General features: G+C 47.0%; 7 protein-coding genes and 1 pseudogene across 49 annotated transcripts; 2 read left to right on the top strand and 6 right to left on the bottom strand.

Annotated features, from left to right (window-relative positions):
* Positions 1–32,813: 32,813 nt before the first annotated feature.
* Klf15 (Kruppel-like factor 15) lies at positions 32,814–63,574 on the bottom strand. Of its 9 annotated transcripts, XR_003956248.1 has the most exons (5): positions 59,160–59,627; positions 57,094–58,197; positions 47,852–47,935; positions 38,086–39,399; positions 32,814–32,926 (listed from the first exon to the last, which is right to left on the bottom strand). XR_003956248.1 is itself a non-coding variant. In NM_001355668.1 (3 exons), exons 2-3 carry the CDS (start codon positions 58,170–58,172, stop codon positions 47,929–47,931), a joined length of 1,086 nt encoding a protein of 361 aa, NP_001342597.1. In that variant the 5' UTR covers positions 58,173–58,197; positions 61,892–62,041; the 3' UTR covers positions 44,931–47,928. The 9 variants fall into 9 exon arrangements, 6 of the variants coding, with proteins under 6 accessions (NP_001342597.1, XP_011239727.1, NP_075673.1 ...); XR_003956249.1 differs by lacking the exons at positions 32,814–32,926; positions 38,086–39,399; positions 59,160–59,627 and adding exons at positions 45,447–47,655; positions 61,892–63,574; XR_377485.3 differs by lacking the exons at positions 32,814–32,926; positions 38,086–39,399 and adding an exon at positions 45,447–47,655.
* A 31,274-nt stretch (positions 63,575–94,848) lies between these two features.
* Cfap100 (cilia and flagella associated protein 100) lies at positions 94,849–120,886 on the top strand. Of its 29 annotated transcripts, none has more exons than XM_011241338.3 (18): positions 94,849–94,909; positions 96,040–96,238; positions 97,074–97,179; positions 105,161–105,241; positions 106,907–107,007; positions 108,725–108,917; positions 110,589–110,656; positions 110,742–110,905; positions 111,158–111,238; positions 111,591–111,772; positions 112,223–112,264; positions 112,341–112,470; positions 114,967–115,015; positions 115,124–115,275; positions 117,526–117,661; positions 118,394–118,599; positions 119,174–119,267; positions 120,625–120,881. In XM_011241338.3, exons 3-18 carry the CDS (start codon positions 97,128–97,130, stop codon positions 120,736–120,738), a joined length of 1,845 nt encoding a protein of 614 aa, XP_011239640.1. In that variant the 5' UTR covers positions 94,849–94,909; positions 96,040–96,238; positions 97,074–97,127; the 3' UTR covers positions 120,739–120,881. The 29 variants fall into 29 exon arrangements, 25 of the variants coding, with proteins under 25 accessions (XP_011239640.1, XP_011239643.1, XP_011239645.1 ...); XM_011241341.3 differs by lacking the exon at positions 94,849–94,909 and adding an exon at positions 103,217–103,408 and having other exon boundaries at positions 95,359–96,238; positions 105,164–105,241; positions 120,625–120,886; XM_011241343.3 differs by lacking the exon at positions 94,849–94,909 and adding an exon at positions 103,217–103,408 and having other exon boundaries at positions 95,359–96,238; positions 105,164–105,258; positions 120,625–120,886.
* Positions 120,887–121,126: 240 nt separating this feature from the next.
* On the bottom strand, positions 121,127–155,139 carry Zxdc (ZXD family zinc finger C). 3 transcript variants are annotated; one of them, NM_173002.3, is made up of 10 exons: positions 154,049–155,123; positions 151,923–152,075; positions 151,752–151,830; positions 150,776–150,906; positions 145,663–145,833; positions 142,097–142,785; positions 140,365–140,449; positions 125,686–125,855; positions 123,734–123,835; positions 121,131–122,597 (listed from the first exon to the last, which is right to left on the bottom strand). In NM_173002.3, exons 1-10 carry the CDS (start codon positions 154,956–154,958, stop codon positions 122,511–122,513), a joined length of 2,577 nt encoding a protein of 858 aa, NP_766590.1. In that variant the 5' UTR covers positions 154,959–155,123; the 3' UTR covers positions 121,131–122,510. The 3 variants fall into 3 exon arrangements, 2 of the variants coding, with proteins under 2 accessions (NP_766590.1, NP_084536.2); XR_377502.4 differs by lacking the exon at positions 140,365–140,449 and having other exon boundaries at positions 121,127–122,597; positions 154,049–155,139; NM_030260.3 differs by lacking the exons at positions 121,131–122,597; positions 123,734–123,835; positions 125,686–125,855 and having other exon boundaries at positions 139,223–142,785.
* Positions 155,140–160,065: 4,926 nt separating this feature from the next.
* On the bottom strand, positions 160,066–191,378 carry Uroc1 (urocanase domain containing 1). 4 transcript variants are annotated; one of them, NM_001347329.1, is made up of 20 exons: positions 191,173–191,328; positions 187,628–187,758; positions 186,867–186,960; positions 186,348–186,407; positions 185,939–186,067; positions 185,753–185,814; positions 180,596–180,662; positions 180,361–180,504; positions 179,118–179,308; positions 178,249–178,311; positions 177,798–177,977; positions 177,277–177,374; positions 176,653–176,725; positions 175,413–175,534; positions 173,463–173,533; positions 169,245–169,343; positions 167,000–167,099; positions 165,631–165,712; positions 163,067–163,166; positions 160,066–161,510 (listed from the first exon to the last, which is right to left on the bottom strand). In NM_001347329.1, exons 1-20 carry the CDS (start codon positions 191,296–191,298, stop codon positions 161,370–161,372), a joined length of 2,133 nt encoding a protein of 710 aa, NP_001334258.1. In that variant the 5' UTR covers positions 191,299–191,328; the 3' UTR covers positions 160,066–161,369. The 4 variants fall into 4 exon arrangements, with proteins under 4 accessions (NP_001334258.1, NP_659189.2, XP_006506155.1 ...); NM_144940.2 differs by having other exon boundaries at positions 179,220–179,308; XM_006506092.2 differs by lacking the exons at positions 186,867–186,960; positions 191,173–191,328 and having other exon boundaries at positions 187,628–187,717.
* An 8,053-nt stretch (positions 191,379–199,431) lies between these two features.
* Chst13 (carbohydrate sulfotransferase 13) lies at positions 199,432–216,266 on the top strand. The gene is made up of 3 exons (NM_027928.1): positions 199,432–199,542; positions 206,276–206,358; positions 214,810–216,266. Exons 1-3 carry the CDS (start codon positions 199,455–199,457, stop codon positions 215,647–215,649), a joined length of 1,011 nt encoding a protein of 336 aa, NP_082204.1. The 5' UTR covers positions 199,432–199,454; the 3' UTR covers positions 215,650–216,266.
* Positions 216,267–219,168: 2,902 nt separating this feature from the next.
* On the bottom strand, positions 219,169–223,398 carry BC048671 (cDNA sequence BC048671). Of its 2 annotated transcripts, NM_177738.3 has the most exons (5): positions 223,266–223,398; positions 222,662–223,116; positions 221,732–221,857; positions 221,299–221,424; positions 219,169–219,539 (listed from the first exon to the last, which is right to left on the bottom strand). In NM_177738.3, the coding sequence occupies exons 3-5, from the start codon at positions 221,818–221,820 to the stop codon at positions 219,341–219,343; spliced, it is 414 nt and encodes a 137-aa protein (NP_808406.1). In that variant the 5' UTR covers positions 221,821–221,857; positions 222,662–223,116; positions 223,266–223,398; the 3' UTR covers positions 219,169–219,340. The 2 variants fall into 2 exon arrangements, with proteins under 2 accessions (NP_808406.1, NP_001345227.1); NM_001358298.1 differs by lacking the exons at positions 222,662–223,116; positions 223,266–223,398 and adding an exon at positions 222,236–222,505.
* Positions 223,399–254,563: 31,165 nt separating this feature from the next.
* Positions 254,564–255,511, bottom strand: Vmn1r54 (vomeronasal 1 receptor 54). The gene has a single exon (NM_053224.1). The coding sequence runs from the start codon at positions 255,509–255,511 to the stop codon at positions 254,564–254,566; it is 948 nt and encodes a 315-aa protein (NP_444454.1).
* Positions 281,374–282,299, bottom strand: Vmn1r-ps34 (vomeronasal 1 receptor, pseudogene 34; annotated as a pseudogene).

Below are 285,785 nucleotides of genomic sequence, written 5' to 3'. Positions count from 1 at the left end.
CATGTGTGTGAACCCATATGTGATATGTGGGTATGGTATGTCTACATTGCCCTTAATTATTAGTTGAGAATGAACAAAAATTGCCATTTGTTGTCATAGGTTTTTAACAACTGCAATATGGACCCAGATAGGAAAAGGTCGGAGAGCCAGCAACACATTTTTTTTTATTATTGTTGTTTGTTTGGGTTGTTTTATATTCTCAGGATCCATGCCAAACACTGTATAGGGCAAGCACACTCCACTGTTACCAGTCTTCCAGGCAGAAGCCTAGAGGACAGAGCTGTATGACAGAGGCGGCTCTGGTGACAGGTGTACGCAGCCTGGTTCCTGACTTCAGGATGTGGGATGCTTTACACCCTATAAAAATCCTTTCTGCTCAGAGTCCCTCCTCACTCACCACAGCAATGAGCCCAGAAAGATGCTGTGACTTGCCAGCCAGGCAATGGTGGAGGAGCCTTCTCTCTTTGTTTTATTTCTTTTAAGTGCAACCAAGTGAGAAAAAAGAACAAAAACAAAAACAACTTCCACAAGTTCTAATTCCCTTTATAGGGTCTGGAGAGACGGATCATTAGTTAAGAGCATTGGACACTTTTCCAGAGGATAAGGGTTTGATTCCCAGCACCCACATCACAGCTCATAACCAACCTTACTTAACTCCAGTCCCTGGCTATCTGACACCCTCTTTTGACCTCTGCAGGCACTGTACACATGTGGTACACATACATACATGCATGCATGCAGGCAAAACATTCATACACATAAAATTAAAAAGCAAACATTTAAAATTTACATATAACTTTAAACATGCAGTTTACATTAAGTTCATATTTAATGCATCTTGAGAAATTGATCCCATTTTCCTGACTCGAAACCTGTCTGACTGCATTTCCTTCCAGCACTTTCACCTGAGCGGTTCTAGGTGAATCACCAATCTCTTGGGATCAGAGTGAGGCTCGCCCCTCCTGGCTCCTCCAGCAGAACAATTTGCTGTACTGAATCAATGAGGAGAAAACGCCTTAGAGATTTTGGAACTTAAACCCTTTCCACGGGGGACGCTAAGAAGGGGGTATTGCTGGTGTGGAAAGATAGATACTGTGTTGGTGAAAAAGAAAACAGACAAACGAAAAACACCGGACGGATGCTTAGCGATACGTGCAGAGATATTTTCATTTTCTGCTTATTTCTACAACTTTTAATTGCATAAACACACGCCTTCAGAGTGTCAATGTGGAAATCAGTTGGGCTACTCTCTCCTTTACTATGTATGGTAGAAACAGCAACCCTGCAATCCCTCTTTGTAAAAGACAGTTTGTACCACTGTGTGGACACACGGAGGCAGAGTGACCCCTCACCTTGTCTGTGCAAATAAAAAGTTACCATCTTTCCAGTGAGAATCATGGCCCAGGGTAAGGATGTATGAAAACAACAAAACAAAACCAGCACCACTCAGCAATTACATCAAGTACATGTAGGCACGCTAAACTCTATGGGACAAACCAGGCACATGAACTTACTGAGAGTACCAGACCAAACTCTATGGCCACCTTCCCAGGTCTGTGCAACCCACACACTGTCAGACAGTCAGGTGCCTGTGTCACAGGATCAATCAGGGGATGGTGGACTCTCCACCATGTTTCTTCAGCCCAGCACAAGCCCCCCTTGATGTGGCCACTTGACTGCCACTGCCATGTGGTGTGTCAACCTTATCTGGTCACCTACAGAGAAGGGCACACTTTAATGCCTACAACTGGTCTATCCCCTCCATTGCCATCTTGTGAATATTTATGAGAAATGGCATGCGTGCCCTAAAAGAGGCCATTGTCAGCAGCTACAATATGAAGAGACATCAGGGACCCTTGTTGAATTGCAGCCAATGAGATTAATATAGATTATAACTTACGTGATAAACTCTGCCGGGTGGTGGAAAGACATAAACGTGTCTGTATTAGCTGCTTTTCTGTTGCAATAATAAAGCAGCCATGCTCAGGCAGAGTTATAGAAGGAAGGGTTATTTGGTTTATAGTTTCAGAGGGGTAGAAATCCATCACAGTAGGAGAGTTTGGCAGCAGGTAGCAGACATGGCAGCTGGAGCAGGAGGCTGACAGCTCAGATCTTCAACCTCAATCGTAAAGCAGAGATGGTGAACAGGAGGTGGCATAAAGCTTTCTCAAAGCCCACTCCCAGTGGCACAGGTTTGTATTAGTCAGGGTTCACTAGGTGGACAGAACTTATAAAATTAATATATGTTATGTTATTTTATGTTACATTAGAATGGCTTACAGGCTGTGATCCAGCAAGCTCAACATTGACTGTCTACCAACAGAAGGTCCAAAGATCTAATATTGTTCAGTCCATAAGGCTGGATGTCTCAGCAGGTCTTTAGTATATACCAAAATCATGAAGAAGTGGGTCCTAATGCCAGTAAAGGAATGAACTTGCCAGTGAGAGCAAGCAGGCAGAGAGCAAAAGCCTCCTTCCTCCATGTCCTTTATATAGGCTGAGAGCAGAAGGTGCAGCTCAGATTCAAGGTGGATTTTCCCACCTTGAAGGGTTTAATTAAGAAAAATCCCTCACAAGTGTTCCCAGCCACTTGGGTTTTAGTTAGTTCTAGATGTAGTCATGTTGACAACCAAGAACAGCCAACCCAATCCTCCAGCAAGGCTGTACCACTCAAATCCCCTCACACAGAGCCACCAAACAGGGATGTTTTCAAATGTCCAAGCCTGTGGGGACATCCTCTTTCGAACCACGACAGTGGCCATCTGTGTTCCTGACAGAGCACACTCCTGACAAGTCGACTTATATTTCAGAACCCTATGTGCTACACCATCTCTGCACAGTGGTTTGCGCATGGCTGTAACTGTTTCCTGCTGACCCTCGGGGCTATGTGAACTTCAGATAAAGCCTCACACACACATTCAGTTTGCCTCCCGATGGAGCACTGTGCTATATGCCACCACCACCACAGGTGACAGCAACCCCACCGACAGGTTCCCACACCTCCAATCACCCATCCTTTTAAGCTGCTCCAGTTTTTATAAAAGTATCTGACCCAGCTCTATGTGAAAGCTGTGTTCAAGCTCTGTACTTGACTATTACAGTCTGTCTAGAACAGCCCTCTCTGCCTTTAGAAAAGGAGGAGTTGACTTGAGCAGAGATTAGTTTTCTTATAAAATGTCTCACATTCTCATCTGTTTTTCCAAATGGAAACACACACACCACACACACACACACACACACACACACACACACACACACACACACACGCGCGCGCGCGCGTGCTCTTATAGACTGAAAATTGGCTATTAAGGATTGAGTTCAGGTGAAGGATTTCTGGCAGAGACACTTCACAGGACTCTGATCTTTTCATGTCCTAGCAGAAGTATGCAATATGCCACTCCACTTGATCACACTAAGTGCAGTCACTCAGTTAAGGTGGTGACAGGCAGAACGCTTTCTTCCACAGAGAAGAATACAATACTCCTTTGGTACACATTGGCAAAGGAGATCTGTGTAGGTAACAAGACTGCCTACTATCAACACTCATCAATGCATATTTCCTTAAAAGTGTAGAGTGTCCATGAAGCAACACCACACAGCTGTTAAGAAGGCTTGAGTTGGGGTCTGAGAGCACTTCCTGCTTTGTCAAAGGACCAGAGTTCTGATCCCAGCACCCAGGTCAAGTTGCTAATAAATGCCTATTATTCTAGCTCAAGGGATTTAACGCCCCTTCTGAACTCCGTGGTACCTACACGCACACATGCACAGACACATACATAGGCACACACATAACAAAGTCTGAGCTCACAGGGCCATTTTGTAAAGGCTTTCCTAAGCAGAATAACAAAACCAGAACCCACTAGTGAAAAGATTGGTCGGTTTCACTGTTTGTTCCATTACCCCAGGAAAGCAAGGATTCAACAGAAGAGAAGTAATCAATAATGAAGACACTCTCTGAATAAAGGGTAGGAAACTTGGTGACCATCTTAGCTGACATTGATAAAATATCTGAACAAGCCCAGGTCTCCTCATACTAACACGAGTCACCCAGGACCTATGTACACATAGACAACCATGTCCTCTATACCATAGGGGCATTGGGAGAGCCTCACACTGACATCACACACAAAGGAGAGGGGCTGGAATGGCCTGTCTAAGGACAGGAATAAGCTGGAAGGGGTTATAGAACATTATATTAGAAATTCTAACCAGAGAAAGTAAACAAGAAGAAGAAATAAAAAGTGTCAGGATATAGCAAAGATAGAAGTAAAACAGAAGAAACTGAAAACAAACTAAGGTAGAAGAAAGAGGCAACAACTTCTGGGGAATAGAGCGTGCGTCTTTAATTCCAGCACAGGAGGCAGAGGCAAGAGGATTTCTGTGAGTTCGAGGTCAGCCTGGTCTACAGAGTGAGACTCTGTCTTGGAAGACGGAAAAGAGGAAGAGATGGCAAAATACTGCGTTCACAGGTGACAAGACTTTGCCTGGAAATCCCCCAAATTCACAAAAGCTAATGAACTCACCAATGCTTCAGGATACACAAGATTGACATGTGTTGTGGATTGTTGTCTGTTTTTTCTGCCCCACCCCACCCCCCCAAGGTCGTCTGTATTCAGGTGAGGTCAATTGAAATCTTCATTGGTCAGATAAGATTAAAGCCTGTGTTTGAACAGTGGAAGGAGGGGGCAGAGCTGAAAGTTTTAGAGAGAGGAGAGAGATGGGGACAGGGAGAGATGGAGATGGAGAGAAGATGGAGGAAAAAGATGAATCAGAACCACATGGCCTGAAATAGCCACAGCGGGCAATCGAGTAATGTAGGGCACATTTGCCCCATCTAGGTGTGCAGCTTGTATTTATAGCAATTGAGTTTCGTATTCTTTGTGTGGGCCTTTTGGGGGTTGAGGATTTACTGTTACAAATTTGGCTGGTAAATTACAAGCCTCTAGAGTTTTCGTTTTATGGGACTAAGGGGATCTGAGTGAGTGGTAGCCGAATTTCTGCAGGCTAGCCACCGGGGGTAGGTGATCTGGGAAGTGCTAGTGGCAGCCAGCTAGCTGCAGGAACCTCGGAGCCCTGCTGGTACATAGCTGGACATAATGTGGATTTATTTTGTATAATTACACACCACAGACATGTAAAATGATATTGTATTTCTAAATACCAGAAATGAAAATGTCATTAATCAATTAAGAAAACTCAGGGGAAATCTAACCAAAGAGGAGTGTTGGCAATTTCCTGTTGTGATAAAAGATCTGATAAAACAACTTTAGGAGGAAAGGGTGGGTGGGGAGGGGTGAGGGGGGTGGGGAGCAGTGGGGAGAGAAGTCAGCTCCTAGTAGATGGCAGGCAGCATTCTTCATTCCAGGCAAGAGTCAAAAATGGCCAAAATCCATCCATGGAAGCTGGCCTGGTATCTGTATGGTGGTTACAAGGGCAGGTGAAGACCAAAGCCACAAGTCCCCTTGAGGCTCAAGCCTTGGGACTTGCACAAGGCCCTGCTGGCACTTTCCGTATCACAGGCTGGCCTGACTTCAAACAACAGAGAAATAAATTCCAGCCTGTGACAGGCAGACAGCAAAGTCACATTGTGGATTGGAGCAGGCTCTGTGGGTGTGACTTCTTGGTCCCCATCTGCACCTCAAGCCGCTTCCCCTCTCTCTGGAAAAAAAAAAAAAGCCCTGCTCACTTTCTGTTTTCCACTCTAAGGAAAGCCCACCCGTAGCATCTCTGTGTTTACCTTGATGTCAGACAGGTCCTCAGAAACACTGCTGTTCAGAGACAAGAGTGCTTTAAGGCTGGTGGGTGTTCCTGATTTTGCAGAGGCAGAGGCAGAGGCAGAGGCAGAGGCAGAGGCAGAGGCAGAGGCAGAGGCAGAGGCAGAGGCAGAGGCAGAGGCAGAGGCAGAGGCAGAGGCAGAGGCAGAGGCAGAGGCAGAGGCAGAGGCAGGTGGATCTCTGCAGGTGGATCTTTGTGAACCCAAGGCCAGCCAGGTCTACATAGTGAGTTCCTGGCCAGACAGGGCTACATCCAGAGACCCTGTCTCATTAAAACAAAACAACTTTGTTGACTGCTGGTACAAGTGAGGGCAGCCTCATGCAGTAATATTGCTTCTGCTTCTGCTTCTGCTGCTATAAAATATAATGGTCAGATTGCCCTTTCAAACGTCTCATAAAAAAGGCATTTACGTTTAATCTACCTTAAAAAGACCCTACCTCAAAACAAAAGCCTTTAGAAAGGCACAGTGCACCTCCAAAAGAAGGGGCTTCAGAAGGCAGGTCAGGGCTGGGGAAGCCATGTGTGGCTTCTGGGTGCTAGCTTAGCATGCGCAGGACATGAAACAAACATGGTGAGATGCAAAGTGGCAAGTGTGGGCAACGAGGACATCTTGACTTTCTGGGATAGGAGGCATGGGGGGGGGGCGGGAGGAGCGGGCTGAAGAAAGGGAGGGAATGAGATAGGGGTTGACTCTAAGGCAGTGGGGAGGCGCGGCCTCTGGTTTTTCTTTTGGTTCAGGGGGAGGTCTGTGGGGACCTGTGGGGCAAGAAACTTCTCCCTAGTGGCCGATGTCTTGCTAGTAAGGTGGCTGACACATGGTGGTCTCTCCCCACATAGGAAACGTGGACTCTGAGCCTGGGGAAATATTTGGAGGGCTAAGCGGAGGAGAACAATCAAGACAGTGTCTCTGGGACAAGGAATGCCCACAGTCAGAGGCCAGGGGAAAGGCGCTGCCTTTGGGGCTGCAGATCTAGCACAGTACTCTGGCCTTGCTTCCACAGTTTTACTATAGCTTTTTCCCTCTGCTGCCTAGATCTTGTATTTTTGGGTAGAGCTCCGTACAGGCTGGATCAGTGTTGGAGAAGATGGATTCCTGGTCTGGGGAGGTACTCGGTGGACTGAGTTGAGGACAGCAGACTTCCACATGTTTCTGGCACAAAGAAACTGCACTGGCAGAGGAAACAGGAAGTTCCCAGCCTTTGGGGTCTGTAGGCCTATCTTGAGTCCCACATCCAGGCTTCCCGGGTAGTTTTTGAGCCTTCTTCTGGTACTCTCTAGCACATCAGTTCTGGAACCAGATCTTGATCTTGATCCATCAATCCAAATCCTTGAGGCAGAGGCAGAGGCAGAGGCAGAGGCAGAGGCAGAGGCAGAGGCAGAGGCAGAGGCAGAGGCAGAGGCAGAGGCAGAGGCAGAGGCAGAGGCAGAGGCAGAGGCAGAGGCAGAGGCAGAGGCAGAGGCAGAGGCAGAGGCAGAGGCAGAGGCAGAGGCAGAGGCAGAGGCAGAGGCAGAGGCAGAGGCAGAGGCAGAGGCAGAGGCAGAGGCAGAGGCAGAGGCAGGTGGATCTCTGCAGGTGGATCTTTGTGAACCCAAGGCCAGCCAGGTCTACATAGTGAGTTCCTGGCCAGACAGGGCTACATCCAGAGACCCTGTCTCATTAAAACAAAACAACTTTGTTGACTGCTGGTACAAGTGAGGGCAGCCTCATGCAGTAATATTGCTTCTGCTTCTGCTTCTGCTGCTGCTGCTGCTGCTGCTGCTGCTTCTGCTTCTTCTTCTTCTTCTTCTTCTTCTTCTTCTTCTTCTTCTTCTTCTTCTTCTTCTTCTTCTTCTTCTTCTTCTCCTTCTCCTTCTCCTTCTCCTTCTCCTTCTCCTTCTCCTTCTCCTTCTCCTCCTTCTCCTTTTCCTTCTCCTCTTCCTCCTCCTCCTCTTCTTCTTCTTCCTCCTCCTTCTTCTAGAAGTACATTTTCTTTTAATCTTTTTTTTAAAAGATTTTATTTATTTAAGTTTATGAGTACAGCTGGGCGTGGTGTTGCATGCCTTTAATCCCAGCACTCAGGAGGCAGAGGCAGGAAGATTTCTGAGTTTGAGGCCAGCCTGGTCTATAGAGTGAGTTCCAGGACAGCCAAAGCTACACAGAGAAACCCTGTCTCAAAAAACCAAAAAAAAAAAAAAAAAAAAAAAAAAGTATATGAGCACATTGTAACTATACTGATGGTTGTGAGCCATCATGTGGTTGCTGGGAATGAAGGTTGCTTGCTTGGCTAGCCCTCCTTGCTCCAGCCTAAAGATTTATTATTATATCTAAATACACTGTAGCTGTCTTCAGATCACTGTAGCTACACTAGAAGAAGGTGTCAGATCCCATTACAGATGGTTGTGAGCTACCATGTAGATGCTGGGATTTGAACTCAGGACCTTTGGAAGAGCAGTCAGTGCTCTTAACTGCTGAGCCATCTCTCCAGCCCTGTAATATTTCTTCTATAACTAGTGAAATGCATAAACATGTACACACACACACACACACACCAGAATGTACCCAAAGGCCAGGAGCTATCCTGTGCCTCAACCCCCACACAGTGGGAGGAGAAAAGCCACCACCTGGACATCTTTGCTTTTTTCTTAATCTCAATTTCCAAGACCAACCCACAGCTGGGAGAACACAATCCCTCCTTGCCCAAGAGGTCCACTCTCTGAATGAAGGCCCAGTAGGGACACTGCCAACACATAGTTCAGGACAGTGCCAGCCTCTGCTAGGTCTGCACCAGTCACACACTTCTCATGGAAAGACAGACAGAAGCTAGGGAACAGAGGAAGGGGCTTTTGTCACTGGCCACTGGCTGGCTCCTTCCCTGCCTTACTCAGATGTCCCCACATGACCGGGACAGATAGAGGATGATTCTGTTCTGCAGAGAGTAGCATGAACTCACCTTCCCTGCCTGATCTGTATGCAACATGCTGCTCCTTGGACGTGGCCTTTAGTACTATCAAAACACAGCCAATGGGAGCCACAGGGAGCTGTGCGGACTGCAGCTGACACCTCTACAGTCAACTTAAAAGGGAAAGCTCGGTGGCTCTTGTCGAGGACTCAGGTGTGATTCCATGGGTCCCAGGGGATCCAGTGCCCTCTTTTGACCTCTACTGACACTGCACACGCGTGGTACATAGACATACATGCAGACAAAAGCCAGACACATTAAAATAAAAACAAAAAAAAAAAAGAAAAGAAAAAGAAAAGAAAGAAAAACGAAGCAGACAAACATGAAGAGACGTGACTAGTAGGTAGCCGCTGATCATGACCACCAAATCTTCTGCAGTTCACATGACTGAGTTTCTGCATTCACAGGGCGGGCAGTGCAGGAGACATGGTCACACAAACATGGGAGTAACACACAGTACTATGACATCCATGTCCCCACTTGGGACGAGGACTTCCTAGTTCCACCATAACCTTACAGACCCTCAGTTGTACATGTGAAATGTAACTGGTGCTTCTCTACGCCATCTGCTTAGAGAGGGAGGGTCTCATCCCAGGGCTCTCCAAAGTGGCCTCCTAGTCACCATGTATCAGAGACCTCCCGGGATCCCACAGAACTGACCAGCAGGGGGCAGCATGGTGCCACAGAGGCCCTGAATCTATTGAAACCCTGTAGGGCAGATGGCAGTGCCCCAGGGTTCCAGCCTGAGATCTGAGCAGAGCCCAGGCTAGGCTGCTCAAAAGCCCCACAGAAGAGACCCAAGTGGCCGCACCCAGAGCTGCAGGCCTGCAAAGTCAACAAGGTTTGGTTTTTCTCCATGGCTGGATCAGGTCACTATTTACTTGGCTCCGCTGGGGACTGCAAGACCTTGTCCTATGAGCCACACCTATTTTTACCCAGCAGAGTCAGCCTCAGGGTGAGATCTGGGGCTGAGAGTTTCCATTGTTGCTCCAGGCTGTCTGTCTCTAGGTGAGAGCACTCAACCAGGGACCTCCTGACTCTCCTGCTGCTCCTCTCCTCTCCTCTCCCTCCTCTCCTCTCTATGCCATTCCCCTCCTTTTCTTCTTCTTTCTGTCTGTCTTTTTCCCCCCCTTAATCTGCCCCTCCCTTCCCACTCCTGGCCCCTGGTCCCTAGGACCTGTACTGCCTGGTAAAAATACACCTTCCCTCTGAACCTCAAACTCTCTCCTTTGGGGTGTTTGATTTTGACACAGCTCAATGTGCCAGTGAGGCAAAGCCTCTGTGGGCCCTCCCTGGGACCCTTCATCTCTGTTGCACAATGGAGACTGGCTTGCATCATCAGAGAGGCCTGGCCAGTGCACACTCAGCATATCATGGAGCCAGCCTGATGCCTCTCAAGGACCTGCCCTCTGGCAGGGCTGTGAGGGATATGAAGGGTGCTGACCTGCAGAGACCCCCTGTCAGGAGCAAAGCCTAAGTTATCTGATTGATCCTAACAGGAGGATCAGGTTTTGGCCTCCTCCTCCTCCATTCTCTCCCTCTGTCTATTCAAGCTAGACCACCAGTCTTTGGAAAGCTTTTCAGAGTAGGGGGTTCCCAGGCCTTTTCTCTGCCCTTCCAGAGACCCAAGTTGAGCAACCTCAAATCCAGGACTCCTGGCTGGGCAGAGTAGCTTCGGGGTACTGGGGAACCTTGGCAGCTGACACCGAGGTCCACTCAGGGCTGCATTAGAAGTGAAACAGAGGACAAAGAAAATGAAAATGATCAAATTTAAGATCTCAACCTTTGGGGGCTGGAGAAATGTCTCAGCAGTTGAGAGCCTGGCTGCTCTTCCAGAAGACCTGAGTTTGATTTTCAGCATATACACGGTGGCTTACAACAGTCTATAACTCCAGTTTTAAGGGATCTAAGGCCCTCTTCTGGCATGTTTGAGCTCTGCACACCTGTGGTGTATATCCATACTTGCAGGCAACACATTCATACACATAAAGAATCTAAAAATAAACCTCAAAACAAAACAAAAAAGCCTTAGCCCTTGGGTAGCTGTACAATTCACGGATGAATTTTGAAGTCAAAAAAGTGAACACAAAATTTTAATGAGATTTATTGTCCCCATTAACCTCTTTCCATCTCCCACTTTAAGCAAGGTCTCAGATAGATCTGGGCTTGTCACCCCTTTCCTGGACCTGTGTCTCAGATGGCTTCCCCAGCACCTGGGTGAGCTCCACCAATGTCAGATGACCTCTGGCCCCTGCAGGCTACACCTTCTCTCCACGTGGGTCACCTTGTCAGCCTACCCTCTCTGAACTGTGGCTTTGCTCTTTTGCATGAAAACCACTTCTGACTCCTATGGAAGATAGAAGATAATGTCCTAACCCAACCCAGTGAATAAATTTGCCACATGACAGGAATCCCAAGACTACGAGTTCAGTTAGAGCTAGTCAGGGGACTGGAGGTAAGAGGATTGTCCTGGTTTATCTGGGTGAGCCCTTGTTATGTCACTAGCGTCCTCTCTATGACACAGACTTAGCCAGTCTGTAGGAATGGTCTGGGGTAAGGCTTAACTGGCCACAGCTGGCTGTGAAGATGGAGGGAGGGGCCGAGAAGCTGGGGGAGGACAGGCAATAGATAGTAAACCTTTCAGACAATTTGATTTCAGATGCTGCTGCACACTGCCAAGCCCAGAACTATGTAAGAATTAAGTTTATATTGCTCTAAGACACTGTATTGCTGATAATCTGATTTAATAGTCTGCCAAATGTCTTTTCTGTTACCCTTTTCATTGCTATGACCCAACAAGAAGTAATGGGATGGGGAGGGAGGGTTGTTTTGGTTGGTAGGGGTGGGCTAAAGTGGGCAGAGGTTTAGGCTGTAGGGAGGGTGAGGGGAGCTTGTTTGGGCTGTGAGGAGGGAGAGGCTTATCCTCGATCCTGGTTTTGGAGTTGTCAATGCATGGTTGAGCAGCTGTGCTGTTTTGGGCCTATGCTAAGATGTCACAGCACAGCAGTCCTGTGTGATGAAGCCTATACTCACGTTACAATGGAAGCCTCCACAACCCTCTCCCTCAGTTAGCAGGACATGTGAGGACTGAGAGTTTATAAAGGAGCCCGTGGGGACATTCTAAACCCCAGTGTGGACACGAGCGACTAATATACTCTCAACTTTGCAGAGGAGGAAGCTAAGGCTCAAGAGAGAGTGGGGAAGGTCTGCAGAGTATAGAGCACCGGGGTGGCAGGGTTTCATGGAAACTGTGGCCAGGGTGATGGTGCACAGGTCATCTGAGCACACTAGGTCTGGGTTCAGTCTTGCACCACATGGGCCTGAACTGGAAGAAGTCACAGTTTTACCAATCCCCAGGCAAAACTCAACCCCAGTGGCATAAAGCTCCTATAAATAACAAACTTAACGGATGGGTTCAGGAAGAAACTGCACTTCTTAGTCTGAGATTCCTGAAAAGATCCATGCTCCTGGCAGCCATACTACCACTGGTGCTAGACTTTCCCCAACTTCCTCCCAGAACTTTACCATTCTCTAGCCCACCTCCTGCTGCAATATTTTCATTTACATTTCAAATGTTTTCCATTTTCCCAGTCCCACCCCTCAAACCCCCTATCCCAATCCCCCTCCCCCTGCTTCAATGAGGGTGTGCCTCCATCCACCCACCCACTTGCATCTCCCTGCCCTGGCATTCCCCTACACTGGGGCATTGGGCCTTCACAGGACCAAGGGCCTGGTGCGCAACAAGGCCCTACTCTGCTACATATGCAGCTGGAGCCATGTGTACTCTTTGGTTGGTGGTTTAGTACCTGGGAGTTCTGGGGGGGTCTGATTGGTTGACACTGTTGTTCTTCCTATGGGGTTGCAAACCCTTTTAGCTCCTTCAGTCCTTCCCCTAACTCCTCCATTGGGGATCCCATGCTCAGTCCAATGGTTGGCTGCAAGCATCCATCTCTGTATGTGTTAGGCTCTGGCAGAACCTCTCAGGAGACAGCCATATCAGGCTCATGTCAGCATGTACTTCTTGGCATCCACAATAGCGTCTGGGTTTGGTGACTGTGTATGGGATGAATCCCCAAGTGGGGAGTCTCTGGATGGCCTTTCCTTCAGTCTCTGCTCCACACTTTGTCTCTGTATTTCCTCCCATGAGTATTTTGTTCCTCCTTCTAAGAAGGACTGAAACATTCACACTTAGGTCTTCCTTCTTCTTGAGCTTCATGTGGTCTGTGAATTATATTTTGGGTATATTCTGAGCTTTTGGGCTAACATCCACTTATCAGTGAATGTATACCATGTTTGTTCTTTTGTGATGGGGTTACCTCACTCAGGATGATATTTTCTAGTTCCATCCATTTGCCTAAGAATTTCATGAAGTCACCATTTGTAATAGCTGAGTAGTACTCCATTGTGTATATTTAGGCTCTAGGCTCATAGGATCTACCCTGTGACTTTGGACAGTAGAGAGGAGTCTGTAGCAGTAGGGTCACCTTAGAAGCTGGAGCTGTAGGGACCTGACTCACCTCACAGGGAAGCTACTACTTTTAGGAGGCCCTGTCATTCCCTAGGGTATGAGGTTGCAAAGGGTAGATCCAGAATCTTCAGTCATGGACAGGCTTGGACAAACGGAGCTAGAGGCACTGGGGTTCTTTTGCAGGGAACGGTCACCTTCAAGTGTGCCTTTTGCCCCTGATTCCTGGGAAAAGGAGGTGGTGGTGATAGAAAGAATCTAGAGCTCTTCCTAGGGTCGAAACTGCCTCCTAAGGAGAGCCAATGCCAGTCAACTAGGACTTCATTCATGCTTGGAGGTGGGGGAACATGTCCCAGATAGCCACTCCTACCTTCCAGGATAGCACCCTTCATCTCAGATGTAGGGAGAATAGGGCTTGCTAGATGGCTCTTCTAGTAAAGGTGCTTGCCACCAAGCTTTATGACTTGAGTTCAACCCCATGGACTGATGTAGTGGGAATAGAAAAATCAACCGGAGCCCTGACTCCTGCAACTGCATCAAGGCATGCATGACCTCCCCCCATGTCTATGTAGGAGGGGAAGTAGAGGTAATAGTACTTTAAACTGACATGCTTCTATGTGTGCAGATGATGGATACTGGACATGTGCAATGGCATGACATTTGCTCAGGGTTCCTATGTCTTCCTGTGCACTTTCTGTCATCTCTAGGTAATGTGCATGCTCTATAGACACTTGCTGTGCTAGATTAGGTACAGAATGATGAGAATTTCAAATCAGTTGCAATTTCCCCTAAATATTTTCAATCTCTGGTTCATTGACTGCATGGATATAGAATCTATGAACACAGAGGCCCAACTGTATCCATGACTGTGTTCCTCAGGGACTAGTTAGATGTGAACTTTGGAGCAGAGAGAAGATGACTGGGCAGGGTGAGATTTTGGTTGACACTCAGAAATTCCACAAGGCCTGGACCACAGTGTCTTGTGGAAGATGTGCTGGGTCCTCTCTCACGATTGCTGGGAGTTTCTGAGAGCAGCCTCGGCTTAACTGTGCCCACCTCTCTTAGAACACATTTTAGCCCTTCCACTTAACACTCTGAACTCAGCCTAACATGCTATGACCTTTGACTTTGCTTATGAAAAGACAGACACAAATGCAGAGACAGATGATAGGAGACAATTGTCCTAGCTTAAGCCAGGAGACCCAAGGATAGAGGGCTGAAGGAAGTGTGCCAGGGTCCAACAGGGAGCTGCACCTAAGCCAGCAACTGGATGTCCACTAGAAGAGACAAAGATGATAGTCCTGTTAATGGGAGGCACAGGTGACTCAGGATGGTGTCTAAGTCCTGTGGAGGGTGGGGATTCTGTGCTCTGTGGGAATGTGAGGCTGTGAGCCTTCTTCCATTGTAACTTTGAAGCCTACTGGGCAATCCATCTCATTTAAGAGGAACCCAGGAGGTTTCTTTCCACTCAATCTGCTTCCCTTTCATTCTATTTCAAGCACACATGAAGTTCTGTGTCCAAGAGTAGTTGGTGCAGGTAGGGTAGGCTCCCGGAGGGAATCAATGGCTTTCCTCCGGCAAGGACTTCTAATGTCCCACAGGAAAGACTGTATCATCCTGATGAGGCTGGGAAGGGTGTGGGGCAGAGCCAATGGGAGAGCTTGTGAGAAAGAGGCTCAGCCATATAAACCTCTGAAGAGTTAGAAGGTGTGAACGCAGGTACCAGCCCACTTCTAAAGGAAAAGAGAGGGGGCTGGAGATGCAGCTCAGAGGGAGAAGACAAATTTAATGCACAGAAAACCCCGAGGTTCAAACTCTAGAACAGGCAGGAAGTAAAAAGATGGAAATCAGGATTTGTGTATAAAATAGGAAGTTTTAAAGTTGCTGTAATACCACAATAAAGCTGCAAGCTGGATGCCGAGACACACCAAGTCTTAACTAAATGCAGTACCTGCTATGTCTGATCTGTCAGAGACACTCAGTAAAGAATTCCTAGAGGAATGGATGGATGGATGGATAGATGGATGGATGAGTGAGTGAATGAATGAAAGGCCTGGCAGGACGCCCTGACTCCCGTGGAGCCAGGAGGCCTGTGTTTACTCCATACCCTGCAGGAGAACACAGTGTCCACAGGGAGTATGCTGTAGAGGTGCTGAATTGGCGTGAACACCAGGGCTGGCCAGCAGCCATCCTGGAGCCAGGGTGGAGGAGGTCAGTCCAGCTAGTCAGACCCAGGGGCTGGCTCAGTTGTCATTCCACGACTCTAGGCAACGACTTCTAGTCTATGAAACAAACACACAAACCAAGGACCTGAGGAGGAAGCCTGTGGCCATGCCATCAACACTCTCTGCGCAGCTTTCTCTGCACATACCCTCAGTAAAAGGCTCAGGTCTGAGAAGATAGGCTGGACACCCAATGCTGTGCCAAAGAGAGAAGTCAGTATCCGTCATCCTGGGGGCAGGGTTGTCATTTCAGGACATCAGACCCTCTGTGGACCCACCTATCCACTAAGAAGATACAAGCAGTGGGGTTTGTCTATAGGGGAGTTCCTGTTGTACATGCCTGTGGGTGCCCACTGTGCCTTGGACATACACCCCCCTGTGATGTGGATATACAGCCTGTAGCAGGTGTGAACCCCACCGTACTGTCAGAGGGTCTATGACATGCTTCTAGTTAGTAGGTGCAAGACCCTGAGTATACACCCTGGCATATGCAAATGTTTGTGCAGGATATGGTGTTGGTGGGCCTGAGAGTGTCTATTATATCACCTGCTGTGTTCTTAGACCCTGTATGTGCCCTACTGTAAATGGTCTGTGGCCCAGGCCCATATAGCATACCATGGTGCTATGGGGGCTCCTGGCCTGGCTCACTTCTCTCCCAGGTGTCTGCCCCAAGTATCTGTTACAGACCAGAAGGGCAGAGACTTGTTCTCCAATCCCAGGCTGAAGGGCTGAAGGGCAACCCTGGGTGGGGAGGTCGCCAGGGCCTGCATTCCTGGCCTGGAGCTCTCTGGCTGGAATTTGTACATTCCATTCATAACATTCCCTGAAAGGGAGGGGGCAAAGCCCAAGTTAGTTAATAAGAGGGAATAAGAAAGAAGGGCTTCTTGCGACTCCAGGCTGTGTGTTCTGCTTGCCCTGGCACAGGCCCCAGTGGCTGAAATGCAAGGAGCACGTGAACTGTGTACTGAGCAACCTGGCACTGGCCACCTCTTAAGCCTGCCCCGGGGGCACCTGCTACTGGCTGGCGTTACCTTCTCCTAAGGGCTGGGTGCACAGCCTGAGACTTAGGGACTCTAGAAGGTAAACCTAGGCTCTCTATCTCTCAGGTAGTCCCATAGCAGTGGCTGAGTCCCAGGGTGACCAGGATAGGTAGGGATAGCCAGTGCCACCTCCAGGGTACAGAAATAAGTGGAGCAGGACTGTCACCACTTCTATTACAGACAGACAAGTGCAGGCTCTGGGAGATAAAGTCCAGGTGGCCGTTCTTTTTCCATGCCTGTATAAAAGCAGAAGAGAAGACAGAAGATTAAGGGACACAGGAGGGAAGGAGGCTCTTCACCTTGGGTCCAGTTCGCATTTCCTTTTGGCTGGAAATCAGAAACTTTGACAAAACTGATAAGATCAAATTGCCTACAGATAATGAGTGTTTTCCTAAAGACAGTGCCCACAAAGCTGTTCAAAACAACTGTGCTATGTGCTAACTTAGGGACAGGATGTTGGTGACCTTGAAGCTATGCATATTAGCATTCCCACCATCCCTATTCTAAATGCATGCCACAGACCATTGCTATTGCAAATACACTGGGTACTGACAAGTGTAACTCATATTTAAAAACATTTCACTCACCCCTTAAGCCACTGCACTCAGGAGACAGAGGCAGGCTTATGGATGAGAAGTCAACCAGGTTTACATAGTGAGCTCCAGGCCACCCAGAGTTACAAAGTGAGACCCTGTCCCAAAACAAAACAAACAATGAGGACAGCAAAAAGAAAAGTCATCTCACGCAGTTCCTCAGCGATGCTTAATTAAGAAAGTAAAGGGACCCCGAGATCTATGAGTCTATTCTGGATCCAAACCCAAGTCCTGTCCCTGAAACCTGGAGAAACGACTTTAAGCACATGACACTGCAGCTCTCAAAACCACACCTTTCTCACCGGGCTACGTGATCATAAATGAGATTCCAAAACCACAGCAGGCTGCCAAAGCATGCAGTGAGCAGATCCACACAGCTCCCTGCACGGTGGAGGGCTGTCCCCTGTGGGAAGGCTGGCAGCTGCCCTGACTTGGGCTCTACAGGCCCACAGTGCCTGGAGGCTCTGGAGGGACTCTTAGCAGCTATTCAAAGTCCAGCAAACAACAAACCGAGCCCCTGCCTGTAGCATTCACCCAGCTTGGCACTTTCCCCAGGCGGGCATCCGGCCATCTCCCTAAGCACACATTTTCCTACGTGTCCAAGGTGTGAGAAAAGCAACAGTCTCGAGTCTGGGCTCACGGGAAAGGCTTGGTTTTAAAGGCTGTGTGTTTTTTAACTCGATATGAAGTACATTCTGTAACTCTTGACCAAAATACCAACTGACGTAAAGCAAGCTCCTTCACGAAAAAATATTTTGCTTGGAGATGGATCCCTGAACGCTCGCTCATGGTGGATGAAGTATCCCTTTCCTCCGGCAGGCTGTGGCAGGAAGGCTGGAATGGGGAGGGTCGGTCACCTCTCCTTTCCTGCAACATCCCTGCAAAAAGCTACTGCCTGAGAAGGACACTGAAATAAGACATTCAAGGAAAACCACCAGGGCAAGGAGCCCTTCCAGCTGAAGAGAGAATTCAGTAAGGTGGCCAGCTACAAAGTAAACACACAAACCCTGTGGCTCGCCAAATACCCCAAAATAGTTGTAACAAAATACACTGGGGGTAAAAAAGATCCCATTCACGATTCAGCAAGGGATGAGAAATTCCTGGGAGGAAGCTAGGCAAGGAAACACATATAACCATACTGAAAAAACACAGGATTAGATTATTTGGTAAACAAGAGAGACAGGGCCTGGGGTAGAAAGACACATTAAAGGAAAAGGGGCCCATTTTCCAGCAAAAGTGTTTGACGAGGAAACTAATCCAGAATTATGTTATCAGACATTAAAGCTAAAAGCCTTTGAACATTACGTTCCGGATATGGATAGAAGAGCAGAAGAGGAAATGTGTGTGTCAGCCTGAAGCACAAACATTAGCACGTGAAGACATGACCTTCCGAGTCTGCTGTGGAAGCTCTAGGCTTTTTTCCAATAAACCACTTGGGCTAGGGCTGGGGGTCGGCTCTGTGGTTGAGTGCTTGTCCCGTGCCTGTAGATCCAGACCCAGCACCAAAGAGGGTGGGGGAACAGGCAAATGGCCAGCCCTTGGAATGAAATAAAGTTAGATGCCTATTTTTTGTTCAGATGGATTAAAGATTCAACACAACTTGAAACCACAAAAACAGCCAGAGCATATTTCTGTGAATATTTATATAATCTAGGAGGAAGGAGAAGAGCCCACTGAACACAAGCCAGAGGTTGAAACAGTAAAGGTAAAAGGTGACTGGATCCGTTCAGAAAAACAGTACACACTTCTCTGTGTCAACAAACAGAAGCATTCTCTGCATTAGCCACAGACTCTGTCAGGGCTGAAGCAATGGCTCAGTGGGTAAGAGCACTGGCTGCACTTTAGAGGGCCAGGGTTCAATTCCCAGCACCCACGTGGCTGCTTGTAACCATATACTTCAGTTTCAGGGGATCTGTCACCCTCTCCTGGCATCCACAGGCACTGTACATCTTACATGTAGGTACACATAAAAAAATGGACTCTACTTAGCAGCCCTTGCTGTAGCCCCCTTACTTCAGAAGACAGAACTTGGGTACATCTAGCCCTGAGGATTCAGCTGGTGGCGGAGAACAAAACCAGAACTCCAGCCTTAATGGATTTCACAGTCCATTGGCTCTGGATGTCCCCAGAGGCCATCTGCTAAAGGTCCCCAGAATGGTGCTGGTGGGTGGCAGTAGGACATTTAAAAGGCTGATCATGACGGGAGGTCTTTAGATCCTTGGAGATGAGCCCTGGAAAGGCAGCATCTCTCTGACGTCTGTGGAGTGGGAAGTTTTGCTCCACTAGTTGTCATTGCCATGATGTGCAGCCCTCCCACAAAGCAACAGGACCAGCTGGCCATGGACTGAGCCCTCTGAAAACATGAGCCAAAATGAGCCCTTCTCTACAGCCAACTGTCTGGTATTGGTTATATGATGCAAGGCTTAGTGATAGAGCTGACCTCCAGACAGCTTACAAGAAACATATAGATTATCCGTTGAAAACCTTGGTCCAAGCACAAGTGAGGACCTGGGAAGGCAGCTCAGGGGGCAAAGTGCTGCTATACAAGGGTGGGGACTAGAATTTGGAGCCCCAGCATTCAGGTAAATGTTTAGTGGGCCTGGAGGCTTGCCTGTAATTTTAGCCCTCAGAAGGCAGATACAGGGGGATCCTTGGAGCAAGCTGGCTCGCTAGACTACCTGAATCAGCTCAAAATTCAGTGAGAGATTATGACTCAATGTATAATGAGGAGAGCAGTTATGTAAGATGAACAATGGTTAACCTCTGTAATTTGCATACACACAGAGGAATATGCATATACACACCACGCATACATGCATATGTAAACATGAAAGTGAGCCAGGAATGGGGCTCATTCCTATAACCCCAGCTGAGGTTGGGTGACTGCTCTGAGTTCCAGACCAGCTTGTACAACTGGGCAAGTCCCTGTTTCAAAAAACCAAAACCACCAAAGCAAACAAAAACCTCCACAAATAAGCCGGGCAGTGGTGGCACATGCCTTTAATCCCAGCACTTGGGAGGCAGAGGCAGGTGGATTTCTGAGTTCGAGGACAGCCTGGTCTACAGAGTGAGTTCCAGGACAGCCAGGGCTACACAGAGAAACCCTGTCTCAAAAAACAAACAAACAAATAACAACAAAAAAACCTCCCCAATTGCACAGGGTTGAGGACACAACTAGAGTCACTGCAGGTGGCAAGTGGTAATTAACCTGGAGACTTTTGTTTTAGGAGCTACAATCCATGAGAAGAAGCCTTCTGGAATCTTCTTTGGAACCTGATATGGATCCTTTTTATGGACCTCTTCCATCTCTGTACGTTTAAAGAACAAACAAACAAACAAACAACACCTTTTCAGCATCCCTCCATGATCCAAGTCAATTTTCTTTTGCTTGTACTATCAAGGAACAGTTGTTAAGTTTTTTTTTTTTTTAAAAGAGGACAACACTAAATAGTGTTGTAAAGGAATATTCCTAAATACAGAGATTGGGTGGGGCATGGATAAGCTGTCTACATTTGAACAGATTTTTATTTTAAAGTCAGCTAGAAAGCTATTGGCTCTCCACTTAGGAAGATATACATGATTTTCTTTTATGATTTGTAGAGCGTGGTTAAACACGTTGTACAGGGAATTCAAGGATATGGGGTGATTCATGATCTTGACAAGGGAAATAAGTGGCTAGGAGAAGACTATCCCACCCCTCAATCCCCCCACCCCTTCCCCAACCCCCCACCCCTTGATGGAGGGTGTAGTTCAGGCTGCCCTGGGGATGAGAGACAGGGTGCTGCTGTCTGGATAAAAAGGAAGCAGTGAGCTGAGTCTGAGACAAAGCCTTGTGGGGCTGAGGACAGTCAAGCATGCCCAGGCTGGGCTATGGTCACACCTCTAGGGGTAGGTGGGCCTTGGGTAGGCTAGATGGGGGCAGGGGCTAGAAATACAGACTCTGTTGACAGGCTTCCAAGATCCAACCCAACTTTCTCTCTAGTCTTGTGTTCCCAGGTGCATACCCAACAGTGAGCCACAGCTCAGCTTCCTCCTGTTTGAAATGTGAGAGGAATAACCTAGGGGCATTCAGGCATTGGATCCATGGTACAAGGCACATGAAGCCATGTGTCTCTATTCTTTCCCTCTAGGGCAGCTGTTCTCAAACTGTGGGTCAAGACCCATTGTGGGGAGGTCACGTATCAGATATCCTGTATATCAGATATTTACATTAAGATTCATAACAGTAGCAAAATTACAGTTATGAAATAGCAACAAAAATAATTGTATGGCTGGGGGGGGGGGAACGGGGTTCACCAGAACATGAGGAACTGTACTAAAGGGCTTCTCTAGGGTCTAGGGTTTTCCATCCTTTGATACCAGGGAGCCAGGGGTAAAGAAGTCAGGGGCTGTCTTGTTCCCATCCTCCCTGGGGTATTATCTGAGTGGCTTCTTCTCCCTTGTCCTTTCAGGCCCAGAGGGTGGTAGCTTATATCTTGCTAGCTTGGGACCTCTCTACCTCTTGGCCTTTTGTTTACATTGTGCCCTAATGGCCTTCAGCCCCTTCCCAAAGCTTCCTCCTACTTCTACTGGGCTTTTGACTAACCCAAGTTCCCTGTGAGGTTTCTCTGTATCTAACAGAGCTCTGGTGTGCTTTCTTCTAGAACCTTCTCAGGTGCATCAACCTCTATCTAGTAGTAGATGACCTCAACCCCAGCAATGACCTTTGAACTCTGGAAAAGATGCCTATGTCCTTGGGCTGATCTTCATGGTACTAGCCATCTTGAGCAAGACTATTGGCACTCTTGCATGGGAGACTGTACCCAGTGCTCACTTCCCTTCCCTTCCCATCCTGCCATGGGCAGAGGGGGCCCAGCCCTCAGTGGCCTCACAAAGATTCTTCCATTCATTAAGCAAGAATCTGCTTCACTGGAAACTGATGACCGCTGTCCTCAAGCCTCTGCCATTTGAAGGAGAATAGCTGAAGTACTAGAGACCCTCAACAAGATTCAGCTATTTGGGGCGTCCTCTCCCAGGAGGGGCTAGGCATGGTCATTACACCCTCACCAGAGAGCCCAGTCACTCCCACCTGTATCCCACTCAGCTGTGTGCAGTTCCACCCCAGCTGCAGCTGGTAGATCTAAGGTCCTAGAGAATGGAACCACTATGATTGAAAGGAGCATTCATGCAGCTGTGGGGAAGTTGTCATCCAATTGGGTGGATCATTCTAGTGGTACTGCTGTTTGGGACCACAGATGCCTCTGTAAGTAAAGTAACCCCCCCCCATGCTCCTGCAAGTAAGCCTGGCAACCTTCCCCATGTAGACTCACGTGCCCCCGACTTTGCTCTGCTATCAGCATCCTATGTGGATATGTGGATGATGTCTGTTACATCTTCAGGGAAAGTTAATGGAGCAGAAGCATACAGGTGTCCCAGGCGGTGAGAGTCCAAACATCCCTAGAGGGGGAGAGTCTCAGATCTGTGCCTTGTCCCCCAGCCTTTCTAGTCCTCCATTCCTTCTCTCCTTCCACCTGCCATGTCCCCCTCCCCCATTCCCTTTCCTTCTGTCCTCACCTCCTCTTTCTAACCATCTTTCTCTCCCTTTCTTCCTCCAGTCTTTTTCTTCTTCCTTCCTTCTTCCATCCATCCTCCTTTCTGTCTTTCCTTCCTCTCTCCATTCCTGCCTTATCTTCCCTGGGAGTCTGGGGTGGGGTGAAAAAAAAATAGACAGCTTAACCCTAAAATGTCAAGCAAACATTGTCAGCTCCTGACAGAGTCTCTACTGCTCAGACCTTGCACGGCAACGCTTATGAAATAACAGCAAAGTTTCCATGTTGCAAATGAGAACTATTGCCCAACAGCCCCCGAGAGATTCCCTTCACTGAGTGTGGGGAGGAAGCCAGTGATTTCATGCCTTTTTACTCCCCTGACACCCACATCCACACTCCATCACCACCTTAGGGACGCCATAAGAACCTTCTGAGAAGTGATAAGTGACACTCTGGGACACCCAGGAGCCCCAAGGGCTATGCATTCCTGTGTGTGGTTGTCTTTTGGCAAGAAGTGCCTTCCAGATTGCTATGAGCAGCAGGAATAGTCTCATCCTCCACAGAAGAACAGCAGGAGCAAGGACACAGGACCATAGAGGCTCGGGACACTGAATTCTCCATGCCACCAGGAAGCTGGCAGGACAAGGTGGGCTCAATAACCGTTCTCCAGAAAACAGGAGGAGAGCACACAGCACCTGATGGTCACAGCAGGAGGAACCGCTAGCTCTTGCTGTTCAGATCTGAGGAGCCAGGCAAGGGACCTCAGAAGACATCAAGATCAGAGGAGAGAGAACATGAACAGGTCAACCGTGGCCTGTGGAGGGGCTGGAGGGAAGCACACCGAGGGAAGGTATGCACACCGAGGGAAGGTATGCACACCGAGGGAAGGTATGCACACTGAGGGAAGGTATGCACACTGAGGGAAGCCACTGAAGACCAAACAAAGCACAGACCTCAAAATGCTGCAACGCACTCTCAGAACAGTTCCAGCAAACCAGGGAGTCTACAAAATGAGGTATTAACAAGGTTAAGTGGGAGATGATAAGGCACATAGAGAAATAATGGGGGGGGGAATGGAAGGACTCAGAATAATTTACAGAAAAAAAATGTAAGTGCATAAGTAGTGTAGAGAAGACCCACTGACTCCTTGCCCAGGATCACCTACCTACTCCAAAGCCTATTGCTGCACTTTCTGTGTCCTCTCCACACACACACACACACACACACACACACACACACACAAAGTGCTGGCACGTGCGTGTACACACGCACACACACACACACACACACACACACACGAAAGTACTCACATGCGTGTACACACAGGCAAGCACACACTGGCAAGCATCTTTTCTGCTTCACTCTCTAGCTTCAATTACCTGCAACCAAATGTAGTCTGAAAATATTAGATAGGACCTTTCAGAAATGAAATTTGTGAGTTTCAAGGCATATGCTGTTCTGAACAGCATGATAAAATCTCTCGAGAGAGTTTCACTTCTTCCCACTGGGGACACGGACAATCTCACCGGCTGCCGGTCCTACAGTGTATCTGCTACTGTCTCTTTAGGCACCGTGATGGTCAGCCTTAAATGTCAATTCTCATGAAAGACACCTAGAAAGTTGGTAAAAAAAAAAAAAAAAAACATTGCTGGATATGTGGGATGTTCACAAAGAATGCGTGGGTCATGGAATTTGGGCCACCTGATAGGATGGGGACCTCGATGGCTCACAGAGCTGAAGAGGAAGCACGGGCTGACACTTCTTGGGGTAGGTGCATATGTTTTGATGCTGCCATTGCCTGTGGACATGAGACTCAGAAATCTGCAGACTTTTCTACACCGGCGACTCCCCAGGGAGCTTCCTGACTGACAGCCTCACATAGGGCTGCTTCAAGAGTCTCTCCTTTCTAACAACCTCAGTCTCTGGGACTGAGCAGCTACTGGTCTCGCCAGATTGCAGAGGACCATGGTGGATCATCTAAGCCACTTGCCCCCTTGGTAATTATCTGTACATTCTACTGTTTTTGTTTCTGAAGAGAACCCTGGCCAGTCCTGGCATTCAGTGTCACCAAGGTTATCCGATTAATCCTCTCAGCATCCGAAACTTGTCCTGCTTAGCCTTTCTGCTGCACTGGGCACCCAGCCTCCAGACAGAGTCAATTAGCTCATTTGCCTCAGCACAAGGCCCTGCCTCTTCTCACGCTGTCATCACGAGACAGTACAATGTGGCGTTTTCAGAGGTAGAGTGAGACCATGTTTGTGTGCATTTTGTTATAGAACATTGCTACTTATTATAGTCAGTCTGTTCTAATTGATAAACTTTTGCATAGTCACACACAGGAAAGCATGCTATCTGATTGGCACTAGTCACAATTGGAGAAATCCACTGCAGATCAATTAACTTGCAGGGCACTAATACTTCTGAGGAATCCAGCTCCTTTCTTTGGTCTGATGGAGTGGTCCTCTTGATCTTCAATTCAGACTGTTCATCCCAGAAGGGATGCTCAGAAGCATGCCCTGCCTGGGAACATCTGACCTCTCGGCACAGAAGGTCCAGTCCCCTCTCATTGGGATTCTACCTGTAACTGCATTGACTGTTTGCAAGAGTTCCCACATTAAGAGCTCTCCCTCCTCATGTCTCTCTATGTCCCACCCCTGCTAATTAAAGTGACACAGTCTCCCCTTCACCTCCCATACAGTATCCCAGACCGAGCTCTGTATGTCTCCACTCTCTGAGAACAGAACAGTCCTTAGGGAAAGAGAGGAGGCAAGAGGGAGTGGATGGTAGAAGGTACTTCTGGAAGTGGTCAGGGCGGGTATTCCTAAGACTCTTGGGTCCACTAGGTATCCTTGGGGAACATACCCACATATCTCGTTATGTGCAACACTCTCTCCTGGGCTGGAGACAGCATACCATTCAGTCATTACTGGTCCTTAGGGTAACCATGATGAATATTCATATCAAAAGGGACTCATTAGGGCTGTTACAGCTGTTGTCAGTTTTGTGTGAGTTTTGCCTCTCTGTGAGTTCAACTCAGCTTGGCATTTTTTTTTTTTTGACAGATAGTTATGAGCCAAATGTGCATTTTCAGAGCCTGGTGTAATTGGAGGGGAGATGTTGTTGAAATGCAGGCTGTGTGTGTGTATGCCTGGTTGCTCCACAAACCTGTGTGGTTGCCAAGGGAGACAGAAGTGAAGCTGGAGACTTGGAGCCACACCTGGGTGAGATCGGCATCCAGGGTGGGTGTGGCCTTGCTTCCATTTTGCCCCCACTCTCCCCACTCTTCTCTCAGCCCCAGAAGACTGGTTACCTCACAGTGTATAGGAAGCATGCTGGTGGATAATGAGAGGGACACCAGAGACTTGTATATCACCCTTGGCGGCCTTTGTGGAAACTGGTTTGAACTTAGTGGAGGGGGTGGGTGGTAGCTCCCCTAAGAGCCTGAAGCCATCTAGGAGAGAGGTGAACATGAGCACTCGTGTCTGTCATCAAAGGACAGACAGACCTGGCCTAGAGTCAGGCAAGGAACAGGGGTCCAGAAACACTTAAGACTAATGGATGCAGAACAGGACCGAGGGAGCCCAGATGTGAGAGTGTAAAGGTAGGTTCAAATCCTAACTCTACCATGGACTCCCTGGTTAATGTTTATGAGAACAGATCATCTCCCAGTGTTACGATTTAAGCAGAAGACAAAGTCACACCAGGTAACAGATCTTTTCGGAAAAGGGAGAGGATGCAGAGGTTGCTTCCAAGTCAGGGTGGGAGGCAAAAGAGTGAGGGAAGAGACGGCCCTGGTTTTTTTTATAAATAAGGGGTTACAGCGCATGCGCATGGGGGGGGGGGCTACAGACCTCAAGGAGGCTGTGGAAATGCTGCACCTGTTGAGGATATGTCCTGCCGTCTCTAGGTTGCTGAAGGTGGGATTAGGCGTGGGGTTTTCTAACCCCTGGGTCTTGGGATCTCATCTGTATCTCTGCCTAGATGCTGGTGTTTAAAAATGTGTATGTGTCTCAACTTAAGATGAGATCTGTCTCAACAAAGTCTTTAAAATTGCATTCCACACAACCAACCAGGGTTTCATATTTACTTTTTACACTTGTTTGTCTGTTTGTTTGGGTGTGTATGTGTGTGCTATGTCACATGTGGAAGACAGGGGATAACTTTCAGGAGTCGGCTCTCTCCTTTCATATGGGTTCTGGGGTTTAGACTTGGGTCACAAGGTTTGGTGACCAGCATATTCACCAGCTGCCTCACCTGCCTACGTTCAGTTATTTCTCAGCTCATTTCTGTGCTTTGTTGTCACTGGAGCAGAACTTACATCCCCTCTCCTTTTGTCTTATGTTTATTGGTATTTTAGAAGGAATCTTTTGAACTTACGGAACACTTCTAAGATAATTTAAAATTTTATTTTATGTGTGCTTTGTCTGCACTTATCTCTGTATACCATGCATGTACAGTGGCCATGGAGGTCTGAAGAGAGCATTATATGCCCTAGAACTGAAGTTATAGATGGGTGTGAACTGCCACAGTTGTGCTGGGAACCAAACCCAGGTCCTCTGAAAGAGCAGAAAGCAATCTTAATCACTGAGCCTTCTCTCCCACTCCTGCTGAACATTTCTTAGCTTTAGTAGTTTTCACTAGTTGATCCCTAACTCTGGAAGAAGGAGGAGGAGGAGGAAGAAGAAGAGGAGGAGGAGGAGGAGAAGAGGGAGAAGGAGGAGGAGGAGGAGAAGAGGGAGAAGGAGGAGGAGGAAGAAGGAAAGGAGGAAGAAGAGGAGGAGGAAGGAGAGGAGGAAGGAGAGGAGGAAGAGAAGGGGAAGGAAAGGACGAAGGAGAGGAGGAGGAGGGGGAGGAGGGGGAGGAGGAGGAAGAAGAGGAGGAAAGCATCCCCCTGGAAAAATGATCCTCACCTCTACTGCTAATGTTTATATCTCTGATAGTTTCTAGGCAACATCATTGGTTAGGATCTCTGATACACTATGAAGATTAGACAGGAAATTTTTTCTGTACCAGAAGGAACGTGACTCCATTGAATGCTGACCAATCACTGAGCTGTTTTACAAGGCAAAACCTTTGCACACGTTAAGGTGGTTTGGTCCTCCTGGTAACACTGAAGACCAAGTTCCATCGTGACCCAAGGTTAAAGAAGCTGGAGCATGGTGAGCACTAAAGGAGACTAACCCACAGCTAGGAGACGGGACTGGATCAAGTCCAGAGCTACCTGTACTGTTCTGCGTGTTGTTCTGACCTCCCCCCACCCCATAGTGTAATGGGTGGAAGTATGCTTCAAGCCCCTGCACGATCAAGTTCAAAACTTTGAATGCATGCCCACAAACTTATTTCTGTGGGGTAGGACAGACTCCTAGTTGTCCCAGGCAGGTTTCTATCACGTGACAAAATACCGGGCCTGGGAACATGAAAGAAGAGACCTTGGATTCTACTGTCGGAAGACTGAGCAGCCTCTTGGTTGCACTTTCTGGGGCTGAAGTGAGGTGGGTCTAACCTGGTGGTGTGGATGGGAGCTGACTTCATGGTAGTCAGGGAAGGAGAACAGAGAAGCCAGGACAGGATGCAGCCCAAGGGCATGCCCCCAGTGACCTACTTCCTGCTTTTAGGCCCTGACTCCTAGTATTTCTACCACCTCCCAAAATAGCATCCACAGCTGGAGATCCAGGCTGCAACCCTTGGGCCCACGGGGACTCTTTATATGCAGCGGGAACATGACTGGCTTTGATAAGAATTGTCTTTGTTTCATAAACACAATTGTCTGTTTCTCACTGTGCCTAGTAATCTAGTGAGTTACATTGATCAATTTTGTAATGATTCATGCCACATTCTTTAGTGGTCTTTAATTTTGTCACAGGGGATTATTTTCATATTCTGCTATATTTGTTTTGCTGGGAAGTGAGATTTCTTGGGTTCTACATTATTTACATTTTAAGTATCTTGGGTACTTGACAGTTCTTTAGAAAATTATTTTTCCTTGAGATATTTAAGTGTCCACATTCTCCTTTTGTGAGGAAAATGGGGTAAAATGTTCTTTACCATGCTTTTCCTTCTGGACTCTTGTATGACACCTCTGTCACCAAAACTCTTAGTCCCCTTCCTTTAGTTGGGGCCAGGGTTTCCTCTGTGGCCAGTGAAGCAGTGGGAAGACTTAGGGTAGTATTGGGAGCTGTGGAGAGAGTCCCAGTTTCCCAGCTGGGAGGCTGAGTCACTCGCAGTCTGTGTGAACTTGATAAGTCTGCCTCCCTGTAATGGCCCCTTTGCCTTTTCCCAGAGAAAGAGAGGCTCCAAATGGGTGCCCCCAGCTCACTTACTTCATTATCTTGAGCCTGGCTCTCAACCCCAGGCCTGGGGGGGAGACAGAGCGCCTTTGAGCTCAGGCTGGCGCGAAGGAGGGCCTGAGTCCTGGGCTACCAAAGTGTCAAAGAGAGAATGCTTTGAAGAGGCCCTGCCCTTCCTGAGGCTAAGGCTTAGCTCCTGTCATCCCTCAGGGATTCTGCTGTGGTGGGACAGGGGTGTTCTTGCCAGCTACTTGTTGTGTGTGCTTTCTTCTTTCCTTAGTCCGCCCCCCCCCCCCTGTCTGTTTCCTCTATAGCCCCTTGTATGAGCTTTACTGGGGCTACAGAAAGAGGCACTGTTTGGTGTGGAGCCAACACAAACTCCAGCTTGCTCTGGAGCCTCTGTCCCCCACTTGAGACTCAATCACCACAATCAGTCTGCGCATGGGAACCTCCCTTAAGGGACCCACGGTCCCTGGCTCTAAGATGCTGGTCAACACCCTAACCACTGTTGTGTGCTTAGCTCAGTCTCACAAAAGAAGAACTGGGTCTCAGCACTGAAAGTCCTGATTCATTCCCTCTATATACCAGTGCTTCTTGGCCTTCCTAATTCTGTGATCCTTTGATACAGATCCTCATGTTGTGGTGACCCCAACCATAAAATTATTTTCATTGCTATGTCATCACTGTAATTTTGCGACTCTTATGAATCATCGACAGAGTGTGGCAAAGGGGTCAGCACCTACAGGTTGAGAACTGCTGTTCTATACCCTAAAAACCACATAAAGACTTTACTCTTCCTGCTCCTCTGGGCCTGCTGTCCCCTGCCCCCTAGTCTTCAATTCCACCCAGAAGTTTGACTCTTCTCTCCTGCCCCAGACTGCCCAGCATTCAGAGCAGACTCCATTCTGCCCTGCTGGATCCACATTAGTTAATGGCTCACTGTGCACAGCTACCCAGGATTGCACAGGGCTTTGCTCCCACTTACCCTCATGTATGGGTAGAAGTTCTACTGCTATGGACAAAGCAGGGGTTCCTGTGTGAACCCATCTCAGCCTCTGGGTTACCAAGTTTTATGGCCATCTTCTCACTCCTGGAAACTTCTAGGAAAATCACACATGGAACAGGAAGGAGGTGCGGGGTGGAGCAGCACACAGGGCAATGTGTGAGCGGTCATGCAGGTGGCAGCAGGACGGGAGAGTGGGCCATGGGGAAAGGGCCAGGGCCCACTGGGTTGCAAAGAGTGAGCTAACTTGAGATTTAGGGGCTCAGATGTCTTTTCTCTGTGTGAATAGTTAGTAATGAAGATGATGAGACAGGCCTGCTTGAGAAGAGATTTTGAAGGCAGAGTCAGCAGGAACACTGGAGCAAATACTAAAACGGCTTGTGGGTTCACGGCCTTTTGTTGAGCTGGGGAAAAAAAGAGGAACAGGCTTGGTATGGCCAAGAGAATTTCAGGCAGAAGGTGGCTTAGGCTGCTACTGGTGCAAATCATTACCAAAACAACTCAGGGAGGAGACGGTTTATTTGGCTTATACATCCACATCAGTGTTCATCATCAAAGGAAGTCAGGATAGGAACTCAAACAGGATAGGAGCCTGGAAGCAGGAGCTGATGCAGAGACCGTGGAGGCGTGCTGCTTATGGCCTGTTCCCCATGGCTTGCTCAGCCTGCTTTCTTTTTTTTTTAATTAATTAATTTATTTATTATTAAATATTTTCTTTACATACATTTCAAATGCTATCCCGAACGTACCCTCCCTCTGCCCTGCTCCCCTACCCACCCACTCCTGCTTCTTGGCCCTGGCATTCCCCTGTATTGGGGCATATAAAGTTTGCAATACCAAGGGGCCTCTCTTCCCAGTGATGGCCAACTAGGCCATCTTCTGCTACATATGCAGCTAGAGACACGAGCTCTGGGGTTACTGGTTAGTTCATGGATCAGCCTGCTTTCTTATAGAACACAGGACCACCAGGATGATACCACCCACAATTGGGCTGGGCCCTCCCCCATCAATAACTAATTTAAAAAATGCCCTATACTTCACACTTTTAAATGTCCTTAGTACACTTTCTAGGAGTTTTCTTCAGTGGCTTACTATTTAGGGTATTACTTTTGGGGGTGGCATGGTTAGGGGGGAATAGGAGTTGTTACAGAAGCTTTCTGTTTCCCTCTTTTTCAACTATGCATTTTCTGTTATTGATATCACTGCAAAATCTTTTTTGCTCTTTTTTACAGTGTGGCTTCTGGTGGGGATGCTGGAGGGGAAGGACTTAGTTTTCTTTAGGGGGGAAGCCACTGGGAGCCTGAGCATGTTCTACTGAGTGTATACACAACACAAATTAGACCTTTGTGTGTGTGTGTGGTTTTTGTTTTGTTTATTGTGCTTGGGATGGGGTGGACATGGAAGGACTGAGAAGTGATTGTGATTAAGGTATATGATGTGAATTTCCCAAAGAATCAGTAAAAATACTATGTTGAAGAAGAAGAAGAAGAAGAAGAAGAAGAAGAAGAAGAAGAAGAAGAAGAAGAAGAAATAATAATTCCTTACAGTTGGACTTATGGAGGCATTGTCTCAATTGAGATTTTCTTCCTTTCAATGACTTTCAATGGCTCTAGCTTGGGTCAAATAACATAAAACCTAGCTAACCCAATAGGCTTGGAGGTAGGTGGGATATGGGAATTCATCTGAGCCATAGATGCTTTCCCAGATCCGGGAGGAGATGGAAAGACTTGGCTGTGACTGCACGGTTGAGACATCCTGTCCCTGACTGTCCCTTAGTTCTGGCTTTCCAGGTGACTCTGGTCAGGCTCACTCTCCCCCTTCTGTGCCCCCTGGAAGGTTAGAGAGGTGACCATGCCTCAGTGACAGACCAGTTAGACCACCAGGTAGTCTGCAAGTGCCATCCAGGTCCCCTCACAGCAGCCTCAATACCTGGGTGTGGGGGATCTATAAGCTGACAACTTCTGCTGCCATAGCCTATGAAATAGTGATATAGATTTGTTCTGACCACGTGGCTGCCTGGGCCCCACTCTGCCCAAGACCAGATTAGACTTCCACTCAGGCTCTGTTGTCAGGTCCCTCTGGTCCCCAGTTGGTCATGGCCTCAGCCCTCCCTTGCCTGCCTGACTACCCTTCTCTGCAGGCTGTCCCTCTGTGCCGATCTCCTGATAATTTCTCAGATTAACATCGTGCACTTTCAGCAGGTCTGAGGCAATGTCCTTCTCACCGTATCAAATCAACAGGTACATGTCACCAAGCCTTGAACCCAGTGACATCATCCATGATCTCTCAGTGAAGGTGGGACCAGGCCAAGAGTTGCCATTATAAACGTACTTCATGATTACCAAACATTTAGGGGTGACACTCTGGGACCTGAAAGAGACTCTCCTGCTTATGCTTGTTAGCCCTTCTGTCCACTCTTGGCCTGCAGCTACGAATCTGAAGTCTCCTGTTAGACAGCTCATCTTCACCCCTTCCATATTTATTAATGGGAACTGCTCAGTGTGGAAGAGTTAAATATCAATAATTAAGCCACACACCGGCCGGCCAGCAGAGCACAGAGGAAGAGCAAAGGCTGCTTAGTCACTGTTTAACTGGCACCTCTCTCTGCCCGTGACCTGACCCCTGGTTGCCTTTGCCCTCGCTGGCTCTGCCCCATCTCTGCTGCTGAAGTCAGCATCCTGTCCTAGGCCTTGCAGGACCTTCAGCACAGCTTCTCTAGAAGCAAGATCCAGCCCTTTCTCTCCTCTGAGCCTCTCTGCTCTTTGTCTTGCCTGAGAGGAAACCTCCTCTCAGGGCTCCCTGTCGCAGCACCAAAGTTCCTAGTGGTCCCCAAACACATAGCACAGATTCACACACAAACACCTACACATACTTGTTTACAGATACACACTCACACATTTATACAAGCACAGATACATATGCATTCATTATAGCTATACACATATACATATACCTACTCACATATATATGTATTTCTTTTTTCTTCTGTCCTCAGATGCACCAGAAGAGGGCGTCAGATCTCATTACGGATGGTTGTGAGCCACCATGTGGTTGCTGGGATTTGAACTCAGGACCTTCGGAAGAGCAGTCAGTGCTCTTAACCACTGAGCCATCTCTCTAGCCCCCATATATATGTATTTATGCATACATAAATAGCCATACACACATATATGTAGGCATATACATACATACATACATACATACATACAACATACACAGATTCACTCAGGGCCACATGTATGCTTTTAGGCATACATAGACATACATGCACAGATACACACCTACACAATTGAATCCCAGATGTTTGTTTCTGATAGTAAAAGCTAACAATAATACCCTGGTCTCAGCAGCTCACTTGGTGCTCCGTGCAGCTAGGACAGGTACTGTTGTTGTTGGCCTGGTCCCCCAAGAAGCCCCACCTCCTCCCCAGCTTGCATCCAGGAAGTGGCATGGCTGGAGTCCTTGGCCTATTCACTGTACTTCCACACTCACACAGCATCTGCCCTAGCCCGACCCAGCTGCTTTCTCACCCATCCAGGGAGGTGGCCAGCTTTAGATGTCTGCCAACCATAAGCTGCCTGTACCCTGACAGAGAGACTCTGTTTGGCCAAGCTTTAGCTGGAATTCTGAACTGACTCCAAGACCCATCTGTGCACTTGTGAAAATGCAATTTTAGCAAGATGAAATGAAGCCAGCTTACCCTCAGTGTCTGCTCACCCTCAACGATGTTTTCCTGGGTCCCTCATCCTCCACCCCCAGGTAATGTCTGGCCTCCTGGCCTGGCTTCAGCATTTATCCTAGGTGAGTGTGACCACAATCCCCCTTATTCCTGAAGTCTCTCTGTCATTTCCCATCTGCTGATTCTACCTTGCTGCTTTCAGGATGGGGACGGTGTCTCCCTCATGATGGTCAGGATCCCTATTGCAGTGTCCTTGTAACAGGCCTGGCAGAAATGAAGCTATTCTAGAGAGATACTTGTGTCTCTCAATCTATCTATGAAACAATGGGTTCCCCTAAAATGGGAATTTCCAATGGAATCTCATCTTGGGAGAAGGAAAGGGTCGCAGCTAGAGGGGAGCTTTCTGCCAGAGAGATTTCTCACAGCTCTAACAGCTTGTCAGAGTTCCTTGCAGGATGAGACTCAAGGCCAGACAATGATCATTCAATGGTGTGTGTGTGTGTGTGTGTGTGTGTGTGTGTGTGTTGGGAGGTGGGGACTATACCTTGTCTGGTCTGCTTAGATGTGCACATCCTTGGTCTCTGTTTAAACTTTGATCTCACTTCAGGACCTGGAAGATGGACTTGAAAAGGTTCCTGCCATGGATCTCTGTTCTCTTTCTAATGTAACCACATTTAAAAAAAAAATCTCTATTTCCAGCTTCCCAGTCTTTTAATAGGCTTATTGAGGTCGAGCGGGTGTATCTGATTTTGGGTACAGATTGTGACTCCCATGTTTAATAACACCCTGATGAAGCTTTCTGATGGTGCCTTCAGAAGATCACTGTGTCATTTGGAACACAGCACAGGCCCGGCACTGTGCTGCTCACGGGTTGTGGGCCTCAACCCGAATACACGCCAATGATCCTACTTCTGCTTTTTCTGTATTAAGTTTGTGTGCATTTATATTTACTTCATGTTAAATATTTAAACAATATGGATGTCAGTCCCTGCCTTCCTGAGATGCCTTCTGCTCAGGGGCTGATACCCACCTTTTAGATTACAGGCATGGCCTTGGGACTTTTATTACATTCTCTGGTTTAGTTTGGATGTTGAACATTCAGCCAGAACTTCCTACTTTAAAGACTTGGTTCCAGCTTGGCAGCACAATTAGGAGAGAGTAGAAACTAAGACAGTGGCAGATCTGAATGGCACTGGGGGCGAGTCCTTGAAGGAGACTGAGGGACCCTGGCCTCTTCCCCTCTTTCATTTCCTGGCAAGAGTGCCAGCCCTTGCCATGATGACCTGTTCTGCAATGAGACCAGCTGATCATGGCCTGAAACTTCTGAAATCAAGAGCCAAGTTAAACCCTTTATCAGTTGATTATCTCGGCGTACAGGAAGCCAACAGATTCTCTAATCTTCAAAGTCCTGAAAACACAAGAGATGCCATCTGAAGAGTCTGAACATTGTCTATGAAGGCAGACAGTACTGAACCAGATAATGGATGGACTGGATCTCATTGTTTGATATTGACATGTATAAGGTTTTTAATCCTCTTGGTTCAACTTTGCTATATTGCACATGCCCGGAATTTTGTCCATTTCTTCTAAATTTTATATCTTATTAATATACAACTTTCTAAAATAATCACTAAAAGCTCTTGGAATTTATGTGAACAAAGAAAAGCCCAGACCCAATGTTATCATTGCTGGATTTTGCAGAAAAGCTATCAACAATACTTCTAAAATTATTCTGCAAAAGGAGCCTTCCTTCTGCCCTGTTACCACAACTTGGCAAGGGCATAACAAAACAAGAAAAGTACAGACCACTGGACAGTGATGGCATATGCCTTTAATCCTAGCACTCAGGAGGCAGAGGCAGAGGCAGAGGCAGAGGCAGAGGCAGAGGCAGAGGCAGAGGCAGAGGCAGAGGCAGAGGCAGAGGCAGAGGCAGAGGCAGAGGCAGAGGCAGAGGCAGAGGCAGAGGCAGGTGGACCTGTGGGTTTGAGGCCAGCCTGCTCTACAGAGCAAGTTCTAAGATAACCAGGGATGCACACAGAGAAACCCTATCTCAAAAAAAGACACAAACAAACAAACAAACAAGAAAGAAAGAAAGAAAGAAAGAAAGAAAGGAAAAAAGAGGAGAGAGAGAAAAGTACATATACAAGGCACTGGGGCTGCGGGCTACCCACATGCACAAGGTTGAAATCAGATCCCCATGTCTTACCCTAAGCCAACGTAAACTCAAAATGGAACAAAGACATTAATGTAAGACCCCATTGTCTAAAACTACCAGGGAAAACCAAAGAGAAAAGTCTTCAAAATATTGACATAGCAACAGTTTTCTGAGAAGGGTTTCAAAAACACAGAAAACAAAAACAAGAACTGACAAATCAGATTATATTAAAGAGTTTCTTCAAATCCAAGGAAATAATCAATAAAGAGATAGAACATAGAGAGCTGATGGTTGCAAGATACTCATAGGATGGAGCATTGATATATAGAATATATAAAGAACTACAAAAACTCATTAACAACAAAACAGGTAAGTCAGTTACAAATGGGCAAATTGCCAGGTGCGGTGTAATTCCAGTTCAGGAAGTTGGCACAAGAAGATTGTGAGTTCTAGGCCAGCCTGTGTTACATAGTGAAATTATGTCATACACATATGCACAGAGACAGACACACAGACAGAGAGGTAGTTGTTCTGAGAATATGAAATTCAGGTGGCCAATACATACAAGCAGGCTCAGTATCACTCACCATCAGGAAAACACAAATCAAAATTACCATGAGATTCTGGACCAAAAGGAATCCTTCCTCAATTCATCACTGGCAGGAATGTAAAGTAGAACATAGTTTTTATGAAAAACCATATGGAAACCCCTCAAAAGACTGAAAATAAAACCATCATATGATTTGGCTCTCCCACTTCTGGATATTTATCCAGAGGAAATGAGGTCGGCATATAAGAGATGCCTTTGTATCCATGTGTATTGGTGTTCTACTTATGTAGCTAAGTTATGGAATGAGAAGAGGCACCTGCACAGAGATGGATAAAAATGAAGATAAGCTCTATTTAGACAATGGAGTTCTGTCCAGTGCTATGCTTTCAATATTGTCCTGATTTGCGTTCCATGGCTATGATAAAAACTGACCAAAAGCAACTTGGAGATAAATTTGTTTCAATTCTTCAGTTCAGGCAAAGTTTGTTACCTAGGGAAATCAGGGCAGAGACCTGGAGGCTTGCTCAGCCTGCTTATAGTACCTAGAACCACCTGTCCAGGAACGGCACTGCCCATGGTTGCTCCTCCCACATCAATCAGTAATCAAAAAATGCCCACACAGATGTGTCTGCAGGCAAATCTGGTGAGGGCATTTTCTCATTCCAGGTTCTCTCTTCATCCAGATGACCTTAGCTGCCTCAAGTTGACAAACAAAAAACCTAACCAGCACAAATATGAAACACCTCCCTACAGGCTCATGTTATAAAGACTTAGTCTCCAGCTGGTGGCATTTTCTTGAGGGGCTTTAAGAATTCTGGAACCTAGCTGGAAGATGTGGGTCACTTATGTATGCCTTGCAAGGTCATACCAGGTCTGAAATCCCTTCCTTCCTCTGCTTCCGGTCCACCATGATTTGAGTTGCTTTGTCCCACTTCCCTGCTATGATGGACTGAATCCTCTGAGCCACACAGAACCCTTCATCAGTTAAGTTCCTCTCTTAAGTATTCTGGCTGCTGAGAGCAATCAGTGCAGTCAGCCACAAAAAAGAATGCAATATTCACTTGCAGGAAAAGCAAGAACTGGAAAGGACATGATAAGCAAAATAATCCAGATACAAGGACACATTTGGTATGTTTCCTCTTATGCATGGAAACTTATGAATAAGTAGAATTTCTAGGAACTGGGGGTGGAGGCACAGCTGGGGAGGAAGATGGACAAGGTCATTGTAGGATATGTGAACATATGGAACCAAATCTTTCCCCCAGAAGACGAACAATCAAGGCCATGAAAGACCCACAGAATGAGAGGGGACACTATAATTCATGTCCAGCAAGGGGGTTTAGAAAAGGATAGAGAGATGGCTTGGTGGTTAAGATAGTTAAGAGCCCACACTGCTCCTGTGGAGGACCTGAGCCTGGTCCCCAGACCCCACATTGGATGGCTCAGTCATCGTTAGCTCCAGCTCCAGAGGATCTGATGGGCTCTTCTGGCACCACATGCACAGAGTGGGCATATATAAACTTGGCCAAATACTCAGTAAACAGTTGTGGGAAAGTGGTTTGTACAAAAAATGTTATGGTTTTGGTTATTTGATCATTATTTGAACACACACACACACACACACACACACACAGGACAAATTACCAACAATCAATTGTTTCCAGAACTGATCTCTATCAAGCTTGCATGCAAACATTAACTTTGATCCCCAAACCCAATTTCACAAACCCCAGTACAAAACAAGCTAAGATCCCAAAAGCCCTTGATTCAAAAAGGGCAAATGGGGGTGGGTAAGGGAGGAGCCCTACGGAAGTGGGCGCTCTGCCCCCCTCCCCCCGAGACTACTTACCCAGGCATCTCATGCTGGCATCCTGGACAGCTTCCGGTGTGATCAGAGATCCTCCAGGGCAGCTGAAATTGGGGGCTCCCTCTCCATGTCCTTCTGGCTTTCTCAGTTCTACAACTTGGTTGCACACAGAGAAGCCAAAGGAAGCAGTTGGAAGTGGGCGGTCTCCTCCCGGAGTTTATTTAGGTGCACAAGTGGGCGTGGTCACGAGCAGGACCCTGCAGAATGCAGCTCCTGTGAACCTTAGGTGAGCTCCTCTGGACTCCCGGATGAATGAACTGAGGGCCGCCTGTGATGACTTGGAGGTGACTTGGGGTTCACAGTGGTACGGATATTGGCATTTCGTGCCATGCTCAAAATAAGCTCTGTGACCTCAGTGTTGGCAAAAGCAAAGGTTTCAGGATGAAGACGAAGTTTGCAGTTAAGAGCATCTGTTTTGGATAATTTGGATAGTTACCTGATAGAACACACCCTGAGGGGTTATTAGTGACAGCTGTTCTTCATCACGGCACATCTCTTTACAGAGTCCAGGTGAATTCCGAGGAAGGAGGAGGATGGACACGGATGCCTGTCCTAAGATGCTCAGTGTAACATGCGCCCCCGCCCCGCCACGCCCCCCAAACTCCTCCTGCAGTGGAATTAGGGTGGGCTTGTCATTACTTCCTTTGAACATGGGTGAAGCTTAGTGACCAGAACACAGTAGAAGAGACTGCCCCTGTTTGTCTGAGCTGTCCCAGGTCACCATCCCTGTGCGCTTTCCCTCAGGTGTCTGGCAACACTCAGGGTTGTAACACAACAGAAGCCATGTTAGTCCATGCCAAGCAGCCACTCGGTCGGGTGCTGTGGCGGTGTTGTGGACCTCATGTCAGTGGTCAGAAGTGAATGAGGACACCTTTATTCACAAGATTCCTGCAGCCTCCAATCTTCCGGGCGCTCAGGTGCTGCCGGGCACATGAATGACACCGAGCTGCAGCAGACACAGCCAACCAGCTTCCCGTGATGCCAGTGGATCGATCCTTCAGTGTTCTTGAGATGGTCCAGTGGGTTAAGCTAACCATTACAAAAGCCAGCAGGGGTCCCAGGGGTCACACCTTTGGAGTTTTGGTTGAAGTGTATGTTGAGGCTGTGACCACAGGACCATAGAACATAGAACTTGTCTTATATTTTTAGCTGGGTTCTTTTATAGGGGCCATTAATAGGGGCTGGGGGGGGGCACACCTGATTCAGAGCTTCCTACCTGCTGTAGGATTATCAGACGCTGAAGTTCAAGTCCCCGGGGTGAAGAGCTGGCTGCTGGTAGCTGTCCGTGGGCAGCAGCTGTGGAAGAAACAAAACCCTAGCTTTGGGGAAGCTTCAGCTTTTGACAAGCCCAGCCTCAAGTTTGACCAAGCCTGAAAGATTACCCTAGCAACACAGAACAGCCAGAAACAGACCGTTGTAAGGCTCTTCTCTCCTTGGCCCCATCTTCCACCCTATTTATAAACCCACGTTCAGCCAATCGCAGCTCAACTGCTTCTCAATAAATTTGGCCATCCTGAGGATCCAAGCCATTTTTGCCTAGGAAGGAAGACTTCAGATCTTGCTTCCTGGCTTTGCCAGTTCCCTGATGGTTTCTGCTTCAAGAGTCTTCAGAGACAGACTCAAAGGCTTTCTACACCCGAGGCTTCAGCCCAGGGCAGCAAGCTCACTGGACCCAGTCACTGGGATGCAAATAGAGCTGCAGGCAATTCTCTTACCCCAGCTACCAGAGACTTGCTGGAGATGAGAGACCTGCTTCTGCTATTCCTATGGGTGACCTGCTGATATAATTTCCAAGGAACTGCACTAAGATGGCATCCTGAAGCCTGCCAAGAACACAGGGGAGTGTAGCATCAGCAACCTCTCACCTAGGCACCCCCAAACCTGCCCTGGCCTTAGAGCTGGTACTCATAGAATCTCAGCTGGCATCCTGCTGGCACAAAGGGTCTTAGAATTTTACTCCACTGTCTGTTCACTCCATTAATGGAGGGAGGGTGGACAAGAACCCAGCTAGACATAGAAGGCAGTCTCCACCCACCGACCAACAGGTCAAATTGTGTCATACATACACCCAATCCTAATCCAATCTGACTGGTGTCCTTAGAAGAGGAGATAAGGACAAAGTCACACACAAAGTCCCTGCTTCCACTGTGACGATTTCCAGTGAGGGCTTTATTGCTTCCTTTCTTCAGAGTTCCTCAGACTTCATTTACCACCCCCCCCCCACCCAACCAACACGTTCTTAAGGTGAAAGGTGAGAACATTAATATGAGCCCATTTCTCCAATTCCAGTGTAAGCATTTAACTCTATCAATTTCCTCTACTAACAAGCCATAACGTTTCATGTGGTTTCATTTAGTTGAGTTTAAAAGACTTAATTTTCCCCTTCTTAATGTTTTGCTTGGATCAGAGAATTATTGAAAGTGTATTGTGGGGCTGAAGAGACAGATCAGCCATAAGAGCTATGGGGCTGCTCTTGCAGAGGATTGAGATTCAGCTCTTAGCACCCACATGGTGATCCACAACTGTCAGTAACTCAGGGGATCCGATGCCCTCTTTGCACCTCCACGGGCACTGCACACACGTGGAACACAGACAAATAAAACAGAAGGGGGAAAGAAAATGTGTGATTTATTTCTCAAATGTGTGTGTGCATCTTCTAAGTACCCTATAATTTCAGATTTCTGAGTTGGCTCTATCATGGTCAGTAATCATACTGTGTGAATAAAGTCCCTTTAAATGAGCCAGGTATGGGAGTAAATGCCGTTAGTCCCAGGACTTGGGAGGCAGAGGTAGGTAGATCTGTGTGAGTTCAAAGCCAGCCAAGTTCCAAGCCCGATCACCCAAGTTCAGTCCTTGGTTCCACACGAAGGAAGCAGGGAACTCACTCGCGTACGCTGTCTTCTGACCTCCACCAATGCACAGGGCACATGCTCCAGTCATGCACACTAAAGGGAACAATGTAATAAAATGTGGAAGACTCTAGAAGTAAAGAGAAACGAGCTTACTGCTGAGTCAATGCAGCCAAGGCTTCAGGGCTGTGGGAGTCTGAAGAGATCTCCACGCATGGCTTTAACCCCTGGTGCCTTCCTTCCCTGTGGACAGAAATCTCCCTCTGTGAAAGACTAAGCCCTCCACTTCTTCCGTGTGAAGCTGTCCTCTCCTGGGGCTCACTGACCAGCCTTGGAAGAGTTGGTCTCCTCCTGCTTTATGCTTCGGGCATCAAAAGGGCCTTGGTAGCATCAAAGGAAGCAGAGGTATGCTTCTCTTCCCCAGTGCTACTCTTCCTTTGAAGGCTACCCAGCCTGGGGATCTTTGCTTCCCTTGGCAAAGGAGTGAAAACGAAGAACAACTTAGGGTGAGGGTCCTGATGATCTTGATTAGAGATCATACTGAGGGAAACAAAAACAAAAACAAAACAAAAACCACATCGCGTCTGTGACTCTTCCCACTAAAAGTACTGTTTTAGTGGAAATACAGATGCAACCCACATCTGTTTGGCAGAACTACCCTCCCACCCCAAAGAGGTCCAGGGGCCTCCACGGCAATCCCTGGTTTTGTGGGTCTTATAGTAACTTGGCCTATTGACCGTGGTAGGCAACGACTTTTTTTTTTTGAACAGACAACAGCACACAAGTGCAAACAGTGCATGCACAGCCTGTCCATGCAGCCCAGCACCCGGAAGCTCTGGGAATGGGGAGATGACTGGAGGTTGTCTCTCCCCCACAGCGCTCCTTCCTCAGCTTCCTGCCTGCCCTCAGCAACACTGTCTCCCCAACGCATCTTCCTTTCCTTGTGCTCCCCGTGATAGTGTCTGAGTCTCCCAGACCCCAGGCTACTCTAGACACGTTGCTCCTTCACAGCCCACTGCTTTCTCTGAGAAGGAAGCTCTGGAGTGGGTTTCCTGCCTCCTTACCATAAGCACACACCCAGCTGTACCCCCCGGTTCTGGAGTACAGGAAGCAACACATAGAGCTGAGCCCTGGCATGGCTGGCCAGCTTAGGCCCAACCTCGTCCTTGTTCAGAGACACCTGATGAGCCTAAGTGAGCAGACTCCCAGCCATGAGCAGTATCATAGCTTTGATGCTAAACCACTGTCACTCCTGAGGATAGAGCTAAAGCATGACTACATGGCATGGTGTCACATATGATCTGATCCACCTACCTGCCTCTCCTCTAGCCATTGTCTGGATGTGCACGGAGCCATCCTCTGATCATTTAATCTCTTAGTAGTCTTGCCACATGGACACAAAAGGTCACCTTGCCTCTATCCTATTATTGCCTCTACTATTTTTTATCTTGTATTACATTAGCAAGGTGGCATCATTAGGATACAGCTTTCCTGTGTCATCCAAGGCTTTTTGTGTTGAAATTTAATCCCCATTGTTGGGTTATTAAGAAGGCAGTAATTAAAAAGCACCATCAACTGGTGCTTAGAGGCAGGGACTTGAATGATGTTTAGGACTAGATAGGAGTGGGGGTGGGGTGGGGGCAGCAGGAGAGTTGGCTCAGCAATCTTTCAGCCCCTGTTGCTCTTGCAAAAGACCCAGGCTCAGTTCTCAGCACCCATATGGCAGCTTACAGTCATCTGTAACTCCAGTTCTGGAAGATGCGATGCCCTCTTCTAACGTCCCCAAGCACCAGGCACACATGTGCTACACACACACACACACACACACATTTATATACACATGTAGGTAAAATACTTATGCACATAAAAATTTAAAAAACCTAAGAAAAATTTAGATTAGGGCATGAAGTGCAGCCCTGGTGAGTGGCAATTGAATCTTTACATCTTTATAAAGAGAGAAACACCTCCCCAATCCATGTACACAACTCCCTGTCTCCCAGGTAATGTCACCTTGTCTGTCCTCTGTCAAGTTGGAAGGTCATCATTTTGACCTTGAACTAAAATAATGGAGCAAAATAAACCATTTTTCTTTATAAAGTACTTACCTCCTGTATTTCATTATAGTAATGAAAAATGAACTAAGTCACAAGAGTTTGCAGACAATACAGAGTTGTATTTGTTTATGCGTGTGCTGCTGTTTGAGAATGTGAGTAAGTTTGTGGAACTCAGTGTCTTGAACAGCCTGGGAACATCTCAGAGACATGGCCATTGTGTCCAGAATGCCTCTCAAGTAGGCGGCAGAGAGAGTGTATGTGCAGCCTCCTGCATACCTAGGCTGCATGTGCAGCAAAGCAGGCCTGTGCCGACATGAGTAGGGCTTGAAGAGACAATCTGTCCCTCTCCAGAAGAGCCAGGGTGGTGGCAGGGCAGCTGAGCACAAAGAATGGAGACCAGGAATGTAATATGATTCCCTTATGCACAAGTCTGGGGATCCAAACTTAAGAGTCACCAATTCACACCATGGGTACCCAAGAGAAATGTCCACTGGCCTCTTCAGCTGAGGGATGAATGTCTACTGCTATCTTAGTGTCCAGCGAGGCAGCAGAGAAAGATCTCTGCTCTCAGCTCCCTGGTTCTCCAGGATGGGGATAATAACTTTGAAGTCCATGTAATCACCTCTATATGGAGAAGGAAAGTGGACAGTGAAGGAGAGGTGACAGCCAGCAAGGGAGAGTTGCTAGCTCAGGCGTACGCACAGCCCCCAGGACAAGCATGGGGTGGAGCAGTCAGATGACTAGCCTCCTGTTTAGGAAAATGCAAAGACAGCCCAGGGAGCCCAGGGAGCCATGTAAAGCCCTGCATTTCACACTGCTTACGTATCTCACGTACTGCTTGGTCCTTAGCAGCCGTTGCTTGCACAGTGGCTTTAGGTGTTCTGGCTGTTGGAAAGTTAATGGCCTGTGAGAGAGCACGGAGAAGGAGCCTTTCCAGGCTTTCACTTCTTACAAATGCCCATCTGCGAGGACATTTAGGCTCAGTGACCAGAGAACACTTGTTTCAATGAAACATCAGTGGGAGGGTGCTGGGCTCGCTCCGGACAACTGTCTCACTACAGTCCTTAGGGCAAAAGGGAGACCTGAGAAACACTGCAAGCAGTTATAAGTAGCAAGGAAAAGACCAGCAGTGAGTCTAGTGGGGGAAGGCCAGGAGGGAAGTGTCTACACCACGCTCCAGGTTCTAATTCTAGTGTCACTAACAAACCCCTGAATCTTTCACCATCGGCCAGGATCTGTCTACTGTCTGCTCCGTTCAGCTTCTCTGTGTCCTGTGAGGAAGATGCTAGCATTGTTGGCCTGTTTGGAGATGGCACCTGCCTCTTTGCACTTCCACTGACTTCAAATAGTAGGAATATGAAGCCCCAAGAAAAGTTAGAGGAAGATAGAGTTGGGAAGGAAGAACAACAGAAGCAACTGGCTGGCAGAGAAGGCCATTGTCATAGTCAGGGACTGTTCCGAGTTAGGTTGCATATGATATGCAGAGTACCACACAATGTGTCAGTCAATTGTGGGCCATAGATGATGTCCCCATCAGATGGCAGTACCTACTGAAGTTATCAAAGTAACTCTACTATGGACACTGAGTGACACTTAGCAGGATAATTTCCTATTGTTAAACCACACACGACTGCTGCGCTGGTATTTAAATTAGAAGTGACAGGGCTAGAGAGATGGCTCATCAGTTAAGAGTACTTGCTGCTCTTTCAGGGGACCCAGGTTTGGTTCCCGGCACTAACATGCAGCTCACAACCATCTGTCACTCCAGATCCAGGGGATCTTGGTCTCTGCAGGTACTGTATACGCAATGCACACATATAGACACAAAGGCAAAATACCCAACACAAAAATAAAGTCAATCTAATTTTTTCAATTGGAAATGACATCATATCTATAATTATTTAAACTCTGTACACATATTACTGGATTATGTACTATTTTATTGCAACTATATCATATACATATTATGTATTTCGTGATATATTAATACACAGTTAAATTTTGACATGTGTTATCTTATATTAGTTATGTATTATTAATTATAAACAGAATATAATGACACCATATCTTTCATAATATTGTTTAAATGTGTATACCAAGTGAAGCCATGGGAGCCTGGGACAGTAAAAACTTTGAGTGGTGGCCTCCAGGGAAGTTGATTATTTCAGAAAGAGTAAAGGTGGTGGATTCTACACGCAACCCTTAATGACAGCACATGGATTCTACATGAAACCCTTAATGACAGCACATCGATTCTACATGAAACCCTTAATGACAGCAAAGTCACACTGAAAATATCTTTGAGGGCTGCTGAGATGGCTCAGCAGGTAAGAGTGCTTGCTACCAAGCCTGACTGCCACCAATCCCTGGAACTCACCTGGTAGTTGAGAACTGACTCTCACAAAGTGTTCTCCAACCTCCATATATGCACAATGTCATGTGTGTTACCCGGCCCCATATACATATAATAAGTAAAAGCAAAAATAAACGAATAAAGCACATTTCTAACATAGGGTCTGGGAAAGAGACCCAGCCCACTCTACTTTGGCAACTGCATGGGACATCCTCAGCTCGCAATGTAGTGTTGGGATCTTCAGCCACGCACCCAGACTTCCCATTGAGTCAGGATGGCCAGGAGGGGAAAGAAAAAGGGAAAAGGGCCCAGCTTAGGGATCTGTTAGGCTGGGAGGAACACCATCATCCCCAGTGAGTCAGAGCTACTCTGTTAACCATTGGCAAGAGTGGCCAATGGGAGCCCTGATGAAGGCTATTCCAACCACGCCTTGCTGTGGGGTGCCCCGGGTGGTCCTCCTTCTTCTGTCAAAGTGACATGGCTTCAGTAGTGATCACACCGTGGGGAGCTAACAAACTTTGTTTTGGGCCTGCATTTTGAGTCATTGGCACTGATCTCCACTCTGTCCCAGCTATCCATACTTCCTTCCTCCACCTGTGCTGGGGAAGGGCCAAATAGCCTCCCTCCTATCCCTCCCAATGCACTCACAGGACATGCTCTCTCTCCTCTCCTGCCTCCTATAGCCATTGCACTTCTCACAACCTCCCCTTCTCCTCACACCTCTCCTTCAACCTGTGCTGGCACTCTGACTGTGCTCTGGGTTTCTTTGGGTCTTCCCGGAGCAGGACCATCCCTATCTCTTTTTAGATGCTATTTTTAGTCTATGTGTACTTGTGTGTATGTGTGTATGTGTGTACGTGCGTGTGTGTGTGTGTACGTGTGTGTGTGTCTGTGTGTGTGTGTATAGGCATAGGCTGGAGGGTGTTTGATCCTGTGGGGCTGGAGTTGCAGGTGGTTGTGAGCTATCGTGTGGTTGCTGGGAACTGAACACTGGTCCTGAGAAAGAGCAACAAATGCTGTTAATTGCTTCAGCCCCTCATCTCTTCCTTAGTGAAAGGGTAAAGTTGAGGCACATGCTGGACGTTGCGCACCCGCGGCTTTAGGAAGGGTTCCACACAAGAAGCTCCACCCTGCGTAGCCTCAATTCAAACAGGACCTACCTGCTAACACCTGGGTCCTGAGTCCAACTCCCCTTTCACACCCGTGAAGTTCACAACAGATCTCCCTGCCTGTGCCTTTGACTCCATTAACCAATGCAATATACAGAAAGCTCATTTGATCCTCCTCCCTGTGGCCCCAGCATGGTCTTGGCTCTTTTTGGAGCAGCTCATGGTTGTACATTAGACTCTGCTTCTGTTCAGGATTCCTTTGCCTGTGAGTTCCCATCCCCATCCCTCCAGCTTGTGTGGAAGCTCCTGGCTTCTCTGGTTCCAGTTGTCCCTCCTCACAACCCACTGCTATAGAAGTTGTACCTTTAGCCCCACACTCTTCAGGGATGCCCCTAAATCGCGTGTGCCAGGCAGTGGGAGCCAAACTCAGTCAGTGCCTCACAGATAAGATTCCTGGGAAGGTGAGAGCTCCCTGGGAGACGGAGGCAGGTGGGGGTGGCAAGTTTGAAGCCAGTTTGAGTTACAAAGCAAGTTGGGGAGGTATAGAAGCCAAAGACTCGGGGCTCCAGGTGCCCAAGTTGAAGGCTCTGTTGCCCTGGGCTTTAATGTGCCTCAGCCCTGCCATGGGAAGCCGTGGTAATCCTGTTCCTGTCAAGAGCTTTCAGGCTGGGGCCCGGCTTCTTGAGGCTTCAGAGCTCCTCGGCTCTCCACTTCTGCTTTAGTCTCTCTTGCAGGTCTGGACTAGCATCTCGCTTGCCTCAGTAACAAGGGCATCACTGCAGCTCGCTGACTCAAGAAAGGAGCTGTAAGTCAGACTTCCAGAAATATCCAGAAAGGGGGCGTGGCAAGGCTGCCAGCACCAATCAGAAGCAACGCTTCATGCAAATGAGCTGCGTTGACACTAGCCCCACACAGTCCTTCATTCTCAGTCCAACAAGAGAAGGCTCCTCTCTGGTGTGAGTGAAAATGGTTACAGGGTCATCTAGAGTTCAGAGAGGCTTGTGGTGGGCAAGCTGTTTGAAACCACTGTGTGGGTGGGATATGGCTCCGGAACCAGCATCGTGCTTCTGAAGCCAGCAGCTGATCACAGTTCAGTTCCTCAAGGCGTCCAGGAGAGTTCAAAGTAGCCGGCGGCTATGAGGGCAACTGGCAATTTGCCTGGCTGGCAGTCCACCACATACGGCAGCCTGGCACCAGGGAAAGGTGTGACAGCTGTCAATTGGGGAGTCTAATTACTCCAGCTCCTCACAACTCAGTTTATTTAAAAGGAAAACAACATGAAAAGGGATTGCTTATCATTACCATTAACGTTAAAATTACTACTAGAATTTCACAGTGTTCTGCTCTTAACTAAAACCTTGAGAGAGATTTGGGTCGTTTTACCTGTTTCATAATCTTCCAGATTCTTCTCCTATCACAAATAATTGCAGGGCCACGGGACTATGTCTCCTTCTGCCTTCTCAGCACCTAGAATAGGACAAAGACTTCTCTTCCAGCCACTGAAAGCATTGAGAGCAGTTTCCCAGACTCTATGCCGTTGCAACATAGGCTTGAACCCCTCACTTACCATTAACCATCATGCTACCAGGGGCTTTGTCATCAGCCTCTTGTGCAAGGTCCAGTGGCAATCGGGAGTAGCAGAAACCCACCCAAAGTGGCAGCATTGAGAGGTTGGTTGAGGGAGGCTGCAGTAACCCTAACCCCTCTCTGTCTTGCTGTACCCCACCTCAGCCTCCCCTACAGTGTAGGGGTGAGAATACAGGACCCAGGTGAGGATCCTGGCAGCCCATCCACGCCCCTCCTCTCCCCAAGATGGTTTAGAGCCAAGCTGGATGGAAATACCCAGGTGATGTGCTGATGAGGGGAGGAACATGTCCATCCATTAATCCTCGGCCATGGTGGGCATGGTTTGTCTCTACCTCAATGCCACCAACATGACCATCACCTCCTCTGTCCCTGCAATGTCCCATGTATCTATGGCTGCATTGATTGTTTAATGATGAAGGGAAATTATGCTAACGCAGCTGGAAATCAATGTCTCATTTCCTCAGGGCTTGTTTGTCCTCAGAAGGTACATTCGGTCACAGGCAAAGGGCAGAGGTCACAAGCTGGTCAGATGGGATGTCCATTCTCTAATCAGATGTACTGGTCACACATGAATGCTCAATGACTGCCAGCTTTCACCGGACAGGACAGATTAGCAGGCCTACCCCAGGCCCCCAGAATAGTGGTCTCCACATTGTGAGAATATCCACATGGTATAGGGTCTTTCTGCTGAAAACCTACCTGCCAGCTGCTTCCAGATCTCTTGAGGGGCTCCTGGGAAATCCTGGCCCACACAGCATCCAGCTATTTTAGTGAGGTCAATAGGAAAAGTCCCCTCCTAGAAGGTTCTCACCTTACACTGTGCACAGGTGAACCAGGAAGGTCTTCCTGCAGCTGAGGTGCTGAGGTGGCTAGCCCTGGGCACCTCCCTGGGCTTATTCCCTTCAGACTCACAGCTTCCCTTTGTCCTCTGCTCCTTTTGATCTTAGAGCCCAGCCTGTAGAGGGTGTGTGCCTGGATGCAAACCTCCCAGGGAATTGGGGAGGCAGAGGAAGTGGCCTAAGGCCATCCCCTGCCTGGAGAAGACTCCTTAAATGTCAGAGTCACTGTTCAGGGAGGAAACCGCCCAGCTACTTTCTCCAGGAAGGCCAACAGAATGTATGATGCTAGCCTCACTCAGCACACAAAAGGGCCCAGCAGAGGTTTCAAATGGCAATGACATGCTGGCCTGAGCCACTCTGCATGGGTGACATCGGAGCATGCGCTGGAGAGAGCAAAGTCCACGAAGGGATCTGGAAGAAGCAGAGCCCCAGAATCACCCCCATGTCCCAGGCCAGTGGAGGAATACAGGGCCAAAAAATGGTAGAGTTCTTTTTTTTTTTCCTCTTTTTATTGGCAAAGTAAATATATTTTTTATGAAGGACCAAAGAAAATATACATAATTGTAACATATGTACACCAACTTTATAGAATTTTTTTAAATTTCAAATTTACACAAATGTCAACGTGTTATTAAAAGATATTTTATGTAGATGCGTACCTATGTACAGTTTATTTACATACATTCATAGGATGTGAAATAGACCTGTCAAAACAAGCTAGTTCAATTGGTACTAATTTCTAGTCCTGATGAGGAATGCAAATCTAGGTCAGACTGGGAGGCACTAACTAGTTGCTTGGCATCCACCAGACCTGTTCCCTTCTCCTCTCACCACAACCAGGAGGCTGGTGTCTGGTGTCTGGAGGAGGGTGAGCCAGGCTGGGTACGGCTGGCTATGGCTCCATTTGTCTTGCATTTAAGCACATGCATTACGGCCTAGAGCGAGGGTGGCCATCCTCCTGGACCCTCAAAGGCCTCTTGCATATGGCGGTCCTCACATCACAGTGCAGCCCTACGCTTTTTTGACCCACTTCCTTTTTCCCAGCATGGCTTGCTTCCTCTGGGAGCTACTATTTTGACACAGCCAAAACACTTCTTCCCCAGCAATGATGTTGACTTTGGCCCAGGTAGGGAGCCCAGTGGGAAGAGGGCAAGGGCCCCCCAAACACTGCTTCCAGCTGGCAGGAAGGCACAAAGGCACAAGGGCACAGGCCTGCCTGGGCCACCTGGGCCACCGGGGAACCAGCCCCCAGGGACCATAGGGACTCTAGGTCTTCCCCAGAAAGGCAGCCATGGTGGCTCTGGGTCATACCTCCTAAGATTCAGAAGGGGGAGGGGGCTGGTAATATTGTCACATCCTTCTGAAAAGAGGCAATAAGTTATTGCATTTAAAAACAAAACGTGGAGCTGGGGGAGGGAAGGGCGGCCACTGCGCTCAGTTGATGGCGCGTACTGCGCGGCTGCTTCGTGGGAAGCGATGCACTTTGATGTGTTTGGAGAGGTGGTCACTCCGCGCGAATTTCTTCTCGCACACGGGACACTGGTACGGCTTCACACCCGAGTGAGATCGCCGGTGCCTTGACAACTCATCTGAGCGGGAAAACCTGTGGGACATGGTGGTCAGCCAGGCCATCGTGGGCACTACCACAAAGGAATTCAAAGCCAGTGCCAAACAGGTGGAGGCGGGCTGGGGGTGGGTTGGAGGGCAGGTGACAGGAGGGTACTGGCAAAGCCAGAATGGAACTTAAGCTATTAGATCATGTTTATAGACACCCAAGGAGTTCTTGGCAAACCCCAGTGTCCCTGAGACCTCCTTGAGGACAAGAATCAAGGACCATGAGGCATGCAGGTTTGCTCTCCTGGCCAGTGCCTACTTCCCATGTATCTGGCTGTTCCACATGGGACGGGACCTAAGGCTGTTAGCCACCTGGGACTCGCTCTCCCATAGTCACTCAGTTGTCAAGTCCTTGGGCACTGGCTCACTCCTGCACTAGCAACAGCAGGTCAGCAGTGTTTGATCCACTGGCCCCACCTTCGCCTGAAGGAGGGGGCCCCAGATATATCCCTGAAAAGCCTGTGAAGATCAGCCAGAGGTGTCACAGGCCCAGCAATGGATGCAGACTCCTCAGACCACAGGGGTGCCTGGCTTCTCTGCTTCTGTTGGTGACAGGGAAGGACCTTAGATTTGTGCCTGCCAGGCTCTGGCACCCTGCAGATCTGGACACGAGGCCTTCTGAGTTGCCCCCAAATATACTTGCATGGTATTCCTAAGCATTTAAATGGTTTCCTGGAACACCCGTCTCTACATCACTCCAGGCCTGGGAACAGACATCCACAGGACAGGCAGGAACCAGAGCCAGGCTAAGATGCTCAGGCCGCTTGTCAATAACTTCCGGGACCTAAGATTCTATTTGGCTTCTGTTCTGCAACAGGATCTCCAGGACCTCACTACCCCACCACTACATATTTGGTTCGTCTATGCCTCACCTATTCGGACTTTATCCATCTCCCCTATGCCCTCCTCATCAGAGTTTAGCCCAAATGTCACCTCCCCAGGAGTCTGCATCCTTGACTCTCACAGCATCGTCCATCATTTGATTATCTTTCCTTTCGTGGGTGCTGGGGAATCGAAGCTTGACCATGCTAGACAAGCGTTGCACCATTGAGCTACACTATACCTTCAGCACCAGGGCATTTAAAAATTGGTCTCAGCATCTTGATGCTCAGCTGTCCCTAGACAGTGTCAGCTCCAGGAAGGAGGGCTCACTGCCAGTTCTCTGTGCTCAGGAAGGGAACTTAAGCAGAGGGACCTCAGCTGGCACCTCAGGTTGAGACAGGGTTGTCACACACTGTTCACTGCATACACTCCCAGGAACACCCAGGAGCTCCAGGCCTGGCACCCCGCTTCTAGACAGGGCCACTTGGTGATGCAGAATAGGTGGACAGCAGATGCATCACACTCTGCTGTCAAAGGCTATAGCCATCTCAGCCTGATTCTGTAGCAGGCCACACTGACCTCAGCCTGGGAAACATGAGAACAGTGGTACCGAGAGCAGGCAGGGCTCAGGACACCAAGGACCTCAATTTCCTGTGCTGCTGGCTGAGCAGGTAGAGCTACAGTGCAAGCTGCTGCCCCACAACCTTGTCCTGGGCACCAGGGGACCTGGTGCAGAGGTGTGAGCTGAGAACACCTGAGGCCAGAACAAGACCTCCTCACCTGGCCTGGTAATGCTGTTACCAGGACCCTGTGCCATAGTCGCATGCCTCAAGCAGGAGTTGGACACACACCTACGCTCAAGGAAGAACAGGTTTCACAGTCCCCACCCCAATGGTCCTGAGCATCCCCGACCTGAGTTTCCTCCCTCATTTCCTGCCTGCCTTCCAGGGAATGGGTAGCAGTCCTTTTGTTATATGACACCCTAGGAGGGACAGGCAGCTGAGAGGTAGCCATGCCAGAGAACAAGCTGTCCTCATTCCAGAAACCCTCTCTGCCACCATAACTTCTTGGTATCTGACAAGACTGTCCTTGTGACTGGACTAAAGATGACTCCTGCCTCACTGGGTCAAATCCTTTGATGACAGCCAGAGGAGAAGCCTAAGGCAACACTGGAGCAAGATATGAGAAATCTCGGCTAGGCAGGACACAGCCTTGGGATTGGTCTGGGTAGATGATAGCTTGTTAAACCTCAGTTTCCCTGCCTTGAGACAGAAATGACAACAGACCTATCTCAAAGGACGGTGGCCGTGAGGCTCCAGATGTGGTCATTTAAGAACTGTAAGCTCCTACTGGAGGCATGGGGTAGAGCACAGGGCCTGCCTGATACACGGCAAAGACCTGGTGCCTGGCATATGTGGGGCAGGCTCATGACAACTGATATTGGGTCACAGAGCAAAAGCAAGCACAGGGGCAACAAGTAATGCCAGCATGGGAGCTGTGTGAAGACACCAGTTGTCATCTGTCAGAAAGCCACTGTCAACAGCCAAATCTCAGAAGCTGCAGGCCCTAAGGCTGTGTGTGTGGTATACAACCTGCAGATGTTATCTGGAGCATCTGCTAACCACAAGGCCAGAGGACACATCCCCTCTTATGGGCAACAGTCACGATGGCTAAAGACGCTGGCCTGAAACCAAACCGCTAAGTTTGAATCCTGTGTCCAGCTCCTCCAACAGTGGCTTTGGAGTCCACTGTCTCCCTTTGGGCCTCCTGTGTCCACCACGGACATCGGCAGAACATGCCACACAGGCTGCTGACAGCTATTAATATTCACTTTAGCTATGGCCCAGCGAGATTCTTTCTGGAAGGAGCGGCTTGGCCACTCTGGAACAGGATGTTCCACTGCAGGGAACAAAGGAGGCCTATGTCTGCGAGCGAGCGAGAGAGGAAACTTCTAGGAAGGCGGCAAACAGCCACTTCCCAGATGGTTAGACCAGAACAGGCAGGCTGGCTTCAGTTCTTCCTGCACACAAACCTATGACCCAACAGTGAGAGAGAGAGAGGGAATCCTGGGTGCATAAAAGCAGAAGGCAGTGGGCTTTGGACTGGGACAGGTGCCACCTCAGCTGTGGAGCAGTCCCCTGGGCTGAGGAGTCGGGGGCAGGGCAGGGGCTCAGGCAAATTTAGGAATTCCGGGGCCCAGCGCCAGCAACAGCAGAGCCAGATGGGAAGCACAGAACATGCTGGGCCAACTAGGCCCAGCTGCAGGTGGAGGAGGGGCCTCTCCTCCTTAGAGGCTCTTCCAGGGAGGTGTGCAGGAGTGTGGAGAAGTACGGAGTCTAGCCTGAGTGAGGGAGCAAACAGCTGTTAAACTCCTCACTCTGGACTTCTCCTGCCCTGAGACAGGATTTCTCTGTGTAGCCCTAGATGTCTTGGAACTCATTCTGTACCAGGCTGGCCATAAACTCAGAGATCCTCCTGCCTCTGCCTCTGAGTGCTGGGATTAAAGGCGTGTGCCACCACCACCTGGCAACCCTGCCACTCTTAAGCAGCATGGCCACAGAGAATGTGCTTAACTGCTGTTTCCTCTTCTGGGCCCACGTCATAGTCTAATTTTAAGAGTTAAAGGAACTAATATACACCATGCCCTGCCAGGGCTGTTACCACCATTCTTGCTGCTGCTATCTCCTTTCCCACAGTCAGGAGCACAATAGAAAAAAAAAAAAAAAAAGCACAGCCCAGGGGCTGAGGACATGGCCCATTTGGCAAAGGGCTTGCTGTGCATACATGAGGAAGGACCCAAGTTTAGATCCCTGGCACTCACTAGACATAGTAGGGTCTACCCGGAATATGCAGTGCTGGTAGGGCAGAGGCAGCTAGAACTCACTGGCCAACCAGCTTAGCCAACCCTTGAGCTTCAGTGAGAGACCCTGTCTCAAAAAGCACGGTGCAGAGCTACTGAGGAAGACACAAGACAAGCATCTCTGGCCTTCATGTACATGTGTACCTGAACAAAGGAGCACACACACACACACACACACACACACACACACACACACACACTGAAAAAGCACAGCATACACTACACTATGGCCACTTCCATACCTGGCTGGACTGCTGGAGAATCAGTGGGCTATAGCACTCACAGGGCTGCACCCCACCCCCCAAACACTCATTAGGCACATCCCTGTGACAGATGACTGTTCTGTACCTCGATTTCCCTCTGTAGAACTGTTGTGAGGACGTGATGAACTAATGCCTGCGTTGGGGGTGCACAGCAAAGGCTGAGACACCATAGCATCCCTGGGCCCTTTGGGGTGGGAAGAGAGGCAGAGAGGAGAGGGGCATGGATGATCTTGCTTGAGAAAGGGGTAAAGCCAGGGAGCATGTAGGGGAGTGTGGGGAGCCAGAGCAGAAGGTTAGACTGGGATTCAAACACTCCAAGGTGTTCTCTGCCTTTTAGAGGTCAGATCGGTTTCAGGGAGTAATGGGCTACCGCAGAAGGTCACAGACAAGCGAAGGGGTTGGTGGGGGACTCTCCAAAGCTTGGAATCATCCCAACACACCGTGATGTGTAAGTGTGACCTGTCACTACCACCAACCATCTTCATTGCCATCTCATTCCATCCTGGCCAGATCCAGAGTCTCTGTGGGTCCATCTTCCCTCCTGACTGCAGTAAGGTATCTCTGCCCATCCCACAGCCTCTGGGTGGAAGACTGGCCATGCACAGGGAATTGCAAACCTTCTAAGCACAACCCCAGGCTTCTCTGATATCCAAGAAGATCCTAAGGAGCTCACACAATAACACAACCAGCCCTTTCCTGAGGCTGATGCTGCACAGGGACCTTGATCAGCATACCACGTCCCTAGTCTTGCTGAGTGGTTCTGCCTGAACAACGAATCTAGTGCAAGGCTCAGGGTCAGAGCTAAGGCCGTCCTTGGACACCTTGTGCTTCCTGGAGCAGCAATATGGTGGCAAGGACCTGTCTCCCAGCCCTCATCCTTGACAACATCTCATAGCCCGCAGCTCTGGCCTGGCCCCTTGCCCTCTGGAGATGCCACTTAAATAGGCAGCGCTGGTCAGAGTTCAGGGCAAGCAAGCCTCAGAGTTAGGACTGTTGGATAAGGCTATTCAGTGGCTTGCCCATAAGTCCCTGTGCGTGTGCACACCTGCCAGTTCCTAGGCAGGACACCTTTGGGGTTCTTCTTCAGAGTTTGACTGTGGGAAAGTGGAAGTTCACTTCATGAAAAGAGGGCACAGTGAGGACCCCCACACTAGCTCAGGGCTCCAGGAAACAAAAAGGGCCAGACAGGAAACCAGGGCCCCTGTCCCATTGCCCCCTCCAAACAGGGACTACTGCTCTTCCCTTGCTCAGTAAACACCCTTACCCCCAGGCCTCTCTGTCTGGGCTTTTCTTGCTCTACAACCCACCCACTTATTATCCCACAGACCTACACTGCATCTACTCACTAAAACAGGTGGCTCAGAGAGGTGGAGACCGCAGGTCTAGGGAGCCCAGCATTTGAAAAGTTGTGAGAAGACAGTGATGCCTCCCAGGAAGGGCCTCCACAACCCAAGACACTGCTGGGGGAAAGTTCCTTTTCTGACCAATTTGGAGTTGGAAGGGAAGTTCTGCCACTGTCATCCCTCCATGTTCAGTCTCAGCAGGGCAGCACCTGCCCTGGGGCCAGCACCACCAACTCAGAACCAAAGCCTGGCTCACAACACCACCTCTGTGACCTGGTATGACCCACACCAGGTACAAGACACATATGATCACACAATACATAAGCAGGTGTGCCCATACACAGCAGGCATCCATTCAAGTGATCTAGCTCTATGAGTCCTCAGCAGACACAGATGAACCACATCAGACAGAGATAGACAGGCACACACATACACTAACACTGCTGGCACACATCCTAGCTATGAAGGCCATATCACCCTAAATATGCAGGCCACCGGCCTCCTAAAGATAATGAGCAGCATTCAGAGGCCAGGCCAGGGTGACTGCAGGGTTCCATGGTCCCTGGCACCACATCTGGCCATCTGAGGCTCCTCTCCCTGAAGTGCTGGGCACCCTTTTGCCTGGAACATAAGTCTGAGGTATTCTGCCATCTTTGACCCCCTCATAGCCCAGCCATCTATCCTTCCTTCCAGTTGTCCTCCATGGCTTTCCAAACATACCTCCTTGTCCCCAGGAAGAAACAAAGCAAAGCTGAGCCCACACCCGTGAGCAGTTCTTGTCCCCGGGCTGGAGGGAAGTGTCATTTTCTAGTTCAAGTCTTGGGGCTCACAGTCCACTCAAGAGTGCTACGGCCTGGGTGGTTCTTAGCCAGTCAGTTTCCATGTACCTGACCAAAACTGTCATGGGTGTGATGGTAGTACTTACCTGGAGGTGCTGTAAGGCCTGCATGAGCCTCTGGCCTGTGCCCATGTGCCACCAAACTCAGCTGCCCCTTTGTTGCGTTTCCTTCCACTTCAGCCTAGCCCCTCATCTTCCTTCCATCCCAGCCTGAGAGATTCCACACAGCTCAAGCCTCAGCAAAACTTACCTGGTCTTTAAAGAGACCAGAGACCAGGTGGCTTCCAGATTTAGTCTCCAAGTGGGACAACAACTGTCATCTCTGATCCTGTCCCCTGCCCATCCCTTGCTCCTTTCCTAATCCACCTCATCTAATGGAGAAAGGGACCTTGTCATACACTCGGGGGAGCAGAGATGAACCTACTTGCTTGTGCCCAGCCTATCCAAAAAAATACTGACCTCCAGCCGCAGCCTGGCCAGGTGCAGGCAAAGGGCTTCTCGCCTGTGTGCCGACGCAGGTGGGCCTTGAGGTGGCTGCTCTTGGTGTACATCTTGCTGCAGCCTGGGAAAGTGCATTTGTGCATTTTGAGAAGTTCTGCTGCTGGGTTCTTGGGAAACTTCTGGCCCACAAGGAGGCCAGCAGGGCCGGGCCCTAGGGATCCTGAGCCAATAGGTTTGGCGGCAATGGGCACAGGCGCAATTCGCACAAACTTTGAGGGCAGGTTCAAGTTGGAGGATGGTACCACTTGAGGCAGGAGTGCAAAGGTCTGCCCCTGGATGTTGACTAGAAGCTGGGCGACCTTGACGCTCTCTGGGGCCTGCCCTGGGGAGGCTGGCCCTGTACCTGCCTCCTGCTTCACAGCAACAGGCTGGATCTGCAGTAGCACCGGCACGGGGCCATCATGTGCTGGCCCCTCACCTGCACTTTGGGCACCACCCCCACTCGTGCCACCTGGTGGTGGGGTACAGCGCTCTCTCCCAGCAGACTCTGGATGAAGGTGGCTCCGGTGTGACCCAGCTGAGAGCTGGCTACAGGTCTCCAGGTCCCTGCTACCGTTCTCTGGGGCCTCCTTGACCTCAGCCTCCATGTTCTCTTCCAGGAATTCTTCAATCTCCTCCAGGGTAGGCTGGAAGGGCCTGGAGACGTCATCAGTGTCCCCTGACAGAAATTCAGGGAAGCAGAAATGTTCCTCCTTCACAGGCACAGAGGCTCTCCTCCATGATCCCCAGGTCACAGGGCCACTGCTATCTCCAATACCTCCACTGCCACCACCACTGCCCAGTGTGGCCCGGGACAGGAGGAAATCCAAGATGCTGCCCTGGGCCTCAGGGCCTGGACCCGCACTGTAGCAGGAACAGAAGGCTTGCGAGTCAGGGCTGGCACAAGAGCAGGGGCTGGAGACATCGCTGTCATCCTCCGAGATGGGCGAGGGCAACATGTGGTATGGCTGCCGGCTGGCCAGCCTGTCCCCTAGGTAACCCACTGAGCATTTCGGTGACGAGAAGGTCTCGTCCACTGGAAGCAGGTGGTCCACCATGCTGGCCTGGCCGAGCCTGTGGTGACTGCAGAGAGGGAACAAGGGAGGCCAGGTTAGAAGGACTGCTTACCAGTGCCTTGCAGCCCTCACCCTCGGCTGCCTGCCCAAGGCCTCCTGTGGCCAAATGTCCAGATCCTGCTTCCATCCCAAGGGAGAATGGGGCCGGCGAGTATGTTTTCAAAAGTTGCATCACCCTATTTGCAAAAGAGCCCTCCCTCTCCAGGCCCGTTGCACAATCCAGGGCACTTCTGGTTTCAAACATTTTCCAGAATGATCCTGGAAAAGAATAAGACAAGGAACGCTCTTGTCCGCGAACAGCTGAGGCCACGAGGAGAGAGGGAGCCAGAGAGGGGAGGCCCTGAAAGTCGCCAGCCCCTGGACTCTGCTTCCTACCTTGAGTCAGAGAGGGGGTGAGAAAGGAAAAGGCCATTTGCATTCTGAGCTCAAGGTATTGGGGCTTCTGTAGGGTTTCCAGATTAAGCAAATAAAAACAGGCTGCTTGTTCGATGTTGACTTTAGATGTTCAAAAATGAACATCTGTGGATGTGAGCATGGTGTCCCCAGGACTGGAAGGGATGGGACACACATCTGTCTGGGCTGCCCATGCTTTAATCAGGTAGCCATACTTTAGAAAAAGATTAAAGACCATTTAAGTGCCTGCCTGCCTATGTGGTGTTTCTCCACAGTCTAGTTCTCAGACCTTTATCAAGAGTCGAGAGCCACCGTTCTCCATGACTGGGAAAAGTCTCACATACTTGAGCAAAAACCTCCTTCCACCATAACATCTAACACCTTCCTGCCATAATGAGCAAGGTCCAGCCCCTGGCTGTGAGTCCATAGAAGGTCAGAGAGCCCAGGTGTGGGTAACCTCCTTGAACCCTATAGCCGTTGGGAAGGATGGGGGTGACATTCGCCCTTGGCCAACGCATGAGAGCAGAGCCTCCTGTTCTGCCTCCCCAGCCCAGCTCTCCTGTCTGGGACACTCACCGACTTGGGGGGCTCAGCAGATGCCTGTGTCCCTTCTTGGCAGCACACTCTCCTGGGTCCCCAACACTCAGCACCACACCAGGTATCCAAGAGGGGCTCAGAGAGCGGGGATCGGAAGGAAAAGGGAAAGCTGTGTCCTCTGAAGCCAAAGGCCATACTAGGTCTGGTATCCAAGAAGAGTCAACAGTCTCTGGCTGTGATGGGGCCACCTCTCTGGACTTTTGTCCCGCCCAGTGACCATGTCTGCCTGTGTGATTATCAAACTGATGGGGAGGATGCTCAGGCTGCATCCTGTCCACCTGACTTCAGGTCCACTCTACAGCCTAGCACCCGGTACTGACCAGCTGCCGAAAAGCCAGTCATCCCGCTACCGTGTGCCTTAGTCTCCCCAACTGTTCTATGTCTCTGTGCTCCATAAGTTTCTCTCTTGCTGTAGAGAACAGAGGCAAGATCTGAGACCAAAGGTAATCTTGCCAAGAGGCAATCTGAGTTTAAATACTCAGTTTAGGATTTAAAACTGGGAATGTGTTCTAAAATACACTCTTTACCAAAGCAGGGTCTGGGAGGGTATGAAGCGCCAGAAGGGCAGAGCCCACCCATTCCATTCTCCCAACCCCATCTCATCCACCCTACAGCTATCAGCTGTGCAACCTCAGGCAAATGGCATAACTTCTCTGTGTACACATCTGGGTACTGCTGGTACCATCTGGCTCCTAGTCACTGCACACTCAGTGAACTCATGTATACTGAGCACTTACTAATGTCTGAACGGTCACACAAATGCAGGGAACATGGTGTCCCAGGACCCAGAAAAGGACCACCTAAGATCTCCTGCAATGAGATGTGACTGGAGACGGACACACTACAACACTGAGCGATCAGTCGATCGGTCACACGCTTTCAAAGGAGATTGTGGTATCGATTTTTGAACCGATAGAAACGGAGGTCTGATATGAAAGTGAGCAGCAATTTGGGTGGGCATAGTGACTCATGCCTATAATCATGGCACTCAGGAGGCTGAGGCCAGAGAATCATAAATTCAAAGGCAACCACGTGGGATCCCACTGAAACACAGAAGGAGGGAGAGGGAGAACAGGTAAGAAAGTAGGGTGACAAAATAGAATTACATCGGAAGGAGCCCCTCCCCCCAAAATGTTTCAGATTCTTCCAGGACTCAGAGTACTAGGGCCCTGCCCGCGCCCAAACTGCCCCTCTAACTGTTCCAGGCCTGGATCACCCTACTGAGCCCTGGCTTTGGCGCCAATGGCCCCCTTTGTGGAAGTCCTGGCTCTCTTAGCATTCCAGATGGGAGCTCATTATTTAAATCTCAACTCAGAAGCCACTCCCACCTTGGACAAGCCACCAGGATTATATTCTTCACGGTCAGGTATCACTGTGAAAACTGTCTTGTATGCTCAAGCCCCACCAGAATACAAGCAGTCTTGACTGTTCACTACAGGGCTAGATCTAGAGTCAAAACCAGACCTAGCCTTTGCTGAATGTTTCCAGAATCCAGGAGTAAATGCAGGAGTGGAGTGGCCCTAACCGGTTATAACACAGGATCTTAAAACAGTGCTGAGCAACCCTGGGGACACTGAAGTACTGAAGGCCCAGGGGATCCAGGACTTCCTGGACCCAGGACTTGAAAGCCCAAGTGCCAGCGATCAAGCCGGTCCCAGAAAAACAGCAGCACGTGGCGTAGCCAGAGGCGCAGGCTGCGTGCAGGGGGAGGGGGCACCCTGTTCTGGGCACGGTCCCCGGCAGGCCGCTGGACTCCGCCCCCTCTCTTAGCCGGCCAGGCCTGCTGTTTATCCTCCCGGGGACACAGCGGCTGTAGGAACAACATGTAATTGATAACAAGCCGAGAGCCGGCCAAGGGCTAGCCATTGGGTCAGCGTGCAAATCACGGGGGTGGCGAATGGGGGCCGGTCTTCAAAATAAGAGTCTTCTCCCTGAGGAGTCCGAAGGCCCCAAAGTTACTGCCATTCTCGCACCTGTAGGGCGGCGGGGACTCCCCATGGTCGGGGGCAATATCTGAAGGACTCAGTCAAACATTTGAGATTTCACCTTCCCATACCGTGGTAGCAAACCTCCCCTGTGCCCTCCAGGGGAGAATGTTTCCAAGAGGGATGACCTGCCCCCTGCGGCTGCTACCCTCAGCGGTCCCTCCGGTAATGTTTGTTCAGAGGGGCCTGAGGACTCTGCGTGGGGATACGGAACATAAGCGCACGCTGCGGGTACGCGCAAATGGGTGTGAGTTTGTGTCGTGTGATTGCGTGTGCTGGGCGCAGTGCAGCCGTGCGGGTGTCCGCCAGGTGCCCGCGCGTGGGTGCCCACCCGTGGGTGTGAAGTACGTGGGAAGGAGGTGGCTCGGACTCTGGCGCACAGCTTCGGAGAGTACCTTACCCTCCGCCCAGTGACCCCCTTCGCGTCCCCTCTTAGGCCACCGCAACAGTGACCGACAGTAACCTCTCCGCCCCTTGGTCTCCAGGCCCCGCCATATGGGAGCGCAGGTCCAGGAGTGCCACGGACGCGCGTGGGCTCCGCGGGCAGAAGCTGCGCACACCGGATTTGCCCTTTGCAGGCCCGGCGCGCTCACGGGGGTCCCCGCATTTCCGGGGTCCCCTCATTTCCCGGGCCTCCGCGCGTGGTTCCTACAGCGCGCGCCAGGGGACGGCCCGTGATCCCCAAGGGAGGACCCACGCGGCCGCGGTACATCGCGCGTCTCCCACCTGGACTCCGCGTCGCCTGGCGCGGCCTCGCGCGTGCGGCCCGGCTCCGTATGCGGCCGCGCGTCCAGCGCTCCTGGCCGCAGCCCGCACTCCCTGCGGCCGAGCTGGGCGCTCGCCGCTCGCCGCTCTCCCCGCTCTCCGGCCGCTCACGTGACGCCGCGGGCGCCGCGAAGGCTCGCAGGAGGCTCGGCCTCGGGCGCGCGCCCCATTGGCTAGCGCCGCGCGTCACGCGCCCCCGCCCCGCCTCGGCCGCACCCTCCCGCTGCCCACGCGCTCTCCGGTCTCTTCGTGGATCTGCACTGGGTCCTCCGATGCGCACGTGAGACGGGTTCTAGAATCCACTGAAAGCCCGCAGAGTCCCGAAGTGCAGACCACGTGGGACCTCGGGAGCGGAATCGTCCCTGCAACCCCCTCCGCATTCCTAACAAGGCCCGATCTAGTAGGGACCGTGTCTAAAGGGACCAATTGTAAAAATACATCTGGTCTTTCCTCCAGCGGTCATGGTTACTCACGGGAATGGACGCTCACTGCGCTACCCTAGACTTCTGCGACTGACAAACTGCGGAGGTTTGCTGACCACCACCAGTGGCGGCACCTCCCCAAAGACTGCAGGGTGCTTCTGATCTGCAGAGGGAGTTCCAGATTGCAGTCCCAAGCCATCATAGACAGCTTTTGCACCGGTTTAATGAGGAAAGTGAAGCCCAAGAAAACACGTGAGCAGAGAGTGCTGGGTACCCTGCTGTGCACTTTAGCCTACACTGCCTGGCTTCAAACCCGGGCGGCGTGAAAAAACCCGCTGAGAGCGAGCGTGGGCCTTCTTAGCCAAGCAGATAGAGGGCCAGGCACAGCCAGGTCTGTCTTGTCTTTCCCCTGCTTCTTAATACCCAGGACATTTGGACAGACCTTCCTTCCTGGCGCTTCCTACCTGACACTGCGAGGTGGCCAGCCTTTCCCCTTGCTTCTCCAAGCCGTCCCTGTTGGGGCCAGGATTTTTAGCCAGATCCCTTAAATAAGGATCTGAGGATTCTCCAGGTGAGTGCCCATGATCCAGCAGTTAAACTGAGTCTTAGCCAGAGCACGGAAGGAGTCTGTGCTTAGCACAAGATGGTCATCAACGTTCTGATTGATCATAGGCCCAGTCTGAGTCTTCCCCAGTATTCTACAGCCAGTGAATAGCTAGCCAGGGCTAGCACGCAGAGCAGGTGGGGTTGGCTAGTCCATAAAGTTGATTGATCCTATCTTGTCAAGGGAGGGCAGGGTCAGGCTGGGCCAGCACACTTCTCCATAGCCCTGCCTACCCTGGGCTCTGCATTCCTCACACTCTGTCTGTCCAATGTCTCCCACCCCCAGGGAGAAGTGCAGTCAAAGATCAGAAGCTTGAAAGCAACAGTGTAGCTGAGCGGCCTCAGTCCACAGGGAAGATGCCCCAGCTGTCTAGAAGCCATGGCCAACCTAGGACATTCTGCCTAAACCTGAGTCACATTAGGCATCCTTGCTTCAGAACCTTCCCAGGGCTCCCAGCTCACTCACAGGAAGTATATATAACCCCATTCTCTCAGCCTTCCTCAGTCTCTTTTGGGTCCCTTTGTTCCATGACCTCTCTTTCTCAGGTTAACCTGCCAGGCGCAAGCTCAGGACCTTTGTACATGCTGTTTGTCTGAGTATGATTCCCTTCCCAACATTCCCATGGCTCCCTCCTTCACTCAAGTGGCATCTTCAAGGGAGCCTGCATTTGCCCCCTGCTCCCTGCTGCATCCCCCACCCCCCATTTTCCTATCCAGTTTAACAGTTCTGGAGACTTACTATTTTCTAATGTATTAGAAGTTTTTATTTTATTCTGTAAACTCTTGTCTCCTACGGAGAATGTAAGTGGCATAGCAGAAATTTCTATGTGTTCCCAGCCCAGGACTAGAATTTGCATCCCCAGCATCATGTAAAGGTCAGGTAGGTCTTGAAGCTGTCTGTAATTTTAGGACACAGAGGGCAGAGGAGGCAGGATTCCTAGAGCAAGCTGCCCGCTGGACCAGCTGAAATCTGTGAGCTCTGGGTTTGGCAAGAGACCCTGCCTTGATGAATTTAGTGGAGAGAGGTGGGAAGAGTCACCAAATCTTAGCTTCAGGCTTCCACATGCATATATCCACATATGATGTGTGCCCACATATACAAACATGCATGCTCACACCACACACAGAGAAAAGAATTAAATAGGCTTCCAGGGACTTACCCCCTAAACAGGAGATAGTTGGTTCCTGGGGAAATCAGAACAATTTTCTTGTAAGAAGCATAAAAACTCCCACAGAACCTTCCAGAGTTTGCCTTCATGTCTGCTGTGCTCCCTCTCTGCTTCACCAGCAAGGTCTGATCATCCATGCATTCTCAGACAGCAGTCATATAAATCCTAAGCCAGCTTTAGCTCCCACCATAGCCTAGATACCTCTGCATGTGCATCACACTCCAGGGCCAGGATCAGCCTCAGTGCAAGGCATTCCTGTTGACTGAGGGAAGAGGGCACTCGATCCTGACCACCTGAAGGCTCCCATGAGCAGCAACACACTCATTTCCCACCATCTAGACAGAAAAACAACCCAGTGTAGCAGGAAGGACTTATGCACTGTTTTTCAGTCATAGCTAGGCACCAGGGCATCCGACTTGCAAGGCAGACTCTCCCTTGTGCTACATTTCCACTCTTACTAAAGAGGAGGAAAAGAAAACCAGGTGGTAGGTGTAAGCTCTTTGATGCACAAGTGGCTAGGCCTGGACCCCAAGACGTCTCTAACGCTGGTGGCTGGCATTTCCAGTCCCTTGAGGTAGGAAGAGAGGCCAAGCCCCACCCTATATAATAAAAATGCCCAAGGTCAGGCCACAAAATGCCTCTAATCCCAGGACACTCTAGAAAGCTTCACTCACAAGAAACACTGTACAAAGCCTGCCCTCCGCTCAGTATTTTTGCCGATTCTTTCTCACCCAGGCAGAGGTAGCTACCCTCCTGCATCTTTCCCAATAAATCTGTTGTTCGAGGTTTGTTGTGTGGTGTGACTTTGTGGCGTTCTAAAGCTTCCAACTCCCAGGATACCTTTCCCCTCAGAGCTGTAACACAGTAGGAACTCTTCAAGGGAGGCCTCAGTGGGGGCAGAAATATCAGCAGCAGAAACATCCCAGAAAAAGCCATCTGTCCAAAGAAATGCTAGCATTGAATGCCTAGTCTCTGGGAGCCTTGTAAATGTCTAGAACAATATTTTGGTACCCGAGGGATTTGTATTTCTGTACATTTGCAGGTTTTTGTTGTTTGTTTGTTTGTTTGAAACAAAGCATTGCTGTGGATCCCAGGCTGGTCTTGAACTCACAATGCTTCCAGAGTGCTCAAAACACACCAGGGTCTAATTGTGTTCTCATTTTTAAAAGCTTAATTTAAAAAATATTTCCATTTATTTATGTGTGTGAGTGTTCTTTAGGTGCACCCCACGTATGCAGTGCTGGAAGAGGCCAGAAAGGAGCGTTCAGATCCTTGGAACTGAAGTTACAGATGGTTGGGAGGTGGGTGCTGGGAATCGAAGCTAGGTCCTCTGCAAGAATAGCCAATGCTTTTAAACTCTGAGCCATCTTTCTAGCCTCATATATTTTAATTTTAAATATCCTTCTAATACAAAGACTTAGATTGCATTTTAAAAGAAATAAAATGAATATAAATTATTTGAGTAAATAGGCTTTGCCTGTAAAACCATCTGGTACTGGGTCCTTTTGGGGGTGGGGGTTGATATTTTTCCTACCAGATATCACACATTTAATCAAGATACATTTGATTTTAGATTCCGTCTCTCTTTTTTATTCCTGCTTTGGAATGGCTGCACCTTCCCTCCCCTTAATAGTTGCTATTGAATCTAGGGCATCATACATTCAAGGTAAGCGCTCTACTACTGGGCCCCTGCCTCAAAGGTAACCGAAAAACATGTCTTTCTCATCGTCAGGGGCATATTCTTTTATTATTTCCCTCTTTCCTGAGATATGCTCCTGGGTGGGTCCCTCCTGTTCAGCCCTCTACTCAGATGTCGCTTTAGCTCATGGCTTTCTCAGTCACCTCGTCTGAAACCGTGTCTGTGCTGCTCTCTGATCTCTGGCCTTGATTCATCTTATTTCACAGTTCTGGTTTTTTATTTTTCCTTTTTTACTCATGTGTTATTGTCTATCTCTTCCACAAGCCAACTAGCTCTAGAGATCATGGATTTGGACTGGAGCTAGGGATCTTGCCTAACTTGTACTAGGGCCTGGGTCTGATCTCCCAGCACAGCACGCGTGTTCACACACACACACACACACACACACACACACACACACACTCACAGGTCATAAAATAAAGGACATGCATTTTGTATCGACATTCTCTCAGTTAACTTAGCTTCATATCCTCTCCTATGCCCATGACCCAGCTCCAGATATACCCTGAGACCTGCAGCACCCCAAGCTGCTGACCATGAGGCCCTCATCCTGCTGGCACGTTGTCTAGCTTCTTCCCACAGAGGCAGGCTTTGAAGCCATGCAGGTGGGCTCAGCAAGAGTCCCGTGGGGTGCTGGCTGGGGCTTGTCCTGTGTGGGCTGTCTGACTCCTGGCAGCTCCCTTAGTTATAGCTTGAACAAGCATGATGCTGCAAGCCCGGACTGAGGCATCGCAGGCACGACTTCCCGAGACCTTCCTCCTTGGCTTGCACACGTGGGCCTCTTCTCCCTGGGTACCTGAATACCCTTCCCTGTGTTTATCTGTGTCCTGATCTCTTCTCATAAGGATTCCATCCCAGGGACTTCATCTTGATTTAACTCCATCTTTGAAGGCCCTGTCTGCAGAATACAGGCTTTCTGGAGGACTGGAGTTTAGCACCATGACATAAGCATTGGGAGAGACATCACTCAGCCCATGACCCTTGGGTGCCTTGGGTAAACAGCTGTCCTAAAGCTGTCTCACCTGGAGCCATTTTCAGTAACCCCCATCCAGTTACCCAAGAGAGGTTGAGGCCACATTGCACGCTGACAGCTCCCTCACCTGGCCCACATGGGACGGGAGCCCAAGGGTCCTGCTGGCTGGAAGCTCTTGGCCCACAGCCATAAAACAAGCCCCAGTTCAGGTTACCCTGGTATTCAAAGCTGTGCTCAGTTGCACCCTTGCCAAGTGGCCTCTTGCTCTCACTTGCCCATCTCAAGGAAGGCAGTTGATGTGGATGGTGAAGTAAGGGTCTGGATAGTGTGTGACTTGAGTGTGTGACTCTAGGCAAGTTGTGTCCATTCCTATCTGAAAATGAGAGTGCTCCTGAGGTGTTTGGGAGGTGACTTATTCAGATCCCCTGTGCAGAAGGCTGGCAGAGTATTGCCAACCAGAGCCTCAGGCGTCCCCACCTCTGGATCCCACACAGCCTCCCTTGCATGGCTCTCCTGGCTTCCCAGCTGGGAACAGAACTTGGGCTCTGCTTGGCTGTTCCTGCTGAGTGCAGGAGTCTCACTCAGCTAATGGAGCTATAATGCTGGGACTCCTGCCCAACACTCTCCAGTCTGCAGTGAGAGGCATCCCTGTGTATCAGACCTGTATCCTGGCCCGGGATAGCCTCTGCGACAGCTCCTCTCTGCTGTGCCTCCCAGACACTGCCTTTGTAAACCTCTCCAAGTCCTTCCCTTGGGGGCATCTGCTTCTGAGGTCATATGTCACTCGTGTGTGTATATATTTGCTGACATCACCTTGTACTTGATAAATGAGCAATTATCATGTCAAATAAAAATAAAATGTATATTGAAAAAATAGGTTTCCCAATAAGTTACTGAATCTACTTCTATAGGCAGCTAGACTAGTATTTATTATAAAGGTTTATTTTTATTTTACATTTATGAGTGTTTTATCTGCATGTATGCCTATGCACCGGGTGCATGCAATGCCCACAGAGGCTGGAAGTGGGCATCAGATCCTCTGAAACTGGAGTTACAGACATTGTGAGCCTCCCTGTGGGTGCTGAGAATTGAACCCGGGGTCCCTGCAGAAGGCTTCTTAAGGGCCTGGAACATGCTCCACTCCTGCTGACCGCAGGCCCTTTGCACCTCTGCTTCCTCTAACCAGTCACCTCTACGTTCCTTAGGTCAGAGTTTACAGGTTTCCCCAACATCCTTTACAACTAGTACCTCTCTTTCAAAGCATTTCTCAAGGTTTGTAATGAGCTGTTAATTAGTGTGTTCGTTAATTAATGCTTGTCTCTCACAGTGAGCAGTCAATTCTGCCCATTCTTCCTTTTCCTGGAACTTCTAGTTCTCAGCAGAATGACCCCAGGAAAGACTGTGTCTCTCCGTGTCCCTGTAGCTGGCCAGAGAGCGCTGCAGAAGCGAGGGGTGGAAGCTCTGGCTCAGCCTCCTTATGCTTCTTCCCAATGTCAGGACAGAGAGAACCCTCCTGGGCCAGGCAGAAAGGCTATCATCTGGGGAGGGGACGCCAGAGACCTCCCCACAGTGCCTCTCTTCCTTACCAGGTGGGTTCTCAGCAGAGGAAGTGACAGACACTGATAACATAAGCCAACATTGCTTAAGATGCAGTGGTATAGGTGCCATGGGGTGTTGTATGCAGAGTACTGTGTGCAGGGTACTGTGCTCTGCAGCTGAGTGAGTGAGGGTGCTCCAGATATTAGGTGTATTTAATTCATGTTTTACTTACGGTGAGACTCTCAAGAGGGGATCCTGTGTGTCTGAGGAGTGTTTGCACATGAGGGGCCATGTCTGTTTCCTAGTCATTTCACAGCCAACCTTGCGGGAGTGGGCTGCACATTACAGGGCAGTGGTGCAGTCAATGCCCTGCAGTGGTGGAGCCTCTCTTTTTCTCCACTCTGGAGAGGGTAGAGGATGGGAGCTGAGTGGTTCGCTGAGCTGTTCTGGCAGGAGCAGATGGGAGGTGTGAGGCAGGCAACACCTCCGGTCCTCTGTTGCAGCATGTCTCTCGAGGAGGTTGTATGAATCCTCAGCTGATACATAGGTCACACTCCTGAGCACCCATCGGATGCCAGGCAAAGGGCCAAGAGCCAACACAGGTGTGTCCTGTGTGCCAGCTCTGTCCCAGGGCTTGACAAATTCTGACTTACTTCTCCCACCCAGTGTCTCTAGGAGGGCGATGCTGTCCTATGGCCATGGGCATAAGAGTCCATAGGAGGAGCTGGTGCCATCAGGACAGGAGTGAACTGCTGTCTGGGTAAACTGTGACACACCATGAAAATTCAGGGTCTGCCTGAGGACTCACACAGCAATGACATAGAGTTGACAGGAGAAGAATTCTGAGCCCAGGCCTGCTTGACCTACTGGGAAGGAGCTGAAGTTCTGATCAGAAGTGAAGATGGATCCAAATGCCACCCTCCCTAGCCACATCACGTGGGCCTCACTTGATGACAGGGAGTCAAATCTCAGGCTGAAGTTCTGACCCATGGTGCTCTGTAAGCCTAGCAGAGCCAAGTACTGCCATCTTCACCAAATCAGCAGTGCCAGCCTGTAAAAGATCACCATAGTTGGGCTTCTTGTTTCATAAGGGCTGAGGGTCATGGGATCCTTGCCTGAGAAGCCAGTCACACTTCTCAGCCAGTGGCCTGGGAAGGGAGTAAATATAGGTAGAGAAGGATTGGGGGAGGGTCTCCATCTACATAGCCATTTGGGAATAACATCTCTGATTGGATACAGACCTTTAAAATTGAATGCACCTAATAGACACCTTTAAAGTGGCTGCTTTAAGGTCACCCGTGACCCTGCCTGTAACCCCTTATCCACACTCTATAAGGAAGCCAAATAAACTCCTTGATTCCCCGAGGTGAACTTTGGTGCCACAACACTTCAGCGTGTTGTTGAGACCTTAAGAAGGAAGGGTATGTCATTTACCTCTTTGCGGAAAGAATTTTAGCAACAGCAATTCACAAAAGGCCCGTGTGGTCCTGTACAGTATTTTGAGGAGGGGATCCCAAGGGCCAGGAGATGGCAGCCCCCTACTGCCAGTCTTACAATAGCCAGCTCTCCAATCCTGCGGAGACACCCTGGTCGCTTGACAAGTCTTGACAGAAATACTGGCCCGAGGAGAGGAGGCCCTGGGGGTGTGCAGGTCTTTCCTCGCTCAGGAAGATTTTAGCCTCACTTTTCATCAAAGAAACACAAAGCAGGACACTACCTAACTTAGCTCTTTTTAAATTGCGATGCTGGAAAGAGGTTAAACCGGTGTCTCCACAGCCCACCTCTGTATGTACCTAGCAGCCACCACAAGTCTATACTCAGGAACCCTCTTAAGAAATGACCAGGTGTTCTGTCAGATTTCCAGCAAACATTTTCCCCCCAGCATTTGAGAAATACCAGAAGCTTATCAAAAATAAAATTAAAAGCCCAAACCAACCCACCAACCAAAAAACCCTCAACCAACTGAACAACAACAAAACCCTTCATCCTCGATGATGCCATCATTCACCATCTATGCAGTAGAACATGGCTTGTCACCTCAAAATGATTTCTTGTTTCATTTCAAAACCATGAGGGTGGAATTCAGGGCCTCACGCATGTCAGGCAGCCACTCCTGTGGCTTGAGCCACATCCCTAGCCCTCATTCGTTAACTTAATTAGAAAATTAAAAAGACTAATTTATGAGGCTTAAAGTGGAAAACAACATGTGGGATCCTGGCCTGGCGATCACCATGCTTGTCATCTCCACAAGTGGGAGGGGAGGCTGAGGCAGGAAGGTTGCTGCAAGCTCAAGACCAGCCAGGGCCGCTAGCAAGATCTTGTCTCAAAAGAGAGAAAGAGGGAGGGGGAGGGGAGAGGCAGGAAGAGAAAGAAGTGTGACACAAAACCCTACACAGTTCCTACCTAAAGGGGAAAAAAACTGTAGACAAAATGAGAGGTTCCGCAGTGTATGTACCAGAGACTTTAACCAGTGTTTACAGCGAGCATGGGAGGCCTGAGTTATCTTTCTAGCACCTATAGTCACATTCTAGATTATTCTATAATGGTCATGCATTAGTTTTATAATCAAAACAAAATAGTTTTACTGGATTTTAAAATTGTGTCACTTAGCATATTATTTTAAAATAGCCCCCTTTTTTTTATGTGTGTAAAAGTAAATATTGACTGCCTGGTACCATGGACCTGAAATCCTGCAGTCGAAGGCTGGTGGAGAAGGATCAGTGAGAGGCCAGCTGTGTTTCATCAAATAATTTGTCTTAAACTCTCTCTCTCTCAAAAAAAATTGTTCAAAATGTCAAAATACAAACAAATATAAAAAGGAAAGGAAATGCGGATAATCACCTTATTGTTAAGTTTTCTTATTACCGAAGAAAAGCTTTGGAGTCTTTTTAAAAATTATAGTCAAGGGGCTGGAGAGATGGTTCAACCGTTAAGAGGTCCTGAGTTCAATTCACTGAAAGCACATGGCGACTCACAAACATCTGTAATGGTATCCGATGCCTCTTCTGGTGTGTCTGAAGACAGCTACACTGTACTCATATAAATAAAAAACAATATTTTAAAATATATATAATCAAAAGCATAGGGCAGGGTTGTAGAGATGGCTCAGTGGTAAAGCACTGACTATTTTTGCAGAGAACCTGAGTTCAATGTCCAGCATGGAGTCTCAAAACCATCTGTAACTCTGGTTCCAGGGGATGGGCCACCTCCTGCAGCCTGAGGACACTGCGTGTATCTGGTAAATAGAGACACATACATGCAAAACACATATTTAAAATAAAAATAAACCCAGCAAGGAGCACATGTCATAATAGCAATGAATGCTCTCTAGCTTGATGCAAATATTTCTCTAAACTTATCCTACTTTGGGATGGGGGTTTACTGCAGATGGAATCCAAGGCTACCCCACCTTATGAGTATGTACTGAGCTCCACCCTAGCTCCTTCCTGACCCTCCACCCTCCTTCTTGACTTCCATTCAGAGTCTTTGCCTCCCACCCCCACTCCTTTGTTTTAAGACAGTCTTTTGTAGCTCTGACTGACCTTGGACTCTCAAGGTTTGGTTGAGGATGACCTTGTAAGACCTTTAATTTCTGATCCTCCTGCCTCTAGCACCTTAGTGCTGGGATTACAGGTGGGATCCATCATGCCCAGTTTATACAATGCTGGGATGGAACCTAAGGCTTTCTGTGTGGTAAGCAAGCAAGCACTTGGAGACACAGTCCTAGCCTCTCTCCAATTTCTTAAAGGGGAATGTGATGGACAGCATAGAGAACTATGTGTTTTCATTGTGACATTTGGGACCCAATTGCTCTCTGGCATCTCCAGTCCTGGGAGTCCAGCCCATAGGTCCAGTCCCAATGGGTTCCCAGGCCGCCTTTCCTGGTTCCATCATTTGATGAAAAGTGACAGCTAGCTGCTGGTCCCATGGGAAAACACGACACTATATTGCTCTGTGATCCTATAATTGCTGGATGCAGGTTCCCAGGTGCTTATTTGTTCTTGACTAACACTGTGAGCCCCTGGGGAGGACCCGTGTGCACCCCCTGCAGATCTGGTATCCAGACACTTTCTCTTACCAAGCATATGAATTGTTTGCTTGGGAAAGATGCTTAAACCCAGTCTTATCTGTGTCCAACATGCTTTTTGTTTGTTTGTTTGTTTTTTGAGACAGGGTTTCTCTGTGTAACCCTGGCTCATTTTGTAGACCAGGCTGGCCTCGAACTCAGAAATCTGCCTGCCTCTGCCTCCCGAGTGCTGGGATTAAAGGCATGTGCTACCACGCTCAGCCGCCAACATGCTTTTGAAATGGCAGAATTTGTTTACATTTCTAAAGCTAAATACTGCTATGATCCTGCCTTTGGTATCTGCTTAGAAAAATTCCTCTGCATCAAGGTCCTGTATGTGCATGGTCCCATTGTCACCCCACAAGGTATTGGCTTCTTCACTCCCAGAGACGGTGTGATCAAACCTGAAATTTCTGAGCAGCTGGAATTTTATCCCAGCCTAGGTCAAGTCAGGACCTCACCTGCACAGACTGGCCAGTCCTGGCTCCCAGTCCTTCCCACTGATCTTATGACGTGTCGGGTCTCTGTGCGGCATCCTGTGACCACACAGCCAGAGGCAGAGGAAAGAGGATACAGCATTCCAGGCCATCCTGAGATGGTGGCTATTTAATTCACCACGATTAGGGTAGTGAGTACTGGCCTTCCCTTAGGCTCTCAGTTTGTACCTTGTACTACAGGACAGGTGTCACTCCCTAGGTCTCAGACAAGGTACTGAGAATCTAAAGAGCATGAAAGAGCAAAGGCGTGTGCAGGGATACAGTCCAGATTGCAGAGAGAGACAAGATCCTTCTACTTCCAGGACAGATGTGTCACCAGTGGCACCCAGCTGTAACTGTTAGGTTGAAGGACTTGGTACCTTGCAAGGTAATGGCCTGGACTGCTGAGGCTGAGAACCAGGGTCAGAACCCCAGGGGTGAAGACAAACCAAAGGGAAGCAGTACTTGAGTAGGCACCTTGATTCTCAGTCTCTGGGCATGGAGATCAGAGAATGATAGTGGAGGAGAGCCGGGTTCTATAGAGCCACATGTAAAACCCTGCCTCAGCCTGGAGAGAGGAAGGACAGTCTAGCAGACCAGCATAGCTCTCTCAAGCCCTCACTTATTGGTTAGCCTGTCTGTCAGGAATGAAGACGGACAGGATGGGACAGAACATGACTGAGGTTTCTTAGAATGGACTTTTGAGACCTACAGGGTTCAAGCACCTTCCCAGGCTGAGAGAGGGTCCAGCTAGAGGAGTCCTGGCTGGGAGCCTAGGGTGTGCAAAGGTCCCTAGGCAAGGCTGGCTCAAAGGACAAAGCTTGTGCCAGTGTGGGTGGAGCCCGAGGAGGACACCAGGGAGCAGCGGTGGCTCACTGTGGGCTCCAGAGGACCCTGCCAGCGCTCTAGCTGCCAGGGTGGTGACACATGAGCTGGCTTCCAGAGCAGGAGTGGTTCTATGAGACTCAGTCACTCAGTGCGTCATGAGAGGGTACACAAGAAAAGACCACCTCCTCTGCCCATACTGTCAAGGCTAGCACAGGGGTCATTCCCTTGAGATGCTGGCCTGAAAAGTGTGTCCATTAAGAAAAATGTACTGTTATTATTAAGGGAGGAGGGTGCACATGTATACCACAGCGCACATGCGGAGGTCAGAGGATTTCTCCTCCCAACTTTATGTGGTGGATTCCAGAAATCAAAGACAGATTTCCAGCCTTCCACAGACCCATCTCCCCAGACCCCAAGCATGTCCATTTTAAGACCCAGTGATTGTAACATGTCTTGCATGTTCTCGTTAATGAGACTGTCCAGTGCGGATATTCAGACCATTTCTGGGCAGCAGTCCTGAGGGAGGACCCATGCTCACTTCACTAGCGCCTCCTGCTGGCATTCCATTTGCTGCAACAAACAAGCAGTAAGTCTGCCCTCTTAAGATCAGACACGAACAACCATGGAAGGAGTTACAGAGACAAAGTTTGGAGCTGAGACGAAAGGATGGACCATCTAGATGCCTCACCCGGGGATCCATCCCAAAATCAGCCTCCAAACGCAGACACCATTGCATACACTAGCAAGATTTTGCTGAAAGGACCCGGATATAGCTGTCTCTTGTGAGGCTATGCGGGGGCCTAGCAAACACAGAAGTGGATGCTCACAGTCAGCTATTGGATGGATCACAGGGCCCCCAATGGAGGAGCTAGAGAAAGTACTCAAGGAGCTAAAAGGGTCTGCAACCCTATAGGTGGAACACCAATATGAACTAACCATTACCCCCAGAGCTCATGTCTCTAGCTGCATATGTAGCAGAAGATGGCTTAGTTGGCCATCATTGGGAAGAGAGGCCCTTGGTTTTGCAAACTTTATATGCCCCAGTACAGGGGAACGCCAGGGCCAAGAAGTGGGAGTGAGTGGGTAGGGGAGTGGGTGGGGGAGGGTATGGGGGACTTTTGGGATAGCATTTGAAATGTAAATGAAGAAAATACCTAATTAAAAAAAATCAGACATGAGGCTTTTGCCGCATCTGGCAGGTTTGGAGAGAGGAGAGACCAGGAGGCAGCAGCAGGATGTGTCTGAGTTGGAGGCCAGCCTGGTCTACAGTATGGAACCCTGTCTCAAAACAACCAACTAACCAGTGGGGTCCGGGGAGATGGGTCTATGGAAGTCTGGAAATCTGTCTTTGATTTCTGGAATCCACCACATAAAGTTGGGAGGAGAAATCCTCTGACCTCTGCATGTGCGCTGTGGTATACATCAACAACAAATGATCCAGGAATCTTGTTGTGAGGGTCCCTGAGGCAGAAGTAGGTTAAATGGCTGCTGACTCTTCTGCCCAAGTAGCATCAGAATGCACTGTGGCTCTGAGCCAGCTCCCATTCCTTTTACATTCCTGGAGATCACGGTGGCACAGTGCAGGGATGTCCCCCCATTCTTTGAGGGGTATGTGCAGTCACCTGGCATGGCCCTTCACCTATTCCCCTCCTGACTAGGGCTCCCTTCCATGCCTCTGGCTGATTCAAAGCGTTGGGCATTTTGCCTCTGTTGAGAGGTCAGAAATGTCTGCAGTCTTTAACATCAAGAGCTCTAAGGAAAGTGAGGTCTGTGGCCTTCAGCCTCTGTGCTGGGGTATGTGTCTGTGGGCAGGGAAGGGTTGAGGTGCAGAGCCCACCTCACCCCCACTGCCTATCAAATGTAGTCCTGTTTTAGGTCCAGCCCCAGTGTGGACAGTTGAGTAGTACTCAGTCCTACCCTACAGAGGCTCTTCGAAGTCAGGGCATCTGAATTGCCAGGTTATAGCATATGAGACTCCCAATTCAGCCATGCTACAGGCTGTAGGGGTATCTGTCCCATTAGAGAATGTGGAAGGCAACTGTGTCTACCATTGAGTTACACGAGAAGGTACATTAGCAGGGCTGCCTCCATGTGTCCCAGATAGCCAGGCATGTGTGTGTCAGAAGGGACAGAAATGAGAAAGACACAAGACAGGATGATGATGACACTGTGGAGCCAGGATAGGGATGTGGACAATGACTCCAAACACGTTGATAGGAGAAGACTTGTCCAGAAAGTGTCGAGGCTGAGGAGGAGGCAGCAGGCATAGCAAAGGTCTTGGGGTAGTGAGTCTGGTGTGATTAAGAAGCATCGAAGATGCTGGTGTGGCTGGCTGCAGCCCAAGGACAATAAGAGTAGATGCTGGACCTTGTGGGCCCAAGGGAGGATGTGACTCAAGTTGAATGGAGGCTACTGGGTGATGATGTGCTCCAACGTAGATCTTCTGAAGATCTCTTGAGCTGACTTACCAGCAGCAGAACATGGAGAAGGTGGGTAGAACCAGGAGGCTAGTGGTGGGGGTGTCTATCAAGTGCTAAGGACATTTGAGGGAGGGAAACCTCAGGCTGGATCCTCACCAGGTTCCTTAGCAGGACCACTGCTCACCTCGCTGGCTCTGCTCCAAGTGCTTGAGGAGGGTCAGCTCACATAGCCCAGTGAAGAATTGTTCTCATCTACTGCAGGCAGCACAGAGAGTTAAGTAACTCACCGTAAGCCCCACAGGTAGAAGAATACAGAGCTAGGATTTGAACCTGGGTTCTTGGAAACCAGAGCCCAGGTTCTTAAAAAGGAAGATCACAACGCCTCCCATATAAGACATACTAGTTGTAAAGAAAATAGAATCCTGGCCATCAGAAAGGTGAGCTGACAGGAGATGAGTAGAGGTTACCACTTGACTCTACTGGTGGGCTGCCCCACGGGTCATTCGGGGAAAAATGAGTCCAGGGGAGGCCCCTTCCCATCTCTAAGTCATCATCTGGGAATGTGGAAAGGAAGGGTAGCTGCCTACACAGAACTGCCCAGTGGAACACTGGCTGGAGGAACAGGCAGGATAGCTCTGGAGACAGACCAGTCACAGGCAGGAGAGGACAGTGGAGAGGACCCTGGAGAAGGGACAAAGAGTTATGGGTTCCTAAGACACTGGACATTCAGGATGCGGAGCAATTTTGGAGTATGTCTCCAGATACACCAAGTCTGCTTAGAGATCAGTTACTTATGTAGTAGAGTTTGTATTTGGCTTCTCAGGGCCTCAGTTTCTTCCCCCGTGGAGTAGAATGGAAACCCCCTGACCCCATGAGAAGGTATTCTGATCAGACTCATGGGACTGAGACATGGCAAGCTCTCAACTAAGGAGAAAACCTACCATGGTGAATGATGTGGTGGCAGGTTCAGCACTTGGACCACTGCAGCTGCCCCTACACACAGCTCCTGCTTCCACAAGGACTTTTCTGCAGTAACATGAACTCCTGTGCCCCTATCAGGAACCAGCCTACCCAGGGATGCAAGAGTCCCACAGTCACTGACCAGGGGGAGCCACTGTGCAGACCCATGGGTCACTCACCATTCTTATGTCTAGGTCTGAGATGCCCCCACTGCCTGCTGACTGAAAGCCCCTGCTCCTGCAGGACCCTGTCTCCCAGGCTCCCCTGACCATTCATTAAAAACAACCCCCAACCACCCCTCCCCCTCTAGAAAGCAGCTTCTCTGCAGGCCCTGGTCTCTCTGGCCTGGCCTGCTGCCCACTAGCCTGCTGCACTGTCCCCTGGGCCTCCATCCGTGAGAAAGTTCCTCTGGGAGGATTTGGCATCTTTTGTTCTCAGCTGCACTTGTTGTCGTGAGCAGAGTGCTCAAGCAACCTTTCCTGGTGGGGATCAAGGCTAAGCCAGCCTGCTTAGTCTGGGAGCCATGGGGGTTGTGGAAGAGCAGGGCCTGGGAGACAAGCGCGCTGCAGCTCTACCCTTGGGGACTAGGATGTCCCTCATCCCTTCTGGGGTCCCCTCACTCAGTGGCTGCACAGTGACAAGTGTTTTGCTGAGGTCACTAAGCTGCCTCTGTTCTAGAGGCTGTAGTCTCTGATTCTGAACCTTGTCCTTGAGGCCCCAGGATTGTGGCTCCTGGGTGAGTTCCCCAAAACTTTGCAAAGACCTTGCTTTGCACCTTGTTCAGGGGAAAAGTGTTTCTTTGCTGACAACCTCTGGGGTGGACCAGCTCCACACGGGCCTGGGTCAGTTGTGAGCAGGCCGTAGCACAAAGGTACTTCAGGCCAGTACTGTCATGTCCCTGTCACCTTCATGCCACTGGCTACATCCTCCTTGTTCAGTTAAGCTTCCCAGGGGTGGAGACCTGCCATAGTGCCCACCTTTCAGACAAACAATGGTAAGTTGAGAACTAGCTAAGTGTCCAGATGTCAGGACTCTTGGAAATGTGGGAGCTATTCATTCTTTGGTACATTTTATCAACTAGTTTCTTATAGAGGTAGTCAAGTGTTCTAAAACTGGGCTTCACTCCCAGCCTGACGGTACAGAAGTATTGAAATTTCATAAGAATGTGCTGACCTCTTTAGGTGCAGGGAAGACCTGGTTACAATTGCTTCCTCTGGGTCTACTTAGTATCTGGCTGAGGGGCATTCTGAGTCCCATGGGATGATCAAAGAAAGAGGGTCACATTACAGGATGAATTAAGGCCTTGCTGGCAAAACATTATATATATATTACACATGTTTTTTTTGGGGGGGGGTTAAAACAAGTTCTTCATACTGAAACCCCTGGTCTAATCTATATGTTTCCTGAAGGAAAATATCAAACCCCTGTAATTTTAGTCCTTGCTGTGCACTGCCGGCAACACTCAATAATGTAAGACATTCCAGGTGTGCCAGACCATCTTATGACCCAAGTCATGCAAAGACTGTAAGGCTCCTTCAGAAAAACAATTCTATAGATAATAGAAAACAATCACTGTTTTTTACAATGATTTCTTCTAGTCAAAGTACTTTCAGAAAACAGTTATTTTATTCTTCTGTTTACTCTAGAGTAATTCTACTAGATTTCCTGCTACAGCTGGTGTGGATATGGGCATCCCAGTGGATATGGCTGTTGTGGATATGGGCATCCCAGCCATGTTAGCTGCTTAATAAACACTCTGAAGCTTAGCACCTGTAACAGTGGCAACATCTATTGTGCTCTCAAATCTTCTCCTTGGTTAGGGTTTGTGTGAAGGGGAACACTCCACTTCTGCTACATGGCATCATCATGGGTGATATGAAGTCTAAAGGTTGGAATTATCTGAGAGATTGCGCTTTCACATGTCTGGAAGTATATACTGATTTCCAGTGAGCTGAGATCTTAGCAGGGATATCAGCTAGGGCACCCACACATGGGTCCTCTATACAACCAGACCTCCCCATTTCCTGGAGGCTGTCTTCCAAGTATCCAAGGAGAGCACATGGAAGAGGATGTATCAGATTTTATGTATGATCTAGCCTTGGCAATCAGGCAGAGTCATATTGATCCAGGCAGCCCAAGACACATCCAAGGGACCAGAATCTCTGTGTTCTGATGGAAAGCACCAAGATTCCAGAGATGCACAAGAAGCTGGATGTATTGCTTTGGCTATTTTATTCTTTCACACTTATATGTGTGGGCCACGGCACATGCAGGTAGAGGCCAGAGGACAATTTGTGGAATTGGTTCTTTCCTTCCACTAAGTGGGTTCCAGGAATTGAAATCAGGTTTTCAGGCCTGGTAGCTAGCACCTCTATGCACTCAGCCATCTAACTGGGCCCCTGCATTGGCTGTTTTTGTTTGTTTGTTTGTTTGTTTGTTTTTGTTTTTTTTTTTTTTTTTTTTTTTTTTTTTTTCCACTCTTTTTTTTTTTTTTTAATTAGGTATTTAGCTCATTTACATTTCCAATGCTATACCAAAAGTCCCCCTTACCCACCCACCCCCACTCCCCTACCCACCCACTCCCCCCCTTTGGCCCTGGCGTTCCCCTGTACCGGGGCACACAAAGTCTGCGTGTCCAATGGGCCTCTCTTTCCAGTGATGGCCGACTAGGCCATCTTTTGATACATATGCAGCTAGAGTCAAGAGCTCTGGGGTACTGGGTAGTTCATAACGTTGTTCCACCTATAGGGTTGCAGATCCCTTTAGCTCCTTGGGTACTTTCTCTAGCTCCTCCATTGGGAGCCCTGTGATCCATCCATTAGGTGACTGTGAGCATCCACTTCTGTGTTTGCTAGGCCCCGGCATAGTCTCACAAGAGACAGCTACATCTGGGTCCTTTCAGTAAAATCTTGCTAGTGTATGCAATGGTGTCAGCATTTGGAAGCTGATTATGGGGTGGATCCCTGGATATGGCAGTCTCTACATGGTCCATCCTTTCATCTCAGCTCCATACTTTGTTTCTGTAACTCCTTCCATGGGTGTTTTGTTCCCACTTCTAAGGAGGGGCATAGTGTCCACACTTCAGTCTTCATTTTTCTTGAGTTTCATGTGTTTAGGAAATTGTATCTTATATCGTGGGTATCCTAGGTTTTGGGCTAGTATCCACTTATCAGTGAGTACATATTGTGTGAGTTCCTTTGTGATTGTGTTACCTCACTCAGGATGATGCTCTCCAGGTCCATCCATTTGGCTAGGAATTTCATAAATTCATTCTTTTTAATAGCTGAGTAGTACTCCATTGTGTAGATGTACCACATTTTCTGTATCCATTCCTCTGTTGAGGGGCATCTGGGTTCTTTCCAGTTTCTGGCTATTATAAATAAGGCTGCTATGAACATAGTGGAGCATGTGTCCTTCTTACCAGATGGGGCTTCTTCTGGATATATGCCCAGGAGAGGTATTGCTGGATCCTCCGGTAGTACTATGTCCAATTTTCTGAGGAACCGCCAGACTGATTTCCAGAGTGGTTGTACAAGCCTGCAATCCCACCAACAATGGAGGAGTGTTCCTCTTTCTCCACATCCTCGCCAGCATCTGCTGTCACCTGAATTTTTGATCTTAGCCATTCTCACTGGTGTGAGGTGGAATCTCAGGGTTGTTTTGATTTGCATTTCCCTGATGATTAAGGATGTTGAACATTTTTTCAGGTGCTTCTCTGCCATTCGGTATTCCTCAGGTGAGAATTCTTTGTTCAGTTCTGAGCCCCATTTTTTAAGGGGGTTATTTGATTTTCTGAGGTCCACCTTCTTGAGTTCTTTATATATGTTGGATATTAGTCCCCTATCTGATTTAGGATAGGTAAAGATCCTTTCCCAGTCTGTTGGTGGTCTTTTTGTCTTATAGACAGTGTCTTTTGCCTTGCAGAAACTTTGGAGTTTCATTAGGTCCCATTTGTCAATTCTCGATCTTACAGCACAAGCCATTGCTGTTCTGTTCAGGAATTTTTCCCCTGTGCCCATATCTTCAAGGCTTTTCCCCACTTTCTCCTCTATAAGTTTCAGTGTCTCTGGTTTTATGTGAAGTTCCTTGATCCACTTAGATTTGACCTTAGTACAAGGAGATAAGTATGGATCGATTCGCATTCTTCTACATGATAACAACCAGTTGTGCCAGCACCAATTGTTGAAAATGCTGTCTTTCTTCCACTGGATGGTTTTGGCTCCCTTGTCGAAGATCAAGTGACCATAGGTGTGTGGGTTCATTTCTGGGTCTTCAATTCTATTCCATTGGTCCACTTGTCTGTCTCTATACCAGTACCATGCAGTTTTTATCACAATTGCTCTGTAGTAAAGCTTTAGGTCAGGCATGGTGATTCCACCAGAGGTTCTTTTATCCTTGAGAAGAGTTTTTGCTATCCTCGATTTTTTGTTATTCCAGATGAATTTGCAAATTGCTCCTTCTAATTCGTTGAAGAATTGAGTTGGAATTTTAATGGGGATTGCATTGAATCTGTAGATTGCTTTTGGCAAGATAGCCATTTTTACAATGTTGGTCCTGCCAATCCATGAGCATGGGAGATCTTTCCATCTTCTGAGATCTTCTTTAATTTCTTTCTTCAGGGACTTGAAGTTTTTATCATACAGATCTTTCACTTCCTTCGTTAGAGTCACGCCGAGATATTTTATATTATTTGTGGCTATTGAGAAGGGTGTTGTTTCCCTAATTTCTTTCTCAGCCTGTTTATTCTTTGTGTAGAGAAAGGCCATTGACTTGTTTGAGTTAATTTTATATCCAGCTACTTCACCGAAGCTGTTTATCAGGTTTAGGAGTTCTCTGTTGGAATTTTTAGGGTCACTTATATATACTATCATATCATCTGCAAAAAGTGATATTTTGACTTCCTCTTTTCCAATTTGTATCCCCTTGATCTCCTTTTGTTGTCGAATTGCTCTGGCTAATACTTCAAGTACTATGTTGAAAAGGTAGGGAGAAAGTGGGCAGCCTTGTCTAGTCCCTGATTTTAGTGGGATTGCTTCCAGCTTCTCTCCATTTACTTTGATGTTGGCTACTGGTTTGCTGTAGATTGCTTTTATCATGTTTAGGTATTGGCCTTGAATTCCTGATCTTTCCAGAACTTTTATCATGAATGGGTGTTGGATCTTGTCAAATGCTTTTTCTGCATCTAACGAGATGATCATGTGGTTTTTGTCTTTGAGTTTGTTTATATAATGGATTACATTGATGGATTTTCGTATATTAAACCATCCCTGCATCCCTGGAATAAAACCTACTTGGTCAGGATGGATGATTGCTTTAATGTGTTCTTGGATTCGGTTAGCGAGAATTTTATTAAGAATTTTTGCATCGATGTTCATAAGAGAAATTGGTCTGAAGTTCTCTATCTTTGTTGGATCTTTCTGTGGTTTAGGTATCAGAGTAATAGTGGCTTCATAAAATGAGTTGGGTAGAATACCTTCTACTTCTATCTTGTGAAAAAGTTTGTGCAGAACTGGAGTTAGATCTTCTTTGAAGGTCTGATAGAACTCTGCACTAAACCCATCTGGTCCTGGGCTTTTTTTGGCTGGGAGACTATTAATAACTGCTTCTATTTCTTTAGGGGATATGGGACTGTTTAGAAGGTCAACTTGATCCTGATTCAACTTTGGTACCTGGTATCTGTCCAGAAATTTGTCCATTTCGTCCAGGTTTTCCAGTTTTGTTGAGTATAGCCTTTTGTAGAAGGATCTGATGGTGTTTTGGATTTCTTCAGGATCTGTTGTTATGTCTCCCTTTTCATTTCTGATTTTGTTAATTAGGATTTTGTCCCTGTGCCCTTTAGTGAGTCTAGCTAAGGGTTTATCTATCTTGTTGATTTTCTCAAAGAACCAACTCCTCGTTTGGTTAATTCTTTGAATAGTTCTTCTTGTTTCCACTTGGTTGATTTCACCCCTGAGTTTGATTATTTCCTGCCGTCTACTCCTCTTGGGTGAATTTGCTTCCTTTTTTTCTAGAGCTTTTAGATGTGTTGTCAAGCTGCTAGTATGTGCTCTCTCCCGTTTTTTCTTGAAGGCACTCATAGCTATGAGTTTCCCTCTTAGAAATGCTTTCATTGTGTCCCAAAGGTTTGGGTACGTTGTGGCTTCATTTTCATTAAACTCTAAAAAGTCTTTAATTTCTTTCTTTATTCCTTCCTTGATCAAGGTATCATTGAGAAGAGTGTTGTTCAGTTTCCATGTGAATGTTGGCTTTCTGTTATTTATTTTGTTATTGAAGATCAGCCTTAGTGCATGGTGATCTGATAGGATACATGGGACAATTTCAATATTTTTGAATCTGTTGAGGCCTGATTTGTGACCTATTATGTGGTCAATTTTGGAGAAGGTACCATGAGGTGCTGAGAAGAAGGTATATCCTTTTGTTTTAGGATAAAATGTTCTGTAGATATCTGTCAGATCCATTTGTTTCATCACTTCTGTTAGTTTCAGTGTGTCCCTGTTTAGTTTCTGTTTCCATGATCTGTCCATTGGTGAAAGTGGTGTGTTGAAGTCTCCCACTATTATTGTGTGAGGCGCAATGTGTGCTTTGAGCTTTACTAAAGTTTCTTTAGTGAATGTGGCTGCTCTTGTATTTGGAGCATAGATATTCAGAATTGAGAGTTCCTCTTGGAGGATTTTACCTTTGATGAGAATGAAGTGTCCCTCCTTGTCTTTTTTGATGACTTTGGGTTGGAAGTCAATCTTATCAGATATTAGGATGGCTACTCCTGCTTGTTTCTTCATACCATTTGCTTGGAAAATTGTTTTCCAGCCTTTCATTCTGAGGTAGTGTCTATCTTTTTCTCTGAGATGAGTTTCCTGTAAGCAGCAAAATGTTGGGTCTTGTTTGTGTAGCCAGTTTGTTAGTCTATGTCTTTTTATTGGCGAGTTGAGACCATTGATGTTAAGAGATATTAAGGAAAAGTAATTGTTGCTTCCTGTTATTTTAGTTGTTAAAGGTGGCATTCTGTTCTTGTGGCTGTCTTCTTTTAGGTTTGTTGAGGGATTACCTTCTTGTTTTTTCTAGGGCGTTGTTCCCGTTCTTGTATTGGTTTTTTTCTGTTATTATCCTTTGAAGGGCTGGATTCGTGGAGAGATAATGCGTGAATTTGGTTTTGTCGTGGAATACTTTGGTTTCTCCCTCTATGATAATTGAGAGTTTGGCTGGGTATAGTAGCCTGGGCTGCAGTTTGTGTTCTCTTAGTGTCTGTATAACATCTGTCCAGGCTCTTCTGGCTTTCATAGTCTCTGGTGAAAAATCTGGTGTAATTCTGATAGGCTTGCCTTTATATGTTACTTGACCTTTTTCCCTTACTGCTTTTAGTATTCTATCTTTATTTAGTGCATTTGATGTTCTGATTATTATGTGTCGGGAGGAATTTCTTTTCTGGTCCAGTCTATTTGGAGTTCTGTAGGCTTCTTGTATGTTCATATGCATCTCATTCTTTAGATTTGGGAAGTTTTCTTCAATAATTTTGTTGAAGATGTTTGCTGGACCTTTGAGTTGAAAATCTTCATTCTCATCCACTCCTATTATCCGTACGTTTGGTCTTCTTATTGTGTCCTGGATTTCCTGGATATTTTGAGTTAGGATCTTTTTGCATTTTCCATTTTCTTTGATTGTTGTGCCGATGTTCTCTATGGAATCTTCTGCACCTGAGATTCTCTCTTCCATCTCTTGTATTCTGTTGCTGATGCTCAAATCTATGGTTCCAGATTTCTTTCCTAGGGTTTCTATCTCTAGTGTTGCCTCGCTTTGAGTTTTCTTTATTGTGTCTACTTCCCTTTTTAGGTCTAGTATGGTTTTGTTCATTTCCATCACCTGTTTGTATGTTTTTTCCTCTTTTTCTGTAAGGACTTCTACCTGTTTGATTGTGTTTTCCTGTTTTTCTTTAAGGACTTGTAACTCTTTAGCAGTGTTCTCCTGTATTTCTTTAAGTGATTTATTAAAGTCCTTCTTGATGTCCTCTACCATCATCATGAGATATGCTTTTAAATCTAGGTCTAGGTTCTCAGGTGTGTTGGGGTTCCCTGGACTGGGCGAAGTGGGTGTGCTGGGTTCTGGTGATGGTGAGTGGTCTTGGTTCCTGTTAGTAAGATTCCTCCGTTTACCTTTCGCCATCTGGTAATCTCTGGAGTTAGTAGTTATAGTTGACTCTGTTTAGAGATTGTTCTTCTGGTGATTCTGTTACCGTCTATCAGCAGACCTGGGAGACAGATTCTCTCCTCTGAGTTTCAGTGCTCAGAGCACTCTCTGCTGGCAAGCTCTCTTACAGGGAAGGTGCGCAGATATCTTGTATTTGGACCTCCTCCTGGCCGAAGAAGAAGGCCCAAAACAGGACCTTTCTCAGACAGTGTGTTGCTTTGGCAGTTCCCAGGTGGTACAGACTCTCACCTAAGCAGACTAAATTCCTAAGTTCCTTGGAGTCCCGGGACCAAGATGGCGACCGCTGCTGCTGTGGCTTAGGCCGCCTCCCCAGCCGGGTGGGCACCTGTCCTCCGGTCCGGAAGGTGGCTGGCTGTCCCCGGCCCACACAGGGTGCTGCCTCAGCGCCTCTGTGCTTCTGCCTGTTCCAGAAGCTGTCAGGTTCTCTGGGGCACCCTCTCACCTGTTCAGACTAATTTCCTAAGTTCGGCGGGTCTCGGACCAAGATGGCGACCGCTGCTGCTGTGGCTTAGGCCGCCTCCCCAGCCGGGCGGGCACCTGTCCTCCGGTCCAGACGGTGGCTGGCTGTCCCCGGCCCACAAAGGGTGCTGCCTCTGTGCCTCTGTGCTTCCGCCTGTTCCAGAAGCTGTCAGGTTCTCTGGCGCACCCTCTCACCTGTTCAGACTAATTTCCTAAGTTCGGCGGGTCCCGGACCAAGATGGCGACCGCTGCTGCTGTGGCTTAGGTCGCCTCCCCAGCCGGGCGGGCACCTGTCCTCCGGTCCGGAAGATGGCCGGCTGTCCCCGGCCCACGCAGGGTGCTGCCTCAGCGCCTCTTCGCCTCTGTGCTTCCGCCTGTTCCAGAAGCTGTCAGGTTCTCTGGCGCACCCTCTCACCTGTTCAGACTAATTTCCTAAGTTCGGCGGGTCCCGGACCAAGATGGCGACCGCTGCTGCTGTGGCTTAGGCCGCCTCCCCAGCCGGGCGGGCACCTGTCCTTCGGTCCGGACGGTGGCTGGCTGTCCCCGGCCCACAAAGGGTGCTGCCTCAGCGCCTCTGTGCTTCTGCCTGTTCCAGAAGCTGTCAGGTTCTCTGGCGCACCCTCTCACCTGTTCAGACTAATTTCCTAAGTTCGGCGGGTCCCGGACCAAGATGGCGACCGCTGCTGCTGTGGCTTAGGTCGCCTCCCCAGCCGGGCGGGCACCTGTCCTCCGGTCCGGGAGGTGGCCGGCTGTCCCCGGCCCACACAGGGTGCTGCCTCAGCGCCTCTGTGCTTCCGCCTGTTCCAGAAGCTGTCAGGTTCTCTGGCGCACCCTCTCACCTGTTCAGACTAATTTCCTAAGTTCGGCGGGTCCCGGACCAAGCTGTTTTTGTTTTTTTTAAGCTATCAGTTGTCCCAGCAAGGTATAAAATCTTAGGGGGAAATGATTCCAACCCACAATTCTGTACCCAGCTAAACTATCTACCAGCTGATCCTGTTGACATGCAAGCTCTTTCAAGTTTTCCTCCAGTGAGTCTTTCAGAAATCTATTTCTTAAAGAACGCTTCACCAAGAAAGGAGGAGGAAACACAAGGCAATTCTCACATGGATCCAATACAGGAAGAGGAGAGCGTTCCTGTGACAACTGTGGGGGAAGTCAATAAGCTAAGCAGGCAAGCCCAGGGAGGCAGATCTAGGAGAGGAAACTGAAAGGTCATGCATATGACATCTGTGGGACTGCCTAACAGACCAGAACCATACAGCAAGCACATAAGCAACCAAGTCATCTCAGCCTCGGATGGCAGACTTTTAAATAGATGACTGTGTGGTTGTCTAGATAGAGAAGACAAAATTAAATTCCTGCCTGGATGCATGCAAAACTGTTTTCCAGGTGGGGTAAGACAAAAACATAACGGTCACATCTGCAAAGCCTCTGGGCAATGAAGGTATCCAACAAAGAACAAACACCATAAGATACAGACTGCAGATTTCCAGGGACAGACAGAGGAGGACACTCACAAAGTTCATTCAGTGACATGTCACAGAAGAAAGCTGAGAGCCAATCAGCACTTGGGAAGATATTGGTCTTCACTGTCCGTGCAAGCAGGTAAATTAAAGCTACCGTGAAGCCATGGTGCTGGGGGTAGAACACACCAGCATCAGAGGCACAAGGGAAGCAGAGGTAGGAGGAGCAGGATCTCATAATGAATTGCAGGCCAGCCTGGGCTACAAGAGACTCTGTCGCAAAGCAAAGCAAAGCAGAGCAGAGCAGAGCAGAGCAGAGCAGAGCAAAGCAAAGCAAAGCAAAGCAAAGCAAAGCAAAGCAAAGCAAAGCAAAGCAAAGCAAAGCAAAGCAAAGCAAAACTCATACCAAAGTATGATTCTATTCAAGTATCCTGGTGGACCAATGAGTGTATTTGGCTTATTTACAGGAGGGTGGATGAGGATATTCCTACCATTGCCTACATGGACTTCCCCCATCAGTTAACCTTCTGCCTCCACAGTGTGCCATGAGCCCCAGATGCCATGTGCAGCAGGTCAAGTGTCACAACCTCCCTACTATTGCTTTTTTGTGGGGGAAAGTCAACAGGACTCTTGCCAGTGGTCACAGCTGCTGTGAAGATGGTAATTGCTGTCATACTTGGAGAACCGCGTTCCACAGCAGCAAGGAAATGTCTCAAAGGAGCTTTAGACTCGCCTGCTGGAGAGTGTAGTTGGCAGAGTGGCTTGGGAAAGCAGCTTGACAAGATCTAGTGACACGGACCTATGTAGAGAGCCTGAGTGGTAAAGACAGCAGTGAGCATGCACAAGCAGTGTCTCTCTGAGCATGAAGACATGTGCTGCTCGTGAAAGGAATCATGGCACAGAAAAATGTTCTCAGTGGCAAATGGCTAAATGACCTGGGCTGGATTCCTGCAGTGGGTGTCTCCAGCAGCACTGAAATCACACGTTCCCCCTATGGCTGTGGTTCACACACAGTGCCCAGCAAACAAAGCGGCCCAGAAGGGCAAAGGATCTGGGGGCTAAGTTCAACCTTGTGTGAAACTGAACAAGGTAGTGTTGAGGCGTACTCTACCTGGACTCAGGTTCCCCAAGCACCAGCACTCCAGTGCAGTAAGTCTTGTTGGTCATAGTAACAGAAGGAAGGAAGTCGGAAGTCGGAAGTCAAGGCACTTTTCAAATACTCTGATAGAAATATTAGGTTGTAGGTTAAAGCAAAGGACTGCTCTAGGACTCAGGCACTGTCTTGCGTTCTTAGCTTCTGGTTTGCTAATATATCCAAAAAGGTTTAAGGTGTTAGCCACAGGATGTTAGGTTAGACAGGAAGTGGGCAAGGAGTGACTATTAAGGGACCTAAAGACAGTCCAAGATAATTCGGCTTTGGACCTGCAACATTCCAACCCTCCATGTCTATGCAATTTTATTCATCCAATCAGCCTTGTAGAATCTTTGAGGTATGATGTCCACCTTCCAATAGAAATCTGGTGTAAATGTAAGCCCAGATGGGATCTATAACAAATTGGGGATTGACGATGGTCAGGCGCTGCTGAGCTGGGGGTGGTGCTGACTTTTGAATTTAGAATTCCCTGAAAGTTTGGAACCAGGCAGGGTAGAAGAGGGTATTTCAGGTGGCAGAGGGAAAGATGGGGGGCTGGGCAGGTGTAAGCCCTGAGGCTCTCAACCTCGCCACATCTCTGCAGATTTTAACAGCTATCCAAAGAAGGTACTGTCGGGACATTGTGGCCTGAGAACTTTGCTGCGGGCTCCACCTGTACTCCTTCCCCCAGGAACACCAGGGCGAGCAGAGCAAGGTCAGTGCACTCTGTTTGCACTGTCTCCCCTGACGTGGGTCCCCAGCTCCCGTCTCTGCAATTTGTTTACAGGTCTGCGTCACTGGGAACCTTTCGCCTGGTGGGTACAAAAGGTTCTTTTTTTTTTTTTTTTTTTTTTTGTAAATCCCTTTTGGACAGAAGGCAAGCACTGGGGCCCAGGACTCTAGCTAGTACGGGCGACACCTGGTGGTGGGTGTAGACATTGCTCGACCTGTGGGTCTATTCTGAAGTCATAGTCTGCACAGCAGCATGCATGCCACACCTACCCACACGTGATAAAGCCACCAGCAGAGCTACCTGCCCATAAGACAGGTGGGGTGGCTGCACCCGAAGCTGACATGCACACAGGCAGACATGATGGTATGAGACTTCAGTTCTAGACTGAGGTGGGAAGATTACAAGATTAAAGGCCTGATCTACACAAGAAGTTTCAGACCAGCCTGGGCTACATAGTAAAACTCTATCTGAAAATAATTAGATAAGTAAATATTAAGTAATCATGAGTAGCTTTGGCCATCTTGGCAGAGTCTGGATCCTACACTGAGGTACACTGGGCTCAGGGTTGCCTGGTGGCAGCTGTACTTGTGAGAATCACCACAGAGGCACTAGAGGGTGACCACTGCTTTGAGAACACTAGGAGCATATTAGCCTAGACTTTGGGGTCAGGGGTGGCTAGGCTGAGCCACCGACATGTTAGGTTAGGAAGGGGCAGGGAGGAGGAGTTAGTGGCCTGGACCAAGCTTCACGCTAGGTAGGCTCAGAGCCCAGGGTGTGGAGGGTGTGGAGCAGTCGGAGGTACACAGATCAGACTCTTAAGACTTCCCCAGTCACTGCCCAGGGCTGGGCACCACAGGGCAATGGTGTCATTGAGGAATTACTGCTACTTGCTTATTTTATGACAGAAGAATGAATTTCTACAGCTTGATTGTAAGAAAAAATAGAAATCTGGAGAAATAATGGCTATGATCCTAAGATGCAGACATGTGGGGGTGATTCCTTCCTGCACTTGCCCAAGGCAGAGCCTGGGCTCTGCTCCTCTGGGCTGCTGTTTGGGTGAGCCCTGAACAAGACTCCTGCCTCGGATCAGAGACCTTCTCTGTCCCTCCTCACAGATCTTACCGTGTAGCAGACATGGTGGAGCTGTTCAAATTTCCCACCTCCTTTTTACCATAAACTAGGGTGCCCAGGCTCTCACCAGCATCACCAGGGTCAGGTACCCCAGGGCTCAGTCTTGCCCTCCCACATGATTTCCTGTCTGGGGAAGCTGGACATTATGTTGTTTTTTGTTTTGTTTTGTTTTTGTTGTTTTGTTTTGTTTTTAGCTAAGGGGATTTGCTGGGAAGTGGTCTGGTGTGGTTCCCATTGTGTGAGACTTCTTATCAGAGTCACTGCTAGCAGAGACAATTCTTGAGTCAAAATGTTAATGCTCCCACAGTGATCTGCCTTGCTAAGATCATGCCAGCATGTGCTGATGGAGGGCCAATGAGGTAGTGGCTCTGTGAGTGGCCAGTGAGGTAGTTCCTCCTCTCCCTCCTCCTTCTTACCCATCCCCAATTCTCTTCCTTTCTTCTCACTAGCCTGAGGGCTTGATTTAGTCTCATCTTCTCCCCACAGCCCACAGCAGTCTCTCCTCCATTCAAGGCTAGCACCATGTCGTGGTCTCACTCTGCCACACTATACCTCAAGCCCTGATGCTCTGCCTCTGATGAAGGCACTAGTTTGGCTTAGAGAACCCAGACTGGCCCAGAGCTCAGGGAAGAAAGTGTCCCAGGGCCACTTCTGTCAGCAACACACACAAGGCAGCAAGATGGAGCCATGGCTAAGATGACTGAGGGAGCGGCTGCCATGCATTGCCTCCCAGGTACATTCCACCTCAGGAGTCCCCAAGACTACCCTCTGAGATCTCTCCAGTGTCTCTCGCTGATGCTTCGGCATCTGCAGACATGGCTTACTTTTTCTCACGTTCTAAGACCTCAGTGCCATTTAAAGTACACACTTTGTGTCACAGAGTACAAGTCACCACCATGTAATTCCAGAGTATCTTCGCCATTCTAGAAAAAGGTCCCATCTCCATTGGCAAATGGGATATAGTAAACACCATCCTTCCATGTTCAGGCATCACAGAGGGGTCAGCCTCAGTGTGAACCCAGGCTCCACCCCCACATGACTGATCTCTAGAGCCAGTGAGCCCACTGCATCTCCATCTCTGCACACACTTCCATCAGTTATCTATGGTGGTGAAGTCTAGCTCAGGCATCATGCCTTCCCTGCCCCTAGACCACTCTACCTGCCCTTCCAAGCAAGTACCCAACCACCCCTCTCCTCCCCAGCCGCCCCACCTTCTTCTAAGTCACTAGTGTTTCTTGCTTAACAGGGGCTGTTGCTTTCTGTCATCTTCTCCACCCTTGTCTTGCCCTCTCCTCCACTCGATCCTCTTCCTGAAGCTGAAGGTGACATTGCATCTGACAGTGGCCCTGTCAACCTATGCTCTGTGGAGAGTAGGGAAACCCATGTTCTGGTTTCTTCTGGACCACATCCACTGACCTTGCAGGCACCTGCCTCTCTGTCACCACTGGCCCCAACACCACGCTCCTTGTCTTAGGGTTTCATTGCTGTGAAGAGACACCATGACCAAGGCAACTCTTATAAAACATTGGGGCCGGCTTACAGTTTCAGATGTTTGGTCCATTATCATGGCAGGAAGCATGGCAGCATGCAGGCAGGCATGATGCTAGAGAAACAGCCAAGAGTTCTACATCTGGATATACCGGCAGCAGGAAGAATGTATCACATTGGGCCTAGAGTGAGCATCTGAAACCTCAAAGCCCATCCTCAGTGACACTTCCTCCAACAAGGCCACATCTACTCCAACAAGGACACATCTCCTAATAGTGCCACTCCCTGTGAGCCTATGAGGGCCATTTTCATTCAAACCACCACACTGCCCAACATCCAGCCCTCTCTTGGCATGCGTGTCCCCTAGACTTGGTTTTGTTATTCCCTGCTCCTCATCCTCTTCAGCTGCTCCATCTCCCTGTTTAGAGCCCATTTATCTTTAAACAGGTCATAATGGTGCTACCCCAGGCTTTCCTCTCCTGGATGCTTAAAGCTAGGAGAATCTCACACTAGGTTCTGAGACTCACTTAGAGTTTGTGATCCAATGAGCATAGCAGCTCTGTTGCTTGGGATGTAGATGACAAAACTCAGCCTGTTTGTTTCCCAGAATCCAATGGAATGATCTGCCTGAATTGACAGGAGAAGGACTCCACTAGTCCGTTTGCCTGAGATGGAAAGCAAGTACTGTATGCACCATAGGGCTGCCACAGCACAGGAATAGGGGCATGTGCTGGAGGTGGGGTGAGGTGGAGTGCCTTTAGGTCTTTCAGACCCTGCACAGCTTTCCTCTGAAATTCACAGAGGTCTTCAGCAGAGAGTAGCTGGCCCAGACAACAGTCATCTTTCCACATGGAGCCCTGCACTGGCCACAAAGCATAGCCAGCCCTGCTCCAGAACATACAACCTCTGAGCAGAAAGAACTTCCTCACAAGCATTCTGGGACTTGGCCTTTGACCTTCGGAAGGTGGCGCTCCAATTCTGAAGTTGGGGCGTCCTGTGATTGTTCCATTCTTTTTCACATTAAGCTTCCAGACACCTAGGCAGAGAACAGCCTGGAGGTTCTAGGGCCACCTGGGTCCCTGGGTCTAGGCCTGCAGAGCTGAGCAGTAGAGGTGGGGCAGGGGAGGGAGGCTGAGCAATGAGCAGGCTCATCTCCAACTGGAAGTCCCAAAGTTTTTCCTTCTCTAGCTGCAAAGCCTGCCTCTCTCAGGCTCAGGGAAGAGGCACAGGGCCCTGGCTAGTAGGCTGGGCTACGTTCCCAGTCGGCCCCCTAGCAGCTGTGCAGTCTTAGACAAAAAAGATTTCATGTCTTCCTAGTTTCCTCACTGAAATAACTGCAGCTAAGCTGAGATGCCTTGCAGGTCAGTCTACACAACAGGCTTACATAGGAACCTCATCAGCAGATACAGCCCTCAGGCTATGGCATCATATATTGGCAGATAAACTTTACTTGAGGTCCTGTTAAATGCCATCTCTTTGTTAACTACACACCCTTTATTATAGTCCCATTTTAGAGATGAGAAAATTGAGCTAAAACTTATCCCACGTTGCAGAGCCCTGATGAATGGAGGCCTTACTCTCCTCCTCTGACCTTTGAGCTATCTTGCTTCCATGCAATGGGCAGTGGGCTCCTGACCATATCGATGATGCCCATTGGAGGTGTCTGCCCTCTTGGTAGATCTGTGATACCTTTCTCAGATGGAAGTGTCCTGTGTTCTCCTTCCTCAAGCTCAACCTCCCACCCTGGAAGCCAGAGACTTTGGGGGAAGGGAGAAGGTTCTGGCATTCAGATGACACAGCCAGAGAGGACCCTGAAGGTCAGTGGTGGCCCTGACAGTATATGCTGTGGATAGCTTTGGGCTGTCTCCAGATTCCCTCATCCTGTGCCTCATGTGCTGGCCCTGCAGGGGTGGTATATGTGTGTATGTGTTTGTGTGTATATATGTGAGTGTGTGTGTGTGTGCATGTGTTAGGATCTGAGAATCCCCACGGCGCAATTCCTCTTGTCTGCCTTCTGTTCCCAGACCCATACACCTTTCAAGGATAGAGAAAGAGAACAATTCCCCTTTAGGAATATTGATAGTTTTTCCCAAAACATTTTATTATGAAAACTTTTGAACTTTAGACATACTTGGTGCTGGAAAGAGATTTTTTTTTTTTTTTTTTTGAGACAGGGTTTCTCTGTATAGCCCTGGCTGTCCTGGAACTCACTTTGTTAGTCCAGGCTGGCCTCGAACTCAGAAATCTGCCAGCCTCTGCCTCCCGAGTGCTGGGATTAAAGGCGTGTGCCACCACGCCCGGCTTGGAAAGAGATTTGTAGGAGGACCCAGGCCACCACATAGAGGGCTTTTGCAGGGACAGCTACAGTGGCCTTACTACACACCATCTCCTTAATTTTTAAAATAAGCTTTCATCATCAAATGTTAGACTAAGATTAAAGATCTCAGCAGGCAAAGGCATTTGTCACCAAGCCTGCTAACCTGAGTTTGATCCCAGGAAGCCACAGGGTGGAAAGAGAATCCACTCCCCTAAGTTGTCCTCTGAGCTCTCCCACCCCGTAAGTAAAAATTTGTTTAAATTTCCATACCATGCCACATCTTCTAGATGATCTCTTCTCTAACCTTCCGAGGAACCAAGAGGCACAGCAGAAAGCTTATCGTCTTTACCGAGCACGCCTCCAGGCTTCCCCGATCTCTGGTACGAGACACATCGTTTTGAATAATGCATAAGATCCACAAGAGGTGGGAGTTGGAGCGTGTCTGGGTAACTGCCTTCACCGGTGTTGACGTAAAACCAGCTCTGCTTCACAGGAAGTAACTAGCCAAACACTGAGCGGCTATGGCCGAGGAACACAGACTTGGGTTACAAGGAAGGGTGTGGAGCTCTCTGCTGTGGGCCTCAGATGCCATCTGAGGACATTCTCGGCCTTTGTGTTGGTAGAAGTTAGAGGTGTGAACATTCCGAGAAGAGTTATGTAACAGTTACAAGAATGTTCTGTCAATCACAGTGGCTGTTTCGAGGGCTAGTATTACCTCAGATAATTTTGGCTCTAGATTTGCAGCATTCCAACTCTCCGCAGTCTTTGAGGTTTCACCGATCACTCTGGCTTGTACAATGTTGAACACAGTGTGCCTTTCTTCTAGGATCTTAGGCTCACATTGGTTCCTCATGCTGAGGGGTGGTGGTTCAGAACCGGACCTAGTCATCAGGATGGTAGTAAGTACTGAATGGATCTGCGCTGAGAACAATACCTGGCTTAAAGGACACCCTGTGAGGGTTCACCGGGGACTCAGGACAGGTGTGCTAACACCAGGAATGGTAGCACCCTCATTTGTTCTCTTTTGGTGGCTTATTTTTCTAAATTCGTAAAAGCCCTCGTGGTGTGAAAGATGAATGATTTCTGAAATATTTGCTTGACTGGTTGAATAAATAAGCACTCCAAACCTGGTGCAGGTTTTACTGTTGTTCTTCCTTCCTTCCTTCCTTCCTTCCTTCCTTCCTTCCTTCCTTCCTTCCTTCCTTCTTTCCTCCCTCCCTCCCTCCCTCCCTCCCTCCCTCCCTCCCTCCCTCTCTCTCTCTTTCTCTTCCTTCCTTCTCTCTTTCTCTCTTTTTCTTTCCTTCTTCCTTCTTCTTTCTTCTTCCTTTCTTTCTTCCTATTATTTTTGTTTTGTTTTGTAGTTTGTCTGGCTATTTTGACAGCCTACTGGGAAGCTGAGGCCAGAATATTGGGAATTCTAGACCACAGTGTAAGGGCCCTCCTCCAACACCAGGCAGGGAGCCACTTGCTTGCAAAGAGTATTTAACACTAGCTGCATAAAAAACAAACAAACAAACAAACAAACAAACAAACAAACAAAACCAACAAACCACATATGCAGGGCCCACCCTTTCTTCCTGGCTCCCCCATGCCCAGCGCTGGACTGCCCTGCGGGATACTGTCCCTTTGGTGATTCAAGGGTCCCTGACCCATTCCAGGATCCTTCTACACTCCTACCCCTGGCCTTCTTGCCTTGGTTCTATCTCTCCACCCACTGGGTGGCGCCAGCGACCCTGAGTAGCGCCAGGAGCTAAGGGAGACTGTCTTTGGCACATTCCTAGCCTGTAGACTGTTTTACCGTCGTCCTCCCCGGCCCCAAGACTCCTAAATATTCTCTGAAGAGCCAGGCTGTTGTCTGTGCCCTAGCTGCAACAAAATCCTTTACGGATGGGCAGGAGAATCTGGGGGTGAAAGAAGCTAGTGCGCTGGGCAAACGTACCCTGTCCCCGGGTTGCAGGGTTGCAACAACCCGGATCGCTCTGCTTCTAGTCGTTGTCCCTTCCCTGAGTCCGTGTCTTCTGCTCTTTAGCTGCCACAGTCCTGCACAGTACTCCGCGCCCGCCGGCCCGCCAGCCCGCCCAGTGTGCCCGGGCCCGCCTCCGGGGCTTTATGACATCACAGCTCCTGTGAGAATAGTTGCCTTGGCGTCGCAAACGCAGTTCAGGACCAGAAGACTGGAGAATTGCCGACCGAGGCTTCGGAGCAAGCTGAGTGCACGCGGCTGGTTGGTGCGCGCGGGGCTGGGCCAGGGGGCTTGGGGGTGGGCTCCAGCGGGGTGGCTGTGGGGCTCTGGTCCGAGATCAAATACTCTATTGGGTCCCTTGCAAGGCTTTGCGTCCTTCGGTGCTCTTTTCCACTTTATCTATGACAGGCCCCATTTAAGCACTGGTCCATTCCCTTGCTGCTGCATTCTTGCCCCAGGGTGTGGTGTGCCAAGAGAAGCTGGGGTGTTAGGAGGCAGGATTCTCTGGTAGTGTTTTGGCTGAGGTAGAGATGCTCAGACTGCAAGCAATCCTGGGCTCCACCCTCGGCCCTGCTTCGTTGAGATTTGGAACACTAGTTGAGCTTCTGCAAACAGGAAAACTCACTTCATTTTGAAGGGAACCTAGCATAGCATAGCGTCGGGAGCTCTAACAGGTGGAACAGAGGGCTTGCTTCCGTGCAGATTGCATTCTGGAAGACATATGCAATAAAAGTCTTGTAAGAGGTAACCACTTGACCTTGTAAAGAAGAAAACGAAGGGTCATTACATGCATTGGTGCAGGAAGGTCTCTCAGAGTGACATCTGAGCCCAGTTTTAAAGGGAGAAGTCCCGCCCCTCACCCTTCCAACCTCACCTAGGTGAGAGGCTCCCCAGAGGCTCCAGGCAGACCAAAGCTGGTGTGTTCCGAGAACAGGAAGATATGGGCCAGCCTTGCCCAGGAGGGGAATAGTAGATTCCATTAAACCTGGATACAGGGAATAGGCAGTGTTAGTCCACATAGTGGAAATGCAAGTCACTCAGTTCAAAGTGGGCTGTGGGTTTGGGGGAACCATCCTCTCAAGTACTGTGTCACTCTCCAGGCGAGAATCTGCTTCAGCTAAGGCCAAGCTTTGCACACCGGTTGGTCCTCAGCCATGGCGTTCAAGGCACGGTCCTCTAGGTTCTCCGTGAAAATGGTTGAAGACAGTAAGTACTGAGCTGGGTGGGGGCTCCTGGAGGGCAAAAGGAACCCTGGGACAGTTTGGTGTAAACTCACTCAAATACTGACGTAGTTCTAAAGCAACACTGTGCATGCTTTTCCTGTGGCTATCGTGATGCAGAACCCCACCTAGGGCTTCATGGCTTAGCTGGTAGAAGCCTGTTGCACAGCTTTGACTGCCATGAGAAAAAGGAGCACAGGGCTGGTGCCTTCTGAGGTTTGTGGAGAGTCTGACCCAGGTGCCTCTGCCTTCTGTTGGGCACTTGGCATCCTGACTGCCCTTGGCCTTAAGGGCGCCACCCACTTCTGCCTTTGCTCTTCCATAGAGTTCCTCCAGTGTGTGTCTGTGCCCCAGTGTCGTCCTTCTTATCACTGTGAACTTGGGTGTATGCTAGAATGTTCTCAGCTTTCCTAAACACATCTGCAATGGCCTTTATTTACAAACAAGGCTGCATTTTGAGGTACTGTGGGGATACGGACTTCCGTGCATGAACTTGAAAGAACACATAGTAGACAGTAGCAGGTAGGGAGAGATGCCACTGTAAAAGCAAGCCTCTCTACTTCTTTTCTGCTGTGGCTGCTAGGCTGAGTCTAGAGGAGGAGAGCTGGCTGGTCCCCAGGTCAAGTGACATGGATGCTTGTCAGTGCTCACACTAGGAAACTGTGAGGTGGACAGTGTTATCATTCCTGCATTGTCTGCTCCCTTCAGCTTTCAAATCAGAGCCACCTCTTTTCTTTTTCTTTTTTCTTCTGCTTAAAAAAAATGTGTTTTTAGGGCAAGTCCTCCATAGTCCAAACCTATTGGAAAGCCTACCTCCAACATCTCCCCGGACACCACAGTGATGCTCAGAGCCATCTCCAAGCGAGCTCTGTTCACATCTGAGCAGAAACATGAGTCTACAGCTTGTCTTTTCCCCCACATAATAAAAAATGCCCTCCCACCCCTGCCTTTCCCGTGAACGGTGGTATATCCCTGTAACGCCAGCACTGGGGCAATGCAGCAAGAGGATGGTGGTGAGCTTGAGGCTAGCCTGGGCTACATAAGGAGACCCTACTGAGGATTGTGAGTCTGAGGCCAGCTTGGGCTACATAAAGAAACCCTGTTGCAAAAAAAAGCTTTATTTTAAAACAAAACTGGAGACATTTCATGCTTCCGAGCAGACTCAGAATCCCACGGCATGAACGGAATGTGCTTCATCACCAGCTGCTACCAATGGAGACTTTGTGTGATTTCACAAGATGAACTATTATACACACTTGCTCCCTAAAGGATATTTAGAGCCCCCACTCTCCCATAGTCTCTCTCCTTTTAAAAACAAGGCTGCAAACAGATGATGTCGCCTCTCATCCTAGAACAGTACATGGTCAAAGCAACTTGGGAAGGAATGGCTTTATTTTGCTCACAGTTCCATATAACAGTTCATGAGGGCAGGAATTTGGAGGCAGGAGCTGACTGATGGAGAGGCCATGGAGGAGAAGGGTTTATTGGCTAACTCTCCACGGGCCTGCTTTCTTATAGTTCCCAAGAGATAGCACACAAATGGGCTGGGCCCTCTCCTAACTGATCAATATATATATATATATATATTTAAATGCCTTACAGCTGGATCTTATGGGGACAGTTTCTCAGCTGAGGCTCCCTTCTCTCGGATGACTCACTCTAGCTTGGGTTAAGTTGATAGCAAACTAGCCAGTATACTAGCCCACAACTTAAGTCCTAACTAGCCTAACTTAAGTTAGGGATCTGGTAATTACTGCCAAGACGAGTGCCATGCTTGCTGGTCATGTGGTTCATAGGCATCATTGCGGTGCAGGACCTTTGGTTGCTTTCCTCCCTTGGCAGCTTGGGCAGCACCATCCTGTGCTAGGGAAGTGAGTCCTCAGAGAGGAGATCTACAGGTCAGACACAGCTTGGATCCTCCAAGACCTGTGTGCAAAGTACATGGCAGCTTCAGTGAAAAAGAACTTTGACCCTCAGGGTCAACCAAGGACAATAACAACGGCTTATATTGTTTTGACTCCCCTGACTCAAAAAGGGATTTCTTATGCTGGTGTTTGGGGTTTTTTGTTTTTTGTTTTGTTTTGTTTTGTTTTGTTTTGTTTTGTTTTGTTTGTATATGGCTCTAATGAAAAGCATTGTCAGATCAAGTGACATAACTTCAGTATTTGTGTGTGTTCATTTATATATGGGAAGTATGATTCTTTATACATTTTCACATACCCTTAGTATTATTTTACTTCCCCATACCTTCTCATTCTGTACTAACTCAAAGAAATCACGTGTGTGTGTGTGTGTGTGTGTGTGTGTGTGTGTGTGTGAAGGTCAGAGAACAACTTCAGGGCATCATCCCTCTCCTTCCACTGTGTGGGTTCTGAGGATCAAACTCAGGCCATTAGGCCTCCTAGCAAGCATCTAACCCAGCCATCTCTCCAGTCCTTTGGGAGACTCTTGCCTCAGTTACCCCATGGGGCACCTCCTTCCTTTGACCCCCTCAGGAGTCTGGTCACCTATTTGCATTTTGAGTGATTCCTCCTTAAACATCCCATTTTAAACTCTGGACTGTAGTCAGATGCATACAGCTTCCAGGACATAGCCTGGTGGAGAGGATGGTTAATTCCAGGCATCCCCTGGAGGCCAGGGTGACCTCATCTTCTAGAAACCCAAGGCAGGTTAATTTCAGATAGAACAGAGAAGGCCACCGTCTCAGCCCCACTGGCTCTTATCTGTAACCCTCCCTGGGACAGTTAGACATTGATATGACACTTAGATATCCTTGATAGGGTAAAAGACAAACTGTAAAGAACCCTGCTCCCCAGTGAGCAAGGGACTTGAATTATATACAGGCAGCCACTAAGTCTGTCACAAACGAGAGAACTTAAAGTCAGAGCCCAGGTGAGACGCCACTATTGATAAATAACACAGAAGATGGTGTTGCCAAGACAGACAAGGATGGGAAGCAGAGACTCTCTACCCACCAGGAGCAGTAGAGAAACAGCCACCAAGCAAGCTGTCTGGAAGCTCTTCAAAAGAAATTAGAACAGAACTAACATCTCAAAGCAACTCCAGCCCAGACTCATCACAAGGAGGACGTGTGAATGAAAGGACACGGGGTGGAGACAAAGACAGGGAGGCCAGGGCCCTGTGTGCTAGCCCACCCTCACGCTGCGGCAGTGTCTCAGTTTAGCCTGGGTGTTGAGAGAGGGGCGCTCTCTGCACAGATCCCTACTGTGAGTTGGTAGCAGACATGCTCAAGTGGCATACCAAACCGGGGCACTGAGGGCTGAAGCACAGCCAGGGTTTTGTTGTTCTCCAGGGCACTGCAGCATACCCTACGCCCCCACCTCAACAAAAGAGGAATTGCATGTCAAGGACCTGGCCATTATCTATCTAATAGTATCTTGTTACTAAAATTCCTTCCCAGGGAGAGACATTAAACAATGTCTACTCCCACCCACCTTCTCCAACCAGAAAGTCTCCAGCTGAGGTATAATTCCACCTGTCTTGACCCCTGTGTGGGTTAGATGACCCTTTCACAGGGGTCGACAAAAACCATTGGAAAATACAGATACTTACATTATGATTCTCAACAGTAGCAAAGTTTATGAAGTAGCAATAAAATTATTTTATGGTTGGGGGTGGGTAACGACACCATGAGGAACTGTATTAAAGGGCTGCAGATTTGAGACCCACTGCTATAGCACATGGGTGAGGGGTTACTGAGAGGAGCGTGGGCTGGAGTGGAAAGTCTGTATCCAGCAGGGATGATGACTCTCTTATAGTTACATAGATGGAGACCTGAGACAGACTACAAGCCACGCTCACAGAATTGTATAAAGCTGTTTGGGAGGGTTGACTGGCTACTGATTGGTGAGGGTCCCATGACCTTTTCTTTCCCTTTTAAATACGATCCAGCAGGCCCAGCTATGATGGTCTTTTGCAGGCAGGCCCAGCAGGACTCTCAAAACTGGTAGTTTAGCTCAGAGGCTAGTCCCGTACACCATGTCTACATCAGGCACTGAGGTGGGCAGCCTGGGAAGCAAGGGCTGGGGGTACATACATCACTTGAGCACAGAGACCAAGTGGCATCAGCTCCATGGAGATCTGGTGGCAGCCTGGCCCCTCCGTGAAGCATTTTTGTGAACCTCTTAGTGTTCTCTGAATGGAAAACTGTCCCTGGTCCCTTTAGACTCTTGGCCATAGTGGGAGAGAGCACCTCAGGAAATGCAGTTACTCTTTTAGTAGGTGAAAGGGTAACCTGGCCAGGCATGGTTCCCCCACTAATTGACTTAGGAGCCTCCTGATCATTTGCTCTTTGAGGAGTTTCACTACAGGAAGCAGAAGACTCAGGCGAGGCCTGCAGCCTAGGTAGCGTGGTGAGTTCATGCGCTGCAGCTGCCACCTCAGCTTTTAATGTTTGGCGGCTCCCAGGAGCTCATCTTGTTGCCTGGCTGCAGTTTCTCTTGGTGCGTCCCAGCCTTTCCCCTGCTTCTTTGTCTTTCTCGGGATCTCCGTCTACTCTGCCCAGCACCGGTCCCCTGCTTCCTCTCTCCACTGCAGTGCAGCCTTCTACCACTGACACAGCAAGTCCAGAACAGGGCGCCTCTTTGTACCTAAATGCAGAAAGTGGTTAGGGAGGGGCGTTTCCACTGTCCTTTGAGTTGGTTGTCCTCATTTACATGAGGGACTGCGGTGGTTGAGCCAAACATAGCTTTCTCTTGGCCACCAGTGGGCGCTCATGCGACCGAGCGCTCAGGAGGTTGATCAGACAGGGAACGGTGGAAGCCTCAGCCACTGGCAGGTCCTCAGAGAGCTGGAGTGTGCAGAGCGGAGGTCCATGCGGCAGTGGCAGAGCAAGGGACCTAGGACGGTAGCGCTAAGCCTGAGAACTCGTTGCAAAGTTGAGAATGGTGAAAGATTGAAAAAACTCCCAGCGTCCCATGAGGGGCTCGTTTTTTTTTTTGTTTTGTTTTTGTTTTTGTTTTTTTGCTAGGGGTGTGTGTGTGCGCAAAGCCACGGGTTTCAGACTTTAAATTTCGGTAAAAGACCCAAAAAATAGAGATTCTTAACCAGTTAAATGCACGTGCTGCTGCACATCCGACCTTGCCATCCAGCTCCACCCTTTTGCCCAAAACGAAGCCCTCCCAGCTCCAAGTACCAACATGAAATGCCTGTTTGTGGAAGAAGACATGCTTATTGAGTCGACTATAAATGACCCTGATCTTGGAACACAGATCCCACTGACCTGGAAGGACCCATCGGCTGGCTAGTTTTATGTCAACTTGACACAAGGTCGTGTCATATGAAAGGAGAGGCCCTCAATTGAGAAAATGCTTCTGTAAGATCCGGCTGTAGGGCATTTTCTTTTTTTCTTTTTTTTTCCTTTTTTTTTATTTTTTGGTTTTTCGAGACTGGGTTTCCCTGTGTAGCCTTGACTGTCCTGGAACTCACTTTGTAGACCAGGCTGGCCTCGAACTCAGAAATCCACCTGCCTCTGCCTCCTGAGTGCTGGGATTAAAGGCATGAGCCACCACGCCCGGCAGGCATTTTCTTAATTAGTGATTGTTTCGAAAGTTATTTTCGAAATTAGTGATTGATTGCTCATCCATTGGCGTCATCTCTGGGCGGGTGGTCCTGAGTTCTATGAGAAAGCAGGTTGAACAAGTCATGGGGAGCAAGACAGGAAGTGGCACCCCTTCATGGCATCTGCATCAGCCTCTGCCTCTAGGTTCCTGCCTTGTTGGAGTTCCTGTCCTGACTTCCTTCAGTGATGGACTATGATGTGGAAGCTTAAGCCAAATAAGCACCCCTCCCCCCCGCCCTCAAGTAGCTTTTGGTTAATCCTAACCTTTAGACACTCATGTGTCACTACATCCAGCTCACATGAACTTTCTATATAAAGTGGATCAGCAATCAGTGCAAGGGAAACCATGAGGGTGTTTGTGTGTGTTGGGGGTGGTTGTGGGCAGATGAGGAGGTCCTGGGGGTGGTTGTGGGCAGATGAGGAGGTCCACTGTGGGTTTCAGCCATCTTACAGGATTCTTCACTTATGCTGGTGGATGCCAGAATGTTCCTGAGAAGCAAAGCTTCCATGCAGGGGCTATTCCTCTCAAGGACCGACAGAGCCCTGAAGCAGTGTTCACCCCTGTTCTCATTCCACCCATCATGGAGGCTGGCTGCCTTCCTCACGTGACATCAGGTCCTGAAGAGTCAGCAGTGTATGTATGTTGCAGCAAGTAGTCAAAATTTTTTTAGTGAAAAAGTAAAGGATGTGTGCATGCAATGCATAGAATTTTGTTTTGTTTTTTAATATTTACTTACTTCTATTATTTACATTTATATGTTTGTCACATGTGTGCAGGTGTCTGGGAAGGCCAGAAGAGAAGGATTTTCCTTATAGGTGTTGAAGAACAGTGCCTACTCTTAACTCTCAAGCTATCTCTATAGCCCTTACAAATATTTTTATTAAATTTTTGAGTTTTATGAGAATGTATTTTGATCATATTCACGTCAACTCCTCCCCCTTAACTCCTCCCTGATCCATTCCTTTCCCCTCCCAAATTTATGTATTTTTCAAAAGCTTTTTTTTTTTTAAAGATTTCTGTGTATGGGTGATTTGCCTGCATGTGTGTACATGTGTGCCTGATGCCCTCAGAGGCCAGAAGAGGGTGTCAGATCTCTTGGGACTGGAATTACAGATGGTTATTAGCCACCTCATGGGTGCCGAGAACAGAACCTGTGTTCTCTGCAAGAGCAGGCGTGTAACTGCTGAGCCAACTCACCAGTGAAAGGACAGATTGTACCACAACCAAGTTCTCAGCACAAAGGAGATTAATTTGTCCCTCTTGTAGAAGAGTAAAGGGCAGGGAGAGAAAGACAGGAGACAGAGGAAGAGGGAGAAGGGAAAAGAAACAAGGGCGGGGAGGGGAAGAATATTTGCCTCAAAGGGACAAAGGACTGTCTCTGAAGAAGGAGGGGGCAAGCATAGCCCATGGGCAAATGACAGTATAGACAGGGAAGGGGACGCCCCACACCAGTCTAAGTTGATTAATTTTGATTGGACAGGCTTGGTCAGTATAGCATTTTGATGGCTGAACTTTGGTGGTTGGCCTCAGGAGGAGGAGATGGCCAAATAGGGGACTAGACCTTGGAAGCTAGCTTTAGAAATGTTATCTAATGGTTTAGCCAGCGAGAGGGGCTGGGGGAGGGTAGGACCTGGAAGAGCCGTGTTTGCAAGAGCGAGCTCTGGAGAATGAAGGATGCCTGACTCTCCGAATTCCCCACCCTTTGCCTGCAGTGAGACTGTAGTTTCACTCGTCTTGCGGTCCACCAGGCTTCAGGCTGAGCCTTCTTGCTGGTTAGACAGGTTTGCTGGGCCTCCAGGGTTCTGCTCAGCCTCATCCTTCCACTCAGGCCTGACTTTCCCTATCTCAGGGCACTGGGGACCACAGCCATCCCTGACTTAGCCCAAGTTCTGCTCTTTCTGGCTCCCCTGGCAGGGTACAGGATGCTGGAATCCTGGCAGACTTGGAGGTGTGGGGAACACATGGCTCTTTCCTGTGGGTGTCAGGTGACAAGGTGACAAACCAGCTGGACTGCAAGTGCCTCAGGTTGCCTGAAGGAAGATATATTCCCATCCTGGGGACCAAACTGGCCTTTTACTGTACATTTCTTGGTCACAGGGCCAGATTAAGCAGAACTCCTCTTTAGATGGAAGTGGGTGGTGCTTCCTAAGGAATGCGCCTCCGACATTTCCATTAGGCCATGGGAGGAGTTAGGCACACTTGACCTGCGTCTAAAATCTCTCCATGTTGCTTAAGTCAGTATCCTCACCTCAGATGAAGACCTGAAGGTTCATCGAGGTTGCTAAACTGGTGCCCCCTGAGTCTGGAACCCTCACCAGCCTTGTTGTATGTTGACAGTTCTCAGGGCCAGACATGTCACTGCTGTTGCTCTCTCTTGTCTCTCAGCAGGAGGCAGCCAGGATTTAATAAACAACAGCTTCTCTTCCTTCATTGAAGAGAAGAGCAAAGAGTCAAAGAAAAACAAAGGTAGTTTCCTGAGCAGGGTAGGTGGAGGTGAAATTTGGGCCCTCTCCTAGGGTGCTTCAGGCTGGCCTCCAGGGTGCAAGGTAGAGGGGAGTGTTTCTCTTCCTGTTGGACAGAACTCAACAGCAACACAAGGAGAGTTGGCAGTGGGGGTAATGAGTAGTGAGAAATGAGTCAGGGCTGAGCCCCAAAACTTCAAGAAGGCGTCTGGGTGACCAGGTCCTCCGTCTTTGTCTCCCCAGAATTTGCAAATACAAGATTGTCTTGTGGTCACAGAGAGGCTGATATGCTCCTTTGTGTTTGACTCAAGGCAAGAAGAAAGGAACCAAAAAAGATAAAAAAAAATCTGTCAGCCCTAATTTTCTGTTGCTGTGATAAAATACCCCATAAAAATCCACTTATGGGAGAAGGGGCTTAGTTTAGCTCACAGCTCCAGGTCACAGTAAGGTGGCAGGAACTTAAGACAGCCAGCCAAGAACAGAGAGAAATACATGCGTGCAAGCCTGGGGTTCAGCTCACCTTCACTCTTACACTGTCCAGGTCCCAACCCTAAGGAATGGTGCTGCCCATGGTGGGCTGATGTCTTCCCAAATCAATCAACAAAACCAAGACAATCCCCCACAAACAGGCCCAAAGGCCAACCTGCTCTAGACAATACCTTCCTGGGTGATTCTAGATTGTGTCCACCACATTGCCCACTCAGCACCTCAGCCTTGTAAGGAAAGGGCCATCCCAGAAGCCCCAGCCAAGAGTTCTGGCTCACTTTTTTTTAAAAAAAAAAGATTTATTTATTTATTATATGTAAGTACACTATGTAGTTGTCTTCAGACACTCCAGAAGAGGGAGTCAGATCTCGTGATCGGATGGTTGTGAGCCACCATGTGGTTGCTGGGATTTGAACTCCTGACCTTCGGAAGAGCAGTCGGGTGCTCTTACCCACTGAGCCATCTCACCAGCCCCTCTGGCTCACTTTTAATTGACCAAAACTCCATGTAGCCATAAGTACGGATATGGGGCTTTTAAGGCAGACCTGTGGCTACTCTTTCTCTCTCCCGGGACTCTCAAATAGCGTTTACCATATCAGGACTCCCTATGCTTCCCAGAGCTGTCCTGGATTTTCATAGTTATTCCTAAGATTTCCGAGTTGCTGGATTAGGACCCCATGGGACCCTCTGACTTCCTGGCCTCTCAGAGCTCACAAAGACCACCTCTAGTGAACACACTAGAATCTGGGTCAGTGTAGAGGAAGAAGGTATGACCTGGGGTTTACAGAGCAGACCAGCATGAGCCCTGACTCGGGGCTCCATGGATGGATTTCTTCCCGTCCTCCCATCCCCCACCCCGGGTGTTCCAGGAGTTGGTCTGGCCTGTGTCCCACCTGTTTTACCCATAGAACACCGGCTCAGTTCTATCATGTTTGGGCAGCTGGCTCTGGCTTTCCTTCTCCATGAAAGGAACCTTGCTGGGATTTTCACACCAGGACCGATGCTGGGAAGGAGCCCAGTTCCTCTGGGTTAAATCACAGAGGAAAGTTTGTGGAGCTTCAGGACCCAAGAGAAGACTTTGGGGGTGGCTGGATGGGAACACATTCACCAATGCTGTGTGCTGTGTGCTGGGTAAAAAAGGCCCAGGGACCCCTGAGACTCAGTCTGTTTTCTCCTTCTCCAGGGAATGTGACTATTTCTGACCGCTCAAGTAACCCTTTCCACATATCAAGGGACATGGATTACTTTTTGCTCAGAGAGCAGGAGCAGAATCAAGCTATTGCAGTAAGTATCTAGACCTGGGGCTGCCTCTTTTTGAGTACTAGCCCCTCTTCCCTCAGACATTTATCTCAGGTAAATGTCTCCCTCCCCAACTCTCTCTTACTCCAGAACAATCATTGACCCACTTTCCCTGCAAATCTCTTTACCTCTTCCACTCTCCCCTGTGAGACCTGCCATTCTCTCTCAGCATCCTTCTTGTCCTTCAAGGCCAGACTCAAATCCACAGGTTCTCTCCTCTGGACCTCTCCCCTGCTTGGAATCCCACAGGCACAGGACAGATACACAGTATGCCCCTACCCCGTCTCACTTGGTACCCCAGCTTGCTGCCTGTTTTGTCCACATGACTAGGAGCCATGCATCCCCGGATCCCACAACCGCAGCTCAGAACAGCAGAAGAAGCCCAGACAATGCAGTTCCCCTGCTACACCCCTCTTTTCTCCTGACCTGACCTGGCAGCTTGTGTCCCCTGACACAGGCTTAGCATCTGCTTCTCTCAGGGTTGCAGGGTCCCATGCTAGAATCACATGGGGTGAAAGACATCCTTCAGCCTCAGTATTTGAAACTGGGACAGACCCGTGAGCCATGCCCAGCTCCAGAAGGAGAGACTATGAGCTTGAACTTGGGGCTCTGAAAGAAGGGTCTCAGATGTTGTGACACACTGAGAAGGGATGGAAAACACACAGGCGGGCCTCTCTCTGGCCTTCACCTTGGGCCTTCCTCTTCTTGGGATGCAGACTTGGGTATTTCTTCTATTTCCAAGACTAGGAGTACCTTGAGGGTACGGCCTTCTGCAAAATGTCCATGGGCAATTCATGCTACCCTTTCACCCCTGAAGAATCTTCAATTTCCTCCTTACAGATGCCCAACCTGCACCCTCCCCACCCAGAGAGTCCCCATACATACACTCCTCACACAGTGGGTCTCCAGTCTAAACCCCTCTTACCTTGTACCCAGCAGACCCTCAGCTCCACCCTACCCCATGCATTGGCTCAATGTTCTCCACACCTGAGGGTGTCATTTTACTATCATGCAGAGGGACCAGTTGGGGACTTCAGGCTGGATTCAGCATTTGCTAGGTTCTTCAGGGTTATCAGGTAGTGGGCTATAGCAGCTGGTGGGTCCCAGCAAAAAACAGTCTGCTGCTGAGACTCCTCTTTCTGAATAAGGAGGCTTCAGTGCAAAGCTCACAATGCTAAACAGCACTTAGGCTTGAGAGCTGTTACAGTCCCTGCCCTGCCATCCTCGATGGATCAAGATGATATCCTCTGGGCAGTACAGAGGTTCAGGGCAGTGGAGACAGAAGCCACCAATGAGCTTCCAGCCAGGTGACAAGTCATCCTACAGAAGAATTGCCAGTCTTGTTCAGTTTTAGCAAATCAAATGCTCAGCATCAGATAAAGGGGATTCTGGGTGAATGGACAGATCATCTCTTAGCCATGCTGGTACCATTTGTTATCTGGATGCACACTGAGCTAGCACTTGTGTTTGTTATGGCTGCCCTTCCTGGGAATTCGTCCTCAGTGGCATTGTTCCATTCAACTCCAGAGGCTGTGCATTAAGAGCTCACGGGCTCTCTAAGAGCACCAACAGAATGCTCAGCAAGGTGTGTGTGTGTCCTCTCTGTGTGTGAGCTCCTTCAGCCTCTGGCACTGAAGAGGGTCACTGGAGAGATGCATCCAGTAGGAGTCCTGGTCCCACTGACTGCACATCATCCCCAAAGGAGCGTGAACAAAAGAAGATTTTGAGAGTGCACCAGAAGATGACCTATGCATCCAAGGTATCGGCCAAGCACACTAGCCTGCGCCGGGAGCTACAGCTGGAAGATGAGATGGAACAGCAGCTGCTGAACGCTGAGGCCAAGGAGATGAACTGCTTCCGAGAAAACAATGACTGGAAGCTGGCCATGACCCGCGGTACAGCACCCCTGACTTGTGCAGGAGCAGGGTGGAGGGATGGTTAACGAAGGGCCCCCTCTGTGTCCGACACTGCAAACCTTGAAGAGCTCTGTCCTGATGGGCCACAGTTCCAGGGCATGCTGATCTCATAGGGGCTCCATGGTGCAAAAGGGTAGAGGCTGGCTCAGCTCATAGAGGCTTGGGTTCCATCCATGCACACAACAATTGGCCAGTCACAGTCAACAGGCAGTTCAACTATAGTGGGGAGACTGTATCTGGAACCTGCCTTCCAGTTCTTGATCACATTACAGCATTTGATAGGTCATGAGTTAGCACTGGACTCCTCTAACTGCACCAATCTCACGAATTGTGCAGTCTATGTTAAGTCATTGAACCAAGTATCTGTGAGCTGCTAGTTTATTGCCCAGCAGTAATCCCCGAGTTCTGAGCTTGCCCTCATGGTACATGGGGGGAACCACAGAAGCACTAACTGTGATAATAAAACAGAACCCCTAACCTCTACCTTGACATCAAGAGCTGAGCTTGATGGGGATTGTGGGGGAGCTTTTGCTCTCCATTCCTCAAGCTGAGAAAGGCAAGTAGGGTGGCAGGCAGGGGAAGTGGGAACCAGCAGAAGGCCATAAAATTCCTCACTGTCCTGACCTTGACTTTCATGGGGACCTAGTGTCCTTGAGGGGCAAAATCACTCATAGGGGTTGTGACAGGGTCTCTGGACTACAGAACAGAACTCTTGCTTCAAGCACACCAGGCCCCTCTCCTAGGGACCAGGCAGAAACCAGTTTTGGATCCTCTAAAGTCAGGATCACATACAGTTTCTTCATGCAATACGCAGAGGACATGTCCTTGGACCAAAGTGGTCTCTGCACAGTGGAGGCTGTCTAGCTGTCCATCTCACTTGGCTGAAATAATAACCACGGACTTAGCTACTACTCAATCTAAAGTACCCCATAGAGAGCACATAGCACCCCCATTGTTCCTGTGCCTCAAGGGCCTGGCCAGTGTTACTAAGTCTAGCTGGGTTAGTGTTGCCAAGAACCTTATTCTAAGTTGAGAAGATGATACAGTGAGAGAAAACAAGCCAGACAGACGCCAACCATGTGAGAGCCTGACAGTCACCTCTCAGCATTCCAGGGAACATCATCCTGGAGCTACCTTGGAATCAGAACCCACAGAGATATTTAAAGTTGTGTTTATGATCCCCTGTTTTCTAAGTCATCCATAGGTCTGTTTGTGATGGGTTCAGTATACATCTATGTAAACAGTTGCTTGTAGTGACAGGGAATTCTGTCACTACACCTCTAGGGCAAATGTGATTCTTTTCCATATAGTTCTGATCTGTTGGTTGAAACCAAGGTTATAGCCCCTGCAGATGTGGAGTGTTGGCTATGTGTTGGGGGAACCTTTTCTCCATTTTTTACAGTCCTTCTACCAATACTCTAACACCCTGGGTGGGCAGCAGGACACCAGCCTCCTCCTCTGTGGACCATCTTGGGTGCTGAATTCCAGCTTGGGATCCAGCCCCTCTCCCTCTCCCTCTCCCTCTCCCTCTCCCTCTCCCTCTCCCTCTCCCTCTCCCTCTCCCTCTCCCTCTCCCTCTCCTCCTCCCCGTCCCCTCCCCCTCCCCCTTTCCTCTCCTCTCCTTTCCTTTCCTTCTGGGTCTTGTTGCAGAAAGGAAGAGAGAGCCTGAAACACTGAATGACTACATGGAGAAGAGGCGAAGCATGTTCCTCCTCCAGGTGGGAACGGCTACGTCCAGGCTAGTGCCTTTAGCTTGGTTCTGGCTCAGCCAGGTGCCCTCATGCCTGCTCTGCTGGCCCACAGTATGCCCTGGCAATGAAGCGCAATGAAATCCAGCGGCTGGAAATGCTGGCGACCCGGGAGGAGAACAGGCTGGAGAGGGCTGAGAAGTTCCTGGAGAAGGACGCGTCCTTGTTTGACGAGTTCCTCAGGGAGAATGACCGCAACTCAGTGCAGGCCATGAGAATGTGAGCCTACAGGCCCTGAGGCCTTGCATATGTGAACCCATTGCCCGGGCCAGGTCCAGTCCAGTCTTAGCTGGACCTGGAACCATGAACCCTAGCCAGGCCCTGATCTCAACCTATGGTCATGACCCCCGGATACCCCCCAACCCACCAGCTCCCCACTTGGCCTGTGCCCAAAGCTAAGGCCACGGCTTCTTCCAATTCTGATTGGTCTTTAATGATCCATGATTGGCCTCCTGGTTCCCCCTCCTTCAGGGCTGAGAAAGAGACCAAGATCAAGACAGAGAAGATCGTTGAGATCCGGGAACTCACAGCCCAGATCACGAGCATCAAAAGGTAGAGTACAGGGGGCACTGTTCCCTGTTACTTCATTGGAGCCAAGGGCCACTTAGGACCACAAAGGCCTCTTAGGGACTCAACCCTGTGGGAGGCTGTGGCCTGTCTTGTGGGTGGTGCTGCAACGGACACTTAGTGACTTTGCTGAGGCCACACCCCAGGACACAGAAGCATTGTAGCTCAGGTTGAGAGCAGTAGGAGTGACCCCATGGATGAGGACCTGCAGGTCACGGAGGGGTCACAACTCTAGAAATTCCACTGTTTGGTTCCTGTAGGGCAGACTCCTTTCTCAGCCCAGCTAGGACTTGGTGGTGGATACCACCTAACTCCCTGCATCCCTTCTTGGGCCTAGCGAAATCTCCAAATTTGAAGACACCTTGAAACATTACAAGATCTACAAGGAGTTCTTGTACAAGTTGTCACCCAAAGAGTGGCTGGATGAGCAGCAGGAGAAGCACCTGGCTTTCAAAAGGGCCAAGGAGTCTTCAGAGCTCACCAGGAACAACAGCACTGCCATCTTATTCGGTGACAAAGGTGGGAAAAAGATAAGGGTGTCCCCCTAAGGGTGGGCCCTGGCACTGGTGCAGAGCTTGCACCCAACTCAAAGGGACCCTGTACAGATGGGGCCCCATCCAGTCCTTTCATGGCTGGCTCCACACATGGAAGTGCTCACTTTGAGCCAGGAGCTCAGTGTGGGACTTTCCATAGGGACATGGGCTTTACAGTCAAACCAAAGGCTCCCCTCCTAAGCACTTCCTTCCCCGTCTTCCTCCTGGTTTGAGAACCTGAGTTGCCAAGAGATTCCAAAATTACCCATGGAGGCTGTGACATGGTCTCTGGACAGCAGGACAGAATTCCCGCTTTAAGTATACTAGACCCTTCTCTCAGAAAGAGGATCCCAGGGACCAGGCAGAAAACCACACAGTTCCGGGTCCTCTAAAATCAAGATCCAGCAGTGGTCATATGGGTTCTCTTTGCTTCCAGCAGGATCTGGCAGTAAGAGCAAGACAGCCTTCCTGTGGAAAGGTATGACTGCCGCAGCCCAGAGGGGGCTCACACCTTATGCCAGGGGCATACATAAATCTTCTGCTTCCCCTGCCAGAGGTTCCCGGCTTGAAGAAGGTCACAAAGACTGGGCGGCTTGTAAAGGCACTATCATCTAGCATTCAGAGCCTCCCGCAGGTCGGTCAGCTCACCCAGCTCAGCCCGCACAGCGAGCTGGACTCCAGACTGTGAGTGGCCTTGAGGGGCTGAGGGAAGCAAAGGCCACTAAAGGAGACAGCCAGGCTGGCAGGAACACAGGGGAGGGTGAGGAGAGGGAAGACAGCTGAGGCCATTCCACGGAGCTACCTCAGGTGCCTGGTTCTAGCCCTGGGGTGACTGGGGTAGTCAGTAGCCTCAGTGTGACAGCACAATAGAGGGGAATGGTTGGGGGCAGAGGGCTTGTTTCCCCCACCCCCTTGGAAGGCATGTGCCAAAGGCAGCTTCTCCTGTCTGTAGGCTATTCTGGGAGGGTCCACAAGGCTCCAGATGTCAGAAGCTCAGAATATTGGGAAAAACTACAGTCACTGAAGGCCCAAGTTGTATCTGTGTGTTTTAGTGACATTTTTTTGATGACAAACCCCTGTCTCTTGGCCCTGGGTGGTCTGGTTAGTCAGCTCCCTAACAGTCTTCTGTTAGCTCTTTACACACCCTGGTGGTGTCCTGACATCCCTCTTTCGATATTGCCTTTCAAGAAGAGTTCTAATAATGTCATGTTACCTATCTTTCCACATATGGGGGTGCATCTCACACTCTTCTTTAGAAATATCTGCCAGCCCTGAAGTCTGCTTTTGTGCAGCAAACTTTCAGTGTATTGGTGTGGATGAAGGCATCTGGGCATGAGAAATGGGCCTCCTTGTGCCAGTCCTAATCTTTGTCATTCCTTCCCATGTCCCATCCTCTGCCTCTCCTTGCTATAGGACCCCCCAGGACCTACTCCTTAGTTCTGTACACTGCATCCTCTTTCCTGATGCCTGTGGACAGTGTACCCTCAGCTGCTCAACTACCCAGTTTATGCTTTTATTGGGGTGTTTATTGGGTAAGCACCCTTTCTTGTGCATGGTGGTCTTGTCATGGAGACAGACTAGCCACCATCAGTGACACGGATGTGTTGATTGGCTGGGTGCCTGGTACAGAGGCTCCAAGAGGTCAGAGTACAATGACAGCTACCTAACCAATGTTACTTTAGCCCTGAACTTTGTGTTGGGAGAGCTGAGGATACAGGTCCTGATCATACTGGCCTGGCTTTGAACCCTGGTCTCTCTTTCTATCATCAAGGATAATGCTTCCACCTTTAACCTTTCTCCTGATAAATTTATAGTACTCAGAGTATATAGTCTGTAAATTAGGCACACAGACCAAACACTCACTGATCAGGAATCATAAGGAATTTAAAGAACCTCTTTTGTGCACATACACTATTAACATTAAAAGTCAAATTTGTGTACAAGATAGGTATGCTTGTTTATATTACATAAATAATTAAATCTTGGCTGGATAGTTGATACTGCTCAAGGCAGAGTATCTTTAGTGTTTTTAGTTGATCACTTTTTGATTTTAGAATCATCAATGCTGAGAACACAATTTGACATTAATATATAATGTCACAGGCATGCTTAGGGACAACCCAAAGATATAATCTGATTCATGCTGAGGAATGAGCATGTGCAATGGGCATGATGTATGTGCTCAGGACTGAGTGTGCTGTGAATTCACAAACAGTTCAGATTATTTGACTTGTAATTAAATTCTGGCCACTTAATGTTAGAAGACCTTCCACTGTTGCCCAGATTTTCCTATTTCTCACATTTAGCTACATACACACAGTTTAGGAAGCTAGACTCTAGGAACCGGGCTGCTGCACACAACTGGATGGGTTGTGAGCTTCACAAGGCCACAACTGAGAAGGCCATATCCTTTTGGAGGGCAGATTCAAGGCAGTGGGGTTCAGCAGACTCCTGGAGTACCTTGAACAGGTAGCTGAGCTGAACTACCTCCAAATTCCTCCTGTCACACAGGCCCCAGAAGGTGCAGTGGTGAGGCCCAGGCAACTTTCTCTGCTGCTGCAGTTCTGTGCACCACTATATCTCCATTTCTACCTCTGACTCCTGGGCATCTGGCAGAGCCCAGCTGGAGTGGGTGGGTGGGAGCCACTGGGAAGGGCTGGGAAGCATGTGGAGGTGGGCTCCACATAGTGCTGAGGCTACACAGTCTCTCTGCAACCCTGTGAGCTGTCTCAGGACAGGCGAGGCCTGCCTTGTATGGTGCTGCTTGGAATATGCTGAGAGGAGATTTGTATGCTCAATGGCTGTAGATCGGACAGATCCCCAGAGCCAATCCAGATGGCCTCAGGGGGGTCACTCAGAAAATGAATGGTAAGTAGGAAGGTAGCTGGGAAGTGAGGGTAGGTACAAAGGCTCTGCACCTAGAGAGTAACGGCTGGCAGATCAGAGCAGAGGAACCTAGTGGATCAAGAGAAGTCAGTCTTACTCTAATTGGAGACTGCTCACTGAATTTTGAATGTCCCTTGGCTGTGGGGCCCTGATGGGGGCTGGGGTTACATTTGGGCAATATGGGGTCAGGGAGGGGTGGGGAACATGTTCCATCCATGTCTTTGGTCCTTTGACCCCCTTACTACTTGTGGCCTAAACCGGTCCAGAAGCTCTGATCCCATTGTCTGTCCTTAGGTCAAGCACCATGTTTCCATCACAAGACGACACTGACAGCGATGGGGAGGTCTGTGGCTGGGCTCTTGCACTATTTGCCCCACCCCACCCCATCAAGCACCCTGCACTGCCCCACTAAGCCCTGTCCTGTACAGCACCCTCTGCCTACCCCTCATAGGAGCTGGCACTATACTTCACTGAGCCCCAGCAGCTCTTAGACGTCTTCACAAAGCTAGAGGAAGAGAACTTGTCGCTGATTCAGAACACGCAGGAGATGGAGGAGACCTTGGATGAACTGAACGTCACTCTGAAAAACACCCAGATCCGCATGTAAGTCCCTGCTGCCCTCTTGCCACTCCTGTGCCATTACACTACCAGCTGTCTTCCTTGTTTAGGGTCTGGATGCAGGGCCTTGAAGCCATCTGCACTCAGAAGGCAGCAGCGAGGACCTCCTATTCAGCCCTTCTGCCACTATTCAGGCCCTGGGAAGCCAGTTTTACAATGTGGAAGGCCACTACATCCCAGGGCCCTGAGGCAGGCATGGCTTGGAAGGGGCTAGAAGCTGGTCTTCAAGATACTTCAGCCATGGGAAGTATTAGAGGTCCTCACATAACACCACTAGTCCCCAGGCTGTGAGAGAGGGAAGACCTGCCTTACTGGGGCCATGAAGCATTGGGTGGGAACCAAGCAGCTGAAGTGAAGGTGAGGGGGAGGGTACAAGGTCACCTGACAGGCTGGAGCCAGACTGGAATGGGTGAGACCTTGAGAGGACAGGTCTGTCAAAATCTCTCTAGCACAGCAAGGGACCAGGGATCTGGAAAAATCCTGGGGAAACCCAAGGCCCTAACTGTGGCTAGCTTGGCAGCAGGGGAAGGCTGGACCTGGGTCCACTCCTACCTTGAACCCACTGGACACTCACAGACCCATAATCCCTGCTGCAGGGTGTGGCTATCAGACATCCCATCCCAGTCTCTTCTGTTGGCCCATTCCAGAGTACAAGGGAGCTGAGTAGGAAAGGCTGAGCTGGGGTATTAAGGGCCCAGCTACTAAATCCCTAACCTCTGAGCAACTTTTCTTGGATGGCCAACGGCCTGCCAATGAGAGCTTTATGCTGAATGGCAGCGGACAGCAGACAGACCCACACACTGACTGACAGGAAATGCACACGCTAGGAAGAAGACAAGGTGAGTTATGTGAGGGACAGGTGACAGCTGCTGAGAGGAATTAGTGTGTGGCCCAGCACTCTGTTGGGGGAACAGGAAGGAGCCAGCTACTCAGAGCCCTGGGAAAGCAGTTCAGGCAACAGAAGCAGCCAGGGCATAGGTCCTGAGCCAGCTGAGACTTCAATATCTAGCTCGGGAGCCATGCACTTCATAATTTATCTTACTGGCCTAGCATGGCTGCCCCCAGAATGAAGTGAAACTTCCAGCTGCTAGGTAGAGCTTTTTTCTGAAAACCTGGCAAGGGCTGGAAGCACAAGATGTTCTGTAGAAAGGCCAGGAGCTTCTGAGCTCCTCAGAGGATCTGCTCTCCCCTATCAGAGCCACCCATGCGCCCAGCAGCACGCGGGTGACAGGCAGGTGCAATCTCTGGAACACTCATTATCTTTTTTCAGAAAAAACACAAAATAACAACAACAACAACAAGAACAACAACAGAAAAACCAAATAAAAAGCCAGAAAACAGCTTGTGAGAAAGCAATAGACCATAATTTAGCAAAAGAGCCTTAGATCTAGCTGCAATAACAGATACGTTCTATAGAAAATTTAAGGGTTTAAGAGGATGGTTCAGTCAGTAAAGCACTTGCCTTGCAAGGAGGAAGACCTGTGTTTGATTCCAGCTGGGAACAGTAGTGTGCACTTCTAACTACGGTTTTGGGACAGAAGGCACAGGGGATCCTTGGGGCTTGCAGGCCTAGCTCACTTACAAGCACCAGGCAGGGGGGGGGGGAGGGAGGGGGAGGGAAGGGGAAGGAAGAAGGAAGGAAGAGGGAAGGAGAGGGAAGGAGAGGGAAGGAGAGGGAAGGAAGGAGAAGGAAGGAGAGGGGAGAGAGACCCTGTCTCAAAATACATGCAAGCAGCATGCATTCACACATTTAAGGGAGAAATGACAACACTCGTCAGTCATCTCCAAAGGACAGACGGAAGGATCACTCCTTGCCTCACAGTGAGAACAGCATGTGGCCCTAATGCTAAACCAGACACAGACAGCCCAGGAGAGGAGTCTGGGACAGGGTGTCTCATCACTGTAGGCATAAAGACCTCAAGTGGAATCCCAACAGTGTGTAAAGACACCATGGGTCACAAATTAGGAAGAGAAGGAAATTTTAATTTGGTGAACATCACAAGATCCTACAAGCTTATACTGTTAGTTAAGGGCAAGAGACTAACTAGTGGCTTTTCTGTTGACATCTGGAACAAAGGGTAGGTAGCTCCTTTTTTACTGCCCTGGAATTCTACCCTGGTGGGCAGAGCCTCAGCTTTTCTAGGCCTGTGACCTCAGAACAGGACAGGGCTCTCGGCCTAATAGGTCATGCCTAGTGGGAACCCTGCGTGCTGAGGGAACTGTCCAATCCTGCAGGGACAAGGAGGTCAACCTTCTGAAGCAGTGGATTGCCTCCATGATGATATCAATCTCCAAGGAGGAAGAGTCAGCCGCAGAACTGGAGCTCAAAGCCCGAGTCTTCCACTTTGGGGAGTATCAGGGTGACCAGCAGGTAAGGACAGGGTTGTCTTAGGGCAGAGGCCAGGGCCTGCACCCCAGACCCTGCCCACTACCTAGACTCTGGGTGCTTGGTGTGACATGTGCCCAGGGCTGTCTGCTTACCCATTCCCTCAGCTGCCTACACTTTCTCCCAGACTCTCAGCAATAGGGACCAGGTCCTGGTCAGGAGCTTAGCAAACATACACATAGAAATCTCATTTTCTCAGTCAGGTTTCGGTTCTTTCCAGCACTACCCAGTGCCTTATGTGACGGTCACCAGGCTGGGGGCCTAGCTTCTTTCTGCCTAGCCAAGAGCAACTGGGCACTGGCTGTGGCTAGACCTGGCTTTTTGCCTGCTGGTGTTTATTAGTAGCTACTCAACACCCACACAGCAGTTACCTGCCTTCTGAATGTTGGAATAGGCTCAGAGACAGATGAATTTATCTACCCAGGTCTTCACAAAATGTGGTCCTGCAGGGAGCTGGGGCCAGTGCATGGTTCCCTGGAACACAAGATTGGCCCTCAGTGGGTTTGCTAAGGAAGCTGGGGGAGGGAATGGGATATGAGCCAAGTCAGAAGCCTGACCATACCTGCTAAGGAAAGCAGGTACCACTGTTCCACCCCACTCTCTGTGCCCACACTGTGGCTGTTCCATCCTGGCTGGCAAGCCATGAAGACTACTGTAGGCTATTATGTGAGGGTGATCAGGGACCTGCAGCCATGCCACACTACTGATTGTCCCCAGGACACGATGTTGGAGAGCCTGAACCACAAGGTGCTGGAAGTCTACCGGAAATGTGTGGGCATGCAGCAGGAGGCCAACTTGGGCACAGTGCAGATGCTGACTGTGGTGGAGCGTCAGCTGGATGAACTGCTGGAGAATCTAGAGCGAGTGCCTCAGGTCAAGATTGAGCAGGCTGAGAAGGCCAAGGAGAGGGAGCGGCGCATGAGGTCAGTCACTGTGCCCAATCTTCTGTGGCTGCAGGCTTGGCTGTGTGCAGGGTGATTTAGTCAGTGTCCACCATTATGACTCTCCTGCCCAGACACAGGGTCAGGACTCTGTATCATGAGGTTGAGGCCACTACCTGTTGGTGCCACAGGGTAGAAGCTCTCTACCTGGACATCCATTTATATGTGCGGCCTTGGGACACAACCATCTGCCAAATCTGTTTGTCTCTCCTAAGGTTGGGGCGACCTCTTCTGGGGTCCTGGCACATGCTCTAAGGCTAATGTCCTAGTTGGATGCTAGGGTGTAGGTCTGTGGGCATAAGAGTTAAAGGCATAGATGTGGATCCAGGAACACATGCTTTCTTGGGCCTGTGGTCTGAACCTTAGGTCACCCTCATGGCCAGCATAGCATTTACATAGTCCTGCCTGCCTTATTCCCAAGCCACTTGCTCAGGACAGGCATGGCAGAGGGGACATTTTCACATGTGAGAGGGCATGGGCTAATTTGGAGCCCAAGTGGGAAAAGCAGAGATCCCTGCCAGGCTCTGGTTTTCCTAAGCTCACCTCTTGTCCCCAGGCTTCGTGAAGAGAAGGCCATGATGCAGAAGCAGCTGCAGGAGGAACGTCTGCAACGGGCTCGAGCCAGGGCCCAGGCTAAAATAAAGAAGAAGGTAAGGGGTGGTGCCAGGGCCACTCTAGGGTGTACCTTTCAGGCTCTCCAGCCCGAGCTCCAAGGCCTCTCTGCAGGCAAATCACTCTGCTGAAGAAACAGACAGTTGCATGCAGTGCCAAACTGGAGTGGAGAAGTCTCTCCAAAGCCAGGCACTTCTAGTGTTCCTGTCATAGGGGCTGTCCTCCTCACCAGGATCAACCTCCTAGATGTACTGCACCCTTGCCACAGAACTCAAACCAACATCCAGTCTCTCTCAAGGTCCTGTTGCTCTCTCTGTCCAACCCTCAGACAGACCTGGGGCCAAGCAAACTGCCTGTTGCTAGGCATGTGCCTTCTGGACCTCAAGCCCTTACCCCACAGAAAAATGGACTGTGGCAGCCTTATGCCTTCTAGATGTGTCCTGGAAGCATATCTGGAGCCAAGCATAGCCTCTTGAGAAGCAGGAGCTGGCTGGCATCTATGAAACATGGTTGCCCATGCCATTATTTGGGAAAGATGAACACTATTAATAATAAGATACTACTAAACATCCTAGTGCTTAGTTCAGAAAGAAAGCTGCCACACAGTTCCCTTCAGAAGATGTAGCTCATTAGGAGAGAGACTTCCAGGCAATTATCAAGACTCAGATGACAGGGAGAACATTACACAGAAATAGTTCAATATATGGAGGTCTAAATGTAACAGGGCCTTCTTAGTAGAAGGGCTTTTCTTTCCTGGAGAGGAACTTCATTAAGGGAAGGGGTTGAGGGGTAGAGGGGGCGAGGGAGAACACACACTGCCATGAGAAGGATGGCAGGGCAGAGGAGCCTCTTCAGAGAGCAACTTTCAGAGGACCTTCCCAAGCAAATCCAAGAACAAAAGTAAGAGCCAACTAAGTTCTGTGGGGGATGAGGGGAGTTGGCAGCAAGTCTCACATTCATAATTTAGTCCAACACAGTGTATATGACAAAGGCATGGAAGAACTTGGACTAATTAGGACCATCAGTCCAGGTCTATTGGATACAGCACAGACAGCTTAACTCTGTTCAAGAGAGAGTTGAAAAGTATGGGATTGGGCTTTTATAGAGTGATCACTGACTTTTAGAGGCCAACCTGTCACACTGCAGGGTCTCCCATGGAAGCCTTGAGCTCAGAAATGCTTTAGCTCTTGTCCCTCAAAAGGTATGCTCCATGGAGCCTGCACGGTACCTGCTGGGCTGGTCTACATTCTAGGTCCCTTTAGTCAGTATGGCCCTTGAGTGGCTGGTTTGCATGGTTAGATTTGCTGGCCTCTTCAAGCACCTTATGGCAGGGGACATGGGGAGCACGGCACGTACGTGGCTAGTACAGGCTCACCATGTTTATTTCTCCTGCAGAGAGGCCGGAAATTGATAAGCCGTTCCCATCCACCAGTCATCAAAGTGAAGGAGGTGCGTGAACAGACGCTGATCAACAAGGACAAGGAGGAGATGCTCTTCTTCTTCACTTAGCAGCAGAGCTGGCTGTGGGCTCGGGAAGAAGTCAGCAGGAAGTGCAGACAGGGACTGTGAGCCTGAGGGGTTCCTAACTCCATCTCATACTTTCCTGTCAGCCTCCTTACAGGAAATAAAACCATGTCTCTTGGGAGTCTGAACGGCCTGCTGAAGGGAGTCTCTTGGAGCCCCTTTTGTCATTTCATCCAAAGCATGTGCTTGAGGGATAGAGCACTGTGCCGGTTGTCATCACAAACAGCTGCTCGTGGAGAAGTCTCAAACCTGTCCCTGAGGACGGCAGGATGGTGCTGGCTCTTGGAGACAAACGAGCAAGTAGCCAGCTGGGAAGCAGTGGGAAGAGTCTCAATACCACGCATAGTACCTTGAATGAAAGCAGCGCAAAAGCTTTTGCACATAACATTCGAACACTTTTATTCATTTGCACTAAGGACTGGGCCTATGGCAGCAGGAAGCTCCAGAGCTCAGAGCACAACAGCCCATCCTGTCACTTGCAGACACACGCTGGAGGCTGTGGGAGCTGCTGGAGCAACTTCTCTGTGGGGTGGGCTCTGGAGGCAGGCGACAGTGGTACCAGGCTGCCTACTGAGTGTCTATGGGGGCGCTGATTACAGCTAGGCAAGTTCAACCCCTAAACTTTGGCCTGTGATGCAGGAGAGACATGTGGAAAGGAGTCTTCTCAAGTAGGATTTATAATCCTTTTGTAGGGAGCAGCACCCAGGTAGCATCCAGAGAAAACTCATGCCCAGTTTCAGAGCTCTCCCCAAATCCAAGAAACAAAGCAACTCAGATGGGACAGAATCAAAACAGTATCTGAATAAGCACACACATCAAAAGCCCAAAGCATTGCTGAGTGACCCTGTATCCAGTCTTGACTAACAAATATGTGCAAGGCAACCAACCGTCTCCACGGGGAAGACCAAATCATTCTGTGAAAACACACAAGGCCACATAATATGCTTATCTCCAACCTCAATCATAAAACAAGCCTATTGTTCCAGCCCTACACATAACATAAAGCATTCAGAACTCCACTGTAGAGACTGCTGACAAGTTACTACTTACCATGAATTCCAGAAACAGAATTTAGAAAGATGACTTTAAAAGCCCGAACTCTTCATTCACAAACTATGAGCACACTGTCAATTTAGGAAGAGGTTCTATTAGCAGGCTACTGGCAGGCGGCAGGCCAGCCAATCACCTTTCAGACTAGATGTTTTGCCAGAGCTCAACCTGACTTTGGCTTCACTACAGCATACAGTGTAGAGAAAGCAATACACCCACCAAAACCATTCCCACAGGTGAGAAGCTGTTATATAAGCTCTCAGAATGTGTCAGACAAATCCTAATACACTACAACTCAGTATAGAGAAGTACCTGAGGAGGGAGCCATGCTCTACCCACTTCCTGCAAGGATCTTTTAATGTAAAAGGTGCTACCCACGTCAGACCCAAGGGGACCTGGGAAGGGCTGGAATGCATGTGCGTGCGTGCACGCACGTGTACACACACACACACACACACACACACACACACACACGGCATGGGCAGGGTGCCTATCACAGAGGGCAACCTGTGGAGGCAGTTTCAAAGAGTATAGCCCAAACTGGCTCTTGCTGGAACAGAATCAAAGTACTTTCAATATGTGTACCCCAAAGTCTCAAAGAATCAGGCTGGAGTGCTGAGGAAGTGAAATGAGTCTCTGCCCACCCACAGCAGCTGAGGTCTTGAAGCACAGCCTGGAATTCAGTCTTCATTGGCTCAAGACTGCTGTCACTCAAGGTCCCGCAGGTTGATAGTACTTCCTGGTACCTGTGCAGTCTCCAGTCCAGCAAAACCTCCAGGTGCTGGAAGCACCTCCTGTAAAACCAAGCAGAGAAGTAGAGGGTAGGGCAAGAAGAGAAGAGGAAGGCTCAGCAGAGATGTGGCCCACACCTTATGTTCTTCAAAGAACAATGTGACAGATAATGGTGGCATAAGCTTTTGATCCCAGTACAAGGAAGGCAGAGTCAGGCAGATCTCTGTGAGTTCCAGGCCAGCCAGTGTAGGCTACAAAGGGGGACTCCATCTTAAAAAAAGGAAGAAAGGAAGGAAGGAAGAAAGAAAGGAAGGAAGAAAAAGAAGTAAAGAAATAAAAAGAACTAAAACAGTGATATTTTTCCCAGATACTTTTCTAAAGGCCTACTGATGGCTCCATATATATTCAAACACCCATGTACTCTTCTGTTAAAAAAATGGCTCATTCTTTCTTGTACCCAGCATGCAGTGGGCAGGCTGCCCAGGGAGATGGCCACGGCTGCATAGCCATCACTCTCCTGCTGGAATCCAGTCCGCAGTGCGCAGGTTGCAGGTCACTGGTAGTCTGTATCTTCCCTGCCTCCCTCACAGCCTCTTGCTCTCTTCCCGCCACCCTATATTTTTTTCTCCCTTTTCCTTTCAGTTTTTAGAGACAGGTCCTTGCTATGTGGCCAAAGTGGCCTCAAATTCACAGTTCTCCAGCCTTGATCTGGGTTAATGGGTGCAACTATGTCTATGACATCTGGTTCAGATTTCCTTTCTTTAGGAAGTCCTCTGAGGGCTTAAAACAGTGGTACAGACATCCCTGAGGTAGGCTGCAGTCTGAAAAATGACTTTCATTCCCACCTAGATCTGCATTGGTGACTACCTACTCTCTGTTTACCTACTCCCTCACTTAGCTACTGAACTTATGTAGGTGTAGCTCATTCGTGGAGAATTTAGAACCAGAGAGTGCAGTAGTCCCAGGCATACTATGTTTTATCTGGTCCACAAGAAGACACTGTAGTGTCAAGCAAGCCTTATTTGAAGCTGTGACCCTGACTACCTTTTAAAAAAATTACAAAGTGGCTAGAGTGACCATCAACCCAATGGGCCTCCAGGGCAGGTCTGTGGCAGCTTCTAAACCATGCTACAACCTCCTGACATGGGAAACCTGGGATGAGTTCTACGAGAAGAGCAAGAACTGTAGACATCCAGACCTGGAGGACGTAGACAGGCAGATCCACGGTGAAGTAGGGGTGGAAGGCAGAGCGCTGTGGGCTGAGGCCCAGTGGTAAGCCTCCTTCACCTGAGGGGTCATCCTGGGGAGACAACATCAAGAATTATTACACACTGGTAAGCAGGAAGCAGGAGCAATGGCCCCTCCATCTCACTCACTTTGAGCCTAGTCCAAGGTTCAGTTGAGTCTGGAATCTTCTGTTGTCTGCCTCCCCTATGTTTATTATTTCAATACTCAAAAAACGTGCCTGGTCCCAACAGCTCCTTTCCTTCTACAATGTCCTAAATTCCACACAGATGCCTGAGTGCTTCAAGCTCATGGGGGTGGGGGCTTACCCTTATCTCTGTTCCCGGCTTACCCTCGGGCCAAACAGAGATCTCAAAGCAGACAGCATCTGGAGATGAGGAGACTAGCAGGCCCCCATTAGCCAATCAGGAAAGACTGGTTTTGCTTTCTCAAGTGTGTACTCAGTTACAGCTCGTATTACCCCCAAACTGAGCACCCTTTGCTCTGGCACCCCATCCTTCCACTGCCTTAAGGGCCTTCTGAGTACTACTGTTCCACCTCATGACAACAGAAGTGAAGCTGGGGATAAGGCCACTTGCCCAAGACAACACTAGTCGTCAAGGGACAGGTGAAATAGTCATACCCAGGTGCATGCTCTTTCTGCCTGTGGTGGCATCTTTCCTATGGTCTCTTCACACTATAGTCCCTTAGTCTTGGGGTGATCTCTGTATGCTGACTTGCACACTGTGTTGTGCTCCTTCAGGACAGGCCTCCCACTCCTTTTACTGTGCCAATCTCTACAGAATCCTTTCTCTCTTCCACAGTAACATGTTGTTCCCCCACTGGGTCAAACTAGGAGGGAGGAACATGATTTTCAGCTCCTTTCCATACACAAGCCCGAGTTTCTACCCTCAAAACTCTCATCTGCATCTTTTTTTTCTCTAGAACCCTTTTACACCCTGCTCCACAGGTTACCCTTTGCCATCTGTCCCCCATTATTTGAACCCTGCAAGCCCTTCACAGCCTTCTACTCCCAGTCCCACCTCTTTCCTTCATGGTTCTCTCCCAGATGGATCTTGCCTGTCTCTAAGCTCTCTGAAGAAACTGGAAAAGCTCTACCCTTAAGTCTCCGACATCTAGGTTTGCATTGGCCTTCTGAAGTTTCATCTATACCTCCAAGTGGTGTACAATATGTAGGTGTGACCAGGCCAGAATTATCCAGATTTCTCAGCATCCAAACTTCTTCCTTCTCCTACTCTATCTACCTCCTCAGAGGGAAGCCTGGGAGTACAGGTATGTATGGGGCTGCTAAGTGACCTGGCAGTGAGTTCCCACAGATGGGCTGTCAGATGCAGGTCTGCAGAGCCTCCAAAGAGGTGGCTAAGCCTTCTTTAGTGATCAGTGAGAAAGGAAGCAGAAAAATCAAAGAGGCCCTGGAATTTTCACATGAGAGCCTGCACTGTGGTGTGTAGAGTGCTGCCCAGTAGCATGGCCTAAACAGTCAAAGGAGAGCTTAAAGGAGGCTCTGGGGAGGTGAACAGTGTGAACACAGCAGTATGAGGCTTCCACATGGCCACCTTGGGCATCTTAGATGCCTCTGACCTGCACAAAGGAGGTCCCAGGCAGGCCTTTGCAGGACAGAGGCACATGCCGCCATGTGCACCTCCAAGGGAGGTGGGGAAGATGGACCAGGTTGAGGGAACTAGACACGGGGTAACACAGTGCCACAAACCTGATACGTCAGTCCTAACAAAGGCAAGGGCTTGCACAGATGAAGTGAGACAGGCTGGGAAGAAGAGAGAGGCTGGGGTTATTAAGATGGCTGGGACAGGACACAGGACTTGGGGCAGTTTACTGAGAGGGCAGAGGCCACCCCTCCACTATCCTGCCCCTGTAGACCTCAGCATCCATATGGCTGGTTCCTACCTGCAGAACAGGGATCTGGACACACTGCAGCCCAGCTGCAGGGGCTGGCACTGTCAGACCTCCACTGGGTACCATGAGAGTTCCACAGAAACAACTGTGCTGGCCTGAGTGGACATGAGGAGGGTTGATCGTGCCACCTTTTACTTTCCTGTGAGCAGAGTCAGAGGCTCCTAAAACAAAGCAGATAAAAACAGCACATCTAACACATGCTTCACTGGGCTCAGCCCTGACTGGCGAGGAGAGGAAGAACCTTCATGGCTCCCATCATCCCACACAGCTTCCCTGACTTGAAAATTGTTCCAAAGAAATTTTCATGAGGGACTGGAGAGATGGTTCAGCGGTTAAGAGCACTGACTGCTCTTCCAAAGGTCCTGAGTTCAAATCTCCAGCAACCACATGGTGGTTCACAACCATCTGTACAGCTACAGCGTACTCATATAAAATAAATAAATAAAATAAACAAACAAATAAATAAGCAGCCAATCAATCTTAGAAATTATCATGAGGCAAGAAAGAGGGGGAAAAAAAAAGAAAGAGGTAAAACAGACAAACCTGAGACTTTAGCAGAAAACTTACAAAACCCATTGTAAATCCTTGTGCCTGACAGAACCTGACTCAAGGTGCTCTTGTGAGGGCCAAGTCCTATCTCCTCCCTAAATCCCCACAGCTCCTGGAAGGAGAGAGAACACAGTAGCTGGCTTTGCCACACAGACCAGCCTTCTAGTTGCAGCAGGATTAACTACGTGCCCTCTGCAATGCCCATAGCTGCTATGGACCTGCTGACCTCACTTTTGAAGGTTACCATGACCTTGTGAGGGTGAAATCCAAGTGTGCTCTGGTCATGTTTGACACAGGCACAGGGCTTCTTTCTGCCTCTCCCCACCTACAGCCTGCTTTCTCTCAGGGTGGGGATCGAAGAACTCTTTTCATTTTATTTTATTATTTTATTTTATTTACTTCCCCTCCCTCCTCCTAGTCACTCCCTCTTACCTCTTCTTCCCCCTACCCCTCCTCCCCTTTTCAGAAAAGGGGAAGCCTCTGAAGGAATCAACCAGCCTTGGCATATCCAGTTGCAGTAAAACTAGGCCCATCATCTTCTTCTATTGAGGCTAGACAAGGCAGCCCAGATAGGGGAAGGGATTCAAAGGCAGGCAAGATAGGGCCGTCAGAGACAGCCCTTGCTCTGGCTTTAGGAGTCCCACATAAGGACCCAGCTGCACAATTGTTACATATGTGCTCTCTGGTTAGCAGGAGGAACTCTTTCTTGAAGTGCAAATATTAACCAGGCTATGGACAAGGTGAGGAGGGCCCATGTCAGGAACAGAGACTGAGCTCCCTCATTGCAGAGAGAGGTGGATCCACTCCAGTTTCAGCTTACCTGCTGGGCTCTCTGTTCAAAGTCCCTGATGGTCTGTACACAATTTTCCTGCCTAACTGCTTTGTTCTCAGCAGAGCAGGGTTGGGGCTGGGCTACTGCAAGACAGGGCCCAGGGCCAGACATAGCAAGAAGCTTCCTGCTGCTTCCTGAACACTATCCCTCCGGAACTATACATGTGTGAACTCTTATGCTTTTAAGTTTCCTATTAACCAAGCATGCTTCCTTGACATAAAAATATGAACAGAAGCCGGGCGTGGTGGCACACGCCTTTAATCCCAGCACTCGGGAGGCAGAGGCAGGTGAATTTCTGAGTTTGAGGCCAGCCTGGTCTACAGCGTGAGTTCCAGGACAGCCAGGGCTACAGAGAAACCCTGTCTCCAAAAAACAAAAACAAAACAAAACAAAACAAAAGAACATAGCTAAAATTTTGTATTTTGACATTTTTAGTCTACAAGTTAAAATTGAGTCACCATTGCAATAACTAGTAATAACTAGTCATGCAAACCAAATCCCACGATGGCAGATGTATCATCAGATGCAAGGGAGCTCCCTCAAGAATGGCAACTTCTTATAACCATATAGAGGGCCTTCCTCATTATTGGTCTTGAACTTGTGATTCTCCTGCCTCAGCTTCCTGAGTACTGGGATTACAGGAATGCCTGGCACAAGTATTGACAGTCCTATTAAAAAGCCAAACTGTATTGAAAATACATTTCAAAATGACTGGGAATGACTTTTTCTCCCTGTACTTTTCTCCCCTGCCTGTATTTAATGATCACTTATGGAAAGGATAAACATGGTCAGCATAGATCTCTGTTAATTGAAATTTTAAAAATAAAATACCCATGAGTCTTAAATATACTTTCACCACCACCCTTAGTTCCTGAAAGAACTCACTCAGTGTTGAAGAAGTAACAGCCAGGAAGGCCAGGCAGCGAGGGCAGGCATCAAGTCAGAGCAGTTAGGGGTGCTTATTCTGATAAAAGGCTGCCTTTAGCTTTTGTAATTACAACAAACACTAACACACATCAAAAATATTACTTTGTACAGTAAGAGGGTTAAGATAGCTTTTTAGTTTCAAGAGCAGACACGACTGAAATGGTGTCTATCTAGTATATGCTGTTTTCTAGCTACTGTGCAAGCTGCAGGATTACGAGTGTAAGGCTGTGCCATGTTTCTAGAGCGGCCAAGCCCAGCCATGCTGGCCACCGCCCTGTGAAGCAGGTACTCGGGCTTATTCTTTGCCTACCCGCATGGCTTCGTTGTTTATCCTTCCCAGTGAAGTCAAAGCTGGTAGGTGGATTTTTAAAGGAACTGAGCAAAATATGACAATATGTCTTGAGTGTTTTCTGCAGTGTTTCTCTGGCAAGCCTTACCCTACCTGGCCTTGTTACTAGCAAGCCCGGGGTGATGTGCTTGTTACTATTATTACCATCTTCCTCCATCTTCTTCCTGACTATCAAAACATCAAAAATCCCACAAACAAACCAACCAACCAACCAACCAACCAACCAACCAACCAAGAGCCATCTACTGACTCCTGATGGTGCCACTAGGCCTCATGGTTCCAACAGGCCTCATTAGACTTTGAGCTTTCCAAGTTTGACTAGCAAATCAAGGACAAGCACTCACCACGCCCCTTTTCACCAGCCTTTTGACCTCTGCAAGAGTCAAATACACCCATGATACAGGTTTGATATCTTTCCTAGATTTTGAGGGGACTGTTCTTGGCAGCTCTTTAATAAAAATAGTGAAGGCCACTATTATTTAGGGGTACCTCTTCAGTTCTCAGTTGATTAAGGCCTGTAAGACTGAATGTTACCAACTGCTTTTCTGTAGAGATACCATGGTTTTCTGATCTTTGACATGGCCAATTATGCTGACAGAATGCCTAACTAACCAGGAGCCACTTGAAGCTCTAGGTGTGCCTTATCCATTTCCCATAATCCACTTCACCTGAGGGAGGGCTGACATAGAATGTGACCTATATATAGGTTCAGGGAATCCTGGGGTCTTGAGTTCTAGTCCTGGTGTTGATCCCTATTAGCTATTACTGCTCCAAGTTCTAAGATCCTTATCCAGAAAAAGGGAACTATACATTGGGAGTTTTAAGAGAGGACTAGGGCTGGGTAAAAGACACAAGGGTCAGAACCATACCAGGTACATAAAAGACCTTAGATATGACACCTCTTTTGGACTTTAATACGATAAATATTTTATTTGTGTACCAAATATAACTTTGAAATGGCTAGTGATGTGCCATTATACTCATTTAGCAAGTATTTCCTGCATCTTCATCATGTGATACAGTGACACTTCCCCTAGAGCTCCCCATGGCTGGCTTGCAAACCTAGCATTAAAATGAAAAAAAAAAAGGCTATCCAGTGACTGGCCCAACTTGGGATCCAACCCATGCACAGGTACCAAACCCTGACACTACTACTGAGGCCATGTTGTGCTTGCAGACAGGAGCCTAGCATGGCTATCCTCTGAGAGGCTCTACCAGCAGCTGACTAAGACAGATACTTACACTCAACCATTGGACTGAGGTTGGATGGAAGAGTTAGGGGAAGGATTGAAAGAGTGAAGGGGATGGCAACCCCATAGGAAGAACAATAGTATTAACTAAATCAACTAATCAGAGCTCCCAGAGACTAAGCTACCAGCCAGAGAGCATATATGGGCAGGCCCATGAACCCTGGCACAAATGCATCTTTGGCCTCAATGGGAGAGGATGTACCTAATCCTGTAAAGACTTCATGCTCTAGGGAAGGTAGATACTAGTAAGGGGGGTGGGTGGGTGGGTGAGCATCCTCTCAGAGGCAAAGGGAAGGGGGGAACGGTGTGAAGAACTCTGGGAGGGGGAACTGGGAAGGGAGATAACATTTGAAATGTAAATAAATAATTGAATATAAAAAATGCAGTGGTTAAAAAAAATGCAGTGGTAGCTGGTAGTGCTTCATACCTAAAGACCTAGCATTTAAGAGACAGTATAGTTTGAGGCCAGCCTGGGCTACATAATGAGATCTTTTTTCAATGCACCCCCCTCTGCTGCCCCAGCAGTGGTGATGAGACAACAAGGCAGGCAAAGACAGAGACTTGAAGAAGCTGACTGCAGCTGAGGTTGGCATTGCAGGCTGCCACTTGAACACAACGGCACTAGTCACTGTGAAGCAAACATCCGGAGTGATCTCAGCAGCAAGGGACTACCCCTACCAAAGAGAAGGGACCAGGAAAAACGTTGTCACCAGAGTCTAGAAGAGGGACAGTGCACAGAGAAACAGGCAAGGGAGACAGCTCTGCCATACAGCAGCGGCCTGCTTAGTTCCCCACCCACCTGAGCCTCAGGATCAGGTTCCAGGGGCTACTAGGGGAGCATGGGTAGCAGTTTCGAAGGCTATAAAGGCCAAAGGTCATGATTACAAAGCCAGGCATGAGCACAGGAGAGCACTTTGTCCTGGAGGTCACCAGCTGTTACACCATGTACCCAGAGCCTTATTTTGCTCCAGCAAAAATGTAAAATGAAGAGGAAATGGGCAGTGAACAGAATATAAATTTACACCTCTTCTAGCACCTTTCAGTCTGTGCTCAATTGTTTTACAAGAAGTCCTGTAGACATGCCATACCCATCATAGGAGGCCTGGGCTCCTTAAGCAGAAGGGGACCATGAGATATCAGATGGTACACCCTAATCACATCTGCCTTTGGATCTATGAAGAATTGGCAAGGTCACTCTTTTGGCCCTATTAATCATCTCCCTGATAATGTGTGTGGCAAAGTTAATGGTGTTTTTATGTTAAAGTTGGGAACCAGCCACCAAGGGCTGCTTCCATCCTCAATCATCAGGAGCAAGGAGGGGAGACAAGAACAAAGTAGTCTTACAGAGCACAGTCAAACTTGAGGCACAGACTGTCCCAGCAGGGAAGCAACCTTGTAACTGAGAAATGCATGAACAGGAATAGAAATGAAAATGACAAGACTAAAAGAGAGTCCTAAGGTTGGGAATATGGGCTCACCTCTAGGGCTGTGGCAGAGTTCAGTGCTACTGTCTTTTCTGCCTCACTATATCACCTGCCAAAACCAGAGCTGTGCTCAGGAGACTGAAAGAACCTGCCCAAGTCCATCACAGCCAGGACACTGTAGAGAGCAGGCATTCAACAGCCCTCAAGGGCCACTGCCTGAAGGAGCTTCACCACCCTTGGACACACAGAAGGGACTAGGTACAGCTGGAACAGAGGCACCTTGGCGAATGGGAAGAACATGTGGTGACAGTGTAGAGTCTACACTCTGCTTTGGACCCCAAAAGCTACCTCCTTCATAAGCCCGTACGTTCTAGGTGTGTATGGGGCTCATAAGATGAGACTAAACTCCCGTGGTCAAACGACATCCCACGCAATCCAAATGCACCCAGTGCTTTGGACTTAAATTTTCAGATAACTGTATGAATGATACTAAATTCTGTCCTAGAAAGAGAAGTGTAGCAATCACGGGCTGATGCCCTACCTCTCCTTAAGGAGGCCCCTTTCATTCATGATGGCAGCTAAAGGAAGAAGGGAGGAAACCTATGAAACACATGCTTGGAGATATTTGTTTGAAAGTGAGAAACTTATGAAGATGAGATTACTGACTCAAGGCTCAACTTGGCTGGTAACTCGCCAGGGCATTTCAACTACATGTGCATGGCACAGCCACATAGCTCTCTGGCTACAGGCTAGACTTTGCTGGGACCAGTAGGTCATCTCAGGGCTAAAGCTATGGAATGGAAAGCACATGCCCACCCTGGCCTCTCGCTCCTGCCCCTGAGAGGGGAATCATACATCTCCATGTACTAGTGAGACCAGAGAGCCTAAGGCCTCACAAACCACCCAGGAGGAATGGCTGGCTACTCTACTGCTCACTTAATGTGGCAGTTTTAGATTTTAAAGTTATAAAATTGATGTATAAAACTGATGTATTCTCAAATGCTCAAATGCAAAAAGTAGAAATGACCACAATAAAATATTCACAATATTTACACCCAGAAAAAGAGACTATCCAGCATGGGCAACTTACCACTTCTGTTTCTATGCAAGTATATACACAAATATGTCTACCCACACATCCACCGTTTCTTATAGACTGACTTACCAAAACCATGTACAAAGCATGCAGCTTTGTCGACAGACATTTGAGCTATAAACATTCTCTTGTCAACAGCTCTGATAGAACAGTAGGTGGCAAACGGTCCCTTTACATGGAGTTCCATTTCCACAAGGCAGATGATAAGATGTAGCTGCAAGTGTGGTCACTACCCAGCTTTGTTTTCTTTTCTTCTTGGAATCACCACCCAGTGAGCCTGTAGACATACCAGACCATCTCCAAGAGGGCCTCCCTGGCTGCCCTGGCGGTCTTCTGAACACTTGCTCATAGTGGTGTTCCTCTGCCCCCCAACCATCAGCGTTCTCATTAGATGTGGTTTCTGGTCAAGTTTGGTGACAAGATGTGCTCCCCCCACCTCTGTTCCTTACGCCCCTTGCCTTTCCTCAGCACATGTGTAATATGGAGAGCAGCGTCCCTGCCAAGGTAACTTGTGGGAGACCAAATGAGTCCTTGTGTTACAGCAGGTAGTACAGTAAGTACTGGCTGTTGTTATAGCTTTTCAAAACCCCTAAACCACTTGTGATCCACAAAGAGCAGCATTTAGTTGTTAGAAGTACACAGTCACCTCTGCCACATGAAAGGGTGGCCCAGGCTCTAGATGTGTCCTATGTTCTGGTTTGTGATTCTGCCCATGATACACCAGCACTCTTTTCCTTCTGGGCTGCTGTGGTAGATATGACAGGCCCGGGCATCTACAGTATAGCCTCTAGGTATTTCCTTTGCTCTCTTGATCATTCTCACCTGGTGTTTGTTTCTGCCCTTGAGCCTTCTTAAACTTTCAAGTTTTTAAAACAGTGTCTCCACTCTGTGGGAAGTGTCAAGTCTGTAATGCTTTTTCCTAACACTCAGTTCTGGGGGCTCCTATTTCAAGACAGGCCCCAAATCCCTCCTACTGTTTAGCCACCACTGACCCTAGCCACTCTGACATCAGCAGGATGGCCAGAGATCCTAGCCATTCTTGCTTCCTCCCATGCATGCCACCTGTCAGTTATCTTCAAAAGAGTAGGTGGAATGACCTTTCAAGATATCATGTCCCCGTTTTCCCCTCTGTGAAGACCAGAGTTTGACCATGGCTTACAAGGCCTGAACAGCTGGGTCACCTTGGTGCTTCAGCCTTCCCTCTGCCTCATTACACTCTCTCTGGACAAGCCAACCACACTGTAGCCTCAGGACCTCCCTAGGCTGTCTGCTACCTGTTTTCATTCCTGTGGCACCTTTTCATTCCCAGGTCTTATCTTTCCTGATACCCATCTTCTTGACTGAGGACTGCACAGGGCACATGGGGAGTATAAGCTGATTATGACTATTGCTGTGTATGAACCAGGGCTGTGGCTGAAAGATGGGTACAGATGTGTGCACAAGCAGCCTCTTTTTAAGAAAAGGAAGATCCCTTCAGGTTCTATCTTCATTAATTTCATCATTTGGTTTTCCCAGTCTTTGCTTATCATGCACTTCCATCCCACTCAGTAGACTGGGTATCTGCTGGTGACCTTTCCTTGGTGTATGAGAGAAGCCATACCAGCAGGGAGCAACCCAACTCTGCCTTTCAGCTAAGTTCTATTGTCTTCTCCCTGCTTGTGAAATTTCCTCCCGTGGGGCTACTGTAACCTGCAACCACATTTCCTCATTGCCCACTGCTGCCCTGTATGCAGACAGCAGACATCTCTTTTAAAACTGGATACTCAATCTCTTAACGTTTACTAACTTTTTAGCTGAATCTCTTGGGTTTTCCAACGAACAGTGAAGTCATCTGTAAATGATCGCATTGCCTCCAAAGAGTCTGCCTTGGTTCTAGTTCTGGTTTATTTCCAAGGCAAAGCCCTCTAGAAGGACATGGACACCTGTGGAGAGAACAGGAATACAGAGACTCCAAGGGTCCTGGACATATCTGCAGAATGCCCTTGGAGCACAGCACTCAGTGGGTGCTGGCTGCTAATCTAAACTCACCAGGTGCCTGAGGACAACTTTGAAGCCCTGATCCCACTTCTTGAGTAGTGCAATGACAGGTGAATTACATCACACTCAACAGAAATCATTATGAAATATCTATTCTACCAGTGATGCCCATTAATTTTTAAAGAAATCCAGCTTAAGATATATTGAGGGTTGGAGAGATGGCTCAGTGGCTAAGAGTGCTCGTTATAAAGCACTTGGGTCTGAATTTGCCATCTCCAGAGCCAAAATCAACATGCTGGGGCATGGTTGAGCATGCCCATAACCCTAGAAAAGGCAGGAGGGGACGGCAGAGAAGCAAGATTGCTGGTGCTACCTAGAAGACAGAGGGCTAGCTCTAGGGTCAGTGAGAGGGAATAAGAGAGTGTTAAGTATAGCACAGCTGATGTTCCTTCCTCTGGTCTTTGCACAAAACCCCTCTGTTGAGAAAACAACTATGTTCTTCACTGGACTCTGATTATGACTGACTCACTAACAGACTGACCATTAGGTAGTTTTCAAGCCCTGTTTGGTCTGAATAAAGTAAATACAAGATGCTGAGGATGCTGCTTAGAACTTTGTATCTATTATGTTTTAGGAAGCTTCAATGGCTACTCTGGGGTGACAATGTTCACATTTGTCTTTCAGAATGACATGCTGTTGCAAGAACTATAATGTATCACACAGTGTGTGTGATATGTGTTTATTTCTGTTCTTCTGCTGTTTTTCCTTGGTTCAAGAGCCTCAGCAGAAATGGAAACCAATGGCCTAGAGAGCTGTGCACATTAAGAATATGTTTTGTTCTGCCCAAGCCAAAAGTTCCAACCTGAGCAGGTGGTTACTCACGACTGGTTGTTACGGGCTTATTTTCCACCTTGTTCTTCCTTTTCTTAAGAGGAGGCAGCTTGTGCACATAGCTGTACCCATCTTTCAGCCACAACCCTGGTTCACACAGCAATAGTCATAATCAGCTTATACTCTAAGTGGCCTATGGTCACTGTCTCATTAATTTCCACAAGAGAACCAAGCCAAGTGCTTCTACTGTTCAAGAGCTCCAACTAGAAACTCTGTGATTATCATTTTCTGTTGTAATTAGGCAACCAATTATTCAATGGGCTTTATTTTGGTTTCCAAGTGAATTTTACTTTGTAATTTATACAAATGGTATAATGCCAAAACGTTTTCCCTATAAAGATGTTAGCTGTAATTTTTCTCATCCCTCATTTCTTATATAATTCCTACAAACACTGGATATGGACTAGAATTTAGTAAATTAACTTCACTAAACCCATGAAAAACATTTTTCACAGTTTCATTGTTCCTGCTGTCTGCAACCAAGCTAAGTGAGTCACTTTCACTAATGCTAGGCCTTTATTCATCCTCTCCCCTAGGTTTCTATGTTTCACTTTGTGCTGGTTGGGATGCTGAGTTTTCAGAATAAATGTGGTTCAGCTCTGCTGTGGGCCACACATGGACACCAACCTAAGAGGAAGAGCTTTGCTGTCTCCACTCTTCCCCTTGCACTATGCCCTCTTAGTACATATCAGTCCTGCTTTGGGGACTATGTCTGAGACTGCTCGCCTTCCTGTGTCTTCCCGTACATTTCCCTAAGGGTATGCTTTGCTTAGATCTATTCAGTCTTGTCTCCTGGCAATGCACTTAAGAGCTGTTTATATTTTTACAGTGACACAGATACCCTCAGGTTTTGGTCACATGTGTCTTGCTATTTATTGTTCCTTTTAATGAGCATCATGTTGGCTTTCATTTCCCTGCCCTACCACTGCTAACTGGTCAAGAACCTACTCAGTATGTGTAAGGACCTAAGTTCAAGCTCTAGTAAAGACCTCCCCTCTCCAACGATATGCTATTCTCACATTAAGAAAAAATTCCAATATTTGCAATTCTGTTAGGAGCAGCTCACTGCCTGAACTGAAGAGGCCAGCAGTACTCTTGTGTATTTACTCTCAACAGCAGCATACTGGGAGCAGCTTTGGATTTTAGACTACACATTTTCTAAGAATGCACACACAGTGTAGGCCCCACATTTAAGTGCTGTCTTTCTGTTTGATAAAGCTTAGACTCCACAAAGGTGTAGTTACACTGGGACTTCTGTGCTCAGAATTACAGTGCATAATCTCCAATCACAATGTCAAAATGCAGACATCCCAGAAACCTAAAATTTCCCCCTCAGATTTGGTGTCAAATAGCAGCACAGCCCAACAGCCCAACTTGGTGTGAAGCCATTTAGTCTGATTCCACACATAGGAATGTTTCACTGGTAAGTATCAATATAATAACAAGGAATGTAAAATACTGTTTATATACCTTCCAAAAGCCATAACATTCTGTATAGAAAATATAGTTCAGAATGATTAAAATGGTATTTACAAATATTTTCTAGCACTGGCCACTGAGAACCTAGTATATACATCTCACCAACATAGTCTTGGACCCACAACCTGGTTGTAAATAACAATCTCCAGTAAAGGAGCCAGGGTTCTCTGTAGAAGTAGCTGACTGCAGGCCAGGACAAGTACAGGACAAGTTGAGCCTGGTCAGGCCAGAAAATAAAGAAAATACTTAAACGACAGTATAGAGGAGTACAGAATCAGAGCATCAACAACATCAATGCTAGTCATGCTATGACCCAGTACTGAGAATAGCCTAAGACCAGGCCTCTGAGTCTATGCTGAGAATAATGGAGTACACCTAAGAGAGGGAAGAACATGTACTGTCTGTAGAGCCCTAACTTATAAACACCTACAGGAAATACAAATCACCCTGCAGAACACCAGGGTCAATTATCAGAGTCAACGCTCACTGTCTAGTGTTAAATCTGTGGAAAACATGAGACAGGGTATCTGTGGTAAACAATTAGCTTCACTGAACTCTTTAGAGGATGACCCAGGGAATCCTAGAATGTCCTGCTTGTCAGCATGTTCTTGCTTTGTGGATGGTCAGATAGCTCTGTAGTTAAAAGCACTAGCTGTTCTTGCAGAGAACCAGACTTTCATTCCAGTATCCACATAGTAGCTCATAATCACCTGCAGCTCCAGCTCTAGGGGACCGGATGCCATCTTTTAGCCTCTGAGGGCACCAGGCACAGGCATGGCACATGAGCATACATACAAGTCAAGAACCCATATATAAAAATACAATTAGGGCTGGAGAGATGGCTCAGTGGGTAAGAGCACCGACTGCTCTTCCAAAGGTCCTGAGTTCAAATCCCAGCAACCACGTGGTGGCTCACAACCATCCGTAATGAGATCTGATGCCCTCTTGTGGTGCATCTGAAGACAGTGTACTTACATATAATAATAAATAAATCTTTAAAATATATATATATATAACAGACAAAAAAAAAAAGAAAAAAAAAGAATGTTCTTGTTTCCCTGGGTACTTTAAGCCACTTCAGAGAGCCAATGCTAACATTGTGATGTACAGTGTAGTCCTGGGTCACACACTGTCAGTCCTATCTCACATAATTGAGTTCCAATAATTACTGCAGATAGTATGTTTCAGATGAGCTCTCCTGGTCACCAATGCTGGAAAAAGTCTACCCTGACCTCACTACCTGGTCTGACTTTGTCCTTTAACTGTATAACACTGACCTAGTACAAGAGCTTTCAATGGGCTGTGAGAATGACTGAAGTTATACTTGAGGGCACACAATTGTAAAATATCTACATCAAGTTAAATATTTACAACTACAAAGAAAAATAGGATGCTTATAGAAGGCAGAAAGCTGGCCAGTAGCACCTTTGATAACAATCCATGACAATACACCTGTACCTAGCACAATGCACAAAGAAGGCACATTACCGGGAACAGACACGAGCCTCAGTCTAATCAAAAGGAGGATTCAAGAAATACACATGGAGAGAGTCTGCAGAGAGAGTAACTGTATTCTTCGAAAGCAACGTGATAGGCAAGGGAAGGCTGAGGCCCTACTTGGTTGGAAGACCTGACAACAGAACCCAGATGGGAGCCTGGTTGAACCCAGTCTGAGAGAGTCCTGGTGAGAGTAAACTTCCCATTACTGTGTCAGCAGAAGCTGTCAGTAACAGGCTCACCAAGGCTATGAGTAGGCTGCTCGAAAGAATGGCTAGGTAACACGTCAGAGTTGTGGACACAAGGGTAGCAATATTCATGGCTCACAGCTACCCAAGGTAGAGAGAGTCTGTAAGTCTGAAGGTACTGCACATGTTAGGAGAAACATGGTTGGTTCCAAGGGCTATTTAAAGGCAGAGACTCTACATGGAACCTCTCCTGGCTGGTCATAGGGTTGGTTCCAAGAGTGTTTTTCAATAAAGACAGGTAAGTGCAGAAAGTAATCCTTCACCCTGGCAGAGACATTTTCTTTCTTACCCATGAAATCTATACACCTTGCAGAAGCCATGATTATATTTCCCTTCAAAGTCTCTAAAACATTTAAAATGTGTACATGAAATGCTATAATTGTCACAGGTTGCCAGAAACTACTCATAGGAACCCGATGCAGTCTTAAGCACCCCGACTTTCTCCTATCAATTGTACCTCAGAGTGAAGGCCTGAGAAGCCTTTAGAGAGGGGTCCTAGCTACTAAGGGGAAGGTAGAACTATTATCACCTTCTCTGAAGACCCTAAGCATCTAATGGCTCTGTGCTAGTCATCAATGGCTGCTAGCAATCAGTTCAGGGGACCCCTGCAAAGAACCCAAAAGAGTTTACTAACTCTCCTCTCCCCAAAAGAATCAATCAGATCAAGCCTCAAGATGTAGCTAATTTAGGGGAGCACACAACCATGAAGGAAGTACTCAACCACCCCAGTGAGGCAAACCGTAAAGGTACCTGAGCACATGGAACAGACGAAACCAACCTGTGCAATACTCCACCAAACGTGGGAAAGAGTGGGAGAGAGAGAGACAGAAGGGAGAGGGCGGGAGGGAGGGAGGGAGAAGGAGAGAGAGAGAGAGAGAGAGAGAGAGAGAGAGAGAGAGAGAGAGAGAGAGAGAGAGAGAGAATGTGTGTGTGTAGGGAGCGCATGTTATGGCTCTAAACTAGAAGGGCAGCAGCCAAGAGCAGCCTCTGACTCCCCTGTGGACTCTTTGCTAACAGTGTCAGCAGCATATATGGGGTTTTGAACAACTCAAAATCTCAACATTTACCAACAGGAAAAGCTGTCAGTTTTAAAAGAGGTTAAATATGTGCCTAACTTTTAAAGTGTTTTTAATTTTTAAAATGTCATACTGCAAATGATAACTGCACAACTATCTCTGTAAGTACTGCCCCAAGGTGGTGAGTGCAATAAACGCTGTACCCAATCGCTGAAGCACTCCTTTTCCTCCAATACCACAATTTTAACTGGGCTCAATTGAGACAGCTGGCTTTCTTCATGAAGTTGGCTTGCATGTAGTACATTTTTTCTACAGACATCTACATCTCCTTTTATTTTCCCTGCAAGTTTTACACTTGGATTCCTAAATCACAGAACTGTCCTAAGTTACAAGAGACACTGAGAGGCATACATGGAAACACCTGCTTGAAGAAAACTGTTATTTTAAATATGTAGCTACAACATTAAGAACGGAAAGACATAAAACTGCACCAAAGTAAATTTAAGTAAATGTAAAGATGAATGACGCCTGAGAATAGTGAAGAGCTTTGCTGACATTAGACAGGACTCACCAGTTTCCTCTCAGTACCTGCACCTTCATGCCATGTGCAGAAGGGACAGCAGACGAGGCTATAGACTTAACTGCTCCACATGGTTCTGTCTTGCTTTGTCTTTTCATTCAAGTGAGCTGCTGCTCATATAGATTCAGGCTGATTCAACCAAAGACTGCTGCACACAGGCCGCCTTCACACAGCTATCCTCGAGATAATGGCCCTACTAGGCAAGGGCTTCCACCACAAGGCAAGGCCTAACTAGGTATCCAGCCACCCGTCTGCTTTCCTGACACCGAGCCTTCTGGGCTCATTCACTCAGTAGCCTTCCAGAACTGACCCTGTTTGGACCCTTGATTTCCCGAGGGCCTCTCAGACCTGTTGGGCATGTTCAGACATGCTGGTGATTTGGTTGCTACCTGTTTTCTAAGTTCATGTTAAGCTAAGGAATTGATAAAAGGGTATTTTGAACATAGAAGACAAAGAACACAGAAACAACTGTTCTGTGTGCTTTCTCTGCCTGTGACTGTGACACAAGAGACCTGAGCCCCTTGCCCACCAGCACTGCAGCACACTCGGCCTCACCTTCATCGCTCCCAGTTCCTTTCTGCTTTTTTTTCTTGACTAGTTGAATGGCTCGGTAATCAGTTCTTGCTGAGCCCCCACTTTCCTGGGACCAAAGAAAAGTGTGTCAGTTGCTTGATCTAAACAGCAGAGGAAGGGTAGCAAGGGGACTAAGCCTGCCTGGCAATGTATCAGAGCTCCAGGATTCAGTCACCAGCAAAGGCTCTCGGGAAACCACGTGCTCAATTGTTAGCAAAGGAAAACGCACACAGCTTCATCATCTGAATAAGTGAAGTATACTCCTCCAAGGTCTATATGCACTAAGATATTGTAGAGAGAGACTGCTAAGAGCTGTACACTGCCCTGCTCCCTAAAACACCACATCTTCTTGATGCCAGGGTTATGTCTCAGCAGCCCTGGGCAGTGTTGGCAGCAAGTGCCACACTGTCATCTGCCAATACAAAAAGTATTACTGAATTCAGCAAACTTATGGAGGTGCCAGAGAAAACAGTATTCAAATAGGAAATTTAAAAATGTGTGAACACTCAGTAAGGAAAATTTCATTCTTAAAACTACATGGAGCAAAGGAAACCAGTCCTCTCTGGCTCACAGCATACTGAAATCCATTCACAACACCATCCCACTCAGAGAAGCAGGGAGCCCAATGCCACACACAGCTAGCAAGAGAACAAAAAAGGGGCAAGCCTAACTTCTGCTGGCTCTTCCACCTCCACCCAGGTTCTGCTAGCTCTTCCATTCCATCTTTCCTGAGACACAGGGAGGCATGGAGTGGCAGGGACAGGCTTCCCACATGCTCTGACCTGTGGTTACCTCCAGTCCCTGTCTAGTCACCTGTTGCTCTTAGCAACTGCGGTGACAGCCTAAGCAGATGCCTGCAAGTGTAGCTCTGCCACCACCAGCCAGACTCCAGCAATGGACAGACAGACTGTGCAGCTCTCACACTGAGATAAATGCAAGTCGGCTCCAGTAGGTTGGTTGCTAGGTACTCTTACACTTGATTCCAGTTCACAGCAGTATTTTAGGCTATAGTAAGGTAAGATACATGATTCTTAACATGATAAATGTCAAAACAAAATTCAACCAGCATTCTAAAGAAACCTATATGATCATTTCCATTGTAGACTGAGGAAAGTCAGACTCTCTCTAGGAATCTTTAAATTACTTTAAATTAGATTATATTAAAGGTATAATTGATATAAATATAGAATACAATAACTGTCCAGCCTCAAAATTAGAGTATTGTTATAATCCTTCAAGAATGAAGGCTCAGGAATCACTGTTATTCTAATAAAAATATCCTGACGTAGCTTTCAAGTTCCCACTGAACTGTTAAGACGATTGAAGTCAACATTGCTCTTCTAGGACTTGTCACTACGTGAAAAGCACAAAGGTGAATATTTCAATAGTAAGAAATGCCTCAAGTTTTCTCATGAAAACTGTATAAAATCACAGAACTCAAAAGAAATCTTAGAATGCATGTAGCCAAAACCCCTTATTTTAGAAATAAGTGAGGATCTAGGGCTCAGATAAGTTAAGCGATTTGCTTAAAGCTGTAAGAATGTCAATTCCAGACTCAAAGTCAAAGTCAGGCTTCCAGACTATTGCCCAGGCTCCATCTGTCCTTCTGCACACCAGAAAGAACCGTCTGCATAGACAGGATTCATCCCCAACACGATCCAAAGTGCATTAGGGAAGTGAGCTAGTGGTGGTGATGGAATAGAGTGCTTCATACCAAGTAGAGACTGCCTGTGCCAGCACTGAGCTCTGAGTCCTTCTGAGCCCCTGGCCTCTCTGTAGAGCTGGACAGCACAGATTGGGATGGCCCATGGCTTTCTTTCTGCCCCTGGACCACATCTGGGACAGGAGACAAGTCTTGTTCCACCTTTATTGGAACCAGCAGATCTGGCACACTGCCAGTTTCTTGGGTGGTGTCTGAAGAAGTTGGTGTGGTACCAGGTGCTGTCAAGTTATTGCTGGGGGTCAAAGCTGGAGAGTCTTGATTCAAGTTCCTCACAGGCAGAGCCACCAGGCAGCCTACTGCTCCTGTGCTCATGGCCTGTGAATCATCTGCACTGAAGCTGCCTGGTTGGAGAACCGTGGCCGATGTCCCAAGAACAAGAGGACTGTCCAAACTTGGAGGCATATCACCGTGGGCCACTAGAACGAGTGGATCCATTGGTCCTAAGGAGTTATTGTTAGTAGGGAGATTCCCTCCCAGAGAAGAGCTCACAGAAGTGACATCAATGGTGAGGATCCCAGAGTTCAGTGCTTCATCCGACCCAGCTGTTGAACTGCTGCTATTAGCAGGTGTGTCAGAGAAAAGTGCTGCGAGATCTATGTTGGTGAGCTCACTTTGGCCTGGGCTACTCAGTTCACTGCTGGGTGTGAGAGAGCTCGGAGCTTCCAGCTGAGGTACAAGATCTGTGAAAGCAATGGATATTTCAGTTACTATGTTGCCGGATTAAGAAATCTTCTTTCTGCTTGAAATGCTAGCAGCTGCCCCTGAAGCAATACTGACTACTGTTCACTAGACCTTGTCATCAGGGTAAAGACAGACTTACTGCTGGCACACAGTGAACAGCAGACACCAAAGGAAGAGCTGACTCAACAAGAAGAACAGAGCTAATATTTCATGTCCTCAGGCTGTCTTTGTGCTCCAAAGCCTGCCCTCCTCCTATGCTGCAGCAGCTAACCAAGGTTTCAATGCATCCATAGAACAAAGCCTCTGTAAGTCAGCTCTAAGACTGACACTGGCTCTGGGGTATTTTTACAATTATTATTCAGTCATCTCAGGTCTTGTCAAACTGTGCCCAGCTCCACATCTACTGTCATCCTCAACCTGGATTAGTTTGAGTCATCTGTAGTTAGTCAAGGAGTAAAACTGGCTGTCTGGACTAGGTTGAAAGCTCCAGGTTTAGGCAGATGCATGAAGCTCAGACATCAGGTCCTCTTACATCCCTCACTGACACTTCTGAACTGCCCCAGTGCCTGAAGCAGAGGGAAGGGGTACTCCTTTCTGTTTCTCCCACACCAACTACATGCTAACCACAAATGCATACTTTATAAGCATGAAGGCCAGATCAGAGTAAATAAGGCTTATTTGTTGTTTTGTTTTGTTTCTTCTGAGACAAGGTTTCTCTGTGTAGCCCTGGCTGTCCTGGAACTCACTCTATAGATTAGGCTGGCCTCACAGAGATCTGCCTGTCTCTGCCTCCCAAGGGCCGGGTTTAAAGGTATATGCTACCACCATCAGGCTGCGTATTGCATTTTAAACTCAAGCTTAAAAAGACATCTAGTTTAGACATAAGAATAAAAACCAAAGACGGAATCTTTAGTTGTCACAGTCACAAAGTGTCTTCAAAAGTATCCCAGCATCAATACAACATTCTGAGGAGATGGGAGTGATTCTTTCTAGACTCCTGTTTCACAGGAAACCTGTTACTTTCTCAAATGAAAAATAAGCAAACAAACAAGCCTCTTGATGATTCTGTTCTTGTGGAGAGTGGTTTTGGTGGAAGAAAGATGTCAACTTACTCAAAAATCTTCCACCTAATATTTTATTAATTCCACAATTGTCAACTAGAGAATTGGTATGAACGGATACACAGGAGAAAAACCACTGACTGAACATAAGCATGTAGTGCTGATGGCTAGGATTGTGGCTTTGGGAGGCAAACAGATCCCAGTAAAGACCCTGGCTTTAGTGCTTCCTTTTGGTCTCAACCTTGGCAAGTTTTCCTGCAGCATGGTGGGAAGACCATGAACTGAAATACAAGCTAGCAGTCGTCAGGCACATTGAGTGCCTGGTCCTCTACTGAGCACAACGGGCAGAATGAATGATACATTAATCAGTCAATTATACCATAAACATAGCCTGCTAAAAGGGCCTCTCATCCATCCAGAGTTTACGGCAAACTCCTGTGAAGTAACCTGAATTAGCAGCTTAGGGAAAGAGAGATGCAGTTTGAGCTCAGAGCTGGAGAGGGGGACAGTGGTTGAGTGACATCCTCCGACATGAATTTTAGGAAACACACTCTGTTGTCCTTAAGGAATCTACAGACTAGCAGGAGGGCAACTGCTTTTACAGTGCAGAGTAGCAACTGTTGAGAGTAGCATGAGGTTACAGTGCCTGAGATCCAAAGGACAGATTAGCAACCACCTCTCCCAAGAGAAGAAACCAGATTAAGAACACAAACCTTCACCAGCTTCAGCTGCTCAGAGCCCTGCATCAGACACTAACGGAGAATGACTCATAACATCATCACCTTCCTTGTTTTCAAAGCTCAAGGAAAAAGGACTCTACAATCTGCTCCTGCTCAGGATCCCAGTTGGGAAAAAGCTAAATGGTATTCCCTGCTTCACAGGTTACAGTGAGGGGAATTGGTTAGAAACATGCATGACCACCATCAAGCTACCTTACCAGGAGCAGGAGTAACCAGAGAGACAGCCTCTGTGAATGGACTAGAGAGGCAGCCACTGCTGCCTCTCCTATATTCATTCATTCATTCATTCTTTTCTTTTCTTTTTGTTTTTTTTTGTTTTTTTTGTTTTGAGGCAGAGTTTCTCTGTATAGCCCTGGCTGTCCTGGAACTCTGTAGACCAGGCTGGCCTTGAACTCAGAAATCCGCCTGCCTCTGCCTCCCAAGTGCTGGGATTAAAGGCGTACGCTGCCACTGCCGGGCTCTCCGCCCCCCCCCCCCCCCATATTCTTGATATTCTGTCCATATCTGTAGATAAGACGTAGAAGGGCAGGCTTCTAAGTGCTGTACCACAGATGCTGAAAGTCAGGTCCTATTGACCACTATCATGGTGCTTCTCTCATACCCCAGCCCATTCCTGAGACACAATTCCACCCTGAGCTTGGAGAGTTTCCTGTCCATCTGTAGGACACAGTCCTCTGTGCAGGACCCACTGTCTCCTAATACCAGGAGGAAAAGACAAGCTCCAGTAATCAGGAATGACAGACATAGCAAACGGCAAGACAGACGCAGAGGATGCAGAGCATACAGAGCCAAGGGCCCAGCTGCAGACAGACGCACATGTGAAAGGGAGGCCTGAAACAAGATGGCACACTTGAAGGGAAGCACTTCACAGGCAAGGGGAAACTAGTTTCAAAGGGGCTGTGGTAAGATGAGAGCAGCAGGAGAGGAGAGCACCAAGGTCTCACGGCTGTGTGGAAACAGTGACCCATCTTCATGGTTTGCACGTGACTGAGAGGTGAGAGGGAGGGGAACAATCCCACTTCTCTCATACTCAGGCATATACTTCTGTGCAGCCCGCAGGGCCACAGTCACAGACCTTGGCGCCGGCTGTGCTGCCGCACCACGTGTGCCTTCATGCTATGCTTGGAGGTGAAGAGTCGGTTGCAGCTGGACACTGGGCAGCGGCTTTTCGGAGTACCCACGTCCTGCAGATGTTTCTTAGAATGAATGTACAGACTGCTGCGAGCTGAGAACCTGGCACAGCACCCTGGAACACAGAGGGGATCCAGTTACACCTGAGGATGATCACGGATACTTCCTAACTACATCAGAAATGACACTGGACTGATAAGACAATTCAGAAGGAAGGTATTTACCACCCAAGTCTGGTGATCTGAGTTTGATTTCCAAAACTCACATAATGGTGGAAGGAACCAACTCCACAAAGTTATCTGCTGACCAACTTTCTGCACATGTGAAATATGCGCTGTGACGCACTGTGCCACATACAATTCCCTCTACAACAGTAATTAAGAATCATGTACTGACCAGTTCTATGTCACCTTGATACAAGCTAGAGTAATCTGAGAGGGAGAACCTCATGAGAAAATGGCTCCATAAAATCAGGCAAGCCTGTAGTGCATTTCCTTAATTAGTGATTGATGTGGGAAGGCCCAGCCCACTGTAGGTGGTATCACTCTTGGTGGTGGTCCTGGGGGTATAAGAGAGCAGGCTGAGCAAGCCATGAGAAATAAGCCAGTAAGAAACAACACTCTTCCACGGACTCTTTATCAGCTCCTTTTTCCAGGTTCCCTCTTGATTTGAGCTCCTGCTTTGACTTCCTTCAATAGAACGTGATTCAGGATATGTAAGCCAAAAAAAAAAAAAACTCTTTTTATCCTCAAGGTGCTTTGGTTATGATTTTTTAGCACAGCAATAGTAACTCTAAGACAGAAATTAAGTCAATGCGAAACTATAACCCAATCCATTTAGGATGACAAAGGGTTCAGAACCTTCAAGAATGAAGGTATGGGTCACTTCTTATGAAAAAAAAAAAAAAAAAAAAAACAGGACATAAAAACAAGCACCTAAGTCCTGCTGAGGTGCTTGCTGAGGGTGAGGAAATACAGACTGGGTAACAGAGGAAGCGAGTCACAAACACCAACTAAGGCCATGTGACCAGTTGCAAAACTCAGGATGATAACTGACATGTACTTCTGTCACATTTTTTGTTAAGAATGTGTTTGTAAGGGTATTTGTGTTTTCTTTACTAGATTTATCATGTTATGTAACACCAATAGAGATATCAGTGGTTAGAATATCTAAGTGATGAGATACTAAAGGACTGTCCCTTAAGGGATACTGCCACACATTCTAAGATATATAATGCATTTGCAGTTGAAGGATAGTTATATCATGTTAGGAGTAATTATTACCTGGTTATTGGTTTCATTTGGAAATAAAACATGACATAATGAGATATTATTGTGTCAAGTTGACAAGGAGTGAATTTGCCATGGCTAATCTAATCTTGGTTGTCAACTGAACTACATTTGGAATTAACTAAACACCTGTAAGAGATTTTTTCTTGATTGGATCACTTGAGGTCGGAAGATTCACCCTAAATTTGGGCCACACCTTCTGGTGGTAGCCTATATAAAAGGACATGAAAGATTAAAGCTTTTGGGTTTTGCCTGCTTGTCCCCATTCTCAATGGCAAGTTTATCTATCCTGCTGCCAAGGTATTCCTCCACTAAATTTAGAGTCTACTTCTTCAAAATTCCAATGTATGCTGAGACATCCAGCCTTTTGGATTCTTGTATTTTCCTTTGAGAGATAGCCACTGTTGGACTATCTAGACCACAACCCGTAAGCCACTTTAATAAACCCCCTTTTTATATAGATTCATTTTAACAGTTCTGTTCCTCTAGAGAACCTTAATACAGATCAAATACCTTGGCACAAGGGATAAAGGAAAAATGATAAAGGAACATGTAGACCGTGAGTTAGTGTGACACGTGACACAAGCAAGCGCACTCTGTCCCTTCTACCCACTGCTCAGAGTTAAGTGGAAACAGCTTAAAAACCTCCAAAGTTCAGTTGCAAAACTGTGTATGAATCACCTTTATTAAGCTGTTAAAAAAGAAAGAAAGAAAGAAAGAAAGAAAGAAAGAAAGAAAGAGAGAGAAATCCTACAGTCCTAGGGGCTGGAACTATCTCACTACATGACCAAATACAAACCTGCCCATTTCACCTCTGTGCATCACAGAAACTGAGCAAATGTTTCTAGGTCACAGGTAGAAGAGGAGCCAGATCCGGCATCCCCCAGCTTATATACTTAATTCACTCACACATCAGATCTGGATTCAAGTGCTGGAGGCAGCACATGTTTACAATTGCCTTTCCCTCATCCATGACAGCCTGTCATGTTGGTGCTCTGTCCTCTAGAGACCCAGGAAGGGGAGGTAGAATTCTTGAGTTCAGAGGCTTATGAGCACATAGGTAGTAAGTAAGAAAAAGATCAAAGCTGAAATAATACTGTACAAACAGCTTCTGAGAAGACAGAGAGAGATGCCAGAGCAAGGGGCAGTGGGTGACCTGCCTCAGTGAGTGATGGAGGCAGGCCTTAAAGCTGATGGGTGTTAGGGCACAGGGAACTGCTCAGCTAAGGCTGTTGGCGTTGCAACCCTTATTTGTCCCATGACCCCAGACAAGCTTCTGACCCTGCAGAGTAGCTTTTCCTTGTCTGTAAAATGAGATGCATGGGGGCAGGATAAGGAACAGCCTTAGAGCTTGTCTAGAAACACATTTTGAAGTTCTATGTGAGAATGAAATGAAGTCCCAAACTGCACAGAGACAGTCGAGGCCCTTCCTCACATGGCCCCACATTCTCTTAAATAGCCCACTCTCAGGTCCTTGGCACTGGCACTGCCTACCACCCTGAACATGTTCCTGACACCACTCTCAACACTTCCACCTAAATGAGCCTAGCTTCATTTAGTCCAGTATGCAGGAGTTCTGGAGTCTCTGCATCAGGCGCCACTGCATTATGCAGAGGCCTTGACTAAGCCCTGTCACACATCTCTCTGCTGAGGCTCAAAGCTCCTTGAGAACTTACTTCAATGCTCCATCGTTAACAGTGAATTGCCCAATCAATCCCAGAAGAACTGTCAAATGAGCAGCACCTGCCTCCTGCTCACTAGTTCTGCCTGAGTTGGCCTACCAAAACTTGCTCACCAACAGATACTAGTGGGCCTCAGCATTCATAGCTGGCCTTCCACACACATCCTTCTGGCTCAGTATCCTGTTTTCAGTATTCCTACCAGGGCAGCCTTTTCACTGTTATACCACCACCTGTGGCTCTCCATCACGGCTCACTAGGGCTTAAAAACAGAAAACAAAACAAAACTCCACCTAACAGTAATCACTACAACTATCGGAACTGATAAATACTAATGCTTTTTACAAGCTTTAAAAGTTTCAATTAGCTGAATTCCTGCAAAAACCCCATGAGGTTTAGTTTACTTCATGGATGAAGAAAAGAGGCACAGTTCTGTTTATCCCAGGACTCCTCTGAGCCATGCAAAAGGCAGATTCAGGACTTGAATCCAGAATTCACATTTTGAATTGCTTGAGAATTCCATCCCCTTGCAGGGCTTAAATGAGGGCCTGCATGCTACTTGCTTCAGACATAGTCCGGCTTGCTCTTTAGGCCAGCAGCAGACACACAGTCTGCTTTCTGAGTAGCTCTGGTCAAGCTAACATTTTATCATTTTATGTACCATATGACCAAACTCTTCTCTTCTCCAATCCCTACATCAGATCTCAACTACTACCTCTCCTCCCTGACCCAGGTCCAAACCACAGCCAGCTGTGACTCTATTCTGCTGTTGATGGGATTCTCTTCCTTTTTGTTGTCAGCCCCTAGCTCAGGAGCAACTGTCTTATCAGGGTGATTACAGTGCCCCTCCAAAGACCAGACTTGGCCTTGTCTCCAACATGAGCTACTATTGCCCTGTGGATTCTCCCTTTGGTCTTTCTGCTTCTAACAGCCATTATTTAATGTCTGGCTAGCTTTCCTCCTTAAACTGATCAGGACATTCACGCCCCGCCCCCTAAGAGCAGTATGGATGAACCCCTGGCACCCAGAGCAGCCGGAATGTTCTTGTTTATCTGTCATACTCACAACTGGCACGGTGACAGGAGGGAAAGCTTGATAACACCATCTGCACTATGTTCAGTCTGTTGTAAAAACTGGTGTTGGTCTTTCTTATCCTTCTCCAGCTAAGATAACTAAAGTCTACAGATTCAGCTGAGGCCCTAAATTTAGGGTTCAACAGACTCATGCTGGATTGCTCTTCCCTTAGTGGACCTTCAACTAGAGCAGGGTTGGTATAAATGGGCCATACAAATAAATTAAACTTTTAAACATTTCAAAGAAAAAAGCCTGTGCTGGCTAGTTTTATGTCAACTTGACACAAGCTAGATTTTTTTTTTCTTGAAAGAGAGAATTTCAATTGAGAAAAATGCCTCCAAACATTGGTCTGTGGGAATGTTTTTGAGGCATTTCCTTGATTGATGATTGATGTGGCACAGTCAAATTCATGTGGGTAAGGTAATACCACATACCGGCCTATGGTCCTGGGTGCTCTACAAAAGCAGGCTAAGTAAGCCAGTAAGCATCACTCTCTTATGGCCTTAGCACGAGCTCCTGCCTCTAGGTCCCTTCCTTGAGTGCCTGCCCTGACTCTCTGATGATGGTCTGTCACATAGAAGTGTAAGCTGAGATGCTCTCCAAGGTGCTTCTGGTCGAGGTGTTTGAGGAAACCCTAACCAAGACAAAGCCTCATGTATACCCTTATTAAAAAAATCAGACAAGCTTTATTTCTGTCCAGGTGCAATAAGCTAGCTATTTGTCATTTAGTGAGGCCAAGCTACATGCCAGACCACACACGATGGTGTACTCTTCTTCTCACTTCCCCTGCTCCTCATAATCACCGAGTTTAACAGGTAGTGGAACTATAGCCACAGACTGAATGCTTCTTCTAGTACACTCCCCGAAGACAGTGTGCACCTACTCTTAACCAACCAAATAAATACAGGGCTGAAACTGGCAACTACCTTAGTGCTTCTGCAACTCAAACTTACAGCTTAAGAGGAGTGCTGGTGTGGCACTTTGTCTACAGCTAAAGCAACGTTTTAAATGCTACCTTCCACAGGGCATTCGAATGGCTTTGTTCCCAGGTGGGTGATACTGTGGCCCTTCAGATGCTCTGCTCTAGTGAATGACTTGCCACAACCTTCAACAGGGCAAGTGAACCTCCGGTCATCATCATGTTTCCTGAAACAAAAAAATAAAAAAATGAAGGAGCAATCATTACTCACAGACTCACAGGCATGAGACTTTAGACCTGAAACAGTGTATCCCTCCATTCAAATGGTCAATACATTTCAGAATGTTCACACAGGGTTTGTTTAGCTGCCCATAATCAGAAATTCTATTTTGATAGGTAGGTGGCCCCAGAGCCAGGAATGGAATAATTAGTGCTACAACAATCTAACAAGCGCTGAGCCCCAAAGGAGAGAATGAAGCAATATGAACTCTTTGAAGTCTCTATGACCAATGTTCTTTCCAAGCCACAGATGACCAGAAGACACACACAGAGCTCAGCAGCAGTAGGAAAGATCCTTGTTAAGTAAACTTGCAAACACTGTCTTTTTCTAAGTAATGCCTTCACTCTGAGCATCTCAGACCCCAGTCATGAAAACATACACAGGCCACCCACCCTCTCTGAATCTGTATAATACCAGTATCGGAGCTGTGACCAAGATGGAATGAGACAACATATCGATGAACGTCACGTGTACACAGACCCCTAGTTGTCAGTATCACTGCTGAAAGTTTACAAGATCATGAAGAAAAGTATTTCTACAACATTTAAAAGGAAAAAAAATGAAATTGTATTGACAGGATGTTAAGTAAAGCAAATCAAACTTACACAGGAGATAACTGTTGTCAAGTGAAGAGACTTAAGAGTTTTTCTTAGTTTTCTGATTTTCTAAAGCACTGACACTGAGCTGCATTTTAAACTGCCTGAAATCTGTATGTAATTCACTAAGAATGGTCTGAGACACATAGTTCATGTGCTTTTAGAACCTAAATGCCAAAATGTATGGTTCGTTTACCTTTTGTGTCTTAGAAGTTTGGACATACTGGTGAAGGTCCAGCCACAACTGTCTGAGTCACAAATAAATGGTCTTTCACCTTGTAAAAGAAAAACATGACACAGCATAGCCATGAGCACGACAGCCACCACAAAGCATGTGTCTACATGAGGTGCACACTGCAGCTCATACCTGTGTGACTTCGCAAGTGAATTTTCAGTCGGCAGGCTTTGTCATATTGTTTATTGCACCCAGGAAAGGAGCAGGAAAAGAGCTCTTGCTCCCTGAAGTGGGCTCGATTATGGGAAAACAGGGCACTCACTGTGATGAACGTCTTCTCACAGCCTGAATGAAGAAAGCACAAGCTCAGCTCTCAGGACAAAAATCACACAGTGCAGCTCACACAATTGATAGTGGCAGTTCACAATGAACAGACAAGGAAAGCCATGCCTCAGAAACCAGGTCTGCAAAGCTAGGTCCAGCAATGCTTAGCTTTCTAGAAGGCACAGAAGGTCCTGTCGCACATGTGATATGCAACACTCAGGTCACCTGTTGCAGTGTGATGTAAGAGTAAGAGGTTGTCTTCCAAACATAGCATTTGCTGGCCACTTTTGTAGACAACTCTGCAAAAACTAGGTTTGTCTTTTACAAACTCAGTTGGCAACGCTGTCTGAAACCAAAGAAATGAGCAGGACAAACTAAACACTAACCATCAAGATTTAGTCGGACACAGCTTTGCAGGGCTGCAACCATCCTACTAGCTCAGATTTTCTGTCCCACTAGAGTGGGAATCTGCATCCTCCACACTTTTCAATTCCCTCCAGCTTCTGCAACTGACACCCCGCATCTTACCATCTGGTTCCTCTTTATCTTTTACCCATTTATTCAGGTTGCCAGCTTCACCTCTGTTCTCACAGCCCCATCTCTAAAATACAATCACTATACAGCCCTACATACAAGTAACAGCCCAGGGAATTTCTGCTCCATCCAAAAATCCTCTTCCTTAGCCTCAAGCTGTCTGCTTTGCTATTTAGGGTATATGTGATTAGGTTAATCCAAACATTAGCATTCTCTGCCTTAGCAACAGTCCTCACCACCCCCTATCAATAGGCAAGCTCTTTCACCCTGACTCTGTGATCTTTTCCTGAAGCCCCACACCATTCCCACTGCCACTTCCTAGCTCATGTTGTCAAAACAACCTCTCCTTGACTGGACACGAAAAGGTGGTGTTCCCCTGCTCCTTCTCCCAGCTTCTATGGAAGCCTAAGTGATCTGCCAGCACAAGACCCTCAGGGGCACCTCATGCTTTTAAGTGAGTGGACCCCTGTCCTTCCCAGTATGATAGAGAATGGTGCTACCTTTGCTAGGGTGAGAGCAGCCATCATCATTCTCGGATTAGGAAATGACTGCATGTTTTCAATCATCAGCCTGATGATTTCTACATCAGACTCTATCAGATATGATGTGCACGCTAGAATACAACAGTAGAATCTGTTGCTTGTACAAGTTAAGTCTGGTTCTTCCTCCCAGCCCCATACAACACACAAGATATCCTTTTCAGGTGCTATACCCTACATATAATAATAATCTTCATATGAGAATAATCTACAATGCACATTACTAGTGCAGAGTGTATATAAATGTTAATGTGCAAGCTAGATGCTGGCTAAAAGTAAAAAGAACAGACATGATTCCAGAAACTGATTAGTCTGTCAAAAATCAGTATAAAAGACACAAAAACAGCTGTGTCACACACCGGCTCCTGATGAAGGAGCATCACTCTATTCATAATATTGGAAAGGACAGGGGTCTGATCCAATGTTCGAGGCGTCCTTGGGAGCTCTGTGTCCTCTAATCAATGGGGCTTCCAGAGAGGCTGGAGAGGGACCAGAGAAGCACCAATGTGTGCTCATTCCCTCAGTATTTTAAGGTGGCATATTTCGATTTATGTATCTTGGACCTCTGACTCCTCTGGTATTGTTGAACGAGTAGACTGAGAAAAATAAAGTCCTGACTCAACTCTGAGAAGAGGTCACTTCCAATGTAAGCATCTTAACAAAGGTTTGTACCCTCCCCACGGATAGCTGCGATTGTGCATGCCACTTGGCTGTAGGAACCCAGAGCTTCATATCTAAGTACCTGAAAGGGACTTCAAAACAAACACGGGAGTGTTTTTGCCTTATTCTCATTTAGATCAGGGCGCGTAACGCCTCCACCCCGACCTCCGCAAACCCTGCCCAAACAAGCGACAGTTTGGCCCTTGGGTCCAGACCCCGCCGGGTCCCGCCCGCCCCGGCAGGTCCGCGTCTCCAGCTTACCGGGGAAATCACACTTGTAAGGCCGCTCGGGCTCGAAGTGGCTGCGCTGGTGGGAGTTGAGCTTGGCGTGTGTGGGGAAGCGCTCGGCGCACACCTCGCACTTGAACAAGCTCTCCTGCTCGTGGCCCTTCATGTGCGCCTTGAGGTTGTAGACGGTGGTGAACTTCTTGCCGCAGCCGCCCACCGGGCAGCTAAAGGGACGCAGCTTGTCATGCGACTGCAGGTGCCGTTTGAGCTTGTAGGAGGTGGTGAAGGCCCAGCCGCAGCCATCCAGCGGGCACTTGAAGGGCCGCCGGCCCTGGAGGCTGCCGTGCGTCAGCAGGTGCACCTTCAACTGGTGCTTCTTGGCGAAGCTCAGCGCGCACTGCGGCTCCGGACAGCGGTAGGCCGGGGAGCCAGCGCTAGCGGCCACCGGCCCGCGGCGGGACGCAGCAGCGCTCGAGGGCTCCAGGCCCGGGGTGGTCGCGGGATGCAGGCTCGGGGCGGCTGGCGCGGGCGCCGCAGCCAGCGTGAAGACGCCGCGGTCGAAGCGCACCAGGAGGTCCTGGTTGTGGATGGTGACCGTGCCTGCCAGAGCTGCGCCGGGGGCGGCGGCCGGGACCTGTTCCGTGGGGCTCGCGCCCGAATCGGGCTCGGCCTCCTCCTGACCATGGGTGTCGGCCGCGCGCGGCACTTCCAGCAGTACCACGAAGGAGTCGCCGCCGTCCTCCGGGGGCGGCGGGCTGGGCCCCGGGGCCTCCTCTGGACGCGGCCCGGGCCCGCCATCTTCCGGGCCCCTCAGCAGCAGCAGGCGACGGCGCCCGGGACCGGCACCGAGGGACGGCCCCGCGCCGCGGCGAAGTCGGCTCGGGCCACCGCCATGTTGGTCTCCGCGCGTGGCCGGGGCGGCCAGCACCGCCGGGAGGTCCATCTTAGGCCCAGCTGAGGCGTCCGAACCGCAGCCACCGGAGAAGAGCTGCCCAGCCCTGCCAGGCATGCGCGCGACACCTAGGGTCCGCCCCCCGGGAGCCTCTGTCAAAGCTGAGCTTAGACTACAGCCCAGAGTCGCATCTCGAGCTGCGCGTGCGCAGGAGCCGTGGGCGTGGGCGTGGCGCGCGAGGGCTGTCGGGACTGTAGTCACGAGGAAGCCCAGGGGCTGGAGCAGGGGCGGAGCCTCCAACTTGTCTTGTGCTTGGAGTCCCAACTTGGAAAAAGAGGGTCTTCAGATTTGGGCTCCTACTTTTGCATCTGGGTAGCGCAAAGGAATGAAAACTGATTGCGTTTCTTAAGAGTTCCTGTGCCCTCTGTACTTTGAAAATACGAGCTAATTCAACCTGTGATTGCCAAGTGTAAGGAAACAAGTCAAGTTTACCTGTGGCCACATGATCCAGAACTGACACTCAGGCTTTGAACCTCTCCACTTTGCTTGTCATCTCTCTATGACCTCGCCGAAGAGCGCGTCTATCTGCTGCTACTGTGCCACCGACCTGATTTGCCCTGTAGCAGGTCCTGATGGGATCCCTACCTAAACCACTAAAGACATTCCGTGTTTCCTTGATATATGTCTGCCTTCTAAGTTGCTGGTTGTTCCCTGAATTCCACAATCCCCCTTGTCTCATACGGATTCATCTGGAATCACACCACTCCTGTCATCACCACTCAAATTCAAACTTATTTCACTCCTAGGTTCTCAAATAGCTAAGGAACCTGTCTTCCGCTCCACCTTTACCCAACTGTCTCCCCGCCCCCACCCATTCCAGTCCTTTCTGCCTCCAGCCTGTTTTCTGTAGGTCAGGCTTTAGTCTTCTGAAAGTTCAAATACTATTAAAACTTTGCCAACCTGCCATTTGCACCTACACTGGTTTACCCCCATTTCCCACCAATTTGCCCCTTAAAATGCAAGGGTATCTCCCTCCCCCTGTGTCTCCCTGAAGAGGGATGGAAATATGTCTACACAAAAACTACTTGCATGCTTATAGTAATCTTTGTTACAACAACTCGCCAGGGGAAACAATGCAAGTGTTCATTGTCAGATGAATATATATTCATACAGTGGAATATTTTTGAGCAATTACAGAGTTTTGCAAGTTATGTCATGACCAAACCTATGAAAAATATTTCAGCCACAAAAGAGAATGTGCTATAATGCCATTTATATGAAATGTCTAGAAGAGCTAAGTTATACAGACAGTAGATTAGTGGGAGATGGGGAATTAGGGCTAGCCTCTAATAGGGATGGGTTCTCCAAGGAGCAAAAGTTTTTGGCATTAAAAGTGTTGATTGAACAGCACATCTGATATACAAAAGCTACTGACAACAAATGACAGCAATGACACGTCTGTATGCTTCTATTAAAAATACATTTAAAAAATGAGCACAGAAATAGCACATCTGTTTGTGAAAAACCTTACCTGTCTGTATATGTGCTTATGCACTCTGTGATGGTTTGGATATGCTCGAGCCAGGAAGTGGCACTATTAGAAGGTATTGGAGTAGGTGTGTCACTGTGGGTGTGGGCTATAAGACCCTCCTCCTAGCTGCCTGGAAGTCAGTATTCTGCTAGCAGTCTTCAGATGAAGATGTAGAACTCTCTGCTCCACCTGTACCATGCCTGCCTGGATGCTGCCATGTTCCTGCCTTGTTGATAATAGACTGAAGCTCTGAACCCGTAAGCCAGCTCCAATCAAATGTTGTCCTTATAAGAGTTGCCTTGGTCATAGTGTCTGTTTACAGCAGTAAAGACCTAACTAAGACAGAAATTGGTACCAGGGCCTGGGGTGTTACTGTGATAGGTGTTGCCATGGTTTTGTTTGGAAGAATGTGGATTTGGGGACTTTGGATTTGGAAAGCCGTGTAATGCTTTAAATGGAGTTTAATGAGCTATCCTAGTAGGAATAGGGAAGATGTTGTTGCTGTGAGTGATTTCAACTGTGCAGACTTGGCCCAAGAGGTTTTAGGGGAGAAGACCTCAATATGTGGCCTAGAGACTGTTTTTGTAGTATTTTGGTGAAGAACGAGGCTGCTTTTTGCCCTTGTCTGAAGAGTCTGCCTAAGGCTAAGGTGAAGAGATTCAGATTAAGTGCATTGACAAAGTCTCAGAAATGCCCATTTTAGATTTTGTTCTCTGGTTAAGTCTCATGAAGAGCGGGTTGAATAAGCATAGCAAGCTTAGAAAGGGAAAATATAAAAAATATGATTTGAGTATTAAAGGGGCTCCAGGAAGTGAAATGAAAGTGAAATTTCTTTTCTAGAAAGATCCTTGATGCCACCTCCATGGTGAGGTGGAGAAAGGGGTTTTTGAGTAGGTTCCCTTTGGCACTATCGAGTTTGTAGTTAGGCGTGTGTGTGTGTGTGTGTGTGTGTGTGTGTGTGTGTGCATGTGCGCACACATAGGACAACTTAACAACAGTTCACTCCTTCCACTGTGTAGATTGGGGGTTTAACTCAGGTCATTGGGCATGGTAGCAGGTGCCTTTAAGCACTGATTCAGCTCAATGACTCTAGTGAGTGTTTTAGACCACAAACAAGTATTTTAGAAATTAAATTCTAGATTTAGACACTATTTTCCTACTATAGAAAATGTTTTGATAGTTCATTTAAAACTTAAAGATAGAATTATAATGTGATCCCCATAGTTAGAGTTCTAGATGCCGACCCAAGAGCTGAAAGAAAGGCCATGGGTAGATACATGCACATCTGGCTCACAGCAGGATTTACAGGAACCCACAAGCCCTTCAGTGGCTGAAGGGCTAAGCAAATGTGGTTCATCATACAGAGTTTGTGGAAGGGCATTCTGCTATATGCTGCCACATGGAAGAACTCAAGGACATGACACAATGGGTGAGTAAATCAATCACAGAAGGATAAGTGCTATATGACTCTACATCTGTGAGGTCTCTGGAGCACACAATACAATAGGGTGAAAGTAAACTGATGAGTACCAGGGACTGAGGAGGGGGTAGTGTCAGCTTGGGGTGATGAAAAGCTGGCTCCTAGACCTAGGTCAGAACTGCCGCATAGCATCATGGGGTGCTTCAGGCCACTGAATTGCATCCTGGAACTTAGTGTGAAGTGGAAACTTAAGGGTTCTTTGGAAAATCAGTTGTGTTGGACGGTGTTTTGCTGGGGCAAACATGTGAAAGACTGTTTTTCTGAAGTGGACACAGGTGAAAAGACTAGGGTAAACTTGTACAGGAACATTTGACTAACACAGACACAGGTGAAAATATGTTCTGCTAAAATAAGCATGTGAAAGGACATGTGATAAGAGATTCTTTGCTAACAACATGCATGTATTGGTCCGCAGCATTTGTCAGGACTCCATAGAGAGAAATGCACCCAAAAACTTCTGGTGGTGTGTTGAAGTTTCTTGCAGTTTCTGCAGACTGAGTAATTGGCAGAGTAATGTCAGCTGAGACAGACCCATGTGCTAAGACAAGACTCATGGAGGACATGAGATGTTTAGAGGGTATAAATAGGACTCGATGGACAGTGACCGAGGCTGAGCTAGGCTTGCTTATGGAGCTAGCTGTACAATGCCTGTTGGAATCTTTGCTGATCTTTGATTCTCTGAGAGAGGCACAGCTGAGAACTTTCCCTGGTGCCCCTCTGGACCCCTCCTACTGACTTGTGCAGAGGATGAGGCCTGATTGTCTCTGCTAGGTAGTGGCACTGCTGCTGATTCCTGTTTGCTATCCTGACTCTACCAAACTGAACTGCTGGTTTATCTAAGTGGATCAAGCTGCCACTGCTGACCTGTGAACTGAACTGCCAATTTCAAGACAACACAGATTTGAAATGCTCTAAAGAACTTTTTAAACAAGTGCACTTCCCCCATATCCTTTCTTTTCCACTACCTCTGGTGGGTGGTGGGCTAAAAGGGAGGTTAAAGCCTTTAAGAACCATCATTAAAAACAGGCATTTAAAAAAAATAAAGTTACAGTTGTGTGTTTTACCTCAAATGCAAGAAGAAAAAAGAAAGAAAGAAAGAAAACATGTTGGAAAGCAGTGGATAGCATGTTGACATTATTCTCTCCTGTGTTCTTTGCCTTTTCAAGAGTGTCTTAGTAATTTTTAGGGCACCTGTCATTGGGTGGATTCACGCTCTTGGGTTTGCCAGGAGTCGTCTTGCCTGCTCTGCACTGCACACTCTCGTCTGTGGTTTGTCTAGACCTCCTCACCCAGGTCTCCTGCTGCCTTCTGCTGCACCTCACCCTCTCTTAGGAACGCTTTTTCTTCTACTTCTTCCAAGTTGGGATGCTCAGGTCCTGGCTCCAGCAAGGCTCAGGAAAGCCACTGTGGTTTTCAGGCAGGGATATGACACACTGTTGCTGCACTTTGCAAGGATCTCCACAGGAGTATAATTAGGCTGAGATTGGAGGCAGGGAACCTATATAGAGGCCAATGAGAAACCTGAGCAAGATTGGCCTCATGGGCAATAGGAAGCCAATCAGATCAGTGCCCATTCTACTCCACCCAGGGTAGGCTGAGCCTTGCCTATCCATACTACTGTGTTGGGGGACATTTCAGTATCACTCCACAAAATGGTAGCTTGTTTTCAAATGCTACTACATGTACTTATCTGTTCAACTAAATTTTATTTTACTCTCTCTCTCTCTCTCTCTCTCTCTCTCTCTCTTTGTGTGTGTGTGTGTGTGTGTGTGTGTGTGTGTGTGTACTAAATATGTGCTCTACCATTGAGCCTCCACCAACTTCTAGAAGAATTGCATTTTTATAAATAAACATGTTCCTGGCTTTTAGGGGAAGAGTGGAATAGGCCTAGCCTAAATCTATATGTAACTTTAATCTCTTTATATTTCAGTTACACATATGAAATAGAACTAAATTTACTTTAAATGAATTAAAATGTCAAAATTTACAATTCAGCTTCTTGTTCACACTAGCCACATCTGAATACTGGACATGTGAGGTATCCATCCTATCGGAAGACAAGAGATCCAGGTATTGTGGCTCTGCTGTGCATATTTGGAAACTGAGACTCAGAGGCCCTGGTCCCTCACTGAAGGATGTCTGGTTCCTTTTTGATTTAGGAAAATCTTTATTTAATGCAAGAAACATAGACCAAAATGCCAGAAAGCCGATTTTGACCTCTGCTATGGCTGCAGATGGGCTAAAGGCTTATTCCAAAGCTGTGCAGGGAGGTGAGGGGACCTTTAGAAGTGGAGCTAGGGAAAGGGCTTTAGGCTACTGGAACACACCCTTGAAGGATTGGAGGACTTGGGTCCAAGCGTCTCTTCTTTCTTCCTGGCTCATAGTGTAATTTTGCTCTGCCATGTGCTCCCTGCCATTGCCACTTGGCATTGTTGCCAGAGGCCCAAAGCAACACGACTTCCTTATCTTGCGTGGGAACATCCAGAATGGTCAGCCAAAAAAAAAAAAAAAAAAAAAAAAATCCTTTTTCTCTTTGTAAGTTAACTGCCTTGTAGGCCTGCCTCAGTTTAGGGGATCACACAGCAGGAGATCTGGCCTGGTGAAGATTGAAAAGAGGGCACAGGACATGGTAGTGGGAAGGGGCCTAAAAGATGGGTATTGGGGGTTAGGAGGCATTATAAAGTAGTGGCAACTTCCAGGGGGAGGGGGAGGAAGCACAGCTACCCAACTTTCTTGCTAGGTCTCCTGCTTCAGAGGTTGGATTGCAGGCCATGGGAAAGATATAAGAACCCAGCTTATGGCTAATGCAACTCCTGCAGGATTCCAGATCCACCCAGGGACCTCTGGAAGTGGTTGGTTCTGTTTTTCATGGTCACACAATTGCCTTTTCTCCACATGTTGCAGCAGCACCTGGCCACTTTGCCTCAGAGACTCTGTTATCCACTCTTGCTAGCCCAGTCTGTGCCATGTGTTTGGCTCTACTCTAGTCTTTATTTCCTGTCTATCTTCCCCCATACTCCTCAGCACCAAGGACTTGGTGTGAGCACTTTGTGAACCCATGAGAGAATGCCAGGTTCTCTGAGGAACCGGAAGTGATGGATGACATAGACAAGGGATGGCTGGGTAACTGCGTGGACAGTAGTAGATAGGAGACTGAACAGCACATTTAGAAGGTCACAGAGAATCTTGTGAGGCGGGTGCCAGCTTGGCCAGCATTCAAGGTTCCTTCCTATCCAAGCTGGAGTCTACTCTTACAGGCCTGTTCATGAACAAGATGTACCCTGCCCTCAAACCAGTGGTCAAAGACTAGCGCCTTCACCTTGATAGGCCTCTGTGGTTAGTATGTGGGACACGAAGAGTGCCATGTAGGGATGCAGTGGGGTGGGGGAGGGTCATGAGCTGCGAGGGGAGGGCAGTGGGAAGGAGGGGATCAAGAGGACCCTTGCTCTTCTCAGGGCCGCAGGGCCTGCTGTAGCACTTGTTCATCTGCCACCTCATGGGGAAGCGTCACCACCAGGCCACTGTTCTCCTGCATTGTCTGGCAGATGATCTCATAGGCCTTGGGGTTTCCAGACCAGCAGCGTCGTGCCACCTGCAGAAGCCAAACACATAGCATTGGTGTCAAGATCACAGGGATCTATCTGCACATGGTGTTCTGCTTCCCAAACTCTGTCCATTTCTATTTGGGGATTTCAGAGCCTCCTTTGTGTCTACCCAGCTCAGACCTCTGCTCTCTTACCTGGAACATATAAGTGACTAATCCTCTTTTCAATCTGAAACCAGCCCTATCTCCCATCCCGAAGAATGACCAACGTGACATTTATAGAGGGCACTGCCTGGTCAGAATGAGCTCATCCCTAGAACTCATTCATCCTTTCTCCTTTCAGAATCCTTGTCACCAGCCTCATCACCATCCTCATCCTTGGCCTGCTTCCTCCCTTGAGCCTGGTCTGTCCTAAGTGATGGCCATGGAGCCTTCCCATCAAGCTGCCACCAACCATCACCAAGCTACCCCCTGACCTATATCCATACCATTGACAGTGGGGTCTCCTAAGAGGAAACCCTATATCTTACTGCAACTCCTAGTGTCAGGATGAGGAGCCCTGATTCCTGCTGAAGTGCTGAAGTTAGTGGATCCTGGTGAGTGTCCCTATCAGAGCCTCCCTGCCTGCACCTGCCTCTGGGTACAACCTCTGTCATCCAGAGCTACAGTCTGCACTCTGGTCCTTTGCTCTGGAATCCCTCCTCAGCTTGCTCACACCCTATATACCCTTTTTCATCGTTGCCTGACCTCCATTCTCCCAATCTGGGCTGTTTGAGATGTGGTTTGGGAGAGGAATCTGCCCCATTTCCCCTTCAGGATGCTGTGCTACTGCAAAGATGGGCCATAATGGCAGTACTGAAGGTTTATCTAGCTTCTAAAATGTGGTTTATCTAGCTTCTTTGGCTGCCTTCAAAAGTGGCAGTGAGGGTTGGTGTAACTGTTGGGCACAGGCCAAGCCCACCCAGCACAGCAACACCAAGCAGTGAAAGATGAGCCTTAAAAGGGAGATCTTGGCATCTGGCTACAGCAAAATGATGGGGTGAGCATGCCTGAGGCACTGGATTCCATCGCAGCCCCCACCAGTGCAGGGGATGCTTCAGGAGGCAGGACTGAGCCCGCCAGGGTCCATCTGCATGCACAGAAGCTATACTGCAGGGTGAGACCAGAGACAAGGATAACCAAAGGAAAGTGTGGAAAAACAGTTGGGAAGGGATGGTGAAAGGGGATCCCTGGGGTCTAGAGAGATGGCTCAGCAGTCAAGAGCACTGGCTGCTCTTCCAGAGGACCTAGGTTCAGTTCCCAGCATCCACATGGTGGTTCACAACAGTATCTCCAGTTCCAAGGGATCTGATGCCTTCTTCTGACCCTTGAGGATATGAAACACGCACGGTACACACACACACACACACACACACACACACACACACACACACACACATTCAAATAAAAAATAAACCTTTTAAAAAAGAGGGAGCCTTAGAAGGACTTGGAATGGAGTCCTTACTGGGGAAGGGCGAGAACTGCAGTACAGACTTCCAACTTGGATAAGCAGAGCCTTGTAGGAGAGGGGGTATTGAGGAGCTGAAGAGTTCAGGGGGACTTACACCATTGGAGACATCCCAGCTGAGCATCATCCTGGCTTTCTGCTCAGCCTCTGCAGTTCCATCTAGAACAAGGCCAAATCCCCCATTGATGACTTCACCCCTGCAAGAGACAGAACAGTTCTCAGCTAACTGTGTCAACTTGCCCGGAGCAGGAATGCTTGCAAGACTTCAGGCACCAGCATTGGGGAAGCCTTGTCATATTGACCTCTACCTCATAAAGCCATGTGACCAGCAGAACAGAGCAGCTACATCCTGGCTTCTCAAATAATTATGCTTCTGAGTCGGTCTTTCCCACTTCATGTATCTCCCAAGAAGCCCCCTCCCCCCACACCTCCACCCTCCCCCATCACCTTGTGCTTGATGCCTGTTTGTCCATCAGAATGGGAAACGATCTTTCTCATTGTACTCAGGCTGTGTACATGCTGGCCAAGTGCTCTGGTGCTGAGTTACATACACCCTGGTCTCCAATAGTGTTCAAAGAAGGGAGGGAGGTTGTTTCACAGGGCCCACAGAAGCGGTGATAAGGAATAGATGGGCACACAGGAAGGCTGGCTGAAAGCTGCCGTGCCCCACGTGGGCTGCTAGTTGCCCAGATGACTGACTGCCCAGAGGCTACCTGAGCTTGCCTGGTCTGTGAAATGATATGAAGTCTACCCACATGCCATCCTTTCCTATAGAAATAGCCCAGAAAAGACTTTGCTAAGGTACAGTTGCTCCCACTCAGTGACTTGACTGAATGGCCATGTCCTGCGGACATAGTCTAGAGCACATGAAACTGCAGTCAACTGGTGCCAAGGGGACACACAGCACACAAGCTGTCACCAACCAGACACTCCAAAAGAGGGAGTACGAAGAGGCCAAGGCCATGGAGTGAGCTAAACTTGACACACAGCTGTGGGTGGTGACCTTGCACAGGGAAGAGCCTCTCAACAGCACACTAGGAGACAGTCCAGGAAGTGGAGAAGCAAGTCAAGAAGCCTGAGGGCAAAGAGCTTAGACTCTTAGATTCCTGCCAAACAAGGAAGAAAATAAAGCCACAGAACTGGGTGTGGTCTGTTCTTGGAGAAGCAACATTAGTGAGCCAGGTCCCTTGGCCCCTTTGGCGGTGCTGGGTCCCATATCCTCCCTGCCGAATTCCCAGACCATCTGCTGTTTGTCTTGTGAGGCTTGGGACAAGTTTCAGTCTCTTTAACAGTCACACTCATCCCCTCTCCCGCACATAATAACCAGGGAGCTCTTCTCTGTGCTGTTTTTTCTCCAGCTAGGACATGCGCTATGGTCACATTTTCCATTAATTAAAGCCACCTGACTGAGTTGCAGCTAAGAATTTTAGTCTTGGTGGGCACGAGGCCAAGCCAGACGTCTGAATGTACTGGGAAGCTGGTTAATGAAAGGACTTGGCTCTTCAGGACAGAGAGGCTTGCCTGGATCCAGCCCATACTCACCCCTATGCCCTTCCCCCTCCTCTGTGTGTGTGTGTGTGTGTGTGTGTGTGTGTGTGTGTGTGTGTGTGTGTGTGTGTGTCTTTCTCACAGGCCATAGTGCCCCTGACTGCTGAGAGCAGCCAGGGCTCCAGCTTTGAGCAGCTCTGGGAATCCCAGACATGACACTTTCTTAGCAGAGGCAAACCCTCTGAGCCTCAGTTTCTTCATCTGTAAAGCCTATGTTTTTTCTTCGATTCTGGGAGAGGGAATACTGAAAGAGATCGGTGAATACTGCTGAATAGACCTTGTCTGAGGAATCTGAGTTAATATTTCCAGCAGCAGAGGAATGGCCAATGCCAATCAGAATGAGTCCCCTAGAGTTTGGATGTTAGATGCTTGCTTGTGGGAGGTGGTGGAACTTTTAAGGGGGGGAGTCTCATGGGAGGTCTTCAAGTCATTGAGAAGTGCCTTTGTATGAGATCTTGGCCTCTTCTTTTCCCTGTCATGAATGAATGGTTCTGCCTGCATTCCTAGAGGCTCTTGTCATACTGTGCTGCCTATATGCAGTGTGGTCAACTGACCATGAACTGTAACCTGTGAAGCTGTGATCCAGAGAGGCCTTTCCTCGTGACAAGCTGGGGATTTCTACTGTCACAGGAACAGAAAGATGACCAACTCAGAGACCATCATAGAGACCCCAATGACCCTGCCCTGGCGCTGGCTGGAAAGTGACCTGTGTGAATAGCTATAAGAGTGGAAGAGTGGGAAGCCTAGAATCTGTTGTCCTGGCAACCATGCACTCCCACTCTTTAAACAGAGATAGTTATAGTGGGAATGGGAATACGGAAATGAATGTGGCTGTTACTCATGCTGACTTTTGTGTCCTATATGATAGGTACAGGCCAAACTCTGGAGTTGCTTTATGCAAGTCTCCCTTTCTGTCCCTCCATCTTCTGTACCCCAACATACCGACCCCTGGTTCTCAGCTCACATGAGGAATGTATTCACACAAAGCCCTCAATAGAACAAGTGGTCAGAGACCTAAGTCCGAGAACTGCAGGCCCCCAGACCTGCCCCTGCCCCAAGAGGACCGCATGTTCTCCATATCAGCCCACAGCCTGCTTTCTGATGTCTTCTTACCAGCCTACACCCCCTCCATTGTGAAGTGCAACCCAGGTGGCACCACGACAGGCATCTCCCACGAAGTTCTGCACGGCCATGTCTACAGAAAAAGGGAAGCGTGTGCCATCATTCCTTGCACTAGGTCGTGCTGAGGGCCAGGCTTATGCTAATTCTTGGGACTGAAGAACAATGTGTCAGGGAAGTGGGGGAACAGAGACAGGGGAGTCTAGAAACAGAGGAAGCAGGAGAAATGGACAAAGTCCAGCTGTACCTATTATCCTTCACTACAGCTACACTCTCTAGCACTGAATTCTCATCCATGCCTAGGGCAGGGATTACAAAGAAATGACACTTTCTGATTCCATCAGAGAAGTGAGATCCCTACGTTGGCAGCGGGACTTGAGAGGTGACCCCCTCAGCTAATGAATGTGCTGTCCCTTTAAATGCTTGTAGCTCTCCTCCAAGTAGTTTTGCTTCAGATAAAGCTTTCCAGAGAGATCCAGAAGTCACTCTGACTCAAGTTTTTAGATGACTTAGATAAATTTGCTTATTATCACACTCAGCTCTCTACCCAGGAGGCATTCCTGCCCAACATTTTTTTGTTTTGACTGAGCAATGCTGAGGATGCGTGAACTCCAACTGAGCATGCTTACAGCTGAGAAGTGTCTTCCTATACGAACATTCACATGCCTCTGGCTTTCTTTACTAGGGACAGTGCTTTGGCAGTGCGCCTGCTACAAGTAACTAGCCACTCACTATTTCAGTCCTAGTTTTGGTTTTCCTCAGCTGCTTTGCTGCAGCAGAAGCGAGCCCATCATTAATGAACAGCCACATAGCCAGGAAGTTATGGAGCCAGGCCCCGTGGTGAAGCAGATCCCCTTCCAGTTGCCTTCTAAGCATCTAATGTGTTGAAGGACAGACGAGAGTAGGCCTGTGAAAGTTGCCATTTTGCCATTCTGGAGACACAGGCATAACACTGCAGCTTCCTCCTGTAACTCTTTAATCCCTCCTCTCACCCCAAATTCTCACAGAGATCATAGAACCTAGGATCTCCCACTCCTGGTGCTGGGTAAGGAAGAAGAGGAGGAGGGAGAAGAAGAAAAAGAAGAAGAGGGAAAAGAAGAGGAGGAGGAGGAGGAGGAGGAGGAAAGTCTGTAGCCCAGAACCTGGAAGACAGGAAATCTCCTTCCTCCCTCTGAGATGAGGCCTCTCTATGTTACCCAGGATGCTACTAATTCTTAAGCTTAAACCATACTGCCTGATCCCAGTCAGCTGCTAGAACTGCTATGGGTGTGCACCAGTCAGCTGCCAGAACTGCTGGGACTATGGGTGTGCACCTCCTCAGCTGGCTAACGTTAAGTGACAAAAATCCTTTGGTCCTCCTCACCTGCGCAGAAGGCAGAACCGTCATAAATATTCGAAGTCTCCCTGAAGGGGCTGTCAGTGCCACTCACATCATGGTGGTCACGGCTCAGGACCACTGGTGCCTGCAGGGGGCAGGGGAGGGTATATGAGTTTGTAATATCTACCAGGCTTGTAGGCATGAGGCAGAAAATGAAAGGGGGGCACTCCAGATATCATTTGGATTTACCCACCTTGAAAATGGGCCCACTCTAGTGAGAATAAACACCTGAAGCTTTTGGTGGGTTCCTGTGTACCAGCTGGCATCAGTGTGATACACCAGCATGAGATCACACGCCTTCACAAGACCCCTATCCAGATAATAGGACTGCTAACATGCTCACTTTGTAGGTGACATGACAGAGTCACAGAAAGGCTAAGGAACGTAGCTTATACCAAAGAGCTTGATAGCCGGTAAGCTGGGGTATAAACCTGTACATGCTATATCAAGTCTGGGCTCCACCCTTGGGAAGTTCGGTCCCTGAGCCTTTGCAGAGAGGAAAGGGGCTAGAAGACAGCCTTAGGTGTGTGGGTGTAGGTGTGGATAGGCACAGATAGGAGGTGTCCCTTTGTGACCTGGGAAGCAGGGGTCTGGACTAAACTCCCTGTGAGATGTCAAGGAGGCTACCTCCCCTCCCTGGGCCTTGACTAACTGGGCTAGGTAATTGCCGGGGGCGGTTTTAGCTGCTAGAGTCTGTGAGGACAAACCCATTTGGTGAAATTAGTCACATGTGCAAACAGTGCTCCCTCTATTCTAAAGATTTCAGGACCCCTGGGGACCCAATAGGAATAGTGGGCAGCTTTCCTGCCTGGGTCCACATGGTGGAGTGTAGCTAACCCTGGAGGTGCAGCAGATATGGCCAAGGACAGATGGGCTCAGGTTACTTCTGCTGTGCATAGCCTACTTCCATCATGAGAGTAAGCTTTTCCTAGAGCCATATGAGGTCAGAGGGAAAGTGGTGGGCAAAGGGGACCCAGACACCCCTGCCTTCCTTGAGCAGGCCGTGCTATGCCTGTGACTTCATCTTTGTGCTGAAATTACTTTCTGACACCTTTGGTCATTCAGGGTTCAGTTGAATACCAGCAGACCAGGAAAGCCTGTCTGGTCCAACCACAGATCCCCACACCAGGGCTTATGATATCTATAAACACTTCCTAGCTTTTATCTGCTTTATGTGTCACCAGTTCCCTCTGTCATACTAGCTCTGAGGCCAGGACATTGTCCATCCTGCCCTCTGCTATGTCCCAAGGCACCAGCACAGGAGGAGTATATCAAACGTCCAGCAAACCAAAGAAAGAGGGAGGGTGTGATAGCTTGGATATCGTCAGGCGCTCCTCAGCAGCCCTCCTACACAGTGGGCTTCAGAGAAGCATCCCAAGGAGATCCTTGCTGCAGGTGCCATGCTGGGCTCTGAGGCTGGACCATCTGCAGGGATGACTTTCCATAGATCACACCTATCGCTAGCTCTCCCTCTCCTCTGAGTAACATTTCCAGTATTCCAGATGGAATAATGCCACCAAGAACAGGACATAAGCCCCCAGAACAAGAAGGAAAGGTGAAACCAGCTACTTCGAGCACATAGGCTCAGGATTCTGGGTCCCCAGAGGGTGAGCAAACTTGGGCCATTTTTCACAGTTTGAACTAAGTAATTCAGAAAAGATGTGTGCCATTATTTTTGTGAACTGTGACTCACTTGAGCCTCATACCCACTTTGGGTCTTTCAGCATGCTATTCTTTACACTGAATAGAGAAACACAGGTCAGAATGACCTGACTTGCCCAGGCTACAGCCAAAGAGACACCACTGGGACTCATGTGTGAATAAGCCTGCTCACTCCTCCTCTCTAGTTCTCCCACCACAGTGACCTATGCTCAGAGTCGGGATTCTGGGAGGATGCTAAGCCCTCCATGCTCTCCTTCACCCCCCCTTGCCTCCCAAGTGGGGCCAGGCTCCCAGAGCAGCTCTTCTTTAGGCCCCTCTGTCCATCTGCTCCACAGAATCCAAGGACTTCAGGGAACCTAGTGTCCCTACAAGGGAACTCAGCTAGGGACGGTGAAAGCTCCTTGTTACTAGGGTGGGGTGGTGGTGGCAGCAGCTCTCTCAGAAGATTGGAGAGGTGGGAAGGGCAGACTGGGGTGTGAGTGGAAAGTTCTTGCTGTGAGGCCCTAGGCAGGGCCTTTGTGATAAGGTGTCTATGAAACCTTCTTAAAGCACAGGCTAGGTCAGTCACCTTGATCTTCCCACTGGCGATGGCCTGGTTAATGGCCACAGCAATGGCCACACGGCCTTTCTGGTCTGAGTACAGGATCCTTGCCTGGGAGCCCACCACCTGCAGAGGAGAGAATGAGAAAGCAGCTCAGCCAAAACACATCCAAGGGCTTGGTATGGAAGAGACGTGAGTGATATCAGAGCCTGCTGGCTCATCTAGGGAGACCTCGGAGGACCAGAGATGCATGGCAACTCTGAAGTATAGGGCCCTGGGGTACATCTCTCATCAAGCCCACTAGATACCACACTGGTGGGCCAATGCAAATCCACAAATGAACTTCTCATGAAGTCTGGGTTACCTCATTCTATGTCCCTTTCCTTAGGGTCCATCCCTAAGGGACCCCCCAGAGACTGACTCCATGTGTACGATGGAGATTTCCTATTGTGGAGTCTGCCTCCTTGAGCCCTTTCCACATCATAACAGAACTACCAATGTGAGACTTGATCAAGCCTGACTTGCTGCAAGAACTCTCCCCACAGTCCACAACTGAGTCCTCAGGAAAATACTGCATTATTGTCACAAGCTTGATCACACAGATGAGGAGACTGAGGCCCAGAGAGATGGGTAACCTCTCTATAGGTTGGTACTCGGACCTCAGGATCTTTTGTTGCACCTTTGGAAGGAGATGCCAGTTGAGTGTTCAGGAATGAGAAAGAGTCATTTCTTAGCTCCACAGTTCTCAGCCCGGATGCAAATAATTTTGAGTGGTGTGTGGACCCCACAGAGATGAATCCAGACTCCCTGGGTGTGGGTTTCTACATAGCTATGAGTATGACAGCATTGTTCACAAGACTCAGAGGTGGAGAAAACACAGGTGTCCAGCACCTGAAGTATGCAGTCTATCCACGTGATAGAACAGAGCCCATATCTCCAGCTTCTGCTCCTGCTCATTCAACAAACCATGATCAAGAGTGTTCAGGACAGCTGGATGTAATTGCATATACATTTAATCCCAGGACCCAGGAGGAAAAGGCAAGCCTCTGTGAGTTTGAGGCTATAGAGTGAGTTCTAGGATAGCTAGGGCTACATAAGATCCTATCTTTAAAAAAAAAATCAGAAAAAGGTTTAGGGGAGATACTTGAGTGCATCAAATGTTTTTCATGCAAGTATGAGGACCAGAGTTCAGAGCCTCAGCATCACATAAAAGCTGAGCATGCAAAGCAGCCCGCCTGTAATTCCAGGGCTCAGTGGGCTAACATGGATCCTTGGAGCAGCCTAGCTAGCTAGACAGTGTGTGCTGGGTAGAACAAGAGACCCTGCCTCTGTAAGTAAAAAGTGAAGACAAAACAAGGAAGACACTCATGGTCAACTTCTGGCCACCTCAAACACAGACTTATATGCACATCAATCAGCACACACACACACACACACACACACACACACACAGGTATCCATTCGGAAAAGAAAAACCCACCTGTATTGAATGTGGATTTTTTTTTCTTGTGAATATTTCCTAAGTGAGTCAATATTTAATGTTTGCATGGCCTCTATCTTGTCTTAGGTCTAACAAGTCATCCAAAGGCAATGTAGGGCACATGGAGGGCCTGTGTAAGTTCTGTGCCAACATGAGGTCATGTGTATTAAGGATCTGAGAGAGCTGTGGTATCCATTGGGATCTTGAAACCAAGCCCCAACCTGGGTTATAGAGGGAAAAACTGTAACATTCCAGCCTTGGAAGGGCAGAGGATTCTGATTCATGCTGCACAGAAAGACTGAGACTGCCAGGTGGAGCTGGCTAATCAGGACTACACAAATACTGCACAAACTCTGCACTGCCCCACTCTTAGGAGGCCCCTAGAGCACTAGGCTGGGAACGGAGAGTGGATAGCGTTTAGTAAAACCTGTTTCAGGATGATGAGAAAGTTCTGGAAATGGATGGCAAGAGCAGCAAGACAGCACTGAATGTGCTTCATACCCTAAAACTATATCCTGAAATGCTTAAATTAGGGTTGTAAGATTTGTGCCATCTATCTGTCTGTCTGTCTGTCTGTCTGCCTGCCTATCTATCTATCTATCTATCTATCCATCTATGTATTTGTAATCTGTTAACTCTGAATTGGTGCTGTGTTGTGTTCAGCTTTCTTGGGGGAAATGAGGAAAGAAATGATATAACATGGCTATGGTAGTCAATCTTCCTTGTCAGTCTGGGTGGATTTAGAAGGCTCATGGAAACGCACTTGTGACACACTAGGAAAATTTTTAGGGGAGGTTAACTAAGGAGAACCCACCTCCTGTAGCAGCCCCAGACAGTTGCATCCTGCTGCCAGGTCCTCTGGCCTCTCTGGATGGCTTGTATATTCTGCCTGCAGCCTTCCTTCTACCCCAGCCCCAGGCTCCCTGACTTGAACTTGGTCATAGAGACTGTGGCTGGCACATAGTTTTATGGGGGCACACATGCAAAGTATGATGCTAGGATAGGATGGCTCATGATGGGGACAGTTCCCTCCTGGCTCTGAAACCTCTGGCCGGAGACTTGCTAGCTAGCCTAGTCATGTGAACTAAATGTTTCTTCTTTATTTAATTTCCTCTCTAACCAGGGCCTGCCGATGGCTCTCTATTATCAGACACCTTTTCTGGCCAACCATCTGTCCCCTGCTGGTGCTGTCCTTCATCAGTGTGCTTAGCTCTGGGCCTGGGTAGAGCTGAGCCCATCGAGGGTCACAGAGGCACACTGCAAGATCCAACACCACTGCCTTCGTGTCATAGATGGAGGTTGGTCCACCAACCCGGGGCACTCAGCGGGACTCTCACAGGTGCCTGAGCCACAGGTACTCCAGAGATTGTGGAGTAACTGGATGAAGGAAGACCTTGTTTGCTGCTCTAGAACCCCCAGGATACCCTTTTTATCCTCATTAAAAATCAGTAAAATACACTGTCATGGCTAGTTTTATGTCAACTTGACACAAGCAAGAGTTATCTGTAAGGAGGGAATTTCTTTTCTTTTCTTTGTTTTTTAAGGAGGGAATTTCAACTGAGGAAATGCTTCCATAAGAGCCAGATGTAGGATGTTTTCTTAGGGATTAATGGGGGAGGGCCCAGCCCATTGTGGGTGGTGCCATCCCTGGGCTAGTGGCCCTGGGTTCTATAAGAAAGCAGGTTGAGTAAGTCATGAGGAGCAAGACAGTAAACAGCACCCCTCTCTGGCCTCTGAATAAACTCCTGCCTCCAGGTTCTGCCCTCAATGATGAACTACTCAACTATGATTGAGTTGTATCTCCTGTGTACCAGACACCAAGCCAGGCACAAGAACAATAACTACGATTGGCTATGAACAAGACTGTGATGAGCTGGTTACTAGGGTAATGCATTAGGAGGCTAAGGATCCCCAAGAAAGGCAAAGTCAGAGTCCAAATAAACCTTTTCTTCCCCAACTTGCTTTTCATCATGGTGTTTCAGCACAGCAATAGAAACCCTAGCTAACATAACATACATCTCACACACACTCGTAACTTTTCAGCATGCTGCTTGCTGACATCAGCCTGTCAGTGCTGTGCAGCTAGCCCACCATCTAGTTCCAGAAACTTTCATGTTTCCAAACCAAAACCCCATCCCCATGAAGCACTGACTCTTCAAGCCCTCCCCAGCCCCAGCATCCACCCTGCTAATTCCCTGCCTATGACTTGCCTACGCCAGGAGCTGCATGAGAGTGGCACCTGGCATGGGGTTGTTCTTCTGTGACTGACTTATTTCACTTAACATCGTGTCCTTCAGTTTCACCCAGGTGACAGTGACTGGCAGAATGCCCTTACTTGTTGCATTGTAAGGAGAGGCATTTTGTTGATCTATTTGTCTGCCAAGAACCCCTTGGACTGCCTTGGCCTTTTAGCTACAGTGCCCGTAGGATCCTGAAATCTGTTCCTATCCTGTTAGGTCTACAGACAGCACGGGACGGTCAGATTATACTGCTTTATACTCCCATCCACGTCGTCTAAGGCCTCCAGTGTCTCCTTGTTGCTACCCTGACACCCTTTTACACTCCCTTTTCCGGATAAGGCGTCCACTATAGTGCTGCTGTCAACAGTCACACAACACAGTGCATCCCTCAGGGCATGGCAAGATGGGTCCTGGGTTTGTGCTGAGATCCCTATGGCTGCAGCTTGGTTCTGAGCAGTTTTTTTGGGCAGCTCAGCCTCCTCCAGGACTCTGCAGTACCCATTTGTCCCCAAGCTAAGCTCTCACCAGCTGATGCTTGGCAGCCTCTCGGATCCAGCGTATATTATCCATATACTGTAGCTTCACAGATGCCTTCACTGTAGGGAAAAAAGGGAAGAATATCTCAGGTCTTGGAAGCTGCTTGCCAGGGGCCCCATCTCTTTTTTTTTTTTTCCTGCCTTATGTGTACCACAGGCACCTGGAATTCATGGGTAGTCCCTTACATTAGCCTCCCTGATCCTGAGAATGAGTGCAACGATTAATTATTAATGAGTGCAATGATGATGAATTAGTGCCTGGGTCTATACTGCACATTGCTGATGAATTCATTCCTTCGAAGAACAACTAGTGAGTATCTACTGTATACCAGACACCGAGCCACAGCAACAAGAATTACAGCTAGCTATGAACAAGACTGTGATGAGCTGGTTACTAGGGCAATGCAGTAGGGGGATAAAGGCTCCCCAAGAAAGGGAAGATCAGAATCCTCAATGCTGAGAAACTCTGCGGGAACTAAATTCCAGACAGAGGGAAGACAGGCCCTAAAGTGGAAATGAATGGCCAGGAGAGGCAAGGGCAGGATAATGGCCATGATGCACAGCAGGTCTGAGCAGCTTATGGGAACAGACTGGTAATGTAAGAGTTGAGACTCAGCGGTCAACACAGAGCACATCAACACTTTACTTAAATAATCTCGCACTTTAAAAATTGTATTTGGGTGAAGGCAGCACTTGAACTCATCACTGCTTGCTACTCTGCAGCCCCGCATTGTAGTCTGTGTCCTGGAGGTCCTCAGCATCTGTCTGCTCTGCTGGTGGAAGCTCCCCAGGCTGGAGTGTTCCTGATGGGCAAGGGCAGGTCACATTGTAGCTGGAGGCTGACTATGCTGGAGATTCTTATGCCACCACATCTTTGTAGAGCTCTGGATAGTAGGCCCCCAGCTGACACCCAGATGTGCCTGCTTAGGGCCAGCCAGCTGTTCTGAGTTAGAGAAGCTGAGAAAGCAGTGGGCCAGACTTCCTAATGTAAATCCCCGGCCATTCCCTTCCACTTGGCCTGGCCTCCTCTTTGCACTTGACTGACAGTGCCAAGTGCATTAGAAAGGACAGTGTGTTTTAAGAAAGCAGCAGGGGCATACGGACACAGGAAGGCCACAGACACTCAGCTCAGTGGCAGAACCAAATCTCTACACTGATGACCAAGACAAGCTCAGGGGCCCAATGTCAGAGAATTTGAGCATAGGGTGGGTGTGGACAGGGCCTGGTATGGGGTGGCATGCTCACAAAAGGCAGCTGAAGTAAATGAGAAGTGCTCCTGACATGCATAGAAAAAAAAAGGCCATTGCTCAATGACTCTCTCCCCAACTCCTGGAGTAAGGGGCCTGAAGGAGAGGAGTTGAGTCAGAGAGGGCCAGCAGCTCATCAATACCCAGCAAACTGTGGGGTTTGTGGGGCGGTTTGTCAGCCTGTGGTACTATTGTAGGGTGATGGAAACATTAGAGGTGGGAGGAAGTGAGATCATTAGGGGGTGTAGCCTTGAAGGAGATGTTGGGACTCCAGCCACCCCTCCACCCTCTGCTACCAGAGAGTTCCACTCCAAAATAATGGAGCCAACTGACCATTGCTGAAACCTTTGAAAGAGGAGCCTAAAGAAAACCAAACAAACCTCCTCAACTTAAGAGGAAGGTTCAGTCACTTAGGTGTTTGTCATGGTGACAGATAGCTGCCTGACTTAGTCCCCTGTGACTTTGCAATCAGCAGGGACAGAGGTGGAGCTGAGCACAGGGCTGGAGGGCAGAGCCTGATCTGTGTGCAGGCTTCATGCTCAGAACAGCTTTCAGAGAGCAAGCTCTGAAAGTGCTCGAGGTCCCCTTGTGCAACAACATGTGGTCCTTTGATTCATGCAAAATCTAGCACAAGCCACCAGGAGATTTGGGAGAGCAACCATTCCTGAGCGCCACCCATCCAGGAGTATCACCTCCATCAGCAATGGCTTTCTCCAGTACAGATGTGGCCAGATGATCAGTGACAGCCAGGTCCTGGGGGTCCCCTGATGTGCATACCCAGCGGAAGGGCCCAAAGCCCTGGGAGAATATATCCCTGCAAGGACAGATATCTCCTTAGTCATGACCTCCTGGGCTGCCTGCACCTTTTTGCTGAGCTGGGGAGTGGCACATAGGTATGCCTAAGGGAGAGGGGCAGCACCCAGAATGAGCTCAAGCTGTTAGCTTCTATACAATAAATCTTAGAGGACCTCCTAGCTCCTCTGACTTCTCCTTAGCTTCGGCTCCCATCTCTAAATTTGTACCACTTCTCCTCTAGCAGCAGGAACAGGGAACTGGGACAAAGACAATCATTTTCTCAAGCCACTCTTATAAAGACTACATGGAAACCAGTCATTTAAAGTAAATAGCTGAGAAAACTAGGTGAACGTGGAGACTCAGCTCGGCCTCCCCTGGTGACTCAGCTTCTGCAGCAGCTGAAGTGGGACAGAGGGACGCTATGGCCTTGGGCCATCCTAGCTCCATACTTGCTGAGCTAGGCTGGGTGTATCCCTGCTGTCTGCTTCCTGTTTCTCTTCCCTGGGGAAAATAGAGCCACTCTATACCCCAGTGTCCCAGCCCACCCCTGGCTCTGCTTCCACCCACAGATGTAAAGCTCAGAAGATAACTTCTGCCTCTCTGGACTCTGGCCCTGTCTGTCTTCTATCTTTCTTTGACCACCTCTGTGGACACTGAGACCTGTGAGTCTGAAAGTCCAGAATCATCCATTGGTCTATCTCTGCCCTGGTTCCTGCTGGATTACCCTAATCCCCGTTTCTCTTGACCACTGGCCCTTCTTAGACCTGCCCTGAACAGCCAGATGGCACAAGGGCTTTAAGCCATAGCACGTCTTGGTCTTCAGGATTGGGTTTCCATCCAAAGGATAGCTTCCTAGCCACATCATTTAGGAAAATGGATGGGCATGTGGCAGGGTTGTGTGCACAGGGAGTGACCTTGGCTGCCTTGATCCTCTTACTGAGGCCCTGCAGAAGCCCCTTCTGCACATGTGTGTCATGTGGAAATGCTGTGGCCACTGTCTGTCTACTCCCCAGCTGGGTAAAGTCTCAGCACACAGCCCTGTGGTGATCAGTGCCAGAGGCTGGAAGGCCAGGTCCTAGGTCCTGAGAAAAGCAGAAATAGTACTAGACACCCCCAAATGGGGCCTCCATCACTCACCCCATAATGTGCTGGACATAGGAGGGGTAGCGGAACTCCATCTTGTTGGCTCCTTTCTTCTCTACATCTGCTCCTGTGCCCAGAGTCACCTATCTGTGTGAGCACCCATGACCACACAGACAGTGACTTAAACAAGGGGCCCCGGGAAAGGCTGGGAATAGAGTCTCAAAATCTTTCCTTAGGCAAAATAAGAGGAGAAACAGCACAGTGCAGCCCTGGATGGCATACTGCCATTCGTGTGGTCTAAATGTAGGGAGTAAACATAGCCCACAGAATCACTGTCAGCCCCAGAGATACCACTCTGAAGACCGAAGCCCACTAGGTCTGCAAGTAGCCTTGCAAATAGACATGAAGGAAGACATGGAAGGGAATGGTCTCTTGTGGATGCTGAGCCTTTTATATTTTTCTTAATGCAAGGAGAAGTTACGGCCCAGAGAGACCTGCCTGTCTGGCAGAACCAGCTTCCAGAAGGAAGAACTTGATAAAGGCACAATAAGATCTCCCAGGTACTCACTGGGTGACCACGTGGCTGAGCTCTTAGTATGAAGTGGGGAGAGAAGAGTTTCCTCGGGTGTGCTCACACAGGCCCCAGGCACCACTTGCCCAACTTCCCCCTCTGCTTACCTGCTCTCTGAGCCTCCAAGAGGAAGGCATTACCATAGTCCCAGAAGAAGAACTTCTCTTGGGCCAACCTGTTGATGGCTGCGACATGCCTCCTCAGGCTGCAACAAACAGATGGTCAGCCACTGACCCAGCTCCATAGCCCCACCCTGCCAAGCCTCCCCAAACCCTTCTAAACCCAGTGCCAGAAAGTCTCCTGTAGAAACAGCCTCCTCTAGCTCCCAGTGAATGCTCCCAGTGCCACTGATACCCATGTCTACTTAAAGCCCTGAGCCCCTCAAGAGCCCTTATCTTGTAGTGGACCCCTAAACTCTGGCGTCCAAGGTGCCAGATAGGGTAGTGTGGGTATCCCAGTGTGAACCCAGCATGAACATATAAGCTGCCCTAGAGATTTCACAAACATCAATTTAGTTTGTCCCATCACTCCCATGAATACTGTGCCCGTGATCCCCTCTGAAGGAAGGAAGCTGAGGCTCAGAGAGGTTAGGACCCTGCGGGATCTGCTGCTCTTTCCTGTTGCCCACCTTTCCTGCACCAGGTGCTTGAAGGCAGCAGGGTTGGAGGACATGAGGCTCTGGGCCTCTGAGAAGCTGAGCTGCACAGGGTAGTAGCCGCCATTGAACGGGTTGTGACAGGATGTCTGGTCTGACCCGAGGTCCACCAAGAGTTCCCCCGTTGTGTCCAGTTCATGGACAAGGCGCTCCCTGGGCAAAGAGGCGGGTTGGTCAGAGAAGGTCAGGCATACCTGGGCTGGAAGAGGGCCAGCTGGAAGACAGTGCAGCCCTCACCCTACCCCCACACTCTGTAGGCAGTGTCTGCTCTCTCCTTTGCAAAGTGCATGGGCAGAAAGGCTGCATGGGTCTGGGTGAGGATGATAGCCTTTCCAGGAAGGACAGAGTTGAGGCTCAGAGCTGGTGACTTGGAAGCATCTGATTAGCGCCCCTGAGGTACCCAAGTCATCAATTTCCCACTTACCAAAGATCCACCACGTTGCCATGGTAGCCGAGGCTGAGAACCTCCTTCTTTTTCCTTGCTTCCCTAGAAGGGCAAAAGAACAGAACAGATGCCCTGTACCTGTCTTCAGCTGCCCTGGGTGTAGCTGCTCTGCTTATACACAGGGAGCTCAATGCTGGCCAAATGTGGCAGGCATAGGAGGCCACCTAGGGCTTGTGTGTGAGTGTGTGCTTGTGTGAGAGTGAACTTATGTCAATGTGTGGGCCCGTGTGTGACTGTAGGCCTGTGTATGCATGTGAGCCTGTTTAACAGTGGGCCTGGGTGTGACTGTGGACTTATGGGTGAGTATGAGTCTGTGTGCATTTGAGCCTCTGTGACTATGAGCCTGGATGGGTGATGGCCCGAGTGTGACTGTGGACTCCTGTTATTGTAGGACTGCCCAGGCCTATGTGAGTTTGGATCAGTGTTGAGTGTAGACCTGGAAATAGGTGCTGAGGTGAGGTATGTTCCCTTAGCCTCCATGACACAAGAAAGAGAAAACAAAAATGTAGGCTGGAATGCCCCAATTGGTTGAGCTGAGCTGCAATGGTTACTGGGAAATGTGTATCTCAACTCTAACAGGATTTTTATAAAACATGCTATGGGGCAGGGTATGAAAGTGATAGTATTCCAAAGTTATTTGAAGAAGTAGAAGTAGACAAGAGGATGAATATAATTAAGCCAGGCATGGTGATGCACACCTCAAATTTCAGTACTTGGGAGAACAATGCAGGAGAATCTCAAGGCCAGAGCCCCATGGCCGCCCACAAGCCAGCAGCAATAATCCATGGAAAATGGGATAGCTAGAGACCCTCCCATGACACTCCCAGAGCGGAACCTCTGGATCATACCTGTGGTCAAACATCAGGCACTGAATGGCCCAAGTCATGCTCTCTCCCCTGCTTCCAGTGCTCAGGGTCAAGTGTTCTGGGTCCCATACAGCCAAACCGTACCTGAGTCTTGCAATGCAGCGGTCCAAGCTGTCTGTCACCTCCATCAGCCAGCCTTGCCGGTGGCGTTTTACAAGTGCAGCTTTATCCACCTGAGGTCACGGGGCACAGGCCATCCATTACATGCCACCCCTGAACAACTCCCTCGAGAGGTGCCACCCCATGTAACCCACTTTCATGATGCAGCCTTAGGGCAGTCGGTACAACCAATGAGAAAAAAAGAAGGGGCTACTGAGACATGGTTTCCCTGCTGAGATACAGAGCTGATGTGTCTCTTCCCACTTCCTTCTGCTCTGCGTGTGAATGCATGGCTGGGATGATGTACCGATTTTATCTCTATGAGAGAAGCCCAGGAGAGTCTAGAGCAGCTAACGTTGACATCATTGAGCTGCCCAACAAACGCCAGCACTGTCAGTTACATGAGAAAAATAAAACTCTTATTTCTATAAGCTGCTAAGGATCTCCTCTGTCACCTGCAGCCTAACACAGTCCTAGTGAAGCTCAGACATGCAAGAGGCAGGCAGTGTCAACTAAGTCAAATTACACTGGTTTGTCACCATGACTTATCTCAAAGCTCCTTCCTTCTGCTGTCCCCTGCTTCCTTCTTTGACTGTGATATCTTCCATACAGATGTGAGAGCCACTAGAGCAAGACCTCTGTGCACACTTCTGTCAGGGAGCAGCTTGTATACCTCCTCTGTCTGATGTCAGCCACTAAAGCCGAGGAAGGGGTGCGCTCTACTAATTAAATTACAAACATTTATCCTCTCTTGTCTGGGTTTTGTATCTGAACGGACACAGGAAGCAATGGCTGTAAATACAACATTACAGCTTCATGGACTGGAATAGAACATGGAGGGTAGTGGGCACGGTGCAAGCAGGACCCATGTATAGCCATAGGGATCCATCCAGTGAGGCAGGGCAAGGCTTTGTGGAGGAGGTGAGGGGGTTGGTGAAAGAAAACAAGAAAGGGAGGAATGAGAAGAGATGTGGGAAGAGTGGAAAGGTGTAGGGGTGGGGAAGGAGAGGATAAAAGAAGGGGAGAAGAAGGAAAGCAAGCAGAGGAAGGAAGGTAGGTAGGAAGGAAGGAAGGAAGGAAGGAACCAGGGAGATTTGGAGGGCCAGGCAGAAGCTCCCCAGCTTACCTCCGCAATCACCCCAATGCATCCAACGATGGCTGCTGCCTTGGCTTGAGCCCCACTCATCCCGCCAAGCCCAGAGGTGACAAAGACCTTCCCTGCCAAGTTCTCGATGCCCAGGTACCGACGACCAGCATTCAGCACAGTGAGCTATAGGCAGGGGAGGCAGGGTGCTAACTGTCCATCCCCAGCATATCCACCTGCCGGGACCTACCACTCATCACATGTGCCTGTTTCTCACCACTGTGCCATGGACGATTCCCTGGGGACCAATGTAGCAGTAGCTGCCCGCTGTCATCTGGCCATACCTGAGCAGAGAAGAAGAGGCCAGGGCTTAGGAGCTTTAGAGTAAACCTTGGACTGCTCTAAAGGTGCCCCTACATTTTCCTTTGCTATAATAAGCGGACAGAAATGGACATTATCATGTTAACCAGAATAACCCAGAGTTGGAGTCAGAAAAACAAATGTAACATATTATTACCCCTTTGTGAAATATAGATGTGTGTGTGTTGAAAGTAGAAAGGGGACTATGAGAAGGGAGGAGGAGATCTATAGGGGAGAAACAAGAATATATGTCCCATGAAAGCAGAAGGGGGGCTACTTAGAGAAAAAGGGGACTAGCAAGGAGAGACTGGCATCTGGGGACAGTGGGGAGGATGAACAACAGCTAACTATAATGGGGGCTGGAAAGACAGCTCAGTGGTTAGAAACATTGGCTGTTCTTGCAGAGAACCCAGGTTCAGTTCCCAGCATCCACATAGCAGTTCCCAGTTGTCCATAGTTCCAGTTCCAGGGGACTGAACACCCTCTTCTTGCCTCCATGGGCCCTGCCTATATGTGGTGCACAGATATACATACAGGTAAAACACTCCTAAAATAAAAACAGAACTTTAAAAATAACTAAAATGACATACATGCATAAAAGCATCATGGTGAAACCTATTTTTCTGTACTCTAACCAAAATATTTTTAAAACTTAAAGTCAAGTAAAAACAAAAACATAAGAGAATATGATACACTAGAGCCTCACAGACGTTTTACAAACAGATCTTATTCTGCTAAAATTGGTCATACAATTAATTTCTAAAAGCCAGCATGGGGATGATTGGGGTAGGCAGAGCAAGACTGAACGTGACCCAGCATGCCCACGCTACATGTCAGTGTATACTCAGCCACTCACAATGGTGTTCACAAAAACTTTATCAGCAGTGACCAATATCTGAAGCCATTGAAATGCCCACACATGTATGGAAGAGAGAAACAAACTGTGATTGATGTAAGCACGGGTGATATGCAAAGGAGACGATGTGTCTCTGCCACATACAACCCAGTGAAGGCGTGGGCCATGGGAGAGTGTGTTCTGCAGGATTCCATTTAAGTGACATCTGGTAGGCTTAACTGTGAGGCATTGTCATACTGGAGCTGAACCCTGGGGTGGCACTGTACACATGGCAAGGTGGTAGCAGCAAACACACGGCTGTGAGCATCCTCATTCTGCACACGCCAGGTCCACAGCTAGCATGCTGAAAGATCTCTGCAGGATTTCTATTTGAGGGTGGGGCTTCATTTTGAAGGTGTTGCTTCTATAGCTTGTCTCCCACACATTGCCCTTGGGTCCTTTTCATATCAGCATAGGCATTATTGGTTATGACTTCCCAGCAGATGGCCTTCAAAGCCAAGGTACTCTGCACCTTTCCAGGAAGCCTGTCAGCTCTGATTTTCCACATGAATGAATAAATAGTTGCAGCCGTGTGACCTCCCGTTGCCTCCCTTCACCTGTGGGCTGTGTATTCAGGGAAGAAAGTAGGCAGGAAGGCTGTGAGGTCATCAGACACAGATATTTCTAGTTTATCTACCTATCTTCCTATCTACCTCTCTGCCTATCTTCCTATCTTCCTATCTACCTCTCTACCTCTCTTCCTCTCTTCCTATCATCTGTCTGTCTGTCTATCTATCTATCTACCTACTATCTATCTATCTATCTATCTATCTATAATATATGTGAGAACACTGTTATTCTCTTCAGACACACCAGAAGAGGACACCGGATCCCATTACACATGGTAGTGAGCCACTATGTGGTTGCTGGGAATCAAACTCAGAACCTCTGGTAGAGCAGTCAGTGTTCTTAACTGCTGAGCCATCTCTCCAGCCCCTGATATTTCTAGTATTACTAGATGACTCCAACTTTCAGTGATGTCACCAGCATTGCCTGAGTGTGGCCATTACTACTGCTTGGTAATCAGCAAACATTGTTTTGAGCAGTGTAATGAGGTCAGTAGCATTTTCTGCTAGCTTAATCTACCTCTTTGCCAAAAAGTAGGAGACTTTCTAGGGCTCTCTGCTGCTTGCTTTTCAACGCAAAGTTCATTGTCTCTTCTATTAAGGTCTTGCCTCTCAGAGGCATTCCCAGCCTCTTCTTTCTTCTGGGTGGAGGGTGTGTTGTCACAGACCTGTGAATAAATATCAAGTCTACCACACAACCATGCAATATACCTGGCAACTCAGAACCTTCATTTTTCTCTTCTAAAAATGGAGACATGCAGGCATGGTACATACTGTCTCAGCACTTAGAAGGCAGAGGCAGAAGGATCACAAATTCTTGCTTCTAGCGAGACGCTGTCTCAAAAAGACAAGCAAACAAAAAGGAGGTCATGCTCCTTATGTTGAAGGACTACATGAGTATCACAGACATAGGAGGTCAATGTTAGCATAAAAGAATTCTAGAGATGGTGAAACCCACTATAGGCCCTGAGGGGGTCAACTCTCTGTGGAGCTATGGAACGGAGAGACATTGGGTACATACCCCTGTCCTGGAGATCATGCCTCTGTTATTGGCTAATTCTCACACATGCCTATGTGACAGGACCTATGAGTGTCCCCTCTGTCTAGATGAGGTCTAGGTCTTAAGGTTGCACAGGACACAGACCCAGGCATGTACGTAGACTCTGGTCTGTGGTGCTCAGCTAGAACGCCACATAATGCTCCCAAGGCAACTTGCAGCATAAAGTTGCAGGACTAAAAGCTTTCTGCAACTGAAGCAGGAGCCTTGGGGGGGGCCCTTTAGGGGCATCTTGCCCTCCAGCCCAATGTGCTGATCACCTCAACAAACAGCCTGAGCCTGTTCCCCCATCTTCCCATGCAGGATGTTCCCTGCATGACTAGACTTGCCATCCTGAAGGCAGGAAGGCTTTGGTCCTGAGGTCTTCTCAGTTCCTTTTCACAGCAGACCGTGTCCCACCTCTGCTACAGCTCCTACCTTTCCTCTGTACTGAGGATGGAGCCCAGAGCCGTGTGCATACTAGGCACGAGCTCTACCTCTGTTTATTTTGTTTTGTTTTTCTTTAAGACTTTTTTTTTAACAGTTGCCCAGGCTAGTTTTGAACTCACACTGTATCCCAGCCAGGCCTTAGGATCCTCCTGCCCCAGTCTCCCAAGGCTGAGATGATAGGTGTGTGCCACCAAGCCTAATTTTTACCCTTCTGCAGTCAGTGTCCCCATACCTCCCTGTGGCAAATCCTCAGTGCCACAGCCAGACCAGATCTGACATCTGAAGCTCTGCCATGTCTGACCTTTAGTCCACGCCTATGAATCAGAAGTGAGACAAGCCTGAAGTCATGGTGAGGGAGTAGTGGAGCAGGATGTATGCCCTCAGCCTTCTAACCTCAGGGCTGCTTCCACTGGAGCAGATAGAGTTCACACATCCAATAACAACATCAGTGAGACTCACAGAGGCTGGTTACAGCGACTGGTTTTTATGAGACCCTGTTTTTCTTCTACTATAGGGGTCTGTTTCAGATGACTGATAAATTCAGGGCACATAGTGGTGGTGGTGATGGGGCTGTACTCTGGTTACACTATGGACTGTCACCTGGAGGCTATGTCACTGGCTCTTCATTCTGCAGATTCCTTTTTATGTGATTTTCCCCCAGAAGATTAAGCAGAACACCCTTTGTGCCATGCTAAAGACGGGAAGCCTTGCCAGAGGGACCATCACAGTGCTGCTGAATGCCATAGGACAGAGTGACTTGCCAGGCTAGCGCTCCACAGATTCCCAGGCTGTGTTGTCAGGGGAATAGGCAAAGTGCAGAGGCTTCCATGATGGTCTCAACCCCTGACCTAGAGTCCATGGGTATGAGGGTGTTTGGAAGGACACAGGAGACATGTCCCCTGGGGTCTCCTGAATAAGGCTTCCCATAGTCAGTGTAGCTCCTTCTATGACATTTGATGAAACCTTTAGATGCAGAGTCTGGGTTAGCTTTACAGCACATGGAAAGCTTTCACACCCTGGGCAGGGCCCACATAGCTCTTCAGGTTAGTTACAGGGTCTGTACCTGATGGGGCAAGTTACACAGCTTTACAGTTTGTCAGAGCCCATGGACAATGAGTGTGTCTCACTAAGGAATCCTCTAGAGCGCTAGGTTCCAAGACCCCCTTCAGCAGACACCCAAATCCTCTGACACTCAAGTCCTGCACGTCACATAGCCCACATCTGCACAGAACCTGAGTAATTCATGTCATGTAAGTACTTTGTAGGTGGTTACAGTAACCACATTGTGCTGTTCAGGGAACGACAGCAAGAGAATGCCTTCATCCGGTCAGTGTGGAATTTGGTTTCAAACATTTAATCAGCAATTGACTGACTATGCATGCAGATATCACTTTAAAAGGACAAACAAACAAACAAACAAAGATCAAATCTCAGCCAGCAATTTTTGTAGTGGACTTTGAGGTTTATCCAACGATAGGCTGAATGGATGGATGGGTCAACAGGCAGATAGACAGACATGCTAAAGCGAGTTGTACTCTTTGTTTTGACACAGGGTCTCTCTATTATGTAGCTCTGGCTATCCCAGAGCTTGCTATTATTGTTAATCTGGCTGGCCTTGAACTCAGAGATCTACTCACCTCTGCCACCCAAGTGTTGGGATGGATGGCATGTGCCACCTGCCTGGCTTCAGCACTTGTATTTTTACCATAGGATTTTGGTGGTATTCCCTGAAATTTATTTTTGATTTTTATTTTTCCTTAATAAAAACCACCTTATTCTAACCGTATAGAAACTCTCTGATATGCATAGAGTCTGGGACTGGGCAAGTGTCTACATGTCTCTCTTAAACCAGCTGTGTGACATTTGTATTTGTGAGCCAATTTTCTGTATGTCTGGGGTTACTCATAATAAAATCTTTTGAAACAATGGACTTCAAAATTGTATGTTTCTTTGGCTATAAATAACAGCAAGCATTCCCACAAAACTCCTAGGGTGCAGCTATGTGAGAATGAAAAGATTCTGCTGTACTATGGTAGTTGTAAATCTTCTCTGAAATCAGGCTTAACACAGCCCTGTTGTCCCAACACGAAATGTATCTAAGGGCAGAGAGCTGACACAGCGACTTACATGGTCACCCCCAAGGCAAACAGCTTCTCATACTCTGTCCTGGAGGAGTAGTTGGGAATGACCTGGAAAAGAGGAAGGGACAGAGAGTGAGTGGGGTGCTGTTGCCCGATCACCTCCTCAACCAACAGCACCCTCTTCCCCAAGCCCGGTCCTGGACAGGCTGCATGCCGGCTGCCTCAGACTCACCATCCCGTTAGTGATGACCAGCCGTGGGGCACGGGGGCTGCTGGGGAAGAGGCCCAGAGGGTGTCCACTGTACATGACCAGAGTCTGTTCCTCAGTCATCTTCGACAGGTAGGACATGGTCAGCCGGAACTGGATGGACAGTGCACATGCAGGGCTCTGTAAGTGTTAACTGGCACCCACATGGGCCCTGCACCCCACACCTAGATCCAGGGATTCTTGCAGGTTCTGTCGGTCCACCTAATAGCATTGTTTGCCTAGATCCTCTTTAATCTCCGGGGTCTCCTAGTACCTCCCATAATGCACCTCTACTCCTTCTTATAAGTGAAGCATCTCCAGGTCATTGCCAGTGCTGAAGCATTAGGCATCAGGCAGAACCATGGACCACTGAGTGCCTGCCTGGCCACCATACCTGGGCCCAGTTGCTGAACACTTGCCCGTTGCCTCCGTAGGTCACCAGCTCCTGTGGAAACTGAAGAAGATGTGGCATTGTCTGAGATGGGGCTGTGGACAGGGCCCCTACTTGCAGCTATACTCAAAGGAACAAAGAAATGGGGGCAAGGAGAGAAGCCTGAAGGGACACATGGCAGCCACCAGCCATGTGGGCTACTGAGCATGGCTGTCTATGTGAAATGTGTTCTCCATGTCAAGATTCCATGTAAAGGGAGGGACAGAAGAATCTCATGAATAATGATAAGATACAGTGTGATAAAGTATTATTAAATATTTTTATTCTCAGGTGGTTATTAGAAAGCTACAGTTATAGGTGTATTAATATAACTGTATTGTTATATATTTTTGTTATTTTGTATTTGTTTCCTGCTTTTGATTTTGCCAGAGTTGCAGACTGCACTAAAGGCCCAATGGCATTACTCAGGATCTCAGGTTATGTTTCCCTGGACTGTGCTGGCCCCGGTTTCCCGGGCAGTACCTGGGCCACAGCAGGGTCCAAGTTGTTCATGATCATGTGCATGATGGCTGCAGCTGCCCGTGTCCGGCATGGGTACTGATCAATTGGGTAGGCTCTGCAAGGAAAAGCCCCACAATGGGCATAACAAGGGAATCCTCAGGCCTACTGTCCCACTAAGATGCTGAGCCTGCCCTGGCCAAGCTGACAAGGCACCTGAAAGACGTCCTTAGAATCACGAGTGGGAGTGTGGGGGTGGAAGTGGAGGCCTGGGGTGGGGATGGGGGGTGAAGATGGGTGAGGAGCACCAGACTAACCAGCTGCTAGGCAGCCTGACTTCCCACATGCCCAGAGCAGGAAGTCCGGCCCACTCCAGTCACTGTCTACTTCAAACCTGGGAGGAAGCTGACTACAAAGAGAGCTGAGGCCTGCTTTCCAGAGCCCTCAATCTTTGGGAAGTTTAGTTATTTGTTCTTTTATTCACTCATCAAATACCTCTGGGCAGCAATTCCATGGAAGGTGGCAGAAAATACAGAGGGGACATGAGGACGCCATCTTCTGGCCAAGCAGGTCAGTATCAGACCCTACACTCCCCCATCCCCCTGCAACCCCCCCTCAGGGAGACATCTCACTACTTATTTTCTCTGAGCAGAGGTGTCACCTCACTGTACCATCCCCATAGTTCCCCCATCTCAGACAGACTGCCCCCGCCCCCTAGCCACAGATTCCTGGAGGCTCCTGACTTTTGCACAGCCCTGTCTGAAGCCAAACCCACGAGAGCTTACCTCATCTCAATGCTGGGGCAGAACCGGTACATGTAGATGTGTCCAAACTGTCTTAGCTCCTGGGCAAACTCCAGGGCCAACAGTTTCTGGACATCAGGTGGGAAATAGCGCAAGGCATTCCTCAGGGCCAGCTGGGAGGAGAAGGGTGAGAGGTGGCTGGGTTAAGGGCCCTGGAGCCCTCCAGGTATTCCATCTTCCCTCTCCACCTGGATTGCCTCTGCTCCACTCAGAAACTGGTCAAGCCACTCTGAGAACATCTGCTTTGTCTTCAAAAGAGCCTTCCCTGATAGCCACTGGCCTTTTTTTTTTTTTTTTTTTTTTAATGAGGGTAGACTTTACATTCTCTCTTCTTGGCCCCATCTGGTCTAGGGGCTGCAGACTTAGGGAAGGAAAGCAGAAGCCACTGTAAGCCCAGAGAGGCACCTAGCTTGGCCAGTGGTACAGAGGCTGTGTTCTGGGATGGGCAGACTTGGGCAGTGTACATAGCTGATACGGTAGCCACTGTCATGGCCCCACCATCATGGTCCCACCATGCCCACGTTCTCATCCACCAGCCTGCATGTGGCCTTACCAGGTGAAAGGCATTTTCCACAAATAACTCAGTTAAGATCTTGAGACTGTTCTGTGATCTTCCAAATGAAAAGTCACATAAACATGAAGGACCTTGTAAGAGGCAATGGATGCCAGTGTCAGACGATATGAGAACCAGGCTGAGCAGTGAGATGTGGATTTGAGGATGCTGTGTTGCTAAAGACATAGCTGTATGTACAGAGGATTTCCCCAGCAGCACCTGGGTGCTCCGCTTCCTCCTTTACTGGCTCTGTCTGGAAAGTGGGGGTAATAATGAGCCCAACTCCTAGGTACTAATGAACTGACACAGTTTGTGTGGTGTTGGGCTGACCTACGGACCCTGTGAGCACCAGATTACAGAACTGTCCCTTCCCACACTTGTGGATCTCTGCCATGCTCCCTGCTGCCTGGGATCTCTACAAAAAACGCTCCTACAGACCCGGAAGAGTCATGTTAAGCACCCAAGCCATGCACCTACTCAAAAACCTTTGAAGATCCTCCACTGCCTATCTTTTTTTTGTTCGTTTTTTGTTTTTTGAGACAAGGTTTCTCTGTATAACTCTGGCTGTCCTGGAACTCACTTTGTAGATCAGGCTGGCCTCGAACTCAGAAATCTGCCTGCCTCTGCCTCCTGAGTGCTGGGATTAAAGGCGTGTGCCACCACGCTCGGCTCCCACTGCCTATCTTGTGACACTCGCAGGGTCCTTGGCATACTGGATCTTCTCCAGTCATGCTGCATTTGGAGCTCCAAGTTCTGCTCCCAGCTCTACTTGCATGGAGTCTCCTCCACCTTGGAAGGCCCATCTCTGCCTTTCAATGTACTGTTTCTATTGTCTCCACACAGCCCTTCTTTCCCTCATAGAATCCTTGTCCAAGCTTCCATAGCCACCTCTGCCCAGAAGTCCTCCTATGTGCCTTGTAGGATGTGGGGTTGGCCTCTTAGCAAATGTTCTTGTTCATGCATTCAGTGAGCACATGCTGGTGTTGCTGGACCCCAGAGACCACCGCAGGAGAGCCCCCAGCCAACAAGCTCAGGATGGTATGTAGGCAGACCACCATGCAGACCCGCCATGTTAAAGGCCTCTCAGGATAGTGTGTTGATAGTGACAGGCATCCAGGCCCACCATTGTGAAGGGCTCAGCTGCGGTGGATGAGACAGGACTTGGGAGAAAAGGTCTCTGAGAGAAACTGCACACAGGGGAGAGTGCTTCTAACAGCAGAACTGCTCCCCTTGTGAGGCACAGTGTGAAGGTTCACCAGGCCTGTGCTGAGTGTTCACTGACTAAAGTATAATAGGGGACGCTCCTCATGTAAATGGAGAGCTGCCAAAGAAAAGCAAGGACTGAAGCCCGAGTCTGTCTGAACAGTGAAAGAATGAGTAGTGTGAAGGTGTGGAAAGTACGCACACCTGAACACACACACACACACACACACACACACACACACACACACACACTCACGCATGCACACAAGCACGCATGCGCGCCTGCGTGAACACATGCAACCCCACATGTATACCCACACATCCACACATGTGTGGGCATGTGCAAACACATAATGGAGACACAGACAAACACCCAGGAATACATGCAACCACATTTGTACACATATATATGTGTGTGTAAGCACATAGACACACAGGAACACACACAACCACATATGTATACATGTGTGCACATGTAAGCACACACACACACACACACACACACACACACACCCCAAATGGAAAGCAAGTCAACGAAAGAGAAGCTTTCACTAAATTTTGGGACTTCATCATAGTGGGAAGACTAAGTCACTTCCTAACTCTAACTCCTCAGATCTGCAAGTCACCTCTCCTTTAAGGATGTTTGTTGTACTCTTCAAACACAGGGTGACGTACAGGAATAAAACCAAAGGGGCCCGATTTCTCAGTTCCTGGCTGCCCTTCTGCTACCACAAAACACTGTGGAGGTTAATCACCATCATCCAGCCACAGGGGTGTCAGCAGAGGCCCTTGGAGCAACAGAGCCTTCCCAGCTCTTGTGGCTACTCAAGGCACTGGTGCCAAGGAGGAAGAACATTAACCACAGCAGAGACATGAGCTCAGCAGAAGAGACAGGTCAAATGATAAGACAAGGTGACCACCACCCCAGTCCTTCTACCGTAGGCTCCTCTCCAGCACCAGCCCTGTCTTGCCCGGTGCTACCCCATTTTCTAGGACCCTCAGTTCATTTCTTTGTTTGCTCTCATTCCTGGCTCCTGTCCACCAGTGTCCTACCCCAGCAGCTCTGAAACATGCTCCCTGACTGTGGGCAGCTCTGGAAAAGCCCAGGAGTGGTGTTCCCCAGAACAGCAGTCTGTGGGTGAGGGTGGTAGTAGGGCATTTTATTTAGCTTTTGTACTTCAGTGTCTTTCAGAAAAGCAGCCTCTCATGGCTCAGGGACTTACTTCAGTCTGGCAGCTTGGAAAGCTCTTTGGCCTAAATCCCTTGTGCAAAGGGAGCCACCAGGTGAGGGGCTACCTGAACTGTCATCCTTCCCTGCACTTCTGTGTCCTTAATGGACACAGCTGCAGTCAACGGGAGGTTTTGGGGTAGGGGCAAAGAAAAACTGTTGCAGAGGACACAAGGGTCACTCAGTGTTTGGAGCTGGACAAGGTTCATGCGAAGGTGCTGAGCTAGGGCCACTTCACACCCTGCCTCTTCCTGTTCCTCACCAGAGGTGGCTGCAGCACCACCACCACAGACTGTTTGGGTGACCTTGAGCCCCAGTGTCCTCATCTGGAAGTGGGAGCCCCAATTCCGAGTCTTAAGGTGTGGCTTCACCTGAAGAATGTCAGTCTGATAGATGCTGACACACCCCCTCACCCTTCGCTGGGAGCTGGTAGGGACAGGGACAGCTAATATGTGGAAAGAAAGAGGGGTATCCAGCCACCTTGGCCACCTAAAAGGTACCAAAGGGCCCCAGAGCCCCAGAGGACTGGGTAGCAGTTGTTACCTGCTCTTCTTCAGGGCTGAGGTTCGGAGTTCTAACCGGAGCATGTGGCACCCCAGCCCAGCGACCCCGGTTCTCAGGAAGGGGTCGTAGGGGCAGACCAGAGCACAGTTCCTGGAGGCTGGACATGTCTGCAGAAGCTGAGGTGGAGGCAAGTATGAAGTGACTGACTGGGTAGTCAGGGGCAAGCAGGGTGGGGACAGCCCCAGGGCCACCTCCTCCAGCCCCTCATTGGGTCCAGAGAGGGCATAAGGGGCAGGTCATTTGGATCACTGCCTGATAGGTTGGTTGCCTGAGTGTTACTTGCCAGAGGAGAAACTCCTTGGGGTCATACCCAAGTTAGATGGGTATGAGTTTGGGGTGCTGGTAGGCTTTGAGGGTGAGGTTTTTTCCAATCTTAGAGGGGGTCTAAAAAGTGGCAATGTTGGAATATTGATGGTGGGCAGTCATGTGACATTGAACCTGGCTCAAGCTCTACAGAAGCAAGTCCCTTGTATTCCATTTCCCTGACACTTGAGCAAGAAGGGGAAGGTAGGTGTGGTTACAGCTTTCCATGCCCCCAGCAACCTCTAATCATTAACAGCTCTGCATAAAAGCCTTTCTCCACATCCTGGCCTTGGACCAAAGGCCAATGCTAGGTGTCACTTCCCCCCGCCCCTAGCCAGGAAAGGTCCACCATTGAGTCCCAGTGATCCTGGTAAATGTCCACTCCTGGCCAACTTCATGCCCTTTGCTCTGTCCCTGTGTACACAGGTGGGTGGTGACCTACTCCTCCATCTGCAGAAAAAGGTCATGTCACCCGGCCTTTGGCAGAGTGGGAAGGTGAACCATTGGTCACTTAGAGCAGTACATGAGGTGGCTGGCACTTGTGCTGGCCCTCAGAACTCCAGTCCCATGTCACTGAAAAGGAAACTGAGGTCAGAGAGGCAAGGAGACTTCCTGAAGTCCTGGAGCTGGTTATGAGTGAAGTTCATATTGGAGACTTGGGACCCCACAGTTGGATGGAGACACCACTGAAATGGCATCTGTGCTTAAGAGTCCAGTGTACATGCGGGAGTGGTGTGAAGACATCAACAAGACGTTCTATAGCACAATTAGAAAAGCAGATCTGTCTCTGTCTGCAGTCCTGCGTCTGGGGACACCAGGGGGCATTCTGGGTGGCCTTGTGGTGAGAGTATTTTTGCATCCTTGGGAGCCGGTCTTGTGACTCCTGGATAGCCCCAGAAGTCACTTGTTTTCCAGGGAATCCCAGGGAGGGGAGAGGTGGAGGTGGGGTTAATCACCATTGACAGATGCCACCAGTCATGACAGTGTAAAGAGTCCCACAAAGTCCCTAAGGAAGGATTCACAAGGCTCCTATGAAGGGACCCCCAGGGTACCAAGAAGCCCACAGGGTCCACAACACTCACAAAGTCCAGAAGGGTCCACAACTCTCACAACTCATCCTGAATGCCTTCTATTCAGCTGACACCCAAATCCTTCATGGTACACAGGTGAATAAAGTAACATGCTACCCCGAGTTTGTGTGCTTCTGATTAGGTTTCCTTTTTCTTTAAATTTATTTTTTATTTTTAATTATTTTTTTATTTTTTATTTTTTGTTCCAGGGATATGCTAATCATCCATCTACCCTTGAGTTTCAGTCCTAGAATTTTTTTTCACATTGTGCATTTTTTAAAAAAATTTTGACAAAGTATAAAAGTGCATATCATTTCTTTTCACCTTAAATATGAGTTTGTGTACACAGAAATATTTAACTTAATACATCAATATGTAAGATATATTGAAAATATTAAGTAATGGTACTTAAATACATACACATTATATTTTACGTGTCACTTTAAAGTAAACTTACTTTTTATTACTTCTTTTATTATTTATTTATTTATTTATTTTTAATTTATTATATGTAAGTACACTGTAGCTGTCTTCAGACACACCAGAAGAGGGAGTCAGATCTCGTTGGGGATGGTTGTAAGCCACCATGTGGTTGCTGGGATTTGAACTCAGGACCTTCGGAAGAGTAGTCGGTTGCTCTTACCTGCTGAACCATCTCACCAGCCCCTACTTCTTTTATTTTTGAGATTATAATATGAATACAAGATTTTCCTACTTCCTTTCCTTATACTAAACTCTTCCATATTTATCTCTAGCTCTCTTTCCAATTTTTTTTTTACTTTATTGGATATTTTCTTTATTTACATTTCAAATGTTACCCCCTTTCCTGGTTTCCCCCTCCGAAAACCCCCTCTTCCTATCTACCCCTCCCCCTGCTCACCAACCCATCCACTCCTGCTTCCTGGCCCTGGCATTCCCCTACACTGGGCACAGAGCCTTCAGAGAACCAAGGGCCTCTTCTCCCATTGATGTCCAACTAGGCTATCCTCTGCTACATACGCGACTGGAGCCATGAGTACCTCCATGTGTACTCTTTGATTGGTGGTTTAGTCCCTGGGAGCTCTGGGGGGTACTGGTTAGTTCATATTGTTGTTCCTCCTATAGGTCTGCAAACCCCTTCAGCTCCTTGGGTACTTCCTCTAGCTCCTTCATTGGAGACCCTATGCTCAGTCCAATGGATGGCTGAGAGCATCCACTTCTGTATTTGTCAGGCACTGGCAGGGCCTCTCAGGAGACAGATATATCAGGCTACTGTCAGCAAGCTCTTGTTGGCATCCACATTAGTGTCTGGGTTTGGTGATTGTATATGGGATGGATCCCTAGGTGGGGCAGTCTCTGGATGGTCATTCCTTCAGTCTGCTCCACACGTTGTCTCTGTAACTCCTAGTCTTAGGCTGTTTTAAACAAATCAATACAACCTTAGGAGTGGACTGGGCTATAGGACTCCCCCCCCCCCCCTATTTATAACCAGTCAGTCAAGTATAGGCCACTCCCTTGCTTATAACTAACCCTAAAGTGGAGCAGCTATGGAGACTGAGACTTGTGTTTTAGGGTAGGGCATGTGCTCCAAGTTGGTGTTTGCTTGGGAACTGGATGTTGCAGGAGAAAAATCTCACATTCATTCCTATGTGTATGGTGTTATGCAGAACCTGAGACTGAGAAAAGTCTTTTTCATGCTGGGGTCCCTAGGTTCCTAGTGCCTCCTGCTGGACTCCTCAGTCATCTCCCCTCTCCCTCTGAACTGGAGGTCTCCTAGCTGTCATCTAACCTCCTGATCTTTCCTATAGGCTAAGGTGTCTAAGCACTGCCTTGTACCAGGTACTGTTGCAGGCTGGGTCCAGGCTGAATGAATAGGACTCCCTCGGCAGCTTCTGCCTCTGCCCTGCCCTCCCTTCTGGGAGCCTGAGTACTGCTGGCCCACTTCCAGGGGCTGCACATGCTTCTCTCTGCTCACTGGGGCTGGTGCCTAGAGCCCATCTGGCTTCCCAAGTCCTGCAGAAGGCTGCAGAGTTGGGTAAACCCCAATTCCCTTGGCCCTTGGGATAGGGGATGGGGCAGAAATCCCCCATGAGCAGCAACCCACTGTCTCTCAGTCCTAGCATGCCTTCCCTAGGTGGTATCGCATTGTGCCTGGCTGGACTCTGTTCCCTGTTCGGATTCCCCTCCCTGTAACAAAGACCTATGACAATATGCTTATATAGAGCTGTGTTCTCAGGAAGAAACAAAAAAAATCCCAACTGTTTTGTCTAATCTAATTTTTAAATATTTGTAACCAACTGAAGCTGATTTTATATTGCAGTGGACATCCTCAAGTTCAGCACCCTGACTGGAATGTTCAAGATGTCACCACTAGGGAGACATATGGGCACATGGAGTACCTATGCCACCTCACAATTGCATGTGAATCTCACCCTAGAATAAGTTATTTAGTCAGAAAACAAACTGTAAACATTTTAATGGAGTAAGAGATTCACATAAGCTGAACACAGAAGTGTGTTTGGCTTGGACCACAACTACCCTGCTCACTAGCTGTGTGTCCCTGGGTATGTTTCCTGGCCTCTCTGTAAGGAAAGGATGGATGGCCCTCAGGATCCCCATTTGAGGATGATTCTTACAAACTGTACAAAGCCTTACCTATGCCTATCCTGACTGTGGGCTCGCCAGAGATGCAGTGTGAAGTCTATTGCCACAACAATGGCATTGTGTTAGGTTTCACATGGCACCCAAGGATGACAGAAAGTAAGGGGAGGATTTTATAGGTTACACACCACTTTATAACATGTAAGGGAGATGACCCTGGGGATTGGTATCTGCAGTTCCAGTGGCATGAACACCAAGGGATAGATGGCCCTAACAACACTAATACCTCACAGGTGTAGCTGGGGATGGAATGAGGTCCATACCTGAAGGGCCCTGAACGATGCCCCTCATGCAATCAGCACCACATGAGATGTTGGCATTTTTCTCATTGATACCTGCACTAAAGACTCCATCTCCAGAGACAGTTTTGGCCTCTTGCTAGCCCTTCCCCTTCCAACCGACACAGAAGAGAAGAGGCACAGCCAGCATCCAGATATCTCAGCCGTCAGATTTTTGGTGTGTTTAGAAATAAATGCTCACTGTAGGCTCCGGGAGATGCACCATCTCTCACTTTGTCCATCCACTGGCACTCGCCACAGAGCCTCCTTTGTAAGTGCCTGCACATACTTACCAGGCCAACGTCATCTGATACGCCATGAGGAATTAAATCAGGCTGCTGGGGGGAAGGTGTTCACAGCAAAACTGTGGCAATTTTATTGGGAGCAATCAGACTTTTTAAACCTTTATCAGAAACAGAACATAATGACAATTGCCAGGATCAGTACAGTTGAAGTTGCTAGGATTCAATGACATTTACAAGCTATACAGGGTACACAATATTACTACCTAAGACTAACTGTCCTGTCAAGCGTCCATGCTTCCTTGACTTCTGAGGGAACATACATTGAAGCAGAGAGGCCTGAATACTGCACTTCCTGAGGCAGTGTGTCAGTCTCTCAGAAACTGGAAGGCACATTGTGCCCTAGGAGTCATGGACTCTAACCTGAAAATCCGAAGACACATGCCTCTCAAGGCAGCTAGGCCAGGCCAACTTCATGGTTCCTTACTGCTTCTTTAACATGCAGAGACAGAATTAAATCAGATCTACAAATTTTCAGGCATGTCTTTGTGTGAGGCTGGGATTCACCTGTCACTGGAACCTGGACAGCCTCAGTGGCTCCAGGGAACTAAGGGAAATGTGATCAGGTCAGAGACAGGCCACACAGCCACGTTCTCTGGGAATGGCCCCAAGATTCCAGGCTCCTGAGAAAGATAGTTACGTATGTCACATACCATCATGGCAGGCCTCCTGATAAGATGATGGCCATCTTGTTACCATCTGCCTGCAGCAGCATGGGATCTCTGGGGGAAGCATACCACCAGGAGCCTTCCTAGGATCCTGATCCACAGCATTGAAGTGGTTTTTGGATGTTTCCAAAGTTCAAGGCAATTTGCTACTTAGTTATAATTGACACACATCTGAGGGCCTTTGCAGCAGGCAAAAGGAAGCTTTTCCACGGAGCTACCTGTTCTTGGAGGCAGGCTTCTGCACATGGATTCCAATCTTTCTGGTAGTCTCCACCGATGCTCATCTCTAAGGACAATAGTGGGCTGAGCTATTCTCAATTTTGGTCACCAGGTGGCAGCGTAGAAGGCCAAAAACACACCGAAGATTGGAAGACTAGGTTCTGGTCTGAGAGTTTGGGTGAGATTGGGGGGGGGGGGGGCAGATAGGTATTGTGTGTTATCCAGCATCCTCGGGTTCTGGGCTGGGCTGAAAGGAAGCAGACATTCCTCGAGGGATTTATGTGGTTTTAGTGTGAGCTGGGTTCCCACCCAGAAAGGAGGTAGAACCATTGTTGCTATTTGAAGCTAAACGTATAAATGTTATTTGTTTCATAGTCTTCATTAATTGATAATAGATCATTGCTATAAGAGGAACCAATTAGGATTATTGAATTCTAATATCAAGTCCTTACACGGCACTTGCCACACCTGAGGCTGTTCAAGTATCTCTGCTCCTCATATAGCCTCCACAACAAAGTGAGGTTTAATATTACCGCCATTGTACAGGGAAATTGAGTACAGATGGCAGGTAAGACGCTAGTGTTGGGTGCAGCACCTCATCCCATACACGCAAGGCTAAATGTTGGGTCAGCCATGCCCTTCCTGTGCACACAGGGCCAGCTGCTTGTTTGGGTTCTCTACGAGGCTGGCATCAGGGCAGCAAGACCCCGAGATCAGGAGCAGTCTGCAGCCCACAGTGCTCACTGGATGTCTTTCTCTTCTATTTATTTGTATTTTGTGGCACCAGGATGTAAGCAAGGGCTTCACTGCTCAGGAAAGCCCTCTAACACTAAGCCACACTCCCAGCCCTTTCTTTATCTGTCAAAGGGTGGACTTCACTCTGGTGTCTCTCTACAATGCAACCCCCTGTCTGAAATAAGCTCCGAGTGCCTGTGCCTGCAGCAGCTGTGGGTGACATGACCAAGTACAACAGATCTAGTGCCCAGGAAAGACATGCCTGAGATCTCTCACTTCTCCTTCAGGCTGGACAATGCCTGCATGAACTGGGATTCAAATGGGACTCGACACATAAGAAAGCATGCTACAGTGTGAGCTTGGGGGAAGGAAGAAACATTTATAACTGATCCTGGGATGGGGGAAGGACTGACATCCACAGGTCCCTTGGGCTTGTGTTCAGCCTAGCTGTTTGGCCCTGCCATTAAGAAATGCTGTAGAAGGCCTGCTCTTTCCATTTCTCTACTTGACTGGGTCTTGAGTGGGTGATGGCACCCAGAGCAAACTGTAGCAGGTAGAACCAGGCCAGAGATGGGTTCCCTCACGTATTCTCTGCCCCACACACCTCTGGCTGCTGTCCTGCACTGTGGTGCAGACCACCTCCCTTCCTACCTGAAAAGTCACTGTGGGCTCCTAGGACACTGGGCACTGTGAAGACAGCTATAAAAAGGCCTCTATTACAAAGTACCCCTTCAATATTATCTTTTACTTTTTATTGGGTGGTTGATTGATTGATTTTTTTTTGAGACAGGGTTTTTCTGTTTAATAGTCCTGGATTTGTAGATTAGGCTGTCCTCGAACTCACAGAGATTGGCCTGCCTCTGCCTCCCAAGAGCTGGGTTTAAACCACATGCTATTTTTTTTTCCTTTACATAAGCTAAGTTGCTGGGTCCTGGAAGATTTGTGATCCTGACACTTAGAGCCTTCCTCGGCAGTGAGGCTTTCAGCTTTATCTAACCTTACTACTGTCCTCATGGTTTCTGGCTGCTTTGAACTCTCCTTGAGCACCTTGGGAAGCTGAGTTTCTGATTTCAGCTGCTGGATCTCGAAGCTCCGGACTCCTGGTCTCAGTCACTGCTGTTTCAAACAGTTTGTGCAGGATGCAGGACTTTCTGCCCATCATCAGCCTTGGGGGAATTAACATGACTCTGGGGCATTTTTACTCACGATGAGGGGGAGTCTTTTTCCTGGCTCCCTGCGCTATGACTGATGCAAATCCAGTCCTTAGTTTTCAGGAAGGGCCGTGTCCTGACTGGTGCACACACTTCCATTCAGAATCAGCTTGTGATCACTTGTGTGGTCCACGTGGAGAGTTTCTTCAAAGTGGTCTTCCCCAGAGAGGGAACTGAGGGGCTGCTGTGAGAGCAGAAGTTCCATAGGCAAGGCCAGGGGAAGTAAAGAAGAGACAAGAAATTGCCAAGGGTTAAGACTGGAGAAGGCAGGCTGGGAGGAGAAGCTACTGAGCCTTAATGGCAGGGGGTCCCAGGACCCTTGGACTTACAAGCTGTGACATTTGCCAGTACTGAGGGTCAAGAGTCCGAAAGCTTGGGGACCAGAGCTGTCATTCCTAGGCTTCCAGTAGCTGCCCTGTACTAGGGGTTAAAGCCTAGGGCAATGAGTGTCCAACCTGAGCTTCTGGAGTCCGTTTCTGACCAAAGCTTTGGCTCCCAGGACCTCAGCTGCAGCTTCTAGCTCCGCCAGTAGAGCACTTGGGCCCGGGACACCCATATCTGAGAGTTTCTCCACTACCAATTCCCATCAGTGTAAAGTAGGGAATCCTGGTTTAATGACTAGTATCAGGGATAGATACTGCTTTCATTGGCCTAGGGTTACAGCTTTACCCATTAAGTCAGTCAGGCGCGTCTATCTCTAGCCTGGAGCACTGGACGCTGCTTCTGGGCGGGCCCTAAACTAAGGGCAGAACTGGGCGTGTCCTGGACCTCCGCCGCACAGTAGGAAGGAGAACGCACCGGATGACTGTCGCCTGCCACGCGTGCCAGGCACAGCATGGGAAGACGCTCCTGTTGCAGGCGGCCCTTGCCGGTGGTGGCAAGTCTGGGTGCTGCACTCCTGCTCCTGTGCGCCCTGCGTCCCGGTGAGTGCGCGGGCCCGGGGCTCTGCGTTGTTTCCTCAGCTAGAGAGCCACCTGGCACCTGCCTGTTGTTTGGGGCTGGGGCATCGCCAGTGGAAGACAGGTTCCTTCCATTCCCGCATGGAACTTCTTTTCTTGTCGCTGGCGAGATGACCACTGTCTGACTCCCTGTAGAGCTGCTGGTGGGAACTTTTGGTCAATCTAGAGATGCGTTTGTTACATTTGCCCTACTCTCTGAGCCTTGAGAAGTCAGTTTGCTCTCTGGCCTGGATGCCTGTCTTAATCTGAGATCCTGCTGAGTCTATACATCCACAGAAGAACTGCACAGGTCTATGCTGGCCTGGCGTTTCAGGGATCACGACCTGCTAGTACCAGTTTCCACCAGGCATGTGGTCAGTTTCACTCTGAATGAACCTAGGTCTCCTCTGATCCTCTGGCAGATAACTCACTTTACAGACCAAGCTGAGGGCAGAGGTCAGGTGTGGAGTGGCTTAGAGGTACCTGGGCAGTGGGCTACTTTTCTGACGGTTTGTCCATCCTTAGTCTGTGTGTATGGGGTCTGCTCACTTCCAGACAGGTTTTTACTCAAGGGTGGACAGGGTCATTAGCTGAGAGTGACTCAGGACAAGGGAAAACTGTTTTCAGAATGGTACTGATCCATGGAGGACCTCAATGACCAGCAGGCTTGTAGATCAGAGGTCACTCAGCAAGCTTAACCTATTATCTGTCCCCTCCCAGGGCCTTAACAGTCTCATCTATGGAATAGGTTCTGACTCCATGCTTACAGGGATTTTAGGAGGGTGAGTTTGAATGTTACAGTAGACAGTGCTTGGCCCCCAGCCCGTGCATCACACTGGCTTCGTCCTTAGGGACCCCTGGGAAGGATGCCAGGTGAACAGAACTGGGAAGGCCTCAGGAGTAGTCACCATGCCTGTGTCTACTCACTCTGCCAATTAACAAGCTCTGCATGACCAGATGTAAGTGGCTGTGCCAGGGCACCCCTGCAAGCCCCCCCCCCCGGAAGGGAGCCTTCTCCTTACTGAAGACCTGTAGGTGAATGGCTACTTCTGTATAGGTGCTTTCTCATGTCTAACATGTCCCTTGGCACGGTCTGGGTGTGGTCGCAGTGTCTGCTGATGCCACAGTCTCTGTCCACCCTGTCATTCATTGTAGACAAATGTTTACCCATTCCTGGGCCACAATGGCTCAGGTCCCTCAGGGCCCAAACACTGTTTTGGGGTATGAGTGGATAGTCTGGCCCTGGGGTGTGTCTGCAGAGAGGCATGTGCCTGGGTGGCCATGAGGATGTCTTCATGCCTTTTGGGACACATCTCTCCTGCCACCTCCTCCAGCCAGGTTTGGGAAGAAAAGCAATCGTAGCCCTGGGACCCCTCCTCTCCTAGGGAAGCTAGGGGTAAGGGGTGTGAACGGGAGCAGGGGAGGGAAAGTGCAAGCACGGTTAGAGAAAGGGCTGCGTGCTCTCCCCTTACCAGCTTCGCTCGGGTAGGGCTGATATTTACACCTGCCATCCCCAGGCTGGTCTCATGCTGTCTTCCCTGGGAAGTCCTCACTGACCCTAGCTTTATTCCCCCTGGTCTGAGATGGGTCTCTTGAGCTTCCTCAGTTTCTACGCCTCACCTCCCAGTCTCTAGATCTGAAGTTCTCAATTTGTGGGTGGTGACCCATTTGGGAGTTGAACCACCCCTTTCATAGGAGTATCCTAAGATCGCTGGAAAACACAGATATTTACATTACAATTTACAACAGCAGCAAGATTACAGTTATAAAGTAGCAATGAAAATAATTTTATGGTTAGATCACCACAACGTGAGGAACTGTATTAAAGGGTCTCAGCATTAGGAAGGTTGAGAGCTGCTCCTCTAGATGCTCGCACTCTTCCGTAGTAGGTTTCCAGCCACCAACTTTTCAGTCTTGGGCCAGTGTCTTAGTTAGGGTTTTACTGCTGTGAACAGACACCATGACCAAGGCAAGTCTTATAAAAAACAACATTTAATTGGGGCTGGCTTACAGGTTCAGAGGTTCAGTCCATTATCATCAAGGTGGGAGCATGGCAGTATCCAGGCAGGCATGGCACAGGAGCAGCTGAGAGTTCTATGTCTTCATCCAAAGGCTGCTAGTGGAAGACTGACTTCCAGGCAACTAGGGTGAGGATCTTATACACACACCCACAGTGACACACCCATTCCAACCAGGTCACACCTATTCCAACAAGGCCACACCTTCAGATGGTGCCACTCCCCGGTCCAAGGATATACAAACCATCACAGCCAGCAAGAGCCCAAGTTCATCTAAAGCTAGCTCTCCACCCACCTTGCAGGGAGAAATGTGTGCTTATGGTAGGCGCTGGCTGGGAGACAGGGGGAAGGTCTGGTCTTGATGCAGGGGTAGGATCTCACTGTGCCAGGTCTCAAGGGGACATGCCTCTGTTTTTGCAGTCAAGTCTCAGCCAGAAGGGGATTATGGGAAAGATTTGTGGGTCAAGGAGAGCTCAGGGCCCAGGAGAATCCCAATGTCATACATACCTCAGCTGAAAGTCTAAGACAGGCCTTGTCCCTTCCTGCTCCTGGGAATGAGGTGTCACTGCCACCATCTGCTGGGCAAATGGAACACTGAGGGGTTACAGGTTATGTCTGGGTTCCAGCTGCTCCAGGGATCTCATTGGTCTCTTTCTAGTGGGGAGCCCATTCTAGTCTCGCTGCCCAGGATCTGCTAACAGCACTGACTCAGCCTAGGGTCAGCATGGTAGAGTGAGACAGCTGCCTTAGACACCTCTGTCACTAGTATGGGCCCCCTTGCTCCTTTGGTCTGTCTGGGCTTCCCTGCTGCACAGCTCTATGTTTGCTGAGCCTGGTGGCCACATAGTCTCTGTATGGGAGCTGGAGAACTTACATATGTCTCACCTCGAAGAGTTGCATTTTGACACTAAAACCACAGGTCTCATGCCATCTGCTCTTAGACACGCCCTGAGGGGGTGGGTGGGGGTGGGGTGATCTGATCTGTTAAGCACAGGAGTCTCAGAACCCCTTGGCCTAAATGCCAGACTGGTTAGCAAAAGGAGGGGGTGTGGCTGCTGCGATAGAGCTCCCAAGAGACCCACCAGGCCCAGCTGGACTCCAGAGCTCAGGAGACTCAGAGTCCTTGGAGAAACGGTCTCTGGCAGGTCAGTCAGTTCCAGTAGGAGCAGGGAGGCACATGTCATCAAGGGAAAAGAAGCCACTTTCTTAAGCCAAGAAGTTTTAGGTCAGGATTTGAGTCTTAGAGCTCAGAGTCAGGGGAGGGAGCACACTGGGGGAGATGGGACAGCTGCCCTGCACTGCAGCCTCACCACAGGGTCTCTGTGGCAGCTCCACTGCTGCCCCTAGGGTCTGTTTGAACTCCTTTGCTCTGTTGTCATCCTTCCCTGGAATGATGATTGGGCTTATTTTTTTCTATTATACAAAGCAAAGATATTTGGGACAGACTTTGAAAGACACTCAGAAGTTGACTAGATGGGAAACTGAATGGGCTGGTTACTTGTTATAAACTTGACACAAGCTAGTGGTCATCTGGGAAGAGAAAACCTCGGTTGAGACCGTGTCGCCATCAGATTGGCCTGTAGGCAAGTCTGTAGGGACATTTTTGTGATTAATGACTGCTGTTGGAGAGCTCAGGCCATTGTGGGCAGTGCCACACCTGGGCAGGTGGGCCTGGTGTATAAAAAGGATCCTTTTTGTATAAAAAAGGATGCTGAGCAAACCAGTAAATAGTGTCCCGTCATGGTCTCTACTTTAGTCGCTTACCCTAGTTGCCTGCCTTGAGTGACTTTCCCCACTGATGGACTGCGTCCTGTGATGAAATAAACCTTTTCCTCCCCACATGGCTTTTGGTCATGGTACTTTATCACAGCAACTGAAAGCAAATTAGGACAGAGAACAGTAAGTACTAAGAAAGGGGTTTGAACCCATGTGGACATATGCCCATTGGAGGAGTAGGAGGCCTGTGGGTGATGCACAATGCTGGGCTGGTGTAATGCGGATCTGGTGATGGCTGGTCAGTTAGGGATTCTCTCACAGCAGCTGGCTTGTCAAAGACTGTGAATAGTTTAAAGATAACTGGAAAGAGGCAGATTGGCCTTTCTTCCTGTGAAAAGCTTGTCTAATATGTTCCACTCTCCCTTCAGGGTAACCACAGGAAAGGATGCCCAGGACACTGAATGGCAGGGCTCCCCAAAAGCCCTTTTGGGGGTTCCGAGTGGGGCCAGCACACCTGAGGCTCTGACCTAGCTCCTGCTGGTGTTTCTGTTGGTTTGTCTTGCAACAGGGCAGTGAGAACTTATTAACCAAGCTGTGGCTGTTGCAATGTGCCCTGGGCTAGACTCACCCATCCACGCCCCATCCCCCAAAGCAACCTGCCCTCCCCTGCCTGGGGTATGGCGCTCCTTGCTGGAAGTGTAGGCTGAGGACTGACCGAGGTCAGCTTTCTTGGAGTTTTCTGGGGGGTTTCAGCACAAGGGTGTGTCCTGCGGTCACTCACCCTCTGTGACCTTGTGTCCTGCCCCTCCCCAGCATGGCTAGCACTTCCTCCTTAGTAAAGCAGAGCTTGGGGGCCTTGTGGATGATGAGCAGGAGCCCGAAAGGGGAAGCCTGTCTTTAGCAGTGCAGACCCTGGAATCTGAGATGTACCCTTTCTTTGGACCCAGTCAGACTTGAGTAGTTTGGCCTCTTGACTGTCAGTTGCCCTATCTAGCAACTGGGAAAGTGAGTGTCCACCCAACAGGAGAACATAGTGTCACACAGCACAGTGCCACAGTGTCCAGTGTCACCTGCCCCAGACAACAACAGTCGCTCCATGTGCTGCCACAGGAGCATCAGTAAAGCCCTCTGCTGTGGCCCATGGAAACTTATCCAGGATTTCCTTCCATCTGCGTAGGCACTGAGTCTACGTAAGGCTGGGCACCAGAAGTTCTGGTGCTCCTCCCGTTGGTGTCTTGGGCCAAGGAAAGCAGCCTGCCTGGACAGTCTGCATATTCCTGCTTGTCCCAGGCCTGCTTCCCATCCTACAGGCCTGCTCTGGTCTCCTTCCAAAGCACAGTTGCTCCCAGGCTCTCTGCCTCCACACTACGCTCTCCCAGCTGCACGCCAAGGCTGTTCCCATCTATCTTCTTTATTGGCACTCCAGTCCTTCCTCTGTTCCTTCCCCTTCTCTCTCCCTTCTCGAAGGTGGGGTGGTTTTTAGCTTCCCTGCTGCTGCTCAGCTGCTTGGGGTTAGGCCCTAACCAGTGCTTCTCAACTTTCCTCATGCTGTGACCCTTTAATACAGTTCCTCATGTTGTGGTGATCCCCAACCCATAATATTATATTCATTACTACATAACTGTAATTTTGCAACTGTTATCAACCATAATGTGCATATCTGATGCACAGATGGTCTTAGGCAACCCCTGTGAAATGGCCGTTTGACACCCCCCCCCCCAGGCTGAGAACCACTGGGTTAGGAGGAGTCTTAGTTCTGCCCTGGATCCTCCCTGGCTAAACAAAGCTGCTGTCTCTCCATTCTGTTCTGTGTGTCTTGGCAGAGGGGAGGGAGTACAGCTGAGAGCAAGTCAAGCAAGGCTGGGGGTGAAGGTGCTGGGGACTTATTTGGAGCTAGTGTCAGTGGTCCTTAGAGGACCCATGGACTGTAAGGGCAACCCTTTCTGATCAATGTATACACACACCCATACACACACCCACACACCATTCCTTCTATAGTCTGCCTGAACTTGCTGCCAGACCTGGTGCCTTGATTCTTCACTGGTAGGGTGGAGATAGCCTAGCCCTGTAATCTGTAACCACAGCTATTCTGGGACCCCTGGTGTCTGTCTTCCACCCACTGGCCCTTGGCATCTGTTATGGAACCCACTCTTAGGCAGCTGTGGTCTGGCCAGAAAACTAAAGGCCTTGGGCAAGGAGCGGTTTCTAGAACAGTAGCCTCTGCGAAGGCCTGGAGGTAAGATTGCTCTGATGTGATCCTTCCAGACCTCTCTCTAACCCTGCCCACAGACCTAGAGGGAACCAGGGCCCTGTAGTTCTTGCTGAGGCTCTAAGAAGACCCCTTCATGGGTGGCCTTGAGTGATATCTCTAACCTGGAGAATAGTGATGACACATTCTCCCCTGGTGTTGAGAGACTTGCATGTTGCAACCCTGATGCCAGTTCCTGTATTAGCACTGTCCCCTCTCCTGAAGGCTCATTCTCTGATAAAGGTGTTGTTCTGTCAAAAGGACTCATAGGCTTCCAGGGCCTTTCACAGGGCCTCATCCAGCCTGGTGACCTCACTCTGACAGCCTGCAGCCTGGCTGCGGCATCAGCCAGCCCTTTCTGGATGCTCACAACACAGACCTAGGGGCTGGACAGCCATCAGGCCTGTGAGCTCCTCAGGGCCCTAAGGAAGCAGGGCCTGAGACAGGGTGAACAGAAACAGATGGGCCTGGGTGCTCTTTCCACAGGGCAGGTAGCTCCTTTCCTCTTGTCCCCTGTACTTGCCACACTTCAGTGGTGGAGTGTAGGGCATGAGGTGAGAATGACCCCAAGGACACTGTTCTACCAGTGACAATCACCTATCAAATACCCAGGAGGAAAAGAAGACACTGGAGGAAAACGGAGTCACATTAAGTGGGTTAACTAGGTCCCAGGTGTGCTGCCAAACCACACCTTGTCTCGAGCCAGCAGTGATCTCTTTCTCCTTATGCTCTTCAGCATTTGAAAATAAAGCTCTGGGCTCCAGCTGGTTCGGTGGAGTGAGGAAGAGTCCCCTACAGCTGTTGCGTGACCTGGACCAGGTAAGTGGCTGGAATGCCCTCTTATATCCTAGATAGGAGGCCACAGTAACCTGGATACCTGCTTTGTCCAGTATGGGCCTCAGGGCTTCCTGTCCAGCCTGAAAGACCAATTTCCCCCCTTATAATCTCTCCCACCACAACTGAGGCCTGTGATTGTCCTATGCTATGTATTGCAGATACAGGGAGGTAACACATCACCATGCCTGTCCCAGGGCACCAGTGAACAGATGGTCATAAAGCCATGCCTGTTCCAGGGCAAGAAACAAATGCTCATTAACCTATGCCTGTCCCAGGAGTTTAAGTAGATGGTCATTAAGTTCCCAAATTTTAATATGTGGTACAACAAATGAATGTTCAGAGGAAGCCGGCCCCATCTCCAAGAAGATGGAGCAAATGGCCCTACTGGGACTGCACACAGATGTTCTCTCTCTCTCTCTCTCTCTCTCTCTCTCTCTCTCTCTCTCACACACACACACACACACACACAGTACAAACACTCTTTGGCTCAGGATGGATGGGGTTGGCTCCAAAGGAACCCAGCATGCTTCAATATTGTTAAGTCAAAACACTCCTAACATCTGGGAGCCTTGATGCTCAGCCACTTGGCTGTACAGCACACCATAGATAAACCAGCTCCCCTAGAGGTGGTGTGCATCAGCTGAATTTATTGTCATCTCCTCCTACGGAGAGGGATCTACACACAATGTCACCCCAGCCCAGGAAAATGTCTGTTATCAAAACTAGCAGCAATTTCTTCTGAATGCCACAAGAAAGAAAGAAAGAAAGAAAGAGAGAAAGAGAGAGAGAGAGAAAGAAAGGAAAAGAAAGAAAAGAAGCCTAACATCATGCAAGTAGGACCAACTGAATGTCACTAGGAGATCACACCCTGGCCCACAGCCAAAGGAACACATAGATAGCATGCATTGAGCACCTACTGTATGTAAGCCATTCACTTGTGCTGAGATTTAGTGGCAAACAGCTGGACCTACCCTCACAGAGCAGACAGGACAGCCAGGTACGGAATAGTCTGACCAGCTCTTACACTTACATGAAACTGAATTGTGCTCTGAGGGAGCAGTGGGGATTACAAGGAACTCTCCAAGGGGATTCTGGGTAGAAATAGGGAGAGACTGCTCCCTGAGAATGGGGCTTGTACTGTGAAAAGCAAGCGCCACAGGAAACGGCCAGGCCAACAGCCTGGTAGCAAGGTGGGCAGAGAGGTTGTCTGCAGTGTGCCTGGAAAGCAGGCAGCATGCCACAGGGCCCAAACTGTGGCAAGGGCAATGGGGAGCCATGGAGGATTTTAAGCGGGAGCAGCAGGGTCAGAAGATTCTCTTGGACTGCTCTGTGGGCAATGGTGGGGCTGCATAGGGATGTTTGCTGAACCTAGCCACACCCCAGGGTTGCAGATAAGGAAGTCTTGGTCCAAAGATGCTGTCTGGCTAACCCCTGGCTGCACAATGATCAGGAGAGGGGGAGAACAGACTCTCAGGGGTTCCCAGATTCCACTAGCTCTGCAGCCTTCAGACGGGCAGACAGATCCTCACAGTCCCAGCATCCAGGAATGATTGAAGTCCAATTCTTAGAGGCCACCTACATTGCCACTGGAGAAATAGCAGCAATAGATGGGAGGCTGAAGCAAGGGGCTGAGGATCCTGCAGAAGTCATGGAGCTTATAAAACCTCGAGTCAGCTGGGCAGCTGGGAAGCTAAGTGGGAGGAACATGGGCTGTCATGTAGGATGTGGCACCAACTGTGGAGTCCCAGGGGCCCTAAGTTTAACAGCCAGCCTCTCCACAAAAATGGCATGACCTCAGGCAACTCACTTCTCTCCAGCCTGGGTTTTGCATTTGCATGAGGTAGTGATGCCTGTTTTAGAACAGTAGCGCTGTTGACAAAAAGGCCAGCAGCTCATGGAACAGCAATGGCACACTGTCCCCTGTCATCCTGGGTGTTATTTCTGCTACAGATTTGTAGCCTCACAACTGCAAGATGACTGCCATCCTCACCAAAGAGGATTGCAGGACGGGGTGGGTGGATAAAGATTTAGGTCCTCCCGCCCTATGCCATCTTGCTTTGTATCCAAAGGAACAGCCTTTCCCAGGAGCCAACTTCCCCACATCTCGGCTCAGAGCCAGGCCACATACCCTACACTCATGTCTTCTGTGACGATACAAGGCTACATGGCTGGTTCTTCTGAGGTTAGGCATGGCTCCCAACACTGTGGGTCAGCTGATGAAGAGGGGCGTGAGGTAAGGAGTGGCTGGCATTCCTCCACAAGGATGTGCTGGGCTTTAAGGAGGTTAAGGCCAGCCTGGCCTGTGGGGCTCTGGGTATAGCTAGGCTTCCAAAGCCACTCCTCATGGTAAGATCCCACAGACCCTGTGGCTGAACTTGGCATGGTGATAAGGAACTTCAGTGAAGCACAAGTCTCCTCATACAGGCCCTTTTCCTCTCCAAATGGGGGTGAGTCCTTGTGTGGGCTTCCAGGCAAGTTCTAGGCATGTACATTTTAACTCTTCTAAAATGTCACTTTCTGGCATTCAGGCTGTGTGTCTCTGCTTGTTCATCTCTCTGCTTAGCCCTCCTTTGAATTAACTCATGCAGAATGACTGACACAGTCTTACACGTGTTCTCGCGACCGGCCAGGAAGAACGCAACAAACCGGAATCTTCTGCGGCAAAAGCTTTATTGCTTACATCTTCAGGAGCCAGAGAGCAAGAGCGCAAGAGCTCTATTGCTTACATCTTTAGGAGCCAGAGCGCAAGAGAGCAAGAGCAAGAGAGCAAGCAAGAGAAAGGCGAAACCCCGTCCCTTTTTCAGGAGAATTATTCTCCGCCTAGGACGTATTACTCCTTGATTGGCTGCAGCCCATCGGCCGAGTTGTCGTCATGGGGAAGGCAGAGCACATGGGGTGGAAAACTACCCTTGGCACATGCGCAGATTATTTGTTTACCACTTAGAACACAGGATGTCAGCGCCATCTTGCAACAGCGAATGTGAGGGCGGCTCCCCACAGATCCCCCTTTTCTTTTAATAAGAGCAATAGGCCACCCATATTAATGAGAGTGGAGATAGAGGTCAAATCCCCAGTGTGCAGGTAAAGGAGCCGTACACATAACCTCCTTCCAGGCTTATCACCCAGAGGGGTCCTGGTCTGGTCCCGTGTCGTTTTACCTGGGGAGAAGGACACTTGGACACTCAACCTTCTTGAAAGATGACATGTCTCCCTAGAATAGGCTCATATATGCCGCAGAGCCTTTCTACTGCAGTGCTTAGCCGTGCAACTCTCTCGGGCTGCTGAAGCACACTCACTCTATTCCGTGCAATGAGACTAGCCTCGTGGGGTGCAAGAGCTGAATGGCCAGCGACCTATTGCTTAAGCATAGATAACCATATATCAGGGGAAGCACCATGTTCTAGTGCTGCAAGCGCCTGGGCAATAACCACCTTGTCTCTCCTAGTTTGGGCCTTAAGCTTACAGACCAACCAGAGAAGCAACACTAATCCACAGCAAAGTGTATCTCCAAATAATATCAATCCCACCCATTCTTTAAAGAAGGAAAATGCTGAGGAGATCCAATTGGGTAATCCTTTGGTCAGGGACAGGTCCAAGCGCGTGGAGTTGACCTAAATGATGGCAAGTCTCAATTCCCGAAGGGTCTGTTCAAATTCAGCCGTCCAATTCTGTAACATATACTGAGAAAGACTTTTTGACAAATTAGCTGCCCTAGTAAATTTAACGGACAATCCCAGAAACTTTTGTTCACATCCCAGCTGAGCTATTTGCCATAATACATCTAGTTGTTTCTGGACAAGATCTATGCATTGATTAATTTCTGCCCATGGAGCATTTTTGGGATTGGAGGATGGCGGCCGCTAAGCCTGCATTGGTGAGAGGTCCCCCAAGCTCCCGACAAACCCTGAGCCAGTCTTGTAAACCTTTGTTCTTTCTTGGGGCTATGGCCGCTCTGCATTCCTGCGTGGCTTGCTCATAAATAAGCTATTCTACCAGAGGTGCGGCTTGCTCTGAATCTCCAAAAATACGCTCTGCTGCCTCTGTCATTCTGGCCACAAAATCTGAGAATGACTCCTGAGGTCCCTGGACGATCTTTGTTAGTTGTCCAGTGGCTTCACCTGCTCGGGAGAGCGCCTTCCAGGCCCTAATAGCCTTTTCATCTGATTCAGAACTACTAAGAACTGGCTCCTTGAGCTCATCTAGTGATGGGTATAGGCTCCTTCTCCTAGAGACCTCCGCTGATTGATCTTTTTTCTTTTCTTTTTCCTTCTCCTTCCTTCTAATCTCTCCCCAGGTATTCTGACCTAAACTTTTCCTCAGGTTCAAGACCCGTGGAAAGGCCTGTATACTTATTTTGTGTACCATATTTCCTCTTTGCTCCTACTCTCTCTCCTTGCTTTACTTCTGATAGATTGCCCTGAATTTCATCCAGAATTTTCAGCCCTGCCTTAACCGCTTGATAACATGTGAAAAGGAACAAAAAGGCTCCTAACACTAGAGAAAGTTCAAGGCCAAACATACCTTGTAAAGCTATTTCCCACTTTACTTCTGATAGACTGTCTTGAATTTCGTTAGAAAGTTCAAGACCAGACTTACCTTGTAAAGCTATTTCCCACTTTACTTCTGATAGACTGTCTTGAATTTCGTTAGAAAGTTCAAGACCAGACTTACCTTGTAAAGCTATACTTACGGGTACCCTGTTCCCCAGCTGAAGAGTTCTGAATTCACGCAGTTGAATCCTTCTCAACAGTCTATGTTGCGGGAACACTTCATTACCACCGTTCCCCAGCTGAAGAGTTCTGAATTCACGCAGTTGAATCCTTCTCAACAGTCTGTTTTACGGGAACACTTCATTACCACCGTTCCCCAGCTGAGGAGTTCTGAATCCAGGCTGGATCCTTCTCAACAGTCTGTTTTACGGGAACACTTCATTACCATGACCCGCAGTTCTGGTTCCAGAATGAGGGATCTTCCTTGTGCTGGTGATGGTAACCGTCCCGGGTTTTCTCATCCCAGGATTTCTCGTCCCGGGTTTTCTCGTCTCGGGTTTCAGCACCAACTCTTACACGCGTTCTCGCGACTGGCCAGGAAGAACGCAACAAACCGGAATCTTCTGCGGCAAAAGCTTTATTGCTTACATCTTCAGGAGCCAGAGAGCAAGAGCGCAAGAGCTCTATTGCTTACATCTTTAGGAGCCAGAGCGCAAGAGAGCAAGAGCAAGAGAGCAAGCAAGAGAAAGGCGAAACCCCGTCCCTTTTTCAGGAGAATTATTCTCCGCCTAGGACGTATTACTCCTTGATTGGCTGCAGCCCATCGGCCGAGTTGTCATCATGGGGAAGGCAGAGCACATGGGGTGGAAAACTACCCTTGGCACATGTGCAGATTATTTGTTTACCACTTAGAACACAGGATGTCAGCGCCATCTTGCAACAGCGAATGTGAGGGCGGCTCCCCACAACACAGGACCCCTCAAGACATCACCATCCCTCTTCCTCCAGCTCTAATGCCTGTCACAGCCCGTGGGTTCTGGGCTCTGTCACCTGTTGAGGGAAAAGGTGCCCCTCTACCCATCCTTTCTGAAATTTTGTTTTATTCCCTCCCTCATAAAACACAAATGTCAAGCCACTTAATTAATCCTAGACTTCTGCAGAATTCTTTTAAGGGCTTCAAAAACACATGTGTACATGTGGACACACACCACATGCTCCCATGCCACCTGTGTCCATGATTTCATGCTGGGGCTGGGGCTCCACCATTTCTGCTTCTGCTGTGGCCTCTGAGCTGAAAAATAGTCGGAAATAACTCAACATAAATTTACTCTTTTGATATGGTTGATTTAGTGGTTTTCATATTTTACAATGTAGTCAGGAAAAAAAGGGGGGCTGGGTGGGAATCATACAATGGTTGACCTTTTAGGCCTGGCTTCTTTCCCCCAGCATAATGCTCTCAAGGTCAATCTGTGTTGTCATATTTATCATACATTCATTCATAATGGCTGACTAATATTGTTATGGATATACCATATACTGTTTATTGATTTGTCAGATGATGGACTTTTAGGCTGTTTCCACTTTTTCCCAATAGGAATAATGAACATTCATGTACAAGTTTCTATGTGCATTTGCTTTTAGATGTTTGGCAGCTGTGAGCTATGGGTAGTCAGTGGGGAGCGGCAGAAAGTGGTATCCCACGGTGTTATAGTCCTTACTCAGGCCATATACTATAGTATATAGACTATAGGCTATATTGAGTATATAGACTATATACTATAGTATATATATTATATACTGAAGTATGGGTTTTTTAGTGCTACTGCTGCTCCTATGTCAGTGCAGAGTCAGAATTCCTTAACCCTTCACATGAGCTAACATCAAAATGCTTAGGCTTACGTCTGAGAGAATGGGCCCTAAAGACCTGGCAGCCTTCTATAACTTTCTAGCAAGCAGGACACACACTTTCCCCATCTCTGGCACTCTAATCCTTCTCTCCTTCTTCAACCCCAGCTCTTCACCCTCTCTCTGGTCTTTCCTTGCCCTTCTTCCTGCCCTGGCCATTCTCCAAAGTTTAGCTGCCTGGCAACTGGCTACCTTGCCCTTCAGCTCAGGTGCAGCAGTTGCCCTCCCTCCTCTGAGCTGCCTCTCCTGCCCTCTCCCTGCTATCATCTCAGCCCACAATACAGAAAGGAGGCAAGAAAAGACCCTCTATAGAAGGACCCAATGCTGCAATAGCAGAACAGTGCAGAGGGTCTTACAGAGAAGCAGTCAGCCTTCTGCTCACACAGCCCAAGAAGGGGCACTGGTACCAAACAGCCATTTGTTTTTTAGCATGCCACAGGCAGAGAGGCTTGGATTGGGAACATTTAAAGACCTGGGGCACAGGAATAGATGAGAATAGACATTTGCCCTCCCTGCGACCCAGGTAGAAATGGCTGCTGGGTTTCCAGCTCTGTAATAACGGAAGTCTGGAAAATAAAACAGTTCCCCTACCCCTGGTTGAAGCTGTGCCTTCAGGAGCCAGGGGAAGCAGCTGGGGTCTTTGTAGTTTTCTCAAGGTGTCTGTAGCGTGTTCAGGATGCCCCTGCTGGCATAGGGGGAGTTTGGCTATCTGCTTGCTATCCCTTTACACAGCAGAGCCAGGGGAAGTCTGGCAGCTTCTAATTAGGGACCCAAATTACTCACTCCCCAAAGTCTTTGATTATTTTCTGAGAAAACGAACAGCAGAAGGGTGGTACGACTATCATTAACACTTTGAGTAACTAGTAGACTTTAACAGGGCCCTGCACTGGAAGTAGTTACACCTCCTCCGGCTCATATCTATGCAGGTGGAATGGCAGCAGGGGCTAATCTTAGAGATGAGGAACCTATTTGAAGAAGAATACACTTGAATGGATACTTTGTAAGCACAGCCTGGTTTTTTTTTTTTTTTTTTTTTTTTTTTTTTTCATGGCTGGGGCAGGCTAAGTGGATCATGTCCATGGTCCTCTTAATAGGACTTAATTCATAGAGCTATACTGTGTCTGGTATACAGGAAGTGCCAGATAAATGCTGGTGGCTGTTTTTTTGTTTGTTTGGTTTAGTTTGGTTTCTCACAGAGGAAAGCTGGGCTGGGAAAAAGCCACGCTTCCTGACCAAGCAACTAAGATTACAATTTGCTGTAGAGGGCTGCAGAGATGGATTGGGATTACGAGCACTTGTAGAGAACCCAGATTCAAATCCCAGCACCCCTATGGTGGCTCATCCCCACCAGTAATTCCAGTTCCAGAGGATCCAGTGCCCTCTTCTGGGCACTGAATTCACGTGGCACACAAATATACCTGCAGACAAAATACCCATACACATAAAATAAGAAACTTTGCTGGCGGTAAATAAAGCAAGGTCCAAAGAAACATGCCTATTTATTAATACAGAATCAATACATTTATTTAACCACCTCACACATAAAAGCTCAATATCGTACAAGTAGCTGAATGGCTGTTGCCGAGGGATGGCTATGCCCCAATGATAGCCAGGGCACAGCCTTTCTGTTTTCCTTGTTAGAGTGGGTGAGGTAGGGAAGACACATGAGGCAGCAGAAATTAAACCCACAGTGGACATGGTCTATGTGTGTCTGCGGTTATGTGCCGTGAGCCCCCTGGGCCATCCTTCTCTTTCCAGCTTAGCCAGTCCTGTAATAACTCACTTTCTGCAATCCTATTGTTCACACAGTACCCAGTTTATCTGGCTCCTCATATCCTTCCCGCCTCAGCAGTTACACTCATTTTCTCCTGATTTCAGGCCAGATTCTGCCTCCAGACCAGGCAGACTGATGCCACTTCTGGGTTTCCAGTTCCCAGTCGGGGATCCCCTGCCTGAGTCCCTTGGTGCATATCCTCTGTGCAGCCTCCTTCCCTGGAACCCGCTATACTCTAACACCACCATCGCTTGTCGCCTGCAGGGTCCACGCTCCGCGATGGCCGAGGTGCACCAGCAGCGGCGTGAGCTGCTGCGCCGGGCCTGCAGCCGCCACACGCGACGCCAACGCCTGCTGCAGCCGGAGGACCTGCGTCACGTGCTGGTGGACGACGCGCACCGGCTGCTGTACTGCTACGTGCCTAAGGTGGCCTGCACCAACTGGAAGCGTGTGATGCTGGCGTTGCGCGGCCGTGGGGATCCAAGCGCAATCCCTGCGCACGAGGCGCATGCGCCTGGCCTGCTGCCCTCGCTGGCCGACTTTGCGCCGGCTGAGGTCAACTGGCGGCTGCGCGACTACCTGACCTTTCTCTTCGTGCGGGAGCCCTTCGAGCGCCTGGCGTCAGCCTACCGCAACAAGCTGGCGCGGCCACACAGCGCGGCCTTCCAGCGGCGCTATGGCACACGCATCGTGCGTCGCCTACGACCACACGCGCAGCCCGATGCGCTGGCCCGCGGCCACGACGTGCGCTTCGCCGAGTTCCTGGCCTACCTGCTCGACCCGCGCACGCGCCGTCATGAGCCCTTCAACGAACACTGGGAGCGCGCACACGCGCTGTGCCATCCGTGCCTAGTGCGCTATGATGTAGTGGGCAAGTTTGAGACGATAGCAGATGATGCTGCCTTCGTGCTGGACCTGGTGGGTGAGCCTGGGCTACGTTTCCCTGCTCCACCGCTGAGGCCAGAGAAGGACCTTACGCGTGAGCAGGCCCGGCGCCTTTTCCAGGACATCAGCCCCTTCTACCAGCGTCGCCTCTTTAACCTCTATAAGATGGACTTTCTGCTCTTCAATTACTCTGCCCCTTCCTACCTGCGACTGCAATAAGGGTGTTGGGTGCAATAGAGCCAGTGGCTGCTGTGACCAGGAGGCCACCAGGAGGTCTGGAACGAACCTGGTTGTGTGGATTGGAGACCTTATCCAGTGGGCCTGACCAAGAGTCTGGCCACTGGTCACACTCATTCCGACTGGGTAGGGTACAGGTTGCTTTAGGTGACCATAACCTTGTCAGGCCGTTTCTGCTGTTAGTTTGATGTGTGTCTCTTCCTCCCACTCTGCAGATGTCAGGCTTCTTCCTAGGACTCCAGGTTTGTAGTTCTTTGGTTTGGTTTGAGAGGCCATTTCTCAGTCTTGTCTGTGTAGAACCTGTCCGTGGCATGGTGCTACAAGACAGAATGTCATGGCTTGGTTCAGTGTGGCCTAAGGTCTTGTCAGCATTTACTGCTTAGGAGTTAACATGAGCTGCCTGCCACCCCAGCAGTCACAGGATGGTGAGCACTACCACTCCACATCTACCTGGCTGATCTACCTTTGATCTCAGCCTTGCAAGAGGCTGGATCTTCCCCTGTGTCAGCAAAGGCCAAGATGCAATACTGTGGCAGCTTTTCCAGCTCACTTTTATTTTTTTTGTTGTTTTTTTAAATAAATATGTTTTGTTACATTTTCACTTTGGGGGGCTTCTCTACTTCATTGAGCCATTTACCTGCCAGATGTTAGGCATCTCTCTGTGTCTCTGAACCAGTTTCCTTTGCTGGTAAGTGGCACAAGAATGCAAGGTGGCAGGCAAAGCAGAACAAAGTGACCATGGAACCTAGGTCACCTCTACAGCAGGCCCCCCCCCCCGCCCCCACCCCCGTGGTGGTGAAGGTGGCAGCAAGAGAGCAGCTGGAGTTCTGGAGAGTAGCTAGGAATGACAGGGAGCAGAAGTGGTAGAGAGGAGACAAGGGACGGTAGAGAGAGAGAGCCAAGAGCCGTGGCTGAAGAAAAATGGCTGGGAACCCTGGGGAGCAGAGATCACATTTACTGTAGGAGCAGAGGAATCTGACACCCAGTACCTGTTCAGAAGCTGTGACAGTCACAGACATTGTCTGCTGCTGTAGCCTGTATCTACTGTCTGTTGCTGTTGCTGCTGTTCACTGTTGCCAAAAGCTTGAGTTACAACTGCCTAGTGCAGTTGTTGAAGTTTGTCAAGAGACCCTCACTCATAAAGACCACAGAGACGGCCATTGTTGCAAAACACATGAGGATTTTACTTATCCAACATGTTGGGGACCCCCCTCTTAGCACACAGGCTGGAGGAGAGACGCAGAACAAAGAAAGAACACCCCTTTTTTTTCCCATTTTTTTATTAGGTATTTCGCTCATTTACATCTGCAATGCTATACCAAAAGTCCCCCATAGCCACCCACCCCCTCTCCCCTACCCACCCACTCCCCTTTTATGGCCCTGGCGTTCCCCTGTACTGGGGCATATAAAGTTTGCGTGTCCAATGGGCCTCTCTTTCGAGTGATGGCCGACTAGGCCATCTTTTGATGCATATGCAGCTAGAGTCAAGAGCTCCGGGGTACTGGTTAGTTCATAATGTTGTTCCACCTATAGGGTTGCAGATCCCTTTAGCTTCTTTGGTACTTTCTCTAGCTCCTTCATTGGGGGCCATGTGATCCATCCATTAGCCGACTGTGAGCATCCACTTCTATGTTTGCTAGGCCCAGGCATACTCTGACAAGAGACAGCTATATCAGGGTCCTTTCAGCATAATCTTGCTAGTGTATGCAATGGTGTCAGCATTTGGAAGCTGATTATGGGATGGATCCCCGGATATGCTAGTGTCTACATGGTCCATCCTTTTATCTCAGCTCCAAACTTTGTCTCTGTAAAGAACACCCTTTTTATACCTTTGTAAAGTGCAGATTTAGGGTATTTGCCTTATTTTAATTGGTGTAGCAAACAACCTTTTTAGACATTGGTTGGTTTATATCAGAATTTAGTGTGGGGCAGGGTAGGAGAATTGTTAAATCTCGTTTTGGCAGCTGTAAGCTTAATCATTTTGACTATTAAAACTATGTTTCTATATTTGTTTGGTCATCCAGCTTATCTGGCTGTGTACTTGGCCTGCTAGTACAGTTTGGAAAGTCTTTTTCAAAGGGGGAAGGCACTTGGTAGTCTTGAATTTATTTTGGGTATTACACAGTACTGCTGGTTAAAAGTCAGCTAAATGATTTCACAACTTGAGCTTGGGAACCCCTAGTCTCTGAATTCCACAGCCTGAAGCAATAGGGCTCTGGCTCCGAGGGTTTGAGTTGCCTCTAGCTCCTGGGCCTCACGCACTCATGGTTGGGGTTGCCAGCACAGGAGGGTTTCTCCTCATCCACTCAGATTTCTATCCAGATAAAGAACTTCAGGCCGCTGACAGACAGAGCAGGCAAAGTCACACCCCATCTGTGGGGTGCAGAAGGGCCCTGCGGCTTGCCTGCTCAGTCATAGTCACCCCTATCCTTTGCTCCTGCTGGACATAGGAACCTGTCTGAGGCCCTCAGAGCACCTGTCTGTGAGCAACCACAGGACTGTGTATAGGACCCTTGCCCCTATTGACTGGAAAAGAGTTGCCACTGCTGCTGTCGGCTGGCAGAATCCTTTGCCCCAGCTTACCACTCGCTCCACTGGAGGGACATGGAGAGCCCAGGGCTTGGGGTCTTTCCCAGCAACCTGAGACCACAGCTCTGCCCTTCTAGCCAAACTGGAGTGAGAGGCTGGGGCCTGTGGTCACACCAGTGATCACCCACCCTGTCTGCTAGGCATATTCTGGCCCTCACTCTGTTACAGTTCAGTGAAGGCTCAGCTGCTTCACACCTAATTCCTTACCACCTTGTTTTACCACTCACCTTGTTTCCTAGCTCTGCTCAGCTTCCACACAGTCCCAGATAGAACCCATTTGATGAAATGAACACCAGCTATGACGTCACACTCTTAGGTGTGTTACATCCAGGCACCTCCAGGTGCTGTGTCGCCACCCCTCAGTGCTTATTGGTGCTGCTGCTGGTTACATGCACATGCCCTCTAATGTGGCACTGACTAATGAAGCTCCCTCTAAATGGCCAGTTTGGCTAGTAGGGCAGAGCTATGGTCTCGGGTTGCTGGCATGGATTCTCACATGCCAACATATCCCCTCGCAGGCAACATGCACAGACTCATGCACATATACATTTTTAATATCGACAAGAGAGCTTTTCAGGTACTTCTATGCTTTAAAAATATTACTATACTTTGTGAATCATTCCATACCAATACATAGCTGCTTCTTTAACAGCTGCCTAACAGTGTGGGTGTAGCTGTGAGCATCAGCAATGCCTACTAAGAGGTGTTTAGTTGGCTCCCCACTCTTGCTATTTCCAACTATTAGAATGACTACCATTATTGTTCCAATACCTTGATTTACATGTGCATGAATTTGGATAAAGCTCTAGAAATGTCATTTGCTCTTTTAAATCTTTAAGGCTTCATGATTAAAAATTATACCCATTTTAAAGTTGAGAAATTAGGAGCAAATTGACCAATCCAAGCAGAAATGGGATTTGAACCTGCAAAGTTTATTGGTGCTGTATGGTCTTTGCATGTGGGGGATGGACCACTCCTGGTTTTTTAGTGGTCTACAAGGCTGCTCCCTTTACAAATGTCTCTGAGGCAGCTGTCTGGAGCAGAGAGAATGAGGCTAAGAAAGGAGCCTTGAAAAGCAGGCATTCTAGGGAATGCTCTCAGGTGGCTTTGAAATCCCACTGGTGAGGGGCTGGTTGTCAGGGGTCTGCAGAGGAGGCAGCCTGGGAAGATCTTGTGTGGGGAAACGGAGCTGCAGTAATTTAAGTTCCCAGAGGTTACACAGTGGGGGATGTGGGGGTGGTGAGTAGAAGCTGAATGGCCATGCGACTTGCGGAGCGCCGAGCCTAGAGAAGACATATAGAACCACACCTGACCCAGGGAACCCTGCAGGTTGCAACCAGCCAAAGCAGACAGGGCCATATCTGTGAAGACTCTTGACAGATCTATCTCCAGCTAGGCCTGTCCCAGCCCTGTAAACAGCCTCTGTAACCAATGGCTGCCAACTCAGAGGCCCAGGAAGTGGCTTCACACACTATTCCTGCCACCTGCTCTTCCAGCCTTAGAAACCTAAGCTGAACACAGCAGATTCCTATTACTTCTTGGGCCTCCACGGCAGAGCTTAGGGTATATCTTAATTCTGTTCATCCTCTAGGTGAGTTATGTCAGTTGATTGGGGCAGCTAAGTCATGCTAATTCTTCTTCTGTGGTTACCACCCACCTGAGGCTAGCCCCTAGCTCCCCACCAGAAACTGTCCTCAATCTGAGGCTGGCCTCTCGCACCTGAGACTGGCTCCTCTTACCTGAGACCACCTTCACACATTCACTAGGTGGGTCCTTGCTCTCTTCCCCCTATGGCACCTGCAAGTGAAGTCCCTTACATTTGGGCTTCTCCTTCAAGGTCCCTGTACCTCTTTCACCTTACTCCTTCTCCTTTCTCTGTGCCCTGGACTCCACAATTGGCCTTCTTGGATGGACTTCCAGCAAGAAGCAGGCAAAGATTTAGAGCTAGAGGACCTCATGGGGCTGGGGCTCCTCCCACTTGTCCCCTGCTCATCTGTTCTAAAGTGGTAGGCTGCCCAGCCCCCACATTCCTCTCCTAGCTCCCAAGCCCTGGCTGTTCCTCCAGCTTGGGGAAGAACCAATTTCCCACGTGCCTCGCTTCAATGCTGCCCAGGGGTTCTCTTAGGCTGGTCTCACTGTGAACCATAGCATCATATGCTCCCTAAAACATCTGTCACTGTGTGGTTTTCTCCTTGAGTCTCTGTACTTCCTGCCCATGGTAGGTCATAGTATACCCTACCTAAAAGGGTAGGTCATACCCTTTTGCCTGGGATCTTGGCCACACCCTACTAGGGCTTGGTCCAGACATGGTTCAGAGTACAGGGGGGTGGGGGTCAGCCCCAACACCTTCCCTCACTCTAACATGGCTAGATTGGATTTCTACATCCTATCCTGGATCTAAGCTGCTTCCATTTTGCAGCTTAGATTCAAATGCAGTGTATGTCCAAATGGAGACAGAGGTCTAGAGACTTAGCAGCTCTTTGACCACAGCCTCAGCAGCAAATCCCCCATGGGTTAGGAGGTTTGGTTTAGATGTCAGAGAATTCTTGCTCTGAATTCCCAGATAAGGGAAGGGAAGAGACCAGAGACTAAGGCTAGGGTGTGTGTGTGTGTGTGTGTGTGTGTGTGTGTGTGTGTGTGTGTGCTTTCATTCATGTTGCCTCTTTGGGTGTGCTGTGGAGTAAAGGTACAGACTGGCGACTGGCCAGAGCTGATACACAGGGACTGAACAATAACTGTGGGTTCTGAGGCATTGAGGTGGGGCTGGAGTGCCAGGGCACCCTTTGCCACCTGGCCCTGAAAGTCCCCCAGGATGGAACAGCTTGTCCACCATGCCCGTGTGGTAGGTGCACTGTAGCCGGGTGCAATCTCTTGTTCCCTGTGCCTCTGTTCCATCCTAAGATGGAACATTGTAGTCACATGTCTGATGATGATGAGGACCTTCCTGAAAGCGACTGAGGTTTCCCCTCAGGGTGGGGTGATGTCGACAAGACACATTTGTTTGTGTATGACCACCGAAGGCAGCCAAGTACAGGAACTTACCCTGGGATGGGGATGGACCGTGTTGGCACCAGATTCTTCTGTAAGGGCAGTTTGTCCTTCAGTGAGTTGCTCTTGGCCTTACAAGATGGTGGGCATGATGTGCTAGGCTCCGTCAAATGAGGTAACCTAGAAGGGGGCTTGAGTGGTTAAGTGCCTATAACTGCCAGTCACCTACAGGGGTTCACACCTAGATCTCTCTGTTTGGCCCCATACTCAGTGCATTACAGGAAATGTACTTTTCACCTGGACTGGGACAGTAGGTGAAGAAGGAAGAGCTAGATTGTTGGCCACAGTACAGGGTTCCTCAGGTGCCCCATGGACTAGAGTCACTCCTCCTAGCCACAGCTCTTCAGAACACTCTGTGTTCTGGGGATCTGGGAGCAATATGGGGCTTGCAACAGGGCTCAGCCCTAAGTGTCTAGGCGTCTTGTACCTGTAAGGAAACTTCTTGACAAATCTCTCATAAGTCTTGATTTCCTTCTTCTTATGCCGGCAGGGCTTCTTGTGGCCTTTTGAGTCCATCACAGAGGGAGTTAGGCTGTGTCCTGCACAGAGGGGGCTGCCAGAGCAGAAGCAGGAGTAGGAAGTCGTGAGCTTGCTTAACTCTCCCCACTGATGAATATTGTTATTAGCCCAGTTTTCATGGGAAGAGGGAAAGAGCTCCAAAAGGAAAACTGCTTTGTTTGCATCTACCTGACAAAATGGTAAACTAGTCTTCCAGAATACTACAATCTGGAGTGACAAGGATGTGGCAGAGCCCCTTCTGGCTGTCTGCCTTCCAGTTTTGTGATGGCCCTGTCATCTGGCTGATTGCAGCTGACCATTGTGACTCATGACACCATTCCAGGCATCTCTACTGCCACCTTGCAGCAGCAACTAACTTCACTAACTGGCCTGGGGCTGTTCCTTCAGGGCCATGCAGGTTGCTGGAGCTTACCAGATAGCCTAGTCTAAATCTCCAGTGTGACAGTGATTAGGACTTGGTTTACAAAGCCCAGGAACAGCTCTTTCAGAGGAAGTTGCAAGAGAAAAAGCTGCTGTAGCCCCACAGCTGTCACACTCAGAAGCCTCAGTCAGATGGGAGACCCAGGCCCAAGGTGTTCTGGGAGCAAGCAAACCAGCAGAGGCACATAGTATGCACACTCTTAAGTGACTACACTAGGGTTGATCCTGGCCATGATCCTGAGTGCCAGGCACCAAGGGAACCATAATTCCATGGCTCTGGACCAACAGGGCCCATAGGCCCATTCTGAGGTCAGAAGCCTCTGAGGTCACAATCAGTGGCAGGGTGGTTGCTGATATGTCTCACAGAAGCTGAGGGCAGGTCTACCAGCACAGCCTGGGAGATCTGCAGAGGGCTTACCTTGATAAGGAGAGAGAATAGAAACAGAGGAGCCAGGCAATGAGATGGGTTGAGAGGTCTGAGGATGTGGCCAGTGCTGTCAGGAGATGCCAAAGAGTAGGCAAGTGGGTTGTTTCAGGTGACCAAACCAGGGTTGTACAGGAGACTGAATCCTCAGCAGACAGCTCAAATCCTTAAGCCTAGATTTAGGCTTTCTTTCTTCTCTCCTCTGGGCCAGAAGAGTCCCTACCCCAGTTTCCTAGACAAGTGACTCAAAGTGAACAGCAGGGAAGCCAGGTGAAGGCACTGAGAGTTTGAACAAAAGTTGCTGGTTCTTCACTGGGACCACCTTGGAGTGGCTGGGGTTGACAAAAGACTGGACTCGAAGTTGGAAGAGCCAGATGAGAACACATTTCTTACAGCTGGGTGGTTCAGACTCTCCCAGAAGGCTCACATGCTGCAAGTGCTGTCCCCAGCTGGCAGATACAATAATTGAGAGGTGATTAGATGGTAAGGGCTCTGAAATAATCAGAGGGTCAACCCACTAATGAATTCATGATTTTATGGTGCTGTGAAGGATAGTGGAGATAGATGATGGGGCTTATTGGAGGAAGTAGGTACTTACCACTGTAAGTTGTTCTGGATAGTCCACATCAATAACAACCCTAAGAAGTTGGTACCCTGAGTGGGATGTGACCATGTGTTTTGGGGAGTACTGTGGAAGGCCTTTGGAACCTTGGACTAGAACACCATTGAGTACAGCAATCTCAGTGGGCTGTTCCGTAGAACTTGGAAGATAAGAATGTTGAGAACAGTGCAGATGATGGATGCCTGACTTGTGAAGCAAAGACACTATTGGGCCATGTGTGTGAAGGCTCTGTGGTGTCTGGGTCTGGGGACTCAGCAGTGATTAACAAGAGACTGGCACCATGGAAGTGAAACCTTTGCTATATTGGGACAATTGATGCTGGTTAGCTGAATCTGAGAAATTATCAGTGATTAAGAAGAAATAAGCATCATTGAGGTGAAATCTTCTAGGAACTGTTTTTCCATGAGTTAGCATACAGAAGCTGCGTTCCAGTGGCAGCCACAGTTGTACTTTGCAGTGGCAGCCAAACTTGGTAGTGTGAGAATCACTTAAGTCATAATGGTTATGGTAGTTGTGAACTAGCACTCTTAGGCACCGAGACCTTCAAATGGTAGTTTCATAACTCTTTTCTTAACTCAAAATAGTTAACCAAAGTGCTGAATCTTATTTTAAGCAAATTATGTCTCATTTTTTTATTAATAAGAATGAAGATATTGGAAGATGGAAAGAACTCCCATGTTCATGTATCTGTAGGATTAATATAGTGAAAATGATCATCCTATCAAAAGTGATGTACAGATTCAACACAAAATTCCAACAGTTCTTCACAGAAATTGAAAGGACAATTTTCAGCTTCATACATCTACAAACCCTTCAGTCTACAATGGTTACCTGCCTGAATGATATACTGGTGCAAATTGGCACAAAATTTGTGGGAAAAACCAACCACATTAACTGATACCATTTAAGGCCCACTCCATTAGATGGAACCCATGTCTGACACTGCCTGGGTGGCGAATCTGAGGCTAGACAGGCCATAGATCTACTTGTTTTCCTAGAGAAAAAAACAGATACTGCTGTCCTGATAAAGGTAGTCCTAATGACATTCTGCCCATGATCAGTCAAAGACACTTCCTCCTGCAGGAGATGGGAACAAATACAGAGACCCAGAACCAGAAAGTGTGCTGAGAGCGAGAGACCTTGGAACACCACTTTCTAAATGTGATGACTTTCACAAGTCCCTCCCCTCAGGGCTCAGGGAGCTGTGTGGAAGTGGAGGCAGAAAGAGTGTAAAAGCCAGGAATGGATGACACTGAGCAATGTCTTCCAGACACAAAGGGATTGATGCACACTCAAGCCCACAGAGACTGTGGCAGTACACAGGGTTCACAAGTACAGTGGGGTTCTCAGCGTGGAGAGGAGAAGTAGACATGAACCCCCATCTCTAACCAAGAAGCTATCTCCAACTGACAATAGCTCACAAAGGAAAAATTAGTTTGCTGCAATGCAGTCTCATGGGAGGCCCCATGCCCATCAGTAGATGGCCAACAGAAGACAGATTCTGCGGTAGTTTTGGAGGGTTTTGTTTGTCTTGTAATGCTTTCAGCATCTGTTTTTGTTTCCTTTTGTTGTTTGTTGGTTTTTAGTCTCAACAGGTCTTTTGCTTGTATATTGTGCTTTTTCTTAAAAAAAAAATCTTTTAAATTTTGTTTTCTTTGTTTTATTTTTCTTCCTTCCTTCCTTCCTTCCTTCCTTCCTTCCTTCCTTCCTTCCTTCCTTCCTTCCTTCCTGTCTTTCTTTCTTTCTTTCTTTCTTTCTTTCTTTCTTTCTTTCTTTCTTTCTTTCTTTCTTTCTTTCCTTTTGGCTTTTCAAGACAAGGTTTCTCTGTATAGCCCTGTCTGGCTTGTAGACCAGGTTGGCCTCAAACTCATAGAGATCTGCCTTCCTCTGCCTCCTGAGTACTAGGATTAATGGTGTGTGCCACCATCATCCACTCATATTATGGATTTTTATTGTGTGTGTTTTTTGTGCTTTTTATTTCTATTTTTTGTTTTCCTTTATTGTGGTTCATTTTTTTTCCTGCTTATTTTCCAAAGATATAGAGAGAACATTAGGAGTTTGATGGGGTGGGAAGTGGGGAAATTATGGGAACAGATGGTGCAGAAACTATGGTCAGAATATAATATATGAAAAATTATTTTCAATAAAAACATAAAATATAGGAGAAAAAACCCACAGACATGAACAGCACCATACAATTAAATAAACAAAACCAAAGCTCTGAGCTTGTTAGCAGGGAATAGGGAGTTAGGGAAGAGATCATGGGGAAAGAGATAAACTTCTAACACAGTGGCTGGATTATAAAGAGAGAAAGCACTCCTACTTGGGAACTGAGATTATCTTTCAGAGAGGACCACTCTGGCCAAGGAGATGGAGTAATGAGAGAGGGAAGGTGGGAACTGAGAAAGAAAAAAGGGGTTTCTAAAGAGCGCAAGTCCAGGGGCCTGAGAAAAGATCATCCCAGAGTCCATTAGTCAGTCTAACTGCTCTGGAGACCCTGCCCTTCTCAACAGGGAGTATTCTGCTCTTTGCTTTCAGCCCCAGTGAACACCTCTTCAAAATTTCTAAGTATCTGGTTTATTTCACTGAGCATCTGCTTTATTTCATCTATCTATATCTGTCTGTCTGTCTGTCCATCCGTCCATCCATCCATCCATCCATCCATCCATATATTTATCTATTATTTGCCCCAGGGAAGAACCTGGACTCCTGGGTACCTGCTCTATGGCACCAACGACCTCATTAAAACTGGATTTGAGATGCCCTTTGAAGTAATCCACTGCTCGGTTTACCTGGGGACCCCCTCTCTAGTATCCCACAGTCTTCTCTCAGATGCTTCTCAAAGTCTCCTGAGAGACAAGAGTCCACCAGTTTCTGGCCAGAACACAGGTGACATACTAGCAGCCAAAATTATGGGAGTGGAGATGGGGAAGAGGTCTAGGAATTTACCTAACAGCTGCTCATTTAAAGGTAGTGCTGAGAAGTCCTGAAGCCTCCTTCCCGACTAGGGACCAAAGACAAACAACTCTTGCTTTTAACCCACTTCAAAAACCAAAACAAATCAAAAGCCCCTACCCAGGCATCTGCTAGAGTGGAGAAGTGATCTTCAGAGTGGAAGGGGTGTGCATGTCATCCCTGGCTTGGAGGGGATCTCCCTCCAGAGAGACAGGTGTTTGAAGTGCTACCTGACTTCTTCACTCACCATACCTGCTTGTATTTGTTTTTAACTCACTGGCTCATTTGCCATGTATCTGATATTTTTTCTAAAATTCTACAAAAATTCAAAGAAAGTAAGCAATACCTAAACAAATGGGAAACTGTGAATAGCAGAGCTGCTCAAATGTTTTCCATATTCATTCTATCCAGATATGCTATATAGGAGGCAGCCTCAGTCAGGCTGGTGATTCTGGACTTCCCTGGCAGTGCTTAACTGGAATCCTTGTTGACTTCCAAGAACCTTTGTGCATCTATGTGGCTTGGGAGTTCATCAGTGGGCCACTTAGCAAATAATAGTCATTTAACACTGAATAGGAAAGTACACTCTTATGCATGTTCTTTGGGATAGGAATGGCCTGAATCTGGCCTTGGCTACACACATAGGCTTTTTGCTTTCCTTCCCCACCCCCTTAGATAAAGGCCATCAGAAGGCCAGTTGTTTCCTGTGAGCTGGGGGTAGGTATTGGATCAAGCAATTGGATCAAACCTCCAGTCAACTTGTTCTGGAATCCAGAGCACTGTGCCCTCTCCAGCCTCCTTACTCCTCAGTAGAAAGACCAGACAGACTAGCCTCTCACTCAGGTATTTATCTAGATGACAGGTTTGTCCTCAGTCTACACCCCGATGCTTCACCTGTGAGATCATGTATGTCAGGCAGTGTGGGGTCGAAGGAGCATGGCAGGCTCTGTGTCTTGCTGTGTGGAGCATTGAGAAGCAGGAGAAAGGTTCCCCCTCCCCATTTTCCTCCCATTCATGGCCTGAGCCCCATGATCAGGAATCACATCCAAGGCCATCCTGCAATAGGGTCCCTGAGAAGTCAGTCCTGCTGGAGTCAGGCCTTCTGATATGCCTCTGATTATAACAACCATGCATGGCCTCTCTGGTCACTGGTAAGCTGACTGTGGGGTCCTAGTCACCTTTGGTGGAAGGTTCTTATCACACTACTGTCCCCAAGGTCTTTCTTAGAATAGTATCTCTTCCAGGCAGTTCACCGGGGGGTCTGGGCCCTTCCCCTTCTACTTTCAGAAAGTTCATAGCAAGAAGTGGCTTCATAAATTTGAGAGTTCTCATACTAATGAATTAAAAGTGCACCTGAAAGCTCTAGAACAAAAGGAAACAAACACACTCAAGAGGGGTAGATGGCAGGAAATAATCAAACTCAGGGTTGAAATCAATCAATTAGAAACAGAGCAATACAAAAAAAAATCAACGAAGCTAAGAGCTGGCTATTTTTAGAAAATTAACAAGATAGACAAAACTTTAGCCAAATTAAAAGGCACAGAGGAAGTACCCAAATTAACAAAACCAGAAATGAAAAGAGAGATATAATAAAAGAAACTGAGGAAATTAAAAAAAAAGCATTAGGTTTTACTTCAAAAACCTGTATTAAAAAAAATCTAAATGAAATGGCTGATTTTCACCTAGACAGATACAACTTACCACAGATCAGGTAAACTATCTAAACAGTCCCATAACCCTTCAGAAAATAGAAACATTCATTAAAAGTCTTCCAACCATCAAAAGCATAGGCCAGATGGTTTTAGCACAGAATTCTACCAGACATTTAAATAAGAGTTAATGCTAATATTCTTAAAACTATTCCACAAAATAAAAAACAGGACCATTGCCAAACTCATTCTATGAGGTCACAGTAACCCTGATAAACTTAAAACACTCAAAGACTCAACAAAGAAAGAATGTCAGAGCAATTTCCCTTATAAACATTGATACAAAAATACTCAATAAAATACTCACACACTGAATCCAAAAACACATCAAAGACATTATCCACCATTGTTGCGTCCAACTCGACCAGCAAGGAAAATGCAACCACCAGTTCTTCTTAAAGCAGTTGACTCAGGCAGCTTTTCTCTTCAAATTCCCCGCCTCTCTTGTTACAAGTGTTTTTTTCCCACTCCAGCCACAACCACACCCCCACCAATCATCACAGGTCACATCACCTCACCAGGCAGGCTTGCTCAGCCAATCAGGGATTAAGGGAGGGCCATCCACCAAACATGGGCTTGTTTACTGCCTGGAACAGATTTCTGTTCGGCTGGCCAGGGAGTCTGGAATGGCTTCCCACAATTCCCCCTTTTATAATCTTTTGAAGCAAGCTCTGTGGGTGAAGATAGAGGTCTGATCCCCAGTGTGCAGAAATAGGGGCCATGTACAGGATTGACTCTTAGGCTCACAGGTTTTTACCCAGAGCAACCCTGACCTGCTCCCGTGCCGTTTTTCCTGGGGGAAGGACACTAGGACACTCAACCCTCATGCAATCAGACATACCTCCCAGAGATTGTCAAACAGCTTCCAGACTAACCTCTGTGCAGTGCTTAGCCTTACAACCCTGTGGAGCGATGGCTTCATTGTTCATTCTTCATGGCAGCAAGCCAAATCTGAGGTGACTGCCCTGCTTCCACTGCAGCAAAAGCTTGCACCACCATGGCAGCAGTGCGGACCTGGGCATTCCGCAACCGACACATACACCATACACACAACATGCATGCAAAAACAAGGGCCACAGCAAGGGCACCTATCCCAGCCCATTCTTTCCCAATGCCAAGCCAGGATCCACTCGGGTAGAATTCACAGTGACAATCGCCGAGCGAAGCCCATTCATCTTGCCATCAAAATTTGCAGTCCAATTTAAACACCGACAGTATCCCCCATCTGGGTTCCGCACCCATCAGGGGCAGACACATGCTCATCACCAGCAAGATCAGCTTCTTCAGTTTGACAGCGTCGCACTAGCCGCTCCGGAACCCACACTGGCTCTGCGCGATTCTGTGGAAACATGCAAACGGACCCTCTCACCCAGGCCAACATGGCATCTGGACCATTCCATGATCCTGTAAGCACATCCTTCCATTTAGCATACCCCAGTTTACTGGGGCTGGTATTAGCATGTCGTTCAGCAGCAGAGCGACCTTCCTTATCCAATTGCAAAAAAATTTAAGGTAAAAAGAGCTAAGGAGAGTCATATCTTTGGGGTATGGCCGTAGCCTATTCCCCCTTTTTGTTTTATTAATAATTCTTTTAAGGTTCTATGTGCTCGTTCAGTGATTCCTTGGCCTTGAGGATTATATGGCAGACCGTGTTTAACATGTACTTCCATCTGTTGACAAAAAGACACCAGGGTTTTGGCAGTATATGCAGGGCCATTATCTGTTTTAAGTTGTTGGGGCTTACCCTAAGTGGCCCAGGCCTCCAAACAATGCTGTATAACATGGGAGGCCTTTTCCCCTGCCATGGGAGATGCATAAACTATTCCTGAACATGTGTCAATGGATACATGAACATATTTCAGTTTGCCAAATTATGAAAAATGTGTCACATCCATCTGCCACACCTGTAGAGGGAGCAATCCTCTAGGATTCACTCCATAAGAAGGTGGGTGTTGAAACTCTAGGCAACGTCCACAAGTAGTGACTACATCCTGAGCTTGTGCTCTAGAGATTCCAAATTTTCTCTGCAGAGTAGCATTAACATGAAATTTAGAATGAAATTGTGAGGCTAACTCCATAGGGGATGCTAAAAATATGAACTCCATATGAGTACAATTATCCACAATATCATTTTCCCTACTTAAGGATCCTGGAAGCCCACTATGGGCACGGACATGTCCAATATATAATGGTTGGCGTCTTTCCCACAGCAACTTCTGTAATTGTAAGGTCAAGGCTTGGATGGTACTACGAGCTTTTATTTGGCCATCCACTTCTAGGGATAAAACTAAATTAACTACATATTGTAAATCTGAAATTAGATTAAAAGGAAAATCACAATCCTTAATGACCTCAATAACTATTTGTAATTCCGCCATCTGCGGAGTACAGGGATAATACTGCCTGACCACAGGATCTTTCCCCTCTACCATATATACTCCACATCCGGTTTTTGATCCATCAGTAAACACGTTAACTGCATCCTTAATGGGTGTTTTCCTCACCACTTGAGGGAAAATGACTGGATGTTCCTTTAAAAAGGTCATTAACGGATGTTTGGGATAATGATTATCAAATGGGCCCTCATTAATACAGGCTAAAATAGCCCACTCATCAATATTTGCTGTTAGGACCTTTTGCTGATACCCATCATAAGGGATTACAATAGAGCTGGGTTTTATACCAAAAAATTGTAAACAATGCTGAATTCCCAACAAGGCTAAAGAAGCCACTGTTGTAGGGTAATGATCTAATGTCCTCCCAGCGGATATTTTGGAATGGATCCATAACAATGGGCCTTCTTGCCACAATAATCCTGTGGGCTGCATCTCAGCAGGTAATATTATCAAATTGATGGGTAACCCTTCTCTACAACGCTAAAGCTGGGCTTTAATCAATTCTTCTTCCACTAGGGCAAGGGCCTTTCTAGCCTCAGGTGTTAGTTCCCTTTTGGAACTTAACTCTGAGTCTCCTTCTAAAGTTTGAAACAGAGGTTTTAATTTAACATTTGGGATCTTCAAATAGGACTGAATCCAATTGACATTGCCTAACAATTTCTGAAAATCATTTAAAGTATGCAAGGAATCAACCCTCAACTGTATCTTTTGAGGCCAAATGGCTGTAGGGGCAATCCTTGCTCCTAAATAGGACACTATTTTATCTTGTTGCACAACTAATTCCTTAGCAGCTTGTAAGTTTTCTGAGGATAATGGCCACTGAGGCACCCACACCAGCTCCTCAGTTTTCCAGGTTATGGGAATGTTTCCCCCAGTGGCCCCTAGGAAAAAACCCATTCCTGCCAGAGGCTTTCTTTTAATTGAGGGAATCGGGGACTTCCTTCCTTGCAACCCTTTTCCCAACCTGAAGGATGGGTGCCATCCCATGTCTTTCATCATCTTCTGGGAGGCATCAGAATATTCATTAGTTAATCTTAATTGTAGATTCTTCAACAAATCCCTACCCCAAAAGGTAATGGGCAGCTCAAGCACATATGGTTTAAACATCCCATCATGCCCTTCCTTATCTTTCCAAGGGAGCATCCTGGCACTTATGTCTGGGCTCTTTGCATAGCCCAGACCTGGTAATATTTGTTCTGACTCCTGAATCGGCCATCCTTTTGGCCAGTCCTTAAACCAAAAGGCAGTAAGTAAAATTACCCAAATGGCTAGAAAAAGAAAGTAATCCATAGACTGTCCCTATTACCCTCTTACTTTCACTACTCTCTTACTTTCACTTTCTCATCTCCAGAGCCGGAGAGCCTTATTGTCTCTTACCAAGAGCCTAATTGTCTCTTTACTGAGAGCTTAATTGTCTCTTTACCGAGAGCCTAATTGTCTCTTTACCGAGAGCCTTATTGTCTCTTTACTGAGAGCCTTATTGTCTCTTTACCGAGAGCCTAATCCCAACCCCGGGATGGTGAGTTACTTACCGTACTCATCCTGTCGACAGACCCTGACTGCAGAAGTTCTGAACCTCTTCTGTTGGGGAGTCGGTTCCCGGATTTCGGCACCACAACTCGACCAGCAAGGAAAACGCAACCACCGGTTCTTCTTAAAGCAGTTGACTCAGGCAGTTTCTCTCTTCAAATCCCCAGCCTCTCTGGTTACAAGTGTTTTTTTCCCACTCCAGCCACAACCACACCCCCACCAATCACCACAGGTCACATCACCTCACCAGGCGGGCTTGCTCAGCCAATCAGGGATTAAGGGTGGGCCATCCATCAAACATGGGCTTGTTTACTGCCTGGAACAGATTTCTGTCCGGCTGGCCAGGGAGTCTGGATTGGCTTCCCACACACCATGACCAAGTTGGTTTCATCCCAGAGATGCGGGGATAATCCAACATACATAAATCAATAAACTTAATATACCACATGATTTAACTCAGAGACAGAAACTACTCAATCATCTCATTACAGGAAAAAAAATGCCTTTGATAAAATTCAGCATCACTACACAATACAAGTTCTGAAGAATCTAGGGATCACAGAGGACACATCTCATAGACTACATCTTGGAGAAAAATTTAAGAATTTACACTAAAATCAGGAACTAGCAAGGAAGTATGAAAAGAAGTCAGAATATCCTCATTTAAAAATACCCTGTACATAATTTGAATTCTTTATAATTGCATTTGGAATTTTTTTCCATTTTTTATTAGGTATTTAGCTCATTTACATTTCCAATGCTATACCAAAAGTCCCCCATACCCACCCACCCCCACTCCCCTACCCACCCACTCCCCCTTTTTGGCCCTGGCGTTCCCCTGTACTGGGGCATATACAGTTTGCGTGTCCAATGGGCCTCTCTTTCCAGTGATGGCCGACTAGGCCATCTTTTGATACATATGCAGCTAGAGTCAAGAGCTCCCGGGGTACTGGTTAGTTCATAATGTTGTTCCACCTATAGGGTTGCAGATCCCTTTAGCTCCTTGGGTACTTTCTCTAGCTCCTCCATTGGGAGCCCTGTGATCCATCCATTAGCTGACTGTGAGCATCCACTTCTGTGTTTGCTAGGCCCCGGCATAGTCTCACAAGAGACAGCTACATCAGGGTCCTTTCGATAAAATCTTGCTAGTGTATGCAAAGGTGTCAGCGTTTGGATGCTGATTATGGGGTGGATCCCTGGATATGGCAGTCTCTACATGGTCCATCCTTTAGTCTCAGCTCCAAACTTTGTCTCTGTAACTCCTTCCATGGGTGTTTTGTTCCCACTTCTAAGGAGGGGCATAGTGTCCACACTTCAGTCTTCATTTTTCTTGAGTTTCATGTGTTTAGCAAGTTGTATCTTATATCTTGGGTATCCTAGGTTTTGGGCTAATATCCACTTATCAGTGAGTACATATTGTGTGAGTTCCTTTGTGAATGTGTTACCTCACTCAGGATGATGCCCTCCAGGTCCATCCATTTGGCTAGGAATTTCATAAATTCATTCTTTTTAATAGCTGAGTAGTACTGGAATTTTAATAAAATAATTCAATAAAATTTCCAGAAATTCTGTAATGTTCACTTAGCAGGACAGGACACTGAATTGCTGGATCAGACAAGTACCTGGGGTAGGCTGGCACGCACAGTTCTGAGACAGCCTGGGATCCTTTCCTGGTGATGCACAGGCTGTTCCTTCTACCTGGGATGCCCTATCCCCCATGCATTACCAAATTTCAGCTCTTTTTAAGATCAGCTCAATGTGAAGCATTTCCTGATCCTCACACCCAGCCAATCAGGCGCTCTCTGGAGACTGGGAATCTGAGCAGCGACAGAGGCACAACAGAAGGCTTAATGTGCACTCACTGGACACAGTGTCCAGGGAAGACTGTTCAGGCAGGGGCTTAGCACCAAGTCCACATAGTTTATTGAACTCGGCCCTGGGGCTTCCCTTATCCCTGGGCTTCATTTCCCTTTGTTTGCATTTTGAGTTCCACCCGACTCCTAAGTATTGAGTCTGTGCTGTGTCTTCTTCTTCTTCTTTTTTAAATTAGGTATTTATTTCATTTACATTTCAAATGCTATCCCAAAAGTCCCCCACATGCTCCCCCACCCGCTCCCCCACCCACCCACTCCCATTTCTTGGCCCTGACATTCCCCTGTACTGAGGCATATAAAGTTTGGAAGACCAATGGGCCTCTCTTTCTACTGATGGCTAACTAGGCCATCTTCTGATACATATGCAGCTAGAACACTTCTCCATTGTTGGTGGAATTGCAAGCTTGTACAACCACTCTGGAAATCAATTTGGCGGTTCCTCAGAAAATTGGGCATAGTACTACCCGAGGATCCCACAATACCTCTCCTGGGCATATATCCAGAAGATGTTCTTCCAACCGGTAAGAAGGACACATGCTCCACTATGTTCATAGCAGCCTTATTTATATTAGCCAGAATCTGGAAAGAACCCAGATGCCCCTCAACAGAGGAATGGATACAGAAAATGACACTTACACAATGGAGTACTACTCAGCTATTAAAAAGAATGAATTTATGAAATTCCTAGGCAAATGGATGGACCTGGAGGGCATCATCCTGAGTGAGGTAACCCAATCACAAAAGAACTCACACAATATGTACTCACTGATAAGTGGATATTAGCCCAGAAACTAAGAATACCCAAGATATAAGATACAATTTGCAAAACACATGAAACTCAAGAAGAACGACGACCAAAGTGTGGACACTTTGCCTCTTCTTAGAATCGGGAACAAAACACCCATGGAAGGAATTACAGAGACAAAGTTTGGAACTGAGACGGAAGGATGGACCATCTAGAGACTGCCATATCCAGGGATCAATCCCATAATCAGCCTCCAAATGCTGACACCATTGCATACACTAGCAAGATTTTGCTGTCTCTTGTGAGACTATGCCCGGGTCTAGCAAACACATAAGTGGATGCTCACAGTCAGCTATTGGATGGATCACAGGGCCCCCAATGGAGGAGCTAGAGAAAGTACCCAAGGAGCTAAAGGGATCTGCAACCCTATAGGTGGAACAACAATATGAACTAACTAGTAACCCCCCCCCCCCCCGAGCTCATGTCTCTAGCTTCATATCTGCTGTGTCTTCTTTCTCGAAGAAGCTCTCAAGAGGGCACATCTGAGGGATGTGTGAGTGGATACAGCCAGTAAAAAAGCAGAAGAGACGGATAGGGCTAGACAGGTAAGCAGAGTTATGAGGGGGAGCTCAGCTGAAGTAGTGGTTGACTTCAAAGCATGGAGAGGAAGAAGGAATCGGCAGAAAGGACCTGAGGAAGGGCGGGGCTAAGAGGCGGGGAAGAAGGGATTGGCAGAGCTAAAGGGTGGAAAAAGGGAAGGATGGGAACGAAGAAGGGTTGGGCAAGTCATCGGAGCTAAGCCAAAGGATGGGGGTGGGGGGTGGGGAGCGAGGAGGTGTTGGGTGGGGCCCACGGGTGTAATAATAATAAAAATGTGCGGAGCTGGGTGGGTGGATGGAGCTGGGTAGTTGGACAAGGAGGAGTGAGTTTGGCTGTGGCGCTTTGGTGGGCATGTCTGAGGCAGAAAAGGGCTCTGCTGAGTGGAGCTGCAGGACTTGAAGGAACTAAGGGGTTGAGGCCACTAAGTCACCAGAGGTAACAGCTGGGATTGGTGGCAGCTTTGACATCACCAGGTCATCTGAAGTGAGCTTTGGAACTGACAGCTGACAGTCTTCTGAAGGGAATAGCAGGACCAGCGGGGTTGATGCCACAGATGCCTCTCTTCCACATTCTGGGCCACATGGGACAACGTTTTTTGTTTTTGTTTTTGTTTCATTTGTTTGTTTGTTTGTTTTCTACAGTCTTTTCTGCATCTGGGGCGGCTATGAAGAGGATGGTATTCCCATCCGATGGAACAAAGTGTCTCTGTAGAAACCCGTGAGGCAAGCACAGGATCGCAGTGACGCCTGTGAGAGAGCGCGTTCTGGTGTGATCTAAGAATCCCAGGTGACAAGGTGTGAGGGCTTCCAACTCCATCAGAAGTCACCACCATGGTTGTTTCTACTGCAGAGTTATCCACCAAGTCACCGATTGTATGTCACCTCGCTGACAAACGCATGGCTCCTCCGTCAGAAGCTTGCCTCTCCTACTTCCCTATAGTACCGCCCCATCCTTCTCCCTAAATTTCCAGAACGCTTTGGTGTTTACCTCTACCCATGTGGACTCCCCATTGTGCATTTATTCCTTCCTAAAACTGACGAGCTTCCAGGTGACACTAGGTGGCGCCAGAAAGTTCGTACTTTAGAGCTAATGTTTCCTTGCATGCTGGTCCATTTGCATGGTTATGGAAACTTTTAGGAAGTCTCTAACATTAATTTTATAAGCAGCCTACACTTTTAGTGCAGCTGTCAGTGATCACTGTGGAATTAATTTTCCAGATACGACAACGGAGGAATCATCCCCAGCACGCTTCATTCAGTGTCCTAGAGTCAACCACAGTTTCTTTCAGAAGCCAGGTGAGGGTCTGAATGCTCTTCTGGCTTTCCTATAGCTATTGTTGCTGGGATGTTTGGGGGACTCTCCTGAGGGGCAAGGTGTTTCCTTCCTTCTGATTTTAATAAGCTTTGAAACAGAATTGAGTAAGAAGTATTTCTTCACTAAAACTCTGTGTGCTTTCTACTCAAGCTACTATTAGGTAAAAACCAGACTCTGTCCTTGTTTCTTATCAAAATTTCTTATAAGTCAAATGTGTGACTGCATTTTCTCACCATTTTTGGTTATATTCTTCCAGGGATGGATGTGTGTGTGTGAGGGAGAGGGAGAGGGAGAGGGAGAGGGAGAGGGAGAGGGAGAGGGAGAGGGAGAGGGAGAGGGAGAGGGAGAGGGAGAGGGAGAGGGAGAGGGAGAAGAGGGGAGGAGAGGGGAGGAGAGGGGAAGAGAGGAGAGAGGAGGGGAGAGGAGAGGGGAGAGGGGAGAGGAGGAGAGGGGAAAGGGGAGAAAGAGGAGAGGAGAAAAGGGAGAGGAGGAGAGGGGAGAAGGGAGAGGGGAGAAAGAGGAAAGGAGAGAAAGAGGAGAGGGGAGAAAGAGGAGAGGGGAGAAAGAGGAGAGGAGACAAAGAGGAGAGGGGAGAAAGAGGAGAGAAGAGAATGTACAGGTGTTTGCTCTCAGCTTGCCCTCTCCACTCTTCTGAAAATCAGATTTCCTTGCTCAGAGGATGGTGGCAGCCATAGAGAGAGGTTTCCCTAGCTCAATTAAGGAATCAAGACAAACTCCTGTAGACAGGCTAACCTGGTCTAGACAATCCCTCACTGAGACCCAGTTCCCATGTGATTCTAGAGTGTGTCAAGTTGACAATGCTGTCACAACCCCACCATTTATCAACCAGATGTAAAACACACCACACCACACCACTTCTTTATCTCACGATGTAAAATAGACTCCAACTTCAAAAGTCCTCACAGTCTTTAAAATTGCAACATTCTAAAAGTCCGAGTTCTCTTGACTGTGAGCTCCTATGAAATTAAAAACAAATTATGTACTTCATAAATGGAACACTGTAAACACTCTTATTTCAAAATTGAAGAGTCAGGGCACAAAGTAACACAGCAGGCCCAAACTAATGAAGCAATGTAAACAGCTCCACGTTTAGCATTTGGAACTCAGGGTACAATAGGATGGGCTCAGAAAGCTTGGGCAGCCTCCACCTCCATCTCTGCCACCTGTACTATACAGACTCTTGCTTTTGTTTGTGTTTTGTTTTGTTTTGTTTTTTGAGACAGGGTTTCTCTGTGTAGCTCTGGCTATCCTGAAACTTGCTCTGTAGACCAGGCTGGCCTGTAAATCAGAGAGATTCACCTGCCTCTACCTCTCAAGAGCTAGGGTTAAAGGCATACACCACCACCACCTTCCCCCCTTTTTTGTTTTGGATTTAAGTTTTATTGCATTATGATGAGAAAAGATATATAATTTCAATTTATCTGAATCTGTTAACACTTAAAAACATATTTTGAGTAAATAGACTTACATCACATTCTTCTTTCCCTCCTGGGATTTCCTCAAGTTCTGTTGTTATGTTTCCCTTTTCATTTCTGATTTTGTTAATTAGGATACTGTCCCTGTGGCCTCTAGTTACTCTGGCTAAGGATTTATCTATCCTGTTGATTTTCTCAAAAAACCAGCTCCTGACTTGGTTGATTCTTTGAATAGTTTTTTTTTGTTTTACTTGGTTGATTTCAGTCTGAGTTTGCTTACTTCCTGCTGTCTACTTCTTTGGGTGAATTTGCTTCCTTTTGTTCTAGAGCATTTAGGTGTGCTGTCAAGCTGCTAGTGTATGCTCTCTCTAGTTTCTTTTTGGTGGCACTCAGAGCTATCAGTTTCCCTCTTAGGACTGCTTTCATTGTGTCCCATAAGTTTGGGTATGTTGTGGCTTCATTTTCCTTAAACTCTAAAAAGTCTTTAATTTTTTTCTTTATTTCTTCCTTGACCAAGTTATCATTGAGTAGAGTGTTGTTCAGCTTCTACATGTATGTTGGCTTTGTATTATTGATGTTGTTATTGAAGATCAGCCTTAGTCTGTGGAGATCTGATAGGGTACATAGGATAATTTCAATATTTTTGTATCTGTTGAGGCCTCATTTATTTATTTATTTATTTATTTATTTATTTATTTATTGAGACAGGGTTTCTCTGTGTAGCCCTGGCTGTCCTGGAACTCACTCTGTAGACCAGGCTGGCCTCGAACTCAGAAATCCAACTGCCTCTGCCTCCCAAGTGCTGGGATTAAAGGCATGTGCCACCACCGCCTGGCCTCTTTTGTGACCAATTATATGGTCAGTTTTAGAGAAGGTACCATGAGGTGCTGAGAAGAAGGTACACTCTTTTTTTTGTTTTTGGTTTTTTTTTGGGGGGGTGAGGGGGGCTTGAGACAGGGTTTCTCTGTGTAGTCCTGGCTGTCCTGGAACCTGGAACTCACTTTGTAGACCAGGCTGGCCTTGAACTCGGAAATTTGCCTGCCTCTGCCTTCTGAGTGCTGGGATTAAAGGCATGTGCCACCACACCTGGCTTACTTTTTTTTTTTTTAGAATAAAATGTTTGGTAGATATGTTAAATCCATTTGTTTCATAACTTCTGTTAGTTTCACTGTGTCTCTGTTTAGTTTCTGTTTCCAGTTTCTGTCCATTGATGAGAGTGGGGTGTTGAAATCTCCCATTATCATTGTGTGAGGTGCAATGTGTGCTTTGAGCTTGACTATAGTTTCTTTAATGAATGTAGCTGTCCTTGCATTTGGAGCATAGATATTCAGAATTGAGAGTTCATCTTCGAAGATTTTACCTTTGATGAGTATGAAGTGTCCCTCCTTGTCTTTTTTGATAACTTTGGGTTGGAAGTTGATTTTATTCAATATTAGAATGGCTACTCCAGCTTGTTTCTTGCGACCATTTGCTTGGAAAATTGTTTTCCAGCCTTTTACTCTGGTATAATGTCTGGTATAATGTTTGTCCCTGAGGTGGGTTTTCAGTATGCAGCAAAATGTTGGGTCCTGTTTATGTAACCAGTCTGTTAGTCTATGTCTTTTTATTGGGGAATTGAATCCATTGATATTAAGAGATATTAAGGGACTGGGTCACCTTGGGTGCAGAGTCAGTGGACACCCCCAAGGTCCCTAGAGGACTCTCCACTCGATCTTAGGACCACCAGTGAGTGGAACACAACTTCTGTTCCATACCAATTGCATGGGATCTGAGACAGCATTAGGGAAGCAGAAAACCTGGCCTGACCAGGGTCACAAGTTCCTTCCAGTCGGCGCCAGCACTGGGTCACCTTGGGTGCAGAGTCGGTGGACACCCCCAAGGTCCCTAGAGGACAGCTTCTGAGGCAGATCCCATTTCAGGCTCCTTCCCTGCCAGAGGAGGAGTGTCCACCCCGCCCAGGAGGGCTTTTCCGGAGCATCTGGGGTAGCCATTTTGGTTCCCGGATCCCTCCCAGACTAGTCTGCACAGGTGAGAGTGTGGACTACAGAAGCTAACAGATTCTGGGACAGGCCCTGTTTCGGGCCCTCATCTTCTGCCAGGAGGCAGGTCCAAACACCAAATATCTGTGCACCTTCCCTGCAAGGGGAGAGCTTGCCTGCAGAGAGTGCTCTGACCATTGAAACTCAGGAGAGAAGTAGTTTCCCAGGTCTGCTGATAGAGGCTAACAGAATCACAAGAGGAACAAGCTCTAACCAGAGACAACTATAACAACTAACTCCAGAGATTACCAGATGGCAAAAGGCAAATGTAAGAATCTTACTAACAGAAACCAAGACCACTCACCATCATCAGAACCCAGCACTCCCACCTCACCCAGACCTGGGCACCCCAATACACCCGAAAACCTAGACCCGGATTTAAAAGCATATCTCATGATGATGATAGAGGACATCAAGAAGGACTTCAATAACTCACTTAAAGAAATACAGGAGAACACTACTAAAGAGTTACAAGTCCTTAAAGAAAAACAGGAAAACACAACCAAACAGGTAGAAGTCCTTAAAGAAAAAGAGGAAAACACATCCAAACAGGTGATTGAAATGAACAAAACCATACTAGACCTAAAAAGGGAAGTAGACACAATAAAGAAAACCCAAAGTGAGGCAACGCTGGTAATAGAAACCATAGGAAAGAAATCTGGAACCATAGATGCAAGCGTCAGCAACAGAATACAAGAGATGAAAGAGAGAATCTCAGGTACAGAAGATTCCATAGAGAACATCGGCACAACAATCAAAGAAAATGCAAAATGCAAAAAGATCCTAACTCAAAACATCCAGGAAATACAGGACACAATGAGAAGACCAAACATAAGGATAATAGGAGTAGATGAGAATGAAGATTTTCATCTTAAAGAGCCAGCAAATATCTTCAACAAAATTATAGAAGAAAACTTCGCAAACCTAAAGAAAGAGATGACCATGAACATACAAGAAGCCTACAGAACTCCAAATAGCCTGGACCAGAAAAGAAATTCCTCCCAACACATAATAATCAGAACAACAAATACACTAAATAAAATAGAATATTAAAGGCAGTAAGGAAAAAAGGTCAAGTTACATTTAAGGCAGGCTTTTCAGAATTACACCAGACTTTTTACCAGAGACTATGAAAGCCAGAAGATCCTGGAAAGATGTTATATAGACACTAAGAGAACACAAATGCAAGCCCAGGCTACTATACCCAGCCAAACTCTCAATTACCATAGATGGAGAAACCAAAGTATTCCATGACAAAACCAAATTCACACATTATCTTTCCACGAATCCAGCCCTTCAAAGGATAATAACAGAAAAAAACCAATACAAGGACTGAAATCATGCTCTAGAAAAAGCAAGAAAGTAATCCCTCAACAAACCAAAAAGAAGACAGCCACAAGAATAGAACGCAAACTCTAACAACAAAAACAATAAAAAAGCAACAATTACTTTTCCTTAATATCTCTTATTATCAACGACTCAATTCCTCAATAAAAAACCTAGACTAACAGACTGGCTATACAAACAGGAAGGACCCAACATTTTGCTGCTTACAGGAAACCCATCTCAGGGAAAAAGACAGACACTTCCTCAGAATGAAAGGCTGGAAAACAATTTCCTAAGCAAATGGTCCCGAAAAAACAAGCTGGAGTAGCCGTTCTAATATCTAATAAAATCGACTTCCAACCCAAAGTTATCAAAAAAGACAAGGAGGGACACTTCATACTCATCAAAGGTAAAATCTTCCAAGAGGAACCCTCAATTCTGAATATCTATGTTCCAAATGCAAGGGCAGCCACATTTATTAAAGAAACTTTAGTAAAGCTCAAAGCACACATTTCACCTCACACAATAATAGTTGGAGACTTCAACATACTACTTTCATCAATGGACAGATCATGGAAACAGAAACTAAAGAGGGACACAGTGAAACTAACAGAAGTTATGAAACAAATGGACCTAACAGATATCTACAGAACATTTTGCACTAAAACAAAAGGATATACCTTCTTCTCAGCACCTCATGGTACCTTCTCCAAAATTGACCATATAATTGGTCACAAAACAGGTCTCAACAGATACAAAAATATTGAAATCGTCCCATGCATCCTATTAGATCACCATGGACTAAGGCTGATCTTTGATAACAACAGAGGTAATAGAAAGCCAACATTCACGTGGAAAGTGAACAACACTCTTCTCAATGATACCTTGGTCAAAGAAGGAATAAAGAAAGAAATTAAGGACTTTTTAGAGTTTAATGAAAATGAAGCCACAACATACCCAAACTTATGGGACACGATGAAAGCATTTGTAAGAGGAAAACTCATAGCTCTGAGTGCCTCCAAAAAGAAACTATAGAGACCACACACTAGCAGCTTGACAATACACCTAAAAGCTCTAGAACAAAAGAAAGCAAATTCACCCAAGAGGAGTAGATGGCAGGAAATAATCAAACTCACAGGCAAAATCAACCAAGTGGAAACAAGAACAACTATTCAAAGAATCAACCAAACAAGGAGCTGGTTATTTGAGAAAATCAACAAGATAGAGAAACCCTTAGCCAGACTCATTAGAGGGAACAGGGACAGCATCCTAATTAAATAAATCAGAAATGAATAGGGAGACATAACAACAGATCCTGAAGAAATCCAAAACACCATCAGATCCTTCTACAAAAGGCTATACTCAACAAAACTGGAAAACCTGGATGAAATGGAAAAATTCCTAAACATATACCAGGTAGCAAAGTTAAATCAGGATCAGGTTAATGATCTAAACAGTCCTATATCCCCTAAAGAAATAGAAGCAGTCATTAATAGTCTCCCCACCAAAAAAACCCAGGACTAGATGGGTTTAGTGCAGAGTTCTATCAGACCTTCAAAGAAGATATAATTCCAGTTTTTCACAAACTATTCCACAAAATAGAAGCAGAAGGTACTCTACCCAATTCATTCTATGAAGCCACAATTACTCTGATACCTAAACCACAGAAAGACCGAACAAAGATAGAGAACTTCAGACCAATTTCCTTTATGAATATTGATTCAAAAATACTCAATAAAATTCTCGCTAACTGAATCCAAGAACACATCAAAACAATCATCCATCCTGACCAAGTAGGTTTCATTCCAGGGACGCAGGGATGGTTTAATATATGGAAATCCATCAATATAATCCACTATATAAACAAACTCAAAGACAAAAACCACATGATCATCTCATTGGATGTGGAGAATGCATTTGACAAAATCCAACATCCATTCATGACAAAAGTATTGGAAAGATCAGGAATTCGAGGCCCATATCTAAACATGATAAAAGCAATCTACAGCAAACCAGCAGCCAACATCAAAGTAAATGGAGAGAAGCTGGAAGCAATCCCACTAAAATGAGAAACTAAACAAGGCTGCCCACTTTCTCCCTATCTATTCAGTATAGTATTTGAAGTCCTAGCCAGAGCAATTTGACAACAAAAAGGAGATCAAGGAGATACAAATTGGAAAGGAAGAAGTCAAAATAACACTTTTTGCAGATGATCTGATAGTATATATACGCGACCCTAAAAATTCCACCAAAGAACTCCTAAACCTGTTAAACAGCTTCAGTGAAGTAGCTGGATATAAAATTAACTCAAACAAGTCAATAGCCTTTCTTTACACAAAGGATAAACAGGCTGAGAAAGAAATTAGGGAAACAATACCCTTCACAATAATCACAAATAATATAAAATATCTTGGCGTGACTTGAACTAAGGAAGTGAAAAATCTGTATGATAAGAACTTCAAGTCTCTGAAGAAAGAAATTAAAGAAGATCTCAGAAGATGGAAAGACCTCCCATGCTCATGGATTCACAGGATCAATATAGTAAAAATGGCTATCTTGCCAAAAGCAATCTACAGATTCAATGAAATCCCCATCAAAATTCCAACTCAATTCCTCAACGAATTAGAAAGGGCAATCTGCAAATTAATCTGGAATAACCAAAAAACCTAGGATAGCAAAAACTCTTCTCAAGGATAAAAGAACCTCTGGGGGAATCACCATGCCTGACCTAAAGCTGTACTACAGAGCAATTGTGATAAAAACTGCATGGTACTGGTATAGCGACAGACAAGTAGACCAATGGAATAGAATTGAAGACCCAGAAATGAACCCACACACCTATGGTCACTTGATCTTTGACAAGGGAGCTAAAACCATCCAATGGAAAAAGGACAGTATTTTCAACAAATGGTGCTAGCACAACTGGCAATTATCATGTAGAAGAATGCGAATTGATCCATTCCTATCTCCTTATACTAAGATCAAATCTAAGTGGATCAAGGAACTCCACATAAAACCAGAGAGAGTGAAACTTATAGAGGTGAACGTGGGGAAAAGCTTCGACGATATGGACACAGGGGAAAAATTCCTGAAAAAACAGTAATGGCTTGTGCTGTAAGATCGAGAATCAACAAATGGGACCTCATAAAATTGCAAAGCTTCTGTAAGGTAAAAGACACCGTCAATAAGACAAAAAGGCCACCAACAGATTGGGAAAGGATTTTTACCTATCCTAAATCAGATAGGGTACTAATAGACAATATATATACATATAAACAACTCAAGAAGGTGGACTCCAGAACATTACATGACCCCATTAAAAAATGGGGCTCTGAGCTAAACAAAGAATTCTCACCTGAGGAATACCAAATGGCTGAGAAGCACCTGAAAAAAATGTTCAGCATCCTTAATTATCAGGGAAATGCATATCAAAACAACCCTGAGATTCCATCTCACACCAGTCAAAACGGCTAAGATCAAAAATTCAGGTCGCAGCAGATGCTGGCAAGGATGTGGAGAAAGAGGAACACTCCTCCATTGTTGTTGGGATTACAAGCTTGTACAACCACTCTGGAAATCAGTCTGGCAGTTCCTCAGAAAATTGGACATAGTACTACCGGAGGATCCCGCAATACCTCTCCTGGGCATATATCCAGAAGATGTTCCAACTGGTAAGAAGGACACATGTTCCACTATGTTCATAGCAGCCTTATTTTTAATAGCCAGAAGCTGGAAAGAACCCAGATGTCCCTCAACAGAGGAATGGATACAGAAAATGTGGTGCATTTACACAATGGAGTACTACTCAGCTATTAAAAAGAATGAATTTATGAAATACCTAGGCAAATAGATGGACCTGGAGGCTATCATCCTGAGTGAGGTAACCTAATCACAAAAGAACTCACATGATATGTACTCACTGATAAGTGGATATTAGCCCAGAATCTTAGCATACCCAAGATACAAGATACAATTTGCCAACCACATGAAACTCAAGAAGAACGAGATCAAAGTGTGGACACTTTGCCTCTTCTTAGAATCAGGAACAAAACATCCATGGAAGGAGTTTAGAGACAAAGTTTGGAGCTGAGACGAAAGGATGGACCATCTAGAGACTGCCATACCCTGGGATCCATCCCGTAATCAGCCTCCAAATGCTGACACCATTGCATATACTACAAGATTTTGCTGAAATGACCCAGATATAGCTGTCTCTTGTGAGGCTGTGCTGAGGCCTGGCAAACATAGAAGTGGATGTCACAGTCAGCTATTGGATGGAACACAGGGTCCCCAGTGGATGAGCTAGAGAATGTACTCAAGGAGCTAAAAGAGTCTGCATCCCTATAGGCGGAACAACCATATGAACTAACCAGTACCCCCCTGAGCTCATGTCTCTAGCTGCATATGTATCAAAAGATGGCCTATTCGGACATCATTGGAAAGAGAGGCCCAGTGGTCTTGCAAATGTTATATGCCTCAGTACATGTGAACACCAGGGCCAAGAAGTGGGAGTGGGTGGGTAGCGAAGTGTGGGGGAGGGTGTGGGGGACTTTTGCGATAGCATTGGAAATGTTATTGAAGAAAATACCAAATAAATAAATAAACAAACAAATAAATAAGAGATATTAAGGAAAAGTAATTGTTGTTTCCTGTTTTTTTTTTTTTTTTGTTGTTAGAGTTGGAATTCTGCTCTTGCAGCTCTCTTCTTTTAGGTTTATTGAAGGATTACTTTCTTACTTTTTCTAGGGTTTAGTTTCTCTCCTTGTCTTGGAGTTTTCCCTTTATTATTCTTGGAAGGGCTGAATTTGTGGAAAGATATTGTGTGAATTTGATCATGTCATGGAATTCTTTGGTTTCTCCATGTCTGTTAATTGAGAGTTTTGCAGGGTATATTATCTTGGGCTGGCTTTTGTGTTCTCCTAGGGTTTGTATAACATCTTCAAGTCCAGGATCTTCTGACTTTCATATTCTCTGGTGAGAAGTCTGGCGAAATTCTAATAGGTCTGCCTTTATATGTTACTTGACCTTTTTTCCTTTACTGCTTTTAATATTCTATCTTTATTTAGTGCATTTGTTGTTCTGATTATTATGTGTCTGGAGGAATTTCTTTTCTGGTTCAGTCTATTTGGAGTTCTGTAGGTTTCTTGTATGTTCATGGGCATCTCTTTCATTAGGTCATGGAAGTTTTCTTCTATAATTTTGTTGAAGATATTTACTGGCCCTGTAAGTTGAAAATCTTCTTTCTCATCTATATCTATTTCCTTAGCTTTGTTCTTCTCATTGTGTCCTGGATTTCCTGGATGTTTTGAGTTAGGATCCTTTTGCATCTTCTTTCCTTTGATTGTTGTGTTCATGTTTTCTCTGGTATCTTTTGCACCTGAGATTCTCTCTTCCATCTCTTGTATTCTGTTGCTGATGCTTGCATCTATGGTTCCTGATTTCTTTCCTAGGATTTCCATCTCCAGAGTAGTCTGCCTTTGTGATTTATTTATTGTTTCTACTTCCATTTTTAAATCTTGGGTTGTTTTGTTCAATTCTGTCACCTGTTTGATTGTGTTTTCCTGTAATTCTTTAAGGGATTTTTGTGTTTCCTCTTTAAGAACTTCTACCTGTTTAGCAGTGTTCTCCTGAATTCCTTTTAGTGACCTATTAATGTCCTTTTTAAAATTCTCTAAGAGCTCATGAGATATGATTTTAAATCCAAATCTTGCTTTTTGGGTGTGTTGTGACATCCAGGACTTTCTGTGGAGAGAGTACTGGGTTCTGATGATGCTGAGTGGTCTTGGTTTCTGTTAGTAAGATTCTTATGTTTGCCTTTCGCCATCTGGTAATCTCTGGTGTTAGATGTTCTCGCTGTTTGTGGCTGAAACTTGTTCCTCCTGTGATTCTGTTAGCCTCTGTCAGCACTCTTGGGACTTCAACTCTGTCCTGAGTCCCCTGGGTCAGAGTTGTATCTCTCTGCAGGCAAGCTCTCCTCTGGCAGGGAAAGTGCATAGAGGTCTAGTGCTCAGCTCTGCTTCCTGGCTGATGATGAAGGCCCAAAGTGACCCTGTCTAAGAAGCTCTGTTACTTCTGTAGTCTACAGGCTTTCCTGCATGGACTGGTCTCTGAGAGACCCAGAATAGAAGAAGGCAATCTCACCTGACTCCAGGGGTCAGAGCCCTCCCTGGAGGCCAACTCACCTCTGGCAGGGAAATTGCACAGAGGTCTGGGGTTCAGCTCTGCCTCCTGGCTGAGGATAAAGGCCCGAAGGGACCCTGTCCAAGAAGCTCTGTTGCTTCTGCAGCCCATGTGCTCTCTTGTGTGGTCTGATCTCTGATAGAGCCAGGATACTAGATGGATATCTCTCCTGAGTCCTAGGGCCAGAGCCCTCTCTCAACTTTGAAGTTTCTTGACTGATTTTCATTTGTATGACTTGTCCAAATAGGGGAAGACATTTAAGCTACCTATTGTTATTTTAGGATCTATCTACCTTTAATGTTCATTAGTGTTTTTTTTTTTTTAAATGAAATCAGGAGACCTGCATATATGTTTGTAATTGTTGTCTTCCTGAAGGATTATTCACCATGTTATTATGTAATGGCCTTCTTTATCACTTTTTATTTTGAAGTCTATTTTATTAGATACCAGAATAGCTACACCAATTATTTTTCATCTTTTCTTTTCTTTACAAATTGACTTCTACCATTGTATTGTCATTCTGTGGATGTTTGCCAGTTAACATTTATTTCTATTTATGTGTATGGTCTGCATGTGTGTCTATGTGGTAATATGCCACATTAGTACTGGTGGCCATAGAGGCCAGAAGTGGTGGGTGGGTTCAATGGAGCTGGAGTGACAGGCATTTTAGAGTCATCTGATGTGGATACTGAGAACCAAAGTAGGATCCTCAGTAAAAGCAGCAAGTGTTCTTAATGACTGAGCTGTGTCTCTATCCAAGTCTTTGTCTGTTAAATATATTCCTTGGAGACAACAGGTATTTGTATCTCTGTGATGTTTTTGTTTTGTTGTGGTGTGTTTGTATGTGTATGGGGGAGTGTCAGTTGTCTGTGCACATATATGTGAAGCCTAGAAGATGACCTCAGGTGTTATCCTTTGGAACATTATTAATTAACTTCCTTTGAGGTTTTTTATTTTTTTTGGCCTGGAGCTCATTGATTTGTCTAGATTGGCTATTTAGAAAGCCCAGGGATGGATAGGTGGATGGACAAAGTGATTAATTTCAGCTGAATCTCAGTCTGCAGCCCTAATTGTAGCCCATATTGTAGCCTTACACTCATGAATGAGCTTTCTGTCTTCGCCTCCTAAGTGCTGAGATTATAGCACGAGTCATCATGTCCTGCACTACATTGATTTTCCCATTGGAAAATCAACTCAGGAATGTTTCTGGGGTCCATCTTGCAGGCAGTACATGCCTCTTGGTATTTGGAGATTGAGATCTGGGTATTACTAGTCATTTTCGTATAGTACATCTCAGTGAGTACAGCTAGGTAATATGTATTGCCCCACCCATTCTTTTTGGAAGAAAAGACATGTACTTTGAGTTGAGCTTTAATGTAATTATGCCTCCTTGTAAACCAAGGATTGTAGTATACCAGGAAACTTTTTCACCCCAAATTGTACTGTGCTTATAATAGACTGCCTGGTATGAAACTCTAGAAGTTTGATCTAGCTTGGCTAACTAAGTCAGGTTGAACCAAGTTTCCCTTCTTGCCTCTCAACACATCATTCTGCTGCTGGTCATGATGCTCAAAGGAACCCCACATGTGTGTGATGGAGCAAGATCTACCATAGTTTTCTCAAAAGAGAAATTAGATTTGTCCTTTTCTTTGAGGTCAGTGATGGAAGCTGATCCGATGGCCAAGTACTTCATGTGGTTTTAACATTATGCATCTTGTTCAACTAAATATTTTCATCTCCTTTATTGCTGCTTAAGTATCTTATTTTTGAAGGACCTGTTAATGTCTTCTCTCTTCCTGAGACATGGTAGTGAATGCTGGAATAGAACTCACTATGCGGCCAAGGCTGGCCCTGAACTTGTGACCATTGTATTTCATCCTCCTGGATAATGGCCATGTACCCACAGGTCTCCCCCACTTCTTGTCTTTTCTACATGTATCAGTTGGGTCCCTTCCTCCATTTCTTCCCAAATTCTTATTTTTTTCATTAATTTGGATATTTATTCATTTCACATCCTGTTTGCAGCCCCCTCCTCCAAGTTCCTCTGTCACAGACTCCTTCCCCACTTCACCTCAGACATCTTAATATTCTTGACCTTTTAATATTTGTGAATATTCTGTCATGTCAACTGAGTATATAACATTCCATTTTGTTTACATTTGGCTCAAAATGTAGAAAATCTATACAACTTAATATTTTTCAAATTTCCTGACTTCATTACCGAGTTTCAATGTCATATATATATTTTTAAAATAACCTCCTAAACTCAAAATTATGAAAGTGAAAAGTGAGTGTGACTGTCATTAGGTTAAGAAAATTATTAAATAGTTTTCTTGAGTTGCTCTTCTGAAATATTGAGTGACACATAATTCTATCACATACATAAGATATACCTGTGACATCACTCGTTCTTTTATTTGAATTTGTAATTAAACACACATGACAAGTGTGTTGCTTCTATGGCATTGACTGTTGTCACAGGCAGGTGACTTTCATGTCTGATTTATACCGAATTTTAGAGTTTAGCTTCATAAGAAATGCTTGGTTCAGAAAGTCAGAGCTCTGGAGCTAAGAGGAGGCTAAGAGCTTTTGAAAATTAAATTTTGTTGCTTTTGAGACAGGTTATTATATAGCCCAGGCTGGCCCAACTTCCCTGTAGCCAAGGCTGGCAGCCCTGAAGATCTTTCAAAAGTTGAGCACAGGCAATGGTAGCCCCTGGATCTCTAGGGAGACATCTGCTTGTTCTGAGAAACTAAGACAAAGACTTTTAGTAAAAGACTAAGACTAGTACTATTGGGAAATGCTCATTGTTCAAGAAAACCTGTTATGTTTTAAAACTTGAAAATTACCGTTCTGGCCTTCTGGTTTCCATCCATGCCTGGAGCTGATCCTGAGCTACAGTGCCCAGAGCTGATCCTGTGCCACAGAGCTCCACACCCAAATAGTGCCAGGAGAGAGTTGGTCTCCCAGGAGTGCTGGCACACCTCTGAGCACAGGTAACACCACCACTTCTGCTCTAATTCCTGGCCCAAGAGGGACCAGTCTAGAGCTATCAGTATACAGGAACTAGGAATAGCCTGGGACAGGAACCTTCAGGTTTCCTTATTCACCCCAGAGCTGACCCTGTGCCACAACTTTTCACAAGTTCATCCCAAAGAGAATTGGTCTCTCAGGAGTACTGACACACAGGCTTACAAGAAGGACAAGCCACAGTCAGAGACAACAAAATCAGCTAACAGAGATATCCAGATGTTGAGAGGCAAGGGCAAGAACATAAGCAACAGAAACCAAGGCTACTTGGCATCATCAGTTCTCCCACCACAGTAAGCCCTGGATACTCCAACACACCAGAAAAGCAAGACTCTGACATAAAATCACATCTCGTGATGATGATAGAGGACTTTAAAAAGAATATAAATAGCTCCTTTAAAGAAATATAGGAGAACACAGTTAAACAGGTAGAGGCCCTTAAAAAGGAAACATAAAAATCCCTTAAAGAATTACAGAAAAACATAACCAAACAGGTGAAGGAATTGAATCAAACCATCTAGGATCTAAAAACAGAAATAGAATCCATAAAGAAATCACAAAGCGAGATAAGCCTGGAGATAGAAAACCTAGGAAAGAGATCAGGAGTCATAGATGCAAGCATCACCAACATAATACAAGGGATGGAAGAGAGAATCTCAGGAGCAAAAGATACCATAGAAAACATTGGCACAACAGTCAAAAAATGCAAAATGCAAAAATCTCCTAACAGAAAATATCTAGGAAATCCAGGACACAATGAGAAGACCAAACCTAAGAATAATAGGTATAGAAGAGAGTGAAGATTCCCAACTTAAAGGGCCAGTAATATCTTCAACAAAATTATAGAAGCAAACTTCCCTAACCTAATGAAAGAGCTATCCCTAAACATGCAAGAAGCCTACAAAAGTCCAAATAGACTGTACCAGAAAAGAAATTCATCCCATCACATGATAGTCAAAACACCAAATGCACAAAAACAAAGAATATTAAAAACAGTAAGGAAAAAAGGTCAAGTAACATATAAGGGCAGACCTATCAGAATTGCGCCAGACTTCTCACCAGAGACTAAAAAGCCAAAAGATCCTGGACAGATGTCATATAGACCCTAAGAGAACATAAATGCCAGGCCAGGCTACTATACCCAGCAAAACTCTCAATTACCATAAATGGAGAAACCAAGATATTCCATGACAAAACCATATTTACACAATATCTTTCTACAAAGGATACTAGATGGAAAACACCAACACAAGGAGTGAAACTACACCCTAGAAAAAGCAAGAAAGAAATCTTCTTGGCTAGGTAAAAAGTTCAGCAGGAGAAACAGAACAGAATGGGTTGCTAGATACCTGTCCATAAGATCTATAGATATTTGTTCTTAACTGGGGGTAGTACTTTCCCACAGAGGCCTCAACTTTTCCCACATAAATCTCAACTAAGCTAGTACTTTTCCACCAAGGCCAAAACTTTGTATGTAAGTACTTATGGCTGACAAGGCAGTTAACATTCAAACAAGGTCGCTCCCAACATCTAACAACAAAAATAACAGGAAGCACTAATCACTATTCCTTACTATCTCTTAACATCAAAGGACTCAATTACCCAGTAAAAAGACATAGAATAACAGAGTGGAATCATAAACAGGACCCAGCATTTTGCTGCATACAGAAAATGCATCTCAGGGACAAAGACAGAAACTACCTCCTAATAAAGGGCTGGAAAGAAATTTCCAAGTAAATAGTCCCAAGAAACAAGCTCGAGTAGCCATTCTAATATTGAATAAAATCAACTTTCAACCAAAAGTTATCAAAAAGATAAGGAAGGACACTTCATACTCATCAAAGGAAAAATCGACCAAGAAGAACTCTCAATTCTGAATGTCTATGCTCCAAATGCAAGGGCACCCACATTCACAAAAGAAACTTTACTAAAGCTCAAAGCATTCATTGCACTGCACATAATAATAGTTGGAGACTTCAATACCCCACTCTCATCAATGGTCAGATCATGAAAACAGAGACTAAGCAGAGAATAGAAAAACTAACAAGTTTGGAGCAAATGGATTTAACAAACATCTATAGAACATTTTATCCTAAAACAAAAGAATGTACCTTCTTCTCAGCACCTCATTATATGATCTTTTTCAAAATGATCATATAATTGGTCACAAAACAGACCTCAACAGATACAAGAAGATTGAAATAATCCCATGCATCCTATCAGATCACTGGACTAAGGCTTGTCTTCAATAACAACAAAAACAACAGAAAGCCCACATTCACATGGAAGCTGAACAACACCCCACTCAATGATAACTTGGTCAAGGAAGAAATTAAGAAATTAAAGACTGTTTAGAATTTAATGACAATAAAGTCACAACATACCCAAACTTATGGGACACAGTGAAAGCAGTTCTAAGAGGAAACCTCATAGCTCCGAGTGCCTCCAAAAAAACCTATAGAGAGCATACACCAAGGAGCTTGACAGCACACCTGAAACCTCTAGAATAAAAAGAAGTAAATATACCCCAGAGGAATAGAAGGCAGGAAATAATCAAACTCAGGGCTGAAATCAACCAAGGAGAAACAGAAAGAACTATACAAAGAATCAACAAAACTAAGATCTGGTTCTTTGAGAAAATCTCTCTCTCTCTCTCTCTCTCTCTCTCTCTCTCTTTCTCTCTCTCTCTCTCTCTCTCTCTCTCTCTCTTTCTTGTTTTTATTATTTTTCATTTTTTAGGTCAAATATAGTCTAATAGTCAAACTGAAAAAGGAAACTTCAGTTGAGAAAATGTCTCCATCAGATTGTCTAGTAGGCAATACTACTAATTTTTTTTCTCTTTTGGATTGTGTTAGTTTATTCTGAGGACCAAACACTTGTTTATAACACTTTCTCAGAACTACTGATGAATGGCAGAGGGTTGTTTCAGTGAAGAAATAGGATTGTTTCTTTAAAAAATATATTTTGACACTTTGAATCCTTTTTGCTTTTTAAATTATTTTATTTTAATTATTTTTTATTTGTGTGTATGAATGCACATCTGGTGCCTGCAGAGACCAGAAACTGTTAGATCCCCTTGGATTGTAGTTACAGACAGCTGTGAGCCTTTATGTGGGTGCTGGGAATTGAACATGGGTCTTCTGCAAAGGCAGCCCGTTCTCTTCACCCCTGAGCCGTGTCTCCAGCCCCCTTTTCTACTTTCTTATTTCATGGAGAATAGTCTTCACAGTTGGGTTGCAGTAACTGAACACATTTTTATTATGATGAAGCACACATAAGCATTTCCCATCTTGAGCCTACTGCTTGGAGTCATGTACATTATTGCCACCATCTGCACCACTACTTCTTCCTCATGCACAACATCTGGCCTCCCCCCAGTACACCGCCATGACCTTCCTGCCTGAGCTGAGCACTGCAGTCTGCTTTTGTTTCTTCACATGCGAGTCTCTAAGCTTTTCCTGCTCCAAGTCATCCACACAGACCCTGTTCTGCGTGACTCTCATGTCAGTCAGCATGGCAGCTTCATGCTCATCCATGTGTTACTGTGTGCAGAATCCCCTTCTCTTTTAAAGCTGAATAACAGTCCAATATAGGGGGCCTGCGCTTTGTTTATCCGTCCTTAGGACTGCTTTATACATAGAAACTGTTTTTGTTGGCATCTGTCTATCTCCCTCTCTATTTCTCTGTCTCTGTCTCTCTGCATTTCACTCTCTTTCTCTGTCATGCTCGTGTGTGTGTGTGTGAGAGAGAGAGGGGGAAGGATATGAGATTTTCTGGTTATTTGATAATTATATTAATAATTATATTAATAATTAATAATATTACATACATACCTTGGCAAGAACAGAGGTAACTGAGGAAATTGAATAAATGAAGACTACCACAAGTTGTCATAAATTGCTATGGATAGTTCAGGCCATGACAAATAATAGTCACTTTACATTTCCCCCAAAGATACAGTGAGAAGTACAGAACACTTAAGTATCTGGCATGTTTTTTTCTTTTATGTATACCATCACAGATTTGACAATAAATAGGTTTAGTAACAACAAAACAACAGCACTTTTCTTCACTGAAGCTCATACAAACTCCTCTTTAATGCATAACTTATGCCAGTGCCCTGGCTGATCTTAAAGGAACTTACCTATTCCTGAGCAATATGATGGTTACCATCCTTCCAAATGTGGATCTGAAAATGTTGATGATATATTTTTCAGTACTGAGGATCAAAAAAGGACTGACTGTGGCATAGCCATGGGCTGTGAAAATGTGGACACAATAAAAAATCTGACCATCATCGATACTTCTTATGTAGGAGACAATGCTGTCCAAGGTGTACATCAGCACAAAGAAGCTCATGAGGCACAGAATGGTCCTCATGGCTCTTTTTTCTGCAGATGGTTTGAGGGAAAAGCTGGTGATATGGAGAAATTGGGATTGCTTTTTATGTCTGCCTAGGAAAGTCACCATGTATCCACTGGAGAGGAGCATGAGACCTACAAAGATGACATCCCTGGAGGTCAACAGTATAAAAACTGTGAGATGGAAAGAGTAACTCATGGGTGCCAGAGAGCACGATGTAGTGATATATGTAAAGCTAGGTGAGGTCAAATTAGACTTTGCAGTTATATATGTTGCAAGGGGACTGCTAATGAATGTATAGAAGACACTCAGGAAAAGAAGACAACCTAGCATGTAGTGTGGAGATTTACGCTTGAACTTTTCTAAGCAGGAGTTTCTGGGATTGAGAGTGACAGCCTGGAGGATGCTGAGCAGGCTGGTGGCACAAAGAGAGAGACTCCTACAAAACCTGTACAAGGATATAACACATTTGCATGTGGTGTCACCCCATCTCCCCCATGGCATAAAGATGTCTGTAGCTACTAAACTCATGGCTATCAGCATCACCAGGTGGATTAGGGACAAGAGACCAATGGGCAGGTCAATATGTCTGGACCTCTGCCCACGAATGTACTTGAAGATGTGGAAGAGAAGAAGGAAGCTGTTGCCTGAGATCCCAATGCCAACTCCAGAATAAATAGCATTTCTTATCTCGGTGTTATGGGACAGTCTATTCATTTTATTCATTTTAAGACTGAGAGAAGCGGGTGGGAACTGTGCAGGGAGAACAGCAAGAAGATTCCTTACCCCAGATCTAGCCTTGCTCGCCAACTTCAGACAATGACAGCTCCACTACTCTCAGGAAGACATGTTGTTGTTTTTCAGTTCAGCCTTATTCCACGTAATATAACCTCCACTTCAAGGCGTCCAGAAGCCATGTCCACTCTTTCTGCCATTCCAATAGTCATGCGCCCTACCTGTACATAAGCTTTCTTACATATTAAACTGCCATGTGTCATGGGAATATTTCTTTTCCTATTGATTCACATTTGAGATTTCCTGAGGAAAAAGCAATGTCCTAGCTGTCTTTCATCTGTATGATCTTGATTGTCAGGCACATAGCAGCTATACAGTTTTTGGTGAAGTTCAATAAAGATTGCAAGAAAGTAGAAATGAGACCCACACATGAAACACTCTCCCTGGCTTAAACAGGCCCAGAGTCAGTTTATTCCAGTCTATCTTTGTTTGTGCTCATTTACAGCAGACCTAGTGCCCTTTGTGTGGCTCTGCAGGGATCACTGATGTGTGGGAATCCAGACTGTTTCCCTTCCTACCCATCATCTGCCATTTCTTCTGTGTGTGACCCTGAGCACTCTGAGGCCGAGCTGCAGTCACTTCCTTTACACCATATGGACAGTTGTGGCCTGTGTCAGGGATACTCTCCATGTAAAGGAAGGTGAAGTCCACATACCAAGCCTGAGGTGTTTTCTGCACAGGGTGAACTCTGCAAAAGTGTCTGCTGCTGGCTTTATTCCTGTGAGATTCCTTATGTTTATGACTTGGGAGAGTTAATGCAGTTTTAACAACAACCGATCAGTTCTGTCCCAGCCTGAAACAGAGAAGATTAAATATGAAGGCAGTAGAATCCCTGAGCAATTCCTTTCCAATCTCTTTCTGGGAGCATTTCAGGTGTTTTCTGTGAATCCCGCCTTGTAACTGCATCTGAGATGTGTGCTGATATCACAGTAGAACAAAGGCCTCTGTGGGAAGCAGCCAGTTATCAGAGACTGGTGGGAACATAGTCTAAATTTTGTAATTTTTTTTAATAATTATAATAGGTTCAGGGCTATTCCCATTTTAAGGTTTTAGTGAAAGAAGAATTATGCAACCCATTCTGAAAGATGGGCTGCACAGCTATCTAGGATTCCATATATCCTTGCAGAAGAAGTGATATTTCTCACACTCAGGCAACCCAAGCCTCAGATGTACACCAGAAGATCTTGTAGCAGCAGTTGGCTACAGCACTTTGGCTCTTGGTGGGTCGTGTTCTCAGCAGGTCACATACATGCACCCATTCAGGAGCAATACGGATTTGTGATTGAAAGACACACACACACACACACACACACACACACACACACACACACACACCAGTTATTTTAAAATGCCTTGACTAGCTCAAAGATTGGGCAATTCTAATCCTCCCATCTAGCACATATTTCCCTCCTGTAATATTGGCTTAATGCCCTCTAATTCTATATTTTATCTTTGTTGTTCTGGTTCCTCCTAGGTGGATCACTAGTCTCTGCTGCCCAAGACACTTCTGGGCAACCCCTTTGGGAGCCACATTCCTTCTCACCTACATTCCAGATGATTTTCCTTCTGCAGCAATAAATCTGATCCGTCTACCTCTGAATTATGGTGATTGTCTCTCTTCCTTTCTCTCAGTTCTTAGCCTGAGCAAATCTAAAGATCTTGCTTCAGTCTTCCTGCCCAGCCACTGGTCATTGGCTCTTTATTGATAGATCAAAAACCAACTGGGGATAAGGACCTTAAGTGATTGGACAAGCAGATTTCTGATTTTGAGGGCCAGTTTAAGTCAAAGCATTGGATCCAATCCTGAACATCTTACCTTTTCTCAGACATAAATTGAACATAACTATAACAATTATGTATATTACAAAGTACGATATACAATTAACATCCAGTCCATCATACCTGACAATTTAGATAAAGTATTCTATCATCTACTCTAACTTAATTAGTTACAATTCTGTACCCAAGTCATGTTTGATTTCAACTTGTATTATCATCTGAAAACCATCTTTTACACCTAGAACACCTTCTTCAATGGTAAATAGCTTAAGTTCAATTGTGAGATCATAACTCGTCTTCAACCCCGTGGAGCAACAGGCTACACACAGACAGCTTGGTCTCCAGTCGAGCTTAGGTCTTGAACCCCGGTGGGACACAGTGCATGGTAATTTCCACCTACATGGGACAGAAGGTGTTCGATCATGTCTCCTGGACTCCTGGCTCCTGTTGAAGTTACTACCCCCATAGCCTCCACAGGAGAGATGCGTGGCTATCAGTCACATAGGAACCAGCACCAAGCCTTCCCACATGCAAATAAGGTTCCCCCAAACTCTCAGTACAAGCCAATGAGAGGTACCTGCTGTTGAACTCTGAATCACCCCTAGTACTGCATATAAATCCATCCAGGGAATTAAAGGTGTGTGAGAACTACTTCCTCTGAGTCTTTGGTTCCAAGATCTGTTTGTAACACTTGGGAAGAGATCGTCTCTCCCAAAGAACCACCTGAGTTCCCACCACACTCCTCACTGGAGAGTTGGCTTCTCGTGGGGCCCGGCCTGACCCAACTCAGTTCAGAGCCTTTCAGAGTTACTGAGCCATCTGGAAGGCACCGCAGAGACTCCCTGCCTACACTCACTTCCCTTCGCTGGAACCCTCGCACCAGGCCTGGACAGAGATCTCCATGGAAAACCTCTGGTACCCAGACCCACACAACCCCATCAGAAATCTGAGAATGAATTAAATATTACCCAGACATTTAGGAAGCACAAAAATATAGCTTCTGAAACTTAAACAAATTGTAGAGACAGCTGGCTACCTGGAAAATTCCCTATTCCTCAAAATGTCAGAGCATCTGTCTTCAACCTTCTGGCCCAGAGCCACCTGGAAGATCCTGAAATAAAGCAGTAATATAAAGGAGTAGCTTACTCTGTCTTGGCAGAGCTTAGCAGTCAACAATCCCAAATCTGTCCTTTTTGAATAGGGCAATTTTTGTCCCTTGCCATTACTAGAGCAACTGTATTTATTTTTTTTATTAGGGAAACTGATGTTTTTGATGCTCAATTTCTTCTTTGGAGGAGAATGGGGAAGCTGTCAGGAGCAGACTTGCTTTCTTGTCAAATGATCCTTAATATTGTAATAATATTAAATATCATATTCTGTGAATTTCTAATGTTTTTGAAAAGTATGTAAAGTATAACTAAACTAAACTGTTAGACCTTAACTAATCTTAGCCATTTCTATTTGAGTAAATTGAAAACAGTTTATTATACTTAAATCAGAATCTAAAATAACCATGAGTTTACTCTGTCCCTTAACTTGTATTACTTAATCATCCTAAACAGTTTGTAATAGCAGCTTTTAGAAGGACTGGGTCAAATCCTTGTATTCTTAAATGAATTGCATAGGCAAAATGCCTATCTAAGAATAACAATATTAATTTCAAATTCTGTATCAATATACAGATTTGTACCAATGGAGACTTTAATCCTATATCAATATTAAATTCTGTACCAATGTAAGAAATTATAACTTCCATTTTACATCAATTACAAAGATTTTTACCAATTTAAGGTTAAGGATACACAATGCTTTGCTCAAAAATAAAATTAGTAACCCATCCTATGTATTTCCTCCCTGTTCAAAATTATGACCATTTTATCCCTTAAAATTTCAACCTATCACTTGGACACAAACTCAGCAGATGGTCCCATGGTCCCCAGAAGAGTATCCATTCCCAGGCATTCTAGTGGCCCAGGATCTTAGGATCACTAGTGAGTAGAACACAACATCTGTTCCAACACCACCAGGAGTGACTGAGACCAGCTGGATCCAGAGACACAGGAACCCTGCCTGACCAGTGGCTTGGGTTCCTTCTGATCAGCACCAGTCTACCTTGGGCAAAACTCAGTGGACAGTTCCACAGACTCTAGAGGAGGTACCACTCCCAGGTTCTCTAGCATGCCCAGGATCTTAGGATCTCAGGATCACAGGATCCCAGGAGCTTGGTCATACCAAGATCTCAAAGTCTCAGAGGCAACTTGACTCTCAAGAACTCTGACACACTTAGAATCTCAGGATCCTAGGAACCTGGAATCATAGGATCACAGAGAAAGCTGGTCTCTGAGAAGTTCTGAATAAATCAGGATTACCCGAAGGACAGGCTCCAATCAGATATATAAAGGGAATACTTGAGATAATCAGGTGGCAGGAGGCAAGCATAAGAACAGAAGCAACAGAAACCAAGGTTACTTGGCATCATCAGAACCCAACTCTCCCAACTTAACAAGTCCTGAATAGACCATCACAACAGAAAAGCAAGACTCAGATCTAAAATCACTTCTCATGATAATGATGGAGGACATTAAGAAGGACATAAATAACTCCCTTAAATAAATACAGGAGAACACAGCTAAACAGGTAGAAGTCCTTAAAGAGGAAACACAAAAATTGCTTAAAGAATTACAGGAAAACACATCCAAACAGGTGAAGGAATTGAACAAAATCATCCAGGATCTAAAAATGAAAAAAGAAACAATAAAGAAATCACAAAGGGAGACAACTCTGGAGATAGAAAACCTAAGACAGAAGTCAGGAGTCATAGATGCAAGCATCACCAACAGAATACACGCGATAGAAGAGAGAATCTCAGGTGCAAAAGATACCAAAGAAAACATTGACACAACAATCAAAGAAAATGCAAAATACAAAACATCCAGGAAATCCAGGACACAACAAGAAGATCAAACCTAAGGATACTAGGTATAGAAGAAAGTGAAGATTCCCAAATTAGTGGGACAGTAAATATCTTCAACAAAATTACAGAAAACTTCCCCAACCTAAAGAAAAGGATGCCCATGAATGTACAAGAAGCCTACAGAAATCCAAATAGTTTGGATCAGAAAAGAAATTCCTCCCAACACATACTAATCAAAACACCAAATGCACAAAACAAAAAAAGAATATTAAAAGCAGTAAGGGAAAAAGGTCAAGTAACATATAAAGGCAGACCTATCATTATTACAACAGACTTCTCACCAGAGACTATGAAAGCCAGAATGTCCTGGGAAGATGACAACAGACCTTAAGAGAACACAAATGCCAGCGCAGGCAACTATACCCAGCAAAACTCTCAATTACCATACATGGAGAAACCAAAGTATTCCATGACAAAATTAAATTCACACAATATCTTTCCATGATTCCAGCCCTTCAAAGGATAATAAAGGGAAAACTCCAACAGAAGGAGGGAAACTACACCCTAGAAATGCAAGAAAGTAATCTTTCAAAAAACCTAAAAGAAGATAGCCACATGAACAGAATTCCAACTCTAACAACAAAAATAACAGGAAGCAACAATGACTTTTCCTTAATATCTCTTAATATCAGTGGACTCAATTCCCCAATAAAAAGACACAGACTAGCAGACTGGTTATATAAATAGGATCCAATATTTTTCTGTTTACAAGAAACCTAACTCAGTGACAAAGACAGGCACTACCTCAGAGTAAAAGTCAGGAAAATAATTTTCCAAGCAAATGGTCCGAAGAAACAAACTGGAGTAGCCATTCTAATATTGAATAAAATAGTCTTTCAACCTAAAGTTATCAAAAAAGATAATGAGGACCACTTCATGCTCATCTAAGGTAAAATCTACCAAAATGAACTCTCAATTCTGAACATCTATGCTCCAAATGCAAGGACATCCACATTCATTAAAGAAACTTCAGTAAAGCTCAAAGCACACATTGCACCACACACAATAATAATGGGAGACTTCAACATCCCACTCTCATCAATGGACAGATCATGGAAAGAGACACTAAACAGAGGCACAGTGAAACTAATAGAAGTTATGAAACAAATGGATTTAACAGATATCTATAGAATATTTTATCTTAAAACAAAAGGATATACTTTCTTCTCAGCATCTCATGGTACCTTCCCCCAAATCTACTATATAATGAGTCACAAAACAGGCCTCAACAGATAAAAGAAGTTTGAAACAATCCCATGCATCCTAACAGATCACCAAGGACTAAGGCTGATCTTCAAAAACAACATAAATAATAGAAAACCTACATACATGTGGAAGCTGAACAACACTCTTCTCAAAAATAGCATAGTCAAGGAAAAAATAAACAAAGAATTAAATACTCTTTGGAGTTTACTGAAAATGGAGCCACACCATACTCAAACTTATGGGATACAATGAAAACAGTGTTAAGAGGAAAATTCATAGTTCTGAGTACCTCAAAACACCACCACCAACAACAAAAAACCAAAAAACAAAAACAAAAAAAAAAACCCAAAAAACCCAAAACCTGGAGAGAGCATACACTAGCAGCTTGACAGCACAACTGAAAGCTCTAGAACAAAAAGAAGCAAATTCACCCATAAGGAGTAGATTCCAAGAAATAATCAAACTCAGAGCAGAAATCAACCAAGTGGAAACAAAAAGAATCAACCAAACCAGAAGCTTGTTCTTTGAGAAAATTAACGAAATTTAATTTTCTAACTAACTAGACTAACTAGAGGGCACAGGAACAGTTTCCTAATTACCAAAATCAGAAATGAAAAGGGAAACATAATAAGAGAAACTGAAGAAATCCACAAAATCATCAGATCCTACTACAAAAGCCTATGCTCAACAAAACTGGAAAACCTGGATGAAATAGACAATTTTCTAGACAGATACCAGGGACCAAAGTTAAATCAGGATCAGATTAACGATCTAAACATTCCCATATTCCCTAAAGAAATAGAAGCAGTCATTAATAGTCTCCCAACCAAAAAAAGCCCAGGACCAGATGGATTTAGTGTGGAGTTCTATCAGACCTTCATAGAAGACCTAATCCCAATACTTATCAAAGTATTCCACAAAATAGAAATAGAAGGTACTCTATCCAATTCATTTTATGAAACCACAATTACTCTGATACTTAAACCACACAAAGACCCAACAAAGAAAGAGAACTTCAGATCAACTTCCCTTAGGAATACCGATGCAAAAATACTCAATACAATCCGAATCCAAGAACACATTAAAACTATCATCCATCATGGTCATGTAGGCTTCATCCCAGGGATGCAGGGATGGTTTAATATATGGAAATCCACCAACATAATCCACTATCTACACAAACTCAAAGAAAAAAAACCCATATGTTTATCTCATGACTAGACAAGGCTGCCCACTCTCTCCCTACCTATTCAAAATAGTACTTAAAGTACTAGCCAGAGAAACTAGACAACAAAAGGAGGTCAAGGGATAAATATTGGAACAAAAGGAGATCAAGGGATAAATATTGGAAGGAAGTAGGCAAAATATCACTTTTGGCAGATGATAATATAGCATACTTAAGTGATTCCAAAAATTCCAATAGGGAACTTCGTAACCTGGTAATCAACTTCAGAAAAGTAACTGGATATAATATTAACTCAAACAAATCAGTGGCCTTCCTCTACACAAAGGATAAATGGGCTGAGAAACAAATTAGGGAAACAACACCCTTCACAATAGTCACAAATAATATAAAATACCTTGGTGTGACTCTAACTAAGGAAGTGAAAGATCCGTGTGATAAGAACTTCAAGTCTCTGAAGAAAGAAATCAAAGAAGATCCCAGAAGATAGAAAGATCTCCCATACCCATGAATTGGCAGGATTAATATAGTAAAAATGGCCATCTTGCTGAAAGCAATCTACAGTTTCAATGCAATCCCCATCAAAATTCCAACTCAATTCTTCACAGAGTTAGAAAGAGCAATTTGCAACAAAACAACAAAACAACAAAAACTTAGGATAGCAAAACTATTCTCAACAATAAAATAACCTCTGGTGGAATCATCATCCCAGACCTCATGCTATAATATAGAGCAATTGTGATAAAAAACTGGATGGTGTTGGTACAGTGACAGACAGGTAGATCAATGGAATAGAATTGAAGACCCAAAAATGAACACACACACCAATGGACACTTGATCTTTGACAAGCTAGCTAAATCCATCCAGTGGAAAAAAGAAAGCATTTTCAACAATTGGTAATGTCTCAACTGGTGGTTACCGTGTAGAAGAATGGAAATGGATCCATTCTTAGCTTCTTGTAAAAAGTTCAGGTCCAAGTGGATCAAGGAACTCCACATAAAACAAGAGACACTGAAACTTATAGAGGAGAAAGTGGGGAAAAGCCTTGAATACATGGGCACAGGGGAAACAATCCTGAACAGAACACCAATGGCTTGTGCTGTAAGATCAACAATCGACAAATGAGACCTCATAAAATTGCAAAGCTTCTGTAAAGCAGAGAGCACTGTCTGTTAACAAGACAAAATGGCACTCAACAGATTGGGAAAAGATTTTTACCAGTCCTACATCTCATAGAGGGCTAATAGTCAATATATACAAAGAACTCAAGAAGATGGACTCCAGATAACCAAATAACCCTATTAAAAATGGAGAGTACAGAGCTAAACAAATAATTCTCAACTGAGGAACACCGAATAGCTGAGAAGCACCTAAAAAAATATTCAACATCCTTAATCATCAGGGAAATGCAAATCAAAACAACCCTGAGATTCCAACTCATACCATTCAGAATGGCTAAGATAAAAAACTCAGGTGACAGCAGATGCTGACAAGTATGTGGAGAAAGAGAAACACTCCTCCATTGCCGGTGGGATTTCAAGCTGAAACAACCACTGTGAAAATCAGTTTGGCAATTCCTCAGAAAATTTGACATAGGCCCCAGAAAATTTGACCTTAGGACCCAGCATTACTACTCCTGAGCATATACCTAGAAGATGTTACAACATGTAACAAGGACACATGTTCCACTATGTTCATAGCAGCCTTAATTATGATAGCCAGAAAGTGGAAAGAACCCAGATGTCCCTTAACAGAGGAATGGATACATAAAATGTAGTACATTTACACAATGGACTACTACTCAGCTATTAAAAACAATGAATTTATGAAATCCTTAGACAAATGGATGGATCTGGCGGATATCATTCTGAGTGAGGTAACCCAATCACAAAAGAACATACATAGTCTCCACTCACTGATAAGTGGATATTAGCCAAGTAGCTTAGAATACCTAGGATACAATTCACAGACCACAGGAAACTCAAGAAGAAGGAAGACCAAAGTGTGAATACTTTGAACCTTCTTAGAACGGGGAACAAAATACCCATGGAAGGAGTTACAGAGACAAAGTGTGGAGCACAGACTGAAAGAATGACCATCATAAGACTGCCCCACCTGGGGATCCATTTCATACAACCACCAAATGAGGACACTATTGCAGATGCCAAAAAGTGCTTGCTGACAGGAGCCTGACATAGCTGTCTCCTGAGAGGCTCTGCCAGTGTATGACAAATACAGAAGTGGATGCTCTCAGCCATCCACTGGACTGAGCATAGGGTCCACACACAAAGAAGCTAGAGAAAGGACCCATGGAGTTGAAGGGTTTTGTAGCCCCATAGGAGGAACAACAATATGAAATAACCAATACCCCCAGAGATCCCTGGGACTAAACCACCAACCAAAGTGTACACATGGTAGGACTCTTGGCTCCAGCTGCATATGTAACAGAGGATGATCTAGTTGGTCATCAGTGGGAGGAGGTGCCCTTTTTCTTTGAAGGCTGTATGCCCTAGTGTAGGGGAATGTCAGGGCCAGGAAGCAGGAGTGGGTGGGTTGGTGAGCAGGGGGAGGGAAGAGGTAATAGGGGGAGGAGGTTTGTTCCAGGAAAGGGGATAACATTTCTCCAGGAAAGTAAATAAAGAAAATGTCTAAGAAAAAAAGAAAGCCTGAAGGAAATAAAGGAAAAAAGACAACCTATCTATAATTTGTAAAGTAACCATAATTGGACATCAAAACCCAAGAGGTCTGGCTGATGACTCTCCATGACTTCTTCCTGCTGAATAGGGGTGATGAGAAATTCTTTAAAGGGGTTGGCAGGGGTAGGAAAATTAGAATATTTGGTTAGACTTAAGAAAGCTAGCTTTAAATTTTTTTATTAGATATTTTCTTTATTTACATTTCAAATGTCTTCCCCTTTCCTAGTTTCCTCTCCGAAAATCCCCTATCCCCTCTGTCCTCCCCTTGATCCCCAACCCACACATCCCATCTTCCTGGCCCTGGCATTCCCCTATACTGGGGCATAGAACCTTCAAAGGACCAAGGGCCTCTCCTCCCATTGATGACCTATTAGGCCATCCTCTGATACATATGCAGCTAGAGACATAATACTATCATGTGTTTTCTTTCATTGGTGATTTAGTCCCTGGGAGCTCAGGGGGTACTGGTTAGTTCATATTGTTGTTCCTACTATTGTCTGCAAACCCCTTCAGCTCCTTGGGTCCTTTCTCTAGCTCATTCACTGGGGACTCCATTCTCCATCCAATGTATTACTGTGAGCATCCACTTCTGTATTTGTCAGGCACTGGCAGAGCCTCTCAAGAGCCAGCTATATCAGGATCCTGTCAGCAAGCTCTTGATGGCATCTGCCATAGTGTCTGGGTTTGGTGGTTGTTTATGGGATGGATCCCCAGGTGGGGCAGTCTCATGATGGTCATTTCTTCAGTCTCTGCTCCAAACTTTGTTTCTGTAATTCCTTCCATGGGTATTTTGTTCCCCCTTCTAAGAAGGAGGGAAGTATCTACAAGTTGGTCTTCCTTCTTCTTAAGTTTCATGTTTTGAAAATTGTATCCTGGGTATTCTGAGATTCTGCACTAATATCCACTTATCAGTGAATGGAGACCATGTGTGTTCTTTTGTGATTGGGTTACCTCACTCAGGATGATATTTTCTAGTTCCATCCATTTGCCTAAGAATGTCATAAATTCATTGTTTTTAATAGCTGAGTAGTACTCCATTGTGTAAATGTACCATATTTTCTGTATCCATTCTTCTGTTGAGGGGCATCTGTTTTCCAGCTTCTGACTATTATAAATAAGGCTGCTATGAACATAGTGGAACATGTGTCCTTATTACAAGTTGGAGCAGCTTCTGGGTATATGCCCAGGAGTGGTATTGCTGGATTTTCCGGTAGTACTATGGTCAATTTTCCAAGGAATCACCAAACCTTTCCACATTGGCTGTAACAACTTGCAATCCCAACAGCAAATGGAGGAGTGTTCCTCTTTCTCCATATCTTTGCCAGCATCTGCTGTCGCCTGAATTTTTGATCTTAGCCATTCTGACTGGTGTGAGGTGGAATCTCAGGGTTGTTTTGATTTGCATTTCCCTGATGAGTAAGGATGTTGAGTATTTTTTTAGGTGCTTCTCAGCCATTCAGTATTCCTCAGTTGAGAATTCTTTGTTTAGCTCTGTACCCCATTTTAACATGGTTATTTGGCTTTCTGGAGTCCAGCTTCTTCATATCTATATATCTCGGATATTAGCCCCCTATCAGATTTAGGATTGGTAAAGATCTTTTCTCAATCGGTTGGTTGACTTTTTGTCTTATTGACAGTGTCCTTTGCCTTATTTGTCTTATTGACAGTGTGCTTTGCAATTTTATGAGGTCCCATTTGTCAATTCTTGATCTTACAGCACAAGCCATTGGTGTTCTGTTCAGGATTTTTTCCCATGTGCACATATGTTTAAGGGTCTTCCCCACTTTCTTCTCTACAAGTTTCCAGTGTCTCTGGTGTTATGTGGAGTTCCTTGATCCCCTTGGACTTGATTTTGCACAAGGAGATAAGAATGGATCAATTCACATTCTTCTACATGGTAACCACCAGTTGAGCCATCACCATTTGTTGAAAATGCTTTCTTTTTTCCAAAGGATGGATTTAGTTAGCTTGTCAAAGATCAAGTAACCTAGGTGTATGGGTTCATTTTTGGGTCTTCAACTCTATTTCATTAATCTACCTGTCTGTGGCTGTACCAGTACCATGCTGTTTTTATCACAATTGCTCTGTAGTACAGCTTGAGGTCAGGCATGTTGATTTCACCAGAGGTTCTTCTATTGTTGAGAATAGTTTTTGCTATTCTAGGTTTTTTGTTATTCCAGATGAATTTGCAAATTGCCCTTTCTAACTCTAAAGAATTGAGTTGAAATTTTGATGGGAATTACATTCAATCTGTAGATTGCTTTTGACAAGATAGTCATTTTTTCTATATTAATCCTGCCAATTCATGAGCATAGGAGATTTTTCCATTTTCTGGGATCCTCTTCGATTTCTCTCCTCAGACACTTGAAGTTCTTATCATACAAATCTTCACTTCCTTAGTTAGGGTTAAACCAAGGTATTTTATATTATTTGTGACTATTGTGAAGGGTTTTGTTTCCCTAATTTCTTTCTCAGCCTATCTATCCTTTGTGTAGAGGAAGACCACTTATTTGTTTGAGTTAATTTTATATCCAGCTACTACACTAAAGATGTTTATCAGATTTAGGAGTTCTCTTGTGGGACTTTTTAGGGAATAATCATATTATCTGCAAAGAGTGATATTTTGACTTCTTCCTTTCCAACTTGTATTCCTTTGATCTCCTTTTGTTGTCTAGTTGCTCTGGCTAGGACTTCAAGTACTATATTGAATAGGTAGGGTGAAAGTGGGCAGCCTTGTCTAGTCCCTAATTTTAGTGGGATTGCTTCAAGTTTCTCTCCATTTAGTTTGATATTGTCTACTGGGTTGGTGTATATTGCTTCTATTATGTTTAGGTATTGGCCTTGAACTCCTGTATTTCCAAGAATGTTTTTATGAACAGGTGTTGGATTTTGTCAACTGTGTTCTCAGCATCTAATGAAATGATTATGTGGTTTTTGTCTTTGAATTTGTTTATATAGTGGATTATGTTGATGCATTTCAATATATTGAACCATCTCTGCATCCCTGGGATGAAGCCTACCTAATCATGATGGATGATTTTTTGATGTGTTTGGATTCGGTTTGTGAGGATTTTTTAAAAGTATTTTTGCATTGATATTCATAAGGGAATTGGTCCAAAGTTCTCTTTCCTTGTTGCATATTTGTGTGGTTTAGGTATCATAGTAAGTATGGCTTCATAGAACAAATTGCGTAGAGTACCTTCTATTTCTATTTTGTGGAATAGATTGAGGAGAACTGGAATTAGGTATTCTTTGAAGGTCTACTAGAACTCAGCACTAAACCTATCTGGTCCTGTTTTTGTTGTTGTTGTTGTTGTTTGGGAGACTATTAATGACTGTTTCTGTTTCTTTAGGGGATATGGGATTGTTTATATCATTAATGTGATCCTGATTTAACTTTGGTACTTGTTATCTGTCTAGAAAATTGTCCACTGCATCCAGTTTTTCCAGTTTGTTGAGTATAGGCTTTTGTAATAGCATCTGATGATTTTTTTTTGGATTTCCTCAGGTTCTGTTGTTATGTTTCCCTTTTCATTTCTGATTTTGTTAATTAGGATACTGTCCCTGTGCCCTCAAGTTAGTCTGGCTAAGGGTTTATCTATCTTGTTGATTTTCTCAAAAAAACAGCTCCTGGTTTGATTGATTTTTTTTTTTTTTTTGAGACAGGTTTTCTCTATATAGCCCTGGTTGTCCTGGAACTCACTTTGTAGACCAGGCTGGCCTTGGACTCAGAAATCCACCTGCCTCTGCCGCCCAAGTGCTGGGATTAAAGGCATGCACCACCACCACCCCATGGTTTGGTTGATTCTTTGCATAGTTCTTTTTGTTTCTACTTGGTTGATTTCAGCCCTGAGTTTGATCAATTCCTGCCAACTACTTCTTTGTGTGAAGTTGCTTTCTGTTTGTTCTAGAGCTTTCAGTTGTGCTGTCAAGCTGCTAGTATAGGCTGTCTCCAGTTTCTTTTTGGAGGCACTTATACCTATGGGTTTTAATCTTAGAAGTGCTTTTATTGTGTCCCATAAGTTTGGATATGTTGTGGCTTCATTTTCATCAAACTCTAAAAAGTCTTTAATTTCTTTTTGACCAAGTTATCATTGGATAAAGTGTTGTTCAGCTTCCACAAGTATGTGGGCTTTCTATTATTTATGGTGTTATTGAAGATCAGCCTTATTCTGTGATGATCTGAAAGGATGCACAGGATTATTTCAATATTTTTGTATCTGTTGAGGCTTGTTTTATGACCGATTATATGGTCTATTTTGGAGAAGATACCATAAGGTCTGAGAAGAAGTTATATTCTCTTGTTTTAGGATACAATATCCTATAGATAACTGTCAAATCAATTTGTTTCATAACTTCTGTTAGTTTCACTGTGTCTCTGTTTAGTTTCTGTTTCCAGGATCTGTCCATTGATGAGAGTGAGGTGCTGAAGTCTCCCACTTTTATTGTGTGTGGTGCAATGTGTGCTTTGAGTTTTAGTAAAGTTTCTTTAATGAATGTGGATGTCCTTGCATTTGGAGCATAGATGTTCAGAATTGAGAGTTCATCTTGGTAGATTTTACCTTTGATGAATATGAAGTGTCCCTCCTTATCTTTTTTGATAACTTTAGGTTGAAAGACTTTTTATTATTATTATTATTATTATTATTATTATTATTATTATTAGGTATTTATTTCATTTACATTTCCAGTGCTATCCCAAAAGTCCGCAACACCCTTCCACACTCACTCCCCCACCCACCCACTCCCACCTCTTGGCCCTGGCATTCCCCTGTACTGAGGTATATAAGGTCTGCAAGACCAATGGGCCTCTCTTTCCACTGATGGCCGACCAGGCCATCTTCTGATACATATGCAGCTAGAGACATGAGCTCTGAGGGGAGTACTGGTTAGTTCATATTGTTGTTCCACCTATAGGGTTGCAGATTCCCCTAGCTCCCTGGGTACTTCCTCCAGCTCCTCCATTGGGGGCCCTGTGATCCATCCAATAGCTGATTGTGAGCATCCACTTCTGTGTTTGCTAGGCCTGGGCATAGTCTCACAAGAGACAGCTATATCAGGGTTCTTTCAGCAAAATTTTGCTAGTGTATGCAATGGTGTCAGAGTTTGGAGGCTGATTATGGGATGGATCCCCAGGTATGGCAGTCTCTAGATGGTCCATCTTTTCGTCTCAGCTCCAAACTCTGTCTCTGTAGCTCCTTCCATGGGTGCCTTGCTCCCAATTCCAAGAAGGGGTAAAGTATCCACACCTTGGTCTTCGTTCTTCCCGAGCTTCATGTGTTTCACAAATTCTATCTTATATTTTGGGTATTCTAAGTTTCTGGGCTAATATCCACATATCAGTGAGTACATATCATGTGATTTTTTTTTTGTAATTGAGTTACCTCACTCAGGATGATGCCCTCCAGGTCCATCCATTTGCCTAGGAATTTCATAATTTTTTTAAATTCAATATTACAATGGCTACTCCAGCTTTTTTCTTGGGACCATTTGCTTGGAAAATTATTTTCCTGACTTTTACTCTGAGGTAGTTGTCTGCCTTTGTCACTGAGCTGGGTTTCTTGTAAGCAGCAAAATGTTGGGGCCTGTTTATGTAGCCAGTTTGTTAGTCTGTGTCTTTTTATTGGGGGAATTGAGTGCATTCATATTGAGAGATATTTAGGAAAAGTCATTGTTGCTTCCTGTTATTTTTGTTGTTAGATTTGGAATTCTGTTCATGTGGCTATCTTCTTTTAGGTTTGTTGAAAGATTACTTTCTTGCTTTTTCTAGGGTGTAGGTTCAGTTCTTGTTTTGAAGGGCTGGATTTTTGAAAGATATTGTGTAAATTTGGTTTTGTCATGGAATAGCTTGGTTTCTCCATGTGTGGTAATTGAGAGCTTTGCTGGGTATAGTACTCTGGGCTGGCATTTGTGTTCTCTTAGTGTCTGTATTTCATCTGCCCAGGACTTTCTGGCTTTCACAGTCTCTGGTGAGAAATCTGGTGTAATAATGATAGGTCTGCCTTTATATGTTACTTGACCTTTTCCCTTACTTCTTTTAATATTCTTTCTTTGTTTTGTGCATTTGGTATTTTGATTATTATGTGACGGGAGGAATTTCTTTTCTGGTCCAAACTATTTGGAGTTCTGTAGGCTTCTTGTATGTTCATGGACATCCCTTTAGGTTGGGGAAGTTTTCTTCTGTAATTTTGTTGAAGATATTTACTGGCCCTTTAAGTTGGAAATCCGTCTTGTTTATACCTATTTTCCTTAGGTCTGGTCTTCTCATTGTGTCCTGGATTTTCTGGATGTTTTGGGTTAGGAGCTTTTTGTATTTTGCATTTTCTTTGATTGTTGTGTCAATATTTTCTACGGTATCTTGTATTCTGTTGGTGATGCTTGCATCTGTGACTCCTGACTTCTGTCTTAGGTTTTCTATCTCCAGAGTTGTCTCCCTTTGTGATTTCTTTATTGTTTCTTCTTTCATTTTTAGATCCTGGATGATTTTGTTCTATTACTTCACCTGTTTGGATGTGTTTTCCTGTAATTCTTTAAGGGATTTTTGTATTTCCTCTTTAAGGACTTCTACCTGTTTAGCTGTGTTCTCCTGTATTTCTTTAAGGGAGTTATTTATGCCCTTACAATCCTCCATCATTAACATGAGAAGTGACTTTGGATCCATATCTTGCCTTTCTGGTGTGATATTTCATCCAGTACTTGCTAAGTTTGGAGAGTTTGGTTCTGAAGATGCCAAGTAACCTTGGGTTCTATTGCTTCTGTTTTTAAGCTTGCCTCCTGCCATCTGATTCCTCCAAGAGCCCCCTGCCCTTGATATATCTGATTAGAGCCTGCTCTTCCTGTAATAGAAGTTGAGTCAGAACTCCTCAGAGTCCAGATTTCTCTGTGATCCTGAGATTCTGGGTGTATCAGAGTTCTTTTCAGTCAAGCTTCCTCTGAGACCCTGAGATCCTAGTGTGACCAAGCTCCTGGGATCTTGGGATCCTGAGATCCCAGGATCCTAAGATCCTGGATGTGTTAGAGTGCCTGGAAGTGATAGAGTGCCTCTTCTGGGGGCTGTGGCGTTGTCCACTGTTTTGGAAACCAAGGTAGACCAGTGCTTACCCAGAGGAACCCAAGCCACTGTTTTCGTAGGGCTACTGTTTTCCTGCTGGCCCCAGGCACTCCTGGTTGTGTTGGAACAGATGTTTTATTCCATTCACTAGTGATCCTCAGATAATAGGTGTGCTAGGGGGACTGGGGAGTGGAGAGACCTCTGGGGACCATGGGGCTGTCCGCCAAGTTCGTGCCCTGTGCTGGTGCCAACCCTGATCCACTGAGACATTTTTATATTTAAGCCAGTTACTGGCCTGTTTCCATGTCTCGGAAGCAGCCAATCAAGTTATCTGTCATGTTAGATTTTCTTGAGTTTTTCAAGATCTTCAGGGGGTCTTCCTCTTCCATATCTGACCCATAGCACTTTGGAAGGGGTCCAAAGCCCCTTTACCTTTCCTGTCAACACAAATGAAAAGCCTCTCTCCAAAAATAGCATGTTCTTGGTCCAGTAACCAGAAATCACTAAAGGAATTCCTAGAGGAATTTTAATATAACCACCAAGCAAATAACCCACATTTTGATAATTAAAGCAATTCAAAGTAGTTAAAGTAATCTAAACAAATATTAACCACCAAGAAAGTGCTTCTTTACCTCCTCCTGCTTTTCAACCTATAATTAAAGATCAAATGCCTCAATATTTTATACATCTATGTATACTTAAATCCTTCCTACTATGGAGATTAATATCTCTGTTGGTACATATTGTAGTTTGCTTCTTTCTCTTTATATAATTTTCAAGGCCTAAATTTCTACTGTCTGAAATAGGCAAGGCTTCCTTTCCCTGCTTTTCAATCAAAAATTTAAGAATCAAAAGCCTCAATATTCATTATCTATATCTACTTACTGTATAAGGCTATTTCCAGGCTCTATTTTTGTCATAACAGGCTAAACAGTCCCAGAAATCCCAGGTGAAGCATGTTCAAAGATTTTGAGAGTTTGCCCTGGTAAGACATAAATATCTCTAAAGCATTTTTTTTTCAGTCAATCTCCCCTACTTCTTCCTTCTGTGGAGCTTAATATCTCTGTATACTTGAGAACATATAAACCATTACTAATATACTCTCTTCTATCCTTAAAAGGAATTAAATCAATTTCATAAATCTCTATCCTTTATTTATCTGTTGGCTGGGGGCAGGCAGCTTTTATTGTCTGCCTCTCATTGCCTTCCTCCTAGCACCTGTTCAGGGAACCAGACAGCCACTTTTCACAGCAGAGGCTCCCACTGTTTCTGACCTGAGGCTCTCTCTGATGGCTCTGTTCTTTTGTTCTAATTTCCTGGCTTGCTCAGGAACCACGTGACTCTCCTCTGTAGCTGAGAAACTATTTCTCCTCTCCTCCTAGACTTACACATCAATTATGTGTGTGTGTGTGTTCCATCCAAGAATCTCTAAATAATTTTTAAAATGAGTTCTCCCCCACCATGTTGCATGCCATCCTGTAGCAGGATTGGCTAGTCCTCTTTGGCTCATGGAAGGTTGCACATGCACATCTATCTGCTCAGGAGCAATTAGGATCTGTGAATGAAAGACACACACACACACACACACACACACACACACACACACACACACACCAGTTACTTTAAAATGCCTTGGCTAGCTCAAAGACTGGGCAATTCTAACCCTCCCCACAGCTAGCACACATTTTCCTCCTGTAATACTCCTTAAAAGCCTACTAACTCTATATTTTATCTTTGTTGCCCTGGCTCTTTCTGGGCAGCTCCCTAGTCTCTGCTGTCCACCTCTGACACCTCTGGGCAGCCTTTTTGGGGGGCCACATTCTTTCTTACCTACATTTCGGATGATTTTTCCTTCTGCAGTAATAAATCTGATCTGTCTCCCTCTGAATCATGATGATTGTCTCTCTTCCTTTCTCTTAGTTCTTAGCCTGAGCAAATCTAAAGGTCCTGCCTCAGTCTGTCTGCCTAGCCATTGGCCACTCTCTTTCTCTCTCTCTTCTTAAATTTATGCATTTAAAAATTTTTTTGTTGGATGTTTTATTTATTTACATTTCAAATGTTATCCCCTTTCCCAGTCTCCCCTCCGGAAACCCCCATCTCCTCCCCCTCTCCCTTCTATGAGGGTGCTCTATAAAATTTACAGGCAAATGGTTGGAACTTGAAAATATCATCCTGAGTGGGGTGACCCAGTCACAAAAGAACACACATTACCACTCACTGATAAGTGGATATTGGCCCAAAAGTTCGAAATACCCAAGATACAATTCACAGATCATATGAAACTCAATAAAAGGGAAGACCAAAGTGTGGATGCTCCAGTGTTTCTTAGAAGGGAGAACAAAATACTCATAGGATGAAGTATGGAGATAGTGTAGAGTACAGACAGAAGGAAAGGCCATCCAGACACTGCCCCACCTGGGAATCTATCCCATATACAGTTGCCAAACCTGAACACATTTGTGGATGCCGGGAAGTGCTTTCTGTCAGGAGCCTGATATGGCTATCTCCTGAGAGGCTCTGCCAGAGTCTGACACATACAGAGGTAGATGCTCTCAGCCAACCATTGGATTGAGTGTTGGTTCCCTGATGGAGGAGTTGTAAAAGGGACTGAAGGAGTGGAGGAGGGGGTTTGCAGCCCCATGGGGGGAACAACAGTGTGTAAAGGCCAGTCTCCTGGAGCTCCTAGGGACTGGACCATCAACCAAATTGTACACATGGAGGAACCCATGCCTCCAGCCAAATTTGTGGCAGAGGATGGCCTTGTTGGTCATAAGAGGGACGATCAGTCCTTGGGCCTGAGAGGGTTCAATGTTCTATTGTAGGGGAATGCCAGGGTGGAAAGGTGGGAGTGGGTGGGTGGGTGGTGGAGAGGCAGGGGGAGGGGTGTTAGGATATGGGGTTCCAGAAGGGAGACCTGGAAATGGTATAACTTTTGAAATATAAATAAAGAGAATATTCTATAAAAGGAAAAAAGAAAGAAAATTAAAAAAATAAACAAATAAATCTAAAAAAGATTAAATGGAGTTTTTTTTTTTCTAAAATAAAATGCTATAGCTTCATTAGGGAAAGTTAAACATTTACAAGATTAATAGACTGTGAGTTCTGTGTACTAGTAGAGCTTTAAATAAGTTTTATCGCATTGGATTACCATGTTCTTTTATAATACATGTGTTTGATTACCTCCATCTAAATTTCAGCAAAGTCAGAAACAAAACAAAACAAAATAGGCAGAAAATGAAAAGAAGAAGTAGGAGGAGGACCAGGAGAAGGAGGAGGAGAAGAGAGAGAGAAGGAAGAGGAGGAGGAGGAGGAGGAGGAGGAGGAGGAGGAGGAGGAGGAGGAGGAGAACACAGGTTGATTCATAGATACCTGACACTCTATCTATTAAGCAATAAGTCACAGAAGAGGTGACATAGGCTTGGGAAAGTTGGTCCCACATGAGAGTCAGAGGGCAAAACCGTTTGATGGACAGATCAGGGAGATGATATAGTCAAAGAGGAAGAAGTGACCAAGAAAAACCAGAACCCTCTTTTATTAAAGTCAGCTATAGGAATATCCCCTGCAGGATTGCAGAGTTAGCTTGCCCTGAACTGCAGAGTTCAAGGAAGCCAGAACTGCAGACACAGTGCCATTCTGCAGTTACTGCAATCAGAGAGAACCCTGTAGTGCCTGGCATCACCAAGTGAACCCCACACAGATAACAAGTGCTCAGGACAATGACCTGAACTTGTGACCTGGAGGGAGATAGAGAGTGGAATGGGAGAAGGAAACCCCTCTCTAGATGCCCTGCAGGATTGTGCTTACGTCCCTGTGTGTGCACTGATCCAGGGAGAAGTAGGAAGGACAGACATTTCTGTTTCCTCCTCCTCAATATGAAGCCATCCTGCCCATGTCCTGGTGTGGAGAGGGTGTGTGAAGCTCACGGTTTATGTTAGGGCAGATCGGTACCTGTCTGCTCTCATGTTCATAGATCAGTGAATTGTGTTCTCACTACCACACAGTTCACCTCTACCAAATCGTCATCCCCCCTCATCCCCTCTGTGAGCGAATGTGAGTTTGACACAGAGGTTTGGATGTGGAAACACTTCTACCTGCACATGGGATCGGGACGAGGTGGAACTGAACAGTGTGCTCTCTTTGTTGCACATTTCTATCTGGAAAACTAGTAAGACTTGGAGAGATGCTGGTGCACCAGGAAAGAAAGTCACCAGCAAGCAGGTGTCAGTGCTATGGCCAGAGAGGTACAGGAACTGAGGGAATGCTCTGTCAGATGCCTGGGAATGTCTAGGCTAGAAAATGATGACTACTTCTGAAAATTACATTGAGAATTCATCTCTGTTGTCTTTTTTAAAAACTAAAACCATTGTAGGTACCTCTTGCATACAGACTTGCAGCTAGGATGTCGAACAATACTTTAGCACCTATGCAGTGACACAGCAGACTTAAGTGCACTTTTGAAATACAGACTCAGCTGGCTGCAGAGAAGCCTCAGCTCTGACCCAGCTGCAGCCTGGGAGGCCACAGCCTGCAGCAGACTCTGCTTGCCTTTTCAGCTCAGTGAGGAAACATCAGCCAAGACCCGCTCTCTGTACAGCTCTTGCCTTCCCTCCTCGTCTTAGTCACTGCATGTGAGCAGGAAGAAAGACACGTGCTCGTGTTTGCCTGGTCTGATGGGTTTATGAAAAATATATAGACGGAGAAAATCTGAGAGTTAAGTACAGAGCAGGGCAGGATGCAGCTTGACCGACCTTCTCTGATTCGAACAATGGAAAAATTGATGGACACAGACTTTCTCTTAAGCTCTTAGAATGTGGATCCTGGTTCTTTAGACACCAGGAGGGGGAAACTGTCACTGTGTTCACTGTGCAATTAATTTCTAGGAACCTCCTCAGGAAGGTCTCCTCACAGAACACGTGTAATGCAAAAAAATATGAGCCAAGAGCGTTAGTGTGTAATTTCTGAAACTGAATCTGGATAAAATCATTTCAGGAGAAAACATTGGTGGGAACCTTGAAGTATTGGGAAGTTGTCCCCTACTAGATGATACTGGTACAACAAGGACATTGCCTTATAAACACACTGGAATTGTTTTTAATTACTCAAAATACAGAAGTGGCATACATCATCAATAGTTTTGTTTCAGTCAAAAATATAACAAAAATAAAAGGAAGGATTTTAATGGTGCTATGAAATGAAAATGTCAATTTTTATAATGGGAACAAAATTTTTTTTTATAAAAGTTTTGCTTACAATGTTGAAATTTATTTTTTTTCACAAATAGTCCTAAATCACTATAATTTATTATATCATACAAGGAGCAATGATGGAGTTATTCATTTTGAGTCATTTAATTAAAACAAAATGTAAATATAAAACTTTGATGATTCCAATGGGAAGTTTACTAAGTTTTAGAGGTTTCAGGAAATACCCTAAAAAGAAAACATGCACTTTACCCATGTAGAACATAGTCCCCTATGGTGGGGGGCCAACATATCTCAGTATTTCCTCTATAGATCCTGAAAACCTCATCCTGCCTGGGACCTGACCACCCCCTGATTCTGCACTTGGGTGCAGGGCACTTACCCAGGTGGACGTGGAACCGGGGTCTCTGTGACTGAGGAGATCCTGCTTAGGTGAAAGGAGTCTTTAACTCTCTACAGGTTTCAGCTTTCATGTCTGTTGAGGATGACGAGCTCCTGCTGGGGAGCACTGAAGCATGGCATCCCAGTGGAGCATCCTACCTCCCTATTGTTCTCACTCTCACTGTCCTGGATGACAGCCATCTGTAGAGGGCTGAGGTCAACTTTGAGTTGCCTTACCACACCTGTGGGAGGGATCAGAAAGTTTATGTCATATAGACAACACTAACTTTCCCCACTTTACTCCTTAGACTTAATTGGGACCAATTTTATTCTTCCTAATGCCTCTCTTTAAGATGTGTGACTCCTGTGCCTCTCCCATTACTTCTCAGGGCTCTGAGGATCCTCTTCCAACAGTGTTGACTGACAGCCTCTCCCTGGGCCAGCCCTCCCATTGAGCAACAGATTTCCATTTAGTGTTGGTTCTGTGTTCTCTGGTATCTGAACTGTGTTTCAGGCTGTAAGTTATTAGTACATTCTAAAAGTGAATCTAAAAAGACGTGAAATGAAAAACAGAGGTGAGAGGCAAAGCTCAGAGGTGAGGTGGCCCCATGCAGGTGGAACATAGCTGGCCACGAGTGAGGCCATGTCTGACTGGATCCCAGCCTCTGAGGAGTAGGAATGGTCACCTCATCCTCACTGATACTGTCAGGAAGAGGTTATGCTTTGTCTGAATGGAACAATATGCACCATGCTTCGGTCTCCTGTGCAGACATGGTGCACATGCCTGCACTCAGGAGATGGAGACTCAGGAGAAGGACTCAGGAGATGGAGACTGGGGATATTTAGTTCTAGAGCAGCCTGGGTGACTCATGGAGACCTTATCAAGAAAAGCAGCTATTTTAAGGAGACTCTCACATAGGTATTCAAATTAGAAAACAATACCAGTATGTTCAAGACAATTCCCCACTCTCTTCTCTTTGAGGTTCAATGTATCTGATTTCACATTAAAGTCTTTGATCCACTTGGACTTGAGTTTTGTGCAGGGTAATGGATAAGGATCTGTTTGCCTTTCTTCACTAAGACCCAGAAAGTCCAGCACCATTTGTTGAAAATGCTTTCCCCCCACCATTACATAATTCTGGCTTCTTTATCAAAACTCAGTTGCCTGTGGGTGTGTGGATTTACATCTGGGTCTTCAGTTTGATTCCATTGATCAACATGTCGGTTTTTATGCAAATACCATTTGAATTTTTATTACTATAACTCTGTAGTAAAGCTTGAAATTGGGGATGGTGTTACCTCAAGAAGTTCTTTTTCTTTTTTAATAGAAGATGGTTTTAGCTATCTGGGTTTTTTTTTTTTTTCAACATGAAGGTGAGTATTGTTCTTCCAAGGTCTTTAATGTGTTGTGTTGGAATTATTATGGGGATTATCTTGACTCTGTACATTGCAGAATTTAGGAACCTATGTGTCTTGGTAAGCATTTGGAGGTCAGATTTCAACATATTATACTGGTTCTTCCTTTCCCCGTTGATTCTGTTGGGTCTTTTGGGTCTCAAATTATTCCCTACTGTGTGGGCCAGGCTAAGTACTGCAGACATCCTTGGAATTCACCTCCCATCTGCCAATTGCAACTCAGTTGGTGAAAGATGCCTGTTACTTCTTGTGTAGAGTTATGTAGATGCTGAGTATCTGAGCTCAGGTCCGATTTGTACAGTGAATACTTTATCCATTGAACTTCTGGGTGACTGGAGACAATTCTGTGATATCTGTATGAAGACAATATGTCTTTATTCTGAGGAAGCATAAAAACCAAATGTCATTTGAACAATATAGCCACTTAATAAGTGCTAGTGAGTGCATACACATTATATGTCCCATAACCACACAGATCTATGACACTTGTTCCTATGTGGAATTGAAAGTTTGTCCATCAAGGAAAAACAAAATAATTGTTGCCTTTTTCTTGAGCCTCCAAAATGCAATGTATTTTGTGCTTCTGAGTCTAACTAACTGTATTGCTACCCTCTATCAGTCAGTCCACATAAAACTTACTTTTCTCTCACTGAGTTATCTTATTTTCCACAGGAAGTTCACGGTTTGTCTGTGTTCCACTGTTGCTGGAAACAACCAATGGTGAGACAATCAGGCAGAAGCCATAAGTCAGCTTATTACGTAGAAACAATAGGCCCAGAGAGCATCAGTCCAAAAGCTGAGCTCCAAGTTAATTATTAGAAAGGTTTTTATGCCCGCTGTGTTTTCTTGCTTTAGCAATCTAGAGTGACTTATGTTTGGTTGTGTTATTAAGCCTCTCAATACAGTGTATTCAACTGACTCATAACCTGTAATGATTCCCCAAATCACAGAATTGCCAGAAGCTATTTCTAGTGCAGACTGAAAGAGGAACAGGATTTAAGGAGAGGTGTGGGGTAGAGTCTTGAACCTCCAGGAAGATGGCCAGAGTTGTGTGGATATTTCGTGTTTTTTAGAGCTCCATCCCTGTGCTGGAATTGCCTTGCACTTAAAGATTGAACACTATCCCACACCATCCAGAGGCTGTGTTTTGGTCATATGTTATGTTGATTCTAGACTGTTGTTTCTATTTTAAGTCCTGGGAATTTTAAATCCTGTTATTAGTATTTCTGTACAAGTTACTGTGTGCCTTTTGTACATAGTTCTGTTTTGAAAGTTTTGTGTGCAATTTCTTTTCTTTCTGGATCATAGCACTACTTGTGGCAAGAAACATTTCTGTATTTAATTTGTCTAAATCCATATAACAGAAAATTGAAATTTCAAAATGTATTTTTAGTGTCACACCCTCCAAACAGTATGGGATATAAGACCAAGATGAGAAGCTGGGCATGGTGGCGCCCGCCTTTAATCCCAGCACTCGGGAGGCAGAGGCAGGCGGATTTCTGAGTTCGAGGCCAGCCTGGTCTACAAAATGAGTTCCAGGACAGCTAGGGCTATACAGAGAAACCCTGTCTCGAAAGAGAGAGAGAGAGAGAGAGAGAGAGAGAGAGAGAGAGAGAGAGCAAGATGAGCAAGAGTCACTTCTCAAGACTCCCTTATTGACTCATTCAGAAATAAAATAAAACAAAATAAAATAAAATAAAATGAAAAAAACACCCTTGTCATATCTAAAAGGGTATGTGCTTAAATATTTTGTTATGTGTTTATCATCACGTTGGTTAAAGTAAATAATTTTAACACTAAAACAACTTCATATTTCACAAATGCCAAAGTGCATAGACAGCATGCCATTGGTTCTGATGCCACTATATTGGCCCCTCTTAAAGGTTATTACCCATCAATGAAGACTCAAACATTTATCACCCTTTCACCCGTGGACCTCAAGAAGTTAACTATATGTTTCTCAGTGCTCAAAAACACAAAAGGGCTGACTGTCACATAGCTATGCATTACAAAGATTTGCATATAGTAAGATGTGGGATCATTCAGGAACATAGTTCTTGAGCAGGAGACAACAGTGTCAAAGATGGACATCAGCACAAAGAAGCTCATGAGCATCAGGATGTTCTGGGTAGCCCTTTGTTCTGGGGATGTTTTTGGGGACAGGCTGGTTCCTTGAAGATGCTGGGTCTGTTTCCTGTGCCTGCACAAGAGGCCACCATGTACCAAGTTGAGAGGACCATGAGACTAATAAGAAAGATGTTTCTGATGGCCAGCAGTGTAGTAAATATACTTCGCATGAGGTAACTCAAGGGTAGAATAGAGCAGGACTGAGTAATATAAACAAAGTCATTCGTGGTCAAATTGGGGGTGGCAATGATGGATGCTAAGTGGTGACTGATAGCAACTGAGGACACTCAGGAAAAGAATGGCACATGAGATATGATGGAGAGATTTATGCTTGAACTTTGCTAAACAGGAGCTTCTGGGACTGAGGATGATGGCCTGGAGGACACTCAACATGCTGGTGGTACAAAGGGAGAGGCCTCTCAAAACTCTGTACATGTACACAAGGAATTTACATATGATGTCATCCCAACCCCTCCAAGAAATAAAAATGTCTGTGGCTATGAATGCCATGACTAGTAGCATCAGTAGGTAGATTAGGGACAAGAGACCAATGGGCAGGTCAGAGAGTCTGGACCTGTGCCCACGAATGAACTTGAGTATGTGAAAGAAGAAGGAAGCTGTTGCCTGAGATCCCAATGCCAATTTCAGAGAAAAGGATGTTCCTTAAGTTAGAATTAGTATGGAGTATTATTGTTCTTATTCACTGCATGTGAGAACAGAAGCTGAGGAGAAAAGGGAACAATGCCTCATCCTGAGCAAAACTTCAGGCATCTCTCCCAGACCACTCTTCTGCCCTCAGAAAAAACATACAGCGACCCATGCACCCTTATTCCACTGAAGACATCAGCTCCACCTCACACCCTACAGACCATCTCACCTGTCCTAATCTGAGCCATGGATGTATCCTGTGTCCTATGGTGTGTGAGATCCCTCAACATTAAATACTGCACACATCATAGATTATGTCTTTTCTTATTTAACATGTGTGGGTTTTCCTGGAGCAGGAACAGCATCTGACTTGGTTTTCATGCACAACATCTTGATTGCCAGGAATATTACAGTCAGAGTTTTACTGTTTTGGGTGAATTTGCATCAGGAGGATTTTGTGAAAGAAATCAGCCCTTCCCAATGAAAGAGGTCTTGTGGATTAGGTATGCACTTATTCTATTTGGGGCTATTTTTACTCTATTTGTTTTGAAAATCAATTTTCCTAATATATTTATATAACAAATGTTGGCAGTTATGATCTGTGAAGCCAGATGTTTTTCATTCCACCCACAATCTGCCATTTCTTCCAACTGTGACCTTGAAACTCTTAGTCTGAGCTCCAGTCACCTCATCCTGAACATATACACAGCCATGTGCCTGTGTCAGGTGGACAATAGATATATATGCTGTTTACACACTAAAATATGGCAGTGTTCCAGCACAAGATGGTCTCTGTGGATATTTCCCCTGCTGGTTCTCTCATGCAGTGCCTTATGTTTGTGTTCTGGGATGGGTAAGGCAATTCCTAGTGACTGGTCAGATCTGTCCCTGCTTGAAATAGAAAATAAAAGATAAAAAGTTAGAAAATAATGGAACATTGGAGTGGAGTCCTTTTCAGAGAACTTGGGTGGACAATTCAGTCGTTGCAGGATGCTCTGTAACTGCGTCTTCCATGTTTCTAATTTCAATCCAGAACATCCTCCAAGAGAAGAGCAAATGGGCAAATGTCTGTAGGAGCTTACTTCATGTGTTGTTCCTTCAGGATGTGATGTCTGGGGGAAATAGAACTACAATGAAAATAGTTGGGGTTATTCCAACTCAATCTAGAAAGACAGGCTCTATAGGAGTCTCCATTTCCTTCTTCCATAATTGAGGTTTGATAATTCTTCAGATTTCTGATATGCCAACTACAGATTTATGTTCATCAATGTCCTGTTTATTTTGTTGAATTGTTACAGTTTCTTGATTAGATACTGACTTACTAAAACACCATGACCACACCCATGTTGCATAGAAAAGCCTTTATTGCATGTTACTGCTAATAATCCATTATCCAGGGTAGTTGGGGGAGGAACTTAAGGCAGGGACCTATAGGCAGGAACTGATGTATGATCATGGAAGAGTGCTATTTATTGACTTTTTGCTTCCTGGCTTCCTGGCCTGTATTCTTAAGTATCCACCAGCCCAGGGCCAGCATTCACATTGAGCTGGGACCTCTCAAATAGATCACCAATCAAGGAAATTCACCACAAATATGCCCACATGTCAACTTGGTGGAGAATTATCTGAACTAACATTTCCTTCCCTCTTCTTGTATCAAAACGAAGAAACAAACCAAATCAGCTGGCACAGGTGACCCCTTGTCAAGTTGACACACAAAAACACACTATAGAATTCAATGCTATTCCTTTTATGGTACATAATCAACAGAAGCAAAATTAAGTATATTTGCTGAAATTTAAAGTTAGAACATCATTCACTACCTTTCAAGATGCATACAAAACATCACTTCTGAAATCCTCTGGAAATTACACCATATAACTTATGCATGATGAAGTAAGGTGGCACCTGCTCTCACTCTTCATTTTAGGGGACATACTTGAGTTTCTCCAATGTAGTACAACGTTGCCTATAGATTTGTCAAATATAGCCATTATCATATGGAAGTATGTGCATATGTTCTTGCCTTCTTTTTTAAATGTATTTTTGATTGGATATTTTCATTTACATTTTGCCGCAGACCCTCTGGGCCCCTGTGTCTGCATAAAACGGGTCTCTAGAGTAGGTGGGCAAAGTTTAGGATTAATTTGACAAACAGACAAACACGCAAGAGAGGTGTTGGATCTGAATGTAATGTTCTGCTCGAGCCTCAGACTTTTTATAATACAGAATAAATTGCAAATCATAACAGAATAAGGCACATTGAAGTTTTCCAGATGCAAGAGGAGTGACTTCAAAAGGAACCAGATAAATGTTTAACACTAGAGATAAGCACAGATGCAAGAGGAGTGACTTCAAAGGGAATTTGCAGGAATCAGATAAATGTTTACACTAGGAATTAACATCCCCGCCTAGGATCAGCTTTGTGCCAGGCAAGAGTTTCACACTTTAGTGTTAATAGCACCAGGGGGTTATTAACTCTTGAGAAGCTTCAAGAATAATGTAGTGTCACTGACCGCGAAATTCTCTAGGCCTTGTTAAATTTTATCTTGTCTGGAGAATTAGGATAGTATATTAACTCACTCTTGGTATGGAATGTAGTCTGTAATGAAATTTTTATCTCAGTGAGAATTTTAGTCTCTTAATGTAGACAACTGAGATAATGGCTTTGATTTTATTGTGGTGTTTAATTAGTTACTGAATAGGTTAAGCTCCTTGCTGCTAACTGGAATCTTGGAACACTGGGAGAGGCTTTAGCTAATTCAGGATACAATCTTAAAAGGCACTATTATAGGGTAATGCTTAATAGAGGGCACGTGGATCCATACACTAGACTAACGCGGAAAATTAATTTTATGGGTTAGGGGGATGGCCAAAACTCCAGGAGGAAGTTTCCTTGAAACTATTTCTTCATGAGAAAGCTTCCAGACTTTCATCTGTCAAGCTGACTCCACCAGAGCTGTAGCAACATTTCCAATATTTTCAACTTTCCAGTTCTCCTTTTCAGAACACCCCTATTCTATCCCCTTCCCCTGCCTCTATGACTATGCTCTCCTACCCACCCACCCACTCCAGTCCTCCCACATTGACATTCCCCTACACTGTGACATTGAACACTCTCAGGCTCAAGGGCCTCTTCTCCTACTGATGTACAACAAGGCCATCCTCTGCCACATCTGTGGCCAGCACCATGGGTCGCTCCATGTGTATTCTTTGGTTGGTGGTTCAGTCCCTAGGAACTCCCAGGGTCTGGATGATTAGCACTGTTGCTCCCTCTATGGGGCTGCAACCCCCCTCAGTTCCTTCAGTCCCTTCTACAACTCCTCCATCAGGGATCCGAGAGCTCAGTCCAATGGTTGGCTGTGAGCTTCCACCTCTGTCTTTGTCAGGCTCTGTCAGAGCCTCTCAGGAGACAGCTGTTTATCAGACTTACATCAGCAAGCACTTCTCAGCATCCACAATAGTGTCCAGATTTGGTGGCTATATATGGGATGGATCCTGAGGTGGGACAGTCTCTGGATGGCCTTTCCTTCATTCTCTGC

This window comes from Mus musculus, chromosome 6 (genome assembly GCF_000001635.26).
Source record: "Mus musculus strain C57BL/6J chromosome 6, GRCm38.p6 C57BL/6J".
In the NCBI taxonomy this organism is placed as follows: domain Eukaryota; kingdom Metazoa; phylum Chordata; class Mammalia; order Rodentia; family Muridae; genus Mus; species Mus musculus.
Note: the sequence above shows the minus strand (reverse complement) of the source record. Positions and strands in the feature narration are given on the sequence as shown.

What these genes read in the sequence shown, in the direction of transcription:
- Klf15 (XM_006506471.3), bottom strand. Translation starts at nt 59,449, where the DNA reads ATGCAGCCTGAGCATCCTCCCCATCAGTTTGATAATCACACAGGCAGA. An exon ending in CTGCTGAGCCCCCCAAGTCG is followed by an intron (nt 58,198 to 59,159) that starts GTGAGTGTCCCA and finishes CCCTCTCTGCAG; the next exon opens with TCACCACAGGCTCGGCCAGG. An exon ending in TGGCCAGGCTGCGGCTGGAG is followed by an intron (nt 50,498 to 57,093) that starts GTCAGTATTTTT and finishes CATGTCCCACAG; the next exon opens with GTTTTCCCGCTCAGATGAGT.
- Cfap100 (XM_017321584.2), top strand. Translation starts at nt 97,128, where the DNA reads ATGGCGTTCAAGGCACGGTCCTCTAGGTTCTCCGTGAAAATGGTTGAA. An exon ending in CGTGAAAATGGTTGAAGACA is followed by an intron (nt 97,180 to 105,160) that starts GTAAGTACTGAG and finishes CTTGTCTCTCAG; the next exon opens with CAGGAGGCAGCCAGGATTTA. An exon ending in AAAAACACCCAGATCCGCAT is followed by an intron (nt 115,276 to 117,525) that starts GTAAGTCCCTGC and finishes CCAATCCTGCAG; the next exon opens with GGACAAGGAGGTCAACCTTC.
- Zxdc (NM_173002.3), bottom strand. Translation starts at nt 154,958, where the DNA reads ATGGACCTCCCGGCGGTGCTGGCCGCCCCGGCCACGCGCGGAGACCAA. An exon ending in AAACTTCTAAGACACAAAAG is followed by an intron (nt 150,907 to 151,751) that starts GTAAACGAACCA and finishes TTTTTGTTTCAG; the next exon opens with GAAACATGATGATGACCGGA. An exon ending in GCAGCACAGCCGGCGCCAAG is followed by an intron (nt 142,786 to 145,662) that starts GTCTGTGACTGT and finishes TTGCTTTCACAG; the next exon opens with ATCTTGTACCTCAGCTGGAA.
- Uroc1 (NM_001347329.1), bottom strand. Translation starts at nt 191,298, where the DNA reads ATGTCCAGCCTCCAGGAACTGTGCTCTGGTCTGCCCCTACGACCCCTT. An exon ending in TCAGCCCTGAAGAAGAGCAG is followed by an intron (nt 187,759 to 191,172) that starts GTAACAACTGCT and finishes TTCTCCTCCCAG; the next exon opens with CTGGCCCTGAGGAATGCCTT. An exon ending in TATGTCCAGCACATTATGGG is followed by an intron (nt 175,535 to 176,652) that starts GTGAGTGATGGA and finishes CTGTCCTTGCAG; the next exon opens with GGATATATTCTCCCAGGGCT.
- Chst13 (NM_027928.1), top strand. Translation starts at nt 199,455, where the DNA reads ATGGGAAGACGCTCCTGTTGCAGGCGGCCCTTGCCGGTGGTGGCAAGT. An exon ending in CCTGTGCGCCCTGCGTCCCG is followed by an intron (nt 199,543 to 206,275) that starts GTGAGTGCGCGG and finishes TATGCTCTTCAG; the next exon opens with CATTTGAAAATAAAGCTCTG. An exon ending in TGTTGCGTGACCTGGACCAG is followed by an intron (nt 206,359 to 214,809) that starts GTAAGTGGCTGG and finishes TGTCGCCTGCAG; the next exon opens with GGTCCACGCTCCGCGATGGC.
- BC048671 (NM_177738.3), bottom strand. Translation starts at nt 221,820, where the DNA reads ATGGACTCAAAAGGCCACAAGAAGCCCTGCCGGCATAAGAAGAAGGAA. An exon ending in GTCAAGAAGTTTCCTTACAG is followed by an intron (nt 221,425 to 221,731) that starts GTACAAGACGCC and finishes GCCCCCTTCTAG; the next exon opens with GTTACCTCATTTGACGGAGC. An exon ending in CGGTCCATCCCCATCCCAGG is followed by an intron (nt 219,540 to 221,298) that starts GTAAGTTCCTGT and finishes TGTCTTCTCTAG; the next exon opens with GCTCGGCGCTCCGCAAGTCG.
- Vmn1r54 (NM_053224.1), bottom strand. Translation starts at nt 255,511, where the DNA reads ATGAATAAAATGAATAGACTGTCCCATAACACCGAGATAAGAAATGCT.